Consider the following 266,958-nt stretch of genomic DNA (forward strand, 5'->3'; position numbering starts at 1 on the left):
GGCTCTTCTGGCTTTCTTTTGTTGACCATTAGCATGATAGATGGTTCTCCATCCCCTTACTTTCAATCTGAAGGTGTCTTTAGATCTAAAGTGGGTCTCTTGTAAGCAGCATATAGATGGATCTTGTTTTCTTATCCATTCTGTTACTCTATGTCTTTTGATTGGAATATTTAATCCATTGACATTTAGAATGAGTACTGAAAGATATGAATTTATTGCCATTATGTTGCCTGTAGAATCGGAGTTTCTGGTGGTTGTTCTCTGGTCCTTTCTAGTCTTTGTTGCTTTTGGTCTTTTTTTTTTTTTTTTGTCTTTTTTTTTTTTTTTTTTTTGTCTTTTCTCTCTCAGAGAGTCCCCCTTAAAATTTCTTGCATGGATGGTTTAGTGGTCACAAACTCCTTTAATTTTTGTTTGTCTGGGAAACATTTTACCTCTCCTGCTATTTTGAATGACAGCCTTGCTGGATGAAGAATTCTTGGCTGCATATTGTTCTTATTCAGCACATTGAATATATACTGCCACTCCTTTCTGGCCTGCCAAGTTTTTGTGGATAGGTCTGCTGTGAACCTGATCTGTCTTCCCTTGTAGGTTAAGAACTATTTTTCCTTTGCTGCTTTCATAATACTTTGCTTGCCTGAGTATTTTGTGAATATGACTATGATATGCCTTGTTGATGGTCAGTTTTTGTTGAATCTACTGGGAGTCCTCTGTGCTTCCTGGGTTTTGATGTCTGTGTCTTTCCCCAGGTTAGGAAACTTTCCCGCTATGATTTGCTCACATAAACCTTCTACCCCTTTTTCTCTCTCTTCATCTTTTGGGACTCCTATGATTGTGATGTTGTTCCTTTTTAATGAGTCACTGATTTCTCTAATTCTTTAAAAAAAATTCTTTTTTTACATTTATTTATTTTTGAGAGACAGAGAGAGACAGAGTGTGAGCAGGGGAGGGGCAGAGACAGATGGAGACACAGAATCTGAAGCAGGTTCCAGGCTCCAAGCTGTCAGCACAGAGCCCGATGCGGGGCTTGAACTCACAAACTGCGAGATCATGACCTGAGCCGAAGTTGGATACTTAACCGACTGAGCCACCCAGGTGCCCCTGATTTCTCTAATTCTTAAATCATGCTCTTTTGCCTTAGTTCCCCTCTTTTTTCTGCTTTATTGTTTGCCTTAAATTTGTCCTCTATATCACTGATTCGCAAGGATTCATCCATCCTTGCCATCATGACATCCATTCGAGATTGCAGCTCAGTTATAGCATTTTTATTTCATCCTGACTAGCTTTTACTTCTAAAAAAGGGACTCTAATCTATTTTCTACCCCAGCTAGTATTCTTATTATCGTGATTCTAAATTCTGTTTCAGACATCTTGCTTGTGTCTGTGTTGATTAAGTCTCTGGCTGTCATTTCTTCTTGTTCTTCCTTCTGGGGTGAATTCCTTCGTTTTGTCATTTTGAAGGAAGAAAATGAATTAATAGGGTAAAAAAAATTAAAATTAAAAAATTAAAAAAGAACACAAAAAATCCAATAAAAGATGCTGGATCCTAGGTGTGTTTTGGTCTGATTGTTGAAAGGAGCTTGATAGATTAGAGAAAAAAGGGAAATATAAGAAATGAAAAAAAAGGCAAAAAGAAAAAAAAAAGGAAAGAAGCAGAAAAGGAGAATGTTTGAAAACTTGAAAAATGAATATAATAAGACAGAATAAAATGAAATGATAGAAGGAAAATAGAATTTAAATAATTTACAAAAAAGCAAAAAATATAGTAGAAAAAATTAAAGAAAATATTTTTAATAAAAATGAAAAATAAAAATAATTTTTTTCTCTTTCTGTATTCAAGAGTTAAGAAAAAAAAGTGAATAGATGGACCAGCAAACAGACTGAAATACGATTGAAATTACATCAGTTTCTCCTGGAAGTCAAACTATGAAGCACTTTATAGTAAACTAAGTAGGCGGAGAGACTTGTGGTGTTACTGAACAGCACGGTTGGCCCAGTTGGGTGGGCTTAGTGTAATGGCTCTGTTCTCTGCTAGATGGTGCTACTTAGCTACTGGGGTGGATTTTAGTGGTGCATGTAGGGGTGTATGCACATGCTCAGGAGGGGTGAAAATGGTATCACCCAGCTTCCCAGTCTCTAGTATCAGAACTCTGTGCTCTTCCTGAGCGAGCACCCCTCCTTTGTCTCTGGCTTCTGTCCATTCCCCCTTTTACACTGTCTGTGACCAAGCTGTCAGCCTGCCAGGTGGCACCTCCCTCCTGAGTTCTGTCTCAGATGCAGCTGTGTTTCCCAACCTCTGACTTCTTAGGGACTGCAGCTTTGACCTGTTCTGACCCTTGGGAGGGTCTCACCAAGTAGTGGCTGAGTGCCTGCCCATCCCCAGGAATGTTTGTGGGACCCTGTTGCTGCTGATGCCCAGAGACTGCAGCTGGGTGCCAGCCCACCCCAGAAAAAGTTCACGCGATTGTGTAGCAGCAGTGTTTCAGGGATTATGGAAAAATCACAACACATCTGGCACCAGCCTTCCCCATTAACATCTTTGTTCTAGCACCAATGAATGTGGTTGTTCTCCAGGGTCTGCTGGGACTTTTTCCTGTAGGGTGGCTGCACAGCCTCTACCAAATGTCCTCTCAGCAAGGGAACTGCCTCTCCCCATGTGGCCCTCGGACCCCTTGGACCTCGTTTCTGCTCCTGAGGATTTGCCCTTCCCACCAGAGCAACACCAGGTTATCTAGGTACAGAGTTTCAGACTCTGTGCTCCCCCTGTTTATAGAGTCTTAAGGGAATTTAAACCCTCTCCTTTCTCCTTTTCCCTTTTTTGTTCAGTCCCTTTTGTACTCTTTCTTTTCTCTCCAGCTGCTTTCGAGGTGGGGGGATGCTTTCCACACTCTCCCCCTGTCTCCATCCTCTCTCTACAAGCAAAAACAGTACTCTAGCCTCTGTGGCTTCTCTCTCCCCCAGTTCACCTCTGCATGCCACATACCTGCCACGTTCTGTAGTTCGGGTTGTGTAGATTGTTGTGTTAATACTCAAATCAGTTTTCTAGGTGTGCAAGATGGTGCATTTCAGGGATGAGAGATGCCAAAAAACTTGAATGCTGTCCCATCATCTTGGCCCCTCCTCTAACGTGAATTTTATTTAGATGGGCTCCAGTACATCTAAAGCAAATGTTCTGCCAAGGATAGGGAAGTCATCCAGTGTGATTGAAAGGAAAAGTCTGAATCTAGTTTGATATTTTATTCTATTTTCTTGTGCCATCAGTTTTTCCCTGTCTTCATGTTCATAGGGATTTTTCTTTATTCTTGTAATTTTGAAAGTCATTGGGATATATGTATGTGTTTTTCCTTTTTAGAAAAGTTTTTATTTATTATTCACTTATTTATTTTGAGAGAGAGAGAGAGAGAGAGAGAGCAAGCTCATGGAGCAGGGGCAGAGAGAGAGAGAGAGGGAGAGAGAGAATCCCAAGCAGGCTGTAAGCACAGAGGCTGATGTGGGGCTTGATCTCATGAACTGTGGGATCATGACCTGAACTGAAATCAAGAGTCAGACACTTAACTGACTTAGCTACCCAGGTGCCTCTAGTTTTTATTTTAATTCCAGTTAGTTAATATACAGTGCTATATTAGTGTCAGGTGTATGATATAGTGATTCAACATTTCCATACATCACTCTGTGCTCATCACGACAAGTGCCCTCCTTAATCCCCATCACCTATTTACGTGTTGTTCCTTTTTATTAATTATATTTGCTTCTTTGAGAACAGCTTTAATCTGTTCTCTCTCTTAAGAGAAGTTTTCTTTTAGTATATCTGTGATGATTATTTTCAATGTCTTATGTTCCCTTTCATGTGCATCGTTCATGTTTCTGTGGCTCTTCATTTCAAGAGCACCTGTAGACTTCAGCTTTTTATTTCTTTGCTCTTCTGTGCACTAAGGGAAAGATTTTCAAGCCTTTCCTCCTCTTCACTGGCTTCTCTTCAGCAACCTCTAAAACAACATTAAATTCAACTACTGCTTATTAATCCTTTTTGTATTATTTCCTTAACCAGGTCCCTGCTCTCTTTATCTTTTGGTTGATAGACTCCATGTTTTACCTAAATGAAAAACCAAAGCATGTGGTTTAAAAAATATTTTCCTAAAACATAAAAATAAATCCCTTCCTGAATTTTAGGTAATATATTCTCTTTTCAATGTGACCCTATTTATTGCTTGCCTTTTTCTTTGGAAGCCTGAAGGTCTGATGCTCCCTCTGTCTCTTCCTCTGGCAGACAGGACTTGGTTCCAAATAGTTTTTAGATGCAGGGGCAGTAGCAGTGGTGTCCAAGGGGGACAATATTGGTGTTCAGCAGGAGTGGCAATGATGTCCTTCCCAGAACATTCGAGTTAGGGTGTTGATGGAGTGGTCATTTGTCATTTCCTTCACTGTCCAGTGTACATAGTCTTGTCGGGGATGCTGAGTCAGTCTACCATAATGGAAGCTAAAGAGCCAAATATGAAGTGTCAAGTCCTGCCAGAAGCCAGGAGCTAGACACAGGACGTGGCCAATGAGATGGACTTACCTGAGATTCTTTTTTTTTTTTTTTTTTAATTTTTAATGTTTATTTATTGAGACAGAGCATGAATGGGGAAGGGTCAGAGAGAGAGGGAGACACAGAATCTGAAACAGGCTCCAGGCTCTGAGCTGTCAGCACAGAGCCCGATGCGGGGCTCGAACTCACAGACCGCGAGATCATGACCTGAGCCGAAGTTGGACGCCTAACCAACTGAGCCACCCAGGCGCCCCATGAGATTCTGAAGCTAGTGATGCTAAGACCTGGGCCAGTAGAGAATTCACTGGTTGTCTGTAGTGGTGACAGCCATGGCCATTTTCCAGGGGCAGAAGTGATGGTGCCAGGGCAGCTTTGGGTTGTTGTCACTTGGGGCTGGTGCAACACTTAGGCACGCAGCATTTAGCTTCTGAGGCAGATGCAGTATCTTCAGACTCATCCTGTGGGAAGAGTTCACATGTCTGGTGTTACCTCTTCTCCTGGACTCTGACCATTTTCTGAGCCAGATTCTCCAGGCTTTCAGTAAATTTTGGGACTCCTCAAGATGTTGCCAACAAAGTTGTTTTCACTTCAAAAAGCCAGGCAATTTGTGTAGCATTTAAATAAGAGTCTAACTGATGCATTCTGCTCTTTAGGTCTCTGCATTTTGTGGTTTCTGCCTTTTCTCAACTCTTATCCCCTAGCCATCTGTTATGTCTAAGTTTTCTGTTTTGCTTAAGGTAATTACAATTGCTTTCCATTTAACGCAACCAAGATCCTTGACCAATACCATACATCTTCCTATAAACTCTGATGTTTCCCCAGCTTACTTAGAAGGTAAAAGTCTATCCAGCTCTGCTTTTCCTCATTAGCTTGTGGATCAATTTGCATTGACTGTTTCACATTTATTTTGTTGCCATTAGAATCATCATCCCAGACCTTAAGCAATGTGATGGCTGACAGGCACATCCCCCAACCACATTTGCTGGGGTTTAGCAATTATTCATGATGTGCAAATCTATTGACCTAAGGAGAACTGTCTTGGTTCCATTTCTTTGGTATTTACTCTCAAGAGGAAAAAATCAAAATGTAGCTTTGTTTCTAGAAAGTAAGACTGAAGATCTCATGTTTACCACTTCCCATCTCTACCTCCTAAGTATATATCATCCGCATCCTACCCACCATGCTCTCCAAAGCTCAGCCCTTGCCTATTGCTATCCTCTTTACCATGGGTAGAGACTTAACACCAAACCCATTTACACCTCTGGTTTATGTGGTTGAGAAATTGTGTCATTGAACTAAACTGTCTGGAACTCTCTGGGGGGAAAAAGCTACAGATGTGGAGAGGAAGCCTATAGATTCACATATTGTAGCCTCAGAGAGTGGCTCTTGTCCTGTCTGGTTGTACCTTCCCATCTGGTCAAGGAAAGCTTCTTTTTTTTTCAGGAAGAGATATGCATGGGGGTGAGTGGACAGGTACTTTTCTTTGCCTTCTATTGGCTAGTGGATAATGCTTTGGACATCTGGCAGGTGTTTACCTAAATTACAATCTCAATACCTATTGAAATTTTACAAATCCTTTCATATTGTGTATTTTAGGAATAGTTAATAAAAAGGTGGAATAGAGCATTAGATGTCTCTAGCTTTCTGTTGGCATAATCTGTGTTTTTGCTGAGGGAAATTGTAAGCATTTTGAAAGTCTAGTATTACTAACTCTGAAAAAGAGCTTATAACAGTGCCTTGTGGTAGAGTATGAAAGCTTTTATTATCAAGGCACTGACTTAGGTAATAATCTGGAAAAGATAAAGTTGGATTTCTACCTCACTCTTTATATCAAAATAAAATTCTGGATGTACTGAATACTAAAAAAAGGGAAAAATAAAAGAACTAGAAGGAAACATGAAATAAAACTTTATAAACTTAAAATTAAATAGGCCTTTGAAAGGACTTTATAAAATCCACAAGTCTTAAGAGACAAGATGGATATGTAGAACTATGAAAATGAAATGATTGTCCATGGTAAAAAAGTACTATAAACATGGTCAGAAGACAAATAAAAAACTGAAAAAAATATTGCAACACGTATGATAAAGTGACCCACCCTGTAACATATAAAGAGTATTTATAAATCAAGAATATAAACATTACCTCTCTAGTAGGCAAAGAACATGATAGTTCATAAAAGTGGATAAAAAATAGTCTTTGAACTTGTAGGAAAAATGCTCACCCTTACTGATAATAAAATAAGTGTAAATTTAAACCACTGATTTGTGCACCTGCATAGATTCATGAGTTATGGTAGGCTCTAATACTGAGGTCACTTGGATTCTGAAGGGCTGCGGGGGACAAGTCACATAGCTGCACACATCTTCATCTCCTCAGAAGCCCAAGCAACTTCCTAGGGATGCAAGCATCAAGGTTTGTGTGGGGTTTAGCAACCTGACACTCTCTTTTATACCTTTGTATTCATGGTGGCCTGAGGTTGTGTGCTGGTTCACAGGTCCCCCAAGCCAAGAGCGGTGCCACACTGCAGATGAGGCAGACACATATTCCACATTAACTTAAATTTGTACTTTCTGGAGAAATAGGACTCTGAGGTCCTTGTCCCAGGCATTCCTGGATCAGCCCAGTCTGAGGTTAACCCTTTATCTCCCACATCAATTCTTAAAGAGCAAAAGCACCATGACTCATTTTGATGGGCGAGAGTGTCATGTAACTGTCACTCTCATGAATTGTTGGTAGACTTGGGAGGACAGTTTGAGCATACCTACCAAAATTGTAAACACACATTCCCTTTAATTTAGCAGTTTCAATTATAGGGATTTGTCCTATATGTCTGCTCAAAGAAAGAACACTTATTACATCCCTGATTATATTAGCAAAATAATAGAAACAACCTAAAAGTTCATCCATAGAGGTCTAATAAAATAAAATATGGTAACTCAATCCAAGGAAATACCACACGGCCATTTCAAAAAGAGAGGCTGACACATATGCGCATATATGGAACAATCTTAGAGGTATCTGAAGTAGGAAAAGCAAGGCAAGGATCAGTGTGCATAGATGTCAAAAGGGAATGCATATAGCTGTACTGCTTCTTTTTTTTTAAGTTGTCTTGTCTTTTTTATTTTAGCCAAGGTGACAGTTATAAGGTGATATCTCATTGTAGTTTCGATTTGCATTTCCCTGATGATGAGTGATGCTGAGCATCTTCTTATGTGTCTTTGGTCATTTGTATGTCTTTTTTTGAAAAATGTATCTTTAGATCCACTGCCCATTTTCTAATTGGATTGCTTGTCATTTTGGAATTGAGTTGTGTAAGTTCTTTATATACTCTGGATATCTTAACCTTTTATCGGATATTTCATTTGCAAATATCTTCTTCCGTTCAGTAGGTTTCTTTTTCATTTTGTCGATGGTGTCCTTCTCTGTGAAGAAGCTCTTTATTTTGATGTAGTTCCAAAAGTTTATTTTTGCTTTTGTTTCCCTTGCCTGAGGAGATGTATCTAGAAAAATGTTTCTACGGCCAATGTCAAAGAAATTACTGCCTATGTTTCCTTCTGTGAATTTTATAGTTTCAGGTCTCACATTTAGGTCTTTAATCCATTTTGAGTTTGTGTGTGTGTGTGTGTGTGTGTGTAGTGTAAGAAAGTGGTCTAGTTTCATTCTTTTATATGCTCATGCACTGTTGGGAGTGCATATTGGTACAGACACTGTGGAAAACAGTGTAGAGGTTCCTGAAAAAATTGAAAATAAAAATACTTAGGATCCACTACTGGGCATTTACCCAAAGTAAACCGATTTTAAAAGATTTGTGCACCCCTATACTTATTGCAGAATTATTTACAATAGCCAAATTGTGGGAGCAGACCAAGTGTCTATCAATAGATGAATGGATAAAGATGTGATATATATACAATAAAATATTATTCAACACAAAAAGAATGAGATCTTGTCATTTACAACAACATGGATGGACCCAGAGAGTATAATACTAAGTAAATAAGTCAAAGAAAGACAAATACCACATGATTTTATTCATATGTGGAATGTAAGAAACAAAACAAATGACCAAACAAAGGAGAAAGAGACAAACAGAACAACAGACATTTAAATACAGAGAAGAAATTGGTGATTGCCAGAGGGGAGATGGGGAGATGGATGAAACCGATAAAGGGAATTAAGAGGTATACACGTACAAAATAATTAAGTCGTAGAGATGAAAAGTACAGCATCGGAAACATTATCAAGAAGATTGTGGTAACATTGGTGACAGATGGTGACTACACTTATCATGATGAGCACTGAGTAATAGATAGAATTGTTGAATCATTATGTTGTCCACCTGAAGCTAATATAACACTGTCCACCCATTACATTTCAATAAAAATAAAGTTATTGTTTTTTCTTCATTGTATTATCTTCCTTGTTGTATAGTTGACACACAATGTTACATTAGTTTCGGGTGCCCAATATAGTGATTCTATAACATTATATGTTATGCTGTGCTCATCACAAGTGTAGCTACCATCTGTCACCGTACAACACTATCACAGTACCGTTGACTATATTCCCTCTGCTGGACCTTTTGTTCTTGTGACTTATTCATTCTCCAACTGGAAGCCTGTACCTTCCCCCCTCCTCTTCCCCCACGTCCTTCCCCCTCCCCTCTGGCAACCACCCCTATACCTATATTGGGCATACACTACCTCTGGAAATATTGGCAAGGGACTGGTAACTGCTTTTAATGGGAGGGTGTGCGAGACAAAGAGATTCACATTTTACTTCGTACTCTTCTATACTTTATGAACTTTTAAGAAGTCGTGTGCACGTGTTAACTATTCAAAAAATAAAAACATAATAAATATGTACATCAAGAAAAGATTTATTAGCTTAAGGTTATTGTGGCTGATGGGAAAAAAGCACATTTTTCTTTGAATGAAATAAAATATTTAACTTATTTTAAAAAATAGAAGTAGGAGACATAAAACTGCTGTCAAAAAGTAGAATAATTTCACTTCCATCAAATTGAATTATCATGACAACATTGGAGACCAGAATTATAGGATGAAAATACTATTGGTTGATGCTTTTAGTGGACTTGAAGCTGAGTAAATAATCATTTTTTAAGTTCCTTTCTTCACATTTCCTACTTAACCCATTGCTATCTAGTTAGGAGTTTCTGAATTGCCAAATCAGATCACCGCTTTCCAATATTTATCTCGTTTGATCCCTTGGTCCCCCTTTTTGGGGGGATATCACTATGATTTTTTTCCTTAAAATAATCTTTTTCCTTGGCTTTCATGACATCATTTCAGAATCTCGTACTTCTTCATCTTCCACCTGAATGATTTCCGCTGCAGAAATATCTCTAGAATATTCCCTCTTCCCTTTACCCTAGTGCAGTTGCCTTAAGCTGTGTCTCAGCCATGTTCTGCCATTATTGAAAACCTCTTGGTTACCCGTGGAAAAATCCAGCTGGAGCTTGGTTAATCAAAGATGAGACTTTACTGGAAGAATTCTGTGGCATCTCCTGAATGACCAAATCTCAGAGCAGGTCATGGTAGCAGTGGCCTCAGGAATCACCAGAGCCAGGACCTGAATGTGGTTGGGGCCCCTCCCTCCACCTCTTATTAGAGCTCTTTCCTGGGGATGACTCCTTGCTTCCATTTTTATCTTATAGCTTCAGCTATAACAGTCTTTCTTTCCCAAGACCAAATATCCCAGGAAGTTCAATGGCTCAGCCTGGCCTAGGAGGGAAGAATCTGGAAAGACCATGCAGTCTCTTCCAAAACTGCCTGATAGAGCTGGGGAAGTGTAATTCTTAGTGTGATTGGCTATTAATAACCAAATGTTCCAGATATCCAGACCCCTCAGCATGAACCTCCCAAACTGCTTGTCAGCACATTCCTTCTCCCTTCTGCTTCCATGCAGTCTAAGTAACACTCCTCTCCCCAAAATGCACAAATGCAAAGGTGTTTACCATTTTCCCTGAAATTTCATTGCTCCTTGTGTGTATCATTTTTAGTATTTAACCACAGTGTCTTCTAAAATATTAGTTTATAAGTCTTCCTGTACCAGCAGACCACCAACCCTTTCTGGCATCTCTCTGTCTCCTGTGCACCACACTGTCATCGTTTAAAAGAGATCTGCTGAATGAAGGAGGATGGAGGGAAAAGAGGACCCCTCACCCCCCAGAGCATTATCCTCAGGTCTGCTCTCCCTTCTCTCTTTCCCTTGGCTGTCTGGGTGAACTCGCTTGGTGCACTGGGGGCTGGAAGCAGAGCTGGGGACTTGCTGTCCCTCTGCAGGGCTGCTATCACAAGGACCCCGGTGTCTGTTATTCCCGAGTGCTAAGAACAACATGCACTCCCAGCAGAGGGGGCCCAGTGGCAGAGCAGATGGGTGTGGAGATGCTGAACAGAAACCCAGCTCTCCTGGGAAGAGCTGAGCGAATCTGAAGCCCTCAGAACTTCTCTAGTGTTTCCTCTGCTGGGATCTGATTTCCAATAAAGTTACACCCGGTTCCCAGGAATTAGGCTTTTGAGAGAAGAATTTCCCTCTCATCCTTCACAGGGAAGATTTGATGCTAAATGTGCAGCCAGCTTAGCTATGGCTGTTGTAAAGAGGCTCTCCTTCAGTTGTTGTCATCACAGCTCATTCTGGAGGTGGTTCACTTGCTCCAGGATGTTCTCTGTTGTCTTGTTGGGGCCAGGTGACATTTAGGTATTTATTAGATCCTTGTTCAGGTGTGCCCCCTATTTTTGCTTAAAACATTTTTTTTAAGTTTATTTACTTTGACAGTGAGAGAGAGAGTGTGCGTGAGCACGTGAGTTGGGGAGAGGAAGAGAGAGAGGTACAGAGGATCCAGAGTGGTCTCTGAGCTGTCAGCCCAGAGCCTGATGTGGGGCTCAAACTCACAAACCACGAGAATCATGACCTGAGCTGAAGTCGGACGCTTAACCAATTGAGCCACCCAGGTGCCCCCTTATTTTTAAATAAGCACACTTTTAAGGCTAAAAGCGATTGTGAAAATAAGACCCTGTGGCACCCACTGAGTTCTTGTCCAAAGCAGAAGAGACCCTGGGGGAGAGCTGAGGAACAGGGTGACTTTCACCTCCCAAAGTGTCTTATGACTCCAGAGAGGGCTGGGTCCAAAAGGAAGTTTAGGATCAAGCTGTTAGACCATGGTCCATTCATGGAAGCCCCAGTAATTGGGAGATCTGGAGGTAACTGATCAATCAGAAGTCCTGTGGGCAGAAAAGTCATACCTATGTGGGGTTTCAAAGCCCCTCTGGCCCCTGATCAGGCTCCTTGCTCTCCTGGTCATCTGAATTCAATGTGCCCATCTTTTTCTGAATGAATGCCAAGGACAGGGATCTGAAAGCTCACTGGGGCTCAGGTTGTGAGCTGAAGCCCCCCAAATCTTGGTCAGAGACCATGCCCCAGGGACCGGTATTCAGGATACTTTCAGCTCATCATTTACCTAACTGATGGGGTCTTTCTGGCTGTCCCCCTACCCTCTTCCCAGTACTGCCCATCGCAGTGAGTGATACCCTGTTGCCCAAGCCAGACACCCAAGAGACAGCCTCCTCATCCCCTTTTCTAGGTAGATCGTATTCTTCATGAAGTTAATTCACTTTGACCCAAAAATGTCTCTGGAATCCATTTCTTTGAGGCCTCAGCTCAAATCCTACTCATTTCTCATCCCCAGCTAGTGCAATAAAAGCCTTTCCTACTCCCCCACCCCTACACTGCCACCCCTAGCACTCTACCCTCTTACTGTCCCTAGAGGTGATCACTGAACTATATATCTGGCACATCGCTCCCCTCCTGGGAACACTTTTGCTGCCTCTCTACCAGAATGTTGGGAGTTTGAGGTGGCTATGCTTATCTTTCTTTCTTTCTTTCTTTCTTTCTTTCTTTCTTTCTTTCTTTCCTTCTTTCTTTCAATTCTCTGAGTGTCTATATATTTCTCTGGGCTCTGTGGGCCCAAGTGTGATGTGCCCAGGACTGTCTGGGTCCTGGTATGCCTGGGTCTAGAACTGAACATCTGTGTGTTTGAGGTTGCATAGGTCCAAATGAATGAATGCTGGTTTGTTTCTGTGCATATCTGAGTGTCTCTGTGAACAAGTGCTTGAGGATTTGTATGTACTGAGTGCGTGCTCACCTGGGCATTTATGTTTGAATTTCTGGGTGTGCATAGTGTGTTTGTGTGTCCTTGTGCAATCCTGCATATTCTCTATCCTTTGTTGTTTCTCTGAGCCTGTCTCTTTGGGAGGGTGAGTGATTGCTGTCGATGGGGAATGTTCCAACAAGGCAGTGTGAAAGAAATCATTTCACACTCCCCATAGCGTAGACCATGTGCTTCATTCTTGGCGACTGAGTGGTTGCTGAGTTACTGAAAGTCAGCTCCCTTCCACTCCTGCTATGAAGCGTCGACTGGTTGCTAGCTGTTTTTAATGCCAGCTTCCCTCCCTTTCTACAATTTCTCTGAGTTTGGGAGTGCAGAGCTGGGCAGGCCCTCATCTGTTTCTGAGATTTACGAATCAGGGAAAATGCAGGGCAGACATGCAGGGAAGGCTGAATATGCCAGGCTCCTGAAGGAGAACCCAGGCACCAAACAGGATTTGGGGCTGAGAGGGACTTCTCATTGCTGTGGTTCTTCCTGCTGTAGGGCCATTTGTAACAGGGAAGACAAAAGTGAAGTCTTTACAGGAAAGTGTTTATTTGAAAAGAGCTCGTTGAGAGGAAGTGAGGAGTGAACAAGTTCAAGGGAAGTAAGTCTGGCAGGCGAGGAGTCCAATGGAGTTACAAGCATCAGGGCAAACAGGGCAGAACCTGCATCTCAGGCCCATATTTTTCCTTCAGGGCTTCCTTGTCCTGGGTTCATCGTTAGATGAGACAAATACTGCTTGTTCTGTATTCCTCTTCTCATTCCTTAACCTATCATCTTGTCAACCTCTGCCTGCTTTGAGGCCACTCTAACAACCAAACCTTGTCACTGTCATGCTTGTGATGATGCCAGGTAAGCTCTAAACAAAGAAGGTCTTTGAGATGTCGGACAATATGGCTGCCATCCCAGCTTTCCCCACTTGGTCATTGTGTGAATGAGAATAGAGCCCTAGTGAGACAGTGCCTTGGTCTTGATTGTAGATCAGCCACAGAGCAGTGACTGTCACTTGGGTGTCCTGACACCCCATTGAGTGTCCTCTCTATCACACAAAGATGGTTTTAGACTTTTGGGTGTTGGATGACTTTTATTTTATTTAAAACCAGAAAATATCTCTACTTATGAGACCTTACAAGTGAAGTGGAAACTCGTGTAACAAGAGTTAGGAAAAGAGCTTGTGACAGTGGAATAGAAGACTTTCATCTGGAAGGAATGTTCCTGCCTTTGAAGAGGCAGTTGCAGCAAGGTTTGATGTAGGCCAGAGATGGAGAGTTCTGAGAATGAACGGCATAGTGGCCAACTTAGTTCAGTTCAACTCAGATTTACTCAACACCTAGCATAGGCCAGGGCTGGGCAAGCACCAGGTATTTAGAGAAGGCTAAGACATAGCCCTGGGAGCTCACCGGCTGTTCTGGGAGCTGGAAAGTAAAGAATATTCCCAAATATAATATGTGGCAAAAGCTTGGATGTCAGTGTGTGAGGGTTGCTAAGAGAACACAGAAAAGGAGATGTATTCCATCTGCTAGGACTCAGAGGATGCACAGATTACAGGTGCAACGTACAATGTAAAGATGGAGATTAATGTACAAAGTAAGGAGTAGAAGGAGGAAAATCTCAATTTTCTGAAAACCAGATAGCATGAGTCCTTGAATCTGATAAGGTGCTTGAAAATGGGAAGCATTAAAAAATTTTGAGCAGGATGATAACTGGATCATGTTTGTGTTTTGGTATTTCCCTCTATGGTCATGCAAAGGAGTGGGGGGTAGAACAGTAATATCAGGTGGAAAATCAACCAGGAGATGATGGCAATCTTTAGGTAAGAGAGGAGGAGAGCTGGAACTAGGGTAGTAGACAGAGAGGCGAAGAGAGAGATTTGGAAAATATTTAAGAGATACTTAAGAAATATTTAAGAGATAAGATAGGTTGGTTTAGGATTGAAGGAAAGGAAAACTCTGTGTTCATGACTTAGGGGCAATGTGGATGGTGGTCCGAATGGTCATCAGTTGGGATAAGGAGTTGAGTTTGAGGACTTGGGGCATGTAGAGAGGGATGATATCCTTTAGGATATCTAGATGAAGAATTCGAACAACCAATGAGATGTAAACTTTTGGGGAGAAGTAAAAACTAGAGTTAGAAATTTGGAAACATATGGCCATATAGAAGGATATGGTCACCCAGAGAGAGTACACAGCGTAAGAAGAACAGTGGGTCAAAATGAAAAATCTAGAATCCCCAACCTTTAAGCAACAATTAGAAGAAGAGGTTTCCATGAACATGACAGAGCAGGAGAAGTTTGAGAGGGACCAATAAGACCTGGAGGGTGGTTGTTGTGGATGCTCAAGCAAGAAATGAGGTGTGAGAATGGAGATGCTGGAATAAAAAGGAATGGTCATTATTTCCGGGAGCTTGGGGCAGTTGGAATAAGATTAGGACTGACATACCTGGAGCAGTGGGATGGAAGTCTGGTTGTAGGAAGTTGAGGGATGAATGGTGTGCAGACTGAATTAGACCACGCTTGTAAGAAATTTCCATGAGAAAAATTCTTACTAGAGAGCACATAAAGTCAAAAGTAGAATTTTTTTCTTAGGAGTAGGAGGATGAGAAGGACATGCCCTATTTATAGAATGAGTAAAAGAGCCCAGTAGAGAGGGAGAGAGGGTGGGTGAAGGTATAGGAAGGGGTAATTAATGGATGGAGGTCCTGGAGGGTGCAGATGGTGGACAGAGAGGACCTTTGGTCTTGGGCAGGATGGAGCTGGAGGAAAGGAGGCTCTGTATGGCTCTAAGTTAACTTATAGGTTATAGGAACTAGAAGTTGAAGGCAATTGTGCTTGGGTCTCCATTTTCTTTCTTTTTTTTTTTTAATTTTTTTTAACATTTATTTATTTTTGAGACAGAGAGAGACAGAGCATGAATGGGGGAGGGGCAGAGAGAGGAGACACAGAATCGGAAGCAGGCTCCAGGCTCTGAGCCATCAGCCCAGAGCCTGACGCGGGGCTCGAACTCACGGACCGCGAGATCGTGATCTGAGCCGAAGTCGGACGCTCAACGGACTGAGCCACCCAGGCGCCCCTGGGTCTCCATTTTCTTAATGAAACAGGAGACAAAGTTTTATGCTGGGAATGTTTAGCGGTTGTGCAAACTGGCTTGAGAAAAATTAGAAAGATGTGGAGAGAAAATTAGGAGAAATGAACGTGGGAGCGAATCACAGATAGGGAATGCCAATGGAATTAAGGATCCAGTGAGAACACTCAGTCTAATTGGTGGTGATGGAATCTTCTCAGAGTTACAATGTTTCCTTTAGCAGCACTCAGTTACCCAGGTACAGGATCCTAGAAGATGTGTTATTGTAATGCTGAACCAGGATTGGGATTTTGATGGACAAAGATGGGGAGATAATAGTGATAGTAATGCCTAACATCGAGGGAGGGCATGCTATTTTCTAGGCATGAAGATCTAAGCTCCTTATGTATATTGTTTTGTTTAATTTTCTTAACAACTCTAGGAGGTCAGCATTAATATTAGGTTCACTTAACAGATAATGAAAATAAGTCCCAAGTAAGTAAAATTAGCCCAAATTCACATATGTGTAGAGAATACATAGAGATAGGATTTGAAACTAGGCGATCCTTCTAATTCCAGGAGGAGAACATGATTCAGGTAGTCTATGATGAGATTAAAATGAATTTGGAAGAAAATGAAGCTAAGAACTGACTGACATATTGGAATAAAATTAAGTTTCTAAGGGACTGGATGTCTTTATGAGTTTGAACACACCCATAACCATGGAAATAAGAGCTGGAAGAAGTGTCGGTTGTGGCAATTGTGTGGATGGTTGGAATGGGTATGGGAATGGAGTTCCTGTTCAAGTTGCTGAGCGTGATGAGGTCAAGGACATAACGACAGTGCGTTGGGTAGAGTGAGGATGTTTTAAGATCTCAAGATAATGGAGCTGAAAGGCAATAGGTTAGTAACTGGCACAGCAGGAGATGAGGTTAACCATGCTTGATACTTGAAGTATGGACTGGATTTTTGTGTCCAAGCACTGTCACTTTCTTTGCTATTCCTGGTTCCCAGAAACCATCCATTCCTAATGGCACAACTGTTCCAAGGATACCTTTCCCAAGTGCACCTTCTTCCTCCCAGGAGATGGGATTGGAATTTCACTTGAGGACTTGGATTACTTTCTCCATATAAGGAAGTGGCAGTGTTCCAGTGAGCATCGGGGCCTCATCTCCCAGCTGGGGGACTCAGAGAAGCCACAGACCCCTGTGGGACAAAGGTGTCACCTGGCCCATCGCTATTTTCCCTTTACTGTTGGCTCGGCAGACTTCTGTCCAGGAAAATACATGTGTACATGTGTGTGCGAGACCTGTTCATGACAACTGCCCGAGGGGATGAAACCAGTATCCATGCCTGTAGGGATACCAGTCTATTCCTTAAACAGGAAAAAGCCTCTGGGTTGGTCTGTGGAACAGCATGGGAGGCTGGGACACTGTCTAACCAATTGGAAGGAGGAGAGGAAAGGAGCTGAGTCTGGAAGGGCTGCAGTGGGAGGACCACCAAGCCCAGAGCTGGCCTGGCCAAAGTAATAGACTGGAAATAGAAGTAGAAAAGGCTTAGGGGATTCTCTGACAGTTCCTATATCTCTGAGGAGCTTTTGAGATGGTTTTTATGACTGTTATAGAGCCGCCACTCCTGTGGTTTATTCCCAAAGCAGTGTTGTGGTTAAAAGAACACAGCGTATACAGCCAAAAGTAATTTCAAAACAATTTATGTTTTTTTCTTGTACATCTGTGGGCCCATAAAGGGAGAACGTGGTCTCTGGCATTACTTTTAAAATTCTCCTTTTCTTCTTTCTCACATTGTTCCTTCAGTGCAACCTTGGTCCTCCAATCCCCTGAACACAGCCATGGGTCCTCACGCCCAGGGACCTCATCCTCCGTGTCTATCTCGTTTCCTTTCCATTCTTCCACACAAAAGCCCTAGTAGTGGTGTGGCAAGGTTGGGGATCCCAGAGAGTGGGTACAGGGAGAAAGTGCATCGGGTCAGGCCTGAATGCTAGTCAGTGAGCATGGGTTGGAGGCTGGGGCAAAGCTGTATTATATTAATAAAATTAGTATTTTTATTCCATCACCATCTAAACAATATAATAGACTTTGCAAAAGGCGTTCGATCGCTCAATAAGCTCCTTGTCAGCTCTCACTGCTTACATTCACAAGCCTCCCTTCCCAACTTTGCCTTCTTTTACTCTGAATATGTGTTAGCAGTTTGGGATCCTCCAGGTGCCTGGCTGAGTTTACTTATACTCTTGTCACCAACCTCAGGACCAAGGGACAAACAACCCCATAGTGCTAAGATGAAGCATTTCATCTCCTTCCCCTCTGCCATCAATGTCTTTGATGTGAGGAGTTTAAAGGGACCCTGAGAACTTGAAACCACTCTATCCTTCTGGTTGTCACAATCAAAGCAATTGTTGGACTGTCCTCACCTCCTGAATCAATTCTGGGACATTCCAGGGGGCCAGTGCCCATGCCTGCAGGATTTTAGCTGGGCCCATCTTCTGCCTTGGAAGCACAGTACAAGCCAACTCTTCAACCAGTGTTGGCCAAGGACCATGCTTGGTTAAGCTCTGTTTCTGAGGTGTGAAACCCTAGTGGCCTCTCTTTTGGCTTCTCCAGTCTGTTCTGGCTGAGTTCCTTCAGCCTGAGCTGCTACTTCCTGCCGCAAGTCCATTCCTTCTCCTACTTCCTCTGTCCTGATTCGATTTGCCAATAGGGAGACTGGGTGGTTCCTGGGAATCAAGACTAATGCCGCTTATTAATTTCCAACTACTTACAACCATGCCCTCTCCTCCCCCTGCCACCCCCCTCTCTGCCTCCCCTTAATGTGTTTAGATGTTTCTGAGCCTCTAAGACCTAATTTTCTGGTCTCTATTGATTCGCATCTTTCAGAAGAAGGAGGCAGACATTATTCGAGAGTGGCTGCTACAGGGACCTTGTGCAAGGTATTAAATAATGGTTTCTCAGCTTCCAGCCCCTCCTCTTTTTGTGCTCTGTGATGCTGGAGCTGGGACTCAGCCAGGTGCATTCCCGCTCTGCCAGCTGCTTTGCTATACAAGACTTTTCCAGTAGGGGGGGCTAGATAGCCGTTTCAGGGCTGGAGGAGGCGGAGTGAGAGCCTGCTCTTTTCCCCAGCAAGGCCTCTCCACCCTAGCAGAGGCAGTTCCTTTCTGTAGCAGCTGCTGCATCCTGTCTGTAACCCGCAGCATCCCTCATGGCCACAGAGACCCCTCTCTGGCTGGTGCCGGCTACTCCAAAGTCTTGAGTTTCGGCTGAAGAGCTTCCTTCTCTACTTTCCCAAGTTTTAACAATTCCAGCCTCTTCCCTTTGTTCTTCTGGTCCTAGTGACAGTAGCTGCTTCCTGCAGTTATTACCTGTTGTTACTCTTTCAAGTACCTAGTTAACTACTTTACACGTAGTCAACAGTTCTTTGTATCATGTTATCGTTATCTCTGTTCATGTAACTTGTGGATTGTGTTTTCCTGGCACACATCATCATTTGGCTGAGAGGCCTCAAGCTGTGTCCACACACAGAACTTTCAGCAGTTATGAGCATCCTGTGGTGCCAGGTCACATCAGCTGCCCTGGGAGTGTGGCAGATCTCTGTCTCAGGGCCTCTTCATCCTTACAGTGGATCTGCGGTGCCTTCTCAACACCTCTCTAAATCCTCTTCTACAAACCTGGTAGATTGCTTTCTACTGATTTCTTAAATTTCATTTCAACCCTTCCATAGTAAGTTGCATCGTGACAGCCGAGTCTCCAGGGAATGGAGACCGGATTGGTATTCCCAGGCCATGGCTTCGGCGGCAGGGGATAGGGTTATTTGGTGTTGACTAACTCCCAGCAGTCCCACACAATGAGTTCTTAAGAACATGGGTGTCCATGGAGCTGGCAATTTAAATAATGAGTGTTTTGGAATCCCTCTACTTGAGTGAACCTGCACGGTGCCATGTCTATTTGTTAGGGTATGGCTATAGAAATCTGAAAAGGAATAGCTTAAAGGAGGAGGAGGGTTGATTTCTTTTTCATGGAGCTGGCCATCTGGTGTAGGATGTCCCAGTGTGGGGGTGTGGGATGGCCAGTGCATGGTGGAGCACCTTCTCTCTCTCTTCTGCTGTTCTCTGCTGACATCTTTCATTCTCAGCCTTGCCATTTGGTGATAAAAGAGTGGCTTTTCCCTCTCTGGCCTCTTGTTTATGTCCCAGGCAGGGAGGTGACTGGGGAAAGGGGCAGGGCTATCTCTGGGAACATAAGACTTACCCAGATATCTACTGCAGACTTTCTTTCGTGTCTCATTGGCACATGGGCACTTGTTCTCAGCTGTGAGGGAGATTGCAAAATGAAATTTTCTAACTGGTATACTGCCACTCCAAGGGATTCTGGCAGTAAGAGAGAAGGGGGTAATGGACCTTGGACAGGCACATTACATTGTCTATCACACATGTGACTCAGGTTCTCCAAGTGCCATGTGCCGGTCTGAACATCTCAATCCCCAAATTTACTTCCAATCCTAGCAAGGTCTCCATGGTGTCCTCGTGGCTCTGGGAGTATTCCAGAAGCCCTCGTGACTGATGCTTGCCTCAGGTCTTTATACCTTGAATGCAGCCTTCCTTCATGCACTCCCGGAGGAAAGGAAATTTCAAGCCACACATAGTTTGATATTATTAATCTGAAATCTAGATGTGTGCACCTTAAGTCCAAGCCTCGGGGGGCCTGGCCATCCTCCCTGCCCCACCAATAATGTGCCACAATGTGGCACATTGTGGCATGGAGACCCCAGCTCCATTTCCAGCACATGGCCCTCAGTCAGCATCCTTGGCTTTCATTACAGTCTTTCCCAGCCTCCTCCACTGCTCACCCACACACTTCTCATTGATCTCCTCCACTCCCTGTCATGTTCTATCACAGAAACCCAAGGACCAGTGTGGCAGAGCATGACATTTGATGGAGAATAGAGAGTGGGGAAACAAAGAGACAGACTCCTTAGCAAACTGAGAGGGAGATAAACTAGAAATGCTGACAGGCTAATAGTCACTGTCTTATCTCTTACGTTCTGCTGAGAGAACCTCATCCCATGAAGTGGTAAGGAAAGGGACAGAAGCCTGCCAGGGAAGGGCCGGCAGGGACAGGGGGGCCCTGGAGAGGCTGAGGAGGTCTCTTCTGTGGTGATGGGTTATGGTAGGGAAGACACAGTATTGGGACATCTTGGAGACTTCACCTCTCCCAGCCCCACTATAGCAGGACCCAGGATGCCCAGCTCACCGTGGCTGGGACCTCTCCTTGAGGTCATTGTGGTGAAATGGGCTGGAGCAAGGCTTTCTGTGACTGTTTTCAGTCTCACCTGCTGTTTGTTCAACCTTCCCTTCTTCCTGCTTTTCTGGGAAGCTCCTCAACTCCCACCAGCCTCCCCTGTGTAGCTTCCTGCTTTATGCTTTGGGTGTTTGCCAGTTGAGGCCTGGTGGGCACTGCTAGGTGCTTCAAGCCCTTAATAAGATCTGTAAACACACACCTCCAGCAGCATCACTCTTGCCTGGCTCAGAAGCTTCTTGCTTAAGTGAAATATAAACAGCCTTTAATTATATATCACCTCTCATGCACCATTTAAGAACCAAACCAGTATTTACAAATGGATTTGAAATTTTCTCAGTAAAAGGAATTAATTCTATCTGTTACCTCTTAGTGCCTAGAAGAGCAAACAGAAGACAAGGAAAGCTGATTATTTGTCCAATGATATGGGCATTGGGGCCTCTGGCTCAAATCAGGAAGCCTTAGGATTTTATCCAGTTAAAAACATGAACTTATAATGTATTTGATCAGAGGGAACAAGAATTGCTTCAGAGAGGGTTACTGGTCCTCCAGAGTAGAATTTACCTGACTCAAAGCAGCAAGAAGGCAGACAACAGACGTATCAGCACCTTCCTTCCACTGCAGGGTGCTGAGCCAGGCCAGTGTCCATTACAGCTGGAGTCATGAGGTCGAAGCTGAGATGGCCTACATCACGGGACTTCTAGGCCCAGGGAGTCACAGTGGTCCCTCAGCCCATCCCATTTCAGTGGCCAGTGCCTCAGTTCCGCTGTTAGACCATCTGTGCTTTATTAAGATTAAAGCTGTACACTGAATTTTTTTTAATTTTTTAAATGTTTATTTATTTATTTATTTATTTATTTATTTATTTATTTGGAGAGCAGGGGAGGGGCAGAGAGAGAAGGAGAGAGAATCCCAAACAGGCTTTGTGTTGTCGGTACAGAGCCTGATGCTGAGCTTTATCCCATGAGCCATGAGATCAAGACCTGAGCCAAAACCAAGAGTTGGGTGCTTAACCAACTGAGCCACCCAGGTGCCTGTATACCCTGAATTTTTAGCTTTTTTTTATCTGGACCCCTGATGCCACCACTAATCCTTGCTAACTGATACTTCTACCCAGCCCTCTAGAGCACCACTGGACAATGGAAGTTGAATGTGAACCACATACATGATTGGACATTTTGTAGCAGTCACATTAAAAAAGTAACAGGAAACAGGTGAAATTAATTTTAATAATGTATTTTATTTAACCCAATATATCCAAATATTGTCATTCAACATGTAATCAATATAGAATTATTCATGAGATATTTCACTCTCTTTTCTTTGGTGCTAAGTCTTTGAAATCTGGTATTTTGCTATAATGGGACTTCTCAATTCAGGCTAACCGTATTTCAAGTATGTGGCTACCCTATTGAACAGCATAGCTCCAGAGCTCCAGAGACTGGTGTATGCAACACTTCCAAATCCCGGCTGGAGTCCTTTTAGTTTCTGTGATGATTAATTTTATGTGTCAACTTGCCTGGGACATGAGGTACCCAGATATTTGGTTAAACATTATTTTGGGTGTATGCCTGTGAGGGTGTTTCTGTGAGGGAGATTAACATTTGAAAGGGTAGATTGAGTAAACCATATTGCCCTCCTTAGTGTGGATGGACCAGCCTCATCCAATCTACTGAAGACCTAAATAGAATAAACAGCCGAGTAAGAAATAATTCTTTCTCTCTGCTGTCTTGGAGCTGAGACTTTGCTTTTCTACTTCCTGGGGACTTAGGCTTAGGCTGGCATTTAGACCATCAGCTTCCTGGTTCTCAGGCCTTTGTACTTGGACTAGAATTCACATCATTGGCCGTCTGAGTCTCCAACTTGCTGGCTGTGGATTTCAGGACATGTAACCTGCCATAATTGCATGAGCCAATTTCTCAGAGTACGTTTCTTTGTGTGTGTGTGTATGTATATATATGCATATATGTAGATATACATGTAGATATATGTTGTAAATGTGTATATAGTGATATATATATATATATATAAATATATATATATATATATATATATATATATATATATAAAACACATACACACACATATATATCTCCTATTAGTTCTGTGTTTCTGCAGAACCCAGACTAATACAGTTCTTTGTAGACTGAATTTATGGAGCTATAATGTTGATGCCCCAATATGCTATGAAGAAACCATCACTGATGGATCAAATCTCCACATATCAAGGTAATCAAGGTACAACAGAGACAGCCTTCTGAGCTAATGTGGGTCAGGATACAGGGAGAAATTAGTAGACAATTATGGGGTGTGATCTGAATAACAAGGTGGATTGAAAAGCCATGAGCAGAAGGTATTATCAGAGAATGGAACCAGTAGTTCGAACACTGGAAATCTGAGGAATCCTGCTAGAGCTGAACCAGAAAAGTGAGAGGAAGGTATTTGCCTTGTGGAGGTCAAGAAAATTAACATTTGTGGGTGGGGCTGAGCTTTGCAGTTCTGGTGAACGTGGGTGTGTCTTTCCTGAGAAATGATAGAAGTTCATTACTGTCTATGATGCTTCTGTTACTGAGGCCATCCCTCAACACTTGGTTCCTGGGTTACTCCTATCTGCCTCCCTGGCTCTAGCCTTTCCTCACTCCCCAGGCACCTTTATGCAAGGTAAATATGATTATGCCAATCAACCTCTGGCTTGTGACCAATTTGCCTATGGTGTGATGTCCAAATTTCCAGCAATGTTTTTAGGAAACTTTAAATCTTATCTTCTGCTTATCTTCTTAGCCACTCCTATTCATTGTTCCTAATTCCTGTTTTACACATATTTTATGCTCTTTGCCCTGTAATGCATTGTCTTTTTTGCTTGTGCCTTTGTGAATGATTTTCTCCTTGCCTGGAAATTGTTACCCTTCCCATTCCTGAACTAGATTCTTAGATTTCTCCTCTAAGAAAAAGTATGGAAACCACTTCCTCCAGGAATCTTTTCTGACATTCTCTATTCTCTTTATTCCAGGTTAGATAAAGTGCTGGTATCTTGCATTGGCAAAAACACTCTCCGCTACCGTCTACAACAGCCCTTATCCTACTACATTTTAATCACTAAGGTGATTGTAATCATTTTAATCACTACATGTTGCTTTAACACTAGACCACGATTCTTGAATGCAGTTTTATATTCTCAGAACATGTCACTGGACTCAGCCTGGGGTGGCCTCAGGAAAGTTTGTGCCGTGACCAGTACATGTATCTACCCAGCATCTGTGAAGACCATTGGTTGGAGCTGGGGCCCAAGCCAAACCTTCCTGCTCTGAGTTTCCTATCCGGTCAAATTGTGATTCCCTAGCTGCCTCCCAGCTGGCACCCACACCTTTGAGAAAGCAATTTGTCAGTATGCATGTGGAAAAAGGCTATGTGTCCAAAGATGTTCATTGCAGCATTGCCTGTGATAGAAACACAGAAGAAACAATCAAATTACAATGAATAAGTAAATTATAGCATGTCAGCGTGCTGGAATTTATGCAGCCTTAAAAACCATGATTATGAAGACAGCAGAACGGCCTGAAAGAGGAAAGACTCAGCACTTTGTGTGCACCCTACAAAGAGCAAAACCCAACTCCATTAAAAGATTCTTTGTTAATTTATTTATTAATTCAACAAACACTTATTGAGTACTTACAATGTGCAAGGCCCTGTTTGTTAGCAGGAAGTCTAGATTTTAATAAAGATCATAAGGGAAAATAACAACATTTGATGTAGAGCTGTCCTCATTTACCATTTTCCCTCCCTCTCCCCCTCCCTGCTAAGTCCCTCTTTTAAATGCTCTTGAAACTTCTTCCTACTTTGCCAGTCTAACATCACCTTTCTTCCCTTCCATCATTCCCCATCTTTAGTTCCCTTCATATGTTGAGTAATTTACCTGTCATTCTCCTAGTTTTTCCAGTCTTGCATCCTCATACCCATTATTGCCCCTGAGCAAACACTGGGGTCTTTTAGTATTTATTTTCCTTAGAAGCAGTGGAGCGATTGTAAATAACAATTTCATATGTAAGTAACATAACATAAGTTATGTTTCCCTGCCATAGTACTCGTTTAATCAGTCAGAGGTGCACTGGGGGTAGGACACCTAATTGGAGAGGCTGGCCACCCTGGATGCTGGTCCACTCCAAGTTCAAGGTGGTTCATTGGACATGACAACCCCCCTGCCCCTCTGGGGACAGGTAAGCCACTCCTTGTGAGTTTTCAGGAGGGTTTGAATGATGTTTATAAGGGGTCTTATGGACCATCTCATGGCTAAAGAGCAATCTTGCTATGGCTATTCTCTCCCTTTCAGAGCTGGGAGGAAGTTGCTGGAAGGAAGAGAGAGAGCGCCAGTTGGCCTAGTTCTAGGTACAGCCCAATGGTATGTAAATAATTCATATATTTAAAATAACAAAATAAATATTTTATGGCTCTTTAAATTTCAGGAATAAGCTGCATCCTTGAAATCCGCAGATTAAAAACTAGCCTTCGGTCAGGAAAACCACTGCACAGTAAAATGTTGCTATTAGTGGACACATCTAATTCTGAGCAGACAGAATTTTGCACTTAGAAAGTTTGATTGCCTGGAATACAGAGGAGGGGATTGCCTTTTTCCTCCTCTATGAGGCTTGTGTGTCCCCTGAACAACAGTCTCTTGATCCAAACAAGGTGGGATCTTTGTCTCTGCACCCCGTTATCGCCGAGGGGAAATTTACAATTCATTCCTGACTGTCGTGGGTAAATTCGAGAAACCTTGTTAGTAAAATTTGGTGGGATGGTGTGTAGTTATAAAAGCAGAACAATCAGGTTGTGGGAGTTGCATAATTTTTCTATTTGTCTGTATTCCCCATGAGGATTGCAGAGATGATGTAAAGTGCTTGCAGCAATACGACTAGGATATTTTTTTGAGAGGGTTGCGTATTCTCATTCTGTCCATTTTAGATATAATGCTTATTGATTTTTTTACAATTACCTAAGTAATGTATGACCATTATATAAAATTTGGAAAATATAAAGAAGTGTAAAGAGGGAAAGAAAAGGCGTCCATAATTGGTCACATAGAAATAAACACTCATTATTTTGCAGAAGAGAGAGAAGGCCTAATTTCTGTGGTTGAGAGTCTTTTCTCTTCTCTTTGTTCTCTTATTAGCCCTCTTCTCGTTCCTTTGTTACCTGGGTTAAAAGCAGCTTTGAAGAAGGATATCCCCATCTGCAATTTGCATTTCTCTCTCATCTATATCACAGGTCCTGACTGTGGCCCATTTTTGGAATTAATTACAAAGATTTCTCTTCCCTTATCACATGGAAGATAAAATTTGTGTAACTTGAGCTTTTGATATAATGATCCTGGAAGATTGATGAAAAAGATTTAAGGCAGCATTTCTCAACCTTGGCACCAGGAACATTTCAGGTCAGATGATTTTTCGGTTGCATGGGCTTCCCTGTGCATTATAGGGTGTTTAGCAGTATCTCTGGCTTTTACCCACTGGATGCCAGTAACAAAACCCCTATCTCCCAGTTGTGACAACCCAAAATGTCTCTAAACATTGCCAAATGTTCCAGAGTAGGAAGAGGCAAAATCACTCCTGGATAAGAACAATTATTTTAACATGTCCTGTGGAACACCTAGCTTTTAGGAATGCCACAGTTCCTGAACTCTTAATCGGCCATATTTTAGATCACGAAGTATCAACAAGATAAACATTTTAATGGAATTTCTGGAAGCATGAATAGCAACAGCTGTGTTGCTATTTTTCTTTCCAGCCAGTGCTTTTTTGGACAGGATGTGGATTGTTGTGAAGACATGAGAAGTCTGCATTTGGAAGTCCTATCAGTTAGGGGTTACTCAGGGACAGAGTGGCCACTCTGGGTATTTTAATCAGAAAGAGAATGTATATGGAGAACTGGGAGGTCACAGAATCCTTCGAAGAGTGGGGCATGAGAGTCCAGGTCCGGGAGGGTGCTGCTGGCTTTCAAGAAATCCGGAAAACAGGAGTCATAGAGAAGCTTGCTTGGAGGACAGAGGTTGCAGTCTGCATAGCTTTGTAGCTGCAGTGTGAATCATTTTTGGGAGGCGACCTGCAAGCTGCTGGTGCGTCCACATATCTGCCGTTGGCTGATGCCCCTGAGCCTGTCTGTAGCTGCTGTGGGACAGAATAATGGCTCCTCCTTCGCTTCTCCACGCCTCGTACAAATGCCTCTCCAGCAGTCATATCGAACTACAGTGCTGCTGGCCAGGGAGTCTCTGAAATGTAGTTTCCAGGCTTTCTGCTCTGGAGTACCAGGAAGGTGCTGTGAAGGAGGGCATCATGCAGGTTGAGACAAATGGAGAGGATATTGTAACAAAGCCGTGCATCCTTAATCAAGTGTCCCTTTTTTAGCATCAGATTCTAAGAGGGACAGAGCTTACTCCTGTGACGCTATATTGATAAAAGTACCTTAAGGTTTTTTGATCTAAATGGTTTGCCATGTTTTGTTCATTGTCAAGAACTGTAGAGGCAATAATTATGGGATGTGTGTATGGGGGATGAAGTTTCCTGGTGCCAATAAGACAAACAGACATGCACTTACATAAACATCTATGAAAAAGTAGAAATGGTACTTCACAGTTTCATATACTATTTATTTCTTTATTTAATGTTATCTCATGAGGTTCCCCTGTAATACCCATTGTTTCAAATGTTCAGGTATTACTTTTATCATGAAAAATAAGGTCACATAACACAAATAAGTATTATTGTGATTAAAATACCCCAAAGCATGATATCTATTTTGTTATGTATATTTCAAAAACATTATTTCAAGTAATATTTATTTAGTGTTTTAGATTTTACATTTGCACATAAATCTTTGCCCCCAATTTTGGTTAACTCCATAGGCATAGGTTTCAGAAAGTGGGTTGCTCATGTAAAAGTGTGAATTCATTGCTTTACCAAATGTTGTAGTGATTAACTACAGCCAGCATCATATGAGATTTCCCATTTTCTGCTGCTTTGTGAGCACTGAGGTCAAACTGTTTATCTTTTTTATTTATTTTTAAATTTATTACTATTATTATTTTTTCATGTTTACTTATTTTTGAGAGAGACAGAGTGTGAGCAGGAGAAGGGCAGAGAGAGAGGGAGACACAAAGTCTGAAGCAGACTCCAGGCTGAACTGTCAGCACAGAGCCTGATGCGGGGCTCAAACACATAAACCGTGAGATCATGACCTGAGCTGAAGTCGGATGCTTAACCAACTGAACCACCCAGGCGTCCCTCCTAGGATGCTTCAGATTTTAATGGGAATGAATGCCTATAGTGGTTCATAGTGTGCACAGTGTAGCTTCGTATTCTGGACAGAGATGTGTGATCATGTTCAGGGGCTTTCTTTTCCTCACTTGCTAAGAATTATTAATAAGGAATGGATATTTAATTGTATCAAATGCTTTTGCAGGTGTCACATATTAATACCATCACATATTATTATATTACTTGATTGACTAAGTTTAATGATTAGATATGTTCTGGTTGTCTACTGCTGTGTAACAAACTTCTCCAAAGCAGTGGCTTAAAGCAGTAACCACCATCTATTTTCCTTCTGAATCAGTCTGTGAGTTGACCAGGCTCAGTGAGGCAGTTCTAGCTTAGGATAACTCATGTGTTTGCAGTCAGACAGACAGGCTGGGCCGGGGCCATCCGGAAGGCTCCCTCACTCCCATGTCTGGTGCCTGCACTGGGAAGACTCAGACTACTGGGATTGGAGCATCTGGGGCTCTGTGGGCATCTGTCACTTTCAGTGTGGTTTTTCTACATGGGGGTCCAGAGTAACCAGACTTCTGGAGGCTTCCAGAATGAGTGTCCCAAGAGAAACCAGCAGAATACATAGCACCTTTTCAAACTTAGCACCAGAAGTCCCGGAGTATCACTCGGACACATTCTGCTTGTTAAGGCTGTCACAAAGGCCCACATGCCAAGGTTCAAAGGAAGGGACGACAGACCCCGCCTTGGATAGAAGGAGTGCTAAGAAATTTGCAATGTGTTTTAAAACATTCCACTGTATATATCAAATCATATGTGTAGCAAATTTTACCTGTTATTGTCATATTTCTCTGGGCATAGCGAGATTTAGTTAGGACTTCATTTAGAATTTAGTATGACCACATATTCTTTGTTGTCTTCTGATGAGTTGTGTTTATCTGATGTTGGTATCTGAGTTGTGTTAGCTTTCTAACATGTCCAATTACAGAATAGTTTAAATCACAAGGGAATTAACTTATTTGGGAAAAAAATAAAAATATGGCTTTAGAGTCTGCTTAGGATTCATTCTTTACTCATTTTCTTACATAGTTAATGACCCATTCAGGATATTCACTTTTCTTGAATTATTTTGGTAATTTATTTATTTTCTGGCAACTCACTAGATGTTAATATTTTTAAAATTTTCAAGATTAGACTTGAATATTTATATATAATTGGTAACTATCCTTTTTATGTTATTGCATCATATTTCTCATTTATAATTTTGGTTACTCATCTATATTTTGTTGTGATATGATTTTCCTGAAATGTATCTCTTTTAATACTTTTCCCAAATACAATCTCTTGGCTTTATTTATATTTTCTCCTTTCCCTGACTAGTAAGTAATTTTTTTCTTTTTTTTTTTGGATTTATTATTTGTCAATATTTCCTGTGTTTTCTTAAAAATCTCTTTAAGTTATAAACATTGGGGTGCATATGCCACTTCAAATTGCATTTTTGTTATCCTTTGGATAATACCTAGTAGTGCAATTGCTAGGTTGTAGGTAGTTCTATTTTTAATTTTTTCGAGGAACCTCCATACTGTTTTCCAGAGTGGCTGCACTAGTTTGGATTCCCACCAACTGTGCAAAAGGGTTCCCCTTTCTCTGCATCCTCTCCAACATCTGCTGTTTCCTGAGTTGTTAATGTTAGCCATTCTGACGGGTGTGAGGTGGTATCTCATTGTGGTTTTTATTTCTCTGATGATGAGTGATGTTGACCATATTTTCATGTGTCTGTTAGCCATCTGGATATCTTCTTTGGAAAATTGTCTATTCATTTCTTCTGTCCATTTCTTCACTGGATTATTATTTTTTTTTTGGAGGGTGTTGAATTTGATAAGTTCTTTATAGATTTTGGATACTAACCCTTTATCTGATATGTCATTTGCAAATGTCTTCTCCCATTCTGTTGGCTGCCCTTTAGTTTTGTTGATTGTTTCTTTCACTGTGCAGAATCTTTTTATCTTTATGAGGTCCCAGTAGTTCATTTTTATTTTTATTTCCCTTGCCTCCAGAGACATGTCTAGTAAGAAGTTGCTGTGGCAGAGGTTAAAGAGACGTTGCTGCCTGTTTTCTTCTCTAGGATTTTGGTAGTTTCCCATCTCACATTTAGATCTTTCATCCATTTTGAGTTTATTTGGGTGTATGATGTAAGAAAGTGGTCCAGGTTCATTTTTCTGCATGTTGCTGTCCAGTTTTCCCAACACTATTTGCTGAAGAGACTGTCTTTTTTTCCATTGGATATTCTTTCCTGCTTTGTCAAAGATTAGTTGGCCATACATTTGTGGGTTCATTTCTGAGTTTTCTATTCTGTTCCATTGATCTGAGTGTCTGTTTTTGTGCCAGTACCATGCTGTGTTGACGATTATAGCTTTCTAATACAGCTTGAATTCTGGGATTGTGATGCCTCCAGCTTTGGTTTTCTATTTCAACATTACTTTGGCTATTCAGACTTTTGTGGTTCCATACAAATTTTAGGATTGTTTGTTCTAGCTCTGTGAAGAATGCTGGTGTTATTTTGATAGGGATTGCACTGAATGTGTAGATTGCTTTGAGTAATATCAATATTTTAACAGTATTTGTTCTTCCAATCCATGAGCATGGAATGTTCTTCCATTTTTTTGTCACAATAGCCAAATTATGGAAAGAGCCCAAATATCTATCGACTGATGAATGGATAAAGAAGATGTGTTTGTGTGTGTATACACACACACACACACACACACACACACACACACACACAATGGAATACTACTCAACGATCAAAAAGAATGAAATTTTGCCATTTGCAACAAGAAGGATGGAACTAGAGTGTATTATGTGAAGCAAATTAAGTCAGAAAGAGACAAATATCATATGATTTCACTCATATGTGGACTTTAAGAAACAAAACAGATGAACATAGGGTAAGGGAAGGAAAACTAAGAGAAAAAGAGAGAGAGTGGCAAACCATAAGAGAATCTTAACTATAGAGAGCTATTTGAAGGTTGCTGGAGGGGAGGTAGGTGGGGGGAAGGGCTAAATGGGTGATGGGCATTAAGGAGGGCACTTGTTCCGATGAGCACTGGGTGTCATATATGAGTGATGAATCACTGGGTTCTACTCCTGAAACCAGTACTATACTATGTGTTAACTAACTTGAATTTAAATCAATAAATTAAAAAAAAATCTCTTTAAGTTAATAATTAACTTAATTATACTCTTCATTTTTGTAAATGTTCATTTAATTTGAGAGAGATACAGAGCACGAGTGGGTGGGGCAGAGTGAGAGGGAGACATGGAATCTGAAGCAGGCTCCAGGCTCTGAGCTGTCAGCACAGAGCACCACAAAGGGCTCCAACTTATGAAACCTGAGATCAAGACCTGAGCCAAAGTTGGATGCTTATCTGACTGAGCCACCCAGGCGCCCCTCTTCATTTTTAATAGCAGACACATATATATTTAAAGAATTTGCTACTAAATCTTGCTCCTTCGCTTTTTGACTCAGAAAACAGGCATTTCGACTCAGGAAACAGGACAGCCAGGCAGCACCAAGGACCCCAGAGAGGCAGGACCTAGAAATGTGTGGTTCTGTCAGCATTGTGTTGCCTGTAGGATCTCCTCAGCTGTACTCAGGCCCTGTTAGACTGGATTCTGGACTGGGGTCTTGCCACTCAGATATAATATGACAAAGGAATGGAAGCTATTAGTAAGGAAGTAGTTGAAATGGCTAACATGGAACCTGCCTTTGACTGGCTCTATCAGGACTCCTGTCCAGGGACCCTAAGGGCGGGAAGGGTGGAGACTGGGAGGTATTGAGTGGGGAGTGGGAGTGAGGGTGGGGCATGGGAAGTGGGGAGTGGGAGTGAGGGTAGGGGTGGGGCATGGGAAGTGGAGAGTGGCAGTAAGGGTGGGATGGGGTATGGGAAATGGGGAGTGGGAGTAAGGGTGGGGTGGGTCATGGGAGGTGGGGTAGGAGGCAGGGTGCTGTTTCTGATCTAGCTGTAAGGCAGTTTGGGTCAGACCAATGCAGTCAAGATGGTGGGGCTCCTTGTTACCCTGATGCTGGTAACATTGAATGGCCTTGGGAAAGAAACAGCCTGGCTCCCCTGAGAAGCATGTGAGAGCCCAAGGGAAACAGCATCCACCATCCAAAGAGAGCAAAACAAGCTTCAAGGCCGGAAACACAGAGGAGTTGTACAGTGAAAGAGGAGCTGACCGGGACGTGAAGGAGGAACTGATTTAGACCACACAAACGACTTAAAAAGGATCACACTTGAAAATTCACTCTGAAGTTCGCATTGCACGTACTTCAGAAAGACAGACAGTTGGGAAGCAGGATATAGTTTAAGAATATTTCAGTTATAAGGAATAAATACATACATGAATAAATGAATAAGCAAAACTCCTGGATATAGGGCACTTGCTGGAAGAGTCCTGGGAGAGCTGCCTTTCCATCTCCCTTCTTCCCTTCAAGGACAAATTCCTCAGTTTGCAAATGTTCCAGCTCAATTGACATGATCCCCTAACTCCATTCCTTAGCTGTGACCTTGAGCAAGTTGCTTAATTTATTTGTACCTCAGTCTCCTCATTTGTAAAATGGAGACAAAAATAGTACTTATGTCTAGGAATCTGAGTAAGGTTTGAATGAGTATCTATTTCTCTATCTATCATCTATTATCTTCCAACGCTAAGCACTTTCAATTAATATCAGTTATTATTATAATGTCAGTTTTTTCCCCCTGGTTATATGTAGTTACCAAATCACTCCAGATCTCTCCTCTGAAAATTCTTACTCCTACCTGCTGTGTCTCATCAATCCTCACTACCACCATACGGTGCCCTCACAACCTTCACTTGCCTTGACTCATGCCTTAATTACCTCAGTTTACCCTGTACAACTTTCCACACCAACTAATTGAAAGCTCAGCTCTGTTTTTTAGTGGTTTCTTTCTTATTTTATGATTCTTCACGTCTGAACTCCTTTGCTTGACATTCAAGGCTTTACTCCATCCTTTGCTATGGAGACACACACACACACACACACACATACATATACATCTGTATACTTATACACACACAGATACAGTTTTGTTTGTGTTTTACATAAATGGTAACTTATCATGTATTGTATATAACACTTCTTCCTTAACTTTCCACATTTTTGTATATTGAGCTAGCTTTTTTTTTTAGACCAGTGTCTTCCTGATTCCCAGGTTCCTGCTTTTGTGAGAGTGTTCACCTTCTTCCTGAAGTCTGTGTTTTGGGGAAGATGGACTCAATCCTCTGCCCCGGGAAGGTGGGTTTCAGTTTGTCTGTATTAGTCATTTTGGTTTCATTCCCTTAATGAAGGCCTGTGCGACTGTTAAAAAAGAATGAGCTAGCTCAGTATATGAAGATGTGAAAAAATAAGGGGAAAAATATTATATGCACATATGGTAAGTTACTACTATCAGTGATGGCTTCTTCGAGAAGCATAGTTGACCAGTCAGATGCAGGGAACTCCCAGGAAAATTTCCTTTTCTTTTCTTTTCTTTTCTTTTCTTTTCTTTTCTTTTCTTTTCTTCTCTCTTCCCTTCCCTCCCCTCCTCTCCCCTCCCCTCCCCTCCCCTCCCCTCCCCTCTGCTCCTCTCTCTCTCTCTCTCTTTCTCTCTCTCTCTCTTTTTAAAGAAGCACAAGGAAGAGACAGCCCCTTTCCTATTATATGGACTCTGCCATGTCTGGACATGGCACTTGGAGTTACTGAAGCTGTCTTGTGGCCATCAGGGGGCATCATGAGGTCTAAGCCAAGACAGGGAGGAGGCAAAGCCAGGACCACAGCAGAACCAGGATGGAGCCTCATGCGTGGACCACTGTCTTGTGAGAACACATTTCCTTAGCCTTGAAGGCCTTCAGTGGGGTTTCCTGTCATTTGCAGCTGAGCACTTTCTGAGTGTGTGTCTCCTCTATCACACTTCTCTTTATCCACAGGAACTTCTTTCCAGGCTGAGGGAGGGCAGGGCATACCTGGCCCTCAGGTGATGCTCACCTCTGCAAAATGTGCGTGCTGGGCATTCTTCTCAGACCGGCTGACTCCTGGAACCCCTTGTTACATATTTCTGCCATTTTTCTGCACTGTCATGGGTTGTAATGGCAGATTGAGAGAAGCTGTGTCATGAACGGCCCGCTGGTGTTCTAGCCCAGAATCCCTGTCATGTCTTGCTCTACATGTCTGCATAAACAAATGCACTTCCCGATCAGTCTTCCCTGCCTCTGAGAAGTCTTTCTTTTCTGTTTCTGATAGAATTAAACCTTCCTTGGGGCGCTTGGGTGGCTCAGTCGGTTGAGCACCTGACTCTTGATTTCAGCCCAGGTCATGATCCCAGGGTTGTGGAATCGAGCCCTGCATTGGACTCCGTACTGAGCATGAAGCCTGCTTAAGATTCTTTCTCTCTTTCTCACTCTTTCGTTCCCTCTGCCCCCTCCCCCGCTCATGCATGTGCACTCTTGCTCTCTCTCTCTCTCTCTCAAAAAATCTTAAAAAAAGAAAAAGAAAAGGAGTTAAACCTCCCTTGTCTACATGGCTTTCTCCCTTAGTGTACTTCAATTTTTGGTTGTGTAACATTGTTTATAGGCCCAAATGCTATAACAGACTTTTTATACACACATCTCATTTAATCCCTATGACAACCGGTTTAGCTGGTGTTATTATTGACATTTTACAGTTGAGAAAATTGAAGTATAGAAAGGTTAACTGACTTTTCCAAAATTACTCAGCTAGTAAATGGCAGAGATGGTATTTGAGATCAAGTCTGTCTCACTCTAAAGCTTTATTCTTAGCCATCATGCTGTGTTCTGCACCAGACAATCAAGCCCATACAGATGTGTGGCCCATGAGCGTCTGGAAAGGTGTGGGTTGTATTTTGCCACTCTCTGTCACCTGCTCTGTTCACAGTCTTTGGCACACAGGGGACAGGGGGACGTGTAGAGTGGGAATGGTGAACTCAGAAGGCTTATTAGGGAGTGCTTTGGGATCAGTACCTGGGGAAGAGAAGGGAAGGGAAGGGAGACAAGGGGAGACAGGGGAGGAAGGGGATGGGGGGCTCAGGGAGGGCAGGGAGGGAAGAGATGTGGAGGGAAAGGGAGAGAAGGGAAGTGGAGGGAAGGGGAGGGAAGAGAGGGAAGGAAGGGAGGAGAGAAGGGAGAGAAGGTGAGGGAAGGAACGGAAGAGATGGGGAGGGAAGAGAAGGAAGGAAGGGAAGAAGGGGAGCAGGATTGGGGGGAAAGGTGGGTTGATCTGGATAGAGTCTCAGTGGAAACCTCAGCTCACTCTACAAGGAGATGGGAAGATGGGATGAGTCGTCAGAGCTGTCCCCACTTGGGGAGATAGCACTGAGCCTTTATACCACTGTGTGCCTCATTGCTCCATATGGGCTGCTCTGGGAAGGGGACATGGCCTGCCCAAGAAGGCCTCCTTCCTGTGAGTCCCTCCCGGAAGAGGACAGCTGAAGGAATTTGGTGGTAGCACTCCCAGCAGTTGGGAGAATAAGTCCTTCATTCCTGAAGGGACCTGGTGGTGTTTCACAGCCTCTACCTCACCCCTATGTACCATGTTGTTTCTAGAACACCCTCCCCTGCATGTGCCTCTACTTTAGGCATTTCTGAGCTGCTGCCCACTTCGTTCAGATGCAGATTTGGACCAGATACAGCCAGGGTGTGTGTTCTTTCCCCAGCATCCAGGAGGAGGGAGCCTCAAACAATGGACGCCCCTAAAAACCTCTTGCTGGCCTGGGGTTTGTGCGCCTGATTTCAGTGCTCCTTGGTTTGCTGTGGTCTCTCTCCCATCAGGCTGTCTCCTCCTGTTTTGGGGGTTGTTGTGAGGCTCCCCAGAGACTGATGGATTGGAGCAATACCTCACTCTCTGGCCCCAGCAAGTCTGCTCACTACTGCCCCTGCCCCCTCTCCCATTCCCCTGTCACCCCAAGCAGGGAGGGCCTTGGCCTCACTCTCCAGGGCATCTGTTGGTGACCATGGGGCATGGTGACTTGAACATAGCAAAAGCCTGACCTTTCACAGTTAGAGGAATGCTAAAGCTGCCTTGTGCTCCCCTTGATCTGTGGGCCTTGGAAGGTACTCACACTAGTTCGGCAGGCTGTGGCCGTCTGACAAAGGTACCTGTAGGAAGAGGCAGGAGTGGGGGCCAGAGGTATTGAATGAGTCCATTCCCTGAAATGTCATCTCTGTCTTTTGCACACAAATTTGTGTCACTCCACAGAAAACTTGCCCAGCCTTAAATTACTCCCATCCAGAATAGGACCAGTGATCAAACCAAGACACGGGGAGGAGGCTAACAGTCATATTTTAAGGGCTGAAGCCAAATCCCTTTCTTATCAAACTGTGGGGTCAGCTGGACCTGGCTGGGAACCAAAGACAGCCTTAGAAAAGCAAGGAAAGCACTTAGAGTAATGCAAGCCACAGCTCCCGAGGGCATCTAGGAATCACAGGTAGCCAATCTGGTTTCCAAGGGAAATGCAGGAACTCAAGAGGACCAGATCGGTGTGGAAACAGGTTAGACTCAAGGAAGCTGGGATGGAAGCTGCATGTTCAACTCTAGCACCTGGCCTCTGCTCTCCCAGGGAGCCCATCAGTAATGCTGGTGGCCATGGTGTCACTGGTCTGCAGCCAGATAGTATGGGGGATAGGCAACATTGCTCCGTGCCTTTGGAAGTGACCTGCATAGTTACTGCCTCATCCCTCAAGAAACATTAGCTGAGTTTCAATTCTGTTACTGCCACAGATTCAAAGCTGACTAAAACTCAAATGTCCTCTATCTATCCAAAGGCAGGGGAATGAACATATAAGCTCATTTTTTTGAGGAACTATACAGAATATTTTTATTCTAGAGAATTTCAAACATACACAGAGTAGAATAAATAATTAAATGACACTCCACATATACATCTCCTATTTTTAATAGTTACCACCATAATACCAAAAGATGTTACCTACCTTCCCCTATATACTGTCCTCTCAGGCAACCTTGACTTCATATCACTCATCTCTAAATAGTCAAGTATATCTCTAGGTGACAGTGACTTTTAAAAACATAACCACAGTACCAATAATGAACAATGATTCCTTAGTATCATCAAATATGAAATTAGTATTCAAGTTTTCTTGATTGTCCTAGAAGTATGTGTGTTTCTGAACTGTTACTTTGTTTGAATTAGTATCCAAACAAGCTGAAACCTATATAAATACTTCATGGTAAGCCCTATAGCAGAGGTGTGGACATTTGTGGCTGAGATCATCAGGAAGTGCTCCCTGGATTTGCCTCCAGTGGGATTTGCAGATGGTTACGAGCACGGGCTTCAGGATTCCAGCTGTGGGATCCTGAGCAAGCATACCTCTCGGAGTCTCAGCTCCTTATCTGCATAACCCATAGCCTTGTTGTAAATGTTAAATGAAATATTCCACATATGATGCTTGGACTCCTCTGGCAGCAGAGTGGAGGGGCAGGCCCGGGAGGAGGGAGGCCAGGCCTGAAGTCATAACAAGAGCCCTGCAAGGAGACAGTGATGCCCTGAACCAACCATTAAATGGAGGAATGGAGAAGAAATGTAGCTGAAGCAGTCTGGACAACAGTATGTGCTCAATAAATTCTGAATATAATTATAATAACAATAATTAAAGCAAAGAAGGGGATGTTTAGATCTGTAAATTGTAGCCTGGTGCAAAGTAAAGAAGAGGTAATGTATATTTTCAGGCAGAGATAATAAACAGCTTTATCTAAAGGCAATAATTGGAAATCTGGCATATTTGATAAATGGTGAGAAGGCCCATGAGTTGGGGGTGTCAGGAGATGAGACTGGTCACATAGGTTTTGGCCAGGCCATCTATCAAGGGTTTTGTGGAAAGAGCTAAAGAGTTGGGGCTTAATCTTGCAGGCATGAGGTGGAGTGGGGGGAAGGCAGAGGTCCATGGGGTAGAAATGGTCTTGGATTCCTCTGGCAGCAGAGTGGAGGGACAGGGAAGGAGGAGGCCAGGCCTGAAGTCATAGCAAGAGCCCTGCAAGGAGACAGTGATGCCCTGAACCAACCTGTAAATACAGGGATGGAGAAGGAACATTGCTGAGGCAGTCTGGGCAAGATTTCGTGAAAGATTAAATGTTGGCAGGTAAGGAGAGAGGGAGAATTTAAGAACTAACCCAGAATTTCTGGCTTAGCTACCAGCTAGAAAGTGATGCCTCTGACTGTAATTACAAACACTGAAGTCTGAGCAAGTTTCAGTGATGGGAATAATGAATTCTGCTTGGGATGCATGCCGTAAGAGCTGCCTGCAGGACATGCAGGTAAGACTTTGCTCTTCTACATCTTCAAATACCTGAGGAATCACTTAGAAGGAAGATTGAGGAGGGAAGCTTACTCCTGGTATGTCTCCCCTGCCTGATCCAGATCTTGCTAGGAAATCTGACAGCTCCTTGCACTGAATGGATTCCAGGAGGGACTGATGGCCTTTTCAAAGGCCACATCTTAAATGCAGTGCTGATGGCAAGTGAATGAAACCCAGACTGATTTATTTAAAATGTATCTGGTTGCTGGACAATGTGGTTTTGACAGAGACAAAGGACCATAGAGTCCACCAAGCCACAAGTCTTGAATGTCCAAACCCTTTGATGATCTGATGACCCTAATCAAGCAACTCATAATTTTATCTCCCCTTCCTACATTTCCACATTTCCCATCCTCAGCTCAGACCAAAATGGCCTAACACGAGGCAAAATATTTTGCTTGGGATATGGACTGAATTTTCTAAAGCAAGTGTCCGAATGTAAAATGATTATTTTAGGAAGAGAAGGAACTCCCTGTCATTGAAGGCTGGTTGGCCATTCAAGAAGGGGTATTTGAAAAGGGGGTTGATGCTTTGAGTTGGTGGTGCCGTAGAGGACAGATCCGATGACTCCGGAGGGTGCTCTTTGTTGTGAAACCAAATGTATCAGAGTTGGTTTAGGGGTTGGTATAAAAAGTAAGTTCAAATTCCTTGACATGCCTCCCATCAAGTGGTAAGGTTTATGTTCTCTCCTCTTGTGCCTGGGGAGTTGTGACCATTTCAACAAGCAGAATTTTGAGGTAGTGACATGATGTGGCATCTGAGCTCAGGTCATAAAAGACCATGTAGGATACATTCTACTCTCTGATAACATTTTTATCTGAATTCTGCCTCTTAGAATTCCTCTATTACTCAGTGAGGAATCTTGAGTCACATAGCGAAGATACATGTGGGTGTGCCGGTCAACACTCCCAGTCCAGCCCAAACTTTGAGTCTTCCCAACCCAGGTGTCAGGCAGGGGAGCGCAGAAGCTTCCAAGTGAGCCCCTAGCTCTTCAGATCATCCCCAGCCAATATGCTCTTCCAAGCTGGGGCGCCATATGTCAGAGAGCAGTGCCCTGTCACAGTTCCTGATCCACAGAATCTGAGAGCAAAAGAAAATGATTGTTGTTCTATGTCACTGTGTTTTGGGGTGGTTGATTAAGTAGCAACAGGAAGTAGAATAGCATGTGAACGGTTCTGAGCAATGGGACACAAGTGGTAATTCCCTGGGGAGTTTGTGGGAAAGGTTTTCCTGTCATAAGAAGGGAGAGTGGTTTGAAAAAAAAAATACTTCTTTCTTCCCACCTTTCATGATGTTGGGAAGCTTGATGTTTGAAGAACTACAGCCGTCCTGAAACCATGTGGGCAAAGTCAGGAGAGTGGTAGGCCCTAACAGTGTTTAGCTGGGGATCACTTTTTTTGCGTTTTTCATTATGTAAAATAGTATATATACTTTGTGTTTAAGCCACTTGTATTTAGGTTCTCTATTACTCACTGGCTGAATTGATGACCTTTAAAAACCTTTCCAACTCAGACCTCTTGTTCCATTGCATTTCGGCTCTGTTGTTATTCCAAAATGCTGTTCTGTCCCAATTCTTCAGAACTCAGTATACTCTTCAAGGATTATCGCCTTTGTGAAGACTTCTGCATTCATTTCCCTGGACAAGTGATCTATGTTTATTATGGCATCCCATGATCCAATTCATATATTTGCCTGTACATTTTTATACATTTTTCTCTCTTACTAATTGATATCAACAACACTGAATCATCCAATACAGCATATTTCTTCATTTATTCAAGTGTTTATTTTATGTCCCTCATTACGTTTGGTAAGTTTTTTGCAGATAGGTTATTTATATCTTTTTCTGGGTTTTATACAGGTAAATATTTTTAATTGCTTTTGTTGTTGTTTGTTGTCCTCTCTCACGGGTGTCATTCTTCAAGTCTTCAAGATTTAATCTTTTTCACACTAGTTATCATATTTAATGAATGGCTACTATATGTTGGAGTTAAATCCCTTGTATTTCCTGTTACTACAGGAAACAATAATAATTGGTAATGTTTTTGAGCATTTACCATATTAATATTAGGCATATCCTATTTGCCTTAGATGAGTTAGTGCCTCAAACCCACACAACACTCTGAGAAAGGTATCGTTACATCTTAATTCATTTTACACATAAGAAAACTGAGAAAGGGAAAATTTGAGTAAGTTGTTGGTGGCCGCATCACCAGTAATCAGCAGAACTGGTGATCAAACTCAGAGGTCTAGCTCTCGAGCCTATGTTCCTAACCAATGGACTATAGTTCCTAACCAATGGACTATGGGATTACATTTTAGGGTAAGAGAAAGAGATTACAGAAATGCAAAAGTGAACTATTTGAAGATGGTTGTGGTAAATGTAGTAAAGGGAAAGTACAAGGTCTTATGAGTATCTGGTAACCTCACTTACCTGGCCTGGGAAGGATGAGAAAGATCTCCCAAATGAAGTGGCATTTCAGTTGTGACATGAAGGATGACCAGGAAACAATCAGGCAAAGGTGTCAGGAGGGGAGCATTTCAGGTGGAGTCACCAGTATGTGGGAGGATCTTGAGGATTCTGAGAGCCCTGGGATGGCTACACATCCCAAGTACTTGGAGAGAGCAGAGGGAACAAAAGGAAAACACACCTGATGAGGCTAGAGAGGTTGAGCCTCATGAGTCTCCTGAGGATTTAGACTTTCTCTTAGGAGCAGTGGGAGACAATTGATGAATTAGAAGAGGTAATGATATATTTGGCTAATGAGTAGGAGGTGGTGTGGAGGGTGGCAAGAGAGGAAGTGCATGAGTTGGCTATTTTGTGACTCCAGGAAAGAGTCTGCTAATGAATGTAGAGATGGTCAGCTGTAGTTAGACTTTAGGTATAATTTTTTTCAAGTAAAATATAAAAACCTTGATGATGGCTCATGGGTAAGGGACGATGGAGAAAGTTGTATCAGGGATGACATTCATGGCTTTTGTTCCCCTAACTATTTGTGATTGGTGCTGGTTGCTGAGTTGTGAAATAAGCTGAGGAAGAAGATGCATTTGTTCAACATTCTTAGCAAGTATTTGTTAGTTAATTAATTAATTAATTGCTTTAATATGAAATTTATTGTCAAATTGGTTTCCATACAACACCCGGTGCTCATTCCAACAGGTGCCCTCCTCAATGCCCATCACCCACTTTCCCCTCCCTCCCACCCCCATCAACCCTCAGTTTATTCTCAGTTTTTAAGAGTCTCTTTGGTTTGCCTCCCTCCCTCTGTAACTTTTTTTTCCCTCTTCCCCTCCCCCATGGTCTTCTGTTAAGTTTCTCAGGATCCACATAAGAGTGAAACCATATGGTATTTGTCTTTCTCTGCCTGACTTATTTCACTTAGCATAACACTCTCCAGGTGCCTCGTTAGCACAGTAGGTAGCGCTTCAGTCTCATAACACTCTCCAGTTCCATCCACGTTGCTACAAAAGGCCATATTTCATTCTTTCTCATTGCCAAGTAGTACTCCATTGTATACATAAACCACAACTTCTTTATCCATTCATCAGTTGGACATTTAGGCTCTTAGTTGCTGTTTTTTTTTAAATTTACATCCAAGTTAGTTAGCATATAGTGCACTAATGATTTCGGGAGTAGAATCTAGTGATTCATCCCCTGCATATATAATAACCAGGGTTCATCCCAACAAGTGTCCTCCTTAATGGTCCTTGCCTATTTAGCCCATGCCCCCACCCATAGCCCCTCCAGCAAACCTCAGTTTGTTCTCTATACTTAAGTCTCTTATGTTTTGTCCCCCTCCCTGTTTTTATACTATTTTTGCTTCCCTTCCCTTATGTTCATCTGTTTTCTATGTTAAATTTCTCATATGCATGAAATCATATGATATTTGTCTTTCTCTGACTGATTTTGTTTAGCATAATACCCTCTAGTTCCATCCACGTATTTGCAAATGGCAAGATTTCATTGTTTCCTATTGCTGAGTAATACTCCCTTGTATATCTATACCACATCTTCTTTATTCATTAATCTGTTGATGGACATTTGGGCTCTTTCCATACTTTGGCTATTGTCAATAGCACTTCTATAAATATTGGGGTGCGTGTGCCCTTTTGAAACAGCACACCTGTATCCCTTGGATAAATACCTAGTAGTGCAATTGCTGGGTCGTAGGATAGTTCTGTTTTTAATTTTTTGAGGAACCTCCATACCGTTTTCCAGAGTGACTGCACCAGTTTGCATTCCCACCAGCGGTGCAAAGGAGATCCTCTTTCTCCGCATCCTTGCCAACATCTGTCATTGCCTGAGTAATTAATGTTAGCCATTCTGACAGGTGGAAGGTGGTGTCTCGTTGTGGTGGTGTCTCATTGATTTCTCTGATCGTGGGTGATGTTGAGCATATTTTCATGTGTCTGTTAGTCATCTGGATATCTTCTTTGGAAACGTGTCTATTTATGTCTTTTGCCCATTTCTTTACTGGATTATTTGTTTTTGGGTGTTGAGTTTGATAAGTTCTTTTTTTTTTTAACCTTTATTTATTTTTGAGACAGAGAGAGACACAAACAGCATGAACGGGGGAGGGTCAGAGAGAAGGAGACACAGAATCTGAAACAGGCTTCAGGCTCAGAGCCTGACGTGGGGCTCGAACTCACGGACCGCGAGATCACGACCTGAGTGAAGTCGGACGCTTAACCGACTGAGCCACCCAGGCGCCCCTGATAAGTTCTTTATAGATTTTGGATACTAACCCTTTATCTGATATGTCATTTGCAAATATCTTCTCCCATTCCATCAGTTGCCTTTTAGTTTTGCTGATTGATTCCTTTTCTGGGCAGAAGCTTTTTATCTTGATGAGGTCCCAATAGTTCATTTTTGCTTTTGTTTCCCTTGTCGCCAGAAACAGGTTCAGTAAGAAGTTGCTGCAGCTGTAGTCAAAGAGATTTTTGCCCACTTTCTCCTCTAGGATTTTGATGACTTCTTGTCTTATGTTTAGGTCTTTATTCCATTTTGAATTTATTTTTGTGTATAGTGAAAGAAAGTGGTCCAGATTCATTTTTTTGCATGTCACTGTCCAGTTTTTCCAAAACCATTTGGAAAGACTGTTTTTTTCCCATTGGATATTCTTTCCTGCTTTGCCAAAGATTAGTTGGCCATACATTTATGGGTCCATTTCTGGGTTCTTTATTCTGTTCCATTGATCTGAGTGTTGGTGTTTGTGATAGCATCATACTGTCTTGATGATTACAGCTTTGTAATACAGCTTGAAGTCTGGAATTGTGATGCCTCCAGCTTTGTTTTTCTTTTTCAAGATTGCTTTGGCTATTCAGGGTCTTTTGTGGTTCCATACAAATTGTAAGATTGTTTGTTCTAGGTCTGTGAAGAATGCTGGTGTTATTTTGATAGGGATTGCATTGAATGTGTAGATTGCTTTGGGTAGTATCAACATTTTAACAATATTTGTTCTTCCAATCCATGAGCATGGGATATTTTTCCCTTTTTTTGTGTCTTCTTTAGTTTCTTTAATAAGCTTTCTATAGTTTTCAGTGTATAGATTTTTCACCTCTTTGGTTAGGTTTATTCCTAGGTATTTTATGATTTTTGGTGCAATTGTAAATAGGATTGATTCCTTGATTCTCTTTCTGCCTCTTCATAATTGGTGTATAGAAATGCAACTGATTTCTGTGCATTGATTTTTTATCCTGCAACTTTGCTGAATTCATGAATCAGTTCAAGTAGCTTTCTGGTGGAATCTTTTTGGATTTCCTTATAGAGTATCATGTCATCTGAGAAGAATGAAAGTTTGACTTCCTCCTTGCTGATTTGGGTGCCTTTTAATTCTTTGTGTTTTCTGATTGCTGGGGCCAGGACTTCCAATACTATGTTGAGTAACAGTGGCAAGAGTGGACATCCCTGTCATGTTCCTGACCTTAGGGGGAATACTCTCAGTTTTTCCCCATTGAGGATGATATTAGCGGTGAGTCTTCTGTATATGGCTTTTATGATATTAGCAAGCATTTATTAAGCACCTACTCTATTTGAGAAATTTTAATAGACATTAGGAAAACAGCTAAAAACAAAGTCAATATTCTCTCTGCTCTCATGGAGTTTACATTCACCCAGGTGAAGGGAGAATTAAAACTAATCATGGCTAATTAATTTAAATAGTAAAAAATAAATCAAGATGTTAAGGAAGCTAGGGAAGCTTATACTTGGAGGCCTAACTTGGTCACGGAGGGTAAAATTCATTTTGCTGTGTGGAGAGTGGACTTGGTGGGGGGTGAGGACACTGGATGTTGGGAGAACAGTTGAGAACATCTTGCACAGTGAGAGTTCAGAGTGTCATTGTTAGAAATGGGAAGACATGGATGAATCTGAGAGCTATTTGGTTTGTAAAGTTGACATGAATTGCGAGCAAAAGGGAAGTGTCCAGAATATCTACAAAGTTTTCTAGTGGAGCAGTTGAATGCATGTTAGTGCCAAAGGGATACTGCAGGAGGAGAAAACTTTAGGGAAAATACTGTTTCAAGTCCTTGTTAAATAACCAAGTAGAGAGGGCTGTTTATTGGTGTCTGGACTTATGAGAGTTTCAGGCTGCAGATATAAGTGGGGGGTACACAAATGGAAGGCACTTAAAATGAAAGGAGCAGATAAAGTCCTCTATGAAAATAGAGAGGAAGAAGAAAAGAAAATTCCAGAGGAAATATAACATTTAAAGACTGGAATTAAATGGTAAATTTTAAGTTATGTGAATTTTCCCTCAATAATTAAAAAAAAACCCTCAATCACAAAGACTAGTACTACTAGTACTATGAGAAATATCCAGTCAAGAAGCCTGAAAATAGTGGCCAGAGAGATTGGAGTAAGGTGCCCTGCAAGTCAAGGAAAGAAGGTATTTCCACACAGAGTCAGTGGCCAATTGTACCTCATATGGATGGAAGGCCAATAAAGATGAAAGCTATAAAGAAAACGTCCAAAGAATGTGTATGTCTTATTTATCTTATTGTTTGTATTTTATATCTTGTTCCTAGAACAGTGTTTGGCACTGATAGTGGGTGTTCAATATTTGCTTGTTGAAAGAATAAAATGAAAATATCAGAGCCATTTAGCTTCTTAGTAGACACGGAGCACAGCTAAGAATGGTGTAAATATCAAGTAGAAGGTAAGGAGATGGAACCAGGGCTTGTAGACAAATCTTTAAAGAAGTTTGGCTTGGAAATAGAGGAACAAGACATCTGCTGGAAGGAGGCTGTGAGGTCCAAGTTGGGGATATTAAAAAAACAAACAAACAAAAAGTTAGGGAAAAAATGTGTTCTAATGCAATTGGAAAAAATTCAGTAGAGTGGAAAGAGGAAGATGCATGTGAAAAGAGGGAGAATCACTGTGGTAGGTTCTTGAAGGAGCAGGATGGTTGCATGGAGATTGACATTTTCTAGGAAGGGTTGTCTTTTTACTGTAACAAGAAGAAAGAAGGAGAATATGGGAACCAATGTGAGTATGTTGGTACATTTGGAGGTGGAAAGTGGAAGAAGTTATGGTCTGATATTATCTATGAAGAATAAGCCAAGATCATCATCAGAGAGGGCAGTGGGGAGAGGAAGTCAGAGTTTTCAGGACCTTGAGAATGTGTATTCCCTGAGAGGTGAAAAATGTCCAGCTGAACAGGATTGAGGGCTCCCTTGAAGTTAATGGACAGGTTTGTATCATGATACCAGTCTGTGGAGATTGTGTGTTCACTAGCCTGTGCTAATGACCTTTGATCAACTTAACAAATATTTATGGAGTACCTACTGTGGGTCTCTGTGGTAGAATCTAGGAAGGACAAAACATAACCACAGTGTAGACATTGTCCTTGTGACACTTAATGATCAGTGGGGGAGACACACATTCATAAAGAAACCACACAGAAAGGTGTCAAATTCAACTGTGATAAGTGCCTTAAAGAAGTGGAGCCAGAACTTCTAGAATGGTGGAGTGAGGACCTCTATAAATCTGTTCCTCTATAAAAGCAGCAAAGACAACAGAAAAATTGTCAAAATCAACTTTTGCAGAACTTTGGAAATTAACCAAAGGCTAGAAAGGATCTAAAGAAAATTTATTTGAGAAAAATGACTGAATCTCAGTAAGAACAGTGAACTCTGTGGCATGGTACCTTGCCCTATTCCCAACTCTCTTCCCCCAGATTCACAGTGGCCTTAAAAACTAGAGGCTTTGGAACCATAGTAGCTATGAAAACCAGAGGCACTAGTAGCCACTGGAAGGGCCACACTGAGTTGGACTCCTCAAAAGCCCCATCCCCAGAGAACTGCCAGTATGTGAACTGTTTGCCATTTCCCTGGAAAAGACTCTTGTAACTTGAGCCTCTTCTGTGTTTTTTTTTTTAATTGAAATCTAACTCATGTACCATACAATTCACCTATTTTAAAGCGTAGAATTCAATAGGTTTTAGTATTTTCAGAGTTGTGTAATCCAATGTTAGAACAAAAGACCCCAAAAACAAAATCACCCCTCAAAGAAATACTATACCCATTCACAGTCACATCCCATTATTACCCCTCTCCCCCCCAGGCCCATGCAAACAATAATCTACTTTCCATCTTTAGAGGTTTGACTATTCTGGGAATTCATATAGATGGAATCCTACAAGCTGTGAGGTGATCAGTTGTGACTGGCATCTTTCACATGAAATAATTAAGGTGAATTCATTGACTAACTCCTGGTCACAGAGATGTTGTGTTTTCCTCTAAGACTTTTGTAGCTTTAGCTTTTATATTTAGGTCTGTGATCCATTTTGAGTTGTTTTGTATATGGTTGTGACATAGGGGTTCGAATTCACTCTTTTTAATGTGGATATCCAGTTACTGAGAAGACTGTTATAACCCCCATTGAATCATCTTGGCACTTTGTCATGCATCAGTTGACCTTAAGTCTCAAGTCTCAATTCTATTCCATTGATCTACTATTTAGCCTTAAGTCAGTACCACATTGTCTTGATTACTGTGGCTTTTTAGAAAGTACTAAAGATCAGGAAATTTGAATATTCCAATTGTATTCTTTTTTTTTTTTCAAGATTGTTTTGGCTATTCTAAGTTCCAGAGCTGAAATAGAACACAAAGACAGGGTCTGGGGATAAGGAGGAACAATAGTTTTATCTCTGCCAGGCAAAAGAGGCTGCAGCAGGGCTAATGTCTTCAAGACTGCAGTCCTGCCTGGGGTAAAAGACAGAGGGGTTTTATAGGAAAATACAGGATCTGGGTGGTTTTGGTAGGCATCTGGCATGTGCTGCCAGCCATGGTCGTCGTGTCTTCAACGTGATGTCCTGACTAGTGCTGGCACTGGCCATCCGAGTCTCGTTACTAAGTATATACATTGAGGTCAGTGAGATGTCAATATCAATACTGAGTTCCTGGAACAAAGGATTCTGTAAAAAAAGCAAGTCAAGGGGAGAGGGAAGCTTCAAGAATGAGGAAGGGAAAAATGTGCTCATTTAAAGTCAAGCCTTGCTGAAGCACTAGTGTGTCCATCTTAATTTCTATATTTAAGTTTCTATAGCGGTTTCCCTTGCATTTCCATATGAATTTTAGGATCGGATTGTCAATTTATGCAGCCAAAAAAAAGGGGCGGCTATAATTTCAATAGGTATCTTATCAAATCTATGGTTCGATTTGGGAGGGTCATCACTTAGCACTATTAAGCCTTCTGATGCATGAATGTGAAAGGTCATTCCTTATTTTGACCTTCTTTAATTTCTTTTAAACAATATTTTGAAGTTTTCAGGGTACAAGTCTTGCACTTCTTTTGTTAAATGCATTCCTATGTATTTTTGGTCTATAATATGTACTAAGTAATATCCTTTTTTCTGTCATTGTAAGTAGAATTATTTTCTTAATTTCATTTTCAGATTATTCATAGCTATTGTACAGAGATGCTATTGAGCTTTTTATGTTGATCTTGATTCCAAAACCTTGCCGATTTGTCTTTGGCTTTGAAAGAGTGGACCTACGCTGGCCGGTTCCATCTTGTTCTGTGTCCTCCACCTTGAGTGACTACGTCCCCGACATGCCCCCTTTCCGGGAAAATAGCAGAAACCTCAGACCACGCCTCCTCCCCTTGAGTAACCTCCCGCTCACCCACTCAAACTTCCCGATCCAAACAAGCCGGGCGACCTGCGTAACAGGACTCCGACCCTTCCCCAGCCAATCGGCGGAGGCCACGACCCTTCCCCAGCCAATCGGCTGAGGCCACAGTCATTACCTCAACAACTGCCCCTAGACCCCTATAAAACCTTTGTCCTTTTGAAACTCGCTCTCTCTCCCTGGCATCTCACCACTGCGTCGGTGCAGGTAGGGGACTGAGCTCGAACTAGCTCGAATAAAGGCTCTTTGCTTTTGCATCGGACTTGGCTCCCTGGTGGTCTTTGGGGATCACGAATTCTGGGCATAATAGCTTTTGACAATTTATTATATGTCTGGATTTGGATCTCTTTGTGTTTAACTTGTAGCTTGTTGAACTGCTTGCATGTGTAAACCAATGCTTTTCATTGTGGGGTGTGGATCCTACTTTGAGTAAGAATGCATAGCTCAGGGTGCTGGGTGGCTCAGTCAGTTAAGCCTCCGACTCTTGGTTTCTGCTCAGATCTTGATCTCACAGTTTTCACAAGTTTAATTAAGCCCTGCATTGGGCTCTGCACTGGCAGTGAGGAGCCTGCTTTGGATTCTCTCTCCCCCTCTCTCTCTGTGCCTGCCACACTCACGCTGTCTGACTTTCTCAAAACAAATAAACTTAAAAAGAAAAAAAGAATGCATAGCTGTGTGTTGCTCAAATCTTCTAACCAGTGATATTTTCTTAGAAACCTTGCTTTTTGTTTATTCCTTCCTTTCTTCCCTTCCTCCACTTTTCTCACTTTCAATGGCCTTTTTCTCTTAAAATTTTATTTTGAAATGTTTGGGGCATTCACAAGTAATACAAAAAGGTTTAAAACAGCTATGTGGGTCTATCCCTGCTTAAACGGTGTAATTTGGTGGAAGATACTTGTGAGTTTTTCTTTGTCTTAAAGTTTCTATCCTGCAGAATATTTAGATTTAGTTTTATCTAGACTCTATTTTTCCCCCACCCTCCTTAAATTTCTTTTTTTAAAAATTTTTTTTTAACGTTTATTTATTTTTGAGACAGAGAGAGACAGAGCATGAACGGGGGAGGGGCAGAGAGAGAGGGAGACACAGAATTAGAAGCAGGCTCCAGGCTCTGAGCCATCAGCCCAGAGCCCGACGCGGGGCTCGAACTCACAGACCGCAAGATCATGACCTGAGCTGAAGTCGGACGCTTAACCGACTGAGCCACCCAGGCGCCCCTACCCTCCTTAAATTTCAAATGAATGTGCTTCATTGGCTTGTTGGATCTGGGAAGGGCGTTGTCTTCCCAAAGCCCATTGTCTGAACATGTCAATTCAGGTCTGAAGGAGGAGGTCAAAGGGGATGTGGCCTCCAGTTGACCCATGAGCTGGCTCCTCCCCCCCCACCTCCCCTCCATTCTTGGTTTGTACTATTCATCATTCCCCTCGTGGGAGATGTTTCAGAGACATAGTTGGAGAGAGTAAGGTGTTAAGACTGATTGGAAAGTACACGTGTCTGAATACAATGAAAGCTTCCACATAAATTTTAAGATTTTGGGGGCCAGTGCAGAGATCTATTTGTCTAGTGACCACCAAGCAAGCCTCGTAAGTAAGTTCCTTTGCTTATTCAACCTGCCACGTACCAACCTGGAGTGACCTGTCTGTTTCTTCACTCTTTCCTTGCCCTCGGTGTATGAGGCTCAGTTTGGGAACCCACAAGATCTCTACAAAACTGAATCTGGTCTACTGTGCCATCTAGACACCCAGTCATTCATTTCCCACTGCCTGATTTCTTTTTCAGGGAAGACTGTGCATGAAAGGCAGAGATACAACTTACAGCACTGCCTTGTGGCCTCTGTGACTGAATCAGATGTTGAATCACTGCGGAAATACCCCAGGTTTGTTTTCCCTATTCATGGAAATCAGAGTACTGGAAAGTAAGGGGTGATACCGGGTCTCTGCAAGTTTGACTCCTCCTCTTGCAGAGATTATCCAGAGTGTCCTGTGTTTTTGAGTGAGTAAACGCCAGTCCAGCCAACACGAGCTTTAGTAGGACTTGCCCACATGATGGCTCATATGATGTGGGTAGGTAAGAGTTGTGGTTAGGCATGATACCAGCAGTCTTGTATTAATATGGATATAATCTTTGAAAATGGCACTTAAGGAAGGGAGATTGGTATAAAAATGTGTGCTTAGCCTTTTCAAATAAATGGCATGCAACCTGACTGCACTAATTAGAAAATCCTTTCATGTGTCCCAGGGTTAAAAGGCCAGCTGCCCCACATGCTCATGCACAGAGAACACAGACATCATGGGCAGTAATGTGGTCACCTGCTACGAGCCCCTGGGAGGATGGCTCTGAGGATTTCCCCTTTGTTGTCAGGTTCTTCAGCTCCTCGGGCGTTGTGCTTTGTGGATTATTGTTCCCCACCTCACTTTTGTGTCTTGCTTCTGTTCTGGTGGTTGTGCCTTGTAGTTCTCAGGGCTGACACTTCTGTTTCCATGGCCCTGTTTCTGTTGTCAAATTCAGCTCCTTTCTTTGGAGCTTTTGTAGGGTTCCTCTGCCACCCTATTCCTGGGCTCAATCCAGACTCCAAAGCTTTGTCAAGGGAAAGAAATAGCCTGAGGATACTGCACTTTGAATCTTGAGGCTCAGGAACAATGCCACTGGATGAAAGGCACTCAGGTCCGGCTCCCTCCACCACCAGCCTCTGGGCTAAGCTTTGGGAGTGTGAAGCCCACAGGTCAGAATCAGGGTCCCCATGGGTGAAACTCACCTAACTCTAGGCATCTTGGGAGCTGCTCAAGTCACTCTGTCTGTGCATTCGTCCTTTCCTCTATGGCTGTAAAATGGGACGCCTGGGTCAGCACTGTGCATCCTTTTTTTTTTTTTTTTTTAATTTTTAAATGTTTATATCAGAGAGAGAGAGAGAGAGAGACAATGTGAGCAGAGGAGGTGCAGAGAGAGAGGGAGTCACAGATCCGAAGCAGGCCCCAGGCTCTGAGCTGTCAGCGCAGAGCCTGATGTGGAGCTCGAACTCATGAACCGCGAGATCATGACCTGAGCCGAAGTCAGACGCTTAACTGACTGAGCCACCCAGGTGCCCCCCGTGCATTCTTCTGAAGTCTCAGAGTGGCTTTGCTTAAAGTCAGCATTTTTTCAACGCTTGCCGGATTGCATAGCACTGAGGTCCTAAAAGCTTTTTGAGTGCCAGTTCTGTGCATTTAGCTTTACTTTGTAAACAGCAATGGCAGCTGAGTGTGCTTTAAGGACAAAGCAGCAGGAAATCTTTTGAGACCTGAGGCTCTTTTGAGTGCTGAGGTGGGTGTGGGCAGAGCCACCTCTGTGAGTGGAAGAGCCATCTTGTGCCCTGAGGCTTCTAGAGGCTGGGGCCCCTCAGACTTCTGGCCCACCTGCTGCATGCTCATGGCCCCAGATATTACCCTTTCCTCCCTGACTGGCATTCCCCTGGGGCTTAGCAGACATTCTGTACTTGCCATCCTCTTTTCTCGGGGTCCATCTGGGGCAGCAGCATGCATCAGGTACTTTCCTGGAATGTAAGGTCCCTGAGGGCAGTGCTCTTTGCCTGTCTTGTTCATTGTTGTATCCTCCAGCTCCTAGAAAGGTGCTGGGCACACAGTTGTTGGTCAGTAGTAAATGGTCTGTTAGCTGTAGCAAACCGTTTACAATCTGATTCTCAGTTCCCATACAATGGCCATATTGTAGTGTTAGCATTGACTCAGTATTATTACTATTGTTACTGTAGTTAGTATTATTATGTGTTGAAATCTTCAAGAAGTGTCCAGCTTTGGATTCAGGCTGAATGTTCAGAAGATTTGGAATTTCTTGAAATTACCATAAATGATAATTGTATCTGTGTCCAAGAGCAGAGATCTCTATGTGGTGCTCAGTCCATTTGAATTGAAAATCTAAGGTCTGCTTTGGTGCCCAAGCTCAAAACTTCTGTTCTCTCTCTTCTCACAGAAAACCAAGCGGGAGGCGGGCCCGGATAGGGCCTGGTAGAACCAAACTTAGGCCTAGGGAACAGTCTCAAAGTGGTGAATCCTGGGGGCAAGGAATGGCAGTGACCTGAGTATTCCTCTGGCTGCGGCTTTGGCCATGGCAGGTGTAGGCCTTGGAGACCAGGAGCTGGTGGAGCTGGCTTTTAAGAATAGGCTGTTCTTGCAGAAAATGGGATTGATAAAAGAAGTACTGGGGGCAGGGAGAGGGAGAGAGAGCACTTGCATTTGTAAGCAAGTTTTCTAATAATTGAATTTGGAGGGCAGGGCTTGGGCCTGCCATTAGAGGAGAGGCCTGGGAGAACATGGCCTTGGGCTGATAGAGGCTCACTACCCTAGGAGATAAGTGAGGGAATGTCTGAAGTTGGGGAAAGTAAGGAGATAAGGAAGACGCAAGACACCTCAAATCAAGGTCCTGGCATGGATTAGCACTGTTGCTTCTTGGAGCAGAGGCCATTGTCTATATGGTGAACATGACTGGGAAGATGACCAGTGAAGGAATGAGAACAAAGATCCTTGTGTGCTGACTTGGAGAGCCTCAGGGAGACACAAGGGCACAATAGCAGAGCAGGAGAAAGGCAGAGGTAGCAGGGAGGTGGTTCTGTCTTCTCTAAAGCTGCCTGGCATTCTTAGCAGGCTCCGGGCCCAAGACTGGGGTCATGGAGATGCAGAAAGGGGTTGTGAACAGCCGGAGTCAGAGGGAGCTCAGTCTTGTATCAGCTGAAAAGTCACTAGTGTGGACCTTGTGATAGTTAAGGGAGTCCACTGGGCTTTACTCTTCTATTTATATGGTGGGTTCAATTCTTGGTAGCTTGCAAGGTTGTGGTCATTAAAGGGGATGATGCTCACTGTGACAGGTACCTAGCACATGCTCTGTGAATACACCCAGCATACGCTCTGTATCTTCTTCCTGAGCTGACATTCCAGCCCTGACTAGGCCAGCTGGTGTCTGATCCAGATATGCTGAGCTAACGTTGGGAAGGTAGGAGACAGGAGTCTTGAGGGGGCACAGTTGTCCAGCCATCAGAAAGTCATATGTTGATCCAAGACTGCCAGCTTAATCTCAGAAATCTCCCTGTCAGAGGCCTATAGCTGTTGATGCCCCTTCTACTCTGATCAGGGATCATGTGGGGCAGACCCTGAGACCTCCAATGGGGGAGACACTGGGAGCCCTGACTCCAGGAGGCTTAACCCAGGGCTCACCCTATCCAGCTCATGCTGTCAGGCCCACTTTCTATCTGTAACACTGCCTGGCTTGTTGGTGGGTAGATTGCTCATAACATGGCTGCGGTGCAAGGATGAGGCAGCCGTGGGGGGTGGGGGGGGGTGGGTTATGGCCACATCCTGCAAATGGAAGTGCTCTGCTGAGTGTGGGGAGATCTCAGGAACACCAGGTGGTGCTGGCAATGCCCCCCGCCCTCCACCCCTGGACTGCGCTCATGCCTGAGCAAGTTTCCTAGGCCCAGGCCTCTGCTCACGAGTGGTTCTGTCTCAGTCCTGCTCTTCCTCCGGGATCTGTGCACCATGTCTTTGGCCATGGGCTGCTGGGCCAGACAGATAAGAGTATCCTGGAAGTCCTATGTCCCACCAACCAGGGGGCCCAGAGCATGTCTGAACCTTGCTCACCTAGAACCCTGAATGCCCACAGGCTTCCCTCAGTGACTCTGCTTCCCTAGGTCTTTCTGGGAGCCCAAGAAATGCTTCTTGTGGGTTTAGCAATAAATCCCCCAGGTTTTTCTTGGGCCTCCAATGGATGCGTCTGCTGTTTGAGGGAGGGGCTCACTGCTGCACCTGCACCTCTCAGGGGGAAACTAACCCTTTCATGAGCAGTCTGGCTGAGCCAGAACCTCTCTGTAGTCCTGACAGGCTGTGAGCAGCATCTTGTCCCTGCACGGATGAGGAAATAGGAGATGGCCTTCTCCACAGGCTGTGCTCAACCTTTCAGTGGTCCTGGGGCAACATTGCTTGTACTTGGAGTCTCCCCACATCTCTTATTGTTGGAGTCTAATTTTGTCGCCTTTTGTTCCTAAGCCTTTTCACCCCCAGGACATGAGCCAAGGTGTGCTCAGCCTTGACTGTCTTTCTTTTTACAGAGGGGATGCTGTTCTTTTTACAGAGGGGTTGCTGCACACTCTCTGCCTTTAGCCCCAGTTCAGAATCCCCCCTTAAAGCAATCCATCCATCCATCCATCTCTTCATTCATTCATTCATTCATTCATTCAATAGATGTATTTATTGAATTCCTGATATGTATTGTTCTTTGTACTAGAGACACAGAGTGGTGAAAAACACTGAAGTCCTTTGGGGCACCTGGGTGGCTCAGTCAGTTAAGCTTCTGACTCTTGATTTTGGCTCAGGTCATGATCCCAGGGTCATGAGATCAAGCCCTGTGTCATGTTCAGCACTGAATGTAGAGCCTGCCTAAGATTCCTTCTCTCCCTCTCCCCTGCCCCTTTCCCCAGCTGGAGTGCACACACACTCTCTCTCTCTCTCTCTCAACAAAACAAAACAAAACAAAACAAAACAAAACAAAATAAAACACTGAAGTCCCTCCCCTTAAGGAGCTTATGTTCTGGTGGGAAATTCAGGACATCAACTTACTAGAAATGTCTGAGTCCCTTCTCTGTTCCGTGAGCTCGAAAGCGAACTCATCACAGCTATGCTTCCCTGTGCCCTCTACGTCCTATGACATACTCTCCAGATCTGCAACAGAAGACAGTTCACTGTATCACCACTCAGGTAGCCAGGGGACACCAGAGACATCCTGGGACCCAACAGTGTAAGTCTACAACAAAGAAGAGGCTGGGGACATCTGGGTGGCTCAGTTGGTTAAGCATCTGACTCTTGACTTCGGCTCAGGTCATGGTCTCGAGGTTTGTGAGTTCAAGCCCTGCATGGTGCTCTGCCTTGACAGTGTGGAACCTGCTTGGGATTCTGTCTCTCTGCCCCTCTCCCGCCTACTCTCTATCTCTCACTCTCAAAATTTAAAGAAAATACAAAAAAAAAAAAAATAAAGAAGAGACTAGATGAATGAAATAGAGTTCAGTCCATAAGCAATCAAAGACAGGAACATTGTTGGGGAGAATGAGGCCATCTCAGAGCTATGGAGACTTGTGGTGGGGTTCCTTTTCTGCAGAGTGAGGCAGCTCCCCTGGGCTGGGGAATGGTCATGGAATGGCAGAACCACACTAGTCAGAGAGGTTTTCCCACTGCATTTCATCTCGTCTACTTCTTCATTTCCATTAGCCTTGGATTCCAGTCTCTGTGGGACACTAGGAGAGTGTCTGTCTTTGCTGCATCCTTGGAAGAAATTGGAGTTGAATCTACTATCTAGAGAAGAAAGGCTTTTCTCAAAGTCTACATTCTCTGGAAAGCCCTGGAAAACAACTCTGAACAACTGCGGAAAAACGGGAGAAACCCCGAATGCAAAGAAGGGTCCATTGGTTTCCAGATGTTCACTCATTTCATCTGATAAGTGTTAACTGAGCGCATACTCTGGGCCTGGTCTTATGGGTGAGTGGGAGCTCAGGGGTAGGATACACTAACATGTGGAAGTGAAGTGTAGACAGCAGGAGCATGGTGTAGATGAGTGGAAAAGCCTTCAGGACGGGGGGTGGAGGTTTGGCGAAGACCTGGAGGAGGAGTGAGGATGATGAACACGACCCAAATAGGGAATGAGTAGGAGATGCCTTTCAGAAGTGGAAATGACACCAGGGAAGGCTCAGCCATAGGACTTGACATTTCTGGGAGTTGGGAAGACCTGTCTTCACATATGGATGCAGAAGAGAGAGGCGGTGGGCCAGGAAATTTGGGGCTAGATTGGAGTGGACCTTTCATGACATGGGAAGGAGTTTGCATTTCGTGTTTAGCTACCATGTCCATTTCTTCCCACCTTCTCTGAGCCTCAACTCTTCTTCCAGTCAAAGTGATTTCCAGCCCCAGAAGTTCTGATGAGGAGCTTTCGTGTCCCCTTGTGTCTCAGACTTGAGTTCTATTCCATTATCACTGTCTTCTCTATTAGACAATGGCCCACAGACCTGGGGTTCTTCCTTGATGGCAGTGAGGCATTGCAGGTGAATGTGCATTTTGTGAATCTGGCTGACCTGGGCTGTGATCCTTCCTCTGCCCCTCATTAGCTGCATGACTATCAGCAGGTGACTTCACTGCTACAGCCTCAGTGCTCTCATCTTTAAAATGGGGGAAATTAGCATCTGCCCACCACATGTAATCACTGGCAATGTGTATCTGAGTATGCCTGGCAAATGGAAACACTTTAACTCTCTGGGCTCCCTTAGTCTCGTGTGAAATCTACAACTGACTGACCTTGAACTCTGCGTTAATGTCTCCCTCCTCCCCGCACCCCCCCCCCCCCCCCCGGCTGCTATGTTGGCCAGGGGCCCAATAATAAGAAGGTGTAGCTCAAACAGGGAAATCATCTAGAAACTGAATCCACAGAGGAAAAATAATACAAATATCTAAGTGCCGTGTATGCAATATAAATTTATAAGGTATATTGCACATTTTAGGAATATATCGCCACACTATATATTCTAAATGTCACATAATGGGCTCCGTTTTCTGATACCTCAAATACATCTTCCAGACTGTCAACTATATTTTAAAAATGAGTATCTTTTTAATGGCCCATGGTGGGTAACCTCTGCAGAATAGGAGAAAATTCATTATTTCTCCTGGTGTTAAGTGACTTGTACATCCAAAGGTGGTCAGGGAGAGTGAAAAAAGATAGTTCTTTTCACGTTGGTGCTTAGGAGGGGTTCGGGAGGTGAGAGGCACTCACGGGCACTGTATAAATGGCCTGGATGGGAGATAGAGACTATGCTAAATAATAGGAAGGAGGAGGAGGGAGGATGGGCAGCTCTGTTGAGCCAGATGAATAGCTTGGGCAGTGAAATACTGGCCAGCACGAGCCCAAGATGCTGCTTAAAATTCCAGCTCCACGGTACCTCTGAGGAGGGAAAGGGATTTGTTGTCACCGCTATGATGGGAAGGAAGGACGGAGGACAGGAGTGAAACTATATTGAGCACCAGCTGCAGGACAGACACTTTATCTAGGTTATCTTATTTAATCCTTCCCACATTCTTGCTGCCGGTGTTGGTGGTGGCATTTTTATCTCAATTTTGCTGACAAACAGGCTTGGAGCTAAGGAATGTGCTCAAGGTCAGACTGCCTGGGCCTGGAACTCAGGTTGGTAGGACTGCAAATTCCATTCCACTGGTAGAGGAGCAAGGTTGGTCCTTCTTGCATTTGCTGAGGGCTGGCCTTCTGGCTATGCTGCCCTGAATTTTCTCCCGGGGCCTGTGGCCAAATGATCTTCAAGAGCTCCTGCCCCTGCCAGTCATTAATCATCTGCCTCGGCAGAAGCAGCTCATCCAAGGCAGGGTTTCCTAAACACATCCAGAGAGAAATGTAAAGATCCACCCCCGTGTCTTTTTCTCTTTGGCAAAGTCTGTTCTGTACCCAAATAACATAGCACTGTCAAAGACCAAGAGGGGAAGGTGCAGAAGGCAGGCGGCCCTGACTGACGCACTGTTGAAATGATTCTGCTTGATTAGGAGGCCTTCACTCGGTCTCATCCTAAATGAAACGTGGGATACCCCTCCTGACAAGAAGCTGTGGGCCTGGGAAGGTGGAGCCCACAGAGGCATTGGAGTGTCTCTAACCCCATGATGATCTCATGGGGAAGACTGACTGGGCTGGGTGGCAGAGCAGTGTCCAGACTCTGGCCTTTCAAGGAGAAGACCAGAGTCTGAGGTTGGTTATCGGTGAAGTAGGACCACGCGATTAATGGGAGTTGAGATGTGGAAGGAGGGGAAGGAAGACTTGAAGCAGACAAAGGGAAGGGGACAGGATGGATTTTGAAGCTGCAATGTTGGAGCTCCTGCCATATATATATATATATCCAAGTTAGTTAGCATGTAGTGCAACAGTGGTTTCAGGAGTAGATACCCTAATGCCCATTACCCATTTAGCTCATCTCCCTTCCCACAACCCCTCTAGCAACCCTCTGTTTCTTCTCCATATTGAAGAGTCTATTATGGTTTTCCCCTCTTCCTGTTTTTATATTATTTTTGCTTCCCTTCCCTTATGTTCATCTGTTTTCTATGTTAAATTTCTTATATGCATGAAATCACATGATATTTGTCTTTCTCTAACTGATTTTATTTAGCATAACACCCTCTAGTTCCATCCATGTAGTTGCAAATGGCAAGATTTCATTGTTTCCTATTGCTGAGTAATACTCCCTTGTATATCTATACCACATCTTCTTTATCCATTAATCTGTTGATGGACATTTGGGCTCTTTCCGTACTTTGGCTATTGTCAATAGCACTTCTATAAATATTGGGGTGCGTGTGCCCCTTTGAAACAGCACACCTGTATCCCTTGGATAAATACCTACTAGTGCAATTGCTGGGTCATAGGATAGTTCTGTTTTTGATTTTTTTTGAGGAACCTCCATACCGTTTTCCAGAGTGACTGCACCAGTTTGCATTCCCACCAGCGGTGCAAAGGAGATCCTCTTTCTCCGCATCCTTGCCAATATCTGTTGTTGCCTGAGTAATGTTAGCCATTCTGACAGGTGTGAGGTGGTATCTCATTGTGGTTTTGATTTGTATTTCCCTGATGATGAGTGATGAGCATTTTTTCATGTGTCTGTTGGCCATCTGGATGTCCCTGCAAAAGTGTCTATTCATGTCTCTTGCCCATTTCTTCACTGGATTATTGTTGAGTTTGATAAGTTCTTTATAGATTTTGGATACTAACCCTTTATCTGACATGTCATTTGTAAATATCTTCTCCCATTCTGTTGGTTGCCTTTTAGTTTTGCTGATTGTTTCTGTGCAGAAGCTTTTTACCTTGATGAGGTCCCAGTAGTTCATTTTTGCTTTTGTTTCCCTTGCCTCCTGAAACATATTGAGTAAGAAGTTGCTGCAGCCATAGTCAAAGAGGGTTGCTTGCTTTCTCCTCTAGCATTTTGATGGCTTCCTGTCTTACATTTAGGTCTTTCATCTATTTTGAGTTTATTTTTGTGTATGGTGTAAGAAAGTGGTCCAGGTTCATTTTTCTGCATGTCGCTGTCCAGTTTTCCCAGCACGATTTGCTAAAGACACTGTCTTTGTTCCATTGGATATTCTTTCCTGCTTTGTCAAAGATTAGTTGGTCATACATTTGTAGGTCCATTTTTGGGTCTCTATTCTGTTCCACTGATCTGAGTGTCTGTTCTTGTGCCAGCACCATACTGTCTTGGTGATTACAGCTTTGTAATACAGTTTGAATTCTGGGATTGTGATGCCTCCAGCTTTGGTTTTCTTTTTTAGGATTGCTTAGGCTATTCAGGGTCTTTTCTGTTTCCATACACATTTTAGGATTGTTTGTTCTATCTCTGTGAAGAATGCTCGTGTTATTTTGATAGGGATCGCCCTCCTGCTCTTGTTAGTACAGTGTGCTTTTGCTGGCAGAGATCAGGGTTCCCATCTGTGGCAGGGTCCACAGTCTCAGTAGGCTTTTCAATGGGGAAGATCTGACAGGCCTATTTCCTCAATGGCTTTCAAAGTCTGAAACCCACTCCCCTGTATCCATCCACCATCACATCTTGCCTCTGTAGGCAGATAGGCTCCTGAGACAATCCAGACCTGAGCCAAGCAGGATAGAGATTTTAGGTCCCTTGGGCCTCATCCCGGGGTCTCATTTAGTGTGGTTCCAGCTGTGCTTATTAGTCCCAGACCCTTTCAGGACTCTGGTCAGGTTACGGTTGGATCCTGTCTTCCTCTCAGGCCTCCATCCTTTCCTTGGCAAGGCTCTCTGTGCACGACATCCACACCTCAGGGCTGGGGCTCTGCCCCCAGCTCTCCCTTCTCCACCGGGCTGGCTGTCAGCTCCAGAGGCCTTTGGGGATGTTTTTCTCCTACCTCTCTGGCCAGCTCTGCCCTCCATCTGCTCTCCCCATCCCTAGGCCAGGTCCATAGCTTGAGGACTCAGGTTGAATATGTCAGTAGGGGCTGACATGCTGGTTGTTAATGCTGGGGTCTGTTCAGAATGGTCACTGCTCATCCTGCACGAGATAGGAACTATTATAAATATTACAATCTTGCCATGTCCAGATAAGACACTACTCACCTGCTGTTGAGGGACAGGATAACACCCAGCCTATAATAATCATAATCATGAATATTTATTGAGTGCTCCTGAGTGCCCAGCACTTTTCTCTGAGAACTTTCTATCATTTAACTTATTTAAGCCTCAAAACAGTCCTCTTGGGTAGGACTATGATGTTCCCAGTTTACAGATTAGAAAACTGCCCCAAATGAGCGGCAGTCATTCAAACCCTTGCAATCTTACTTCAAAGCAAACATTTTCAAGGCATCTGGGTGACTCAGTCAAGTGTCTGACTTCAGCTCAGGTCATGATCTCATGGCTGGTGGGTTTGAATCCCACGTCAGGCTCTGTACTAACAGCTCAGAGCCTGGAGCCTCCTTCAGATTCCGTGTCTCCTTCTCTCTCTGCCCCTCCCCTACTTGCGCGCTCTCTCTCTCTCAATCTCTCTCTCAAAAATAAACATTAAAAAAAACCCCAACATTTTCAATTGCTCCATTACCCTGCACATCAGCCCCAAATGTCAGCAGGACCATGGGATAGAACATTTAGGATTCTTAAAATTTGGATGGAAATCTAGACCCAGAGCAGCCTTTTAAAAAAATATTTTATTTTATTTTAATGTTTATTTATTTTTGAGAGAGGGAGAGACAGAGTGCAAGCTGGTGAGGGGCAGAGAGAGAGAGGGAGACACAGAATCCGAAGCAGGCTCCAGGCTCTGAGCTGTCCACACAGCGCCTGACACATGGCTCAAACTCACAAACCGTGAGATCTTGACCTGAGTGGAAGTTGGACGCTCAACCGACTGAGCCACCCAGGCGCCCCACAGAGCAGCCTTTCAAAGGCAAAGAGGTGTGTAGTCTAACACATTGGAATCACCGGCTTTGTGACTTGTTCAAATTGCTGTACTTTGAGCCTCAGGTTACTAATCTGTAAAATGGACATAATAATTGCTTCTTTGCAGGGTTGTGTGTGTATGGTCAAGTGCAATAATAAACACTGAGCATGGCACCTCGAATGTCCTCATGAAGGCTTGACGAGCTATATTTTCGGATGCACGGGAATCCTCCTTGGTGAGACAGGCTTTGCGGCAAGTTGTTATCCCAGGCTGCTTTTGCTTCTGCTTCAGGCAACTGTGGGCAAATGCCACAGAAATGTCTCTCCTTGTTAATCACAGTAATTACCTAGCGGCTGTGTCAGAGGACTCAGGAAAGCATCATTACCGAGAGCTTCTTCTGTACAGCCCCTTGGACAAAACTCTGGCTTCCTGCGGCAACCTCTGCCTTTTCCCAGCCAGCTGGACAACAATCCAAGTGCTGGAGGGTAAGGAAGAAGCAGGATCAGGCCTGTTCCCAAGGGTGTCCCAGGCAGGGTGAGACAGCACCGTGCAGTTCGTGGTGGGTTGTTACGTGAAAAGTCCTCCTGTGAATTATACCTTCCTGAATCTATGCCCTTGTATAGACCCTCCCACATTGACTCAGGGCCAGGTCATCACTTGGCTTTGCCCAATGGGACACCGACAGATGTGATGTGAGCATAGCCTTGATCAGTCCCGGTATACACCGGGACTTGTGTATAGGCTTGTGAAGCCAGCTCGCCGCGTGGAGAGAGAAATGAGTGCCCAACACACAGCCTGTGCTCATCAGACATGTGAGTGAGCCTTCAGATGCAAACCAGGTCCCAGCTGACCTGCCATGACCACAAATGCATGGAGCTCTCCTCCCTAGAAGTAAAGAAGTACTGAGGGTTCTGTCCTGTGACCCCCAAGGACCTGGCTGTTGAACATACTTTCTTCCCCTTCTGTGACCCAAAAGATAGGATTCCTTTTAACCTAATTTTTGTGGGGTGTCCCTGCCATGACTACTCTGCACGTAGCAGAGCATGGTTTGCAAACCAGCCACATCTGTGCCATAGCCTGCTACAATGACTGTGGTATTGTTAAAAGTATGGCATCAGGATGGTCCCATACACCCTTCATTTCCCTGTACCGCAGGCTCCATTGAGCACAAAATTCATACCTGCCCAGTTATTCTCACTTCTATGCACAGAATAAGTTCTGTGCATTTACATACACTTTTAAAAGCACATACCCCGGGCCCTGCCCAGCTTTGCAGCAGCTCATTTTCTATGTATGTCAAAGATAGTACTTGCACTTGAAATTAGGTCCCCCCATTCATTCCCAGACTGTAGAGGCAGACCCATTAAGAATGCACAGCTAGCCTGATGCTGCTGGCTGCAAAGGGTGTTAAATACTCACATACCACAGCTCCGCCAAGGAGCAGGGATAAATATGGCAGGCATGAAATGGGTCTAAATTGCTCCTGATGGCTCTATTCAATAATGTTGGTCTTTTCCTTACAGTGCTATATAACAATAGTCATTTTCAAAATGGGGTGCTGCAGTTGTTTTTAAGGAAGAATTGACAATTTTGACCTACAGGGTAGTAATTTGCAAAATGTTCTTTCTTTAAACCATTCACTGGGAAATGCAGGAAGGCCCACAAAGTGCCGGACTTGAGGCGAAAACGGCTGTAACTAATGACAACCCTAAGTGCGGAGAGAGAGCGTGGCAGTGCTGGTGACGCTCCAGAGTCAGAGCCGAGGCCAGGCAGAGGCAGAAACGAGAGTTTCATTACAGACAATTGGGCTCAGAAGTCCCTGAATAAACCTTTTTTTTTTTTTTTTTACTGCACTTTGCCGGCACATTTTACATTGTTGGTGCTGCACTTTACAGCCCTGAAAGGGGATTCGATCCGGGGAAGTAACTGCATTAGACAAAGGGACCACTTACAGACGTACCTGTTAAATGCTCCAAATCCACCAGAACATCTGGTGAGCATTTAGATTCTTTACAAAGATTCAGAAGAAATAGTCCAAGGAATCCTGTGTGGATTTGATTGCACTTGAAAGTTATAGGTGCAAATGATCTGTTCTTTACTCTCTGGGCTTTGTTTTATGTGGGTCCCTAAGTTGTATATGCATGTATATATTTTATGTTTACTCATGTGAGGCAGTCCTATCCTGTTTTTCTCTGTATTTGGAGGGACATTAATTTCAGAGTTTCCCTCTGTATTTCTCCACTTTGCACACCAGTTCATGAAGGAGACAGACTGGTATGTCCCTGACTTAGTTGGTGGAAGGAGGGAATAAGGGAGACATTGTGTCATAGGGCCCAAAGCAGAAATGGCTTTTAAGACACGGCACTTTGGGGCTTTGATTTTCATATATATATATATGAAATATATATCCTGTCTCTATATAGAGAGGAGATATCTATCATCTATCTACCTCCATATGCATACATACATATATATATACACATACATATATATATATGTATTTACATATATATATATTTACATATATATATATTTACTGTTTATTTAGTTTTGAGAGAGAGAGAGAGAGAGCGAGCAGAGGAGGAGCAGAGAGAGTCAGACAGAATCCAAAGGAGGCTCCGGGCTCTGAGCTATCAGCACAGAGCCCCATGCAGGGCTTGAACCCACAAGCCCTGATATCGTGACCTGAGCTGAGGTCGGTTGCTTAACCAGCTGAACCACCCAGGTGCCCTGAAGAAATATTGTTTAAGGCCTTTCAGGGCAACAGAAGGAGAGAAGGGGTGGTTTTTATTGCATCTCCCCCCTCCATACACCTGCCAAGAAAAGAGGTCAGAGGTCAGGATGGAAGTGGAAGGACTGGTGAGTGTAGGTCCCCCCACTGCCTAATGGCAGCTTTGGAGAGGTGGTAGGACCTTAGGGGAAATAGCTGCAGTGTGTGTCCAGGAAGAATGACACACAATTCCCATTTGTTCAGGAATTCTCAGCCTTAGTAGAAGCTCCTGCAACCTGTCCTGTGCAAGGGAGGGAGTAGTACTGTCTCTTAAGGGCCCACTTAGGCCTTGAGCTGTGAAGACGTCAGTGGCAATCATGATGGGAGATGGAGGTCTTCCTGCTGTTTTACTAGCACTATTTATGGGTCCATTTGCTGTAAACTTGAGCGGGAAGGACACCCCTATAAGGGATGAGGTTAAATTTTCTTTTCTCCTTAAATATTTTATTATTATATCAAAGCTAGATTTAAATAAATGTGAAGGCTGATTAATAGGATAAGGAAAGGCATTATTACTCCTAGCAGATGAAAGCATCCAGGCGGAGGTCAGGTGAACGAGGCCTTTGGTTCATTGTTCGGCTTCCAGATCGCTGAGGTTTTATGAAAGCACGTCTGGGGAAATCAGAGGGAGAGGCTATTTGGGGTCTCAGGAACACATGGGGGTGTGGGGCTGGGGAGTAGTATGAGTAGTACACTGGGCATTAGCAGGAATATGCTCAGGAGGATCAAAGAAAGCTCATATGGCCAATGTCTAGCACTTAGGGTTAGGATAGAGAAGAACACTTTAGTGGGGGTGAAATTAGTGTTCTGATGAAAGAATGTCATCATTTCATGGTCCTGTAGAGTAAAATATAAGAATCTGGGTTAGGCTTACCCGAACATTATCAATTCAAGAATATTTAAAAATTGATAACATCAGAAAGCGTATCAGTGCTGCTACCCTTTAACGTATCTTCCTCTCGAAGTACGTTGCTTTGGTCCAGACTGATAGTTCTGTGCCTGGTGACAGCTGTCATCCTGTGCATCAATCGGGATGGGCTAAGTTGCTGTGGTAACAACCCTGAAAGTCAGTGGCTCTAAACAATAACATTTATCTCTCTTTCACATTAACACCCTCATTGCAGGTTGCCTGGAGGCTCTACTCTGTGTCATCCATACACAGAGGGAGGGAGGCTCTTTATTCATGATTCTTGGGAAGTGGGGTCCCTGTCCAAGGTCCTGTGCTTCAGAGGAGTGCTTTCCTTGAAATTGTCTCTGTGTCCCTCTCTGTCAGGCTTGGCAGGGCACACCTAGTCTTGTGTGGGCTCCAGGTGCTGGAATTGCATATCTGGAAATTTTCTTTTTTTTCTCCTAAAGTTTATTTATTTATTTTGAGAGCTAGAGAGAGCAGGGGAGGGGCAGAGGAAGAGATGGAGAGAGAGAGAGAATCCCAAGCAGGCTCGGCACTGCCAGTGTGGAGCCTCATGTGGGGTTCAAACCCACGAACTGTGGGATCAGGAACTGAGCTGAATTCAAGAGGTGGATGCTTAACTGACTGAGCCACCCAGGTGCCCCCAGTACCTGGAAATTTTCTAAGTCTCCCTCCAGTGCCTAGGACTGGCTGGGACAGAACTGGTGGAACTATCTGCTGGTGTGCTCTCAAACTGGACCAGGACTCATGGTGGTTCTAGTCCCTGCTTCTACTTTTGGGGGTACTTGCCAGCCTTCTCTTAATGTAGAGTATGTGGAGTCAACCAGATTCCCCAAGGAGCCTCTCACCTCAGCCTTGCATGTATGGGGTAATCCTGGGCTCACTGGTCAAGCTCAGGTTCCAAAGGAGTGGTCTGGAAAGCAGATTACTCTTGCTGGTTGCCATGTTATTCATTTTATGAGATTGTGTGAGATTGGCCCACCAAGTGGTATCAGTAGGCTGATTTTTGGTGACCTTCACTTAGGTTAGATACAGAATGAATTCAGGGTCCTGGACTACGGATAATCTACTTTTGACTGATGTGTTTGACCTGTGTGAAGGTCTGTGTGTCATGATGTATGTTCCAACTTCAGTGCAGCCTCTGATATATGGCAACCAAGGGCAGTGGGGGGTGGTGACAAGGATCTTCTATACTGTGCGCCTCCCCATCCCTGGCTATCAGGTAGTCACATCATCCCCTCTGCAGGCTTCATGACAAGTATCTGGTAGTCCCTGGGGTTGGCTGTACCTATATCCCCACTGAGGACTTTCAACACTATTGCTTTGCAATGCTAGTTTTTCTTATCAATGCTTTACTGCCATGGTGATGTGCTCTCCCAGAGGGTGTTAAGTCATGCAGCATGAGGGGCAGAAATTCCTGGTGCAAACTGATGACTCTTTTCTCTCTACCCATTAGCCTCTTTGATACTTCTCTGTTGGATACCTCTTTTGGATATTTATTTATATGGAGGAAAGATGTGTGGCCAACACTGATGGAGATCCGACTTTAGGAATACGGTGACTATTGCATCCTAAGGAATTCAAGAGAAGATATGGTTGGAAAAAGTGGTATTGTACTTTTACACTACAAAATACCAAGTAGTAAACTAAACATGACTAGAACATGAATGATCTCTCACATATACCTGTGCACTCTGGTTAAGACTTGTATTTGTGGTCACTGGGGCACCTGGGTGGCTCAATCTATTAAGTGTCTCACTCTTGGTTTCAGCTCGTCATGATCTCATGGTTTGTGAGATTGAGCCCCAAGTTGAGCTCTGTGCTGACAGCACAGAGCCTGCTTGGGATTCTCTCTCTCTCTCTCTCTCTCTCTCTCTCTGCCCCTTCCCTACTTGTGCTTTCTCTCTCTCTCGAAATAAATTTAAAAAAATTGAAAAAAAGACTTGCATTTGTGGTCGTTAACAATGAAGCATAATAATGATTTATAAGAAAATCATTGGAAGCCAGTATTCATGGATGATATAATAATAGATGATGTAAACGCATAAGTAAGGATGTAATGAGGATTAAATAAATAGAATTAGGGAAATTTAGGAGCAAAAATACCTATCTTATTTCAATACAATCAGATTCCAAAGAGCCATGGCCACAGCCTTCTCAGTGACAAGAGTGTTGCTATCTTCGTGTGTGTGTGTGTGTGTGTGTGTGTGTGTGTGTGTATGCATGTGTGTCAGGAGATAATGAACTTAGCTAAAAATGGTGCATTTGACAATAAAGACCATGAAGAGATGCTTTCTGGGCCTTCACAAGTAGAGATGGTATGCTGATTGGACAACAAACACATAAGTGCCCAAGTGTCTAAATATTCCCGTGAAATTATTACTACACTCATGACAATGAACATATCCATTACTCCCAGAAGTTTTCTTGGGCTATTTTGTAATCCTTCCTTCTGCTCTTTTCCAACACCCACCCTCCCCAGACAACTACTAATATATATTTTTTTTATCATTACAGGCTAGAGTGAATTGTCTATAATTTTATGTAATAGAATCATATATTATATATAAGTCTTTATATAGACACAGGCCACTTTCAATTCTTTTAGGTAAATATCTAGGAATACAATGGCTGCCTTACTTGGTAGCTTTAGCTGCATTTCCCAACTCTTGATTTCTTGTGTTTTCAGTTTCATTCAGTTCAAATACATTCTAATTTACCTTTTGATCTATTCTTTGACCCATGGTTTCTTTAGAAATGTGTTACTTGGTTTCCAAATATTTAGTGATTTTATAGATATTGCTAATTTAATGCCACTATAATCAGAGAACATACTTTGTATGACTTAAATCCTTCAAAATTTACTGAAACTTGTTTTATTGCCTAGAATATGGTTATCTTAGTAAATGCTCTGACTTAAAAAGTAATCTGCATTGTTGGATGGACTATTCTATAAATGTTAACTAGGTCAAATTGGTTGCTATTGTTTGGTTTACTGTATCTTGACTGATTTTCTGTACACTTCTCTCAATTTATTGAAAGACATGTGTTGAAATCTCTGAATAAAATTGTGATTTCGTTGTATTTTCCTTGCACTTCTATCTCTATCAACTTTTGCTGCATTTATTATGAAATTTTGTTATTAGATGAATAAACTTTTAGGAGAATTACATTCTCTCAGTGCTCTTCTATCATTACGAAATCTAACATTGGTAATATTCTTTGCTCTGAAATCCTTTTGAATAGTGTTACCCTGGCATATTTTTTTTGATCCTTTCACTTTTAGCTTCTTTGTGAGTTTCTCAAAAGCAGCATATATTTGGTCTGGTTTTTAAAAATCCAGTTTGAGGGGTGCCTGGGTGGCTCAGTCAGTTAAACATCCAACTTCAGCTCAGGTCATGATCTCAGTTTATGTGTTAGAGCCCCACATATGTACCTGGAACCTACTTCAGAATCTGTGTCTCCCTCTCTCTCTGCCCCTCCTCCACTTGCTGGCTTTCTCTCTCTCTCTCTCTCTCTCTCTCTCTCTCTCTCTCAAAAATAAATAAACATTAGAAAAATTAATGGAATACTACTTGGCAATGAGAATGAAATCTGGCCATTGGTAGCAATGTGGATGGAACTGGAGGGTATTATGTTAAGTGAAATAAGTTCGACAAAGAAAAACAGATACCATATGTTTTCACTCATATGTGGATCCTGAGAAACTTAACAGAAGACCATGGGGGAGGGGAAGGGGAAATAAAAGTTATAGAGAGGGAGGGAGGTAAACCATAAGAGACTCTTAAATACTGAGTACAAACTGAGGGTTGATGGGGATGGGGGAGAGGGGAAAGTGGGTGATGGGCATTGAGGAGGGCATCTGTTGGGATGAGCACTGGGTGTTGTATGGAAACCCAATTTGGCAATAAATTATATTTAATAAAAAAATCCAATTTGAACATTTCTGCATCTTATTGGATGGAGTATTAGATCATTTACATTTAGTGTGATTAGTGATATGATTGGGTATAAATTTGCTAATTTTCTATTTGCTTTCAATTTTCTCATCTGGTCTTTGGTTTTCTTACCTTATTTGTCTTCCTTTGAAAGAATTGAGCATATTTTAAAAATTCCTTCACTTCCTTTGTTATCTTATTAGCTCTATCTCTGTTGTGTTATTTAAGTGGTTACTTTTGTATTTATAGTATATATTTATAACTATAACATTCTACCTTCAAGTAGAATATTATACCATTTTATATATTGTATAAGAATCTTACAGCGTGTACTTCCATTTTTCTCCTTTCAGCATTTGCACTTTGTTGTCAAACATTTAAACATGTTTTAAAAAAACATGAAAAAATTTTTAAAGTTTCTTTTTATTTATTTTGAGAAAGAGAGCCAGTGGGGAGGAGTAGAGAGAGAGAGAGAGAGAGAGAGAGAGAGAATTCCAAGCAGGCTCTGCACTGTCAGCACAGAACCTGATGTGGGGCTCGAACTCAGAAACTGTGAGGTCATGACCTGAGCTGAAATCAAGAGTCTGATGCTTAGCCAACTGTACCACCCTGACCTATAAATGTTCTTAAGCTTTGTTCTGGGAAGCAGTGAAATTACTCAGGAAAGTTTGGTACTTTGATGCTTGCTTAATCAACAAAGACCATTCAGATCGAAGTTTGTGTAGGGCTAGTTGCCTCCACTACTTAGGTAATATTTGAGTACTTTTTGATGTTCTATAAATTATAAGGTTAGTTGGCTTTTTTGTTTTGGTGTTGGAGCACATTCTTCAGTAGCATATATAAACTATTTGAGAACTTACGGATCTTAAAAAGCCTTTTTCTTAAGAAGTCTTATATTTGATTGATAGTTTTTCTGCATATGAATTCTAGTATGAATTGGGAAGAAGTTCCTTTGGGGTCTAAAAGCATCATTCTACTGCTTGTAGCTTCTACCATTGCTGCTCAGTATTCCAAATTCATCTGACTTCTCTTTCTTTCTGAAAACTTAGGTGTTCTTTGTTCTTGCATTTCTAAGATTTTATTATGCGGAATCTGGGTGTATATCTGTATCCATTCTCTTGGGTATTTGGTGAGCCCTTTAAATCTGAAACACATGTCCGTTAGTTCTTGGAAGTATGCTTGAATTATTTTGCTGATCATTTTCTTGTATTTGTTTTCTTCGAAATCAAATTATTTGGTTGTTGGAAGTTCTGATATAACAATTGTATCTTTTAAGAATATTTTCCATCCGTTGGGGTGCCTGGGTGGTTCAGGCAGTTAAGCATCCAACTCTTGATTTTGAGTCAGGTCATGATCTCATGGTTTGTGAGTTCAAGCCCCTCATCGGGCTCTGTACTGATGATATGGACCCTGCTTGGGATTCTTTCTCTCTCCCTCTTTCTCTGCCCCTCTCCCACTCGCACGCATTTCCCCCACCCCAAAAATAAATAGACTTTAAAAATAAAGTGAAAAAATAAAAAATTTTCTATCTCCTTTCTTTTTGCTCACTATGATATTTTAAACTTACCTTCCACACTTTCTATTGACTTTCTTTCGTTCTGCTATCATGTTTTCAATTTTACAAGTTCCTTTTCCTTTTCTGATTTCCTCCTCCTCCTCCTCCTCCTCCTTCTTCTGCTCTTCTTCTTTTTTTAAATTGTTTTTTCTCTGATGGATGCAATGTCTTTTTTTGCCAGTTGCTCTTTTCTGCTGGTTCGTGTTGAGTTTTCTGTGTTCTATGTTAGAGGCTGTCCTCCCATGTTTAGAAGTCAAGTGGTTTAAGAAATGATCACAAGCTATGAATACTTGGGTGTGATTTCTGGACTATGAGATTCTCTGTAGGATGATTATCCTGAAATATTTGCTGGCAAACCTCTGGTGTTGGTGTGGTTAGTTCTCTCCTCTTGGGCTCAAAAAATGCTATTCCACAATTCCACTGGGAAGGTGTAGGCTGCTTGTGAGAGTTCAGGGAGCCAAGCAGAAAGTGGGTGGTCAGTATTTAGTATGCAAGGTTCCCTAATTGTCCTGTGTTCTTTGCGCTACTCTGCCCCTAACTGTGCATGGTGTTTTGTTTTTTTTTTTAAGTTCATTAAAAAAAAGTAATCTCTATATCCAATATGGGTTGAACTCATGACCTCAAGATCAAGAGTCATCCTTTTCCAAATGGGCCAGCCAGATACCCCACATGGTGTTTTTATATTCACATGCAGCCTCTTTTGTTGTCTCTAGAAAAAAATTCTCCATACCAGCAATTGTCCAGTGATAGATAATGGGAGTGGGGATCTATGTATGTATGTATATATGTATTTATGTATGTATGTACTTGGAGTTTACTATGTGTCAGGCCTGGTATATATATATACTTTATAGATCTTATCTAATAAAGAGGGAAGAAGTGTTAATTCCCCATTTTTCAGATGCAAGAATTAATGCGTAGACTGGTAAAGGAACTTGCCCAAGACCTTCTCAGGCGGTAAGTGGCCATCTGGGACTTGAAGCCAGGCAGTTGGGGTCCTTAATGTGTCCTCTCGACAACATTGCACTGTCAGCTTGGGATCTGACAGTTATACAGCTTTCAAATGCTCATCTTTTTCTTAGCCATCCCCACCATTCTACCTTACTTCAAGAGGTGATATGGGTTCCTGCCAGTTCCTAAGCTTTTGATGATTCTGCATTCTTATTTGGATTGTTTCATCATTAAAAAAAATAATCTGTTGACTTAGAACTGCCAGGTTGGTTTCCATTCACCCATCTGCTCTCCAGCCTCCAAAATTAGGCACATGTTGTCTTCTCTCCTCTTCTCCTGGTCTTTTTGATTTTATTCTTTTTAGGCAAAGAGATCTTTGCTGGGGTTTTTGATGGGCTTGTGGGGGAGGGTGCTTTAGATGTTCACTCTGAATCTTTTATCTCTACCTGGAAGTCTTGAGATGGAAGTTTCCACCACCCTGGTGGTACACTGACTTATTTCAATTTATAAATTATAGAGAAATGAAGGTTTCTTGCAACTCTCAATTTGTGGATACAACTGATCCATGTTCACATGCTGTGATGTGTACATATCCTTATGCCTTTGAGGAATTCCCATGTGTGTCTCTGGTGTGAATATTTTGGGGTTATGTGTATGTTTCTTAAAGCAGAAATGGCCTTATACCGCCCGTCCTCCCTACCACTGAACTCCCTGATCCCATGAAGGCCATTCACCTTTATATTTTCAGCTTCCTCATTGGCAAAAAAAAAAAATCCTCTTTGCTTTCAGAGGGAAGCTGGGCCAGGAAGCTGGCACCCTTCTGTCATAGGCTTGCTTGTTTTCATCAGTCTGTGAGGTTAGTTGGGATATGGTTTTCCCGCTTAAAAAAACACTCCCTTTTTGTGGAAGTTTCCCATGTGTACCCCTTGTGTCTCCTGGCCACGATCACAGCTCCTTGCCAGCAACTTTTCATGCCACTGGTCCAAGTGGCCAGAGCCTTAGTAGGTTTGTGGCTAATTCAGCCTCAGTTACAACCACTTATTGACCTCCTGCTCTCTGCCAGGTGCTCTGTTATGCGCGGGGCACACAGAGATGAACTAGTCAAGTCTCTCCTGTTCGGGAGCCAGTGAGCCAGCAAGGCACGCAGCCCTTGCTATCATACCAAGAAATAGATGCTTTGATAGCAGTAAAAATAAAATGCTCTGGGAGGGAGCACAGGGAAGGAGTAATGAATTTTGCCTGGAGGAATGAGGGGAAGCTTCACACGCTGACACACGCATCAGTTCTCATGGGAGAGCATGGCTGTTCTAGGCTACGGAAATAATGTTAGTAAAGTAGGCGGTGATGGAGAAGGAGAGAAGAGGGAGAGCAGGCAGTAAAATAGTGTGAACATGTGTTGTTATTTTCCTACATGTCAGGAGCAGAGATAAGCTGTGAGTGAGCATGGGGTTATCTGGACGGAGGAGAGAAGATTGGTTGGGTGAAGTCCAGTGACCTGGTTGAAGCCATGTGTCCAAACTTGGTTTCATCACTCCCTGATTCTGTGATCCCAGGCAGGTTGCTTAGCCTTTCCTCAATTTCTTTACCTGTAAAATGGGAGTAACTATGCAAAGTTAACCAACTGATCCATGTAAATGATTCTGTGTAGTATATAGCACATAGACTAAGGGCTCACATGTTAGCTCTAATTTTATCTGCCCATCTGTCTTTCCACCCTTCTGTACAACTATCCACTTCTCTTTATGCCCTGCCTTGTTCTACAAAAGATTCTGCAGAAAGAAAAAGATATTGAAGAGCTCTCGGGGAGAGTGTGATGAGTTCAATTTTAGACATGATGAGTTTGCTATGCCAGTGGGACACCCAAGTGGAGATGTCAAACTGAGATTTCAAAATTTGGTTCTAAAAGCTCAGAAGAGAGGTCGGAATTGGAGATATGGATTCGTGAGTCACTGGTAAAGTCAAGGGAGGGAATGAGATTAGACCCTGGGAGGGGGAGAGGGAGAATGGAGGACTCCTTCATTTCAGAGCAGGAAGAGGAGGAGGGGAATGCGTATTAGTGTACTCAAGCTGCCATAACAAAGTACCACATATTGAGTGGCTTAAACAACAGAAATCTGTTTTCTCACAGTTCTGGGGGCTGGAAGTCCAAGATAAATCTCTGGCAGGGTTGGTTTCTGGTGTGAACCCTCTTCTTGGCTTAAAGATGGATCAGTGTCCCACCATATGACTTAATGAATTTAATTACCTCCATAAAGGCCCTAGCTCTAATATAGTTCCATCAGGGGTTAGGGCTTCAACATGAATTTAGGAGGGAGACACAATTCAATCCATAGCAGAAGGTGACTTGGAAGTTGAGAGAACTTGGAGTTGAGAGAGAACAATAGCACAATAGGGAAATAGGGAAGAGATGAAGTCATGGCGTGCAAACCCAAGAATATCAAATAATGCAGTAGTAGTAATAATATTAAAAAGAATAGTGTCAATATAGTGTGCAACTGTGGTGGGCAGGGGTCTTTCCAGGAGTTATTTCATAATTCATCTTGTCACCCTGTGCTGCCAGCCCATTCTAGAGTCCAGGAAACTGAAGCTCGTAGAAGTTGAGCTATCTGTTCGAGCTCCCCCAGCTGGTGAGTGGGGAGCTGCTTTTGAAACTTGGACCTCTGATCCCAGGGTATATATGTCTACCATTTTCACAGCACTCAGCTGTAGATAGGTTGATGTTGAGATGAGGTCACTGGCTTTGAAGGGATTTGGGAGGGGTCAGTAGTGGTGCAGGAATGAGGAGGGAGGCTTAAGGTTGCAGGCTATAGAGGGAGATGGGGAAGTTCAGAGAGCAGGTGCAGCTTGGTTAGTCTAAGGCTGTTGTGACGAATGTAGGGGCTCTTTGACATGCCAGTTGGAGGCTTGTAAAAATGGTGTCTCCATTGTTAAACAGCTTTGAGAGACCCAGAATTCTGAACTTGTGTGCATCCCCAGATCTTTCCTCCTTTGCCCCTCTCGTTCTAGCTGCATCTCTGGCCAACAGCTCTGCATGGATTCTGACTGCAGTCAGGTACAACCCAAAGGCGCCTCATCTGAAGAAGCATGCATCTGCATTTTCCACTGCCTGCCATCACCATGGGTCCCTACTGTGAACCCACACAGGTTGATGGATAAATTTATCCCTTTTCTCCCTTCACTCCAGGCAATCTGAGACATAGCAGGACTAGTCCTGTCTGGTGGAAGCCAGCTTGGCTGTGCAACCTAATTTTCCCTCTTTGCTTTCCCTTCTCTTTCCCTCTTGTCCCTCTGTCAGGCTCCCTGGCTTTGCACCTTCCTAAGAAAGTAATAGCATGTAAGGCCTCAGCCTCAGGCTCATTTTATTTTCAAAATGGGGCTAAAACTCCCAGACTGAAATACCCATTCCTCTGGAGATTCATAGTATGTATAAACAGAATATATTTTCTGAGAATTCTTCCAGAAACTTCTCTGCATAATCCAGAGGGCTCTAAAGTCATTAAATTTTGGGACTTAAAAAAGTGTTAACGCTAATTCAACTTTTAGGATTACAGTGTTCCATAGAACACACATCAAATTTAGCTTTACACTCCTGTAAAAAGCCAGATATTAAATATTAAGGATTTTTAGGCCATAAGATCTCTGTTGCAACTACTCCACTCTGTCATTGTGGCACAAAAGTAGGCGTGCAGAATGCAGTAACAAATGGGCATAGCTGTGTTCCAATAAAACTTTATTTACAAACTCAGATGACAGGCTATACCACACTTGCTATATCCACTTAGCAAGGCTGCCCTTGACCTGCCACCAGAATCCCCAAGGCACTGTGTTCAGTCTCGTCCACGGGTACAACACTCTAGGACACTGACTGAAGCCAAATTTGTTGCCCCCTGCGAAGGGAAACATAACAGCAACTGGAAGGAGAGAGGTTGGTGGCTGTTCTGGGAGAGTCAGCAGAGTTGGAATGAGGGTAAAATACAAGGAGGTTGAGGGTGTTCTCTCACCACCGAATGTCATTTTTCTTCTGTCCCCTGAATTCCTCAATCTCGTCAATATGGCAAGCCTGGAACGTATCTTCTCACTTTGCCCATAATCTGTTTTATATGATCAAGGTAGGACAGGTGTTCAGAGTCAGCTGGTGGCTTTCTCTGCCCTTGATGGTGATGGATGCACAGTGTTTCAGGAGTCCTGCATCCGGCAACATCAGGGGTTAATGAAACCCTATTATTCTTGCCTATCGTTGGCATTGATCTTTTGGCTCTGCCCCCCTGAGCATGCTGTTTGTCAGTGTAATGTATCTTGAGGACATCTATGGTGCCAGGCCAGATGGGAAGAGGCCTAAGCAGTTTTGCCTACCTCAGGCTGGAACTATGGATGCCTGTAAACAAACCTGTCTGGTGCAGAGTATGTCCTAATTCTTAACATTTTTCTTTCCATAGTCAAGATAACAGGAATACATCATTAGGCTAGTTCCAACTCAGATATATGGGGACAGAGAAGAGGAGGAAATGGAGGAGGGGTGGGAAAATTCACAGGCAGTTAGTATCTGCTGATGTCAGGCCCCTTGGTAGGCACTTTATACATGATGTCATGTGTAATCCTCAAAGTAGGATTTGAGTAGGTATTATTGTTTTTATCTTTCCTAAGAACCAGAGAGGATATGGATCTGGCCCAAAGTTATGCAGTTAGCACAAGGGCCATCCAGAAATAAAATCCCAGACAGACGACACTCAAACCTGGGCTATTCTTGCTATACCACACTTGCTATACCCACTTAGCAAGGCTGCCCTTGACCTCTAACTGTAACCCCCAAGGCACTGTGGTCAGTCTCGTTCATGCGTGAAAGAATATAGGACACTGCCATCAAGTGTAGACACACTCTGAAATTTAAGCAAGAAACCAGCTCTCCTAGTCATTATACTAGAATATGAGAGAAGCTATGTCTCCACCCAGTGCCAACATTAAGAGGCAGGTGCTTGGGGGCTGAAATACTCCTGTGCCCGGATGTCCATGGAAAGACTTGAAGGTTAACAAAATTCAGGGGCTCTTGGCTCAGGTAAGTGATAGGGAGTCCTGCCAATTATATAGCAACCTTGAGCATCCATTAGTTACACAAATGAATTAGGGTGTCTTTGTGCTGAGCTTGGGGTATATGATGGGTCTTTCAAGCCCTATATTCCTCTGTTTCTGGTAGCTGAGCCAACTTACTTGCTCCTTGCAGCCCATCTTGCAGTCATAACCTCACAGAAGGATCTGTGCAGGGACAGCAGGGAAGTGTCCATGAAACCACAGGCTTGCTGGACCAATCAAGAGCCAATTTTTTATGGAAGTGGTCCCAACCAGCTCTTTCTTCATATGCTGTACGGGGACGTTTGCATGATTTATTACTGAAATCAGTTGTGTTATACTGGATCATCTGGTTGAGCCAGGAACTGACCAGACATAAAGTGGACACAAAAGAAACCATGCGTGGGATGGGCAGAAGGCAGGCCTGCTACCTCTGAGATGATGGTTAGACCATAATTCTGATTGTTTTGGCAGTGGCAAGATCTGATGATCTGATCAGATCTGCTCTTTTGGGAGGATATATGCTAGGTGAGCTACAAGACTTGAGCTCAGATTTGAGCTCAGATTCTTACTTGAGCTCAGATTCTTGCCTGTAAGTGTGTGAAAACTCTTACCAGCTCCTAAGAAAGCCAGTTTGACAGATTGCAGTGATGGGAGAGCTGGACCAGAGGGGCTGTGGCTAATCAGGTGACTTCCCATGCTATCTGCAGTAAACTTCTGTCACTAGGCATGATTGCAATGTGTCTGATCACTACATTGCAGGGACATACAATAGGAGGGTACAGAATCTGGGTCCACTCAGCCCTTGATTAAAGCCTGCTGGTTGAGTTTGTCCTGTGATCCTGAGGGTCCACTTTCCTGGCTGAGAGCCTGGAGTGGACCCTGACCCTGACACTCTGGGTCTGGACCCCAAATACCTGCAGCCAGTTCTCCCCTGTTTTGACCTCCACGTCACTAGGATTTTGGTTCCTGACTGCCCCGACTCTGTCATATTAATGACTGATCTTGGGCTCTGCTTTATTTGGGCTCATAGTCCTAGTGGGAGATGTCCATGGAACATCTCTGTCCAATGCTAGATAGGAAACCATGATCCATGACTCTGTATCACCATAAGAGTTGGTGACTGTCCAACTGGTAGACACTCCCCAGTAACACATATTAAACATGCTGACTGGGAAGCAGATATGAGATACTCGAAAATGGGATAGGACAGGATGGGCCAGGCCAGGCCTGCTCCTGATCACAGCTCTTTACGAGAGAGAAGTCTGACAGGGTCACTAGGGGCTCCAGCCGATGGGTTCGTCTCACTTAAGTGTATACAGAGATCTAATAGTAACTTTACTTGTAATTACCCCAAACTGGAAACAATCCAAATATCCATCAATTGATGGATATATAAACAAATTGTGGCACATCCGTATAGTGGAATACTTCTCTGCAATAACATGAATAAACTACTGAACCAGGCAATGACATGGATAAATCTCACACTGATTATGCTGGGTGAAGGACACCAGACCAAAAAAAAAAAAAAAAAAAAAAAAAAAAAAAAAGCACATGCTTTATAATGCAAACTACTCTATAGTGATAGAAGCAGATTGGTGATTGGCTGGGGGTGGAGAAGGGCTGGAGGAAGGAATCATGAAGGGGCAGGAGGACACTTCGGGTATGTTGAATATATTCATGATCTTGACTGAGCTTCATGGGAGTAGACCTCTGTCCAAACTTGACCAAATTGTACACTGGGGATGTGCACAGCTTATGGTATGTCAGTTATGCCTCAGTACAGGTGTTTTAGAGATTGCAACTTCGGAGCAGTCTCCCCTGACCCTCATTTGTCCCCACTGCTACATTACAGCTCTGCTATTCCCCTGCCTTCTCTAGTGGACTTCATGAGGCTGGCACCTGGTGCCTCTCTTTCTCACTACATCCTGACAGTGTCTGGCCCTTACGGAGGGATAAATAAAGACTTGTTTGTTGATGAATGAACAGGCGTGAGCTTTAGTGTTGGGTGTGTCCATGCTCGGATTGCAGCGCTGGTTGCTGCAGTGTGTATTTAGGAGAATTACTCTGAGCCTTTGTTTACTTATAAATTAAGGATGATCTGCCTCACAGAGTCATTTGAGGATTAAGTGTGACAATGTCTGTGACGTGCTCAGCACAGGATCTAATACACACGAGACTCTTTCCTGTTCTAGTCTGTCTCATCAGGGTGGTTAGTGAGAGGCCTCCTTGTCCACAGAGGAGACAGGAGGAGGCATAGAAGAATATTCTAGACAAAATGTGCCCATAACAAGGGAGCATGGTGGATAGTTTCTTCTCTTTCCTGCATGAGGCTATTAAGCTGGGAGTGTCTTAATGGGAAGGGGTGGGGGTGCTGGTGGTTCCTCTACACTGTGCTGCAGGTACAGTGGGAAGCAGCCAATGCTAGCTTTCTTAGAAAAAAGAAAGTGTTGAGGAGTTGTATTGACCCTTGGGAGCCAGTGGACCCAGGATGAACCTTGGAGGATCACTGTTCTGACCTTCCGGGACCAGTGTTCCCTGAAGAAGGTCCAGTTTGTATTCCCGAGTCTCCTCCAACTCTGGGTGACCCCAGGTCTGCCTGGGTGGGTTGTGCTGTGGTTTAGAATCTTGAAGGTGGGCAAGGTCTTGGGAAAAACACACATTTCCTAGGAAGCTGGAGTGATAAGTGTGGGGCAAGGAGAAGCTCTGAGCTTGTCCTTCCTCCCCCACCCAGTTGAGACTGGAGAGGGTGGCACTGGAGAATTTGGAAGGAACATTAGTGAACACCTTTGGAAGGCCAGATTCTCAATAGGCACCTCTGAGTTCCAGCTTGCTTTCTCACCAGGACAACCAGGGGCAACAGTTTGCTCCTGGCATCCTCACTTCTGGGTCAGTTACATTTTGTCAGGGACCTCTCCTCTTCTCCTGGTGAGCCCTCTGTAACTTATGACATTCAATTCAGTATCTTAGCGTTTTTGTTCCTCCCCTATATCCAAGATCGATAGAGAGATAAACACTCCAAATTATATGGGTACTTTATACCTACTAGGGAAGACAACAAAGTGTTTCTGAGTATTATGAGACCCAGGCAAGGACTCTGTTTAATAGATAAGGAAAGCCAGGGTGAGGAATATCTATTACGTGTCTTACTTCTGGAGAAGTTCTGATTTTGGATCCTTATGGCTTAAACAATAAGTCCTGAATAACCTTATGATTTTTACTTTTTTCAAAGTTTATGTATTTTTGAGAGAGAGAGAGAGAGAGAGAGAGAGAGAGAATAAACAGGGGAAAGGCAGAGAGAGAGAGAAGGAGAGACACAGAATCCAAAGCAGGTTCTAGGCTCCAAGCTGTCAGCACAGAGCTGAATGTGAGGCTCTGTCTCATGAACCCTGAGATCATGACCTGAGCCAAAGTCGGATGCTCAACCAACTGAGCCCATAGGTGCCCCTGAATTTCATTCTCTTTTTAAAAATGTTTTTAATGCTTACCTATTTTTGAGAGACGGAGAGAGACACAGAGCATGATAAGGGGAGGGGCAGAGAGAGAGACATACAGAATCCAAAGCAGGCTCTAGGCTCTGAGCTGTCAGCACAGAGTCAGCACAGAGCTGGTCATGGGGCTAGGACTCAGGAACCGTGAGATCATGACCTGAGCTGAAGTTGGACGCTTAACCAACTGAGCCACCCAGGCGCCCCTCCTGAATTTGATTCTTAAGTAGAAGGACAGAGAGAGTTTCCTTGGGTGCTTCCATTTGAGAAAGGACTGAAAAAAAAAAAGTACCATAGAGAGTTGTGACTTAGATAACAAATAACAAGGGGCATTATAATAGATGGAGTCTAACACATTTATTCTGTTATTCATTGAATAAAAGGTGTCCAACTATCCTTAGAGATAGGTGCAAATGTGGGGTGCCTGGGTGGCTCAGTCGGTTGAGCGTCTGACTCTTGATTTCAGCTCGGGTCATGATCCCAGGGTCGTGAGATCGAGCCTCACGTTGGGCTTCTGCACTGGGTGTGGAGCCTGCTTGAGATTTGCTCTCTCTCCCTCTGCCCCTCCCTTGTTCTTGTGTGCACATGCACACTTTCTTTCTCTCTCTCTCTCTCTCCCTTTCCCTCTCTCTCTCTCTTTAAAAAAAGGAAAGAAATAGATGGCAATATATCCATCAGCAAAGAAGAGCCACTTTAAAACTGAATGAAAGCAAGAAAGGCTGTACCTAGTCTCTTGAAGACCATCAGGCCGATGCCTGTTTGAAGATAGTGAGCTGCATTGTCTGTGATGTTCCATTCTGCCTTTGGTAAATAGCACCTCTGCTTTCCTTAGGAGAACTGTCCACCCTCCACTCTTGCTCACAGCATTTGGGTGAGACTGTGTTTGTCTGTGAGCACATGACAGAAGCTAGCCACCTAGGGTATTCTTGCTTCTGGCTTCAGTGATTGATTCTGGAACAGGGAGGGGATCCTGGTTGGTTCAGGGAGTCTTGATGCTGGGATGTTTATTAGACTTACTGAGAATGGGAAAGTCTGTTTCTGTGGGATGGCTGATCTGATCTGTCTGGAGCTACTGGAGCCATGCTGTCACCAGCTACTGGTGGCTGCTTGAGACTGAGCCTTACACAGGAGGAGACAAAGCTAAGGAAGCTGGCACAGGGAAGGAGTGTGTGTGTGTGTGTGTGTGTGTGTGTGCGCGCATGCATGTCCCTGCGTTTATGCATGTGTGCATGTGTGCGTGTGTATATGTGTGTATGGGAGAAAGAGGGAAAGAGAGAAAGGAAGGAGGGAGAGGAAGAGGACAAGAAGAAGGAAGGAAAGGGGAGGGTATGGGAAAGGAGTAGAAAGGTAGGGATGAGATCTTTTCCTAATGCCAGTGTTTAAATTTTTGGAGTTAGCTGCCCTTGAAGCCAGAAATACCCTTCCTAAATTGTATTGAAGTTTAACTTATAGGTAGAAAAATGTATATAGACTAAGTGTATAAATTGAAGAATTTTCACAAACTCAACATGTATGTACCCAGAACTAAGATAAAAGAAAAAGCAGAAACTTACTAAAACCTAAGCAACTCTCTTGTTTTCTGTTGTGGTCGCTGTTCCAATATTCTAGTGTATAACATATAGATGATGCTGCCCATTCTTGTACTTTATATGAATAGAAATACTCTATGTGTGTCTGGCTTTTGTGGTTCAACATTACCACGTGAGAGGCACACATATTCTTGCATTTAGTTGTAGATGGTTTACTCTCACTGCTGTCTAATATTCCATTCATACATTTTACTGCTGGTGGCTATTTGAGTATTTCTACTATCAACATTCTAGTACTTATCTTTGGTGAGTATAGGTGGGCTAGAATGTTGATAGCAGCACCATGTAAGCACATGCCCCCGCCCCCATGTTTCCATTGGAATTATATTTAGAACTGCAATAGCTTTGGATATGCACATGTTCAGCTTTGATGCTGTTTTCTAAAGTGTTTCTACCAATTTACTTCCCACCAGCTGTGTAAAGACTTGTGATTGCTTTACATCCATAGTAGCACTTGGTAATGTCTTTTTCATTTATCCCCCCTCCACCCCCATTCTCATGAGTTGTCATGGTATTGTGTATGTGCTTATGGTCTTTTCCTTGTTAAAAATTGTGATATAATTTAGATTCAATAACATGCACAGATCTGAAGTATACAGTTTGATGGGCTTTGGCAAATGTGTGAAGCCATGTAACACAAACCTATTAAGATATAGAACATTTTCCAGGAAATTCTCTCTTGTCCCTTCTCAGTCAATTCCTGCCCTCTACCCCAGGGGCAGTAACTTCTCTGATTTTTTTTTCACCACTTTGAGGAGTGAGGTTAATGGACAACATCCAGCTATTATATCCTTTAGCGTCCACTTCAGCTTTTGAATTGAGGTCACAGTCTTCTCAGGGCACCCCAGCCAATGACTGAAGAAGGCAGGGATAGCTGAGGTCATGCTATTTGTGGGCTAGTTTTCAGTCAATGACTGAGCAAGCAGTTGTACAAGGGCCTAGACATCTCTGCCTAATTTGGTATCCCTCCAATGTACAATCTTTGCTCGAGAGCTCCCTGTTGAGTTGGTGGAGACTTTCTCATATCGGTATTGGCATCTGACTGCTTCCTTATCCCAACTCTGCTTCTTCTCTGCTTTTTCTATAAGGGCTATTCCCAAGACATATTTTGAATTTCTATCTACACCTCAGTGTCTGCTTCCTGAAGAATTCTAACTGTTCCTGTGGTTCCAAGAGAACAACCCCAATGAGGTGCCTGTGTGGCTCAGTCAGTTGAGTGTCCAATTCCTGATTTCGGCCCACGTCGTGATCCCAGGGTAGTGGGATTGAGCCCCATGTTGGGCTCTGTGCTGAGTGTGGAGCCTACTTAAGATTTTTTTTTCCCTCTCTCTCTCCCTTTGCCCATCTTCCCCACTTGCACACACACACACACACACACACTCTCTCTCTCTCTCTCTCTCAAAATAAAATAAATTTAGAAAAGAGAGAGAACAACCAGTAAGGTAGAGTTTTAGATTGGGTCGCTGCCCAGCTGGCAATGACACCTTATCCCAGGTAATCAGTGGATCATAAACAGGCATAAAGTAGTGGCCCAATTGTCAAAACTTCGGTGTGGTAATGTCAGAGGATGCCACGGTGTAGGAGAATGCACTGATCAGTATGATGATCCAGGTGTCTGGAATATGTTGGTGGAATGATAAGTATCAGGATAATGGAATTGAATGGTTGTTACTAAGTTTCATTGACACCCTATAGATAGATAGTGAAAGGCGGAGAGCAATTAATTAGCAATTAAGTATTGAATGTTAGAGCCAGACAGTCTCTTTGGTAGGAAAGAGGAAAGCTCTTATCTCATGCTGTGAACAAAGAAAAAGATGGATATCAACCTAAGATCTACTAGAGTGGCAATATTTCCAAGATGTTGAATACTCAACCAAGGCAGGTCTTTTATGCTGAAGTCAAGTCCCTGATTGGCAAAACCTAGGACTCTGACACATGGGATGGGGACATTCTGGATAGATTCCCTTAAAGGATTTGCCTCCTCAGGCTTCTGTAAATCTTCTGAGCTTGTAGATGTCCCCTAACACTTTCTGTTAAGAGCTGCTACTCACCACCCCACTGTGGGCTGGGAATACAGAGCTCTTTCTCCCATATGGCAACATTTACCCCTTCAGGAGATGATCCATTTCCTCTTATGGCTGCCAGGCTTATAACCAGCATTGGATTGCATCGTAATCCAGTAGGAAATGTGCTGAGCCTCAGAATGAAGGAAAGCATTTATACCTAAGGGAATTGAATGTCCTAGCCTGAGCTGGGGGAACATCTGTGAGACTGCGTTCTGAATGTGCTCAATCAAAGGGGCAAGAGCATGAGATTGGATAAGGGATCAAGAGTTCCATATCCTGGAAGGAACCTAGGCATTGGTGCAAAGTTGTTGTTAAAGTGATTCTTGGAAGTTGGTAAAAGCAATGGCCCACATTGAGTGATGTTGTAATGCCTGAATTTCTGTGGCAGATGGTACAGGAAGGGATTAAAAAGATCAAGAAATGGGCATGCTGTAATGGATATATTATCTGAGGCTAAAAGACCACCAGAGGATTATATTCTCTCAGAAGGCCTCGGGCAAACATTCACTAAGGTCACCAGGAATGCATTTACTAAGAAGTTCAGATATAGCCCTCCCCTGCAGGCTGGGGCTAACAGTTGGAGAGGCTGTCATAGATTTTTGGCTCACTGATAGCTATGGGGATGATAGCCCTTCCTTCCCCCACAAAGCTAGAGAGGCCATGTGGCGGTGCGTAGCTATCAGAAGTGGGTGTGTGGGTGTGGGGTTGGGGGGAGCTGCAATGAACATAATGGTTGACAGGGTTGGATGGGGTAACTACAAGGACTAAGCTTGCAAAAGGACATGATGATGGTTAATAGAAAGTGCCATCCTTCTAGGGCCAAGGAAGGTGTTGCCTAAACTCTATAATCAGAGGGAAAAAATGGAGAAGCAAGACGCTGATAGTGGTCATTGAAATAAAAAGTTCCAATCTTTTCTCAGTTTCTGTACCTGCAACAATTTTTAGACCCTGGAATGTCTTTATTGAATAGGTCAGACCACCAGGGAAAGGACAATGCAATACTATATGTAAGTATTGTAATCAACTCTCTACCCTTCCCAAAGGGTCTATGACCATTTCTTCAAGTGACTATACTCTGGAGAAAGGGAAATACCCAGGAATTTGGGGGATTTTGAGTTGACATTGATACCTCAAGACCCAAAACCTCATAATAGCTCCCCTTTAGAATAGGGCATCCACCATGGAAGAGGCACTAAGCCACCAATTAGACAGAATTATTCATCCAGATGATGCTAATTTTGTTTGTGGCCACCACAGTGTTGGCACACAAATGAAGTGGCCTTAGTGGCAGAGAAACGGAGGGTATATAAGGCCCTAACATCATGCAGACTCAATATGGCCATTCTAGCTACTGCTGCCTCTGAATGTCCAATCTGCCAGCAATAGAGACATATGTTTTGTAGTTGGGATAGTGCTATTCTCTGAAAAGATCAATCACCCACTTGGTGGCAAGTAGGCTATATTAGTCCCTTCTACTCTAAAAGAGCCAAAATTTTATCATCTGAGAATGGATACCTATTCTGGCTATGGATTCATATTTCCAACCCATGAACCTCAGCTAGAACCATTATCCATGAAATCCCATACAGCATAACACCTGACCAGGCAAACAGCTTTATTGTGAAGGTTTTAAGTAGATACATGGTTTTGAGATTCACTGGTGTATTTACATATCTCACCAGCCAGCAGCTGCCAGCTTGATAGAATTTTGGAATGCCCTGCTGAAGGTACCAGTTCAAGAGAAATACTCTACATAGATGGGGCACCATCATCCAGAAAGTGGCACATGCATTGAAGCAGAGACTTTTGTGATGCTGTTTCCTCATTGGGAACAATATGAGTGTGGGAAATAAGGGGTGGAAACAAGAGTGGCCCTGCTTGATTTCATTGCCAATGACTCACTGGAGAAATTTGAACTTCCTGTGTGAAGCTCTGAGGTCTGGAGGGATGGAGGTCGAAAGGGGTACATGTTCACCAACAAGGGTCTTTTGAACTAAAAACTATGGATGGCTGCCTGGACCCTCTGGGTTGCTTGTATCCAGAAACCAGCAGGGCAAAAGGGGAGTTATTATCTTATAATTGACCCCAATCAGCAAGAAAAGTTAAATCTGGGGCGCCTGGGTGGCGCAGTCGGTTAAGCGTCCGACTTCAGCCAGGTCACGATCTCGCGGTCTGTGAGTTCGAGCCCCGCGTCGGGCTCTGGGCTGATGGCTCGGAGCCTGGAGCCTGTTTCCGATTCTGTGTCTCCCTCTCTCTCTGCCCCTCCCCCGTTCATGCTCTGTCTCTCTCTGTCCCAAAAAAAATAAATAAAAAAACATTGAAAAAAAAAAAAAAAAAAAAGAAAAGTTAAATCTTCCGTCATCCAATGGGGGTAAGAGCTGAGGGTAAAAAGAACTTAGAGTAGATAGTAGAGATGGAAGCTGATGAGTGCCAGGTGCAGTGTTAAAACCAACTCTGGTGATGGAGTCGGTAGCTTCTCCTCCCTCTATTCTTGTTCTCGTAAGTTTCTTTTTAGGAAGAGAGGCTCACCAGAACCCTGGAGGAAGTGCTCCTCGAACATGTACAGAAAAGTCATTCTGTTGGCATGAGGGGTGGACAATGGTGGATATGGAGGCGTGACAGTCAGAGTCCCCTTAAAGAACTTGCAGTACAGCTGAGAAGGTCACCTTCAGAATTTGCCAGTGCGTAAGTCAGACTATGGAGGTATAACGTCTTGTGGATGATGTATACAATGTATAAACAATATATATACAAATACAATATAATGTATATACTATATACATAACATACACATAATGTATAATGAAATATATATTAAATTCAAACTCTACTGTAAACTTCTCTGAGTTTTGATAATGGCATATATCCAATACATATATTCACCAATAAAATCAAGACAGAGAATTTTCTATCCCTTGAAAAAGTTATCTCAGCTCCTGTGGTCAACTTCTCCCCATACCTCCATATCCTAAGGACCACTAATCTGTTTTCTGTCCCTGTATTTTTTATTAAGAGAAGTCACATAAGGAGGAATTAAGATGGCAGGGAAGTAGGGGAGCCTGGGCTTTCCTCATCCCTCAGACACAGCTGTATGGAGGTCAGATCATTTGGAACACCCAGGAAATCGATCTGCGGACTGGCAGAAGGATCTCCACAGTTGGAAGGAGACATCATGGCAGGTGAGAGATGCATGGAAGTGAATTGGGGGAGAGAAAAAAGTGGTGCTGGAGGGGAGGTAGTACTTTCCATGGAGAGACAAAAGGGAAAGAGAGGGGTTGAGAAAGTGTGGCATCGACTTTGCACAACAGGAAAATCTCTCCGGACCATGGACTGGGAAGCAAGAAGTAGAGTGTCACAAGTTCCCTTCCTTCCTTCCTTTCCTTCCTTCCTTTCCTTCCTTCCTTCCTTCCTTCCTTCCTTCCTTCCTTCCTTCCTTCCTTCTCTCTCTCTCTCTTTTTCTTTTTTCTTTCTTTCTTTCTTTCTTTCTTTCTTTCTTTCTTTCTTTCTTTCTTTCTTTCTTTCACAAACAGTGTTTGGAGCTCAAACTCTGAGGTTTTGGAAGTGTGTGACTACCACCTCCCACCCCCCAGTGGAGCTGTGGTACGCACTCCTGGGGATAAGGAAGGAGCTGGCCCCGGAGTACATAGCATGGTGTAGAGATCTCCAAGGACACACTAGGAGAGAACAGTCCCCTTCCTGGAGTACTTTTGGATGAGGGTATATTGCCTCCCCAAGGACAAAAGACCCTGCAGGTGCCAGCAAAAGGTCTTTCATCATCAGGGGACAAAGGTGTGCCCAGAGGGAATATAACCTTTGCTACTTTTAATGGTGTTGCGCCATAGGTTCTGCACACTGTGTAGGTGTCGGACTGTTTTTCAGGGACATAGGACATCAGACACAGTGTGGAGAGGCTCTGCTCCAGAGGAGAGAAGCAGATCTGCACTGTGCCGGGTCCTTTAAGACTTCGAGTTTTGAATCCCAGCCACGCACGAGTCAAAGAAAAAGTGCAGGAGAGCTGTGGCACAGGGTGAGTTGACTGCCCTCACTATGGTGTGAGGGCTGCATGAACAGCAGGGCTGTGAGATCCCCTGTCTGGGGATGAGAGATTGGGGTGGCGCCATGTTCCCCCCAACACCAACATGGCAGGATTTCAGAGAGCAACACAGTGGCCCCCAGTGGAAGTGGGATCTTCTTAGCCAGGCACCACCCCCCTGTGCCTGGCTGCTGCTTATTTCCTGGGACAAGACTGAGCCAGCTCACAGGGCCTCACGTCCAGACCAGCACAGCTGTCATGCCCCATGCACCAAGTACATTGCAAACGTAGTGCTTCCAAACTACGCTTGTAGTTTTTTTTTTTTTTCTCTTTTGTTTTTCTTTTGGAGTTGAGCTCACAGTTTCTTGTTGGTTTTTTTCATTTTCTTTTCTCTGGGTTTTTTTTTTTCATCAGGTTTTTTTTCTTCTTTTCTTTTTCTTTCTTTTTTCTTTTCTACTCCCCCCCCCCCCCCCTTCTTTTTCTTTGGAATCAGCTTACAGTTTTTGATTCTTTGTTTTTTTTTTGTTTTTTGTTTTGGTCCCTTTTCTTTCCCCTGATTTGGGGATCAGGCTATTTTTTTATTCCCCTTTTTTTCTAGCGTTACTTCAACAAACAAATCAAAGCATATCTAGTTAAAGGTCCCAACGCTCCAGACACACCCTCACTGCAACCAAGGAGCTCTGCAGAGGACTGACCAGTGGAAAGAGCAGCCAGAACGTAACAGCGGAGTGCACAGAGCTCACTCCACAAGCACTTCCTGATGTGCCAGGCCCTGGCCTTTTTTAATACAGCAGTACTCCCGGGTGCAGGAAACATAGCAAGCTTTTAAAACATGCAAAAGACAGAAATTTAGGCAAAATGAGAAGATGGAGGAATTCTCCCCCAAAGAAAAGTCAAGAAGACATCACAGCCAGGGACTTGCTCAAAACAGGTGTAATCAATATATCTGAACAAGAATTTAGAAAAACAGCTTTTTAACTAATAGAATTTAATTTTCAGAGCAGTTTTATGTTTATAGAAAATTGAGCAGATAGTGCAGAAAGTTCCCATATACCCTCTCCCCATTTCGCAATTTCTATTTTTAAGGTCTTGCATTAGAGTGACACATTTGTTAAAACTGGAGGACCAGCATTGATAGATTACTATTATAAAGTCCATAGGTTACATTAGGGTTCACACTGTATTGTACATCCTATTGGTTTTGACAAATGCATATCATGTGTCTACCATTGCAGTAGGGGGCAGAATAGTATTACTGCCCTGAAAGTCCCCTGTGCTCCACCTCTCCATCCCTCCCTCCCTTCTCAAACCCCTGGCAACCACTGACCTTTTTAGTGTGTGTTAGTTGTGCCATTTCCAGAATGCCATCAAGTTGGGAACGTAGAAGACATATTCTTTTCAGACTGGCTTCTTTCACTAAGCAATATTTAATTAAGGCTCCACCGTGTCTTTTTGTAGCTTCATAGCTCATTTCTTTTTATCATTGAATAAAATATTACATCGTATGGAGGTGCCACTGTTTGTTTATCCATTCGCCTTTTGAAGGACCTCTTGGTTGTTTCCAGTTTTTGGCAAGTAATAAAGCTGCTAAACATTCATGTGCAGGTTTATGTGTCCATTTTTTAATTAGGCAGTTTTCTTTTTTTCAATGTTTATTTATTTATTTTGAGAGAGACAGAGAGAGAGAGAGCAGGGGAGGGGCAGAAAGAGGGAGAGAGCAAATGCCAGACATGCTCTGCGTTGTCAGCACAGAGCCTGATGTGGGGCTCGAACTCATGAACTGGTAAGATCATGACCTGAGCAAAAAATCAAGAGTCAGGCGCTTAACCCACTGAGCCACCCAGGGACCCCAGTAGTTTTATTTTTTTTTTAAATTAAACTATAGCCTATAAACAATGTTACATTAGCTTCAGATGTACAGCATAGTGATTGGACAACTCTATACATGATGCTATGCTTACAAGTGTAGCTACCGTGTGTCAGCATACAATGCCATCATGCTATCACAATACTATTGACTCTGTTCTCCTCTGCTGGACCTTTTGTCCTTGTGACTTATTCATTCCATAACTGGAAGCCTGTACCTCCCACTCCCCTTCACTTATTTTGCCCATCTCTGCTCCCCCCATCTGGCAACCATGAGTTGTTCTCTGTATTTATGACTCTGTTTCTGCCTTTTTGTTTCTTTTGTTTTTTATATTCTGCATAGAAGTGAAATCGTGTGGTATTTGTCTTTCAGTGTCAGATTTATTTCACTTAGCATAATACCTTCTAGGTCCATCCATGTTGTTGCAAATGGCAAGATCTCATCCTGTTTTAATGGCTGAGTAATATTCCAGGGTGCATTTTGTGTGTGTGTGTGTGTGTGTGTGTGTGTGTATGTATGTATGTGCGTGCGCGTGTGTATATCACATCTTTATCCATTTATCTATTGATGAACAATTGGGTTGCTTCCATATCTTGGCAATGTAAATAATGCTGCAAAAACTAGGTAGTTTTCATACTGTTGAGTTTTTAAGAATGTTTTAAATATATTTTGGATGTAATTCCTTTATCAGATATGTATTTTAAAAATATTTTCTCCCAACTCTTCTGTGGCATATATTTTTATTGTTTTAACTTTCTCTTTTGCAGAACAGAAGTTATTGATTTTAATGAAGGTGAACAATTTCTTCTTTAATGAATGAATTGTGCTTTTTAGTGTTTTAAATGAAAAATCAACGTAAAACCTAAGGTCACCTAAATTCCTACTTTCTAGAATTTTATGATTTTGTGTTTTACATTTTTTGTCCATGATCCATTTAGAGTTACTTCATGTGAAAGGTATTTCTAGATTGACTGACTGATTGCATTGTATGTCGAGTAGATACAGTACCATTTGTTGAAAAGGCTATTTTTTCTCCATTGATTTACCTTTGCTCCCATGTCAAAGATCAGTTGACTCTCTTTGTGTGTATGTTTTTCTGGCTCTCTCTTTTGTTCCATGGATTTAGTTCAGTCGTTTGCTGATACCACACTGTCTTGATTACTGTAACTTTATAGTAAACCTTGAAGTTGGGTAGTGTTGGCTATTCTGGGTCTTTTGTCTTTCCATATAAACTTTAAATTACTATTGATACTCACAACATAACCACTGGGATTGTGATTGGAATCTCCGTGAATCTATAGATTAGGTTGGGAAGAATGGACATTTTAGCAATATTGAACCTTCCTATCTATGAACATGGAATGTGTTTTTGTTTATTTAAATCTTCTTTGATTTCTTTCATCAGGGTTTTGTAAGTTTACTTATTGATTTTGTACATATCTTGGTAGATTTATTTTTAAGTTCTTCATTTTTCTGTGCTAATGTATATGGCATTTTATTTTTAATTTTAAATTCCAATTGTCTTGCTTTTATATAGAAAGCAATAGATTGTTGTGTATTAACCTTGTATCCTGCAACCTTGCCATGATCACTTATTGGTTTCAGGAGTTTTTTGTTGAGTTTTTGAGATTTGCTACATAGGCAATCATGTCATCTGCAAACAAAGACAATTTTATTTCTCCCTTCTCAATATGTATACTTTTAGTTTCCTTTTCTTGGGTTACTGCATTAGGTAGGACTTTCAGTATGATGTTGAATAGAAGTGGTGGGAGGGGACAGTTTTTCCTATTCCTTATCTTAATGGGAAATGATCTAGTTCCTCACCATTAAGTATGATGTTACCTGTAGATTATTTTGTAGGGGGTCTTTATTAAGTTAAAGAAATCCCTCTTTCTTCCTAGATAACCATCTACCAGCAGAATGCCTGTGAAGCGGGGTGAGGGGGGGGGTTGGGGGGGGTAGGTGGGTAGGGCTTTTCAGGGCAAAGATGAACTATGTGGGGCCTGAAGAGGGAGCTAGCTCAGTGCGATCTCCTGGAGTGTAGGTGGACCACACAAGGCTGGCAGGAGGCATTTGGGTATTTATATAGACAGGAAGCCTTCAGGTGCTCTGTAGGGGGGAGGCCTTCAAGTACTGTTATAGGTGGGTAGCCCCAGCTGCTGGCAGGCCTTCAAGTGTGAGTGCAGGAAGGAAATCTACAGGGCATTAATTTCTGTGTCAAGAGGACCCCAGGAATGTTACTGGCAGACTGAGGGCAATAGGTCACCAAGTGATCACACATTCTGGGCCTGTGACTGGGACAGAGCTCCCCTGGAGGCACACACGTACACCCTTGACCTCCACCCCTTCTCTCCACTGCATAGCAGCTGAAAACCTCAAGAGAGCCCCTTCCTCCTACAATGTCCTGCCAGTGCCCTCTGCTGAGAAAGTTGAACATTGTGTTTACTTTAAAGGAAAAATGCTTAAATGAATTCTGTTACTGCAAAACATGCATTGAAGCGTAAATTTGGAGATGAGATGCAATGAAGTGATAAGTACCACTTTTTTTCTAATATATTTAATGCTAAAATTTATGTACAAATACAGTATCCTATAAACTTTGGTATGATGTGTTTTCATTTTCATTTGAGTCATAGTACTTTGTAATTTCTTTCATGATTATGATTTCCATTGTCTTTGGAATCATTGTTCCATGTAAGTAATGCAATGCTCCTGTGTGGTTACGTTTAAGGTTTTTCTATTGCTTTAGTTCTCGGTAGTTTGATTATATGTTTCAGCATGGTTTCTCTGGGTTTGTCCTATTTGGGATTTGTTGAACTTTCCTTTTTTTTTAAAATTTATTATTTATTTTTGAGAGAGTGAGAGCAGGGGAGGGGGAGAGAGGACGACACATAATCTGAAGCAGGCTTCAGGCTCTGAGCTGTCAGCACAGAGCCCAATGTGGGGCTCAAACTCATTGACTACAAGATCATGACCTGAGCCAAAGTCAGATGCGTAACTGACTGAGCCATCCAGGCGCTCCTGAACTTCTCATATCTGTAGGTTTATTTCTTTTGCCAAATGGGAAGTATTCAGCCATTATTTCCTAATATTTTTTCAGGTATATACTCTTTATTCTCCTCTCTCTGGAACTCTAATGACACAATGTTAGATTTTTTTTTAATCCCACATATCTCTGAGGCTCTGTGAATTTTTTTCAAATCTATTATCTCCCTGTTGTTCACACCAGATAATTTCTATTGGTCTTTCAGTTTACTGATTCTTTCTTTCTTCTCTCATCTCAATTCTGATAATGAGATTTTCAGTGAGCTTCCTTTAATTGCCTTGATTGTATGTTTCAATTCTAAGATTTCCATTTCATTCTTTATGTCTTCTATATCTTATTGTGACTTTCTCTTTTTTTCATTTGTTTCATGAACGTTTGCATTGGTTGCTGGAGCATTTTTATAATAGATAATTCAATTTTTTGTCACATAATTTAAAAGTATGTTTTATCTTGACATTACCATGTACTGGTTTTTGCCTCCTATGGATTGGTATTTTTCTGGTTCTTCGTATGTTGAGTACTTTTGGATTTTATCCTGGACATTTGAATATTTTGTGAGGGTCTGGGTCTTTTAAGAATCCTATGGAGAATGTTATCTTTGTTTTAGCAGGTAATTAATCTGTTTAGGTTCAGGCTGCACATCCCTGCCCATTTTCGGTGGACTGTGTTTCCAAAGTTAATGGAGTTTTCAAAGCTTTTTAAGTGTTATTTGGAGGTATCACACATGTCTGCCACCTAGTGGTCAGTTTGAGAGCTGGACAATGCTAGTCCCTTTCTTAAATTCTTTGGTACATTGATTAAAATCTGATTCACACATGTACAGTTTTGGAGTGAACCCGGGAATTCATTTAAAAAACTGTATGGGTGGGGCACCTGGGTGGCTCAGTCGGTTAATCATTGACTTCGGCTCAGGTCATGATCTCACAGTTCGTGAGTTCAAGCCCTGCATTGGGCTTTGTGCTGACATTGTGGACCCTGCTTGGGATTTTCTCTCTCTCTCTTTCTCTCTCTCTCTCTCTTTTTCTGCCCGTCCCTCACTTGCTCCTTCTCTCTCTCTGTCTCAAAATAAATAAATAAACTTAAACAAATTATGTGGGTCTTTTTCCTGAACTCTTCCCTTTCTGTAATTTCTTGCCTGTTACTTTCCAGCTCCATGGGACTCCCCTTTTAATCCTTAGGCCAGAATACTGGGGCTTCAGTTACCCTTCCCTGCCATATGCTTCTTTAACTGCTGCATCCAGAGGCAAGGAGCAGGAGGGCAGAGAGAAAAAAATTAATGGGAATTTGACCCATTCTCTTGGGACCAGAGCTCCATGGCTTGCAAAACATAGCCACCCTCTCTCAGAGTTTTGGTTTCTTTGGGCTCCTGTTGCCACCACAAAGAAATTGCTTAAGGCTGGGACACGAGTAAATGGAAAAGAGAAAAAGAAAATTAGGATTTCCACACTTCCTCTGAGCATTGAGAATTTCTTTTTCTGCTTAGTGAGTTGAACTAAAGGGCTCCCCCTGCAGCTCTTTCTATACTTTGGTGGCCAATTTTGGTTCTCAGGTTTTTTTTTTTCCCCTCTCCAGGCTGATGAAGGTCAGAGGGGATAAAAAGATAAATTTACCACTAGTTTGATGGCACTTTAAATTCTGGTCTTCTTCCCAAGCCTGCCTGCTGTTTACTTTTCATATTTCTTGAGTAACTGCTCCATGCATTTGCCATTTTATAGCTGCATTCAGTAGGAGAGACAGGGTAGATTGTACTTAGCTTGTCTTATCCAGAACTGTAACTCCTCTATTGAATTTTTTGTTACAACAATTCCATATTGTGTTTACTTTCAAGATGTTCTTTTGTTCCCAAACTTTTTGTTTTCTTCACTTCTTTCTTCTTTTAATTGTACGTAATATTAGTAAAATGCCTTCGACCAGGTAAAGGCTTACTTATGCGACAGGGTGTGAAAAGAGAAGCCCTTTATAATTTCAGAAATAATGTTTATTTTTCTCTTGAATAGATTTGCTACTGTCTTTTTATTTGTATTGTAGTATTTCTGTGGTTTTCTATTTTTTTAATAGTTCATTTACTACCCCTATCTCCTAATGGGACCGTAGTATTAGAAATGGTACAAATATTGAAGGTACCTATCTTTCTGCTGTGTACAGTTATGTTTATGTCTCATAGGTTGTGATATACGGTTTTATAGATTTTACCTCTTCTGTCAAAATAGACTGTTGAAGCATTCTGTATTTTCTTGTTATTTAGGAGACTGATGCTTAGTTTCCAGATTTTTGGTTGTATTAGTGTGTGTCATGAGAATAAAACCTACAAAATTTCTTCTTTTGTAAGTGCATTAGAATATTCTCGGTATCTTATTTTTCTTTCTTTTTGTATGGCATCTGTGGATATTCTGAGAAAAAACTAGGTTTTTTTTTTTTTTGCACTTCTGGGTTAGTAAGTTGGTATCAGTTAATTATATCTAGATTATTATCTATTTAATTTCTTTACTTCCCTAACTGGGCTATGATCATCATGAGGGCAGGTGCAAATGGCTTCTTAATTTTTAAATTCCCATCATCCAGAAGAGCCAGGCAGAATGTAGACATAAGAAACATTTATTCACATTTTCCCATTGTGTTAATTTCTTTGACATTCTGTATGCATCTCAAACATGTTTTCCATTTTACTAGTTGATTTATCTGCAAAATAAATTCTATTTTTAACCATGTCCAATACTGATTCAAGTTGTACCATAGTGAGATTCAAGTTTATTCTTTTCCTCTTTTGAAGATGCCGTGGAAATAGCTTATTATGGTCTTAAGTTTTTTTTTCCTGTTTGCTCAAATGTTCTCCTCTCTAGGAGGAGGTTTTGATGTTCTACTTTTGTTGCTCATCTACTGGAAGAGCTTGAATCACCCAACTTGGGATTTAGGGTTGGATAATTCTTTTTTTTAAAGTTTATTTATTTATTTTGAGAAAGACAGAAACAGCATGAGTGGGGGAAGGACAGAGGCAGGGAGAGAGAATCCCAAGCAGGCTCCGCACTGTCGGCCCAGAGCTCAATGCAGGGCTCAAACTCATGAGCCGTGAGATTATGACCTGAGCTGAAACCAAGAGTTGGACGCTTAACCAACTGAGTGACCCAGGTGCCCCTGGGGTTGGACAATTCTTGAAGGAACATTCTTTTTTTTTAATTTTTATTTAAAATTTTTTTTTTAACATTTATTTATTTTTGAGAGACCGAGCGTGAGCAGGGGAGGGGGAGAGAGAGAGAGGGAGACACAGAATCTGAAGTAGGCTCTGAGCTGTTTGTTAGCACAGAGCCTGATGCGGGGCTTGAACTCACAAACTGAGAGATCACGACCTGAGCTGAAGTCGGACGTTCAACCGACTGAGCCACCCAGGCGCCCCTCGAAGGAACATTCTTAATCTTCATGTCCAACCAGAGTTGCATGACGCTGGCTTCTTGGTATTGCTGAAGTTTGCAGTCTCACTGAGAGTGAGAATGTTTATTATTTCTATCTGCTTTGAATATCAAAAGTTTCCAAATATGGAATATAGTTCTTTTCAATTTGGAGTGAGGATCAGAAAAAACATCCCTCTTTTTGTAATCATATTGGCAGAGTACTACTCTAGTAATAGGATTGGTTTGGTGACTGAGGCCAATTGGTCCATTTTCCCCATCAGCTTTGCAGATGCCTAGATCACTAGATCATGGCCTCAAATGTGAGCTCACTGTTGTGAAATTTCTCAATCCAATCCTGGTTGTCATGCATATTTTATTTAAAAAAAAAATTTTTTTTTTAACGTTTATTTATTTTTGAGACAGAGAGAGACAATGCATGAATGGGGGAGGGGCAGAGAGAGAGGGAGACACAGAATCGGAAGCAGGCTCCAGGTTCTGAGCCATCAGCCCAGAGCCCGACCCGGGGCTCGAACTCGCGGACCGTGAGATCGTGACCTGAGCTGAAGTCGGACGCTTAACCGACTGAGCCACCCAGGCGCCCCATGTCATGCATATTTTAAGAGGAAATAGGGAAAAGGGGACTTCTATGAATTCCCTCACAGTGCCATTTCCCTGGAATGATGATATATTTTATCTTAACTTCCTTACCTATTAGTTGAATATGAGGATCCTGTCTGTGTCAAGTCTGGTGACTTTGTAGTTTCCACTTGGCATAATTTTTGGATGAGGTTTCACCTTCTTTGACAATACTGTGGATCATCATTTTTGATCCTGTTTTTAAGTCTCCTGTCTCACGTTCTTCCATCTCCTTACAAAACCCCCTCTGTCCTTTACCATAATTCAACCGTTCTCTCATACAAAGCCCCTAGTCAGGAGACTGACTCTTGTGTTAGCTTCTCCTTTTGTGATGCTGCATACATCTTTCTTCTACAAAGTTACGATCTTTAGAAAGAAGGAGAAAATTGTAATCATATGCTCTATGTTCTTCATTTTTTCTGCAGGTCTCTAAAATCTCTACATGTGCAGTCCATTTGATTTTATTTGTTCCCAGATGAGGTGGGTGAAATTCATTTTCCGTGTACTGGGCACATATCATAAGACTTTCTTGCGTTCTGACTCATGTTAAAGGGGGAGAGCATGTCTGTTATAACAAGACATGGTCATTGAAGCCAGGCATTTTGGTTATTACTTCCCCCAACTCAGTCAGGCTTGTGTAAGCCCTGAAGGTGAAATTTTAAAAGGATCTGAAGAAATATCACCAGGAGCATCCAGAAACAAGGAATACAGGAAACGAGAGTTAAGACCTGAGAGAACGTCTGGAACCAGGGTTATTCTTTCTGGTTTTTCAGTGCTGCCTCGTCTCACTTGTGGGCCTGTCATCCGTGCGTACCCTTCTCCTTTGTGCTTGTGAATAAGGCCAACTATGGCCACCTCCAGCTTAGTGTCTCATCACTTTCCTAGTTCAGGTATATAGCAGAGATTGACTAATAGCTCCAAATTTCCAAACTCCTGCTGGGAAAATCCGGTGGCCCAGATTTGGTTCAATCAATTATATCAAATAGGAGTGCAAAGGTACATGTCTGTGAGTGGGGTGGTAGTTCCCAGAAGAGGGGGTAGTCTGTAGGCTGGGAGAAAATCACAAAAGGGCTCTGCCACAACATCTCCTTCATAGGACTTCACTGGTTACCATGCTGTCCTGGACGTGGAAAGTCTAATTTTCTATCCAGTCTGTTCTTAGATGCTGGGATGTTCCTATTTCTCCACAATGCCCGGTGCTCATCCTCAAAGGGCAGAATCCTAAACATGTGGTTTGAGTTTTAAAATGGGCCAGAGATTCCTCCTTCATGAATCTTTCTCTCTGCATACCAGTTTCCTCATCTATAAAAAGTAGATATAATAATACCTATGGCTCTTCAGAAATTAAATAAGCTTATGTATATAAAAGTGCCTAGAATTGTACTTGGCATATGGAATATGAGCCATAGTTTCTCATATACTTGCACCGGATACTGATTTATCCCTTTTCCTTCAGAATATTTTTCTTTTCTTTTTTTTTTTGTGGTTTCTTTTCTTTAGTGACATTTATGATAGCACACTGTCTTTACCAAGCTCCTGTCTGTGGTTTGCAGAGTTCTGCTACTTGAAAATAATAGCACTGGCCCATCTCCAGTGTATCAGAAACTTTCCATCTTACATTAGTTTCCCAAAGATCACTGACAGAAGCTTGTTGATTCCGTTTGAAAATTTTCTTTGTTCCTTGAGCTCCAACATGTAGGCCAAGAGATTTGAAAACACTAAGAGAACATGGTGCCTTTACAATCTCCTAATCAATTTAAGACTTTTATTCTCTAATGGTGGTTTATGTCTATTTTTCCCAGCCCAAATACTATGCTTTTAGAGCAGAGATAAGCAAATGGAATGTAAGGAAATTCCCTTTTCCTCATCCATCCATAGTCACAGTTAAACCTATGTTTATCCCTTCCTTGGACTTTCTAGGCTCTCAGAGAAACTGAGAAAGCCTTGCTGAGAGTCTCAGCATTTTGCAAACTGGAGCTCACCCTGGTCCCTGTTTTCATGTTTCCATTCATCAGCTTTGATCATGTTTCTCCTATTCTTCTGAGTGTGTGTGTGTGTGTGTGTGTGTGTGTGTGTGTTTAAATTCCAAATTAGTTACTGTTTAGTGGGCAGATCCAATGTTTTCTTTAGATAACAGTTTGATTCATTGACTGACAAAATGATTAACTTACTTCACATCTAATTCCTGGAAGAGTTAGAGGCAGCTATAGCTACGATGTACTAATCATTACCCATTGCATTTTCATTATTTAAAATAGCAGACAGTTGCTTGAGGGCAGGGAACAAGCCTCATCCTTTTATGCCTTCTTTGCCTAGAATGGAGGCTGGCAAGAAAAGATAATAGCTACATCTATTGTGCTTTACTAGGTGCCAGGCACTTTAAATATATTATCTTATTCAATCATCACAGTAATCCCATGGAAGAAATGCTATTACATATCCCCTTTTATGGATGAGACTATTGTAATATAGACCAGTTAGTTAATAGGCCCAAGATCTCTGTTGTAAAGGGGGTAGGGCTGGGGCTCAAATCCCTTTGGCCAAACACCAGTGCCAGGCTCTTAGCCACTATAGCGTTCTGGGACCCCGAGCATGATGGCTGAATGGAGCATTCTAGCTTTTCTTTCTCACCAGGGTGATTTACAAATGCAAAATGAAGTCACATTTTTTTTTTTGAGAATTCTTTTCCTTCCTAAAAAAACATCATGATTTATAATCCTCGCCATGCTTTCTCTTAAATTTTTCAAACTTGCCTCCCCAAATCTGGTACCTACATTCATCTTTACCCAACTGTTTCTTTCATTGCTACCATGAGATGATGTGATCATCTTCCTTCAAGTCTCTGTAATTCACACTTCATTAACTATTTCTTCTTGGTGGTCAGAACACAGTCTAAGGTGATGGTTCTGATCACTTCCTTCACCATCTGCCACTTCTCCCTCCAATTCAATATCTTTTGAGTAGGAAAAACTCTTCCATCTGTTCGTTCCCAACTTGAACAGTTCCTTTCTGTTAAGACTTGATGATGCCATAGAAGCATATTTCCCATATTATTTTATCTTCATACAGTGTGTGTTTTGTTTGTTGAATGTCAAAAACAATAAGTATAGTTTATTATTGAATCAATCACTTATTTGAGTAAATCATGACTACTGTTATCATTTGAAAGTCCTAGCTGCTCTCTGTTACAGGCACTTTTTTTCTTGGATTTATTTAGACATTTCTCTCTTGGTCTTAGACCAATAATCATTTAAAACATTTCTCTCTCCACCCTTGGATTTTCAGACTGAATTTTCCCCTGTGGGATTACTGAAAACAACAATTCCAACTACCTATGACTAAACAATTCAAAGATTAACAAAGGGGTACCTGGCATTGACTCAGAATTAAGGCTACATGGATGATCCTCTCCTTCCTTTTCCAAGTTGGAAATGGGTACCTGCAAGTTGTCTGGTCACTCAGTGCCATTCCAAATGGTTATCGCAAAGTTTATCCTTCAAGCCAGTTTTTCTAGACATTGACAAGAAATGCAAAAAAGACCTGTAAGCATTGGGGTCTTATGATGTTTTACATTTAGAAATGAAGGCTTGTGGACATTGGAAAAATACTCCAAAAGATGGCTGAAGCTCTGAGATCTATCTGTGCTCTGAGTTCAGCAACAAAAATGATGAGGGTACCACAGTTATGTTGTAAGAGAACAGATTTGCCTTGTGTTATGGTGTGTGTGTGTGTGTGTGTGTGTGTGTGTGTGTGTGTGTGACAAGATTTTCTGTTCACTGTAGCCATTTCTCTTGTTCTCCAGCTGAAAGCCCTCTGGCTGAGACCACTTGGTCTTTGGACACAGGCTTGGGAATTAAGTATCACCATGCCTAAGAGCTCACGATTTTGTTACCTTGAGTTTTGCTCCAGAAATCCAAACCCAATTAGTTTACACAGTTCTGTGTCCTTCTCTCTTTCCTAAATCAAAAATCATTGGGAAAGTAAGTGAAATTGTAACCCTGGCTTCTAGACCAGCCACATTCCTGTTGTAGACCCTCCCGACCCATGAGTTCTTGTTTCTCCTGAAGCTCTGGGTCTGTTGCTGTTCTGCTTCTCTAGTGGTTTGGAGTTACAATTCCTTCTCTAGAATTCAGAGTCCAGTTTATGTCTTCTCCATTCTACTGTCGTCAGTGTTGAGTTGTAAAGGTCACATGGCTAGTTAGTAGAGGAGCTGGGATTTCAATCCAGGTGGACCTTACATCAAAGGGCAGCTGTTTTCATGACCCTGTGCAGCTTCCCTATTGACAGGCCTCACCATTGCTGTATGGAGCTCAGCTGTTGGTGTTTCTCCAGGAGACGTTCTCCCTAGTGGAGGGTTTCTCTGAATGTACAGCTCCATTTGGGCTGACCTTTGAATTTCAATCCTATGTGGGGCAGGTGTTAAAAGAGATTCTTTGTTTTTTTAAAATGTTTATTTTTCTAAAATTTTTTTTTAACGTTTATTTATTTTTGAGACAGAGAGAGACAGAGCATGAATGGGGGAGGGTCAGAGAGAGGGAGACACAGAATCTGAAACAGGCTCCAGGTTCTGAGCTGTCAGCACAGAGCCCGATGCGGGGCTCGAACTCACGGACTGCAAGATCGTGACTTGAGCTGAAGTCGGCCGCTCAACCGACTGAGCCACCCAGGCGCCCCAAATGTTTATTTATTTTTGAGAGAGAGAGAGAGAGAGAGAGAGAGAGAGAGAGAGAGAGAGAGATACAGAAACCAAAAACCAAAGCAGGGTCCAGACTCTGAGCAATGAGCACAGAGGCTGATGGGCTCAAACTCAGGAACTGTGAGATCACGCCCTGAGCTGAAGTTGGACACTTAACTGACTGAACCACCCAGGCACCCCTCAAAGAGATTCTTTATTAAGATACAGGCTTGGGTCCTGCATACTGCCAGGGACAAAGCACATTTCTATCTTGCTTTCTATAATGTTTTCTTTAGAAAACATATAAAACATGTGTATTTTGTCTGAAAGGGAGAGCTTCTGTGTGATGGTCCCACCCCAGTGTACAGAATACAGCAACAGACTTGGAAGACACAGAAGGTCAAGATTGACCCAGAGAGTCCCCTGGTTTGCTCACTGTATGTGACCCTAAAGATGAAACATTTGTGGAAAGGAGCTGGTTCAGGGAGGATGTCTAAGTAAAGATATGAGAAAAATTGGCTGTTTGCAGCTCTGTTATGCTTTAAAGCTTGGAAAATCAGGAGCCACATAGAAGATTATCCCGATCTGTTTTTTGCTGTGCTTCTACTGGGACAGACCCTCTGAAGGCCTTGCTGCCTGACTTTCATTAAAAATGTCACCGTCACTGAGTTCAATCAGGCCCTGACTCTGGGGTGGGATTGCTTTGCAAGGATATATTCCAAGAAGCTCTGTGGCAAACTGGTTGCTTTAGACACAGCCAAGAAGGAGAATGTGGTTTTGTTTGGCAATAAAATGCAATTGTAGCTATCAGGGAAAAAGAGGAAAGGGGAGAATTTCTGATGAGAGTTTTTAGGATGCTGTCGGACTCCTAAAGCTACATCCTATAAGTGACTAATTGGATCAACCCCAGGAGTCAGGACATGGCTGGGTTAAGCTCTGAATAATGCATGAGGACAAATGGCTTAGTTTGGCAGTCGTGGGCAGGCTTGCCACATTTTACACATGGGAACAAGGAGAGAATTCAGAATTTATGAATCACCTACTAAAGGTGCTTGATGCTTTAATTATGTTATTGTGTTTAACTTAAAAAAAAAAACCTTTGAGAATGAATGCTGTTATTATCATCTCCACTTTATAAACGAAGACACAGATGCTTAGAATGATTCAGTAATGTTTTTAAAGTCACACAGCTGGTCATTGGTGGAACCCAGATCTGACATGGTGGCCCATAATTTGAAGATAGTAGATCAGTGTTTATTATCTTATATTATCCAGTGGTGACCCTTAATATAGGATTTGCTTTGTCACATGCATACACACACACACACACACACACACACACACACACACACACACACAGCAAATAATGGCCTGACAGCATCTTTAGAGAAAGTGTGATTAGCAGGACACAGTTGAGTTTACTGAGAACAAATTTCACATTAACCACATTCCTTTTGTTGATAAAGTTACTGGATGTAACAGGTTGTGAAGATTGACCTTAATTGCTGCCAGGAATGGCAACTGTGATTACGAGTGACTACTCACAGACTCATTCCCCATAGAATATCGCACTGAATCCTCACCTTTGCAAACATGTCCTAATTCATTTGCCCCTTGACCCCTGCTTGTAACCCTGCTTAGGTTCTCACATTCTGACTCTATATGATGTCCCCAGCCCCTCATGCATTGCTGGATGACTGGCTCTGGGTTGCACTTGCTCTCCTTTCCCTCATTTATCACTCTCTGAGTCCGTCAAATTTTGGAGATCCCCTCTCTTTTAATCTTCCCTGCGGGTGGCTTGAGTTTCAGGTTCTTATGTAAACCTGATGACTACCTTGGACAGGTGAGTAGACAAGGGAGGGTTGCTGAGAGGGGAGTGGAGGCAACGCGGGACAGGTGTGGAAATGAGTAAGGGGGCAGAGCTAAGTGTTGGATCTTGAGAGGGCCAATAACATTTTGATTCAGAGTAAAGCGAATGAGTAAAACATGCCCATACCTGGCCAACAGAGGGAGACAAAGAAGGCACCACCTCCACTACGGGAGGATGTGCCCGATGTGGAAGAGGCAGCAGCTGTTTTGGTTAACGATCATTGTGTAACAAATCAGCCCTAACTGTGGTGGCTCAAAACAATAATCGATTTAGCTCAAGAGCTTGCAATTTGAGTAGGGCTTAATGTGGGAAGCCGAAGCTGCTGAATCACCATCAGCTGGAGTGGCTCTGCGGGGGCTAGGGTCTCCATTTCTGAGATGGCTCACTCACGGGGCTGGCAAGTGGATGCTGACTGCAGGCTTGGAGCTCAGCAGGGCTGAGGTCTGGGGGCCTTGGTTCCTTTCTACATAGGCCTCTTTATGTAGACTCCTCCCCTACCTCCTGACTGCTTGTTCCTTCACAGCATGGTGGCTGCTTCCAGAGTGAGTATCCCAGAAAACCAAACCCAGCTGCATCACCTTTGATGACCCTAGCCTCATGCAGCATCACTTTCTCTGTGTTCTGTTTGTGGAGTTGGTCATAGCGACCTGTCCACATTCAAGGAGAGGAAATATAGGCCTCAGTTCATGATGGAAGAGGTGTCAACACCACATTGTAAGAAGAGCAGATGGGGTGGGAGACATGATTGTGACCATTTTTGGAAAAAAAATCTGCCTCTGAGGCTGTCACAGACAGTGCAAAGGAGAAAAGAGATTATACAATGCATTCCCAGGTCTTTATTGCAGGCTATCCTATCTAACTATCTCGGATGGATCAGTTATTACTAGCAGGTAATTAGCTGATTCTGGGAATGCTCATGAAAAAGGTAGTGTGTTTTGTCCCAGGAGTATTGAAACTCCTTTTTTTTTTAATGTTTATGTGTTTATTTTGAGAGAGAGAGAGAGAGAGCACGCACAAGCAAGGGAGGAGCAGAGAGAGAGGGAGACAGAATCCAAAGCAGGTTCCATGCTGTCAGCTCTGAGCCTGATCCAGGGCTCGAACTCGTGAACCATGAGATCATGACCTGAGCCAAAATCAAGAGTTAGATGCTTAATCGACTGAGTCAGCAGGCGCCCCAGGTATTAAAACTTCTGGTGACACAGTTAGCATCATTTGTTTTCACTCTGGTCTGATCTGAAGGAAGTGAAAGTCTCATAACTGGAGACATGGCAGAGGAAGACCCTCCCAAATCTGTATAGAACATTGTGTGAATGCATCTCTGCCTTCCAGAAAGTAAGTGGTACCACACAACACCTAAAGCATCTGGAGGCGAAGAGGTATTGTAAACTCTAAGCCATTAGGGTGTATTCAACCCTGTGGTGGATTTCGGCATTGCCCAGTCACTGGGAACAGAGAGGCTCAGGCCCTGAAGCCCACATGGCAAAACTGTGTTTTAGACAGAACTTTCTAAGGGTTTACCCATGCTTCTGGGCCTGATGGAGTTTGTTCTGGGCAGAAAGAGGCCTTAGGTAACAGCTATTTATTTTCCTTTTGTTTCATCGATCCTCCTCTATATGGATTTAGCAAGCATAGCTCCACTGACAAGAGGATGCAGTGAGGTTTAAGCCTTGTACAGTCGTTAACTGTGTATTTCTGTAAAACATAACTTTGTGTGTGTGTTTATTTTAAACGTAGGAGAGAAGTCCTATGGAGAAGAGTATTGGGTTGGAGGAGCACACTGCCATGAGAATGATAAATGTTGAGCGAATCAGTGATTATATGGTCTATTTGTTAAAGGAACTGGTACCTCTCTTAAACGGTTGCTATGTCTCAAGGGGAAAAATAGGCTTTCAGGGGTGTTAAATGTGTCTACCTGTAAGGGCTTGCACCTGCTTGGGATAAGTATGTGTGTGTGCAGGGCCAATTTCACTTTAAATATGTGATTTTCTTCCTGCGTCTTAACTACTTGAGAGAGTATGATTCAGTGGTTTTTCAAGGCTGCACTATTTCTATCAATGAGCCAACAAAATTAGAAAATGTGAGCATTATCTGAATATAAAATAACCTTATACATTGTAACTTCTTTGAGATTAGGTGTTAACCAACTTTACATTTTATTACATTTGTCAGACAATAAGTATTGATAGAGAGCTTACTCTTTTTTTTTTTTTTGGTGCTGGTTTAGATGTTGGGCAGATTGTATAAGAATAACCGTATCTCTGTCCTCTGGGGGCCATTGACCAGCTCGGTGAGAAAATAAACATGCAAATAAGTGCAAATATATATATGCATATAAGTCAGATGCTTTGAGGAATTGGTAAATGCTATGAAGAAAAATAATAGAAATTGACTAGAGAAAGGGCAGTTTTAACTTTAACTTGGGTCATCAAGGAAGGTCTCTTTCTCTGAAGGGTGACATTTGAGAAGAAAACAGCTCTTTGGAGACCTAGCTGAGGAGCATTCCAAGAATATCTTGATGAGAGGAAGTGGGAAGCTTAGAAGGATAGAAAGAAGGCTACTGGTTGGTGAATAGAACAGAGGAGCAAGGGAAGGGGAACGATTTTGGAAATAATAATGGATAATAATAATAATAAGGATTTTGGGTTGTAATAACATGGGGACTTTGGCTATGTTAAGGAGTTTGATTTTACTCTAATGTCAATGAGAAGCTATTGGATAGTTTTCAGCAAGGAAATGGTGCAATCTGGTTCTTTATTTAGGATGATCACTCTGGCTGTGTGTGAAGAATGAATAAACAAGTGCGGAAACAGGAGGCTGTTGCATTAGTCTAGATAGGAGGTGCTGGGGGCTTAGTCTTGGCTACTCTGGTGGTAGCCACAGAGATGGTTATTACTGACATGATTCCTACGACATTGTAGACATCGAACCAGTTAGACTTATATGCGGTTTGGATGTTTGGGAGAAAGGAAAAAGATAATTGGTTTTTGGCCTGAGGATCTGAGTGGATAGTCCTATCGTTTTCTGAAAGGGAAATACTGGGAAGGAACAGCTAGAAGGGGTGTGTGTGGAAATTGTTTGAACAGGCTAAATTCAAGGTGGTTGGTAGACATCTGAGTAAAAGTCTTGACTTGATGGTTGGATATCTGGTTCAAGGTGGAAATGAAGGATGGAGTGATAGGTTTGGGAGTTAAGAACCTAGAAAAGGCACTCACACCAATGGGACTTAATGAGTTCACTTAGGCAGAGAGGGGAGATACAGAGAACAAGAAGGCCTAGGGCAAAACTCAGGGGCTCACTAACACTTGGAGATCTATCAGTGGGTGAGGATATTGTAAGACACTGGGACAGAGCTATTATTGAGATAGGAGGAAATACAGGCAGGTGCGGAGCTCCAGGAACCAGGAGAAGATTGTCCTTCAAGAAGGACTTCAAAATTGGCCTTATCCAGCACTGCTGAGATGCCTTGTACCAAGAGAACTAAGCATAAACTGTTCAGTTTGGCAGTATGAGTGTCTTAGGTGCCTTGATAAGAAGCCCATTTAGCCAAGACAACAAGAGGCAGGAAGTGGATACAGTGAGTGTGGAATTTTTCTATGAAGGCAAGCAGAGAAACAAGCAGGAGCTACAAGGGGATGCATGGTCAAGTGAAATTGTATTATTATTTTTAAGATGGGCAATATTAATGTATGGTTGGAGAAGATGGTGGGGAGAGGGAGAGGGAGAGGTGATATAGGAGGTAAAGATGAATTTAGTGATGCAAGACAAAATTGTTTTTATTTGATTGTGTGCATCTTCTTTCTCTGTTTTGAGGTGAGGCCATCAGGTGAGAGTTGGAACAGGTAAGATGTACTAGGGAATGTAAGAGTCATGACTGTTAAAAGTAGGTGTTGACTTGTGCTCTGAAGACATAAACCAGAAGCAAGGCAAGCGAGCATTATTGTGGATTGTTTGAAAGAATGGTTTGGTGCAGCATGTGGCAAATTTCTTCTGCAAAGGGACAGATAATAAACTATGGTTCTGTGAACCATACCATTTCTGTCACACTATTCAACTCTGCCATTGTAGCAGGAGAGCAGAAACAGACAATATATAAATGAAAGAATGTGGCTATATTCCAATAAAACTATAGAAACAGGGAGAGGTCCACATTCAGTCCAAGGATTGTAGTTTGCCAACTCATAGTTTAGCTGCTTGAGCATGCATGTGAAGGCAGAAGATTTATGGATATTAATAGAAAGATCTTTTTTAAAAAGTGAATACAATAGAACAAGAGAGGTGCCAGGAGATTAAGATATCTACAAAAGATTTGGATAAATGTGTTGTATTATGGGCTGTAGGTCAGGCAAGGGGAACAGTGAGGGCATAGGGCAATGATGACAATGCAAAGGCGGAAAGATCAAGAATTCCAGGTCCCAGTAAGATCAGAGAATGGCAGGAGTGGCAATACCAAAATGAGCAAGCCAGAAAGTTAGGAGGTAGAAGCTAAATAGAGAGGGGATGCGTGACCTTGAGGTTGTTTGGGAGTGGGATAGTTGCAGGTGGTTAACAGTAGTATGGAAGGAAAGATGATTGGAGTGAAGGATGTCCAGAACCTGAGGAGAGATTGTTGCTTGGATCAGCTACGTGTATTCCAAGAATAATGACATAAGTGGTGTTGAAAGGGAAGACGAAGCCAGGGCCTGAAATCTTCAATAAATGAGGAGAAGTGACTGTGAGTCAGCAGATGGCCACAGTGATGAAGGGGACTGAGGGTAAGGTCTGATGATTTGGACTTGAGAAGAGCTGGAGTTTTTGAGGGAGGAAAGGAGGCATTTCAATGAAGAGAATGGAGGATACTGACCCCACTTCCAGACATCGTGGGGGGAAAAGTAGCCACCCCCGAGAGAGCTGCAGGATAGCCAGTAGGCACAATGAACAAGCAAGGGGCTCCATTAAATTAAGAAAGGGAAGGAAACCAAGAAAGTCAAAGGCCAAAGCCCTAGGAGAATTTATTGATGATGGGAGTATGAGTTTCAGTGGTTCATAGAGGCTGGTCTCTATAAGCTGATGCTGTGGCTCTAGGGAGTACATGGTGGTTAACCCCTTTCTGGAAATGTAGAGTGTGGGTGGGTAGTGTGGCAGCCAGGAGAATAAGGCAGTGAAGGCTCTGGGCAACTGTCTCTTCCATGGTATGTAAAGGTACATGTTTACACTCCTTTTTGTTAAAGCAAGTAGGTGACCATATCACATCTGTTCAGAGCCTTAAATTGGGATAACTAGAATCCTGTTTAAATAATTACTTTTTAAAAAAACAAACATTTTAAAACATTTGTTTATTTTTGAGAGAGAGAGAGAGAGAGAGAACAAATAGCGGAGGGCCTGGGAGAGGGAGACACGGAACTGGAAGCAGGCTCCAGGCTCCTCATCATCAGCACAGAGCCTGATGTGGGGCTCGAACCCATGAATTGTGAGATCATGACCTGAGCTGAAGTTGGAGGCTTAACCAAATGAGCCACCCAGGCACCCCAAAAAACAAACTTTTTAAGAGTTTATGTTTAATTGAAAATTCTTATGTCTTACTTAAATTCAAGTAACTGTTTCCTCATAACATTTCTGGGAGGGGGTTGAAAGTATTCCACCTGTATTAGAAGTTCCAGCCTTGGTGTGGGGTAAGTCTGACTAGATGATAATAGTTGGGACTCCTGACCACATAGAGAAAGGTTGGCTAGGTTGCTCATAGCTATAGCTCTTATGATTTCCCTGGGGGAAATTCTGTGTCTACATAATAGAATACATTTTAGAAGTGTCTTTGTGGTCAGGAGAGGAGCATTTGTCAGGTCCTTGAACCTGGTTTTTCTTCTACTTGCAGAACAAGTCCCTAGTAAGACCAGCAGAATAGGGCACCCCAGGGAGGGGCGCTCAATGACAGGTTGCTGCTGAGTGCATCCTGGGAAATGAGGCCTGGATTTTGTGTCCTTCTGAATGGATGTTTTAACTTGGCATTTCTTTTGCTCACAGGAAGGGAAAGAAAAAACCATACTATATGATAAAATGATATGGGACAATTTGGGAATGGAAATTAGGCCATATGAATAAAATTTTAATTATATGATTACATTCTTCAGTTGGGTGATTGTTCTTAATTTGGGTGGGAAAATATTTTATGAGCAATTATTGTGACATTTTATTTACTATTTGGTGGGCTGTGGGTGAAGGCAGACTGGAATTTAAAACTATGGATGCAAAGCCATAGGCTTTACTGGAAACACTGGCTACTAGATTCTGATAGAATTTGCTAAGAAGTACTAAGCCATTTTAATTCTGTAATTTTCTCTCTGTGCATATATGTGTGCATTTGCTATATTTGGAAAAGACTCCAGAGTTGCATCAAAGATGACTGGGAACCAATTTAAATAATTCGGGGGAATGGCTGAAGGCGAGGAAATGTGGAGATGCTTCTAGAACTGCAGAAGTAAGTAGGCTGTTCCACCACCCCCCCTGAATGCCACATCAACAGCACCATCTTATTGGAGGGAAACAATTTTCATTTACAATTATAACTTATATCTGTGATTAGTTTTCTTCAAAGACTAGAGGTTGCTAATGGATTCTAAGAAATTGTGAGCTTCGAGTAGTTTGAATTTTAAAAGATGCCAGAAACTCCAAGAAAATGTTAAGAGAATTTTATAGAAGAAGTTTGTAGAATAGAGTTAGGTGTGTAGCATTAAGTAGCAAAAGGATTGAAACATTCATTCAAGGAATACTTACCATTTATTATAAATTTCTTCTTATTCTTATCCATTTGCCAAACATCATTCTAGGAGTTGGGGTAAAGCAGTAATCAAAACAGGTGGATATCCCTACCCTCATGGAGCTTACATGGCAGTGTAGAGAGAAAGACTAAACAAAATAAAGGGAGAGAAACATGGTGTGTAGATAAATGTTATGGACAAAAATAAAGCTGGAAGGGTGAGGAAGGATTGCTAGGGGTGAGGAGTCCTTTTTTTTTTTTTTTCCAATATATGAAATTTATTGTCAAATTGGTTTCCATACAATACCCAGTGCTCATCCCAAAAGATGCCCTCTCCAATACCCATCACCTACCCAACTCTCCCTCCCACCCCCCATCAACCCTCAGTTTGTTCTCAGTTTTTAAGAGTCTCTTATGCTTTGGCTCTCTCCCACTCTAACCTGTTTTTTTTTTTTCCTTCCCCTCCCTATTGGGTTTCTGTTAAGTTTCTCAGGATCCACATAAGGGTGAAAACATATGGTATCTGTCTTTCTCTGTATGGCTTATTTCACTTAGCATCACACTCTCCAGTTCCATCCACGTTGCTACAAAGGGCCATATTTCATTCTTTCTCATTGCCACGTAGTACTCCATTGTGTATATAAACCACAATTTCTTTATCCATTCATCAGTTGATGGACATTTAGACTCTTTCCATAATTTGGCTATTGTTGAGAGTGCTGCTATAAACACTGGGGTACAAGTGCCCCTAGAGGAGTCCATTTTATTTTATTTCATTTTTAATTTTTTTTTCAATTTTTTTTTAACGTTTATTTATTTTTGAGACAGAGAGAGACAGCATGAACAGGGGAGAGGCAGAGAGAGAGAGAGACACAGAATCTGAAACAGGCTCCAGGCTCTGAGCTGTCAGCACAGAGCCCGATGCGAGGCTCGAACTCACGGACCGTGAGATCATGAGCTGAGCCGAAGTCGGATGCTTAACCAACCAAGCCGCCCAGGCGCCCCTAGAGAAGTCCATTTTAAATAGGGTGGTCAGGGAAGGCTTTTTTGAGATTGAGTATTTCAGCAAAAATTTCAGTATGTGAGGGAAGAAGAACGGTTGAGGGGAAGAAGAAATACCAGTTGCGAAATCTGACCATAAAGCGTATTTTAATAAGCTCATTCTGGCTAAAGCACTGAGAATAGATTATAGGCCAACAAGATTGCAAGCAGAGAGATCTTTTAAAAGACTATTGAAATATTCCAAATGATCATCACTTGCTAACAAATAAATGTGGGAGGATGTGTCAAATTCTGGGTATATTTTCAAGGAGAGCTAACCAGATTTGCTGAGAGGTTGGGTGTGGAAAGTGAGAGAAACAGAGGAGTTAAGGATGAGACTACGATGTTGGCCTGAACTACTTACAGGACGAAATTGCCATTGGTTGTACTGGTAAAGGGTCTGGAAAGATCAGGACTTCAGTTTGGTACTTGCTAACTTTGTCCTGCTTCTTAGCCATCCATGCAGTGAGGCCTAGTGGCAATTATAAATGTGAGTCTGGAAATCAGAGAGATCTAGGCTGGGGCTGGAAACAGGGGCATCGTTAGTGTAATGATAGTATCTAAACCCATGGTCCTGAGAACACTAATGGAGGTGTGTAGACAAAAAAGAGAGGGTCAAGTAAAATGAAGACTGAGAATTGACCATTGTCCTTAGCAACCTGGAGGTAATGGTGACTTGGACAAAAGTGATGGGGGTGGAGAGCCAGATTGCAGCGGATCCAAAAGAGAATTGGAGGAAAGAAATTGGAAACAGCAAGTCAATACCATTATTGTTATTAGTTTGTTGTAAAGGGCGAGTAGAGAAATAGGACAGTAGCTGGAAGGAGAAGCTGAGTAAAGGAAGTTATTTAATTTTTTAAATATGGGAGATATAACATCACATTTGTGAATAATTTATTAGCAAGAGATGATGATACAGAAGAGGAGGAGAATTGTTTAGCTGCATTTGTGAGTAGGTGAGCAGGGCGGGACCAAGTGTGCAAGCAAAAGAGCTGCCTCTAGCTAGGAGTGGGAGCAGTTTCAGTGCCAGCAGGGCTCTGATTCTGGGCGGCACACGCCGGTCTTGGAGTTATTAAGGTGGCTTCTGATTGCTTCTGTTAGCTGCAGGAAGTACTGGAGGAGAGTATAGAAAGCATGAAGTTGGCTAAATCTGCAGGCACTTACTCTCCGTCAGTGAGCTGTGGTCGGACTAGATCTGATCTCCGATGCTATAAAAGCAGTGGATGGGGTTGGTGAGTGTTGCTGTCCTTTGGTATCCAACACCACCTTGCCCATCGCCACCCAGGATCCTGTCACTGATGTGGGCCGTTGCATCCTAGGTACCCATCTCTGCATTATTCCTGATTTATGTATCCAGTCTGTAAATCCTGGGATGAGGGAGAGGGCTGTTATCTGGAAGGAGCTTCTGTGAATAACAGGCTTGTAAAGTTTTGAGGGTTTTGTTGTTGTTGTTGCTGTTGTTAATTAGTGGTTGCCCTAGAGTTTGTAATACGCATTTACAAGTAATCTAAATCCACTTGCAAATTACCCTACTCCACAGGCAGTACGGTTATCGTGTAAGGTTTCCAAATTCCTCTCTCCTGTTCATGTCACTTATCCATAAGTTACTACCACCCAATGTACTGTTGCTCTTATTATTCTGAGCAAACTGTTATCTTTTAGATCAACTAAGAAGAAAAATAAGTTTTCTTTTACCTTCATTTATTCCTTTTCTAATGCTCTTCCTTTCTCTGTGTAGATCTGAGTTTTTGACCTCTGTCATTTTCCTTCCTTCTGAAGAATTTGTTTTAAAACTTAACAGGTTTACTGGTGATGATTCCCTCAATTTTTGTCTGAGAAAAGTATTCCTCCTTCGCTTTTGGATTTCACTTCAGGATACAGAGTTCCAGCTTGGTGTTTTTCTTTCAACACTAAATATTTCCCTCCACTCTTGTTTGTGTGGTTTATGAGGAAGATCCCATGTAATGCTTATCCTTGTTGCTGTGTAGGCTAGGTGTCCCCCGAACCCTGACTTCTTCCCAGATTTTCCCTTTGGCTTTGATTTTCTACATTTTGAATATGATATATGTAGGTGTTGATTTTTTTTTTTTTTTTGTATTTATTATGTTTCATGTGCTCTGAACATGTGGATCTGTGGTTTGGTTTCTGTCACTAGTTTTGGAAAATTCTTGGCCATTATGTCTTCAAATATTTCTTCTGTCTTTTCCTTCTTTCCTTCCTTCCTTCTTCCCTCCCTCCCTCCCTCCCTCCCTCCCTCTCCTCCTTTCCTCCCTTCCTCCCTTTCTTCCTACCTTCCTTCCTTCCTCTTCTTTCTTTCTTTCTTTCTTTCTTTCTTTCTTTCTTTCTTTCTTTCTTTCTTTCTTTCTTTTTTTCTTCTTGTATTCCTACTATATACATATTACATCTTTTGTAATTGCCTATGGTATTGGATAGTCTGTTCTCTTCTCTCTTTCTCTCTCTTTTTTTCAGTCTGGGAAGTTTCTGTTGACATATCTTCAGGCTCACTTCACTGGTGCTTTTCTTGGCTGTGTCCATGCTACTGATGAGCCCATCAGAGGCATTTTTCATTTCTGTTACAGTGGTTTTGATTTCTAGCACTTCCTTTCAGTTCTTCCTTACAGTTTCATCTCTCAGCTTACATCACCCCATGTTCTTAACATGTTACCCAATTTTTTTCCATTAGATGTCCTAGCATATTAACCAATAATCCTTTTAAATTCCTAATCTGTTAATTCCAAAATATCTAACACACATGAGTCTCATTCTGATGCTTGGTTTGCATCTTCAGATTATTTTTTTTAACTATGTATTTTTTTGGTTTTGTAGAATGCCTTGTCATTTTTCTTTTTGGAAGCTTAACATGTTGTATTGGGAAGAGGAAATGAGGTAAATACGCTATTAGTATGAAGTTTTATGTTTCTCTGGCTAGGAGATAGAGTGTTTACTATATGCTGTAGTTTTAAATGTCTGAGGCTTAAGTCTCTTCTCTAGTGTTCTTGTCTGTGTCCCCTGGTTTTTTTTGAGTTTCCCTAGGCAGTCCTTCTGGAACAGAGCCTGAGTCTTGTAGTTCTCAGCTGGAATCTCCTGCGATAGAGGGGCGCTGGTGATGTGTGGTACATTGTGGGGGAAGAGGAAGCCTTGTATTTTCTAGGATAAAGTGTCAGTATTTTGATGGTCCTGTGTTACTATGCTATGACTTTTACAAGTGCATTTCTGCTCCCTTCTTTCTTCCCTTGGGTGACACAGGAAGGCCAGAGGTGGCAGGAAGTTGGGTACTTCCCTTCCTACTTGCTGATTAGGTTTGGGTAAACCCCATGTTGGTTAGGGTTTGCTAAAATGGTCTCTCTTGAGGGCAGACCTTTGTTAATGAGAACAGGAAGCTCTGGGTACCTTTTGAAATGCTTACTTTTCCCTTCTTCTGTTGGAAGCATGAGGAGCTATTTCTCTGATTTTTCACCCTGATAACCTGGTGGAGTTCCTGGAATTAAAATTCATGAAGGACCCACCCCAACTCCCAAAAGAAGGGCCTCTAGGAGATTTTTCTCTCTCAAGCTAGTCTACATGAGGCCTCCAGAATTACCTTTTAAGTGTAAATTACCTTTTAAGTGTTCCCACCAGGCACTGACTGTGGCTTTTGCTTCTGGTAAGCATTCTTTCTTTGTATTTACCCATCTCTCCAGATTTGGGGCAGTCTACCCCATGCCCTGCATTTTCTGATGAGTCTAAGAAGAGTTGCTGATTTCCGGTTTGTTCAAACTTTTTCTTGTGAGGAGAGGAGCAACATCTTCCAAGCTCTTCACTGTATATTGGACTGGAGACTGGAGTCCAAAGACTTTTCAATGGGAGATGATTCATGCCAAGACACCTTAAGCACAAAAGAAAGAAAAGAAGTCAACACCAATTCACTAATTAAAAAAGAGAAGGGGGCACCTGGGAGGCTCCTCCATCAGTTAAGTCTCCAGCTCTTGGTTTTGGCTCAGGTCATGATCTCACATTTTGTGAGATGGAGCCCCGTGTTGGGCTCTTTGTTGACAGTGTGCAGCCTGCTTGGGATTCTCCCTCTCTCTCTCTCTCTCTCTCTCTCTCTCTACCTCTCTCTTTCAGAATCTCTCCTCCTCTCTGCCCCTCCCCTGCTCCTGCTCCCCTCCAATATAAATAAATAAACTTAAAAAAAGAGAGAGAAAAAGACGGTCAGTGGGATGATGAGAAGAGGGAAATAAGGCGAAGACATTATCAGATTCTGATGATGGTTTATGATTATATTTTGACCTAAGTAAAGAATATTTCTTCTCCTCTTCTCCTTTCCCCCTTGTCCCTTCCTTCCCTTTCCTCTCACCTTTCTTTTCCTTCCTTCTCCTTTTCATCCTTTGTGTTAAGAGTGTGAGAGATTTCTGGTATAGCTTCAGGCATGTCAGCCCTTGGTATTTCTCTTAGTGGGAAGGCAGCTTCTCCCCATTCAGGCTGGTGCTGCTGGCACGTCAGACAGAATGTTGGGATCACCTCGATGTTCACATTGGAGCCTGTCCTGCGTAGTGATTCAGGAGGACTGTTTCATGATCTTTACTGTACATTTTATTTTTGTGAAGAGCAGGGCAGCATAGGATTTCTTGGGTCTCTTGAATTGTCTCTAGAGGTCCCTACTTGAGCCCTCCAGTGGGGATCATTTACTCACTTACCAACTGTCGAAGACAACTGTTCTAGGGGGCTGGTTGGAAGCTACCAAATTTCCTCTCCATCCACCATGTCAGAGTTTATGGAGGTGCTTTCCACTGGTTTTATATGCTTTGATTATTCTCTTGTGAACCATTTTAGTTCCCTAATTTTCATGAGGCTTTAGTTGTGGATAGAGTGAACCTCTAAGCACTTCTTCTTGGCTTTCATGTGGGGAGTTATCAGGAGCAACTGCTCCAGCTGAGAGAGTCAGCAAAAGTCCAGGCTTTTGAAATAGCAATCTCAGGACCATCCATATGTGGAGCCTGGCCCAGTGCTGGATAACAGATGAAGCCGTAACAGTTTGTCCAATGACAATAGATGTGTGTCTTACCAAATGGGTGATGCTGTTAATATGGAAGCATTAGAATCTCAGTTACTGGGAGTAACTTTTGTGGGGGCTATAAACCTAAAAAAGTTAGGGAATTGTTATATGACACTTGGACCTCCAGAAATCCCAAGAATCTTATTAAAAGGCCAGGAATGACTGTACTTTCAGTCAGCCCCAGTCTAGTCTGTTTGCTGAGAGTTTCCAGACATTTTTAAATGCAGTACAAAGCATGAAAGAGCCTTTAGAAAACAGTGAAAAGTGAGGGCATGGCATTGACCTTGGGTGAAGAGAGCAGTGGTTGATATGTCTTGCAAAGGAGTATAATAAGAAGGGCCAGGTAGGGGTGCCTGGGTGGCTTAGTCGGTTGGGTGTCCAGCTTCGGCTCAGGTCATGGTCTTGCAGTTCATGAGTTTGAGCCCTGCATCGGGCTCTGTGCTCACTGCTCAGAACCTGGAGCCTGCTTCAGATTTTGTCTCCCTCTCTCACTTCCCCTTCCCCACTCGCACTCTGTCTTTCTCTCAAAAATAGACAAACATTAAAAATACACACACACACACACACACACACACACACACACACACACATATATGTATATACATATAGACATATACATATATATACACGTGTATATATATATATATATATATACATATATACACATATATGAAGGGCCAGGTGCTGCATTCTTGGCATAGCATGTATAAAGGTAGGCAAATCAGGTTTGTGAAGGGGGGCAAAAAAATGCCAGTAATGATGAAGTTGAACATCAGTTGGGCTCGACTTATCTTCAAGGGAAGGTAGCTCAAAGGGAAAAAGGAATGACTGTATAATCAGGCATCTATATCTATTTCTATATTCACATATATATCTCAGGCTTAATTGGCTTTAAAGAACATTGGCTTAGGAGCCAGATGGCTAGGGATGGAAACCCAGTTCTGCAGCTTACTAGCTGTTTAAACTTGGTCAAGTTACTTAGCCATTTTGTGCTTACAGCTGTTATGAGAATGAAATAATTTCATAACCATAAAGCTCTTAGAATACTGGCTGGTGTGTTGTCATGTTGTGAGCACTAATATGCTACATATTAAGTATATGAGTCCTATATTACATAAGTGTGGATCACTCCCTCTGGATGATGATGTAAGTACGGGATACACATTGCATGTGTGTTGATGTAAAGTGTGATTCTGTCACTGAGGAGATTTTCAAAAGTGCAGGACCCAGCCAAAATACTTTGTGTTTTAAACAATACCTTTGATAGAGCCTCTTATGATTTTCCAATGGACAAAATTGAAAAATACCGGTTGGAGGCAGGATGGTAAGAGGACTGTGTTGACTGTCCACTCCACATGGTTTATATTAACTGATTGAGGTCAACTTGGAGAAAGGTTTCCAAGGATTTTGTGCATCCTAGACCACAGCTATCCTGGGGTACACACTTTTTAGTGACTTTGGTGAAGATATAAAGGGCATTCTCATCGGAGCTATGCAGGATGTACAATCATATAGATTGGATTAAAGCGTTCTGATCCCCAAAGGTCTTATTCAGGTCAAGCCCTCTCTTGTTGTCTCTCTATAACTCGTACATCCTTTTTCTTTCATTCCTCTGCTATGCTGCTTGAGTATTCTTTTTTTTTTTTTTTTTTTTTTTAATTTTTTTTTTCACCTTTTTAAATTTATTTTTGGGACAGAGAGAGACAGAGCATGAACGGGGGAGAGGCAGAGAGAGAGGGAGACACAGAATCGGAAACAGGCTCCAGGCTCCGAGCCATCAGCCCAGAGCCCGACGCGGGGCTCGAACTCACAGACCGCGAGATCGTGACCTGGCTGAAGTCAGACGCTTAACTGACTGCGCCACCCAGGCGCCCCTGCTTGAGTATTCTTGTACACGCCGTAGATTCCCACCTGTATACCCTTTCCTCATACCATCCTTTCTTCTCACACATTTGGAGCATGCTTTTTTTAGATGATCAGCCCTTCCTCTCGAGGGCACTTTCAAGGCTATCACACTTTAATCAAAGCCCAGGTAACTGCCCGCAGCTCACGGAGGCTCAAGATAGACTCGGGGCTTTGTTGGCAAATCCTGGCTTTGTCTCAGATGCAGGATGGGAAAGGCACCTGCCCCTATGGACTCAGTTGACACACGTAGCTTTATTTCAAACCGTGCAAGATGCTGTCAGCCTCATTAAGGAAAGGGATCTTGCCATGCTAGTGGAGACTTGCTTGTGTTCCAGTTTGGTCACGACACTTACCTCTGCATCATCTCCTGCATCAGCAGTGAGAAAGGGCACCTGGTTTATTAAATGGACTGCAGTAGGTAGGGAGCATATGAGATTGCTTTATATTCTCCCATGCTGCCTTTAAATCTGTTCTGCCAACTCTTCGTTCCCCACCACAGGATCATATCTAGGGAAGCCCTGCAGCCTTTCTCATCTGTTTCAGACATTAGAATAGTCTTGTCTTCAGATATTAACAGGTTGAGACCAATTTAAATCAAAATCTCTTGCCCGTATACAAGAAAGTCTCTCCCCTGCCCCTGCTCAGGCTTGACCCTGTTCATTGATCAATGCTGGGGAAGGGGCCGTGCCTGGTGTTTCACTCCTCACTAACATTGCTCTCCCTCTCCCACTTTCGCACTGCTTCTGAGTCCTCCCAGATTTGGGCATGGAAGAGGGAGTTATTCATTTATCCAACAAATATTCATTGTGTTCTTATTTTGTGCCAAGAACCGTTCTGGGATTTGGGTATAAACCAGTACAATGAGGCCCCTGCCTTCATTGAACTTACATTCAGCAGACAAGGCAAAATATAGTAATAAAAATATAATGCATCTGAGTATAATAGGGGCTGTGGGGAGAAGTAGAGCAGGAAAGGGGAATAAAGATTTCTGGGAATGGGGAATAAGGATTTCTGGGAATGGGTTTGCTACTTAATTTTTTTTTAATGTTTATTTATTTTTGAGAGGCAGAGCATGAGCAGGGCAGGGACAGAGAGAGAGAGGAGGGGACACAGAATCTGAAGCAGGCTCCAGGCTCTGAGCTGTAAGCACAGAACCTGATGCGGGGCTCAAATTCATGAACTGTGAGATCATGACCTGGGCTGAAGTCGGATGCTTAATCCACTGAGCCACCCAGGTGCCCTGGGTTTGCTATTTATAGGGAGCAGACATTGAAGGACTTTCTGGTAAGGTAACATTTGAGGAGAGATCTCAGGGAAGTAGGGGAGTAAGCTATGGGGAAATATGGAGAAGAACATCCAAGCAGAGGAGACCAATTATCCATGGAGCCCAAGGAGCCCATTGTGGCCGGGGAAACCAGTGAGATGGAGAGTAGTAGGTGTTGGGGCAGAAGCAATTGGAGGTGGGGGCAGTCATGTTGGGCTTGTTAGGTCATGACAGGGATTTTAGCTTTTACTCCAGGTAGACTGGGAAGCCACTGGAGAGGTGTGTGTGGATGAAGGATGTGATCTGACTTAAATTTTAACGAGAACTCTGTGGCTGCTGGGCGAATAGACTGTAGAAAGCCAAAGTCAGAAGTAGGGAGACCAATTAGGGGTCGATTGCAGTAATCTAGGTGACATATGGTGGTGGTTTAGACTTGGGAGGCAAATGAGGAATAGTCCTATTCTGGATCTTCTGAAGGTAAATGCAACAGGATTTGTTTCTGGATAATATTTAGGATGACAAAGAAGGAAGGGGCTCTGGAGGACTCCACTGGTAACTGGGAGGATGGCTGTATCCTTGACGGAAATGGGAAAGGCTGCAGGAGAAACAGGGCATGTTTGGGGGTTGATGGAAAACAGATGTTTGAGGTTTGGACTCAGTAAGTCTGAGAAGTGGAGTTCAGGAATCTAGGCTGAAGGCTTGGATTTGGGTATTGTCACCATAGTCACTCAATACAAAGGAGCAGGAGGGAATCTGGACAGGGCCTGGCACTGTTGGGCATGAGTAATGTGCTGGCTGTGAAGAAGAGGAGGGACAGGGAAAGGTGATTGCCAGACTGTAGCAGCTCTAATGGCACCCTGAGGTTAGTGGTCATACATTTAAACAAAACTAGTCAGTGTGGTTTTACTTCTGCTGCATTCTGCAGCCTGAGTGAAGAAGATTTTTCAAAACATAACTTTATGTTTTTTCAAAACATAACTTTCTGGGTTCTTTGGAAACCCCGGCACAAAGACCTCTGATATACATCATCCCCTTTGTGACTCCTGGGATTCTTATATCTTGGTTGGCCCTCCTCTTGTTCAGAATCCTTTCAAAGTGACTTGGGATTTTTCTTTTCTTTTTTCTTTTTTGCAGTTGCCACAACCTCCCCTTGCCCCATGGGGGAGCTCACATTCTCTCTCCTGTGGATTGTCAAGATGTAGAGCCACTATTGTCCTCTTTCCTCACCCAACATTTGTTCAGACTTGTGCAGGTGAGAGTTGGCAAACTCTTTTCCACCTACACTAAAAGGGAGTACTCGTCACGTTCTTCCAAGAACTTTCTAGCCTCCACATTTCTGCAGCCCAGAAAGTCTCCAACTAGAGAATAAGATGATAACTTGCTCTTCTCAAAAGTACAGCCTCTGATCTCTCTGTGTTTCCTTTTTAAAAACTTTTTATTTGGAAATCACTTAAAACTTAAAGAAAGACTGTTAGAATAAGAATGGTATAAAGGATACAGGTGCACTTTTTACCTCGTTCTATCTATTGTTCGCTTTGTACCCCATGTGCTGTAGCATTTGCGTGTTCTCTCTCTGTAGATGGTTAAAGAAACCTCTGTTTCTCCTTGAATATTCCAAAGAGTGAGGATATTCTCTTGTATAATTACAACACAGTACTCAGCTTCAGAAATTTGCACTGATGTAATTATTTCATCTAATCTATTACCCCGTATTCCAATGAAATAGTTGATCTAATCCCCTTGAAGGCATTTTCCCTTGAGTATAGGATCCAGTCCAGTATCAGGTGTTGCTTAGTTGTTATGCCTATTCATTCTTTAGAACATTTTAGGACATTGACATTTTTGAAGAATACATCCCTTCCTTTAAAAAAATAAAACCTTTCTGGGGCACCTGGGTGGCTCAGTTCCTTAAGCCTCCAACTTCAACTCCGGTCATGATCTCATGGTTTGTGAGTTTGAGCCCCACGTCAGGCTCTGTGCTGACAGCTTGACGGCTGGAGCCTGCTTCAGATTCTGTATCCCCCTCTCTCTCTGCCCCTCCCCCACCCATGCTCTGTCTCTCAAAAATTAATAGATGTTAAAAAATGATAAAAAACATTTTTTTGAATATTTCTATCACCCCAAAGAGAGGCTTTGTATCTATTAGGAGTTACTCCCCATTTCCTAATCCCCCCAACTTCCGGTAACTCTTAATTTAATTTCTGTCTCTATGGATTTACCTGTTATGAACATTGCACATACATGTAACCATACAGTATATGGCTTTCTTGGTCTGGCTTCTTTGATTTAGCGTCCCGTTTTCAGGATTCATCCTTGTAGTATATGTATCAGTTTTTTAAATGGCTGGACGATGTTTCCTTGTAAGCATATACAACCCTTATTTATTCATACATCAGTTGATGGACATCTGAGTTGTTCTCAGTTTCTGGTTATCATGAATAATGCTGTTATGAACTTTCATGTGCAGGGTTTTTTTTTTGTATGTGTGTGTGTGTGGATATATGTTTTCATTTATCTTGGGTGATATCTAAAAGAATTGCGGGGTTTTATGGTAATTTTATGTTTAATTTTTCGAGGAGCTATCAAAATATTTTCTAAAGTGACTGCCATTTTACACTACTGCTAGCAATGAATGAAAGTTCCAATTTACTCACAGACTTGCCAACACTTGTATTGTATGGTCTTTTGATTATATTCATCCTGAGGGGTATAAAGTGGTATCTTCTGGTTTTGATTCGCGTTTCCTTAATGATTACTGTCCTTGAGTATTTTTTCATGTGCTAATTGGCCACTTGCATGTTCTCTTTGGAATGATGTCTGTTCCAATTTTTTACCCATTTTTAATTCGATTATTAGTATTTTTATTGTTGAGTTACAAGTGTTTTTCTTTAGTTTTTTAATGTTTTTATTCATTTCGAGAGAGAGACAGAGTGTGAGTGGGGGAGGGACAGAAAGAGAGGGAGACACAGAATCCAAAGCAGGCTCCACGCTCTGAGCTGTCAGCACAGAGCCCGACGTGGGGCTCGAACTCACGAACCGTGAGATCATGACCTGAGCTGAAGTTGGACACTTAACCGACTGAGCCACCCAGGTGCCCCAAGTTTTGAGCATTTTTTATATATTTTGGATACTAGACTTTTCTCAGATATATTTTGCACATGATCTTTTCCATTCTATGAGTTGTGTTTTCATTTCCTTTATGATATCTTTTGATGCACAAAAGTAATTTTGATGAAGCTGGATTTATCATATTTTTGTTTTGTTGCTTGTGCTTTTAGTGTCATATCTAAGAAACTGTTGCCTATTTCATGTTCATAAGTATATACCCCTATGTTTTAAGAGTTTTGTAGTTTTAGCTCTTTTAGGTATTTTAAGGTAAATTTTGTTCACGGTATGAGGTAGGGGTTCAACTTCATTGTTTTACATGTGGATTTCCAATAGTCTCAGTGCCATTTTTTTTTTTTTTTTTTGCAAAGACTATTCTTTCCCCATTGAATTTCCTTGATACATTCATCAAAAATCAATTGACTATAAATGTATTGGTTTATTTATGGACTCTCAATTCTATTCCAGCAATGTATATATTCTTATGCTAGAATCACACAATCTTTTATTACTTTAGCTTTGTAGTAAGTTTTGAAATTGGGAAAAGCAAGTTCTAGTTTTTGTCTTTCATTTTCCAGACCGTTTTACTCTTCTGGTTCCCTTGAATTTCACTATGAATCTTAGGATCAGCATGTCAATCAGTTTGTTTACAAAAAATGAGGCCGTAACATTTTGGTAGGAATTATATTGAATCTGTAGATGAATTTGGGGAGTACCACCATGTTAACAATGTTAGGTCTTCCATTTCATGAACACATATGTCTTTCCATTTATGTAGGTCTTTAATTTTTTGCAAATATGTTTTACCGATTTTAAGTTTCACCTTTTCTCTTTTTTGGTAAATTTATTCTTCGGTATTTTATTCAATTTGATAGTGCTGTGAATTGAATTGTTTTCTTAATTTCATTTTGGTATTATTCATTGTTAGTGTATAGAAATTCAATGGATTTTTATATTGATCTTTTATCTTGCAACCTTTCTGAACTCATTTATTAGTTCTAATAGCTTTTTGTCAATTCCTTAGGATTTTCTGTATGCAAGATAATACCATCTGAAAATAGAGATAATTTTACTTCTTCTTTTCCAAACTGCATACGTTTTTTTTTTTCCTTGACCAATTGCCCTGCCTAAAATCTCCATTGCAATGATGGATAGAAATGATGAAAGCAAATATACTTGTTTTGATCCTGACCTTTAGAAGCAAAGCTTTCAGGTTTTCACCTTTATGTATGTTAGCTCTGTGTGTGTGTGTGTGTGTGTGTGTGTTTATATAAGCCCTTTGTCAGTTTAAAGAATTCTTTTCATAGTTTATTGTTTTTGTTTTTTTGTTTTTTGTAAGTCATGAAACAGTACTAGGTTTTGTCAAATGCCTTTTTGGTGTCTGTAGAGATAGTCTATGTTTATTTTTTTTGTCCTTATTGTATTAATATATTTTGATTTTCATATGTTATCTAATCTTGCATACCTTGGATAAATCCAGGTTGTTCATGGTATATAATAATTTTAATGTGCTGCTGGTTCAGTTTGGAGTGTTTTGTTGAGGATTTTTGAATTTACATAAGGGATATTTGTCTGTAGTTTTTGTTTGTTTGTTTGTTTGTTTTTTACTTATGTGTTTATCTGGTTTGGCATCAGGGTAATACTGGTCTCCTAGAATAAGATGGAAATTTTTTCTTCCTCATCTGTTTTTTCAAACAGTTTGTGAAAGATTTATTTTTTAATTTAATTTTAATTTTAATTTTTTTTATTTTTTGAGAGAGAGAGAGTGTGATCAGGGGAGAGAGGCAGAAAGAGAGAGAGAGAGAGAGAGAGAGAGAGAGAGAGAGAGGAAGAATCTCAACCATGCTGCATGCTCAGCTTGGAGCCCGATGCAGAGTTTGATCCCATGACACAGGGATCAAGACCCAAGCTGAATTTGAGTCAGTTGCTCAATGAACTGAGCCACCCAGGCACCCCAGAAAGATTAATTTTAATTATTAAAAGTCTGGGAGAATTCATCAATGAAGCCATCTGGTCCTGGGCTTTTTCTCGATGGGATTTTTTTTTATTACTAATGTTTTTATACTAGGTATATGTATATTGAAAATTTCTGTTTCTTCTTGAGTCAATTTCAGTAGTTTGTAGCTTTCTAAGAATTTGTCTATTTCATCTATGTTATATGTTTACTGGCACACAACTTTTCATAGTATTCCCTTTTAATCCTTTTAATTTCTGTAGGGTTAATAATTACTACCAACTATCCCCTCTTTAATTTATTATTTTAGCAATGTGAGTCTTTTTTCTTGTTTATTTTAGCTAAAAGTTTATCAATTTGTTGATGTTTTCAAGGAGGTATCTTTTGGTTTCATTGAGTTTCTATAATTTTTTTTCTATTTTTTTTCATTTGTTTCCCTTATCTTTATTTTCCTTCATTCTGGTTTATTTTTAGGTTTTTGCCTTTCTTCTAGTTTCTTAGTGTGGAAGTTTAGTTTAGAGTTTTGATATCAGTCTTATTTTTAAATGTATATATTTACAACTATAAAATTTCCTCTGAGCTCTGCTTTTGCTGCAATCCATTTGTTTTAATATGTCGTGTTTCATTTTCATTCATCTCAAACTATTTTCCAATTTCTGTTTTGATTTCTCCTTTGATCATTGGTTATTTAGGAGTGTTTTTATGAAATTTGTACATATTTGTGAATTTCCCAAGTTTTTGTCTGTGTTGATTCTAATTTCATTTCATCACATTTGGAGGACATAGTTTGTATGATTATAGTACTTTTACATTTATTAAGACTTGTTTTGTCACTTAACATATAGTCTATCCTTGATATTGTTAATATGTGTAGTTGAGAAGAATGCATATTATGATGTTGTTGAATGGAAAACTCTATAGATGTCTGGTTAGTCTTTAGGTCTGCTTGATATTTAGCCACATAAATTTAGCCACCTTTATTGTCGATAATTAGTGTCGGTCAGTCCTATTTTCTTTGCTGATGTTCTACCCATTGTGGAGAGTGGGTGTAAGTCACAGCAGGTGGTGGGGGCTGAGTCCTGGACATGACTGAGTTGATCCAAATTTCCATGTCTAAACACAGAAGTGATTGGGTATTAATGTCTGCAGAGTGGAGTTTCAATTTTAGGTCAATATCGGAGTTAGAAAGTGAACCGGTTAAGGTCCGAGTGCTCAGGTAGCACAAGTAAAGTTGAAAGTCAAAAACAGAATGAATGGGTATTACTGTGTCAGAGGTACAGAGGGCACGTGCCAAGGTGGAGATCAGGGGAGCCAACGAAGTCAAGCAAAGGATTCTCTCTGGGAGTGTACTCTGAGTCTGGCAGAATCTTTCTTTATACTTATTTCTGGCTTTTATTTGTGCCCCTTCCTCAAGAAAATGTTCCCACCTTTTTACAGGCACCCAGGATTTCTGATGGTTGGTGAGTTCCTGTGTACCTTCAGGAAAAGGGCACCTGTGTTTGGGCACATGGATTGTTCCGGAGCCAAAACAGGCTAATCTTGAGAGGGTCTGCACTGCCACCAGCCCATTACTCAACAGAGGTGGCTCCTTGTTTGTTCTTCCCAGGTTGTGGTGTATTTTAGTATGCCAGCTGAGTTTCATTTCGATTGATTGATTGATTGATTGATTGATTGCCGTTGGGTAGTCCTTGAAATTCTACTTGGGAAACAGCATGGTATAATAAAAGAAAGCTTTGGAGTCATAAACTCTGAGCATACCTGACATTTACTATAATTTAGGAAAGTTATTAAACCTCTATTGTAGAGACACACACACACACACACACACACACACACACACACACACACAGTCCTGGAGAGATGTGTACCTATATATAGATCCATATTGTGGAGCATGTATTCAAGAGCATAGATCATGCTTGTATTAAATAAGTTAAAAAAATTTTTTTAATGTTTATTTATTTTTGAGAAAGAGAGAGAGAGAGAGAGAGAGAGAGAGAGAGGAAGAAAGTGGGAGAGGGGTAGAGAGAGGAGACACAGAATCCGAAGCAGGCTTCAGGCTCTGAGCTGTCAGTACAGAGCCCAACATGGGGCTTAAACCCATGAACTGTGAGATCATGATCTGAGCTGAAGTTGGGCACTTAACCAACTGAGCCACCCAGGCACCCCTAAATAAGTTATTTTAAAGCACACATCCAGTGATCAAAAAACAGGAGTTAGCATCTTCTCCCTCTTCCCCTTCCCTCTGCTTGTGTATTCATGAATGTGTGTGCGTGTGTGTGTGTGTGTGTGTGTGAGAGAGAGAGAGAGAGAGAGAGAGAGGGAGGGAGAGAGAGGGAAAGAGAGGTAAAGACAGAGAGTTAGACAGAGCAAGAGTGAGACAGAGCAAGAGAGCACAGTATCTTCCTCAATTGGAAAAGCACACTCAAACACAGGGCTCTGTTGCCCAGAGAGACCTTCTGGCTTATGGAAGTCAACCAATGGCCTTGACTGTTTTGTTCCTGAAATTGACGATTTCTTTTAGCTAAATTAGCTAGATGAAATAGAGGTTTTGACATTCGGTGGAAGAATAGGTAGAAGAATTTTACTGCTGGCAAGGGAACATTTTACTTGTAAAATAGGTGAGAGTGTTCTTAGTCTCCTGAGCAGGACTAAGTGAGGACAGAAGTGGATTCTGGACAGACCCCAGGTTGCATGTGAACATTTCAGAACCCCTCTTCTCTTTTGCCCTCTCTCTGCTCTCCATCCTCATAGAAACGGTAGTTGTGAGACTGCACCTGGATTTTGTTACCGTGGTTACAGATGCAGTCCTGGGTGAGGAAGGGGAGTGGGAGCTGTGTTTTTATAAGGGCAAATTGTACTGACATTTAAATTGGAGGCATCATAGTGGAGTACAGCTGCCAAGTCATGGGAAAGTATGCTTTCCTGTCGCAACTGGGATATTTGCAAGACTCTTATCTCCTCCTCTTGGCATTCGTGTGTGTGCTGGGGTGTGTGTGTACTCCTCCCTTAGCCTGTAGAACATTCAGAGGGATTCTGGTTTGGAACAGGAAGAGAGCCTTTTTTAAAAAGTGAGATTTTTGAAGGGTCATGGCTAAACTAAGGCTTTCTCAACAGATGCTCCAAATGATATCAAACAAAGAGAGAGGAAGAGTGAGAATGTGAGCTGAAGCCAAATCCATGACACCTAAAGGATATTAGAAGGGTAGCCCGATGGAAAGAGCTGGATATGATACAATGAGGGGAGTCAGCCATCTGAGGATGAGGAAGACAGGCACAGCGTGAAGTGAGCAGACCAGTAGCTTGCCTTGGGTAGCTACCTGTGTTTGCCCTCAGCTTCTGGGGAATGGTGCCTGTGTGGATTGGTGGAATTTACCAGGTGGGTCTAGCTCAAGGATGCCAATGCCATCTGGAAAGCGGGAGAGCCAACCAGGCTGCAGAGCCAGGGCCGCTTCCCTATCCTTAGGGAAGATGATATGTTTGAGGACAAATTAGTTGCAAATGTTTTCTTCTGAGGAGTAGCAGGTTCAAGATCTAGAAACCATCTTTACTCATAGAAGTGAATATGCAGCTAGAGCTGCTGATCTCCCTTGTTGGTTAGTCAGTTGGTCAGCCCATCAACAAACCCCTACTGACTTTCTACTCTGTGTCAGGGCTAAAGGTGCCTAAAGACTAAGTGCTGCTCTTGTGTTCAACCCCCGCGCCCTAACTTAATTCAGCCTTCTCACTCAGAAAGTCAAGCATACTCCTACTGAGGACAGTCATTGGGTTACAGGACAGTGGAGAATGAAAAACCCAGAACCTTGAGCAAGTCTTTGGCCACAGATGTAGCTTATGGCTTCAAAGCAGTCAGATGTTCAAGGGCTCCTTGGGTTCCTGTGCCAACTGTTGGATCAGTTAGCCAAGAGTCCAGGGCAGTACAGATAAAAGCCCTGCTTTGCCCACTTTCACCTTGATTTTCTGCTACTGGATAAATTAAGTGGAACCACTCACTGATATTAATACTTCAAGAGATAAAGAGCTTCAGCCTTCTATGTTCCCATTTTTCAGTCCAGAGAGAATGTATACACAGATGGGTATGTATATGCAAAGCTATATAGACTTCTGTTTGTATTTTTGCCCTCTGTGTATATCTCTAAGTGGGTATCCGCATGTGTCCATGTGTGCAGATATGTCTGTGTATATGCATACATATGGTAAAAGGCCTGTTTGTGTAGTCATATGGCAATAAGAGAGCTCTGGGTTTGAGGGTTGAATATTACTTTTATTAGCTCTGTCATTTTGAATAAGCAACGTTATGTATTTCAGCTACAGTTTTCTCATCAGCAAATGGAAATAATCCTATTTCACAGGCATCTTTCTGAGGATTATATGCAGTAATTAATATAAAGCACCTGGCATAGTGTCTGGCATAGAAAAGGCGATTAACAAATACACACACACACACACACACACACATATGCAATTAACAAATATTTCAGGCCTATTTGCTCCTGTTACTTTATACAGGCATACCTCAGAGGTATTGCACGTTCAGTAAAGTGAGTATTGCAATAAAGGGAGTCAAATTAATTATTGGTTCCCCCATGCATATAAAAGTTGTGTTTACACCATACTGTAGCCTATTCAGCATCCTATAGCATTCCGTCTAAAAAAGCAATGTACATACCTTTAAAAATGTTTTTTCAATGCTTATTTATTTTTGCAAGACAGAGACAGAGTGAGTGGGGGAGGTGCAGAGAGAGAGGGAGACACAGAATCTTAAGAGGGCTCCAGACTCTGCGCCATCAGCACAGAGCCCAATATGGGGCTCAAACTCACAAGCCATGAGATCATGACCTGAGCTGAAGTCAGACGCTTAATCGACTGAGCCACCCAGGTGTCCTAGCAATACACATACCTTATTTAAAGAACACTTTATTGCTAAAGAATGCTAGCCATCTTCTGAGCTTTCAGGGAGTCATACTCTTTTTGCTGGTGGAGGGTCTCGCCTCCTTGTTGATGGCTGCTGACTGACCAGGGTGGTGGTTGTTGAAGGCTGGCGTGGCTGTGGCAATTTCTCAAAATAAGACAACAATGAAGTTTGCTGCATTGATTGACTCCTTTCACGAATGATTTCTCTGTAGCATGTGATGCTGCTTGACAGCATTTTACCCAGAGTAGGATTTTTTCAAAATTGGAGCCAATCCTCCCAAACCCTGCTGCTGATTTATCAGCTAGGTTGACGGAATATTCTAAATCCTTTGTTGTCACTTCAACAATCTTCACAGCATTTTCACCAGGAGTACATTGCATCGCAAGAAACCACTTTCTTTTCTCGTCCATGAGAAGCAACTCCTCATTCGTTCAAGTTTGAGTTTACAGCATTTCAGTCCCATCTTGAGGCTCCACTTCTAATTCTAGTCCTCTGGCTGTGTCCACAACTTCTGCAGTAATTTCCTCCGCTGACGTCTTGAACCCCCTCAAAGTCGTCAAACTCAAATATTTGAGGTATTGCGAGAATTACCAAAATGTGACACAGAGACACAAAGTGAACAAATTCTGTTGGAGAAATGGCACCAGTAGACTTGCTCAGTACAGGGTTGCCCCAATTCCTCAATTGGTAAAAAAAAAAAATGTACTGCACAATGCAATACAATGAGTATATCTGTATGCCTGTATACCTTCTCCCCTCTCTTCCACCAGAAGGTATACCTCAAATTTTATGTCATTACTCTCAGCTGATGGAAGAGGAAATGGCCCTCAGAGCAGGCATATCAATAGCTTGAATGGTAGGCTGTTTTTAGAATTTAGAAAAGTATATTCACACAGTTGGATCTTATAATATCCATTTAGTAAAGTTAAGTAGTCAGAATCATCTTGGTTGGTGACATGCTGAAAAAAGAATGAGGAAGCACAGTTAAAGGAACGGTTATGACAGATCCAAATCTGGTCTGTGACTCTCAGCACTCACCATGGATTAATGAGAATAATGCTGCCCCAGGCACAGTGACGGTCAAGTGACCTCTTTGCCCCCTTTGTGTTCAGGCATGACTGGTGCATTGGCCATAAGTCTTGGAATGGCACCCTGAAATGCAATTGCACACATTAGATTCCCATTCCCTTTAGAATGAAGCAATTAACAGCCTGTTGTTTTGTATCAGGCAGAGCAGGGGTCCTGCAGCAGGTGTGAGAGGCCCTCAGGGCACCTCCTACCTTCGTGTAGAAGCAAACTCAAGGCCCCTCCTGACGGCCCCTACACTGGTGAGCAATGGCTTAACCTGGGCAGGAACCTCCAGTTGGTTCACTCTGGGATGTGGTTCACACTGTTCTTGCAAAGGCCTGAACTCCATGTTTGGGACTCAAAACCCAGATGTGACAGGGATTCATGTGTATGCATGGTGCTCACGTCTGCAACACTGAGCAGGAACCACACTGGAGTCTTTAGCCATTTCACTCAGGCACAGTTGATGTTTTGTTGAACGCAAGTGGACAGGGTTAAGAAGAAAATCTGTTGCTGAAACTGCAAAGAGCAAGGCTGAGACATAGGGAATAATTTATCTCTCAGGCTGAGTTAACACAGAACAGACATTCTGGAGTGTTCACCTCTCTTCATGGCATTTCCTTTAGTGGCGTGTCTTGGCCAGTGTTAAGGGGAGATGCTGAGGTATAGTTGACATATTATGTTAATTTCAAGTGTACAACATAACGATTTGAAAGTTTTACACATTGCAAAATGACCATCACCATGAGTCTAGTTAACATCTGTCACTATACATAGTTAGAATTTTTTTCTTTTTTTTTTTTTATTGTAATGAAGACTTCTAAGATCTATTTCCTTAGCAACTTTCATATATGCAGTACAGTGTTAACTATGGTCACTATGCAGTACATTTATATCCCCACACTTACTTATTTTAGAGCTGACAGTTTGTACTTTTTGACCGCCTTCACTCATCCCTCTCTGCCTCCCCTGCAACCACCCATCTGTTCTCTGTATCTATGAACTTGTTTTGTTATTGTTGTTATTGTTATTTGTCAATCTTTTAGATTCCACATATAAGTTAAATCGTATGATATTTATCTTTCTCTGTCTGACTTATTTCACTTAGCATAGTGTCCTTAAGGCCCATCCATGTTGTTGCAAATGGCAAGATTTCATTCTCTTATACAGCTTAGTAATATTCCATTGTATGTGTGCACCACATTTTCTTTATTCATTCATTCATTGATGGACACTTAGGTTGCTTCCATAATTTGGCTATTGTGAATAGCATTACAATGAACATGAGGGTACATATGTTTTCAAATTAGTGTTTTTGTTATCTTTGCATAAATACTTAGAAGTAGAATTACTGGATCATACAGTATTTCTATTTTTAATTTTCAAGTCATCTCCATACGGCTTTCCATAGTGGCCGCATCAGTTTGCAATACACAGTTTTGCTTTGCACTTTTCTGATGATTAGTGATTTTGGAAATTTATTAAAGTGCCTCTTGGCCATATGTATGTCTTCTTTGAAAAAATGGCTATTCTGGTCCTCTGCCCATTTTTAAATCAGGTTGTTTTTTGATATTGAGTTGTATGAGTTCTTTATATAGTTGTGTAAGTTCTCTACTATATATATCCTTATTGGATATATTATTTACAAATATTTTCTCTCATTCACTAGGTTGCCTTTTTTTGTTGTTGTTGGTTTCCTTTGCTGCTTAAAAGCCTTTAATTTTGGTGTAATCCCAATAGTTTATTTTTGCTTTTGTTTCTCTTGCCTGAGGGTACATGTCCATAAATATGTAGGAAAAGATGATGACCAAGAGATTACTGCTTATGTTTTCTTTCAGGAGTTTTATGGTTTCAATTCTCACATTTAGGTCTTTAATCCATTTTGAGTTTATTTTTTGTGTATGATGTAATAAAGTGGTCCAGTTTAATTCTTTTGCATGTAGCTGACTAGTTTTCTCAACACAATTTATTGAGAAGACTCTCTTTCCTCCACTGTATATTCTTGCCTCATTTGTTGCAGATCAGTTGATCATATAATTGTGGTTTTGTTTCTGGGCTCTATCTATCTCCAGGACCATATTGTTTTGATTACTACAGCTTTGTGGTATATCATGAAATCTGGAATTGTGATTCCTCCAGCTTTGTTCTTTTTTCTTAAGATTGCCTTGGTTATTTGGGGTATTTTGTGATTCCACACTACGATTAGGATTATTTGTTTTAGTTCTGTGAAAAATGCCATTGATGTTTTGATAGAGATTGCATTGAATCCATACATTGCTTTGGGTAGTTCGAACATTTTAATGATATCAATTATTCCATCCATGAGTGTGGTAGAGCTTTCAATTTATTTATGTTGTCTTCAATTTCCTTTATCAATGTCTTAGAGTTTTCAGAGTACAGGTTGTTCACCTGCTTGGTTAATTATTTCTAAGTGTTTTATTATTTTTGGTGCAGTTATAAATGGGATTGCTTTCTGATTCTTCCTGCTACTTCATTAGTAGTGAATAGAAATGCAATAGACTTCTCTATATTAATTTTGTATCCTGAAACTTGACTGAATTCACTTATCAATTTGAATAGTTTTTTGGTAGAGTCTTTAGGGTTTGCTATATATAGAGTATCATGTCATCTGCATTCTCTCTCCTACTTTAGAGCTTCCTGTGTCCCTGGCTCCTGCTCCTCTGGGGGGGTTCTTGGAGCAGGTGGTGTAAAATAATTTCCTTGGCCCAGGTACTGAAACATCTTCCATAAATACTGAAATACCACATCAGGTGTTTTAATGTCTTCATCTCTGCAACAGAATTTCAAAATGTTTTAATTCTGCCTCTAATTTCTAACTCTTCTCTGCTTCTAAATAGTTATTGGTGGAGATTTCAATATAAAATGAATACATGCTCATTAAAATATTTGTCAAATATAGTAAATTAGGGAGGAAAAAATAAGCACCAGTAAACCTACCATCCCCAAACAACTACTGTTAATATGTTGCCTTATTACCATCCTGTATTTTTATTATGAATAGCTTTTAAAATTTTTTGTTTGCTTTACATAGTAGTAATCATGCTGTATACACAATTTTGTATCCATTCGTATAAAATTATAATGATAAGATAGCAGAAGCTTTTTCCCATGTTATTATAAGCAGTTCATAAATTTCAATTGTGTACACAGCAGTTGATTTAATCATTTCTCTGCTATTGGACATTTAGGTTGTTTGCAATTTTTGAAGAATGCCGTGATGAACATCTTTGTAAATAAAACATTTTCCATATTGGGCAATATTTTACTTGGTGTAGATTCCACAGAAATGGAGCTACTGTGTCCACATATGTAACCCTTGCCAGTAGCTGATGAGGCAAACTTGTGCAAGTTAAAAAGAGGTAGTCCTTCCTTCAGACACTTGAGTGCTATCTACAGAAAAATCGTCTCAGCCACTGTATTGCAATTCTTGCAAGGTGAATAGTACCCTTGGGGTTATGCAGAGTACTTCTTGCACAACCATTAAGTGGCAGACCTGGTGTAAATATTTCTATGATTCCAGTGTCTTCCACAATTTCTATAGTAATTTATTCTCCCAATACTCATGTAAAAGTATGCCATTTTATCTCACCTGAGTCTATGGAGAATTAGTTTCACTATTATAATTTGATGAGGTGAAATGGCACTTTATTTACATACTTGTATTTATCTAGATTACCTTTGCATTTTAAAATATCACTTTGTTTTAGTTTCCTCTAAAGAACAAAAAAACTTTTCTTCTTCCCAAAGATAGCTTTTTTTCTCCTTTCAATAAAGATATCTTAAACAGAAGTTGATAACTGAGCCCAGATTTGGCTCCCCAACTAGACAGAAGGTGCTTTGTGGCACATGCCCAAGACTTGTGCTTTCAGTTTCTGTGGCTGGGAAAACACGTAATTGGCTCTTGCTGCTTCCAACCTTTCCTTCCAAGAAAGGTTTCCTCCTTCTCTTCTGTTCACTTCTGGACTTATCCAGTGAAGCACTGGGGATATCCTCTAAGGGGACCAGAGTGAGAGGGTGTCAGCATGATCTGACCTGATGGAAGCTTTTCCTTTTGCTCAGCTACTTACCAGAGATTTTGAGAGATTGTAGAGGTGTACCAAGGTGAATTGTGTGCAGAGCAGCTCTTATCCCTGAGCCCTGAGCCACCTGTTGAGACCTCCTGTCTAGGGACCTGTATTAGGGCTCTCCAGAGAGAATATAATATATTATATATATTTGTACAAGCTGTATATATGCATCTATATATGTGTGTATACACACACACACACAATAGGATTGGCTCATGTAATTATGGAGGCCAAGAAGTCTCTGGATCTTCCATCTGCAAGCTAGAGAACCAGGGAAGCTTCTAATGTAATTCAGTACAAGTCTGAAGGCTTGGCAACCAGGAATGCCAGTGTCTGAGGGCAAGAGAAGATGTCTGTCCCAGCTCAAGCAAAGAGGTCAGATTTTCCCTCTTCTACCTGCTGTTCTATTCAGGCCTTCAGATTGGATAATGCCTTGCCCACGTTGGTGAGGGTGGTCTTCTTTACTCCATCTACCAATTTAAGTGCTTATCTCTTCCATAAGCACCCTCAGAGACACACCCAGAAATAATGTTTTATCAGCTATCTGGGAATCCCCTACCCCAGTCAAGCTGACATAGGAAATGAACCATCACAGGCTGAGGAGGCCATGTGGTCCACCCGTGAAGCTATACCAAAGCCTGGTCCCACAACAAAAGAGAGTATTGGTGCCCTGTCCACAGTGTGAGATCTCAGCTAGAGCCCATGCTTATACTTTGTCCAACAGATGTTTATGAATTCTCTCAGTGTCTCAAGAACTGCTGTATACACTGCATGCAGTGGTCACCGAGACCACTGCTCCTTGCTCTTATAAAGCTTGTAGGAATCAGGAAAGCAGAAAATGAACCATGAATCAAATAGATGAATGAATAAATAACATCTAGAAGGTGATGTGCTCATGAGTGAAAGAGGATGGGGTGCTTTAGAGTGGGTGGTCAGGGAAGGCTCTTTGAGGAAATGATGCTTGAACTGACACCTGAGTGACCTTGTTGACTAGATACATGATGAAGGAAGGAACTGTCTTCGTGCTTCTTAATAGAATTTGAAATAACTTAACATCTATTAAGAAATTACCAGGTCTTTGGGGGATACACTTTTATAAAACCCACATGCTCAGGTCTAAGGTGGTACCTAAGACAGAGACTGAGTAACTTGCCCAAAGTCTTGCAGATTGTGAAGGTCAGAGCCAAATTTGTGGTGTAGGTTCGAAGCCTGCGCTCTTTCCACAAAACCACATCACAGATGAAGGGGAATTTATAGCACGGGGAGGAGCAGCTGTAATCTCTGGTGGTTTGGGAACCGGACAGGGAGGGGAACCCAAGGACAAGAATTGGTCCCTCCCTTTTGCTTCTCTGAAGCCCTATGATTATGATCAGAATGACTCTTGGTGGGTAAAGCTGGCACAGTGGATAAACATAATTTATTAGTTCAGGAAATCTCATGTGGGATACCCTCAATCTCTGGAGACAGCCATCCTCTACTGAGATGTGTGATGCATTTCTCTTTATTTCCTTGGCCATCAAAAAATGGAAGCTTCTCCATTGGATGAAGACCCATGTTGGAGGCAGGCTGAACTCTCACAAAGGCCATTTTAACCTTTCTGGCAATGTTGAGCCTTCTGGGAGCTCTTTTCATTGTAGGCTGATTTCAGAACTCTCTTAGGTTAGAAATATATGGTTCTGGGAGGATAGGGGATGAATTAAGTATACTAGAGAATATCAATGGAACTCTCAAGTCGTGATTTCTTTGCTAAGTGCTCAGTGCCTTTACTGAATTTTTGGACATTAAACATGGGAAGGAAAGCAGTAGGACCCTTTGGACAGGTTCTGTGGCCAACAGAAGAGATGGGCATCCCTGAGATTTACTGTGCCCAGACCCAGCAGGATCCTGTGGAAACCCTGACAGCTTAATTGTGTTCTTACTCAGTCACCCACAACTAATGCATCTTCCTGGCAAAGCAGGTGTCTTCCATAAGGAGAACAACGGGGCAGACTGGTATCACAAAAGCCTGCCAAAATCTGCTCCAAATTGTCCCTGAACCAGTGATAATAAACCAAATTGCTACAAATAGACACCAATTTGCAGGAATGTGAGCTGTCCAAGGAATGCTTTTGACTTGGGAGTAGAGGTGAATGTGTAATAAGTATAAGATTTGCAGGGAGGGAACTTGAGGTTATATTGTGACACAGCAGTAGAATTTACCCTGAATATATTGATTTGCTCCCTCCTTTGAATTATCAAAAGTTTGTCTTCAGTCTATTCAAATCATAGTTTATACTTTTGGCAATATGCTTCAGTGGACTGGACAGGTTGGCAGTCTTAGGGTCCTATTTGAGAGACTAAACATTTGGGTTCCTGGGTGAGTCAGTCTGGAAGACAGCAAGAAATTTTGATCCTGTCTTGCATCAGGGATGGGCAGTGGATACTGAAACTAAACGTCCCCTTGGAAAGAACTATTGGAATCAGGCCAGAGTGGGTTGGTCTCACTCTGTTTAGTTCAATGTTTATGAAATACTCAGACCCTGTTCTCCACACTGGAGCTGGAAAACAGTACAATCCTACCCCAGCTGGCCAGTTATTAAGAGTTTAGTAAGCCATATGTGGAGAGAAACTGAGCCTTGGGACGGTGCGTAAGCCCTTTCTTGGGATAAGTCCCCTGGGTCAGGACCTCTCAAGGGTCAGAAGGAGGAGAGAGGAGACAGTAAATGTCCTCTGCTTTTTCTTCCTTTTTTCCTTTACTTCTTAGGCTTTTATTTTTTTTCCCTTTTTTAAAATAAAGGCTATTGTTTGATTTAAAAAAAATTGTATTTTATAACATTTAAAAAACAAAAAATGGAAGAAGAGAAAAATGTCACCCATAATCTTACTATCCCAAGACAAGCAATAATAACATTTGACCCAAATTTCTTTCAGATTTTTACTCTGCCTATTTATTTTTTCATAATTATGATTTTTTAGCCTACACTTATTTCACATTATGGGTTATAAGTAACTTGTTATAAACAACTTCAATGACTACATAGAATTGCAATAGATGGGAATAATATAAATTACTTGGTAATTCCCCATTGTTGAACATTTAGGTTTTTTCAATATTTATTTTTATTAATAAGAGTGTAATAAACATCCTTGCAAATAAATATTTTTCTGTATTTAAACATATTTCCTGAGGATGCAGTGCTAGACTTGTAATTACTAGGTCAAAGTATATGAATATACCTAATACTTTTGATATAACAGGAAGACTGTGTGTGTAAAATCAAACTGTTTTCTGAAAGGGTCACATTTATCTACACACCCAAATTAATTTTCCTAAATTTTGTAGACAACATTAAACACCCACCACAATTACAAGCTTTGCTAATTGTATAACATTTGATTTTTAAAAAGTTTTATTTGTTTTGAGAGAGAGAGTGTGTAATTGGGAGAGGGGCAGACAGAGAGAGGGAGAGAGAGAATCCCAAGCAGATCCAGTGTTGTCAGCATGGAGCCTGACATGGGGCTTGATCCCACGAACTGTGAGATCATGACCTGGGCTAAAATCAAAGAGTCTGACACTCAAGCAACTGAGCCACTCAGGCACCCCATATTTTATTTTTATGTTGGCAAATAAGTGAAATGTTTTTCAAGTATATTCTTTTTGTAAATGTTTTATTTATTTTTGAGAGGTGGGGGAGGGGAAGAAATAGAGGGGGACACAGGATCTGAAGCAGGCTCTGGGCTGTAAGCTGTCAGCACAGAGCTTAATGTGGGATTTGAACCCATGAATTGTGAGATCATGACCTGAGCTGAAGTCGGATGCTTAACCGACTGAGTCACCCAGGTGCCCCTCAAGTATATTCTAAGGCTAAAATACAGCTGAGAGCTGAATGTGTGTGTGTGTGTGTGTGTGTGTGTGTGTGTGTGTGTGTGTTGCCCGCTTGCCTTGTCTGGTGGAGAATTGGTTTGGAAGAAGGAAACCCTTCCTGACTTCTTCGGGACCCTGGCTTATCACCCACAGTGGTGTCAGAATGGAACTGATTGTCAGAAATGGAGCACAGTGTCCTTAAAATCAGACACAGGATGGACAGATGCCATCTACATTAATTCCTGGCTTGACTGAACCTTACATGTGATACAGTTTAAAGAACACACGAATTACTCCTGGTTCCATACTCAGATGATCACATCGATATAAAACTTGTGAATAAGAAGCCAAAGTAGCAACTTGGGGGACCTTGAGTCCCTTGAGCCTAAAGAGATCCTGCCAAAAAGATATTTGTAGTTATGTCTATATTAATCCAATATTAACAAATATTTAATTGCGTTATATGTACAGGTAGATATATACTGTTTTGCTTTTTCTTATTCCCCTCAGCACACTACTTAAGGCTTTCCTTTATTGTATTATGTTTGTTTTTCAAGGCTGTTGCAATGAATCTATAGCTGGGAATGTATTAAAGAGTGTCTGGGAAACTTGTCTGAGTATAACCACCATGATAACAGTAATAATTAAAAGCTAACATTCATTGCGTATATGCTAGGTGTTTTACATACACTCTCCCATTCAATCATCACAGCTATTTATTAGGATTGATATGATATCATTTTATAGACAAAGAGACAGATAAGACAGGTTAGGTGACTCACCCAAGCTCACACAGTGGGCCGTGGGGGCTTCAGGGAGGCGAAGGAATTCTCAGTGTGAGGAAAAGATGGGATGATTTTGTGGTTCCGTCCCTGACTGGGTTCTTTTGCTTTGGAAATTAAGAGGATATTGCTAAGACAAACTTTACTGCATTATTGGGGCCTGATTACTGAGTGGGGTACTAGACTACATTGTACATTCAGTGCTGGCCTTTACTCTTGTAGGTTCGGCCAGTTGCCCACCTAGGATTGGTGCAGTCCGGGGTTGAGGCCCAGGGAAGAAGGGAATAACTTGCCTCATGATGAACCCAGGAATGGAATATCCTCATGGAAGGGGTGGATCAGTGGAACCTCTCCTAAAATATTGAAAAATATAAGTAACTAGAGAGATAGAATTTCTTATATTTTAATTTTTTCCTTTAAGGAGTATCCATGCCCAGCTTGGGGCTTGAGATCAAGCATGATGCTGAGATCAAGAGTCACATGCTCTACTGACTGAGCCAGCCAGGCACCCCAGAATTTCTTGTATTTTAAAGGTGAATTTACAGTGGCAATATGATAAGGTGAAGATTCTTTTAGGTGTAGTGAGAGTTACTCTCTGTTGTCTCTCTCGTTCTCACGGCCAGAGGCAAACTGTGTTCGCTGCAAACACTAACAGATGCACCACAGTGAACTGAACAATATCTGAGCACCAGTGTGGGGTTCACTCCCAGTGCAGGAGAACTCAGAACGAGGTGTGGAAGCTGGTGTCTGGCTGTTAAAGGAGGACCTCTGGGTTGGGACCTGCACAAATGATCTGCTAGTCTCATTGCATGAGGGTTTCATGGTGTAAACCCAGGAGCTGTGCTTCTGAATGTTGTATGCCTCATTTTCTAAAACTTAACTTCAGGCCTTTAGATTTTTTAAGGCTTGTATTTAGTTTTTTTTTTCCTTTATTATTTTTTATTGATATAATGACCAAAGGAAAGACACGAATGATTTTCCACTAATCTCTTTCCTAACTCTTTTAGTTCTCTAGTAAGAGGGCTTCTGAGTATCAAAAAAGGCTTCTATTTTCTACCAGGAATCCAGCTCAACCAATACTTTCAAATGTATCATAAGCAAGAAATGTGGAATCTTAATAAAAAAAATTAACTGTCAGTTATAGGATTGGGCAGGAAATAAAATATGCAGTTGCAAAGTGACTAGAACATATCATGGTGTGATCTATGGCAGATGGCTATGTCTGTACTTTGAAGACATGTTATGGCCCCGAATGCTATTATTTTTAAAAAAAGGAAAGCTAAGGGGTACCTGGATAACTCAGTCAGTTAAGTATCCAACTCTTGATTTTAGCTCAGGTCACACGTGATCTCATGGTTTGTGGGATTGAGCCCTGCATCGGGTTCTGTGCTGACAGTGCGGAGACTGCTTGGGAATCTCTTCCTCTCTCTCTCTCTCTCTCTCTCTCTCTCTCTCTCTCGATAAATAAATAAACTTAAAAATGTTTATATAAAAAAAGGAAACCTAAAACAACTTCTTACGCATCTTAAATTTAAGAACAACGAAATAAATCAAAGGAAGCATTAAGAAGTGAGTGAAGATGAAGAAATAGAAAATAGGAATTGCTTGAAGCACAATTCGCAGGGAAGGAACAAAATCTGTTTCAGTTTGGTTTTTTGTTTTTGTTTTTGTTTTTTTTTCTGTCTGCGATGCTGGAGTATCTTGCCCAGGCCCTGCCAAAACTTTCAGGTGCAGGGGCACAAAGAAGACCCACTCCAATCAGATGCACGTTCCACTCCTGAAGGGGGCTTCTATCCATTTCTAAACCTGCTTCCCACTGATCTTGATAATAATAGTGACACTGATGGCAATTGGTACCTTTACTGGCCACTTACTGGGTGCCAGGGGTCTTACTGCATCAACTCACTAATCCTCCCAGCATTTCTAGTAGAAGACATGTTTTCTACTGATTTTAGTACTAGGGAGTGAAGCTTAGCTTAGGTAAGTTTCATTTATTCAACAAAGATTTACTGAGTATTTATTTTGTGCTAGGTAGTTTTCTTGGGGCTGAAGATACAGTAATGAAGAAGACAGATTAGATTCTCTGCCTTCATGGATTTTCATCTAGTAGCAGTTGCCCAAAGTTACCCACACTGGAAATTCGAGACTGGTGCATGCTTTTAGTCACTGTGTTATATAAGGTACCTTCAGTCTGCCTTCTTTAAAACTGGAAGTCACTGAGGGAGGAGCCAAGTGGCAGCACAACTGAGCAATTGATCACATGGCCTTATGACTCCTGCTGTGCACTCTGGGGAGACTATCAGCACCTATTGCATGGGGAGTGGAGGTACTCCATTAAAGGATGTGGCACAGTGCCTGACACATAGAAAAGCTTAGTAAATCCCAGCTAGTGCTATTAACATCCACTTCATTAGTCTCTGGCTCTGATTGCTTTCAACTCTCCAGACACTGTTCCTGAGCTGAAGGAGTCGTACCTCTGTGTAGTAAAGAATTTAATCTTGGGGCGCCTGGGTGGCGCAGTCGGTTAAGCGTCCGACTTCAGCCAGGTCACGATCTCGCGGTCCGTGAGATCGAGCCCCGCGTCAGGCTCTGGGCTGATGGCTCGGAGCCTGGAGCCTGTTTCCGATTCTGTGTCTCCCTCTCTCTCTGCCCCTCCCCCGTTCATGCTCTGTCTCTCTCTGTCCCAAAAATAAATAAAAAACGTTGGAAAAAAAAAATTAAAAAAAAAAAAAAAAAAGAATTTAATCTTGCCTAAAAAGAGATCTGGGCTTTGTCCTCTTAGAATATCACGACTCATAGGAGTGTCTTTGTTTACGTTGATCTCAGGTCATGCCAGGTAATCTAACAATATGATTTAGATTGGGAGCTGACCACACTAGACAGCCTTAGGGTGGAGACTACCAGTCTAGGAAGACCAAAGGTCAGATACTGTTTGGTCGGGAGTTTGGGACAAGCAGTGTCAGTTGACTTCTGGAGGGACTGGAGATTGAGATCAGCCATGTAGGCAATCAGATGATGGAGCCCCAGTAAAAACTCTGAACACTAGGTTTGGGTAAGCTTCCCTGGTTGGCAATACTCCATTCATATTGTCAGACAAATTATAGTGTCCAGGCTCCCTGAGGAGAGGACAGGTGGAAGCTCTGTGTTTGGTTCTTCTGGACTCTGTCCTATGTGCTTCATTCTTTAGCTGATTTTCATCGCTATCCTTTCCATGTAATAAACCCCAACTGCAACAGCTATCAGTAAGTTCTGTAAGTCATTGTAGCCATGATCAAACCTAAGTGAGATCTTGGGAACCTCTAAAATTTGCAACTGGTATCAGAAGTGAGGTTGGTCTTGCAGATGGTTCCCTCAAACTTCACAGTTGTCTTCTTTCAAAAGGCCAAAACTAAATCTTCCGAGGCTCATCTGGGAAGATGTTAGATTAAGAGGAACTGTCCAGAGTCTCTATAAGATGCATTCAAAACTCACACATAGGAAGAAAAATAGTGAGGCAACTTTCAAATAATAACAAAATGTTCCTCCTTCATCCCAAAGTGAAAGGCTGATGAGCTATAGCATCCCATCAGTGGCCAAGGCAGGCTGCGCCTCTTGAATAGAAATAATGGGGTTGCAGGGAGGTTCTAAAACCATCACCCAGAAGGCTTGGGGCTCTGCCTCTGGCAAGGGTACCAGCACCACATGGGGTCTGCAGCTAGAACTGCTTCTTCCATGGACTCGGAATGGCATTTTTCCCTTACTTACTTGATTATTTATTTATGTTTCCCATCATTCGAAATGGATTTGATGCAACCTGGGTCAGTTTCCTACTTTCCTAAGACAAAGTGAATGAGGAAACCAGAAGCAGCAGGAAAGGGAGTGAACTGGGAGGAGAAAACAAAAGGAGCTAGGTTAAGGTTACTATTCAAAATGTATGCCATAGAAGTCCTCTATGTATATTCATTGTGTTGTTTAAAATCACCATGTCCTTATTTACTTGTTTGTTTATTGACTTCCTTTATTTGTTTTTGGCCTACTTAATCTGTCTTTGACATTCGGTAGCACTAAAAGCCTTCTCCAGTAATAGTTTCTGTCAGTTTTCTCCTGGCTTCCTAATGGTTTTTGCCCTACAATTTGATGCTGTGTAATTCATTCATTTCCAAACGTTCATGATTGCTAGAGTCTTCATTATAGGCTATACTTTCTATCTGTGGAAAGTAACCTTCTCTTTGCTTAATGTGTTTTGCCTTGAATTCTACTTTGATACTAAAATGGCCACCTCTCTTGGGTATTTTCATTTGTAGGCAGCTACTATAACCTTGAGTAAACTTTTAATTTTAATTTTCTAGTGTTATCTGGATTTGGTTGTGTCATATAAAAGCATATAGTTGTATTTTGTTTTTAACTTAATCTGAGAGATTTTGACTTTGAGAGGAGAATTTGAAAAAGTTATATATTTTTTCAGACTGAATGTTCAATGTTTTCCAATACCCACATTAACATGTGTAGAAGAGAATTCTGTATTTACTCTGCCCATTTCCCTGTCCGTATCACCTCCTGAAAACTAATATTCTCCTCATTTTCCTTAACCTCTGTAAATTGCATTACCATACACCCAAATTGTTGCATATTTATGAATAAAGATGGGTCTGTTCTTCAAGTTTCTTCTTTGCCTGGGTGGGTCAGTTGTGGCTTCACTGTAAGTGGGAGAGGCATTTGCATAGTCTGACTACTTTGTTGGGTTTGTAGGAGTAGAGCAGTCTGGAAGGCTGGGGACCTCCCATGACTGCCAAAATAATAAGAGGGTCCTTGATTGAGAGGTGAACCTTCTTCAGCGTAGCTGTTCTGCTGATTTTCCTTTTTTTACCCCCCTTTCTCAGTGTCTTTCTTGGAAACCTCTGGTGTTGGTTCCTCTCTGCTCAGCTTTTCCTTTCAAACTCACCACACTTTAAGAAGCATCCTGCCAGCACATTAACTACTTTCTTTGTAGAGCACTTTGTTTTTGGCCTGAGGTCAAAGACCTTTGATTCCAGAAGCTGTTTTTGTGGGAGGATAATGGGAAAGAAATATCTTTCCGGCTGTGCAAGATCCAGGTTTTAAATCAATTACTTTGATATTGTCCTGGGTTGATACTGCATTTGGTTGCTGGAGGATCTCTTGGTTTCAGCAAACTCAGTGCCAAGCATTTTCCAGAAAGATCTCCAGGGGTCATTTTCAGATAAACTTACCCATTATTACTCTACATATTGTAATCCATTAAGGACTCTCAAAATTTGGTCAATAACAGAAATATCTAAATTCTTATGCAACTTTGAGAATCTATGAATCTGTATTTTAATGGAATCTATGTCTCCTAGATTGGTTATTGCTGTGTTTTTTAAACACTTTATTTTGAAATAATTTTTGACTTACAGAAAAGTTGCAAAGATAATACAGAAAGTTCTTAAATACCTGTGGAGAAAGAATAATGCCCCTCCCCCAGTATGCCCAAGTCTGATATCTTTATATCTGTGAATATGCTACCTTACATGGTAAAAGGGACTTTGTGCTATGAATACATTAAGGATCTTGAGATGCAGAAATTATTCTGCAGTATCCTGGTGGGCCCGATGTAAGCACAGGGGTCCTTATAAGGGAGAGGGGCAGGTTGGAGAGCCAAAGAGAGATTTGATGTCACTCTGCTGGCTGTGAAGAAAGAAGTGGGCTATGAAACAAGGCTAGGTAGCCTTTAGAAGCCAGAAAAGACAAGTAAACATATTTTTTAATGGGTACAAAGTTTCAGTTAGGGAAGATGAAAATGTTCTGGAGATGGATGATAGTGATGGGTTGCACAACAGTGTGAATATACATTAAGTATATTCAACTATACACCTAAAAATGGCAAAAGTGGTGAATTTTATCCCAGGTATAATTTGCCATAATAAAAAAAACCAAAGAAACAGGTTCTCCCCTAGAACTTCCAGAAAGAATGCAACCCTGCCAAAATCTTAATTTTAGGTCAGACTTCAGACTTCGAGAACTATCAGATAGTAACTGTGTATTGTTGAAGTCATAAGTTTGTGGTAATTTGCTATAACAGCTATAAGCAACTAACAGAATACCCTTTCTTTCTTTCTTTTTTTTTTTTTACATTTATTTATTTTTGAGAGATAGAGAGACAGACCGTGAACAAGGGAGGGGCAGAGAGAGAGAGACAGAATCAGAAGCAGGCTCCAGGCTCTGAGCTGTCAGCACAGAGCCCGGCGTGGGGCTCGAACTCATGAACTGTGAGATCATGACCTGAGCCGAAGTCGGACGCTTAACTGACTGAGCCACCTAGGCGCCCCCACAATACCCTTTCTAAACTCAACATTCCCTAATGTTAAAATCTTACATAAGCAGAGTATGATTGCTAAAACTAAGAAATGAATATTGGTAAAATATTGTTCACTAAGCTTCAGGCTTTCTTCACATTTGCTCCATTTTCCACTAATGTTCTTTTTCTGTCGCATGATCCAATCCAGGATTCCACATTGCATTTTGTCATTGTATCTCCTTGGTCTGTCCAGTCTGGGATGGTTTCTTAATCTTTTGTTTGTATGACCTTGACACTTTTGAAGAGTACCAGTCAGGTATTTTGTAGAATATCTATCAGTTTAGCTTTGTCTGATGGTTTCTCATGATTAGAGTGAAGTGTGCGCTTGAGGGAAGAATATCGTGCAGATGATATGCCCTTCTCATCACATCATATCAGAAGATATCACATAATATCATGGGGGTGTTGTTATCATGGGTGATGGATATTAGCTTTGGGTAAGATAGCGTCTGCAAGTTTTTCCACTGCAAAGTTACTAATTTTCCCTTTCCTGACTCTGTTCTTTAGAATTGCTCCAGTTTTGTCTGATAGTCTTTATTAGTGAAGGTATGCAAGAACATTAAGAGCCAACAAAACTGATTTTGAATGCCAGATGTACCATTTCCTTGCTGTAAAAGGTTGAAAAAAACGATTTCATCTCCGTGTGTATCCAGCCATCATCTATAGAATTGGGAGACCAGTATCTCCTATGGCTGTCCTGAGGATTAAATGAGATAGTACATCTATTTACCCAGCAAATATTCATCGAGCATCCATAATTTGATAAGAATTATATTAAGTGAAAACTATACCATGGTAGTTATCAGTGATGAATACAAGATATAGACTTTATCCATGAGCAGTTCACAATATGACAGGAAAGATAAATTACTGAACAAGAAGTCAGAGGAAAGCATTACACATGTTACACTCGGGGAAATACAGGGTGCTGAGAGAATGCATAATGAGGACTTATGGAAGACATCAGGAAAGCCACTTAACACAATGTCTGCTATATGTAGAAGGCCCTGAGGGATGGATGGATGCATGATCCCTTCCTTTCCCATGTTTGGAACTCTCCCTCCTCTCTCAGTTTCTCAAACAGAATAAGGTAAGAGAACAACAGGATGTATTTCCTTTTGTCCCTGTAGGATTCAACGGAGCCTTTAAAGTGCTAATGGCCATGATGACTCTCTGAGCAGGAACCCATGTGCATCTGTTTCCTAAGTGTACATGACAGTGGAACCATTTCTTGCTTGGAGCTTGTCATAAGCCTGGCATCGTGCAGAAGTGCTCTGGGGAAATGTTGTTTTAGCACGTTGGTCTCTTCACCACGCCTGAGATGAAGTTCACCTCAAAAATATCTGAGCTTTCAGCACGTTCAGATTTTCATGAGCATTTCACAGGGTCATTTGGCTATGTGCATTCCAAATTGTTTCTCTTCTAAAGGAGAGATCAATCTCTTCAAGGATTGTTGAGGTACACATACATGTATTCATGCAGTAGTTGAAGGAAGATTTAAAATAATTTAAGGGGCTCCTGGGTGACTCGGTTAAGTGTCTGACTTTGGCTCAGGTCACAATCTTGCAGTTCATGGGTTCAAGTTCCGCATGGGCTCTGTGCTGACAGCTCAGAGCCTGGAGCCTGCTTCGGATTCTGTGTCTCCCTTTCTCTCTCCCCTGCCTGTGCTCTGTCTCTCTCTCTGTCTCTCAAAAATAAGTAAATGTTTAAAAGATTTTTTAGAATAATTAAAAATAAATTTAAAAAGCTACATTTTAAATTAAGAACATTAAAAAAAAAGAACACTTGCATTTCATCACCAAGATGCAACAATTATCAAGATATTGCCACATTTGCTTTATGTATCACTGTCTCTCTCTTTTTCTGCTGAAATATTTTAAAATAAATTCCAAACACCATGTCATTTTACTCCTATTTTACTTGGTAGATATCCCTACAATACACAAACCTTTTCTTACATAACAACAAATCATTATCCCACCTGGTAACAACAACAACAATTTGTAGGTGTCACTTAAATGGAATGAAGTGTTGCGGAAGGCCCAGCAACCCCTGTTCTAGAATTAGGTAAGATGTTGACCTCCAGTTGGGATACGGGCTATGTCTTTCTCACAAATCTTCTGCCTGTGAAAAATCACTCTTCGAAGCCCAGTAGACCCTCAGTATCCCCTCCATCTATCACAGATTTGGAATGAAGGAGTTGCTTAGCAACTGTGGGCCAAATTGAGGAAGTTTAGGGAAGTATATTCTGAGACCACAAGAAGGAGAGGTCCCAGAAGGCAAGAGACATTTCTATAATGGAACAAAAACAGGGGACAAATAGTGCTTTTTTTTATTTTTAAAATTTGAGTATAGTTGACACACAATGTTACATTAGTTCCAGGGGTACAGCATAGAAATTCAACTTCCCTAGACGTTTGCAATGCTCACCACAAGTGTAGCTGGCACCTGTCAGCATACAACACTATTACGATACCATTGACGATAATCCCTATGCTGTGTTTAAACAGGCCATTCTGTGGCTCCTCTGGGTGACAAGGTGGTGGACAGCCATAGACTGACCAGGCCTTCATGTCTCAATCCATGCAATTTGTCTCTACATTTTGCTCTTCCATTTGTGATTCCATGATGCTCCATGATTCTATGGCTCAGCAGAGGTTAGAAAGCCACTGGTCTGGTAGGTTACTATGGAACTGTCAGCTCAGGAAACTCTTGTTTCCCATCACAGAATAAGAGGGACTGGTACTTATGTCCCTTTCCCCCTCTATGGTTCTGGGCTGTCCAAACACATGGTAGAGCCTGTGACAATCAGACCAGTCTCCTACTACATGGCCTCATCTCAAGAGAAACATGTGGCTGGATTCCCAACTTGAAATTTATGCACCGAGGAATCCCAGCTCCTCACCTTTTCACTAGGAAGGAAGAGTGTGATTGAATGTTGCTCGGCTGTGAGCCTCTCATTGGAGCAGGCCCCATGATCAGTCATCCTATTGAACTGACAGTTGAATAAGCCCTGTTAAGCAATGCCCAAAATGCTTCCTGTCTGGGGCAAACAGGAAAATTATGGCTTTCCTATGTATACACTGATAGTTTCTTCTGTTATTTACCTTAACAATGCAACCTAACATAATTAGTTGCAACTACTGAGGGTTCCTGGTTATATTTAGCTAACGGATTCCGTTTAAGGAGCAAGTAGCTAATGATCTGAAGCACAGACTGCTATCACAGCAGCCCTAATAAGCTGGAAATCACAAGGAGAATAAGCACTGAACATTTGCCTGGTGGCAGGGGGGTGATTGAACTTTGAAGTGCACCGACAGTTTCTGCTTGGTATCCTCAACTGTTTGACACATGGATGCTCTGAAATCAAGAGACCAAAAGTGAACTTTGCCCCTTATGTGGTTAATCCATCCATTTTCTTATTGTCAGCTATCAGCTGTGGGCTCTCCTGGGTTCAGGCCAAAAGTGGTCAGCAGAACCCTGATAGAACTCAGAAAAGGATCACAGTGCTCAAGGGTGAGGAAGGCACTGACACACTGTGTCACGCTCGGGCACCAAGTTTGGAAAACAGAAAAATATCATTTCCAGCAAGGACAGTGGAGTTTTGAAAAAGTGGGAGCCAAAGGAATCACCTGGCATAGAGGCCCTGTCACACTACAGGTGGAATGTGGATAAAGGAAAATGTGGGTATAGCCAAGCCACAGAAAGCCATAGGGTTGGTGAGGAGCCTAGGACCAGAAGACTTACGTAGAAGAGGCAGAGCAAAGCTTTGGGGTCAGGCTATGGTTCGATTCAAACTTGAACATTCTCAACCTCTGCTTTTTATCTGTGTAAGAGGGACCCGATAATGTCCATCCCATAAGAGTCAATGTCAATTGACCAAGTGTACCAAGTCAATTAATAATGCTGGAAAGAAAAAAGCACGTCACAATGCTTGGCACATAGCACGTGCTCTGCGTCTGGTGACTGCTTTGGTCTCTCATTGTTGTCAGGGTGGCTGTCCATGTGGCTTAATTAGACATTAACTAACAGTGGAGCATCTGTCTCAGCATACCGTGTCCTTGCCCTTTAAAGAGAAGTGATGTGGCTTCTAATTCTACTTTGGGTGTTTTCTTGGGTCACTGGTTGGATGTTTTGACTTTATAGCGAGACTCTTTGTGAATATTTTGGGTAATGTTTTGTGCTACACCAGAATGGAATACAGAATGACATTTTCAAATTCAGTGTCTTTGTGATGCGAACACACGCAGGAAGAGCCAGTATCAGTGTTACGTGTCCATTTAGGCCAAGTGTCTTTGTGAACTGACACTCATGGAGAATTACACGTCAGTTTTTGCTACATGCAGACGTATTTAATTCTTGGATCACTTAAGAGAAATTGTTACATACTTCTTTCTACAGGAGAGAAACTGAGGTGACCTGCCCACAGCCATAACAATTGACATCAGTTGTTCACAGATGCTCCACATATTTTGTATCCCCCTAATGGTTTGACAATTACCAATTCTGTAAATCCTGCCTTTCCAACAAAAAAATGTTAAAACCACCACCACCACCATACCCTTACATTTTCAACTTCCCTTGCTCTAGGGTGTAGACATGCAACTTAGATTCTACCAACCAGCTGTGAGCCATCTGGGAAACCAGGAAGGGTATGGGCCACCCACTGTGTGGTGGGAGGAGAGTCAGAGGTCATCTTGTTGTGGGTTCAGGCAGCAGCAACTTTCTAATTGGAACCGCAATTGTTTTGGGTCATATTTCTCAAAGCTCAGCTTAGGACCTGTTGACCTTGCCTTTCCAAAGAGACTATGATTTTTTCTTTTTTTTTTTCCAATATATGAAATTTATTGTCAAATTGGTTTCCATACAACACCCAGTGCTCATCCCAAAAGGTGCCCTCCTCAATACCCATCCCCCACCCTCCCCTCCCTCCCACCCCCCATCAACCCTCAGTCTGTTCTCAGTTTTTAACAGTCTCTTATGCTTTGGCTCTGTCCCCCTCTAACCTCTTTTTTTTTTTCCTTCCCCTCCCCCATGGGTTTCTGTTAAGTTTCTCAGGATCCACATAAGAGTGAAACCATATGGTATCTGTCTTTCTCTGTATGGCTTATTTCACTTAGCATCACACTCTCCAGTTCTAACCACGTTGCTACAAAAGGCCATATTTCATTCTTTCTCATTGCCACATAGTATTCCATTGTGTATATAAACCACAATTTCTTTATCCATTCATCAGTTGATGGACATTTAGGCTCTTTTCATAATTTGGCTATTGTGGAGAGTGCTGCTATAAACATTGGGGTACAAGTGCCCCTATGCATCAGTACTCCTGTATCCCTTGGATAAATTCCTAGCAGTGCTATTGCTGGGTCATAGGGTAGGTCTATTTTTAATTTTCTGAGGAACTTCCACACTGCTTTCCAGAGCGGCTGCACCAATTTGCATTCCCACCAACAGTGCAAGAGGGTTCCCGTTTCTCCACATCCTCTCCAGCATCTATAGTCTCCTGATTTGTTCATTTTGGCCACTCTGACTGGCGTGAGGTGATATCTGAGTGTGGTTTTGATTTGTATTTCCCTGATGAGGAGCGACGTTGAACATCTTTTCATGTGCCTGTTGGCCATCCGGATGTCTTCTTTAGAGAAGTGTCTATTCATGTTTTCTGCCCATTTCTTCACTGGGTTATTTGTTTTTCGGGTGTGGAGTTTGGTGAGCTCTTTATAGATTTTGGATACTAGCCCTTTGTCCGATATGTCATTTGCAAATATCTTTTCCCATTCCGTTGGTTGCCTTTTAGTTTAGTTGGTTGTTTCCTTTGCTGTCAGAAGCTTTTTATCTTCATAAGGTCCCAGTAATTCACTTTTGCTTTTAATTCCCTTGCCTTTGAGGATGTGTCGAGTAAGAGAGAGACCATGATTTTTTCCAAAATTCTAGACAAAACTCTCCACTGTCTACAACTCAGTACCTTGACTGAGAATCTGGTTTGGGCCCTTGCCTTTATTTCTTTAAAATTTGTTCCAGCTGTGAAGAATTATTGACCGCTGCCCAAGTCCTCCTTCTCCTGCTGCTCTGGTGGACTTCTTCCATATAGACTGGGATGGAGCAGAGTCCCGCAGTCTCTCCACCATCCACTTCCCCCAGTCTGGTGACGGGATGCAGCATGGAGAAGTCCAGGCTAAGCCAGCTCACCGCTCCTGCTGTCCATTTCCTTGTACTTAGGTTCTTACATTTAATAAACCCCCAAGGAAACTTTAGGGTTCCAGGGCTGAGCAGTATAGCAGATAATACCCCATTGTGATCCTTCGTCTTGCTTTTCAGGTACAATGAGCCACATTAACTACCATGACCTCTTTCTGTGAGTTTGGAGGAAGACAGATCCTTCCATGGCTCATTGGCTGCTGTGGTCCCAGCCTCATCATCTGGTTTAGGTCCAACCACGGCTTTGATCCACGGGAGAAACCCTTGTAGGAATTTCCCAAGCGAGCCTTTAATTACTATAAGCTGGTTGACCCCTTTGGGTGCCCGAGCTTTCTAGGGCCATTTGTTGGTGTCTCTTTTGCTCTTATTCTGTATCTAGCATGTTAACAATAGTATATTTATTGACTGTAGAAAAATCTGTGATCTCCTTTCCCACCACGACCTCTCAGTTGTAGAGCCAGCCAAGAATGTTCTTTACCAAAAATGTCTGCCACGTCTGCCTGCCACTCGGAAGAATGCCAGGTATAGAAACAAGTCGTTGTGCAAAATAGAGGAAAACAGGCCTTTCTCTGAGTTATCCCTTGAAATTTTTCCAATTTATCTATCAATCTTGCAGCCTCTTCAGATTTCTACTTATTGTGTCAATTTTTGTATTTTATGGTCTTACGGGAAATTATCCTTTTCAGTGAGTTTTTCAATGGCATAATTTTACAAGTGCGCAGGGTATTCACTTATAATTTAAAGCAGTCTCTTGTCCATGGCTAGCTACATCTCTCTCCTTCTTTCAAATGTTGATGATTTATGCTTTTCTCTCTTTGTCTCAATTAGTTTCAGCACAAGTTTGTCTCTTCTATTAGTATTTCCAGGGAAGCAGGTTTTACATTTTACTATTTTTCTATTTGTTTATGCGTACTTTGTTATGTTATTAGTCTGTGTCATTTTCCTCTTTGGTTCCCCGTAAGATTTTTAAGTGGAATGCTTAGCGTCATTATTTCTGCTTTTGTACTGTAACAGAATCATCTAATGTTCTAATTTTACAAACATGGTCTGCTGGGTCTGGATCCTGTAAGTTTAGCTACTTTAAAAATTGTTTTTTTTTTTGGTGGGGGTGCCTGGGTGGCTCAATCGGTTAAGCGTCCGACTTCGGCTCAGGTCATGATCTCATGGTTTGTGAGTTCAAGCCTCGTGTTGGGCTCTGTGCTGACAGCTCACAGCCTGGAGCCTGCTTCAGATTCTGTCTCCCTCTCTGCCCCTCCCCTGCTCGTGTTCTGTATCTCTGTCTCTCTCAAAAATTAAACATTAAAAAATTGTTTTCATAAAATGTTTATTTTATCTATTTAGGGAGAGGGAGAGCGGGGGAAGAGGAAGAGAAAGAGGGAGAGAGAGAATCCCAAGTAGGCTCTGCACTGTCAGCACAGAGCCTGACATGGGGTTCAATCGAACAAACCATGAGGTCATGACTTGAGCTGAAATCAAGAGTTGGACGGTTAACCGACTGAGCCACCCAGTTTGCAGTTATTGTGCTCTGCTTTCTTTTCCTCATCTATATTATAGAGTAAAGCATGAACGTTAAAAGTTAACTGGGAGCTTTATCATAAGATTGGCTGGGTGGGAAACCCAATTGCTATCCTAATCCGCATGTGACCTGCTTCAGAGATATGCGGTAAAGACTGTATAGATAATAACCATCAAAGGCCCTGGTGAAGCCATTCTATGTACGTGCATAGCAAAGCTGCTTTGGGCATACTCCAGAGTCTCTGAGCATTTGGGGTGGTGGGCGCATCACCTACAGGCTTGGGCGTCTCAGCAGGGGGATTGCGGCTAACGGGCCCTTTAGCAGTTCCTTCAGTGCCACCTTCCTGCACTCGCAGCCACTGGCCTGGGCTTTTCTGCGGGTTTCCTATTTGTTGGGCTGCCTTCGTCTATGGAGCACATCCTTCCCTACCTATGCAGCTTCCTTCCTTTCCATGGTCTCAGTTGTTACCCCCCCCCCCCCCCCGCCCCTGCCCCGACACACGTTCATATTATTTTTCTTTTATCTGATCTTTTTGTTGCAAGGGCCCTGTTTTCTTTATTCTCAGTAAAAGTTGGAGCATAAATATCCTTGCTTTTAACAATTAAAGTGATTGAAGGCAATGAGGAGCACTCTTATGTAACCATCCAGGTGTAGTGAAACGCAATATTTTAAATTCTTGATGGAATATGAAAAGTTCCTGCATTTTGGCTTCTTTCTGTAGCTTCTCCTTTTCCATTCTTTATTAATTTAGCCTGTGACTTAAGTTGTTCCACTTTAATATAATTTTGTTTAAAAATTAGTATGGTATATTTACTGAAGTATAGTATATTAGCATGCCCTCTGTTCACGTTCATCTTGGTTTTCTTCTCTATTGGATCCTTTCTTTACCTATTTATCAAATAGTTGCTGAAACAGCAGTGCTCTAATTCAGCTTTTAGTCTCCTGAATGAAGCCTTGTTCTTTCAATCGGTTGGAAAATTGCTGGACATATTTCTGAGACTTTATGTGGAAGCTTGCCTCTCTGTAAGCTTTACTTATCCATGGTGGCTTGACTGAGGCAGTGTAGACCTTAGGTCAATCTTTACAAGTTTTCTGAAAATGAAATTAGATCTGTCATAAATGTTCATGTCCCCTTCCACCCCTTGTTGATTAAAAAAAAAAAAGTTGCATTCCTATTTGAAAAATCCCTTTAGGCAGCCTGAGACCCATGGCACCACCAGGTGGGGGTGTTACTTTTTTACTGGAACAGAGGGGATTAGTCGGCTCTCACTGTTTTTCTTTCCTGGACCTCTGGAGTCTGTCACTCTAATTATAACATGGAAGGAGAGTCTATAGGGCCTGTTCCAAGCCTCTCTGCTTAGGAGTCAGGTTGCTTGAGTTTTGCTTTCCGGTCAAAAACTAAGGAGAAATTTCACTTTGTGTCCCCCTGGTAGCTTCATGATAGGAGGACATCTGTAGCCCATTCTATTTTGTGTTTCCCTATGAAGGTGTTCAAGGTTTAAAACGTACTCATCCCGACCTCTACTCTGAGTAGGACTTGTGGATCCTGGGTTGTGCCAACAGAGACTCAGCTACAGAGGCTCTGTGACTGTGCTCTCACCTGCTGCAGTCACCAAGGAGACTCATCAGTTCGGAGGCTCTTTCAAATAGTAATGAATCCACCTTTTGGTAGAGGACAGAGATGCTGCCTATAATACGTGGATATCAATGGACATTGGTTGTGAATGGGAACCAAAGGGCAGTGACGTCTGTTGGTTGTTTTCTCCCTGGGAGGGGAGTCCGTCCAAATGCTGGCTCAACATACAGCAGTCTCCCAAATCAGCGGTTCTCTCATTTTTGTGGGTATCGGCATCACCTGGGAAACTAGGACCTACACAAAGGCCCAGGGCCACGCCTGTGGAAGTTCCCGCGGGTCACTGTTCTCTGTTCGCTCTTTGGTGGGTTATGATACACCCAACTCCGAGAACCACTGCCCTGAATCACTAGGATGCCTCGTTCTCTTTCTCACAGCTCTTTGATGAATTTCACCTTTCCTGAATGCCACCATGACCTACCTTCTAAGCTCTCCCGAGAACCCTCAAAGAGACTCTTATCCTCTTTATTTTCTTGCCCCAAACACACTAAAAACTTTATTTGAACCTCTGATTCATCTGCATGAAAGATCTTCCAATGCTTTTCCAGAGGTGAATGGCTGAGCCTTGTTCTCATGTCCTCTGTCTAGATGTATTCTCTGCTTCCCCTTCCATTTTGTTATGCTGCTGGCAGGGCTCCCCGACAGCACCTGGTGACCTTGTGGGACTTTGCTGCCCTTATTGAAAACTCCTTTTCTTTCTCTTTTGCAAATTTTGTTTCCTTTAAGTGCTATACCAATGATGTCATTATTCTTAACATCCCCTCCTCACAGTCAGTTCTCAGACCAATGTCTAGAATGATCCTTTTAGCATCTAAGTCTCCTCAAATTCTCCAGTGACTGCCATGGTAAGCCGAATTTCTACCCACAGCTTTGAAATAATGTGGTTACTGGTGTGTTTTCTGTGCTTACCCCTCAACACTCTCCTCCCTGATGTAGAGAATGCTCTGAGGGGTCACCTCTTCAGGACTGAAAGAAATATTTCCTATAGTCTCTAGGCCCCTGTGGAAATTTTCTAGCAATGGAGAAAGCTGCTTCTCCCAAAGCCATCCCTCTTCCTGGGGTAGCCTGCATGTGATGAGTGGTAAATAAATGGGCATAGAGCCTGGTAACTCTGAAGGGCCATCCCAGCTTGAGAACTCCCTGAGCGGCTGCCTGAGTTCTCTGTCAAGATCACAACGTGGTCCAACTTCTCCTTTTGTTTAATCCTGCTTCCTCCCCTTTCCTTTTATATGTGTTGATTCGAGCTCATGCCCTACATACATTTCCTACACGATCACCTTATTCTGAGAGTCTGCTCCTATGGAACCCAGCCTGCAACCCACAGTCACTTCCCTCAAGCTCCTTGGCCCTCTTTCTTGGCTCAAACAGTACCAACTCTGATAGCACCTCAGGGCCTTTGCATGGGTTCTTCTGCTGTATTCTCCTACTTTGCATATCCAGATGGCTTGCTTCTTCACTTCTGGTCTGTGTTCAAATGCCTTCTCATTGAGCAGGACTTTGTGGCATCCCTGGATAAAATAAAAACCCTTTCCTCATTATCTTATTTTATTTTCCACCACTCACTCCTTATGGCCATCTGACAGAAATATTTCTGTTTACTATGTCTTCTTCTACTGTGTATGTTCCATGGGAATATTTTGTTTATTGTTCTTTCCCCAGTGTCTGGCACAGAGTAATAAATGAATAAATATTTGTTGAAAGAATGAATAAATGAGTGGATTCTATCTGCTTTCCTGCTCTAAACCTATAAGTACTCCCCCTTCCCCCTGCCCCATGCCTCCTCCTATTTGGTTGCAGATGGATGGCTGGAATTTCAAACTAGAGAGAGCACATTTTGAAATATGTTCTTGACCAGATGATTTAGTTAGAAGGAGGAAAAAAGATAGGATTCTTGGAAGAAAGCCTGGAAAAAGCCCCTTTGCCCCCAAGGGGAAACAAAGAATAAATAGTCTTCTGGCTTCTTTTCTTCTTTCTTTTTAAAAAATATTTCTCCTGCTTTATTTGAACTGTCACATTTCAAAGCATTGGACACTAACCTCTGTGTCTACAGCCCTTTTGCCTTTAAACTCATCACTATCTGTTATTTGTCAATTACAAGGGGAGGTGCTAAGCTAACACTCATGGTGACACCCCTTTCCTTGGCCATACACTAGACATCCTCATTTCTGAGGACCAGTTAGTTATTGATGAGTGTCCCCAATTCATCCAACCACTGATTTCATACTTATGTACTTCTCTTATGTATTAAAATCTTTTTTATTTAAAAAAAAATGATGAATGCAAAGCCCTCAGTGACTCAATATTTCAATGAAGAGAAATGACACTGAATAAGTCCTAAACATACCGTAGTTCTATGCTTAACAAATACTTCCCCCCACCCCAAACACACATAGGAATATGAGACGTGAACATTCTTTTCCCATTGTAGGTATGTTATAGTTTGAACGAAGCCACTCTCGTATCCATCTAATTTCCGGAAGATCTTGATTGTGAAGGACTATTTGTAGATCCCATCAGAGGAGCCCAGGTAAATGAACAGTGACTGATTCAATTAACTGATAAGAATCTATTAGCACGGATCCAAACCATCTTGTTTGAACACAGAGCATTATGTACAAAGAACAACCAGGGTGGCTGTCATTTCGTCTTGGTGAAATATATGGAGACTGGGCGTGTCACAGCCCAGAAGGTGGCGACATACAGATTTAAGCGACAATTAGTTTTTAAACGCCAAAGGTCCCCCCCCCCCCCCCCAGCACAGGTAGTAGTGAGAAATTCCTCTAATTGGATGGTTTTAAGAGCAGAACCCACCTTTTCTGTGGCCAGCAGGCATTCCCCTTTGAAGGGGTCAGGGCACGAAGGGTCTGTGTAGTTTCTTTTGCGGGTGAGTACGGTGGGCAGAGCACAGGCATGGCAGCTGGAGGACTTACTTTGAAATCCTCACTTTGCCATTTATGGTTGGTGTGGCCCTTAGCAGGGTACTTAACCTTGGTTTTGCTCAATATAATTTAGGACTAATAAGAATTCTGTCATCAAGCTCTGAGGATGAAATGAAAGAAGGTGTTTTAAGTGTGCTACATACTGCGAGGTCTGCGCATGTCCTCTTTGTTTGCTTTTGAAAAATGATACCGTTCTGGGGTGCTGTAGCCCCTCAGCCTGTGGGTGTGGGGCAGGCAGGGAATGGGCTGGAGCGCAACCCCCATGGACCCCGCCTCGGCTGAGGGCCTCTGATGCCTCGCTTCTGCCCTCCTTCCACCTCGCCTGGGGCCCTGTGAACCTGGTGTTGGTTGAAATGCCTCATCTTAGGTGACTAAATGTGGCAAGCGGTACCTCCCAGAAGAGAAGGGTGTAATGTGACTTCATCAGAGGGAGATGAAAGAGAGTTCACCAGGACGATTTAAAACTTACAGCCTTAACATGTACAATAAGTATGCTGCAGAGCCAGAAAGGAAGGAAAAAAGAAGGGCATATAAATTTAACAAAGAATTCTTGGAGTTCTGAATTGGAAGCTTAGCTCCCAAAGCAGGACATTTGACCTGCTTGGAAAATCGGATATGGTAACCTTTGGGATGTTGGAATTCCTGGACGACTTATCAGGGTGTCTAGAATGTGGGTTCCTGTGAGTGATGACTTGGAGAAGTGCAGCTCCAGCCATGGGGACACGTTACCATGGAAACCCCGAAGCTGGAAGTTCCTCCATGCCTCTGAAAGGCTGTCAATTAGATCTATGCACTTGGAGAGTCTAATGAAAACAGACACTTGTCATTTTTCCAGCAGCCAGCTAACATTATATACATTTAAAATATGTCCATGGAAAGAAAAGCCTGCGGTTAAGTTTCGCTGTTTATTTTAAGAGAATTCCCTTGTGTGGCTTTGACAGGGCAGATCTTTTTTTCTCTCCCTGTACATTAAAGGAAAAAAGTGAGGCCCTCCAGTGTTGAGCAGAAATACGATTAGGAGAGTCACTTATGGTGGTTCATTTGAGGCTGTTGAGGGGGGCCTCAGTCCTACAACCTTATCTACATCACAGTGGGGTGGCTGGTCCCTTGGGGCCTCCCCTTCAGATTTCCCCTGCTCCTACTGGGTCCCCTGGCTTTTTGGTATTGTGAACCCATACTGACTGGCTGGTAGATACTTTCCTTTTAATGGGATAGCTCAGAAAAGAAACTTTCATTAGATATCACTCTCTTCAAATGTCAGATGCTGAGGAATGAGGGATCATAGTTTTTGGTGAGACTGACTTGCCATCTGAGGCCAACTGCTGGCATCGGACTTTCTGGGAACACAAATCAATAGTCAGGGCAAAAACCACAGTCAGAAACCACAGTCAGAAGAAGAGCTGGTTCCAAGATTGGGTATTGTATTACCATTTATTTCCAATTGAAAGTGTGGGTGTATGCATTTGTTTATTGGTACCCAAACATGCTATTTTTGAGTTGCAATTTGCAGAAGAAACACTTAGCCCTCTTATCATGGGTATTGTTAATAACAAGATAGGAATGAGTATTTTCAGATTGGGCTGGGAACTGAGGCCCTGGTGTTCGGGAACCACGTCAGGTGCACACAAAGAGCTGAAAGCGCATATTTAATTGAGTCTGTTTGCCTCACCCATTAGACAGCCAAATAACAACTGAAAATCTCATTCCCCACATGGAGAGTTAAAGACTGGTGCCTCCTTGACTTCTGAGTTCAGGGCATCCGACTCTTCTTACTTTCTTTCAAATGTCAAATCATAAGTAGGTCAACAGAAACCAATGTTGTTAGTTCTCCAGTTAAGTTTGGTTTCATAAGAATGTAGCAAACTTCACTACATTTGGTCTTCAGCAATATTTGAATATTGCATTTTATGCTGGCGTCTGATTGCATGTGGTAATTATCACATCTCTGCTTGTGGCGAAGAAGCTCACAATACTGATGTGGAAAGACACATATATTGCCTGGCCTCACTGATTGAATTGGGGGGGCAGTAATTATACATGTCCCCAAAGTAATATAATATGTGGCTCTGTGTAAAGATTATGCTAAGAAACCCTTTCTTGGTATATTTGCAGCGATGGTGGTAATTAGTACAATAAAAACAGGAAATAGTAAGCCCACATCAGATATCTGTCCCCGCAGCTCTCTCTTCTAATATCCTTTAATATCAGACACTTCAGATGGGTGGCTGGCAGAATGATCACTCACATCAAATGTATTCAAGTAGAAAGTGCAGCGTGATGTTTGGTATATAAGACTTGACAGGGGCTCTTCCGTTCATTGTCTTGGGAGAGTCACTCACCTGTTTGGCTCTCAATTTTACCACCTGTATTATAAGAGAGTTCATCTAATCGAGCACAAGTTTACTAATTTGATTCTACAAGTGTAAAGCCTGCCATGTGACCTTTAGATGCTGAGCGAGTATTTCCTTCCTGGATGGGCAGGGAAGATCTCTCTCTCATCGCAGCAGGAGCTGTGCTACAGCCTCCCGGCGTAACCACAAGGACATATGAGGACAAGAACACATGTCCTGCTTCTGCACAGCATCAGCAAAAGTCTAAACAGCTCTTTCTCAAGAGTTGCCCGGGTGTAGTGCACTCACCAACAGAACCTAAATTGTCTTGCATGAAAAGAAGGTATGTGTTTTCCTATTGTGGGTATTTTAGTTAGTATTTATAAGATTGTTAAGTTGTGGCAACAGGATACTAGCTGAGATTCTCTTAAATTTTGTGGTTTACTACTTGATATGGTAGCACAAAATTAGAACTTTGTAGAGAACAATGGTGTGGCCATCTTCCCTATAAACTCTATTAATGACCATCATTTTAAAGAGGAAATTGCTCCTCGCTGGGCAGTGCCTCCTCTGACTCAATGCTCTCTGCCAGTAGAAGGTGAAATTATAATTACAAGCTTGATCTTGGCTGTGACCCCTGAATTGGCCCTTTGAAGGAACTTGGATTATGTCTGAGTCTGTTATCTCTGCGAGGAGACAAGCTGTCTTCAGAATTGCTTTTGGGCCCCCATCATGTCATTGTGAAATTGCAGTTAGTAATCTTGCCAATGTTTTTCAGATTTGGTGCAGATAAGCTTGAACACATCTGGTTCCCTGGTTTCTAATGTTATTTGGGGAATTGGATGATTTAAAGTACTTATTTTCTTTAACTCGGTTCTCATCATAATCCATCAACATCACGTCCTTTTATTCTCCATTTCATTTTTATATGATCCTATTAGTTGGGAGTAACCCAAGTGATATTTTTCTTTACTATGGCCTTGTCTCCTCTTTGCCTTTGCTGGAACTCAGGGACCATATACCTTTTACTAAATCAGAATTCATCCATCCTCTGACAAACAATTTTCATAACCCTGATTTTTTTCTTTGAGTTTTGCTGGGGATGCAATGAAGGCAGTTCTTTCTGCTCCATGCAAATGACATTTACAACAATGCCCTCAAATCAGAGGCCTGAAATGCCTCTCTTAGATTATTGAAGCAATCAGCTGCACTCCATGGTGTCTTTGTGCTGCTCCATGAAAGTAGATGTGAGCTTCGGGGTTGAGAATGAGCCAAGCTTCCAGGCCCTGTTGTGACTCCTGGGAGGTGACTCACCAGAAATGTAATCCAGGATGCGTGAAAGGTGTCATTCCTGGAGATCTGGGCATCTCTCATTAGGTTTCCGGGTGAAATTGGCATTCTTTGTTTCCAAGGAGGCAGACGTGCTGAGTGAGTTTACACGGAAGAGGGGATGCCAGCCTGCTTCGGATATTTCTGCCTTTCCTGAATTGTTTGTCTCTACATTAGAAACCTCACTACTTACAGACCAAGATAGGAGTGTGAATTTACTCTTTGCTCTCAAGGTCATATAAGGAATGCAGATTCCTCTTGTATAGCTATTTCCCCCTCTGCCATAACAGTAGGGAGAACTATGATAATCAAAGTACCAGTTCAGTTCAACTTGGCAAGATGCTCATGGACGGTCTGCAGCACTGGGATTAGTGAGATGAAGTGATAAGACAGTCCCTTCTCATGAGATGTCATAACTTGAGTGGTTTGGATGTACTACGTGCTGGACTTAGTGACATAGTGGGGAACAGGAGGGAGTCAGGGCTGATTCTGGAAATGAACCAGCTCTGGAATTTTCCTCTCGAAACAGGCGGCCAGCATTGTAATATATGACCTAAAATGAGTTCCAACACCTTGTATTTAGTATCTGAAGGGATATGAGCCTGGTCCAGGTGGATTCTTGAAGTTCTATGGATGCACGATTTGCCAGTGCAGACGTGGCCCTTGTTACTGGTTAGGGGTAGCAAGTCAGGATGCTGATTCCTGAAGCAAGGGCCAGTGTGAATGAAGCATGCTGTCACAGTCCTATCCACAGAAACAGGGCTGAGGCATTGCTACATTTCCCACATTTTATGGATCACCGCTATTCTCATTTGCACACTTACTTCATTCAGCTTTTGGGACACCAGACGATTTGGTTTTTCTTTTACCTCAATGGCTACTCTTCCCAATCTCCTCTCCTGGTTCCTCCTCCTTTCCCGACCTCTTAATGCCGGAATGGCCCTGGGCTCAGTACTTGATCCCCTGTTTGACGACACTCCTTTACCAGTCTCTTGGCACTAAATAGCACCTATATCCTAACAACTTTTTAAAAAAATTTATTTATTTTGAGAAACAGAGAGAGCACATACATGAGTGGGAAAGGGGCAGAGAGAGAGGGAAAATCCCAAGCAGGCTCCATGCTCAGCATGGAGAGACCAACGTGGGGCTGCATCTCATGACCATGAGATCATGACCTGAGCAGAAATCAAGAGTCAGTTGCTTAACCAACTGAGCCACCTAGGCGCCCCTATCCTAACAACTTTTACATTTCTAGCTGAGATCTCTGTTCTAAACTTCACATTTGCGTATCCAGCAGTCTGCTCAACATCTCCACTTGGGCCTCTCACACTCAACAGGCCCAACATGAACTCCTTTCCGCCTGCTCCTGAATCTCTTCCATCTTAGTTGATGGCAAATCTGGTCTTCTGGCTGCTCAGGCAAAGAAGCCTTGAGCCCCATCAGATTCCCTCTTGTACTCTCATATATGAAATCCATTCCCTTAGGAAATGCCATTGGCTCTCAACCTTCAGAGTGTATCCAGGGTACCACACTTCTTCCACCTCCTCTGCTACCACTGTGGGGCTCCAGCCTTCAACAGCCCATTAACATTCTGAAGTCTGCCAGTCATTTTCTAACTGCTTCTTTCCCTGCCTCTCCCGCACAACTTTCAACATAGTGGCCAGAATGATTCTTGTGATATTTAAGCCAGATTATGTCATTTTTAAAAAAACCTGCAGAGTCTCCATTCATAGTGAAAGCCAGGGTTTTTATGAAGATCGACACAGGCCAGCCTCAGCGACTTTTCTGACTTCATCTCCTGAGGCCCTATGCACGGCGGCTCTACTCCACACCTCTATCCTTTCCAGCATCCAGATAACCTCCTCCTAGTCTCCACACTGGCTGTCTCCTCTGCTTTCTTCCCATTGTCAGCATACTTCCCTTTCTTACCTCCTTCTAGTCTTTACTTGGTTGTCATCTTCTCAATATGGCTTGCTTAGATACCCCCATTTTATTAAAAAAATTTTTTTTACATTTATTTATTTTTGATAGAGACAGCACAAGTGGGCGAGGGGCAGAGATAGAAGGAGACACAGAATCTGAAGCAGGCTCCAGGCTCCGAGCTGTCAGCACAGAGCCCGACGTGGGGCTCGAACTCACAAACTGAGAGATCATGACCTGAGCTGAAGTTGGACGCTTAACCAACTGAGCCACCCAGGCACCCTAGATTCCCCCATTTTAAAGTATACTTATTTATTTTGAAAGAGAACGCGAGCAAGTAGGGGAGGGGCAGAGAGGGAGAGAGAGAGAATCCCAAGCAGACTCTGTGCTGGCAGTGCAGAGCCTGACATGGGACTCGATCCCATGAACTGTGAGATCATGACCTGAGCCAAAACCAAGAATTTGGGCTACCCAGGTACCTCTAGATCACCCAGTTTTAATGTTTTTTAATGTTTATTCATTTTTGATAGAGAGATAGAGAGACAGAGAGAAAGGAAGACACAGAAGCCGAAGCAGGCTCCAGGCTCTGAACTGTCAGCATGGAGTCCGATGCAGGGCCTGAACTCACAGACCGTGAGATCATGACCTGATCTGAAGTCGGATGCTTAACCGACTGAGCCACCCAGGCCCTGCCTAGATCACTCTATTTTAGATTGAAACCTGCACCATTCTCCCCACCACCCCCTTAGCAGGCATTCCTGACTCCTAGTTAACTTCTGCTCAGCATTTTTTTTAACCATAGAAGTGATCACCTTCTAATTTATTATGTTTTCACTTATTTACTATGTTTTTTGTTTCTCTTCCCTAAATCTCCTCCATACACACGCTACAATGTGAGGTCCTTGTGGGTGGAGGTTTTTATTTGTTTTGTTCACTGCTGTATCACAAGTACATTGGAAAGTGTCTGGTAAATGGTAGACACTCATTAAGTTTGTTCAATGAATGAATCCTGCAGTTGTATCCTTCTCTGTATACTTCTCTGTATATCACTTGCAAGTACTGGAAGGTTCAGAGTTTTAATGTGAAAGGGAGTGGGCAATGCATTCTTAACGCACTTGTTGGTTTTGCTCAGCTCTGTCACGTTCTACTGCAGAACGGAGATATAATTTTAAAATGGCATCATCATTCCCCACCCCCTCCAGCTTTGAGAAAAAGAGATACTTAGATATTCAAGGAGAGTCTGACTCTTGGTGATCAAGTGGCTTGCATCACACTTTGGTCTCCTTAGGAGTTCCTGGGTATATCATTCTCCACATTAAACATCAACTATTTCAGCACTGACATGCTAGGTTCAGGGTATTTGAGATAACTGACTCTATCACTGAGATATGCCAGTTGACTAAGTCACCTGAAGTCATGGCAGTCGTCTTTGTCGGCATTATCAGTGCCGTGAAAACACTGCTTTTATCACATCTTTCATTTTGAAAGCTTGTGTGTGCGTCTTTCTCCTTAGAAAACAGAATCATGTACCTTGTTCATTTCTTCATGTAGAATACTAAACAGGCATGTACTTATGGGCTTAAATAATCAAATCCGTATTTTCTTCGAGAAAGAATTCAGATCAGGAAATGATTTTTACCTCAGCCCTTCTCTAAGAATGTAGCAATGTGAGGACAGGTGTTTAAGCACAAATTCTTGCATGATGCGTAACGCCTAGGGGGCGCTACGGTGGGCACTTCAAGTGCGTATTTCGATTTTGATGCTGTCAGGATGCCTTTAGTAATTTTTTAACTCTTTGGCAAAAGCCAGGTGACTGATTCTGATAGCTAACCTCTACGCCAGACTCTGCTCTAACTCTTTCTAGCCTTCTGGAGTGAAGAAAGACAGACAAATGCATTGGTGATGGCTCTGCAATGCGAATGAAAGGGGAGATAAAAAAGGAGGCGGCCCTCCTGAACTCACATTCTGCTTTTTCTGTGAAAACGTTCCTGTGATTTCCTAGCAATTCTCTTGACACTGAAGGATAAAAATTGCATTGTAGATGTAATGGTCTTAATTAGTAAAATTGACAAGAAAATACTTATCTCTTTATATTGAATGACAGAAAAACACAACTTAGGGAATTTGTCACTTATGATTGAACAGAATCACATTTTAGTCTTACATATTTGTCTCAGCCTGATTAGTTCACAGGCAGGTTTTTGTTTCGTTTCCTGGATCATGAATATTCTGAATTCCTAGCTTTTCTTATCAGCAAAGCAAAGCAATTTATAACATGGGGCCTGAACAAACAAAGTACTTTAGACTCTTTACAATTTCCCTATTATGGAAGCTGATTCTCTGCTTAAGAGGCAAACTCACTATTTTTTATTTCATATTTTTCTTGATCAGAGAGAGGGTGTCTTCTTATTTTATTTCCTATATTTTTTATTATATCCTGATTTTTTTTTTTTTAAGGAAAGGAAGGCTGGCATCTTTAAATTTCGTAATACTAAGTCCAAGACACTTTTTCTACCTCTACGCATCTCCTAAAATAATAGTTTATGCAAACAACTATGTCTTCTAAAAGAACACAAGTATTTGTCAAGCATTCCTCCATTATAAATACTACATGTATGCCAAGAACCAGTTCATCCTTTGCAACTCAGCAGTTTCATCTAATAGTAAAGATGCATATGTACTATCATAAGTGGTGGTATTTGTGATAGAAAAGTTACCAAAAACCTGTTCTGATTCTCTGTGAGTGTAATATAGTTGTCATCAGTTCCGTGTTAATCACAAGAGTCTTATCCATAAATAGTGCAGTGTGTACCCTTTGGCCCTTATATGGAATACAGCTTTGAAAAATGCCTTTTTTGGCAAGGGAATTAAAAGCAAAAATGAACTATTGGGACCTCATGAAGATAAAAAGCTTCTCCACAGCAAAGGAAACAATCAACAAAACTAAAAGGCAACCAATGGAATGGGAAAAGATATTTGCAAATGACATATCGGACATAGGGCTAGTATCCAAAATCTACAAAGAGCTCACCAAACTCCACACCCAAAAAACAAATAATCCAGTGAAGAAATGGGCAGAAAGCATGAATAGACATTACTCTAAAGAAGACATCCGGATGGCCAACAGGTACATGAAAAGATGCTCAACGTCGCTCCTCATCAGGGAAATACAAATCAAAACCACACTCAGATATCACCTCACGCCAGTCAGAGTGGCCAAAATGAACAAATCAGGAGACTAGATGCTGGAGAGGATGTGGAGAAACGGGAACCCTCTTGCACTGTTGGTGGGAATGCAAACTGGTGCAGCCACTCTGGAAGACAATGTGGAGGTTCCTCAAAAAATTAAAAATAGACCTACCCTATGACCCAGCAATGGCACTGCTAGGAATTTACCCAAGGGATACAGGAGTACTGATGCATAGGGGCACTTGTACCCCAATGTTTATAGCAGCACTCTCAACAATAGCCAAATTGTGGAAAAAGCCTAAATGTCCATCAACTGATGAATGGATAAAGAAATTGTGGTTTATATACACAATGGAGTATACGTGGCAATGAGAAAGAATGAAATATGGCCCTTTGTAGCAACATGGATGGAACTGGAGAGTGTGATGCTAAGTGAAATAAGCCATACAGAGAAAGACAGATACCATAGGGTTTCACTCTTATGTGGATCCTGAGAAACTTAACAGAAACCCATGGGGGAGGGGAAGAGAAAAAAAAGAGTTTAGAGTGGGAGAGAGAGCCAAAGCATAAGAGACACTTAAAAACTGAGAACAAACCGAGGGCTGATGGGGGATTGGGAGGGAGGGAAGGGTAGGTGATGGGCATTGAAGAGGGCATCTTTTGGGATGAGCACTGGGTGTTGTATGGAAACTAATATGACAATAAAGTTCATATAATAAAAAAAAGAAAAAGAAAAATGCCTTTTTTTCTTTTGGTTTCTTACATGACTTAAGTGATAACATTGATTTTGGGACACTAAGCATTATTATTGTTATTGTTCCATAGAAGATATTGCACTTTTGAAAACAAACCCAAGGCATTAATGGCTTCACATCCCCATGGTTTTCTCATGGCTGCAGTGAGATTTTTCTGGGTCCCTGGGCAGCTGGAGGAAGGCCAGGAGAGAGAGGACTGCTGGCGATGCTTCCTCTTTCTAACCTTGATGAGGATGTGGCCTTGCCATCACAAGCCTTGCTTCATTTGGTTCAGCAATGACAAGAGTGTAAATATATTTGTAAAAATATAATATTTCCTTCAAAAAAGGGAAAAGTGTCTCATGTATGGATTTGTTCCGGATGGCAATGGAAGTCCAAAAAAAAAAAAAGAAAAAAAGAAAAAAAGAAAAAAAGAAAAAGTGGCAAAAACAAAAACTGGCATCTTTGCACTTCTGGCTGGGGCCCTCCCTGACATACAAGTGTTACTGGAGACATAGGCCCCAGGAACAAGAGAAGAATCCATCATGATGGGCTATGCCTGTGTCTGTCTCAGGTCACTGCTGTGCTTCTTTTAAGGTCCATATCCTTTGCCAAAAATGTTAGAAATTTGTGTAGGCGTACGGGTGTATGTATGGGTGTGCCCTCCACCCACACCTCCCAAACCTATTTTGTGTGGATAACACACTAAGAATTAGGTGTTAATAAAGTTATTGGTTCAATCAATTCGGATTTCAGATATTCATCATCGTATTTCTTTCATCGTAGTTTATTTGTTAGGTCCTTGGCTAAATCACTGCAGGAGCAAGTTCATTTGTACCAGTAATGTTTCCACTTAAGTCCCTTTTATATTTATATTTACAAAATTAGTGTGAGTGGTATTACATTATCAAATGTTTAAATGGTTTTATTGGGGTAGCTTGATTTACAGTAAACTGCACATATGTACAGTGTACAATTTTATAACTTGCATAGATGTATATGCCTGTGAAACCGTCAAGAAAACATTTTACAATTAAGATAGTGAACGTGTCCATCATCCCCAAATGCTACCTTGTTCTTATTGCTAATTCCAATTAGCTTCTGGGTTTTTCAAGTCCACATCCACAGGCAACCATTGATCTACCTTCTGTTATTGTAAATTAGTTTGCATTTTCTGGAATTTAAATATAAAAGGAATCCTATAGGATGCACTCTTTTTTGTCTGGCTTCTTTCACTCACTATAATTATTTTGAGACTCATCTATGTTATGTGTAGTATCTTTTTCCCATTTTTATTGTTGAGTAGTATTCTATCACAGGGGCATACACCAATTTCTTTATCCTGTTGGTGAACATTTGTATTGTTTCTAGTTGTTGGCTACAACAAAGAAAGTAATTGTTAGCATTAACGTCCAAGACTTCATATGGGTTAATGCTTTAATTTCTCTTGGATAAATACTTAGGAGTGGAATGGCTTGATCATATGGTAGATGTATCTTTAACTCATGAAACTATCAAGCTGTTTTACAAAGTGTTTGCACCATTTTACACTCCTACCAGCAATGAATGAGAGTTCCAGTTTCTCCAAATTCCTGAGAACAGATTTTATGGTCAGTCTTTTAATTTTACAGTTTCTAATAGGTGTGCATAGTGGGATCTTCTTGTGGTTCTTTAAAAAAATTTTTTTTAATGTTTATTCATTTTTGAGAGAGATGGAGAGTGAGCGGGGGGGGGGGGGGGGTTGGAGAGAGAGGGGGAGACACAGAATCTGAAGCAGGCTCCAGGCTCTGCTCGAACTCATGAACCGGGAGATCATGACCTGAGCTGAAGTTGGAGGCTTAATCAACTGAGCCACCCAGGTGCTCCATCTTCTTGTGGTTCTAATTTTTATTTCCTTAATGACTAATGACGTTGAGCTAATGACTATTGGCTAATGTGTTTGCACTTATTTGCCATCATATATATTCTCTGGTGTGATATCCATTCACATGTTTGGCCTGTTTTCAATTAAAAAAAATATTTCCTTTATATTGGTTATTTCTATATTCTGGATGTAGTTTCATTGATTTGTCTCTGTTGTTATCTCTTTCACTGATTTCAATTGAATTTTTATTATTTCTTTTGTTTACTTTGCATTTAATTTGTTCTCCTTCTAGTTGTTAAGAGAGAAGCTGTGGTCATTGAATTGAGACTTATTTTTAAAATATCACTGTTTAGTGATAGAAACATCCCCTTTAGTACTGCCTTTGTTGCATTCCACATGCACAGATAATGTGTTTTTATCTTCATTTTTTTCAAAATACTAATTTTCCATTTCGACTTATTTGACCCATGAGTTACTTAGAAGCACAGTTCAGAGAGAGAATTCAATGTAAATGGAGAAATAAATACCCACAGTAAATCATGCCCTGGAGGGCATGCCAGTGTGGACAGGGAGAGACTGAACAGAAAGGATGGAGTGTAGAGGATCCCAGCAGTGGTGAGGTTTTGGTAAAATTACTCCCAGAAAGAGGGTTTTACCATAAGTGAGAAATGTCAGGAACAGGTGTGAGTCTTCATAAGTTGAGCTACCAAAGAAGTGAAATATATAGACTTGAGCATGTACAAAACCAGAGCAGTGGTCCTGGGAAGGCTCTATTTTTGCAGGTCCCCTGAAAGGGACGGATATTTCTGGGTGGCTTGGTGGTAAAGATGAAGAAGGAAGCAAATAGAGGAAATAAACCATGCTATACAAATAAAAGCAAATCAATGAGCTAGAAAATACTCTAACCTCTTAGGACTCAACCCCCAAAGAAATTGTACTCTTTGTGCCAAGAGAGGGAAGTATTCTCTTGAACTAGGAAGCCCTGTGGACTCTTTGAAAGAGAGTTTCAACTCCCTATATAGATGGAGGTCAATTGCTGATCTAGAAGAACAGAAGAAATTCTAAAACGAAAGAAAATTAAAAGCATTTGCAAAACAACTCCAAAAAAATTTAGAAAGTCCAAATGCATATTATGAAGCCAATAAAAATAATTCCCTATGATGAAAATGAAAGAGGAGAATGGTAACACGATGCTACAACAGGAATTAAATAGTATTAAAGAAACACTTTCAGAGATTAAAGAACACTTTGATTCAAAATTTAAAATTTTGACTCAAAATTAAAAACTCAGACATGAACCAAAACAATTTAAAACGACAAAAGTGAAATGACACTTGATCAAATTTAGGAAAAAAATTTGAAGGAAAAGGATGAATAATGTAAGAAATGAAAACTGAATTATATGTCCACAGAGGATAATGTACTAAAATAATAGAGGAAAGAAATAAATGTAATTAAGAAAGAGGTCAGAACAATAAAGGAAAACACAAGAAGATCCAAAGTACCGAACATTGGAATGTCTCAAGAAAAAATTTCATGATTGGGATGAAACTAATACTTAAAACTGTAATCTAAAAAAAAATCTGTAAAAAAAAAAAGCTCTCTATATCAAACATTACACTGTATGTTTGGAAAGTTGATCCGTAATGATCAGCTCAGGGACATATCCTGGTGAAACTTAGACTTTAAAGATAAGGAGAAAAAAAATAACTCTGGGCCTCCAGGCAAACAAGATCATATAACTGATGAAGGAAAGGGAATCAGTGGTATCAAATTTCTTTCCAGCAACCCATGAAGCATGAACAAAAAGGAACGTCATTTTCGAGAAAGGCAAGGAAAGATAAGAGATAGCCAGGGAATTTATGTCCAAACTGTTCTCGAAGTATCAGAGCTACACACAACAATTTTAAATATTCAGTAACTTAGGGAATACTCCATTCACAGTCCTTCCTGAAAAATCTATGAGAGATGAACTTCACCTCGACCAGGAGTGACTGGGGAGCTTTGGCAAAAGGCTAGTTCCTGCTAGCCTTTGCCTGCACTCTGACCTTAGGGAAGGTCTGAGTTCCTCTCAGTCTGCCTTCCATACTGAGATCAAACAGGCAGAGCTGTTTTCTAGTGAGGGCTGCCTATGTGTATGTTGCTAAATCCTAAAAAATACAAACTGAAAATATGTTGCTTATTTAAATCGGACATTACGGTCTCCATGGATTCCTTCCCCAGTTGTGGTTGTTTAAGATAATAGACAATGGAATGACAAATGGAAGGTAGGAAAGGGCAGGAGGCTATGGTCTGTCCATGAAAATTTGTGGAGGAGAATTAATGAATTTGAGTCCTACAGATATGAACAGACTGTTGTGCATGGAGAAAACAACAAAGAAGGTGAGCAGTTCTAATTTTTTCCAGTGTTCTTCCCTTGAGTAATTGTATGCCTTTGATGGTTGACAGAGACAGTGTTCTGTGCACTTGCAAATTATGCTAAATTTTTGGGATGCAGTGTGTGTGTGTGTGTGTGTGTGTGTGTGTGAGAGAGAGAGAGAGAGAGAGAGAGAGAGAGAGTTTTATAAACATCCTCAGCATACATAGCATCCTTGATGCCATTAGTGGGGACTGGGCATCCCTGAATGGTTTTAAGGGTTTCTTTCCTGTTTACATTCTCTGATATGAACCCTGCTATTTAAAATGTGCCTGGTACCAGCATAATTGACATTATTGAGGAGCTTTCTAAAGATGCAGAATCTGTCCATTTCTAAAATGTATCTCCAACTTGAATACATGTAAAAATTATCTGGAGATGTGAAACTCTGATTTTGGTTCAGAAGTCTAGGGTGGGGCATGAGATTATGCATTTTTAACAAGCTCTCAAGTCATTTCAATGTTTCTTTGGTCCTTGCACCATAATAGACCATCTACACTCAGTCCCCTTCTGGAGCGGTTTGTTGAAGGAACCCTTTCTGCTATCCCCTGGCAAACTAGTGTCCTGTGTTTGCTATGAGCAGTAAGGCATCGTGAAGGGAGAGAGTCTCCTACTAATTTCCTGAGGACCTAGGACTCGGTTTTGTCTACGGTATTTATTCTTAGACTACATTTCCTTTTTCTCGTCTTCTCAGGAAGTTGCACAGTCATGAGTCACAGTTATTTATACCTGTCTTAAGATGTTAGTGATCTCTTGCCCACTGCATAGATTCATGAAAGGACTGGCTCTTAATAGGTAAGTGAATTTATTTTGTAAGTCATCAGTAGGAATATAATGAAGTGAAATCCCACAAACAAAAAACAGAGCTACTTGATCCTGATTATGATCCCATAGAGACTTTCATTATCATTGCATGGGGCCTTTAAAAAAATTCAGTTTCTGGGGTGCCTGGATGGATCAGTCTGTTAAGCGTCCAGCTCTTGCTTTTGGCTCAGGTCATGATCTCACGGTTCGAGCCCTGCGTCAGAATGTCTGCTGACAGTATGGAGCCTGCTTGGGATCTTCTCTCTCCCTCTCTGTCTGTCCTTCTGTGTGTTCTCTCTCTCTCTCTCTCAAAAATAAGTTAACAAACTTAAAATAAAAAATACAATAAAAATACAGTTTTCAAAATACAACATCCATTCTTGATAAAAACCCTCAGCAAAGTATGGATAGATGGAACATATCTCAACATCATAAAGGTCATATATGAAAGACACAGCTAATATCATCCTCAGTGGGGAAAAACTGACAGCCTTTCCCCTATGGTCAGGAACAAGACAAGGATGTCCACTTTCATCATTACTATTTAGCAGAATACTAGAAATCTCAGCCTCAGCAGTCAGACAACAAAAAGAAACAAAAGGCATCCAAATTAGTAAGGAAGAAGTTAAACTTTCACTATTTGCAGATGACATGATACTCTATATGGAAAACTTAAAAGACTCCACCCAAAAAATTGCTAGAACTGATACACGAATTCAGCAAAGTTGCAGGATACAAAATGAATGTGCAGAAGTCTGTTGCATTTCTATACACCAATAATAAAGCAGCAGAAAAAGAAATCAAGAAATAGATCCCATTTACAATTGCACCAAAGGCAATAAGATGCCTAGCAATAAACCCAGCTAAAGAGATAAAAGATCTATACTCTGAAAACTATAGAGCATTTATGAAAGAAGTTGAAGAGGACAAAAGAAATGGAAAAGCATTCTATACTCATGGATTGGAAGAACAAACATCGTTAAAATGTCTATATTACCCAAAGCAATCTGTACATTTAACTTAATCCCTACCAAAATACCAGCAACATTTTTCACAGAGCTAGAACAAACCTAAAATTTGTATAGATCCACAAAAGACCCTGAATAGCCAAAGAAATCTTGAAAAAGAAAAACAGACCTGGAGGCATCATGATTCTGGATTTCAAGCTATATTACAAAGCTGTAGTCATCAAGACAGTATGGTACTGGCACAAAAACAGACATAGATAAATGGAACAGATAGAATACATACAACTATATGGTCAATTAGTCTTTGACAGAGCAGGAAGGAATATCCAAAGGGAAAACAAAATCTCTTTAGCAAATGTTGTGTAGAAAACTGTACAGCAACATGAAGAAGATTGAAACTGGACCACTTTCTTACACCATACACAAAAATAAACTCAAACTGGATGAAAGACCTAAATGTGAGACAGGAAACCATCAGAATCCTAGAGGATAACATAGGCAGCAACCTCTTTGACCTCGTCTGGAGTAACTTCTTAACTAGACATGTCACTGAAGGCAAGGGAAACAAAAGTAAACATGAACTATTGGGACTTCAACAAGATAAAAATCTGTGCAGTGAAGGAAACAATCAACAAAACTAAAAGGTAGCCTCCAGAATGGGAAAAGATATTTGCAAATGATATCTGATAAAGAGTTAGTATCCAAAATCTAAAGAACTTATCAAACTCAACACCCAAAAAACAAAACACCCAATTAAGACATGGGCAAAAGACATGAATAGACACTTTTCCAAAGAAGATACCCAACTGGCTAACAGACACAGGAAAAGATGCTCAACATCACTAATCATCAGGGAAATGCAATTCAAAACCACGATGAGATACCACCTCATACCTGTCAAATGACTAAAATAACGACACAAGAAACAACGGGTGTTGCCGAGGATGTGGAAAAAGGGGAACCCTCTTGAACTGTTGGTGGGAATGTAAACTGGTGCAGCCACTCTGGAGAACAGTATAGATGTTCCTCAAGAAACTAAAAATAGAAGTACCCTATGATCCAGCAATTGCACTATTAGGTATTTACCCAAAGGATATAAAAACACAGATTTGAAGGGGTACATGTGCCACAATGTTTATAGCAACTTAATCAACAATAGCCAAACTATGGAGAGAGCCCAAATATCCACTGACTGATGAATGGATAAAGAAGATGTGGTGTATATATAGACAATGGAATATTAGCCACCAAAAAGAATTAAATCTTACCGTTTGCAATGACGTGCACGGAGCTAGAATGTATTATTCTAAGTGAAATAAGTCAATTAGAGAAAGACAAATACCATGTGATTTCACTCATGTCGAATTTAAGAAACAAAATGGATGAACATATTGGAAGGTGAGGGAAGAGAAGAGAGTGGAACAAACCACAAGAGACTCTTGATGAGAACAAACTATATGGGTTGATGGAGTGAGATGGGTGGGAGATGGGCTAGATGGGTAATGGGTACTAAGGAGGGCATTTGTGATGAGCACTGGGTGTTGCAGGTAAGTGATGAATCGCTGAATTCTACTCCTGAAACCAATATTGCACTGTATGTTAACTAACTAAAATTTATATTTAAAAAAGGGAAAAAAATAAATGGCAAATGTTGACCCTCAAAAAAAAAAAACCACTAAAAATGTGGTTTCCTAGGTCTTACTGGAGAAACATTCAATTAAATGAGGGCAGGCAACATGTGTCTGATTTTGAAAAATTTCACTAATGATTATAGTGCAGCCAGTTTGAGAACACCGCTCTGTGTAAACAATTACCCTAAAATTGTATAACCGGGTAGTTAAAGGCCAAACACACAAAAAATGTTCAAGCATAATTAGAATACTGAGGATTCAAATAACCCAATTAGCAAGCTTGATCTAATGGAGAAGTATAGAACTATGTACTCAGTAACTGAAAAATATGCATTTTTTCAAACACACAGGTAATAATTATCAAAATCATTGCTACTACTCAAGGTTTAACAAATGTGAGAGAATGATTAGTACACAGATCATATTTTCTATCAATAATGCAATTATAATAGGTTTCAAAAGTGTTTTTTTTTACTAAAAAAGTCCAACATGTTAAGAAATTAAAAACATACTCTTCTAAATAACTCATAGGTCAAAGATAAAATCCTAATGAATACTGGAAAATGCTTAGAATGGAAAAATCATAAAAGCACTGAATATCAAAGTCTGTGGGATGCAGAGAAGTAGATTCAAGCTTATGTTAGGAAAAGGAGAAACTTGAAAACTTGTAAGAATCCAACTTAAGAAATTTGAACGTGAATAACAGACTAAAAACAAAAAAGAACAGAAAAAAGGAAATATAGTGCAAAGCTAGTTCTTTGAGAAGATCACTTGAAAACTATTCAGAAAGATCAAATAAAGAATTAAATGGAAAAGCAATATTAAAAATAAAAAGAGGGCATGCCTAAATGTACAACAGAGATTAAAAGTTATAAGTTAGGCACAAATGGGACTTGTCTATAGATTTGAAAATCAAAACAAAGTTACTAGAAAATGTAATTTATCAAAATCGAACCAAGAAACAACCAACTCAATTTAACCAGAGGTTAAAAAAGTCTTCCCTCTTAAAAAACAAATGCAACAATAACAAAAGCAGCAACCACAGAATACCAAGATGGTTTTTTACATTTGAATTGTAACAAACATACAAGTAATAAGACTATTCTAATAGTATATAAATTCTACTAGATAACCTAATCTTATTTGATAAGAAAAATAAAAACCTATGACAGTACAAGAAAGAAAATTATAGGCGAATCTCACTCATCAATATAGATACAAAATCTTAAAAAATTTTTAAATGAATATATAGTATACAAAAAGATAATGTATCATGTCTGATATGAACTGTCCAAGGAAAACATTGATGACCTAACATTAGATCGTTATTACTGTATTCCACCACATTAAAGAATTAAAGAACAGGAAGTTAATAGATAGAATCTATCCATAATGTTCACACGCATTTAGTAAAAAAAAAAAAACAAAAAAAAAATAAAACCAAGAAAAACCCCAAAAACCAACCTAGAAAAATCAAGAGTAATGGTAATAGAAAGAAACTTTTTGAATCAAGTAAAGGGTATCTGTCAACCACTTACTGCATATAATTTATTCAGTGTGAAAGTCTAAAAAATTTCTTTTTAAATTCAGAAGTAATCTGTGCTTTTAGTCTTGTTCCAGAGGTCCTAGCTAGTGCAATAAGACAAGAAAAGAAGAAAAACTTCTAAAAGCAGAAGAAAACTGTCAGTATTTGCATATGATATGAATGTAAATACAGCTAACCCTAAAGATTTTAAAGGCAAGTATATAAATAATAAGAATGAGTTGAAATTTGTTAAGATTAAATTTTACATCCAAAAATAAATTGTATTAATGTATGCCAGCAACAAAGAGTCGAAAATGTCATTATTTTAAAAGCTGAATTTTATAAGAACAACCAAAAATGTAACGAATCAAAGAATAAATTTAACAAAGGGCATATAAGGCCTCTAATGAGGAAATTACAAGTTTTTATTATATTAAAGAAAATTAAAACAGGTGGAGAAATATATCAAGTTCATTGAAAGGGAGACTCAGTAATTTTTTTCAAGTTTATTTATTTATTTTGAGAGAGAGAGAGAGAGAGAGAGAGCAAGCAGGGAAGGGATAGCGAGAGAGGGAAAGAGAATCCCAAGCAGGCACTGCAATGTCAGCACAGAGCCCTCCCTATCTGTGGCTCAAACCCACTGACCATGAGATCATGATGTAAGCCAAAATTAAGAGTCAGATGCTCAACTGACTGAACCATTTAGGCACCCCAGGAGACTCAATAAGTTTTAAATGCCAATTTCCCATCTCCCCTAATAGGACCCCTTTGAGTTGAATAATAATCCTTACAGGATTTTTCTTGGAACTAAACAAGATGATTATTAAACTTATTAAGAGAATTATGTCAAACAGAGTCAAAACACATTTCAACAGGATGAAAAAGTTGATAGAAAATTCCCTAGTGAATATCATGACTTGATACAAAGCTATTCAGTATTGTTGGTTAAAGAATAGATAAATAAAACAAGAAACAGGACTCCAAGTCCAGAAATGAAACAAAACAAAACAAAACAAAACAAGCTTGAACTGTAATGGAGCCAATATTGCAGACTTTTAAAAACATAATTGTGTTCAGATAGTTGGTTAAATACATAGAAAATGGAATTAGATTCATATCTTATATATTTCACAAAATTCAGTTCTAGGTGGATTAAATAGTTTCATCAGAACCGAAGTACTTAAAAAATTGTAGTAAGAAATGTAAGAAAATATTTCTATGACTTTGAGATAGAGCAGTATTTTTTAATCAAGACACAAAAAGCCCAAACTGTATACTTGATTAATGTGACTACGATAAAATAAAGAGACCTGCTTATCAGACCAGAAATAGTGTAAAAAGACAAATTATATAAACTATGAGAAGTTACTTTTCATAGATATAACTAGCAAACTACTGGTATCCAGAGTATACAAATAAATCCCCAAATTCAATAAGAATCAGGCAAGTCCACAGAGTAAAATAATGAACAAAAGACACAAATAGTCTTGTTACAGAAGAGGAAATGTGAGGGCAATAAACATATGAAGATATACCCACACTTATCAGTGTTAAGGAAAGACATATTAAATGCAATATCAGATAACAATGTATATTTTCCTGAATGGCAAAAGTGAATAAAGTTGATGTCAAATGATACAAAGAATTGGTTATAATGTGGAGCAATGCTTATTTTTATAAACTGATGGAGGAAGGTTGATTTGGTAAAATTACTTTGGCAAACAATTTGGCATTAAGTAGCAAAGCTGAAAATGAACCTTTCCCTGTGCCCTGGATATTCTCTACAACACAGGGACACTCTTGGGCATGTGGGAGAAGAGTCATGAATGGAGCCATCGATTTGTATTATCTATAGTGTCAGAAAACTGAATAAATGTCAGTTGAGACAAAAATGGGAAAAAATGGTGTTATGATTGTACAAAGAAATACTACAATACTATAGTAATACAAAAGTGAGAATTAAATGTAGTACATAGGTGAATCTCCAAAAAAAAAGGAAAAGAGGAAAAAAAAGTTTAAGAACTTAATTTGAATAACACTTGTAAGTTAAAAAAGAACAAAATAAAATACATAACAGCAAAAAATATTAGGATAACTGAATATGTGCAAAAGCTATTTGGAAAAGCAAAGGAATGATCAATTTAAAAATTCAGGAATGCAGTTAGATTTAGGTGGGAGAGAGAAGGATATAACTGCAGATTTTCACACCAAAAACTTCAATACCACTGGGAAAGTTCTATAACTTAAATCTGGTGAGTTCATGGATATTTATGTTTATATCTTACTTAAATTATTTAAATGTATCAAGTATTTGATAATAAAATCTTTGAAATGAATGACTCAATCAAATATGTTTTTAGGTATTAAAAGTAATTTAAAAAGCCACAAAAACAGCTACTCCAAAGCTAAGGTGAAACTTTGTATTATCCCAAATCTTGAGGCACCTAGAATGAGTCAGTGTAATGTTCTTGTCCTCACCTAGAAAATGAGTCCATTAAACACTGTAGTGAAGGCCTTCAACAACCCACAGAGTTAAATGCAATTGATTGTTATTTTTTTCTCTCATTCCAACTCTGGGCCATATATCTGCTTCCTAATTACTTTAATTTCCTGAGACTACACCTTACTTTGGCTTCTAAAACATCCTCACCTGATTTTTCTGTTTCCTTACCACTTCAGGACACTTGGCAGTCTCTATCAATCATGGAAAAAAGAAACCGTACTAGGTACTTCAGCAAAGAGAATTTAATATGGAGAACTGGCTCTGTGGGTGTTTGAGCACGGCAAAAGGAACAGGGAAGACAGGAGCGGTCTTAACATCCTAAGGGCTGGAAACACAAGGGATAGGCTGGGGCTGCCAGAACTAGAATCTTAGAGGACAGTCCTGCAGAGTCTAGGCTGAAACTTTTCAGTGGATCCCATCCTGGTGTGATAACACTTCAGAAGCTCTGAGAAGAGCTTAGGCAGAGCTGGGCTCAGACAGGGGGAGCATGAATTTGCTGCATGATACTGCAAGAGGACCAACACCACTGGAGACTGGAACCATGTGTGACTGTCTAGGCGGAAGGGCTGCCATGGTGGCATCACTGACAGAATCAGCAAGTGAACAGGAGACAAGAGGGAACAAGTCTGTCCCCATTCTTCAGCTTTCAGGTTTCCGTCTAGTTTCTCCTATTGGCAGAAACTAAAAGGGAAACCAGCCTGCCAGGAATAAGTGTTTTAAGGGTTCTGGCTCCAGCATCACAAAGCAAAGACAGCGACACAAAGTATCAGACAGTGGATTTGAAGCTTTGGGAACATAGCTTAATGACTATCACTCCTTCCAGGTCTTTAGGCTTCAAAGAGAACGTCAGAGCTTGGATGTTGGTTCATTTCTTTAATCCCCCTATACTCCTTTATGTAGTGTCATCTGGTCTCAGGCTTTCTAGATCAGATAAAATCACATGACTCCCAAAGAATTTCTCCAGCTTCCCCTTGAACTCCAGATTTGTATATGCACATATGTGTTTGCCAACTCTAATCGAATACTCGAAAATCAACTGCAAACTCCATGCTTGCAAAATGGAATTCTTTTAGTTCAGGACCTGGTTCTCCTCTGTTAATGTTACCGCCACCTACACAGTTGTTTAAGCAAGAAACCCAGGGATCATTCTTGCCTTCTTCCTCGATGTCATCTCTCTTCACACCCAGCCCATCAAAATTCTTGAGGTTTAACCTCCAACATACACTCAGATCCCTCAGCCTCACCCAACGTGCATGGCCATAGCAGTGCTGCAAATTGCTTTGCACATGGACCACAGCAGTAGCTTTCCAGTAGCTCTTCCTGCTTCAGTTTTTCATCCCTTTCAACTCACTTCTCACACAGGAATCTAAGTGAACTTTAAAAATGATAAATTATATCACGTCACTCCCTCATGTAAAATCTGTTGGATTTCTATCAACACGACCAAAAAGATCTCTAGGAGCCCACATTATCTGGACCCTGCTTTTTTGTCCTCATTTCATGCTGTTCTCCTTTTGGCTTGCTGCTGTCTGTGCACAATGGCCTACAATGCCCTGCCAGTGATACAATGCATGGCTGGCCTCCAATCATTTGTCAGATGTTAGCATAAGCATCACTTCTATACAGAGGTCTTTCCTTATCATCTATGTAAAGTAGCCATCTTGCCTTCTAGTTAATGTCTATTGTGTCATACTGTTTATTAGCCTTTATATTAATCCTTGCATTTGACATGTTTTTGACTAATAGCTGAACTCTGACATCATCAATTTGAGGGGGACTCAATCTGTCTTTAAACCACTGTATCTTTAGGGTTGGTAACAGTGTCTAGCACATAATAGGTGTTAAATAAATATTTGTTGAATTCATGAAGGCTATGGAGCAGTCCAGCTTTCAACCATGCCCATGCTCATTGTTCAGGGTGAATTTAGTAAAACAAAAAAAACAAAACAAAAACGAGATGTGATGAGAATCTTATGATAACATGACAACATGTTCAGTTTTTTAAAGTTGAAAGTGGCATAAAATCTCTCATGTCTAGAAAACAGCTTAGAAAGGTTTGTTCTGTAATTAATGCATGCAAGGACACCACCTCCTACCCAACCATTTATACCTTCAAACTCCTCCTGGCCACCCCCCCCCCCCCCCCCCCCCCCAGCTGGAGCTGCTGATGGAAACCAGCTCACTAAAGCCTCTGGACAGAGTTCATGTTCTCCATTTGATTAAAAGAGGCCACACTGACCCTATTGCTGATGGTCCTTTTGACCTTGATGATTTATATTTTTCCAGTGGTGGTCCACCACATGGTTCAGCAGATAAACCCTTGGTCTGACAGATTCGGGTTTAAATCCAGTTATCCCTACTCGCTTACTTGGCATCTCTGAGTTCCAATTTCCTCATTTGTAATGTGCCAATAGTAATATTTATGTCATGTTTGTGAAGAGTAAAAGAAATAAAATGTGCAAAGTATCTAAAAAAAGTATCTGGCATAAAATAGGAGTGGAATCGCTAGGAATTATGTAAAACTATTCTTGCAGTGTTTAGAATGTAGGACTACTGTGTGAATATTGGCCCACCTCTTTTGCTTCTCTTTGTATTCACTGGAAAGGAACAGTTCTCCTTCTGTTGGCTAATGATCTTATCTTTGCTCCCCATGATCCTTTCTTTGGCCATGTCTACCTTGCTCTTGACCAGCTAGGCCTACACAGGCCGCACCAGGGGCCCCTGGACCCTGGCAGGGGCTGACATAGACCACTGGCAAGAGTGTGGAAGGACATGTATTCCTCAGCTCCCTCCCTGCAGGGTTGCCAGGGGGGCCCTGGCTCTATGCACAGATATCAGCCCTGACAGTGGGCCTTCAGCAGGGCGTCCTTTTTGTCTCTGGGTTGCTACGTCTGTTCCTTCCTCTTGTTCCTTCAGATATAGAGTACTTCTTACTAACTCCAGATACCATTTCCCTCAATCACTTCCCTACATCCTGCACACATCCTTGTCAGCAGTCCCTTTATGAAGCACTCCATGGATTTTTCTGATTTGGGCATACTATCTGTTTCTGCCAGAATCTGGCTGATAATATCTCTCTAAATAGCTGAGAGTGTGGTCTCAGACCTAATTCCACACTCTGTCTGGTCTGAACATGCACAGGCACACACACATACACACAGACACACACACGCATGCACATGCATACACAGATGTGCTGGTGTTTGCCATTTCCCCCTTGAGTGTGTCACTGAGTCCTCAACTGCTCTACTGGAGCTGTGCTCATTTGGTCCATTGTAGTCACCAGCAGCCCACCTGGTTGAGAAGGCCCACTGCCAAGGATACTCCCATGGAGGGCTGTGATTTGCTCCCTGGTTACATCTCCAATTTGTCTTTTGACACAAGTCCTAATCTGAGGAGGTACTGTCAGTTTTCCCAGTCCGGGGAGAGCGCTGATGCTATGGGCCTCTGACGTTTGAGGAATGAGATGTCAGACACTTCTCCAACTGAAACACTTCCCTGGGCTCTATCTACATTCTTTTTCTGCTCTCCTCTGCCAGGATGGGGAACAAAGGTTTTGTTTGCAGAGCCACTGACGCTGTTCATTGGCAGCACAGAATGAATGGCAAAGAGGCTGGCATTGTGGGTCCCAACCTGGCTTTCTTCAGTAGATTCGTGTACCTAATAATGCCAGATATTTGGTGGTAAGGTACATGGGATGCTATTGTTTAATAAGTCCTGCACCCACGCAGAGATGGCTCTAATGTGTAAGCTAAAAGCATTATTCATAGTTACTTATAGATCCCAAATTGCTGATATTTTTAACATTTGAAAAAAATATTAAAGAGGGATTTAAAATATATATAATTTATTACTCATAAGACAAATTTCTTACCTCTAAAGCACCATAAAAGGAGACTATCTACACATCTGGCCTGACCCTATGTCTGGCTTTCCACTAACTCTGTTTACTTCCCCTTAAACTCCATCAGCTACAGCCACACACAACTTGTGTACCCATTCCCAGATTTACCATAGCATGGGTATGGAAGGAGTTTAGTGAGGTTAATCCTTTTTTTTAAGCCCTGTCTATGATAGGGATGCTACACTGGCATATCAGAGAAATATAGTAGACAAATGGGACCATTTGACGTAGTCTTTAAGGACAATTTGGAGAAACAAGAATGGGCTTAGGCTGTGGTTATTTGCATTTTGACTGGTGACCCAGTGCTAAACGAAGGCTATATTCATTAAATAATACACACTGCTGTGGAGGGAAGCCTATGAGAAACTTGTCCACTGGTTTTCTCTCTTTCCTGTCTTGCTCAAGACTATCACAAAATTACATAAAGGTTTAACAGGACTGTTTATAAATATTACCTATGACATAAAGCTACAAGGGATAGAACATATTGGGGGGACAAAAAATAAGATCTCGTTATCCTTAATTGAAGGTAATAATGGGACTGAAACTTGCAAGAAAATAACCATTGCAGACATACAAACTCATAGACACATATACACAGAGAGAACAACTTCTAAGACTCAGGCAGAATCTGATGGGAATTTCCACTAACCACAAAGTGAAGAAAATGGTTTTGAAAAACTCCTGCTCTGGTTGGCCTCAGGATGTAATTGTTTGATAAAGATAAGACTCTTTATACTGCCTCCGCTATCTGCCTCTTCACTCTTCTCCTGGGTTTGACAAAAGTTGAAACCATCTTAATGGTCACCATCAATTTTCTGCAAGGAGGCTGACCTTAGACCATATGGTCTAAGAGTAAAAATTATTGCCTTCTCCTTATATCCTTCTATATGAAGGGCCATAAACCCAATGGCTCCAGGGTCCAGGCAGGCAATATGCTGAGTACAGTAAGGGGGTAGGGGAAGTGGGTGCTGGAGTGAGCTGAAGAATTCATGATTCCTGTTTCAGTCTGGCAGCTACCACTCCTCTCTAATTGTAACCATCTTTGAATATGGGCACCTGATTATCAGATAGTCTCTTCTTTTACTTCATGTTAAATCTCTTGATTATCAAATGTTAGCAATATATTCAATTCCTTTTCTAGTTTTTTCTTTTTATTGTAAAACATTTATAAGGTAAAATTTACCATTTTAGCAATTTCCCTGTGTATAGTTCAGTGACATTAAGTATATTCTCGTTGTTCAACCCTCACCACCATGCATCTCTAGAACTTCATTTTCAACTGAAACTCTACCCACTTGACAATAACTCCCCAATTTCCCCTCCCCTCTCACCTGTGGCAACCATGATTCTACTTTTTGTGTCTGAATTTCACTGCTCTGGGAACCCCATGTAGGTGGAATCATACAGTATTTGTCTTTTTGTCTGACTTACTTCACTAAGTACAGTGTCTAATCATCCATGCTGTAGCCTATGTCATAATTTTATTCCTTTTAAAAATTATTTAAGAAGTTTCTATTGTAAAAAAACACATAACAAAATTTACTATCTTAACCACCGGTAAGTGTATGGGTTCATTGGTGTTAAGTATATTCATACTGTTGCATAAATCGATCTCTGGAAATTTTTCATCTTGTAAAACTAAAACTCTGTACCCATTAAATAGTAATTTCTACCTTACCTCTAGCTCCTTGCAGCCACCATTCTACTTTTAGTTTCTATGATTTGATTACTCTAGATTTCTCATATAAGTGGAATCATACAGTACTTACCTTTTTTGTGACTGGCTTCTTTTGCTTAGTATAATGTCCTCAGAGTTCATCCATATTGTAGCATGTGTTAGAATTTCCACACTTTTTAAGGCTAAGTAATACTGCACTGAGTACATATACAGCATATTTTTTGTATTTGCTCATCCCTTAATAGACACTTGGGTTGCTGACACCTTTTGGCTATTGTGAATAGTGCTGCTGTGAACAATGGTGTGCAACTGTTTGTTCACATTCCCACTTGAGTTCTTCTGAGTATATACCCAGAGGTAGAATGTAGGACTTTTAGAATGTAGGATCCAGTGGGATCATATGGTAGTTGTAGGTTGAGTTTTTTGAGGAATTGTCATATTATTTTTCACAGTGGCTGTACCATTTTACATTTCCACCAATGGCATATAAGGTTCACGATTTACCCATTACCTTACTAACATTTGTTATTTTCAGTTTTTTTTATAATAGCTATCCAAAGGTATGCAAAGCATTATATAATTGTGGTTTGATTGGCATTTCCCTAATGATTAGTGATATTTACCTTCTTTTCATGTGCTTATTCACCATCCTCATATCTTTGGTGAAATGGCTATGCCTTCCTTTGCCCATTTTTTAAATTGAGTTGTTAGTTTTTAGTTGTTGAGTTGTAGGACTTCTTGACATATTCTGGATATCAATTTCTTGTCCCATGGAGGATTGCAACTATTTTCTCCCATTCCATGGGCTGCCTTTTCAAACTGTAGATAGTGTCCTTTGATGCATAGTGTTTTTTAATTTTGATGAAGTCTAATTAATCTACTTTTTCTTTTATCACTTGTGCTTTTGGTGTCAAGTCTGAGAAATTATTTCCAAATCAAATGCCATGAAGCCTTCCTTCTATATTTTCTTTGAAGAGTTTTGTAGTTTTGACTCTTATGCCTAGGTTTTTGATACTGAGTTGATATATGGTATAACATAAGGGTCTAACTTCATTCCTTTGCATATGAATATACAGTTTTCCCATCATCAATTGTTGAAATGACTGTCATTTTCCCATTAAATAGTCTTGGTGCTCTTGTTAAAAATCCTTTGAATATATACACAAGGACTTATTTCTAGGTTCTGTCTTCTAATTGATCAATTTATGTGTCTTTATGTCAATACCACACTGTTTTGATTACTGTAAATTTGTAGTGAGTTTTGAAATCAGAAAGTGCAAGAATTCCAACTTTAGTCTTTTTCAAGGTTGTTTGGCTATTTGGGGTGTCTTGAGATACCACATGAATTTTAAAATGAATTTGTCTATTTCTGCAAAAATCATTGTCAGAGTTTTGATAAGGATTGCATTGACTCTCTAGACCCCTTGGGTAGTATCCCTATTTCAACAATATTATCATTTTTTAAAACACACTGGGAAAGCCAAACAAAACCCATTTGTGACAGATAATGACCTCCCTTCCTTAGCTACTCAGTGAAAGCAAATTCTAGAAGACAATTAAGTAGAAAGTGGTGATGGAGACGTCCACAGTAAAACTTTCCATCCTTGAAGGTGAACAGCCCTGCAGTTTGTTATTTAGATTATCTGAAAAATAGAAGAAATCTGAGTGATAAAACAAGCCTGTAATACATGAGAAGCTCTTGGCAAATGAGAACTAAAGAACTGAACTGGCGCCTGTTGCCATCAATCTGGCACCTAAGTTATAGTTCGGGGAGAGAGACTTACCATCTCTAAGTGTTCAGAAAACAGGTCAAAGGCTGTTGGCATAGCCTGTCTGTTGGTATACAATAACCCTACATAGGGAGGTCAGACAATGAAGAGTAATCAGTTAGATAATTCTCTAAAGAAGCAAAAGTAATAGACATGATAATCAAAGCATAATAGAAAGTTTCCTGAAACGAAGAAAACAAAAAAAAAAAAAAAAATTACACGTAAGAGAATCATCAGGCTCTTGAAAGAAGTCAGTGAGAAAACACCCATAAACTGATAGTCTATGGAAGAAAAAATGTGTATGGCACATTTTTAAAGGAAAAAAAAATCCCATTAGTATCGAGCCAAAATATTACAGTGGGCTCCCACAAAGAAACTAGGCTTAGGCTCCCACGATTCTTTTGTATGTCAATGAAAGCCAAATTGTGGAACAATTTCTGCAAAGATTGAAGGAAGAGACATTTTTACTGAAGACCAAACCAAGTTCTCCATCAAGAGGGAAAATAGCAGAAAGACATTTTCAGATATGAAAGATTAAAAAGATGCCTACATACATGTAATTTCGGAAAGTATTTTTGAGGACCCACTCCATGCAACTAAAAAATGAAGCAGAACTAATAACTCAAGATGGAGAAGTCCTAGTATAAAGGTACTGGAGGGGTATCTGACTTGGACCAAAACAGCTGGCTCCCGACAAGAACCATCACAAGCCTCGGGGTAACTATGAATTGAGGGAGATCGGCTCGGGGTCCTCTGTGGAACTCTTGGAATTCTCAGTGAAGAGTGGCATGCTGCTTTGTGGAGTGCTTCTTTGAGAAGCTTGGGTTCATGCTTCTATGACTAGAATATTCTGGAGAGTGATACGGCTGAAGGACGACTAGAAGTGATCTTGGTTTTCCTGCTTGTGTCACAAGGCTATTACTTATCTCAACGTGTTTAAAAAAATGTAGAGAAAAACTGTGCCTACTTGAGCCCTTTTCACATAATATGCTAAATGAGGTTGAATGTTAATCAAATCGAAAACATTAAATAAACATTTTTATAGTGTTAAATGTTGACAACAGGCGGCTGTTCAAGTACAGAATGTGAGAGAATTTGCTTGTCAGCCCTTCGTGGGAAAGAATGTGAGGCTGATCGCAGCTCATTACAGGTTAGCAATTTGAAGGGGCTGCTCAAGCACTGATTTGATCTCAAGCAGCAAAATTGAAGAGAGGATATAGAAATGGTGAGGAGATGGTCTAATTTTATCCTGAGCTGGTAAAATCACATTTGAACAGAGGATTTTGGAGCCAGCAGTACCAGGGTTCCCATGGGGAATGGTGATGCCAAATGGTGATGTTTGCCCTCCCATTTTCCCGACACAGTGGGTTCTGGGGTCAGGTGGGTCTGGGGAACTAGTGGGTGGGTAAGTCTCCCAACAGAATGAACAGTAATTTCTAATTTGAAGAAGAGAGAGATTCAAGGACTGGGCAATAGGGGGCGTCAGTATAGGAAGTACTGGTTTGGTTTCAAATGGAAAACTTGATCCTGGGGGAAGGAATATTAAAGAGAAAAGGTTTATTTATATATTTCCATATCATTATACATTTCTGATGGATGATCTATTCATTCTGCAGAGCAAGGGTGCCTTCTCTCCAATGGATTGAATATGCTCTGCACCCCTGGATGTATGTATCAAACCCTTCATGCTGATTGCATTCAGGCCAGGGCCAAGGCCCAGCAAAATGCTAGCAGGAATCTGATCTGAAGAATCCATTCATATCTCTAGTGCTGTCAACATTCCTACGATAATTTTGGCCTTGTGAATGAAAGAACAAAATTTGATTTTGACACATGGACCTTGAACTTTAACACACCGAGGTGAAGAAATTTCTAATTCAATAGTGCGTTGGTTAAACACTCTTTAGGTTATCTGTGGCTACTCCGGTGGAAGCTTGGTATGTCTCTACTAGACAGTCAGCACGTTCAGATTATTCCAATAGACTATAATTCTTGCCTAAGAGATGAGTCTAGAAATTCTGGGCAAGGAAACCTTTTTCCCATCCAGTTTTTTAAGCCCGATGCAGATGATTTTTTGTGATCTGCTTTTCAGATTACCCATTCTCGTAATCCATCCATGCATGGTCAAAATTGCAAATATTCATAAGGAAGGTACGAATTTGGTTTGAGTTGGGTCTAACACTTGAATGAGTTGGCATGTCAGGTGTGTGCTAAGGAAGGTTCAACAGGTTTGGGAAGAGGTACTCAATCAGAGAACAATGAGGTCATATTAGTTCTGCTCTTATGAGGTGCCAAGTCATTTGAAAACTAGGTCATTTATCGATATATTCTCAAAACAATATATGCGCAGGGAATGGGTGGGTGAGAACTAGTGAGGTTAAAAGCTTGTGTGCAGATGTATGGCTTGAGTTTGGATTTGAACCCAGCTCTGGGTCACTGCTTTGCTCCATAGGCAGCATACTTCGGAGTATCTAATTGTTTTATTAGCTGAACACTGTAGGTCAGGCCAAACCTTGGTCTAGAAGCTGCTGCCTTGATTAACCTTTCCCTTACACTTCATGCCTCCTACCCCAATCTCTCTACCCGATTCAGGGAACTACCTGTAGGAAGGGCTTGAATAGGGCCATACCAGGAGGATGTAATCATTTTGATTTTATTGCTTGTCTTTAAGCCTGTGGCTTGGAGCTGTTTTCCATTCATCAAGGTAATGATAGCTCTTCTGAATTAAACATGATTTTCCTTCTCAGGAAAAAAAGCTCAAAGGAAACATCAGAGTTAATTAGAGAAAGTGATATTGTAGCTACTGACAGAAAGAAGCCCATCAAAGGCAATGTTAAGGGGGATCCCAAATCATCAAAGCAGAGCCATTCAGTTGCAAATTGCTTTCTATTTCAGCTTTGTAGGGCAGAGGGTGTTCTGGGATCTTGCTGGTCTGTAAACACGGGGGTCTCTACAAAAAACAAGACCAGATACCCCTTGAGAAAAGGAGCTTGAAGTTAAGATGGCCCATCTGTGTGATTTTGATGTCCTCAGGTTTAACTGTGGACTTCATGGTATGAGGTCTTGGTCCAAATGGTGACAATCAGAACGTTTATTCTCTGAGGGGGGCAGAGGTACTTAGTGTCTTGGGCTTCCAGCTCAAATTCACCAATGTGTTCTGTACAAGCTTCTGTGCTAAGTCCTGGCTGCCTTTGTTCACTCCAGATACTTTGACAAGGCCAGGTTTTGATACCCAAAGTGATTACAAAGACTGTACTCCTAAGGCTATTTGTTTTTTTATTTTTTTGTTTTTGGTTTTAATTGGTAGACTTTGGCACCACATGAAACAGACAACATTCTGCTTCTGCTTCAGGGCCTGCTGGTACTCACTGGCAGCTTGCTTTGGGTCTCTCTTAGGATTTTGAGGGTGGCTCCTTTCTCCCAACTTCCAGATCGTCCTACTCCTTTCTCTGCTGCTGAAACTCTGACAAGAGCAATCTGGAGTTTTTCCCTTCAGGAGAGTACTTGAGAAAGTTGTACCCATGTGCTTTGGGGTTCTACTTTTCCTCCTCAGCTTTATGGAGGTATAATTGACATATAACATTGCATATGTTACGATGTAAAACATGACTTCATATATGCATACCCTGCAAAATGATTCTCCACATTAACTTTGGGTAACATCTGTCACCTCACACAGTTACACTTTTTCTTCTTGAAATGAGAACTTGTAAGATCTACTCTCTTAGTAACTTTTAAATACACAAATATAGTATTGTTACTATAGTCAACCATGCTGTGACTATTAATTCCTAGAATTTGTTTTATAACTGGAAGTTTGTGCCTTTTGAACACCTTCACCCTTTTCCTCTACCTACCACTCCTGCCTCTGGCAACTACCAATCTGTTCTCTGTATTTATGAGTTCAGATTTTGTAAATTCCACATACAGTATTTGCGTTTTTCTTTAGCTTGGAGCCCTTAGGTTTCATCCATGTTGTTGCACATGGCAGGATTTCCTTTTTTTATGACTAAGGAGAATGTATGTGTTGTGTGTGTGTGTGTGTGTAGACACAAATTTTCTTTATCCGTTCCTCCTTTGGTGGACACTTATGTTGTTCCCTATCTGGGTTATTGCAAATAATGCTGAAATGACATGAGGGGGCAGGTATTGCTTTGAGATGGTGATTTCATTTGCTTTGGGTATATATTGGGTTCTACCTCTGTGGTTCCTCTGACATTGCTCCCATTAAGGTGACTCAGTGTATCTCCTCACTAAATTTACTGGGATTTTTTTGGCTGTGTCCCTTCTTGGCTTCCCAGTAGTAGTTGTGCTATGACCACATAGTTTCAGATCTCTTTTAATTTTTTTTTAAATGTTTCTTTTTTGAGAGCGAGAGAAAGAGCACAAGTAGGGGAGGGACAGAGAGAGACACACACAGAATTGTAAGCATAGAGCTGTCAGCTTTCAGCATAGAACCTGATGTGGGGCTCAAACTCGCAAACTGCGAGATCACTACCTGAGCTGAAGTCAGACACTTTACTGACTCAGCCACCCAGGCGCCCCAGTTTCAGATCTCTTAATGCGAGTGCCTAGTACTCCTTTATTTCTCCTACTAGTCAGATTCTCTCAGATGTCCTTTAACTATCTTTTTCTGATCCCTTTTATTTTTTAAACTCTTTGTTTAAATCATGACCAGAATATGGTCCACATATTATAATTATTTGACATGTCATTTACAAGTGAAAAGATTTTTTTTAATGTTTGTTTATTTTTGAGACAGAGAGAGAAAGAGAGAGAGACAGAGCATGGGTGGGAGAGGGCAGAGAGAGGGTGACACAGAATCAGAAGCAGGCTCCAGTCTCTGAGCTGTCAACAGAGTCCTATGGGGGCTCAAACTCACAAACCATGAGATCATGACCTGAGCCAAAGTAGGACACTTAACTGACTGAGCCACCCAGATGCCCCTAAAAGTTTTTAAATAGAAGATTCGCAAACTGTTTTTGTGAAAAGCCAGATAGTAAATATTTGCCTTTGGTGGCCTTGTGATCTATCACAACTACTCAACTCCAGCTTTATGTTATAGCACAAAGACAGACATACACAATTCATACATGAATGGACATGGCTATGTTCTCATAAAACTTTATTTACAAAAACAGTGTGGTAGCCAGACCATAGCTTGCTGACCCCTGTTTTAATCTATAGGTGCTCTCTTCCTCCTGTTTCCTCTATGTAGTTTGTTAAGGGAACTATATCATTTATTCTATAAAACAAAACTGGATTTTGCTGAGTACATGGTCCTCTGTCCCCTGTATTTTCTGTAAATTTGTAGTTAGATATAGAGGCTTGATCTGACTCAGTTTCGATTTTTTTGGCAAGACTGATACAAAGTGGTAATGCATATTTCTGTCAACTGGCACGTCTTATGAGGTTGGCTCTCTTTATATGATGTTAACAGCTATTGATGGTTATTGCCTAGGTCTATCATTTCATCAGGGTTTTGCGAAATAGTGCTTTTATAATTCCATCATTGTTTTTTCGTTTACTGGCTAGAACATTTCTTTTTTTTAATTTTTTTTAACGTTTATTTATTTTTGAGAGACAGAGAGACACAGAGTGTGAATGGGGGAGGGGCAGAGAGAGAGGGAGACACAGAATCTGAAGCAGGCCCCAGGCTCTGAGCTGTCAGCACAGAGCCCAACACAGAGCTCAAACCCAGGAACCATGAGGTCATGACCTGGACAATTGCTTAACCCACTGAGCCACCCAGGCGCCCCAGAACATTTCTTTAAAAAGAAACTTTACCTCGCCAACTATTTTCTTACCCAAAGATGTATTTTGTTTAGGAAAGGCTAAATAAGTGTTTGATAATTTTCCTTTATTTACTAGTTTTCAGAATGATGAGTTAGTCACCTAGCATTCTCCAAAAGTGACCAATGAAGAATTTTTTTTCTTTTAGCATAACTTTGAACTAACAGACTTAACAATATTTGAAGTGTTTCAATCCATTGTATTAATATCCTCTTGATGCTCAACTTTGCTATTTTGGCCAGTGGGAAGTTCTTCAAGGTGACTCCTCAATCCTTTTGGCAGACTTTGAATGGATCTTAAGATATTCCTTGGTTTCAGGTATAAAGACATGTTCAGTACATCTTATACATTTCTTGCTCTAGACCTGAAATCAAGGAGTCCTGCTTCCTTTTAGTGGGAAATGGTAATTTGAGACCACAATCTGGGCACAAAGGGTGTTCATTACTACTGGATTGATCTTTATTTCCAGGCTTAAAAAATTAAAAAAAATTTTTAATGTTTATTTTTATATTTGAGAGAGAGAGAGAGAGAGAGAGAGAGAGAGCCAGCAGGAGAGGAGCAGAGAGAGGGAGACACAGAATCTGAAGTGCACTCTAGGCTCCGAGCTGTCAGCACAGAGCAGATGTGGGTCTCGAACTCAAGAACCTTATGATCATGACCTGAGCTGAAGTCAGATGCTTAATTGATTGAGCCACCTAGGCACCCCTAGGCTTTCTCTTTTTTTAATAAAACTATGAAATATTTTAAGGTTAAAATCAGCTTGGGCTCATAATGGCACTTCCATTCAAATTTAGGACCACAGAATTTTATGCAACTGTGTTCATTTTGCATCTATTCAAATTACTTTGTTTTAAAATCACCAAAAATATTTTCTTGGTGTTATCCCATGATAATGGTATGCCCCCATAGAGCTGTGTCCCTTTGTTTCATTCATCTTTTTATTTAAAAAATTTTTTTAAATTTAATTACATTTCATAATTATATAAAAATTTTGCACAACCCCAAAGTCAAAGCTATAGATCTGAAAAATACAATTCTCTCTTTGACTTCTGCCCTTCTGCTTCTACATTCTGTCTACAAATAACCATTATATTTTTGTTTGTTTATCCTTCCATTTAAAAAATAAAAGCAAATACTCATATATCTATATGCCACCCCCTTCTTAGATGAATAATAGAATGCTAGAAATACTTTTGTCCACATTGCCATTTTCAGACAATAATATATCCTGGAGATCATTTGATAGCTGGATATGGAAACACCCTAGTTCCTTGATTGGGCTGCTTGGTACTCTGTTATGTAGACATACCATAATTTATTCAGTCACCTTCCAATGTTAACGGACATTTGGGTAATCCCCAAGCTTTTGTTGATCAAATATTTCTGCAGCTAACTTATGCAGCTGTCTTTTTGTTGTTGTTTTGCCATTGCACCATCCAGATAGATTCCTAGAAGTTGGATTGCCAATTGAAAAGTTAAAAGTGAATGAAATTTTACTAGATACTGCCAAATTACCCTCCACATAGGTTTTTTTCATTTAGTATTCTCGCCAACAATTTATTAAAATGCTTATTTCCTCATAGACTTTTCAAGTGTATGTTACCAAACTTTTTGGAATTCTGTCAACCTGTTTGAAAAATATTATTTGTGTAGTTTTGATTTTCCTGTCTCTTATTAAGGTGAGGTCGAGCATCTTTCCCTATGTTTAAGGGCATTTCTTTTCTCTGAATTGGCTCTTTGAGTCTCTTGCCATTTTTCTATGAGATTTTTCTTGGTCTTTTTCTCTATGTTTATAATATGGATATTAGCCCTTGGTGATATAAATTAAAAGTCTTTCTTTCAATTTGCCATTCATCGTTTTAAATTTCATATAGTTATTTTTGCCTGGAGTTCATTTTTACTGGAATACCAGGCATACAAATCCTTTTACTTAGTGCATTTGGATTTTAAGTCCTAGCTAAGAAAGCTTCCTCTACTCCCAGATTTTGGAGGCATTCACTCTTACCACAACCCCTTTTCTTAGTACTTACAAGATTTTATTTTACTTTATTTTTTATTTACATTTAAATACCTGATCCATTTGGAATATATGTTTGAACATGATATAAGGAATAGATCCAATCTTACTTCTGTCGTTATTTAATTATCTCAATAGCACTTATTAAATAGTCCTTCTTTCCCTACCGATTTGAGATTCTGACTTTATTGTACATTAGATTTCCATGTAAAATTGGGTCTGTATCTGAATTTTCTATTGTCCATTGGCATATGTTTATTTATGCATCAACACCACACTTTTTTAACGATAAAGTTTTTGTAATTAACTGTAGTATCTAAAAGGGCTAACCACACATCCTTGCCAGCTTCCACTCTTCCTTTTCAGGATTTTGCTGGATATTCTTGTGTGCTTGTTCTTCCAAATATATGTTATAGTTAATGAGCACAGCTCCAGAAAACGATCTGATACTTTATTTATTTATTTATTTATTTATTTATTTATTTATTTATGTATTTATTTTCTAATCCATCGAATTTGTCAATTTCAGAAAGATTTCTGTGATATTGATTGCTTGCTTCTGTCTGAGAACATGGTATGTCTTTCCAGTTGTTCATGGCTTAGTACTTAAGGTTTTTTTCTTTTGGTCTCCAGATCTTCTTTGGCTAGCCTAGCTGTCTACTTCACTTTCTTGTATTTGAAGACCTGAGGACCTTGTTGAATCACACTTATTTCCTTTAAAATGGAGACACCAAATCTGTTAGCAATTTTGTCTTCCTTCCAGTGCCAGATCCCAAGATGCACACATTCTACCTTTCTATGTGGACTGTTTTCTAAAACTGCTATTATGTAGCTTATGTCTTCATTGGCCACATGCTCCTGAAGCTCCTATGTCGTGTTTTCAGGACACTGTCACTGGGAAACCGAGGCTGCTGGTCAAGAGATATGCTGTATCATCTTCTGTTTAATCATCTTTTACATGCAGCAGGCATAAGCCCATCAGTCACAGGAAATATTTGGAGAATGGGATTATTCCTAGAGTATATTAGTTGGTAGAACTCCATTTTTAGCTGCCAATCATGGTTAAGAAAACTAAAATCAGAAAAGCTGAGCTTGGAAAAACTGTTTCAAAATGACAGGCATCTATCATTCTTTCCCAAATTTTATGTAATCCTCCAGAAGTGACAGTGGCACAGAAAAAGACATACAGCAAACAGAGAGATTCCTTTGCTGTAAATGAGAACACCTAAAGTACCCTGACTCTCCGTTGCTCCCTGCAGTGAAATTAGAGCTTTAAATGGAACCTTAATAATGGAACAATCTCTAGGTTTATTGATTTTCTTCAATAAGTTTCTTAACCTACTCAGGCATGTTTTTGTTTTCCAACATAAAGCAGAGTCTAATTCTAAATGCTTGATGTTAAGTTATTTGAAGTGTTGAAATGAACACAGAAGTTAGTGGGAAACTAATTTAATCAGCTCTTGTTACAAAGGGAAAACAATATAAATACCCGTTAGACAATATTTATTTATTTGATGCCACAAAACATAAGAGTTGGCTTTCAAAAACTATGTAAAATACAGTTGGCGTGCTATAAGAAAATAAATCCCCAGACCAGAAAAATTTAAATCAAGACACAAGGTCAAGATTGCTGGGCAGGGGTGTTGGGTGTGTGTTAGAATCCAGAAGTAGTAACTGGAGAATCTTAAAATTTTTTTTAATGTTTATTCATTTTTTGAGAGACAGAGAGACAGAACATGAGCAGGGAGGGGCAGAGAGAGAAAGAGAAAGAGAGAGAATCTGAAGCAGGCTCCAGGCTCTGAGCTCTCAGCACAGAGTCGGACATGGGTTTCGAACTCATGAACTGTGAGATCATGACCTGAGCTGAAGTTGAATGCTCAACTGACTGAATTATCCAGATGCCCCGAGATTGAGATTGGAGAATCCTAGATATTTACTAGCAATGACTTGAATATTCATTTCTAAGATTCCTAGTACCCATGTTAAAAGCAGAACCATAGTCGTTTTTTTGTTTTTTGTTTTTTTTTTTAAAGCAGAAACATAGAATCAACTTCGTTTTCTATGTAGGAGATGCCAAATGGTGGACTGGCAATGTCTGCATCAAATTCTTTACTGAATATACTAACAAGTCTTTATCACTCCTTTCCGTGGTAGCTGGAACATCAGGCGAAGCCATGATGCCGGAGCATAAAGTATGATCCAGAAGGGGATTCTGAGACCATATACTGCCAAACTGGTGGTCTAGCTAAGCCTGTAGACTCCATAATCATCACATGAAGGCCTTTGTAGAGAGGACCTACAGGGAAGGAGATCTTAGTTTGTCTGAAAAGGAAGAGTGGGGGCTGGCAATGTGTGGTTAGCTCTTTAAGGCACTAAAATTAATTACAAAAGCTTTATCATTCAAACAGTGTGGTATTAAAATGATTCTGAATCATAAAACCAGAAATTTATATTTATAAATTTATATTTATATTTAAAAGGAGATAGTTTCAGAAATTCCAATGGAAACTTGCGCTTCATTGTTTCTGGAAACCAACATTCTTAAAGCTGATTTTCCACTTTGTTGACATATCAGGGGTCACACCAGCATCCTACAGAATGCCTTTCTTTTTTTTTTTTTTTTTTTTAATTTTTTTTTTAACGTTTTTATTTTTGAGACAGAGAGAGACAAAGCATGAACGGGGGAGGGTCAGAGAGAGGGAGACACAGAATTGAAACAGGCTCCAGGCTCTGAGCTGTCAGCACAGAGCCCGACGCGGGGCTTGAACTCACTGACCGCCAGATCATGACCTGAGCCGAAGTCGGATGCTTTACCGACTGAGCCACCCAGGCGCCCCCAGAATGCCTTTCTTTAGAAGTACAAGTGTTTGTGTGATACGGGTGGGGCCGAAAGCCCACCATGCTGAAACTCAAAGGAATTATGAATACAGCTGGTTCTGGAACACTAAGAGAACATCCTGGGATTGTTTTCCCACTTAGGTAGCTCACAGAACTGGGGGAGGGGAGTCTGCAGAGCTGCTAGCTGTTGGTGAACACGCAAGCTAGATCAGACTCTTCTTGGAAGTTGTGAATGGGAAAATATTTTTTTTTGGTAAGAGTCGCTGTGCAAATTTATTGGCCTCATTAGTAATTAGTGAAGGTTTTATGAACAAAGAGATGGCACATAAACATTCAGCTTATGCTATGTGCTGTTTCCAAATCACAGTACTTGCTGTGATTTATGAGATGAATTGAGAATGGAAAACGTGGGCTACAGCATCCATCGCCAGTGAAAGAAAACAATTGCAAGCCTTTCACTGCATCACGTTGAGGCACTCAGTAATAAACACGAAGGGGTTCGAAGGGTACCTATCATTAGTGCATTTTGCCAACCTTTACTTGTTGGGAATACAGGGTATGGGGCTGTATTCAGACACTGCAGGTGTACTTGCCCTTCTGATATTTGGGTTACACAACACCCAATAGGTCAAGGGAGACCTGGGAACTAACTCCTCCAAATCTACACTGAGCGTGCCACAAAAGCCTGGGAGCCCCTTTCTTCCACCTTCTCTGTTTGGACTATTCTATCTGCCTTTCCTCTTAGAAGTGAAAAGAAGAAGAGGATTAAACATACCTGACTTAGCGACATTGAACATTCTTTAGTTAGTTAGTTATTTTTGCTTTCCTACTAGTTCCGTAGCATTCTTTATTAACAGATTTAAACATAAACTGGTTAATTGTGTAGCTATTCTTACTCCAAACAGGGGAAAGAGTGTTGCTTTTGGAGTCGGCTGGGCCTGGGTTCAAATGTCGTATCTACCAGTTAGTTATTCGAGCAGATGATGGAACTCCTTTGAGCCTCCCTGTCTATGTGAAATGGGGGCTGTGCTACTTACCACACAAGGCTGTTGTTGGGATTAAGTAAGAATAAATCACATAAAGCACCTCGCCCAGCTCTTGGCACACAGTGTACCCTTGGTAAAATACTATGTTCTGAACTTTCATGTGGATAGATGCCAGGTCCACGCTCTTTTTTTTTTTTTTTTTTTAAATATGCAATGTATTGTCAAGTTGGTTTCCATACAACACCTAGTGCTCACCCCTATTAGGAAGCATTGATTACTCTCAGAATAGCTCAGACTTTTCATTGCTGGCTCTCTTTTCCAAGGCCCCACACAGATAGCACTCAATACCCTGCAATCCTGGCAGGTGAGAAAATAGAGAGGCTCCCAGAGCTGCAGGGCTGGCTGGGGGCCTCATTTCCTCCAGAGACAGGTGTCTTTGTCTAGAATTAGACAAATATGAGTGTTGGCAGAGATGTCAGAGCATGGAGCATTGGCGGTGTCAGCCAGGCTCTAGGAGGGTCAGGTCATAGGGCTCAGAAGGCTCTCTCTGAGCCCTGAGAATATTGTCAGGGCCCCCCCACACAATCAGTCTTCAGACTCATTCATACTAACCAAACTTTCCAAAGACTAGAGGCCACAATACTTTGTGCTGTGATAGATCTTCCTTCCACCCAGATCACACCCATCCAACTATCTGAGAACCCTAAGAGCAATTGTGGATCGTCATTATAATCTCCAGAACCACCATTTATTCAGTGTCACGTGCTGAGCACAACCATGTTTTTAATCTTAGGTTGGGTTTCCCGCTTCAGCCGTGGCCAGGCCAAGGAAGCAACCTGAGCGGACGTGAGATGGGGCAGAGGAGATGTCTAACACAGCCTTTCATCCTACAGCAATGCCACAAGAGAGTTGATACTAGTGTCACTTCACTGATGGAGTGAAGCCTGGAGGAGTGAAATAACTGACTTGTGGTCATGAAGCTCTAAATAGCAGGGCCAGAATTTAAATGTAGGCTCATGTTAGTTTTGAGGCCTGTGCTGGATTGCTCTGCTCTGACGCTAGGCTAGACACGTTGCATTTGTCCCTCTAAATTCTCTCTCCAACCTTCTCTGCCCAAGAAAGATAATCTGCAGGAATTACATCACAGTGTTGCCTTTCCTGCCAGCTTCTGGTTGGGATAGTGCAATGAGGAGCACCATCAAGCAAGCGATCAGAGGGAGAAGGGTGTGATCAGGGTAGTTACTTCTTTGGCTTTCTCCCTAAAGGTTGCTTGCGAGTGGCTAGGTTCCATGATCACAGCTTTGCCCAGGATGTTTATTCACACTTCTTTTTCCTTCTTGGTTCTCATGAGTACCTCCTTTCCTTGCCCCTTCAATCCTGGGTGGGTGGCATGATTAGTCACTTGTGATTTCCTTACTCTGCCCCTGTCTCTTGGAATTGTTCTGTCTTGAGTGTGCTGTGCTTTGCTGGCAAGACCCCAATTCATGAAGCCTCCTCCCCGATGTGGCTAGAAAAGCGCAAAGTCCTAGCATAGGTGGTGTCTGGGTAGGTCAGCCTCAGTGTGACTTACCCATGGCATAAAGCAGAGGTCTCTGTGACCACTGATGGCTCACGCACTGAGAGTACTCTGGCCACCAGGGGGTACCGAGAGGTGTTAATACATCGTTGCTCATGATTTCTCCTTATCTAAGTTTCTCGCAGACAAACTTCTTTCCATATACACAATTTTTCTCAGTTATATTAGTAATTAAGCAACAACAGCTTAACTTTCCACTATACTTTTCTTTGGTGTCCAAGACTGTATCTGCCTTCTTCAGGTGAGGTAACAGCTGTTCCTCGAGGTGTTCCTGCATGTAGCTAATCTCTTTAGTTCTGGGCGGATTGTGCTCGTTTTCCTCATGGGCGATCAGAGTATTTCCAAGTATTTGGGAGACAGAGAAGAGCTATCAGTTCAGTTCATCAGGTGGTGAGAGCCTGTTGGGTTGACGCTCCAACTTCCTCCTTGAAGCCTGAATGTCTTCGCTTCAGTCACCAGGACTTGGCTGGGAGGAGATAGGTGTGTCCCTGCCTCCTCTGCAAACTCTAGCTCGCTTTTATGCCTCTCAGTACCTCTAGGTGTTCCACAATTCGCTGCATTCATTTTGAATTAAAAAAGAAAAAAAAAGAGACCAACTCTGCGTTTGAACAAACATGTTTTTATTCAGGGTTTAAAGCATTTCTTTTATGGCTCCCCTGCCGTGCCTCTGATTGTTTCCCTTTCCTTGGAGCATGAGTGATTGTTTATTAAAAATAATAATAATAATAAAGTGGAGGTAGGGTCTCTTAGCTGGCATTAGTTCAGATTCCAATTTAATCTTTCCCTGGCCTCACTTCATTACAAGTCTATTCGATTGTGTATTTCATAACCAGCATGTGTCACGGTGAATGAAGTCAAGCTTCAGAATAACATGTCAGTAAGATGATTGTTCATAGAACACACAGTACCTCTGGTCTATAATTAAAAAAAAAAAAAAAAAACCTGGCTCGAAAAATCATGATAAGGAACTTGCTTCATTGCATAGAACCCAGGAGCTTTGAAGTAGCAAAGGCTGCCTTCCAGAGCCAACAGACTGGTCCCTGTGAATGTCAGGACAGGGAGAGATATTTCCTAATCTCTTAGGGGAGTGAGAAGGGCTCTTCTGGACCACTGAGAGGCTAGGAGGGGCAGGAGCCTTTAATACTTATTTTTCCAGGAACAGTGCTTAGGACAATGGGCTCCGCCTCCTTTTTTTTTTTCCAGTGTTTGTTTATTTTGAGTAAGCAAGCCAATGAGCAAGTAAGGGTGGGCAGAGAGACAGAGAGAGAGGGAGAGAATCCCAATCAGGCTACCTGCTGAAGGCGAAGAGCCCAAGGTAGGGCTTAACCTCAGGAACCATGAGATGACCTGAGCTGAAATCAAGAGTTGGACCCTTGACCAACTGAGCCACTCAGGCTCCCCTGGGCTCTGCCTCTTATTAGCAGTATGGCTTCAGCTTCTTCAACTATAAGGTAGGGATGACAGTAACTATATCCAGCTGCTTTTGTACAGATTGCAAAACCACTTATATACTACAAGTGATTAGCAGCGTGCCTAGTACATAATTGGTGCCTAACGTATGGTAGCTATTTTTATTATTGTCCAAGATTATGTTACAAATAACCTTAATGATTCTCAGAAATAATGATTGTCTCACAGGACTTTGGGTCACCATTGGAAGGGGAGAAAAAGATGATGCTGTTCATATGAGGGTCTAGGTGAACATCTAGATTCAGAAGTGGAAGAAATGATCTTTGGTTATAATGAGGAAATAAGACATTCTATGTGTCTGGAGCTGGAGACAACTCCCCAAGAACATGATCTAGTTACATTAAAAAACATGGTTGCCTGACAAAAGAAGATGTGCAGGTGGCAAATAAGCATATGAAAGCACATTGTAAATCATCAAGGGAAATGCAAATTAAAACAACAAAGAGGGGCACCTGGGTGGCTCAGTTGGTTAAGCATCCCACTCTTAAAAATTTTTTTTAACATTTATTCTTTTTTTGAGAGTGAGAGACAGAGTGTAAGTGGGGGAGGGGCAGAGAGAGTGGGAGATACAGAATCAGAAGCAGGCTCCAGGCTATGATCTGTCTGCACAGAGCCTGGCATGGGGCTTGAACTCACGGACCGCAAGATCCTGATTTGAGCTGAAGTTAGACGCTTGACTGACTGAGCCACCCAGGCACCCAAGCATCCCTCTCTTGATAGAACCCTGCAGGGCTCTGCACTGACAGCAGGAAGCCTGCTTGGAATTCATTATCTCTCTCTCTGTGTCTCTTAAAATAAATAAATGAACTTAAAAACAACAACAGCAACAACAACAAAGAGATACCACTACATACTTTTACAAAGGCCACAATCCAGAGCACTGACACCAACAAAAGCTGGTGAGGATGTTTAGCAACAAGAACTCTCATACATTGTGGATGGGAATACAAAATGGTACAACCATTTTGGAAGACAGTTTGGCAGTTTCTTACAAAACTAAACATACTCTTGCTGTGCAATCCAGCAATTATGCTCTTTGACACTTGCCCAAAGGAGTTGAAAACTTAGGTCCACACAAAAACCTGCACACAGATGTTTATAGCAGCTTTATTCATAATTGCTAAAACGTAGAAGCAACCAAGATGTTTTTCATTAGGTGAATGAATAAACTGTGATACATCCAGACAATGGAGTATCACTCAGTGCTTAAAAAAAAAAAAAAGAAAAAAAAAAAAAAAGAAAAAAAAAAAAGAAAAAGAAAAAAAAAGAGCTGTCATCAAGCTGTGAAAAGACATAGAAGAAATTTAAATGCGTATTACTAAGTGAAAGAAGCCAATCTGAAAAGGATATGACATTCTGGAAAAGGCAAAGCTATGAATACAGTAAAAACACCAGTGGTTGTCAGGGCTTGATGGGGGTGGAGGGAGAGATGAATAGGTGAATCAAGGGATTTTTAGGGCAGTGAAAACACTCTGTATGATACAATGATGATATAGATACATGTTGCACATGTCTATGTCCAAACCCATAGAATGTACAACACCAAGAGTGAACCCTAATTAAACTATGGATTTTGGTTTACTATGATGTGTTAATGTAAGTTCGTAAATTGTAACAAGTATACTTCCTGGTGGGGGATGTTGATAATGAGGAAGGCTGTGCGTGTGTGGGGGACAAGGGGTATATGGCAAATCTCTGTACCTCCCCCTTAGTTTAGCTGTGAACCTAAAACTGCTCTTATAAAAAAAAGTCTTAAAAAAAAGGCAGTTGCTGGACTGTGTGCAGAAGACAAGGATAAGACTGAAGAAGAAACAAGAGCCTGAAATCTGGGAATGAAGGGTTAGGGTGGCATGGGTGGGGCAGGGTATGGGCCCAAGGGTAAGGAAGCCCAAAACTTGGGAGAAAAGAAATGCCTCAGAGGCTTTTGAAGCTTTTTGTTGTAGGATCCATGATGTAAACCTTCTCTTCTCTGTCCTGCAGGATAGCCTAGAGTGCATCCATCTAGTGTACAAATTCTTTGTTTGTTTGGATTTTTAGGTGAGCTCAAAGTTTGCTGAGTTCTATTGGTTGATTGTTGTAGGTGAAAACTGGGAGTTTAATGAAACCTTGGAGACAGGGAAAGACGAGGCAGTTGTCCTATGGACATCTTAGATGTCCCCTGAGGATTCCAGCTAGGGGAATGTTGACACGGCGATCTTTTGGCCTCCTCAGGACAGGTACTCAGCCAAGCTCACATCTCCTAGTTTAAGGTTGGTCAAATTGGTTCCCAGTAAAGCAAGTGCACTCCTCCTCGCATAAACCCTCAGTAAGGGGTGGTAATATTTTGAAATGAGGTCATTTATAGAAGTTGTATTCTTGAGAATTTTCACTGAAGCTCCTATTCTAGGTAGTTTAGGACCAGGAAATTTATTTAAGGAAGAGCTAAAACCAGGAAGAGGAATATGACAGTTATCTAAATAATATGATAGCTAGTTTTAGGTCCTAACCATTCATGTTGAAGTCAGTTAACTCTACCCATGTATTTCAGGTGACTGACCTGGAGTTGGGCCCATGATTTTGGAAGGGAAACAGAAAGCCTGTGGGAGTAGGGAGTATATTCTGGATCTTAGACTTGGCCCAGTTTTCTAATTGCATGTGTGTTATTTAACAAAACACAGTATTCCTAAGTAACATTGAGATGTTTTTGTGTTCTGAAACTCCAAGCAACTTGGGGCTGAGATAGATCAGTAGTCTACTCTGGCCACAGGATCTGTGGTGATTTCTAGCTAACCATGTGGCATACAGACATATTCCTTGTTCTAGGAGGAGTGCATGCCCTGACATTTATCCAAGGCCTGGAGAATTTTGTTCTGGACTACTGCAGTTTCTCAGGCATTGGCATTTTTTCAGAGTCAAGCTCAAAGGCCTGATGTCAGAACAGCCAGGTTATAGGAACTCCTCTATTTCTCACCGAGGCTATCACATGGCCCTACTACTTAGCTGTCCTAAAGGCCCAGGCAAGAAGAGTGGGACCTAGGAATTTAACATCACTGGAGAAAGGTTTGATCCCTCTCCTTGAAACCTTTCTTTCTTCTGGTTTCTGGGATATTGTGCTCTCTTGGCTCCCTCCTGCCTCACTGGTGCTTATTCACACCCGGATGAGCTCTTCCTCATCCCACTGACTCTTTTTTTTTTAAAATTTTTTAACGTGTATTCATTTTTGAGAGACAGAGAGAGACAGAGCATGGGTGGGGAAGGGTCAGAGAGAGAGGGAGACACAGAATCTGAAGCAGGCTCCAGGCTCTGAGCTGTCAGCACAGAGCCTGATGTGGGCTTGAACCCACAAACTGAGAGACCATGACCTGAGCCGAAGTTGGATGCTTAACTGACTGAGCCATCCAGGTGCCCCCATCCTATTGACTCTTAATGTTGGATTCTCCATGGCTTACCCCTGTTCTTTTCTCTTCCCATTTATATGTGCACTCTGGGTGACATTACCCAGTCCTATGACTTTAAATATTTAAATATGCTGAAAACACTCAAATTTTTACTTCTCCTCTTGAGATTCTAGACATATATTCAACTGTAGACTTAATATTTACACTTAAATGTTTCCTCCTCTCTAACTATACATGTTTCAAACCAGAAACTTGATATTTTGCCCCTCTCCTTCCCAAATAACACTCCCCAGCATCCCCTAAATTAGGAAATGTTGCCTAAATTCACCTTCTTGCTCAGGCTTATATACTGACATAATCCCCAACTCCTTTCTTTCACACTCCACATCTAGTTGATCAGAATGTTTCCAGAATCCGACCACCAGATACTCTGCTAACATCTGCCCAAGCCACCATGGCCTGTCACCTGGTAACTGGCCAAAAGCTCCTAACCAATCTTCCTGCCTTCATGTATTCTCCCTGCAGCCAGAGGAACCATTGTAATGTGTGAATCTAAACATGACAGTCCCATTCAGTAACTTGATATTCCTCTTTGAGTAAAAATCCAAATCCACATCAAGATCTCCAAGCTTTAAATTATCTAGTGTCTGCTTTGATCTCATCTTTTCTCCAGCAATGTTGGCCTCTTCACTGTTCCTTGAATACAAAGAGGATTCTTCTGTCCCCAGGACCTTGGACTTGTTCTTTTCTCAGCCTGGATTGATCTTCCCTCAGATATATACTCATAGCGCCGCCCCTCAGTTCATTGAGGCTTCTGCTTAAATGACCCATGTTAAGAGAGCTGTCAGGGACCATAGTATCTGAAATAGAACATTCTATTACTTTCTCTTCTCTTACTTTTTTGTTCATGTACCTGTTGTTCAATTATTCCTATGTGTGTTTTTATTATGTATTGATCTGTTTATTTCTTTATACTTGATCTCCCTTCACTAGACTAGAAGATTTGTCTGGTTTGTTCATGCGTATATTCTAAACACCTAGAATAGTGTCAGACACAATGCAGGCACTCCACAAATATGGGTTGAATGGATGAAGGTACAAGTAAATTAGGGAATGAGAAAGCGTGTGGATTCCCGGTGAAAAGAACATATGTACTCAACATAATTGGATTCATGTAAACTTTTCTAAAAGGCAATTAATCCTTTGGGCAAAGAGCCCCCTTTGATAGTTGGCAATATCCCTGCATCTGAAATGGGTAGAGCATTACATGGTGGATGGTTGTGGACAAGCTTGTATAGGTGACCCTACTTACTCCCGTTTTAAAATTTTAGCTTATACTAGGGTCTTCGGAATAGAAAAGGCCCTATGGGTATGAGGTTTGACTCTAACCTATAGCAGCTATTTGTTCTCAGGAAAGTTACTTACCTTTGTGATTGTTTACCTTGGTTGTGCAAAACTAGGATATATACAGGGCTTCCCTTACACAGTTATTGTCCAGATAGGATGTGGCATACATAATACTTAATACTGTGCCCAGCACATAATAAGCACTCCATAAAGAGTAGCTGCTTTGAAGATGATGATGATGATGATGATGATGGTGTTGATGATGTTGCTTCTGTTGCCAACTGGAAGGCAGTATGGTTTAGAAAATAATTGGAGCACACAATCAGGAGACTGAGTTTAAGCCTTCTCCTATTAGCTCAGCTGATAGTAGATACAGCAAATGTATATTGGATGAATGATTCTCATCAGTCAGTGGCCTTTGCCTGCATGAAGCTCTCTGCAGCTGGGCTCAGGGCCTCTGGGCAAGCATGGTGGGGGAGTGACTTTGTATCACTCTCAGCCTCTGGCTTCAGAGCCGATGTAGATGTTAATAAGCAGCTGTGATTGGGTGATCCGTGGAAGGAAAATATGCTAGACTCACTCTCAGCTCATTCTCCTTCTGTGAAGGTCTATTGGTGGTCATCCTCCTGGTCAGTCAGAAACCCGGGTCCTTATCCTCAGCAGGGTCACGATTCTATAACTGACATTCTCTCTGTGGTCCTTACTTCTGAATCATTGTTCCCTTTGGTCTCTTTCTGTCTGTGTGGCCTTCCATGTCTCTCTGTTTTTGTTTTTGGTTTTCTGTCTTTCTTTTCTTCTGTTTCTTCCTCTCCTCCTCGATCCCTTTCTGTCTCCCTTATTTTCCCTTATTATTTGTGTCTTCCTCTTTTCCTTTCTTCCCACATAATTTCTGTCTCCACCTTATTTCCCTTCACTTAAGAGGACAGCCACAGGGGTCAAGGCTGGGCGCCCATGTGTCTGGTCACTTCCTGTGGTTGTCCTGGGGTGTAGGAAGCCCCACCTGTTCTGGGGGCCAAGGGGATAGCAGAGTGCTACTCCTTCTCTCCATCTTCTCCATCCCATAAGCATGCTTTTTACCAGGGTCCCATCATCCTGGGAAATTATAGGGAGATTTAGAGAAGGGAGGATTATTATTGATTTTTTCTTCTAGTTCCATTTCAGGGGATTGTAAAGAAACATCTAAGATTGTATGACTCAGAGTAATAGACCTTCACAGGGAGAAACTTCAGTGAAAGAACACAGTTATGGGCTCTGGAATTTCTGGCTTCTAGTCCTAAGCCTTCCAAATAATTATCTGTGCATTGTTTTGATAAGTTGCTTCCTTTGTCTGGGCTGCGGTTTCCTCATCTGGGAAAGAAAGGGTTTAAACTGTCTTTTGTTTTTTAATTTTATTTTTTGTTTTCTGACTTTTTTCTTTTTCTTTTCTTTCTTTTCTTTTCTTTTTTCTTTTCTTTTCTTTTCTTTTTTTTTTGAGAGAGAGAGAGAACACACATACAGGAGGGGCAGTGAGAGAGAGATAGAGAGATAGACAGAGTCCCAAGCAGGCTCTGCACTGCCAGCTCAGAGCCTGATGCAAGGCTCAAACCCACAAACTGTGAGATCATGTCCTGAGCTGAAACCCAGAGTTGGACGCTTAACTGACTGAGTCACCCAGGTTCCCCTAAACTATCTTCTAAGGTAACTCTGCCTCTAGGCCGCCAACAGTTTTAAATTGAGAAGTAAAATTCAGTGTTATTCCTCACACTTAATACTTTACCTCCATCCAGTAGTGATCCTAGGACAACCAATATATTGAAGAACCATGTTCGTGTGGACATTTGTCTTTTGAATTCTGGCAACACATGCACATACTTTTCCTGCAAGTAAGGCTTCAGCTTGTTCTATGGAAAGTTATGACACGAACAAAGTCAGTCTGTAATTTTTAAGTTTATGTCAAGGCCCTACCTAGTCACAGTCACTGTTGGGTGCTCTACCGCTCCATTTGCATGCACGAGGCACAAATAGAGTGGAGCAGAGCCTCTTTTCTGTCCAAACATCCCTATGCTTTTTTTGGAGTGATGGCTTCTTTCTCAATCTTAAGATGTGGCTCTAATGAAGGATGTCTGTCATAATATTCCCACCTCCATACACAAGGGCTGAGCGTGTGACACATATACCAACCAATATCCTTCCAGAAATGGCTTTTTTGTTTTGGTATAGATGTGGAACTGCCAGCAGCTGTGGCCCCTGCCCCAAGTAGGAATCAGTTCTATAAAGGAGAGAAGAGAGCCAGTGCTCTGAGAGAAACAGAGACAGGGATGGGTGAAAGGAACCCTGGTGGCATTTGAATTCTTGGTTCTGCACCTTAGGCTCAAATGATCCAAGTTTCTGCCTCCCTGAAGCTTGGTTATTGGAGTCTTCTTTAAAATCAGTTTGGTAAACCACCGGGAGCACCTAATAAACTTCCTTTTTTGCTTTAATCCAGGGTGGGTTGGTCTCTCTCATCTTTTGTAGAGTGGGAAAGCAGTGAAGGTGGCTGGATTAGAGTTTTCCATAGAAATAGATCTAATAGGAGGTTAATTTCAGTAGATGAAATTTTTGTGAGGAATTGGCTCAGTTGATTATGGTGGCCGAGAAGTCCCAGAAGTGCCATCACCTAGCCGGGGAACTATGAAGGCTGGTGTGTAGTTTGAATGCTTGAGAGCCAGACAGCTGATGGTGCAGATTCTGGTCTGGGCTGAAGGAGAGCTGAAGGCAGGAGAAGCTCCATGTCCCAGCTCATGTAGTTACCTTCTTCACCCTTTTTGTTCTGTCAGGACAGCTTGGGTGATGTCCACTCACACTGGGGAGGGGTGTCTGCTCTACTCAGTCCACCAATTCACATCCCAGTCTCTTCCAGAAATGCCCTCATAGACATGCCTGGAAATAACGTTTAACCAGGTATCAGGGCATCCTGTGAAGTTGACACATAAATTAAGTATCACAGTGGCCACGAGGCTGGGCTGGTTGGTCGCATCACATGCTCAGCTGGGGAGCAGGTCTCCACTTCCTCATTATGTCTCAGCTCTGCCACTACATGCTGTGTAACCACCTGTGATCTGTTTACCTTCTCTACCACCACTGGAGGTTCCCTTGGCCTCAGACCCTCACCTTCAACCTGTCAGTTGAAAAAATTGAACTAAATAGTCTCTTGGGGTGTTATTCCAGCACAAACATAGTCTTTGTAATTCCAGGAAGAAAGAAAGGCATTAGAAAGTATATTCTGACAAAACATTCTCCCCATTTCCTTCTCAAACCTCTGAGTTACCAAAGGCACCCCTGGTCTCTCTGTGTGCAGCTGTGTTTCCCTCTGTCCTGGCCTGAAGCCCCTGGGCATCTCATCTGCAACTCCAAGTGAATATTTGATATTCCCTCCTTATTCCCTGGCTCTGCTGGATGTCTTCCTGGCTCTGGGAGCCTTCAGATGGTGTTGCTGAACTGAGGGGAGCAGAAGGGATAGGGAGTAAAGAGGATGAGGGTCCCAGGAATTGTGGAACCAACAAACTAGCGTGTTCCTCTCTCAGGACCATGATGCACAGTCCCTGTCTCGAGGACCAATTTCATCAGGCCAGGAACCAGACTCTGAAGCATTAGATGCATGGCTGGTCCTGAGAGATATCCTGCCTTCCACTCATTCACTGAGGGTCACTACAGTGCTACTCCAAATACAAGAGTGTGATTTTATAGCTTCGACTCTGGGGCAGATGGTCATGGGCTCCAGCACCAACACCACTGCATACTCCATTACCTTGAGCAAATTATTGAACCTCAGTTTCCTCACCTATGAAATGGGGGTAATGATACCTATGTACTTCCCAGCTTTGCTGTGAGAATTAAATCAATTAAAGCACAGTATCTGGAACATTGTCAATACAACATAAATGCACACCAATATTTGTGCTAACCAGTTGCGTTTTGGAGCACGTATTAACAAGATGGATGAATCAGTCTGAATTCTGGTTTTGACTTAAGTTTCAAATTCTGACTGCATTTCATGGATATGACAAGCCTTTTGTTGCTACTAAACTGATCTTAAGAAGATGTGTATAACAAAGGCAAAACTACCGTTATGTTTAATTTCACTTATATACTGTTGGAGCACTTTTTATTGTGGATCTCCTTTATTGTTTTAATGCAGGCCATTCAGTTGTTTTGAGTTTGTTTTTTTTTTAGTATTAGACCCACCCTCCAGAAATAGGCATTTTGATACTTACTTACACACTTTTTGGAGACACATTTCCCCCAATTTTTTCATAAATATTTTTAAAATAATTGCTGTTGAAAATTGCTCACAATATCCAAAGGAATATATTCAAATCACTCACTCTCTATGGTATCTGACAGGAAAACTGTATGCCTGTTGGAACAAACAAAATAAGCTTGTCAATGATTTCTATAGAATTTTTCTATTATTTCTGTTCTACATAAAATCCTATAAAGCAACTTTTTTTTTTTTTGGTGCAGTGACTTAAAAAATGAAAAAAAAAAGAAAAGGTTTGAGTGGATACAGCAATCTTACTGAATGAGAAATAATTTTTCTACTCTCCAATTACTTCTGTTCTGCTGGTCTCCTCCAGTGTGGGGAAACAGGGAGGTAAAATACTCTTTATTTCAACCTATTGTGGTAATTTAGATAATGACAACAATTATAGGACAAAAAAGAGAGTTTATAAAGCAACCGTCTTCTAACTTCTAAAGAAGAGATCAAAGAGAGTGAAGGAGGGAAGGAGACAAATTATTACTCAAGCCCTATGGTGAGTGCTTCACAGCAGCATTCATCTAACTGAGTCCTAGAAATCTTACCAAAAAATCCCTGCAAACACACACATGCCCAAACACTATTTTCACAAATACAGGAAAATGCATGCACATAAATGTATGCCCACTTGTTCAGTTATTTTTTAAAATTTATTTTAGAGATACAGAGAGCATGCATAAGTGAGGGAGAGGGGTGCGGTGGTGGAGGGGGGAGAGAGAGAGAATCTTAAGCAGGCCCCACACTCAGCGTGGAGCCTGACCCCATGAGCCTGGGATCATGACCTGAGCTGAAATAAAGAGTTGGATGCTCACCGGACTGAGCCACCCAGGCACCTCTTGTCCAGAGTTATATTAAGGGCTTTAAAGATGTGCCATCTGTTTCTCTCTGTTAGAGGGATGCAACTCAGAGTGGAAGGGTTTTGGAACTGGTATTTAGGGGAGAGCTCTGTCTGTCTGGACTTGTGATTAGAGAAGTTTGGTGGGCTCTTATCACATCCCTTTCTCCTTTAATATATAGCTACTGATATGGAGGATCTGTTTGGGAAGTCAGGCAAGGCTAGATAGGACAATGCCAAAGGGCCTAGCTTCACCAAGGTGCTGTCCCTGGTGCTGAGAGGAAATCATTACCAGGGATGGGGCTGTCTTTACCCCCAGGGCTCCTCATGGTTAGTGCTGGCAGAGGGCATTTCCTTCAGCTTTAATTCAGCAGATAGAAGAAAAGGCCTGTGTTTAAATTACAGGTTAGAGGGAAGGCCAAGAACCATGTTCAAGGGTTCCCATGTAGGTGGTCCCACATGGATAACACATGGATTACACAGGCCACATCTAAGATCACAGCTCTCCATGGAGCCTCTGGGGAATGAGGCTGTAAACAGCTCTAGTCAGGCTTACAGGGAGGTAACCAGTCATCCTCTTCATATGGTTGGCCACAGGAAAATTGGGATGGGAAGGGGCCTATGTGATAGCTTTGTGACAACAACTGAAGGAGTGGTATTAAGAATTAAGCAGTGGGGTTGGCATGAGGGAGCAAAGTGGCTGGCAGTTGCCTGAGACTCCTCCTGTGTGCCAAGCTGTCATGGCATGACCTTTCCAGGATGGGCCTCTCTCTGGGGTGCAGTGAGAATCTCTAGGGTACTCTGCTATGAGCCTAGGGGCTCTATAGTTTCCTTTAGCACAGGGATATCTATACTCCCCTAGAGTACAAGGTTCTCATGGGTTTCTTCTTTGGGGTATGAAGAAGGTGGGTGGGTGGGCAGCCAACAGGTGGGGCTATGCTGGCTTCTTCCAGATTTCTGGGGGAAGGGTCTATAGCTTCAGTAGACAAGGGAAAAAGGGAGATAGAGGGAGTCAGAAAGATTCAAAGCCTCAGGGTGAGGGCAAGTGACAGGGATAGGACAGCATGGGAAAGGATAAGAAAGGGACAGATGGCAAGAGGGAGAGGGAGAAGAGGAAAGAGAAGCAGGTAAAAAGGGAAGGGAAGGGAACAGAGTGAAAAAGAGCTAAGAGAAAGGCAGAGAAATAGCATAAGAAATTAGAGAGAGGTCTAGGAACTCACTCTGGGAGGTCTCAATTGCCAGTGATGGTCATGTCTGTGCCCCTCCCCAGTACCTGTCTACCAGCATATGACATGTGCACTCTTTCCTTAGACTTTCTGAGGCTGGCTCCAGTTCCAGGAGGAGTTAGAGTACAGTCTATGACTTATAAACTCATGACTGAGACTGAGAACCCATTCAAACTCATAAGTGGCCCTAGTAAGAGGACTTATCTAACTTAGGCTGAGCCCTTGAGGCTGGCCGAACAGAAATATTTAGGTACAGAATAGGCATGGGTGGGGCCAAGGATGTTGCCCCAGTTGTAAGGCTAGCCAGTGGTAAGGCTTTGGAAAGAATCCAAGGCCCAAAGATCTGATAGTAACATCTTGGTAAACCTGGTTCTTGGGAGAGGTAGGCTCCCGGGATCCAGGGCATTATGGCTCAAACAGGAAGAAGAGCCAGCAGGTAGCCAGAGAGTGAGGGAAGGATAGGTTTCCCAGAGAGAGGTCCCTGCTTAGTGTGATCACCCTTGCTCAAATAGGGCCACTTTCCTCCAGTCCTCAACCCCCTATCCTACTATAGTTTTCTTCCAAGTAGCTCTCTCTCCAAACCAGTAAATGAAAGAGGTGCTGTTTGAGCCTAGTGCTGTCTTTGGCCAAAGCTCATAAACTCTTTGTTGGGCAGGGAGGTGTCCTGTGGCAGTGAAATCTAGGAATAGCAAGATGGACACTATGGAGAATGAGATTCATGGTTACCCCTATGATTGCACCTTGTGCCAGATGGATGGCACATGCAGAGACAGTGTGTAGTCAGCACTGAGATTATGGGTACCAGAGGAGGGAAGTTCAGTGGGAACCACCATCCAAGGTTTCAGGGCATGCAAGTCCATAAGCCACGGTGAGAGCCTGGCCACAAGGAGACTGGAGGAGCATGCCCTCAGCCTTCTCAAGGACAGTGGCGTATTATTGTTGAATTCATTTCAATACCCCCTTGAATTTAGGGTTTCTACTCCTGACTCCACTGCACCCCAATGCCTGGCTCAACTACCTGCCAGTAGCAACTCTTAGAACCTTGTATTTCTTCTGCTGCCTCTGTAGGCATCGGGGGCTTCATCCCGCAGATCCAGTCACAACTAAAATTACCTTTTCAGAGCACCAGGCATCTGTTTCCATGGAAACATGTACTCTGGGGGGTAGAGGGGGTGGAGACCAAGAAGAACCAGTAGGTACTGTAGGCTTGGAAAGAACCTTGTAAATACTTCTCAGTTTATTCAGCATACGCCCCTGATTCACATTATAAATTAAACACCTCATCATGCGGTAATGGTTCTAACTGGGAGTCATTATGAACAGCTCCAGCAGCCTGGGGCCCAATCAAGACCAACAGTGATAAAAGCTGTCTTCCCTAAGAAGATTCTGTGAGTGAGCCAGCATTTCCTTACCTTTGCAGTTAAGTGTCACTGCAAGCTGTCCATGGAGCCGCCAGAAACTGTCCTCAGTAAGGTTGTCTTGTCAGCAGACATATAGGAGTATTGGGGCGGGGGTGGGGGTGGGGGACACAGAACCTATGCTTTGGCTTCAAACAGACCTGAATTCTGATCTCACCCCAGCTGTTTAGCACCTGAGTGCCCCCAAAGATGTTGCCATATGATGTCAGTTTCCTTATTTTTAAAGTGGGCTACTAACTACATGGCATTTAGTATTGCTGATTATTTGCAATTCCTTTGATATCGGGCTGTGCTGAAGTTTTCTGATCTTTTGCACAGATTTATTTTTCAAAAGGCATTGGACAGGTAACTATAATATAATCAGAATACTTTGGTCTGAAGTGACAGAGACCTAACTTGAAGAGTCTCTAGGAAAATCCTTTTGGGGGGAACCGAAATCTCCCAAGAAAGTGCTATTTTGTAGTAAAACTTGTTTCTTTGGTCACAGCTTTTTCCTTAAAGTAATTGTATCCCATGGGCCTTAAAGCAATTCTGAGGCAACCTGATAACAATGCAGCAGTGACAAAGTTATGTTTAAAGAGTGGCAGAGGGTGGCTACCCGAGCTTAGGTATGAAGTAGCTTTTATTGAGGGACCTTCAGGGTGTTATTTATATAATTATGGGAATGGCAGAGGTATAACTATTCCCCAAGTCAACTGGAACCAGAGACTTGCATTTTTCTAGGGGCCTCTGTCTTTCCCTGAGCTTATTTCTTTATTCTCTTCTACTAAAAACTGGCTCCTGCCAGCTCATGAGAAATTCAGTTGCTTATGTTACCCAATCTTCTGCCATTCCCTTGGTGACCTGCATATCTCAATTCCAATTCCAAAGTTTGGGAGGAAAGCTCCTAATGATCAGTGGCTCACCCCTGGACCACTGGATTCTGACCAAGGAATCAGGGTCATATATCTGGCACAGAGGTAAACACAGCAGTCTTATCCATATATTATGAGCTATTTCCAGAGATGGGAGATTTTTTGCTTAAGTAGTAATCCCAATTGGTGTCAATTCCATACCTTCACTAGGCATTCCCATTCTTCTCTACATCCTGTCACTCGATGTAAATGTAGTTCCAATATTAAACAGAAGTTAAGGCCAGGTCCTTAGAGAAGGAATTAAGGAAAATCCATTGAGTAATGTCCTAATGTTTATGTATTACAGGACAACCTAGTTCTTTTCTTCTAACTTTCACTCACTTCCACATCACTGAGTGATTATTCCTTTTGGTTAGAAAATGGTTCAAGGGAGCCCCTGGCATTTCCTGCCCATCCACATATCCTCCTTGGAGACCCTGTCTGACTCATGATGTGGAAGGGGCAGCCCTACAGATCATGTGATTTCATTATACTGCCCGAGATGCTTGGATCAGGGGTGGATGCTGGACTGGAGCTCACGTGAACAGAATCTTGCTTTAGTTGTATTTGCTGAGGTTATTTCATTCCATAATAGAACCAAAGCAAGCTTAATTAACTGTCCCATCTTACCCCCTCACACTAAAGAACTATTGTAAAACAAGGGTTTGAGAAAGGAACATCTGGAGTTTGTGATCATTTCCTATAGAACAGAGTCTTTTTACCCTTTCTAGCCATGGCCCAGAGTAAAAATGACATTTTATGTTTTCCTGGAAGGAACACGTATGAAATTGAAACCAAAGTTTTGTGAAATAATATTTATGCCTACTATGTGCAATGCACTGTAACATTTTCTCATACCCTATATTTATTCTATTTAATTTTTTGTCAAAAGTGCTAGTCATCACTCGCTAATTTTTTTCATGATCTAATGAAAAACCATTGTGCTCTATAATTTCAAAAACACTCCTAGTCTAGAGTGCTTCATTTGACATTCAGTGTCAAGTTCCAATCCTTGATCTTAATTTACAATCCAAATTCTCAAGAAAGAAAACATGTTTCATTCTTTTTGGATCTGGGGCCTTGCATTGTCCTAATCAACAATGGCTGGATTCTAAACATGGATGCTGATGCCCAAGTTTGTCGATCATTTTAACCAAAATTTACCCCCTAAGGTAGGCACAAAGGATTCTATGACTGAGAGATAGAGTGTGGATATGTGCAGCTCTGTAATTATCTTGGCTCACTGGTACTAAGGATCATTCCTCCCACAGCTATGTCTATGGCCAGTAGTGTTGATCAAGTGTGTCCAGAAACAGTCTGGTTTCCATAGAATCAGGATCCCCTGGAGTGAACAAAACAAAATGCTGCAAATACTTTTAGTTGCTGGTGCTGAGAGCAGGGATGGAAGACAGCATTGGCATAGTTCAGGACCGAAGCCAGAGTGGAGTATCCATACAATGGAATACTATTCAGCAGTAAAAAGGAATGAACTATCAAGCCATGCCAAAACTCAGATGAGTGGATCTTAAATGCTTATTGATAAGTACAAGAGACCAATCTGAAAAGGCTGTATCCTATATGATTTAATTAATGTGACATTCTGAAAAAGGTAAAGCTGTGGAAGAGTTTTCTGGGAGCGATGACCAGTACATATGGTTCTCAATTTGGAGACTTTTATACTATGAATTCATGCTTAAAATATTAGGGACATACTCATGTTTAACAGACAAAACAATAAGGAATAGCATAGGGGTTGAGTAAGAGTTTATAATTCTCTCAATTCCGACACAAATCCTATGAGTCAGATATACTAACATATCCAGAGACACTGCAGTTTAGAGAAGCTTTGAGGCTCAAGGTGGTTCTTTGTGGTGAGAAGCCTACCAGGGAGAGTGAAGCATCTGGAGCGTCCTCCACAGAGGTATTCTAGGTCAGTTGTGGAAAGCTAAAGTATTGAGCACAAAGTCCAGTGGTTCTCCGTCCTTCTCTGTGTCACCTTAAGAGAGCAAATGCATGATATTTGATATTGCCTGGAGAATCCTGATTTGCATTAAATGATTGTGACATGATTTTGTCTTCATTCTTTTATTCTAAAGTGTGTAGCCAATTAGGAAATTACTTTTCCTCTATTTCTTTTAATTTGTTAATCATTTGTTTTTACATTCTTCTAGCTTAGTATATTCCTTTAAGCATTGAGTATCTTGCTTATGGTTGTGCTGTTGACACTGCTACGACTTGTCCCTCCTTACCACTTTGTAGTGATTCCTTTATCCTAGGTGACTGGGCAGTTATTTTTGTTGTCATTATTCAGTGAAATCCATATATTCCAGTCCTTACCAGTTCATGGATATGATAGAATCATAGTTACCAAGCTATCTGAAGAATAATGAGAACCTTTACCCTAATTCTCTCTCCCAAATTGACCCAAGTAGAACAATAAATAGGAAGTGGCTCATGTGTGTTTGCAAACTCAGCCTTCTTTGTTCTAGGTGATATTTATGGCTCCCCTCTTTCTGTTATTGGCCCATGGCTCTCTTCACTCCAGGGAGATTTATTTGGTGATGCCTTTGGGTGATCCCATGCAGGGATACCTCAGCTCAATCTTGGATTCACTGCCAGCCATATCCTGCCTTAACTGGGACAAAAGTATTCAACCCTGTGTAGAGTTAACTAGGAGTATAGGCCTCTTTTCTAAGTGTCTTAAAGAGATTTCAGTGATGCACTTTTTATGATTTTGACTCATTTCAAATTCAGCTGCTTCTTCCTAGGTCTTGGGTGAGAGTCTAGAAGAGGCTGGGTCAGTGGAGAGCTAAAGAGCAGCCACTTGGTGGAACTCTGTGTCTTATCTCCACTTTAATATCGCCCAGTGTCATGTGATCATTATATATTTCAAGCTCTCCCTACCCTTAGAGACACTTCCAAGGAGGCTCCCAGACAAAGGTTCCCTGGTGGGGTCTGCCGTGCCATTCTTCTAGGATATACTACACATGCACACGTTTACATACGTACATCACAGACACACACACACACACACACACACACACACACACACACAAAATCCTATCTTTCCATAGAATTAAGATTTTTTAAAAAAATGGATGGATTTATTCTCAAACAATTAAAAGCTCTGCTGGAAACATGTTAGAAAGAGGTCAGCTGGAAGGACAGTCCATAGTTGAGCAAAGAAGGCCACATAACTGTACCCAAAGTTGAGTCGGGAGTAGTTATCACAAATCCTCTGAATATATCTTCATTTTCCTGCTAAAGTGGAATGCTGGCAAGAGGAAGAATTTTAAATGTATTAATATATTAGCAAAACATCTGAACTGATGAATAAGTACCATTGCCTCAGATACGATATCGTCCTGTGCCTCCATGAGAATGGCTTGGTCTCTTTCTTACCTGATCAGTTCATTGGCAAAGACAGGTACACAATAGGACGGGGATGGACTTTATACTCTGGGTAGCACATGATGCTCATGAGTTAATTTTCCAAAGCAACCAGGTCATCTTGGAGCGTCTGATAATAGTCACTGGAAGGTGATACAGTGGGCTTCTGAAATACTTTCAAAATTTGCACTTCTGTTTTTAGGATTATTTGGCCTAAAGATTGTCCCAAATAAGAACCTCTTCTTAGTCCTACAGTTAAGAAGACTTTGCTCAATTTAAGTTATATACAACAGATTCTTTTCAGATGAGACTTTTATTTCTGTTTATCAAAATTATACATGTTCAATACAGAAAATAGGAGAATACAGAAAGATTCACATATAACCGTATCACTGGGAAATGGAATGATAATGATGGGGAAATATTTTTATTATTTTTAAAGTGTTCAGTCTCCGTCATTGGACATCCTGGGTCACTGTAAGCAAGTTACTTAATCTTTCTGAGGTTTAGTTTCCTCATCTTAAAAATGGGGATAATTGTAACCTAACTGAAATCATAAGGTTGTTGTGAGCATGAAGTGAGTCAGTGTATGTAAAACATAACAATGCTTGGCACGTAGCAAATGCTAGTAACCTTATTATGACGGTCATTATCCTTACAATGGCTCTTATTATTTCTTTATAGTTTCATTCTTTTTTTCTCTATATGCTTTTTTTTTACATAGTTGAGTTCATGCTGTCTACATAATTTTATCTAGTGCGTATTCAGAAGTATTAAAAAATAAACGTTGCCCCAAATTATTGCAAACCTTTTGTATACATAATTAAAAGTAGTGAAATAACATTCTACTTAGATGCCAAACCTTAATTTACTTAACCATTGTTGGATATTTATGTTGTTCATAATTTCTCAGTATTACAAATAATGAGACAAGAAACATCTGTGTTTAAGCTTTTATGTATGTGCTTAAGCTTATTTCTTTGGAGTGGAATTACTAGTTCAAAAGTAACACTTGGAATACATCAAGTAAAATTATTTTCTAAAAGGGTTGTGACAAATTATATTCCCAAGAGCAAGAACAGTGTACAATTAGGCATATTTCATTGCCCTTGACAACATTTGGAATTCTCATTAAGATTATTTCTGAATTTTATAGGGAAGGACATGCTAATGAAAACAAGACATATTTTAAAGAGCCTACTGTGTGTCAGCCACTTTACTGGACACTGAGCTCAAGTTGAGAGATGACAGACTCCATTCTTGTTCTTGTAGCACTTCCACTATGTAAATAGGAAACAAGTGATAACTTAATCATATAACTGTGTGCGTGGTGAATACTGTAAAAGAAAAGTACATGCTACTATGAGAGATTCAGGAGGCACACTGTTTAGTCTCAAGGAATCAGAAAGACTTCTCTAAGAGAGTAACACTGCATTTGATATATAAGGATGAGTGAGAGTGTCTTGGCAAAGGGCAGGTGCAGGGAAGGGCATTCCAGGCAGAGAGAATGAGATGTACAAACACTTGGAAAGAAAGGGGAGAATGGCTTGCTGTGACATGCCAGGAGACTGCCATCGGGTGGGGCACTGACAGGCAGGGAGGCAGCTGGGGACAAGAGTGGACTCACAAGGTAATGGGGAAGGGGGGTCTTATTCTAAGAATCATGGGAACCAGATGGCTTGACTTTTAGCATGGAAGTAACATTATCACATTAGTGTTTTAAAGAGACCAATTTGGCCAGAGTGGGTAAAGAATGGTTTGGAGAGAGGAGATAGAGATAAGACTCTTTAAGAAAAATTTTTTTTTAGTTTTTATTCACTTTTGAGAGACAGAGAGAGGCAGGGCATGAGTGGGGGAGGGGCAGAGAGAGAGGGAAACACAGAATCCAAAGCAGGCTCCAGGCTGAGAGCTGTCAGCACAGAGCCCTACGCAGGGCTTGAACTCATGGACTGTGAGATCATGACCTGAGCTGAAGTTGGATGCTTAACTGACTTAGCCACCCAGGTGCCCTGAGACAAGACCCTTTGAAGTGTGTCAGTACAGGGACAATGATACTGTGAGCTAAAGTGGTTGCAAATACAGAGAGAAGTTTTCTGTATATATGTATATGTGTGTGCGTGCGTGTGTGTGTGTATACACACACACATAAGTTATTAATATATATTATAAATTATTATAAATAATGTATAAATAATGTATTTATATATAAATAACATTTAGTAGGTAGAGTGGGTGATTGATTGTCTCTGGAAAGTGAAAGAAAATAGAAGCATATGTTATATATTATTTTCAAATTGCTGGTATGGGCAATGGGGTAGATGATTATGATGAATGGGAATATAGCAGGGGAAGCAAAGCTGAAGGAAGGGATTCAGCTTCAGGTTTGAAGGTGCTGCATTTGATCTGAGAACTCCAAGGGGAAACGTTACAAAGTCAGCTGAGTGTATATGTGTCTAGAACCCAGATAAGAGGTCTGGGGTGGAGAAAACGTAGCAGTAATTAGTACATAAGTGGTAAGGATATGTGGTTAGTATACAGATGGTAGTTGATGAAATTGAGTAAGAGCTTGGAATAAAGTCCTAAAGGATTCCCAAGTTTCATTATTATATAGCAAAGGAGGAGCTAGGAAAAAAATGAAGACATAATAGCCAAAGATATAGAAGGTAACTGACGAGGCAAGGTCTGGAGAAGGTAAGAGGCAAGGTAGAAGTGAAGTCCATTCTCTGATATAGTGATTGGTCTTAGAGTGGGAGGAGGGGCACTTTCTCATTGTGTTAGGAAGGTTGGAGGAGAGGACAGGTCCATTGCACACAACTTTATAAAACTGGTGTTGGAAATTTGAAGCTGGCTTCAATAATCTCGGTGAAGATTGAGGCAAAGTGAATGGGGCAGATAAACAAGTTGGATATTTATGAAGTATCAATAAAATGTGTAAAAAACATAATTGAGTCATTGGGGAGTTGTAGTTGGTGACCATTTGTTGATAGCGATGTTCACTTGCCTACAGTGTGGATTTGCTAATCAAGCTTTGTTTTGTTCAGGTATGAAAAAAGTGACAGATTCATCACTGCCTGTGGTTTTGCCCAGGAGTTTGATGGCAGAAATAAGGGGTTTGGGAGTTTAGGGGGTTTGAGAGAGAAGGATGGGATATGGAATCTAAATTCGAGGAGAGGGGAGATGGGGACAGAGGATTTCAAGGTCATGAAAGCACAGGTGCTGTGAGACTGTTGAACGAGTGGAAAAGAGATTGTAGCCTTTTCATTAGAGATCTCAGAGGAGGTGTTGTTATAGGAAAACCAGGGTGTATTTAGGGACCTTGTGGACTGAAATGGATTGGTGGGGAGTGTTCTATAGAAATAAGAAGGCTGAGGAAGCAAAAAGCCATAATGTTCAGTGAGTAGAACATCCTTGTGGAGCCTTAGGAATGATAGATGTTAGTAGTTGAGCCAGAGAAGGAGCAGAAGGAACAGAAGTGCCTGTGGGGAACCATAGAAAGTGATCCGATGTCAGGAGATGATGGTCATGAAAAAGAACAGACAGCGGTGCAGCCAGAGAGCTGAGCCTCATTATTTCCATTTGTACATTTTCAAGTGGGACATTTTAAAGGTGTAAAATTTGTATATTTTAAAGATTAACCAGACTCTGTGAGTTCATACTTGTTATCTACATTGCAATAGCTTCTTGTGACTTCTCTGTTAATGGCTTTCCCCCATTTATCTATTGAAGCTTTAGTACTTATTTATTACTGTATAAGTAATTTACACATTAGGATTATTAAACTTTGGTCTCCTATTTGTTGCCAACGTTTTTCTAAATTTACTATTTAATTGTGGATTTGTAGAGGAGTTATTAGCACCCGAATTCGGGTTCAACACAGAACTTGCAAGTTTATTTATTTGTTTTATTTCCTTTTTTTTAAATTAAAAATGTAGTTGACCAGGACTTGTAAGTTTTAAAGCAGTGCATCTGTGTGTTTTCCTTTGTTATTTCTTGCATTAATTTGAAATTTAGAACATGCTCCCAGAAATAAATATCTGATTAAAATTGATTCTGTTAAGTTTTATTATACATCTTAAAGCAATTGTGACATTTAGTGTGTACCTTTTTGTTCTTCTGAATTTTCTGTTACATACGGTGGCAGGAAGTTCTCTATAATTTTCTTTCCAAATGGCCACATAAGGAATTAACTTTCCCATTGATATCAAGCTTCCAATATGACCTTAATCAGATCACAAAATTCCTGAAAATGTGACAATATGCTCTTGCAAGCTGGTACATGTGGCTTCAGTACATCATTGCCTCTTCTGATTCATTACCCTTTTTAGAGAACTTTATTAGGCTTGATCTTTGCTTTATTTGCCTTGGTGAACTTTAGAATCATTTCATTAAGTTCTACTCAAAACAAGTCAGCTTTATAGTAAGGACAAACTGAAATCCATGCATTAACCAAATAATTAAAAATGAGGTTGTATATATTAAGCTTCCCTGTCTTGAGGATTTTTGAAAATTTGCATAATGTTTCATAGTTATTTTTTCCATATAATTTTTCACATTTCTAGTTCTAGGGTATTTATAACTTCACTCCTTTTATTTTGATTGTTTATGCAATTTCATGAAACTGGTAAATTCTGGATATGAGGAAGAAATAGATTTATTTTGTATAAAGCTACCTTGCAGGACCAATGCTTACCCTCATTATAGAACTCACTAGTGGGTCATAAAGCTAATTCTGTGTTCACAACCCATGTATTTTTAAGTTCTTCTTTAAAACTCATTTAAGACCAGCAATACATTGCAAAACTACTACAGATAGTTCTCTTGTACCCTTCAAGCCACTTACCCCAAAGATAACATCTTATAGAACTGTAGTACATCATCAAAATCAGGAAATCGATGGTGGAGCAACTCAAGTATAGACTTCATTTGGTTGGACTCACAACCAGGATTCCCCTAAAGAATTAAATAGAGGAGAATAGAATGAATGGACTAGAAGGAATAGAGTACGGGAGTAATAAGGACATGGGGGCATTGCTTTATGAAAGTAAAACATGATTGCTGCGATCAAACAATTTGGAAAAAAATATTTCTCTAGACTCTCATAATGATTTTTTGTAGTATCTGAGTAGGTTCTGTGTGTTTGATGTTTTGAAATGATTTTAAAGATAGTTCTTCCATTCTGTTTAAAAGGAACTAAACTTCAAGAAGAAGGTATGTCATTTCCTGGCTGCACACCCCTGCATCATTTTGCATGTCCTGCCATTTAGTTATTTAGATTTCAGGTTTCAGTTTGACCTTATCGTTAGTTCCAAATATTTTAGATGCGGGGCAATTAGGATAATTATTCTCGAATACATTAATTTCAGAATTGGAGGATCTATGAGACAATTTGGACCAAGAGGGTTAGATACCTGGCCAATGTCAGGTCTTTCTGATTCTGAAATTCATATTTTGGCATACAACAATGTTTTGATTGGACAAATACCTCCTCTGCTTACCATTTAAAAATAGCTAGGATTAATAATTCGTAATTTGTCTTCCTGATGGCTCCCAGTGGGGAAGGTGTTTGTGCATTTATTTTTTTAATATTTATTTATTTTTTGAGAGAGAGAGAGAAAGAGAGAGAGTGTGAGCAGGGGAGGGGCAGAGAGAGAGAGAGGGAGAGAGAGAATCCCAAGCCGACTCCACACTGTCAGCGCAGAGCCTGGCACAGGGCTCAAACTCATAAACTGTGAGATCGTGACCTGAATCGAAACCAAGAGATCATGACCTGAGTGGAAACCAAGAGTCAGTTGTTTAACTGACTGAGCCATGAAGGTTCTCCAAGATGTTTGTACACTTAAAACAATGGCACTTGTGTGTTATAATGGTTATGATGGGGGGATTTATAGGTGTTACAGGAAGTGCTCAGAGCAGGTCATCTGGACTGAAACGGTGGTGGCCTCACAAGCAGGTGAATGATCCCTGACCTAAATCTTGCAGGCCATCTGGGAATGCTCAGAGGGAAAATGTGTGGAAGGCATATACACTGAGGGGAGAGCAGTGAAAATTCAGCTCAAATGACAGACTATGGCACTGAGAAAGTAAGAGGATGCTGGGACATTCCTTCTCTTCATTGGTGTATTTTTTGGGAAAAGTTATACAGACAGTGAAGAAAATAAGCAATTTTTGCATTAGCAAAATGGAAGATGGACCCTGGAAGTCAGAAGAGAGGGTGGGCTGGGAGGAGGGGGCTGCACTGCGAGGCCTCTGAGCAGAGCTCTGTAATTACCCCTTGACCAGGACAAATGCAAATCCAGTGATGGGTCGGACCCATCAACCTCCAAAATCTTACAAGTCAATCTTCTAATTGTCATCAGATACTTCATTGGGAGCCTGCCAGGTCTGTACTCAGAGCTCTATTCCTTAAGACAGAACGATCCCAGCCCTGGCATTAGTATGCCACTGCACTTGAATTCACTCTGCTGCTTCAGTCTGTTGTTTTGAAGCCAACATAAATCAATAGTAACCACCCGGGGCACAGGAATTGTTGGAAGTTTGGCTCACAATGGAAGCAGAACAAACCCCAAACCACAGGCTTACCCAGAGCCCAGACCCACAGGCATTTCTGAGGCCCGGTGAGCTGAGGAGCCATTCCAGCTCTCTGTGAGTGCCGTAGGGTAGGAATAATAAATCAAGTTATTCACTGTTTAAGCCTTCTCCACCCGCATCTCCTGAATACCTCAGGCAATAAAGGGAGTTTGGGGACCATTGTGGGAGGAATTCCGATGAAGCCAGGAGCCTTGATCTGCACTGTGAGACCCTGTTCCCTCTTGTGGATATTACCTCTGTGCACCCACGAGAAAAAGGTGTCCGGACCTAATGGTTCAGCTGTTGATATAGTTGGTCACAGCCGAGTATTGCCTGGGTGTGACAGAGCACTAGAAGAGCACATTCTTCACCGCCTCCTAGAGCCTAACCCTGTTCAAGTGTGTGATTAAACTCTTTGAAAAAGAAATACCTAAGACTTTATAATTCTGGTGAATTTGTTTTACAAAATCACTTGAGGGGAGTTTGCAAATTCCCAAGGATATCAAAATTCTTGATAAAAATCCTCTTTTGGGAATATCTTCAGGGTATATAGAATTCTGTTTTCCATTTTTCCAGATGATGGTTGTAAGTCAAGGACTTGGGAAAAGGAGCAGAGAGCTGGAGATGACCAAGTCCCTTCACCTTTGAACTGACGACTTCTGTCACTCCCTCTGAGTCAGCAGAATTTAGTTCCTCATTCTTCTGACTCAAAGGATTGGAGATCTTAATGTTTGTGTTCCTTATGCTTCTGCCTCTGAATTTTCCCTGTGCCAAAGTCCTGATACTGAGAAGTTTTTGTCCACAGTACCCAAGGCTGTAGAAGGGTACCTTGGAAGCACTTGGAAGCACACAGACCAGTATCAAACAGGAATCTGGCTGGACAGAGTCTGGGTGAAAGAACGATTGGCCCCAGTCAGAAAAATTTAAGGCTTATGGGAGTACCCTTATTTCTATTAACTAATTTGCTCTTAGATTTTGCCATCCAGTTTTGAGTTTCTGTCATTCCCGTCTTCAAGTGTTCGCTACCTTTTTAGGGCCAGACTTGCTTCTTTCCTTTCTCCTGATTGGAGAATCTTAATCTAATTTGAGGGTGAGAATCTCTCTACTAATGTTCCAAATATTTTGTTTATGGTATAAACATTGGACTGAGTTCCTCAAAACTCAGGCTTTTGAAACCCAGATATCTCCTAACTGCTTTTATGGTATGCTGGTTTTCTCAACAAAGCAATGCTACTGCCAGCTGAAGGGGCAGAAAGTGCAAAAGATACAAATAGCAGTTGGAAGACAATATCTCAAAATACCATCCCACAACCCCTTGCATGATGGACTACAAATTTCTGAGCTCTTGGATGCTCACAGTTACCAATAGCGGCTAATATTGTTTTGAAAAGTATTGTAATAATACATGAAAAAGAAATGAGACATACCTATTGAGATAAACTAAACTAAACTGATGATTTCCTGGTGACATGAGTACCTAGAAAATCTAAATAAATCAATTTAACAGCTATTATTATTATACTTTAAAAAAAGAGGGGAGAGGGAAACCAACCACAAAGACTCTTAATGGTAGAGAACAAACTGAGGGTTGATGGAAGGAGATGAGGGGGAGATGGGCTAGATGGATGATGGGTATTAAGGAGGGTACCTATTGTGATAAGCACTGGGTATTGTATGTAAATGAGGAATCACTGAATTCTACTCCTGAAACCAACACTGTATGTTAACTAACTAAAATTTAACTGAAAAAATAAAATAAGAAAATGCAGAAGAGTGGCATAATACAAGACAGATGAAATTCAAGAGAATTTTTTTTCCCTCTAATCACAATCAATAAGAAGATGTGAAACTCACTCCCTACCAAAAAATTTCTATTCACAGTAATAGAAAATAAGACGGGTCTACTTTGGTGGACTTTCAAGGACTTCACTTCGTTTTTATCTGGTTAGCTAACATATGGCATATACAATATTATCCCTATTTTGTAATAAGAATCTTGACTATCAAAAGCCATTCTGCTGTTAAGTTGCCATGTTATATCATCTTGGAATTAATAGAATCTAATTATATATAGAATATATATACTATGCATATATATTATATATATTATATATAGGATATATATAATATATATACTATATATTACATATATATACAACAGAATCTAATGTATAGTTTCTTTTTTAAGAATCCCCTGTACAGTGGAACATAATAGAATTGAGAAAAAGGACTACCTACTTAGAAAATGTTTATATCAAATCTGAAAGGTTAAGGAAAAAAGATAAAGGGTTTATGAGCTTAGTTTTCAAATACACAAGCACTCTGAAGAGGATAAAGGAAATGCGCAAACAAAAATTCATATATAATTAGCAAGTGAGTGATTGGAAAGTGCCCATCATTCTTAGTATTCAAAGAATTGCTAATGTAAAATACCTATAGAAATTATTATGTAGCTAATAAAGAAGCAAAATGAAAATTTATGAAGATAGAATTTGAAGTTGTCCAGTGTATGGTCCTACTGACGTAATTATTCATTGCTGGTGGAGTCTGAAGTAGAAAGCACTCTTTTTTTTTTAATGCTTATTTATTTATTTTAAGAGAGAAAGGGAGAGAGACAGAGAGTGTGCGTGAGCAGTGAGGAAGGGACAGAGAGAGAATCTCAAGCAGGCTGTCAGCACACTGTCAGCACAGAGCCCTACATAAGGTTCAATCTCATGAACTGTGAGGTCATGACCTGAGCCGAAATCAAGAGTTGGATGCTCAACTGGCTGAGTCACCCAGGCATCACCTGGAAAGAACTTTTTTGAATAGCACTGTGGAAATATTTAGTAAGAGCCATAAAAGTATGCATATTTCTTGACTCAATAATTTCAGACTCTATGAATTTATTTTAAGAAAATATTTCTCAGGAAAAAGCTCTATATTTGCAGATAGATCCATCGCAGCAGATAAGCGGGTGGCAGTTTGGTGCTTACACTGGGGAATAGATGCCCTTGGACTCATGAGAGAGCTTTCCCACTCAGCTCCTGGTGACCTTGGAGTGATATGCCTTCCTTGTGTCTCCATGTCTTCATGTGGGTAATAATGTTGCAGCCTAAATTGTAAGCCATTGTGAGGATCAAATGTGCTAACAAATGTGGAACGCTTAGAAAATGTCTGGCATGTTGCAAGCATTCTGCTGTATAAGCTATAATTATAGCAAAAATTTCTAAAAGGGAATCAACTTAACTACCCTGCATTAGGAGGATTGTTTAAAAACTCTATTGCCCTGACATAAGACCATTGTATAAAACCACAAAGATGGTATTTTGAGGACTCTGAAGCTGAAAAACAAGTTTATGATGGAATAATTAGTAAAAGAAAGACTAACAATTCTGAGTTCGCTGCAACCACAACCATGCGAAATGTGGCTGAAGGAGGGATGAGGAAAATCATTTTGTCACAGTAGTTGGATTACAGGTGGTTTGCAAGAATTTTCTTTCATCTTATATTACCTTTTTTAATTAAAAAAAGTAAAGCAATACCATAACAAAACTAATTCTTTTTAAATACTGCCTTTGGCTTTGTCTGCTCTGGTGTGCAAAACGAAGTACACCTGGAATGAGGCCATTCGGGGAAACCTCAGGGGGGTGCAGATAACAAGCCAGGCGCTGGCAGCTGCAGCAGCAGCAGGATCCTCCCCCTCACCTGCATCCTGGAAGCTTCTCTCGTCACTCCCTCCATCCCCTCAGTCCCTGTGGTGTGGTGGAGAGTCAGTCACATGATCCCTATGGCCAGCTTCCCCCCCCTCCCCCCCCCCTCCCCCCCGTCAAAGTGAGATTCTTTGTTTTTCTCTTTTTAAAAAATGTTTGTTTGTTTGTTTGTTTGTTTATTTATTTAGAGGGGGAGGGGAGAGAGAGAGAGAAACAAAGAGAGAGGAAGAGAGAGAGAATCCCAAGCAGTCTCCACACTGTCAGCACAGAGCTTGGTATGGGACTCATTCTCACAAACCCTGAGATCCATGACCTGAAGTGAAATCAAGGGTCCAATGGATGCTTAGCCAACTGAGCCACCCAGGTGCTCCAAATTTCTTTCTTTCTTTCTTTCTTTCTTTCTTTCTTTCTTTCTTTCTTTCTTTCTTTCTTTCTTTCTTTCTTTCTTTCTTTTCTTTCTTCTTTCTTTCTTTTTTCTTTCAAATTTATAACGTTTTTTTCAAAAACTGGTTCATTTAAGTATAATTGGTATACAAAACTCTCCCCATTTAATGTGTACAATGACTTTAGATATGTACATACACCTGTGACACCATCACCACAGTCAAGATAATAAACATATCCATCACCTCCAAAAGTTTTCTCTTGTCCCCTTCCCATCCCCCCGCCTTTAAATTAATTGTGGTAAGAATGAGAAGTGGTAAATGGGTAGTTGTTGTCCAATGGGTATAAAGTTTTAGTTATGCAAGATGAGTAAGTTCTGGAAATCTGTGCACAGTGCCTAAGGCAAGAATACTGGATTACACACTTAAAAATTAAGAGGGGAGATGCTTTGTTTTCCACTGTGAGATCTTAAGGGCCTTGGGAACCTACTATTACTAGAGGTTTAGAGTAAAAAACCTGAATGTTCCTTCCTAAGGAAGAGGTGGGCAGGGAGATGATCAGGATGCTGGGAATTTAGCCTGGCCTTGAGAGGGGATGTTGTGCTAGCATAAAGAGTAAACTTGGAGGACTATTTCATAAGAATAACTAAGGTAAAGATAATTTAGAATAGTTGTCAAAATCCTGATCTTTTATGTTGTTAATTTTTTTTATTTTTTAAGTTTATTTATTTATTTTTGAAAGAGAGAGAAGAGTATGTGCACGCAAGTGGGAGAGGGGCAAAGAGACGGGGAGAGAATCCCAACCAGGCTCTGAGCTGTCAGCACAGAGCCCAACATGGGGCTCGAACCCACGAACCGTGGGATCATGACCTGAGCTGAGATCAAGAATTGGACACTTAACTGACTGAGCCACCCAGGTGCTCTGAAATCCTGGTCATTTAGATAGTAATGATCCAGTGTTGCTCAATTATTTAGCTGGATGCCTGGGCAACTTACTTTCCTTCTGCATAGAATTGGGATAATATAGATGCCTTAGTGTTTGAGTTTTATAGGACTAAAAAGCATAAGAGAAATGATGTCAGTACCTGGCATCTGGTAAGTACTCAATAAATACTCCCACTTCTGATGTAAGTAGTGTGCAAGAGGTTATGTATGGAGGAGCAGGACACAAAGCAGGACAATGAGGAGGGGCAAGCAGCTGCTTAGGGCCAGGCTGGTTGTTAATGAGCTGGATTGTTAATTTCAAGGGTCGCAGTGGATCAAAGTGTCACTCTCACCTGCAATAAAATTAGCCTTCCGAAAGCAGTCAAGTCTTCTCTAGCTCCTCCTCTCTGATGATATCCCTGTGGCTCTCAGCTCAGTGGTTCATTCAACATCAGTAATTGTCAGAAAATGATGTTTTTCCACTGAGGCCGATGAGATGACACACAATGAACAAAGTCACAGATAAAGGAAACTCCACTATTGGCTTCTCAGTTGTGGGTGGATTCATGTGTGTCATACTTATCAGGGTGACCCTTGCAACTCCCTATGAAACTATTGCCAGTGAGGCCAATGACCTTAGTCCTTTTGAGTGTAAGAATGTATCCTTCACAAATCAGGAAGTCTCTTCTATGAAAGCCATAGTACCCAGAGTGCTAGGATCTCTTTGGCCAGACTAAAAGCTTTTGTTAATTTTCCATAGCATTGATGATAGTGACAAATACTTTCTAAGATGCTTGGCTGACAATGAAAAGATCTACATACAACTACTACAATGTGCTTTCCAATCTTGAAGTTTCTAGGTCATGTATCAAAACTGGAAATATATTCAATGTTATTGAGCAAGAGGGATAAAGAATAGAAAATACTTGAGAAATATGCAGAGGCAGAGTTTGTTGGTGAGATTCTGCCCCTAGGCACGTAGAGCAAATTGGGGCCAGGCTTTAGGCCAGGTCACCCCTTTCTTTTACCACTGAAATGGACACACATCACATCAAATGTGCTACAGAAGAGGGCCTTGTATTTGTTACTTGATATGTTAGAAGCAAGATTTGATTGAATTGGTTCACTTACACATGTAACAAATACTTGAATGTCATCTATGGGTTAGCGCTCTGGGGATATAGTGAGGACAAAGACAAGTCTGTCTCCTGAAGAAAAGAACAATTTATTTGGAGAGATGAACAATTAATAGATCAGCAAAATCCATAAGAAAATGTAAGTTCAGGTACTTAAGACTACAGGAAAGTGAAAGCAGGAAAAGATGGAGAATGAGAGACCACGAGAAGGCTACTTCAGATGGAGTGTTTGGGGAACATTCTTGGGGTATATTTGGACAGAGGGATAAATGAAAAGAGAAAGTGAAATTTGACATCTAGGTGAATCACAACAGAAAATCAACTTGACTAAACCTTCCAAACATATCCAGAATCCAGATACTTCTTACCACCTTTACTGCTAACTCTTTGGGCCAAATCCCCATTAATGTCTCATTTGAGTTACCCAGTGGCCTCTATACTGGTTTCCCTTCTTTACCCTCCCCACACTACACAGTCTATTCTCAACGCAGCAGCCTGGGTACATCTTTAAAACTTTAAGTCATGTAATGCCATTTTGGTGTGGAATCCTGAATAACTCCCCATTTTATTCAGTGTTAAATCTCAAGTTCTTACCATGGGTTACAAGGCCTGGCATAAGCTATGTTTGTTTTATATGAGTCTGTGAACAAGGATGAAACCCCTACGTGATAAGCGATGAGCATTTCTCTCCATTGTCATCCTGAACCCTGGATGCACATAGCTTTCTGTTGCTCCATTGCCAGTTATCTGGGCCTGTTGTTGACTGGACAGATTCAAGGAGACTATAAACAGTGTAGGCTAGAACAAGAATTTAGGACTAAGACAGATGTCTATCTCCCAATTTTCTTGCTGGAAAATTATGAGGGAATTTGGTAAATGTTAAAGGATTAAAAGAGTGTATTAGGGTAGCTAAAACACACAGCCCCCAATCTTAATATTTTTAAACCATAAAAGTTTATTTTGGACTCATAAAATCTAGGGATTAAGGATGTTTTCATTACACTAGTTATGATATCCACTAAGGCCCAGAGATTCTCTTCATCTGTGGTCTGAAGAAGGAGGAGGGAAACCATGGAAGATGGCACAAAATATTTTTGGCACTTGGCCTGGAAGTGACATATATAACTTTCTATCTACATTCTGTTGGCCAGAGCTGGTCATATGACCCACCTAGATACAAAAGAGCATGGAAATATTTTCCTGTGTTGCCAGGAAGAGGAAAGTTTGGTGAGGATTTGGCCAAGCTTCCCCGCACCTGAGAGAGCTGGATCTTAGACCATGAGTTGGATCTAGATGTTGAAAGTTCTAGGCAGAGGAAATGACATAACAAGGTGTCATTCAGAACAGACCCCAGAGAAATCAAGACATATTTTGGAATTTGAAAGATGTTTTTTTTGTTGCTTTGGTTTTTGTTTTTACTTGAGAATATGGCATTTGTGGGAGAATGTCAAGAGTTAGTACTTAAGAGATAGTGGGGGTTAGACCATCTGAGGGCCTTCTGAGCCATGGTAGGGTATTTGGATTTTGTCTTAAATGGGGGAGAAGGCATGGGGAGGCTTTAAATAAAGGATTCTCATGTTTAGATTGGCAGTTTGGAATGTCATTATGGAATAGAGGACAAGGACCTAGAGGCAAGGACTCCAGTGAGGAGACTGTTTCCTCTCTTATTCCCTATCTCAAGAATTCTCAAACATGACTCATACTAAGGGCTATGTTTCACAGCTTAGGTCAGTATTCATATACATATGTACACATGTATACAAAACAATGACGTTTTATACTCAGTCTACTTTAATTTAAACAAGTAGTGGTTGCCACCACTAATTTAATGGAATTAATTCTGCCTTCTGAGAAGGTCACAGCACCCATTTGGAAACCAATGCCCTATCTTACTGAAGGACAACACTTTACAGATAGTCCCCAGACCCAATCTGGGTGTCATGTAAGACCCCTGACTTACTCTTCCCACCCTCACCGTTCATTAACCACATTATTCTGGCCTATTCTTAAATGCTCCACATACAATTTCTACCATTTCAGATGAATGGTTTGTAACATGGGGATCCCCCAGCCTCTCTAAGACCTCTTTATGGAGTCCACAGGGTCACAAACACTTCCACATTTTTATAATAACGGTCACGTGTTACTTCTCTTTTTCAGGTTTATTCTTTCACAGGTATACAGTGGAGTTTTCCAGAGGTTACATGATAAGTGATGACATCAGTTGTTCTGATCCTATCTTTTCAGTTTTAATTTCTAATATGTTAAATATTGATAGCTGGGACCCTCCTAATCAAAACATCAGTAAGTTTTCAGAGTGCAGTGGGGTCCTGAGACCAAGGAACTTAAGAATCCTTGGTTTAGCCTGTTAAGATTCTGTATTCTCATTACCACTAGTAACAGTTGGGCATGACTTTGTGGCCATGGGTATCTCTAAACAAACACTCTTGCTAGATTATCTGGTCTGATATTTTATCAGTAGGATTCCTGTGTCTGATTATCCAGAGGCAGTCCTGCACTGTGATTCGTGGTGCTCCAATACCTAATGTATCCTTGATCCTCAGCCTTTTGAACCAATTTTAGAACATCAGGTCTCCATTTTTTAGGCCTGCAAATGTGGGAGTACCCCTGTGACATAGTAGGAAATATATATATATATATATATACACACACACATATATATACCCTTCACTTCTGCCCAGGGGATACAGAGCTTCTAAAAGTTGATACAGAACTCCTAAAACCCTTGTGATTTCTTGAATTATAAAGATGATAGGAGCATATTAAACAGAGCTTTAAATCTCTTGGAGTTTCCTGGGTGACAGGAGCATCTTTATTCCAATGAGGTGGCTCTAGGTGGGCTCCTGGATAGCTTCAGGATGGGGGTTGGTTACCAGAAACACCAAGCCATGATTAGAAGATTAGAACTTCAACCTTTCCCCATCCTCTAATTGAGGAGAGGGGCTGGAGATTGAGTTAATAAACCATCATGCTTCCATAAAAATTCCTAAACTCAGATTGGAGAGCTTCTGAATTGGTGAATGCATCCATGTACTGGGAGAGTGGCATATCCCAACTCCATGAGGACAGAAGCTCCTGTGCTGGGGACACTTCTAGACCTCACCCTATATATCTCTTCATCTGGCTGTTCCTTTGTATCTTTTATAACAAACTGGCACATATAAGTAAAGTGTTCTCCTGAGTTCTGTGATATATGATAGCAAATCATTGAATCTAAGCATGGCGTTGTGAGAACCCTCAATTTATAGCCAAGTTGAGACAGAAGTCTGGGTACCCAATATGTGTGGCTAGCCTCTTGTGGGAGGCAGGCTTGTGGCACTGAGTGAGCCCTTAATCTGTGAGGTTTGCATGGACTCCAGGTATTCAGTGTCAGAAGTGAATTAAATTGTAGGACACTCAGTTGGTGTGTGCAGAGAGTTAGAGAATTGCTTTGTGTGGAAAACCCATATATTTGTTGTCAGAAGTGTGGTGAGTAGAGGTGTTCTTTTAGACCCTTTTGCTACTCCGTAGACTCAAGCAGTGGTCAACTCATCTAATCTGATGCCTTTAAACACTCTCTGCAGCCTTACAGCTCAGCCATTTGTGTCTCCAATTCTCACCTCTCTTCCAGACTCCAGATTTGAATGTTGTATCCCGCTACTTATTGCACATCTCTGTTTGGATACTTAACATGTAACTCCCGATTAATATTTGCAAACCTTACCTCCTAATTTCTTCCATGGATGCTTCTCCCTCAAACTTCCTCATCTCAACTAAAAAAAATTGCATTCTTCAAAGTCCTCAGACCAAAATCCTTGGCTTCCTCATTGATTCATCTCCTTGCTAATAAATCCAATGCAACAGCAAATTTTGTTGGCTGTATCATCAATGCAGCAATATTTCCCACAGATTTACCTTATCTCCACTAGGGCCACCTTAGACTTATCTACCATCCTCTTTTGTCTGGACTTTTGCAATGGTTTACTCTTGAATTTCCTCGCTTCTACCTTTCCCCTTGACGTTTTAATCTCCACGTAGCTGATAGGTCTCTTTATCGAATTTTCTTAAAACAAGAAATGCAATTTTTAGTGGTCTGTAGTTTTGGAAAGACTTTTCCAGGGCCATCTCCACTCTTCTTTGGGCCTGGACCTCCATGCTCTGTGTGGGAAAGATTTAAACTGAGCCCTCATGCCCCAATAGGATGGGCTCTGTTACTTTTTTAGGCAACGGACCTCAACTTAACCAAATCTTACTTATCAAGACCTTATTCTAGGGATGGTGCACATTTTAGAGGAGACTGGGTACTTGGGGCTGTCAAAGTCTACCATCAAAACTTAAAACATAACAGTTTAAAAGATATCCCTGTTTTTTAATTTAAATTTTAGTCAGTTAACATACAGTGCAATATTGGTTTCAGGAGTAGAATTCAGTGATTCATCACTTATATCCAACCCCCAGTGCTCATCAAAACTAGTGCCTTCCTTAATGCCCATCACCCATCTGGACCATCCCACATCCACCTCCCTCCGTCAGCCCTTAGTTTATTCTCTATCGTTAAGAGTCTCTTGTGGTTTGTTTCCCTCTCTCCTCTTGCCCCACCCCCATATGTTCATCTGTTTTGTTTCTTAAATTCCACATATGAGTGAAATAATATGGCACTTGTAATTCTTTAATTAGCTTATTTTGCTTAGCATAATACAGTCTATCTCCACCCATGTCAACGCAAATGGCAAGATTTCATTCTTTTTGATGGCTGAGTAATATTCCCATATATATATATATATATATATATATATATATATACCCATACACACACACCACCTCTTCTTTATCCATTCATCAATCAGTGGACATTTGGGCTCTCTCCACAGTTTGGCTATTGTTGGTAATTCTGCTATAAACATCAGGGTGCATGTACCCCTTCAAATCTGTACTTTTGTATCCTTGAGTAAATACCTAATAGTGTAATTGCTAGATTTTAGGGTAGTTCTATTTTTAGATTTTCGAGGAACCTCCATTCTGTCAAGATATCCCTATTTTTAACTGCAGGCTAACCTTGGCAGGATGCCTGGTAAGGTAGGTTCCTAGTGAAAGCATAATGCTCTCTGGAGGGAGGTTTAGGGCCAAGACTCAAAGGAAGTCACATAACTCTCACACAGGGGGCTCTGGTCTACCTAGAGCTCATCCCTTGGCCCATCACCAGAACTTCTCCATCTGATCCAGAGCCAAGAGCACTCTCCAGTTTCACTCTCAGGCTGAGATAGAACAAGTGATTCCTACTGTCTGGGGATATGCCCAATTAGATTAAAGGGCAAATGAGAAATCACACATGGGTCAGTGAATCAGAACTCATTGCTGGGGCAAAGAGGAAGGACTCATGTAAAAAGAAGGTAAAAGCAAAAGAACAAGGCATGGCAGTACTTCATAGGCCACGGGTGAGCATGTAGAAAACTGAGATGGGATCTCAGACATAGGGAAGAGAGTGTGATAAGACAGGGACTCAGCCGAACAAGGAACAAACAGGGGCATAAGTCTTTAAGCAGTAGCCTGGGTGCAAATGAGAATGGTGTCAACATCCAGCGTGACTTGGTAGTGAAAACCTTGAACCCTTTACTATTCCACCCAATTAAATTTTCAGGGTATAGGTAGATGGGGACCAGCTGTCAGCTTCCTTCTTTTTGATGTCAGTCTCAGGCAGGCAGCCAGGAGGACAGGAGCCAAGAAAGAAAATGCCTCTTACTCACCTGCTTCGTGTCATGTCTGGTGTTTGATGCCACACAAGCATTTTCTGATCGATTCCTTAGCAGCCTGTTAGGGAGGAATTATTATCCCTATTTTAAAGGTGGGGGAATTGAGATTCAGTGACATTGGTCAAATCATTCAGAGTCATACAGCCAGTGAGCTATAGATTCACTTAACACCTTGTGCTTCTGATTCCACAGCCCATGATCTTATATGGTAGAATCGAATTCTCACCCACAAGTCCTGAGGATAGAGGCACAGTCCCATCCAAGTAACAGAGAGTGAGCAGCTTGAGGGCAGGGACCAGCTGCTTCCCTCTGCATGTCATTAGTATCTGGCATAGTATCTTGCAGATGTTTATTGAAAAAGCACCCAAGAAAATTGGACTCCTCTCATAACTTTCAAATAAAGAAAGCACATGAGAGTAATTTGGGCTTCTAATATTTTGAGAGTGGAAAATAGAACTTGGTGTTTCCATTTTTATCAGTTTGTTTTTACTTCATTGAACCCAGACTCTCACTATTTTCCTGCATCTTGAACTTTATGCATGGTACCGCTATCCTCTTAGTGATACAACTCAAATTCTGTAAAATTACCAGCCTTGTTTTCACTATACCTTATATTTCCCTGAGCATCAAAGTCTATTGTCATGGCTACCACACCACGGACGCATGCACTTATTGTCAGGTTCTGTGTCCTTAAAGGCACAGGAGGACTTGGGGACAGGTTATGTTTGGGTCTGAATTTTAATGTTCCTGATCATCCATGAAGCGTCTCTTTCCTTAGAGGGAAAAAAGGAGCAGCATAATGGAATCCCAGTATCAAAGATAATGCTTTGTGCTGATAAAAAGTGATCCACACAAAACATAGTGTCTAAGCCTCAACTCAAGGGTGGATGGAACCAACGTAAGCTATGCATTTCACTGGGCTGGGGGCACTCTGTGCTCTGTGAGAAGCTGTTAAACCATGATTTCTGCTTTGGGCACTGAAGATAGCCAAGGATTTTGCACCAAGGTTTAGGTTCCAGGACCTCTAGGATCCTCTTTGGGATGAGAAGAGTGAGGGGGGGCCTTCATGCCAGCTCCTCTATCCCATTTCTTTTCACCCATGGCAGAGGGTGTGAAAGAAGGAGGTCTTTTTCTCACCCAGAGGACTTTGAGGCTACTTTGCTTTCTTTCCGGGAGGGCTCTACATTTTTTTTTTAAATCCTCCTAACCTACAGACTCTCCTTTATCCAAAGAGCAAGGCCTCTTTCTCCAAAAGCTAAGCTACTTTACTGGTGGCACTCAAAATGTGGTCCCAGGGCCAACACCATCCTGTGGAAACTTGTCAGAAATGCAAATTATCAGCCCCCACCACAGATAAATTCAATCAGAAACACTGGAGATGGGCACGATAATCTGTGTTTTAACAGACCCTCCAGGTAATTCTGATGCACATTAAGCTTTGAGAAGCACTGTTTTAAGCCCTTGGAAAAGCTCATTTTGATATATAGAGGGCTTTATAATAAAGAGGGAGGCTGACATTCAAGTTTTGCATCAAAATGGATTTTCGCTAGCCCTTGCTACCCAGCATAGTCAAATCCAGTGTTCAACCTTCTTCAGTTCCCCAGAGTGTGTGGACTGAGCCTTTGCCCTGGATGCTCCATCATCTTTGTGTTTCTTTGCAAAAAGTGTTCTTATCATTGCAGGTGAACTCCGATGGCTCTTCACTGTACTGACAGGTGGTTAGTAGAGTGTAAATAAGGAACTAGTCTTTAATGCAGTGTGCAGGGAATTAGTCTAGGCACGAAGGCAGGAGTTAAAGTAGCCTAGGAGTGGTGAGGAGGGGAAATGGTCCAACTCATGTTGGAACAAATTCCCTTGCTTCAGGGTAGTGGATGAATGCACATTCAGGATTAGTGTGAGCCTGGTTCTGAACAGATAACTGGACCCACTTAGAATGGGGAGAAATGATGTTGCTAGTACTGGGGTATCTGAGCTCCTGGAGAAGAATGACCCAGGGCAGAGGAGCATCGTGAGGACCATTCCTGACAATGGATCCTCAGGGAAGGCAACAAGGAGTTTGCGCAGAGGTGGCTGTCACAGGAAGATGGAGGCTGTAGCTGCAGAGGTGACAGTGAGGGAGAGGTGCACAGAGAGCAGCAGCACCTACGAGCAGACGGGCAAGGTTTGCTCTGACTGTGCTAAAGGCTACATAAGGAGAATTCACCAAGCCTCTTGCTTCCTGTTAGGTGTTCTGTTGGAGGTGGCGGTGGCATGCATGGTGTCAGGGCGTGGGACATCTCTCTGTGAAGGAAGGAAGGTGGCAGGATTCTAGCAGGGGAGGATGAGTGCTTCCACAGATACGATGCATGTGTTAGCACTGAGATGAGGAAGAGAAATTATTCATTCCATATCCAGGAACTCCATACTCAACACATGCCAGGCAATGTGCCTTTTTTAGGGCCTAGGAACACAGAGTTATATTTCTAATTTCTCTTCGTAGTTCGAACATGCCTTTCTCTTTTCCCCACTCTCTCCTAATTCAGGAGTCAGGTCTTGTTAGTGTCTGTAGATTGCTGTAGTATGAGCTACCTCATGTCAAGCTGAGGTTTCCGTAGAAACAAATAGAGACCTTGCTTTCTGAGTCTTGCAGAGTGTATTTCTGGCAATTTATCAGGAATGGCAGTATGTTCTTTTGGGCAAGATATTTGCACTCCTTGGAGGAAAAACATGATAAACAAAACATTATCCCAGAACAGAGCTGATCTGCTTTAGTTTTTATTTTTTTCCTTCTCCACCATGTCTGACTCTGCCAGCCCACCTCTAAGTGCTTCCTGAGTGTCTCTGGCAGAGATCTGTTGGACTCCAGCTGTTCTCCCTGCAGTTCTGGTGCTACCTAGCTTCCTCCAGACATAGTCCAGAGAGCATCTGAGAAGGAAGAGTAAGGGAAGGTGGGAAGAAAAGAGCATCATTGAGGGTGCTCATTACAACAGATCAAGAGAGTAGGGTGCAGTGGGCTCAGATAAACTGTTGCTTATGTTCTTGAAAGTTTCAGTATTTTGGAGTCAATGTGTAATTCTATATATGCTACAAAACCTTGGGGAAGTTTGGATTTTGATAACAGTATTTAGTCAGTGGTCATGATTGCATTGTGAAAATAACTGGATTTTAGAAGTAAAGGGAAGATCAAAAGGTAATTGATCAAAATTCCCTAATGATCCAGTCAGAAGGGCTTGAAAAGAGGATATTAAATTAGACTTGGGATCAGTAATAGCATTATGAGTATACATTAATAAGAATAAGTCTGAAGTCAGCAGATATTGCCAACTGCTTTGGCCTTTATGCTCACCCCTTTGTCCCTGTGGCCAGTCTTTTGAAGAGCCCATATTTTGTTATCTATAGGTGGTGCCACATAGTCATAATCCACAGCCTCTTTTCTTTTAGAGCACACTTATAGGCTCCATTTGTGATACAAATGGAGAGCTAGATAGTTAGTGCTGGGATTCTTTCCCATCCCTTTATGTAATGTGCGAGGTTCATATAAGTTTACTGTTTGTTTAAATCTCTAATGTGCGGCTTCTGGACACTGTGAAGGACATGTCTGAATCTGAGTGATACCCTTGGCAGGAATCCCCAGATGAATCAGAAATCCATCTGTGGATTTTTTTCTAGAACTGATGGGTGACTTCTGCAGGTTACAAGGGGTCAGCGGTAGGTTATTATCATTTCACAAGTCTCTCTAGGACCAATGTTTCTTAATCAATGGTGAGGGTTGCTTTTCCTGGCTCACTCCACCCACCTCACATACCGAAGACTCTGCTCTGTATTGTGAGAGGTGCGTCAATTGGGGATGTGAGGAGGTAAGCTTGGAAGAGATTTTGAAGGATGGTGCAGCATGGGAGCACAGCTTAACTATCATTATTTTTTAAAAATGGTGTTTCGCATCTAGGCCTGAGATGTCACATTGTCTACAGCTTTATTTCTAGAGGGTCCTGTGTGATCAATGAAATTACCCAAGAATTGGGAGCCAAATGATTCTTTATCCTCCTTAGGTTATCCTAGTGATCCTTGGAGTCACGGCTAGTGCAAAGACTGCATGGTGCTGGTAATACAATAAAAAATTACATTTAAGAAAGAAAGGATAACTTTATTTGCATATCATTTTCCAAGAGAATGGTGGATGGTTTTAAAACTGGGTCGTGTGTTCTTTGTCAGTCTTCCTGTAGAGATGGGTATACGTCCCATGCCTTGAATCTGGATGGGCTTATAAATGCTTCCGAAAAGGTGTGGCAGAAGGCATTCTGTGTGACTTTTTAGGCTAGGTCATGACTGCCATGAAGCTTCTGCCTCATTTTCGAGATCATTCACTCTTGTAGGCCTAAGCCACCATGTAAGGATTTCAACTCTCTTAGGCTGCTGTGATGGAGAGGTCACAGGTAGGTACTCTGTTTGAGCCAACCTTCCAGACCTGTGAGTAAAGATGTCTTCAGATGATACCAGCCCAGACATTTGAATCAATATCACCCATTCAAGTCTTCCTAGCAGGGACCAGATATTAAGGAGCAGAGACTGTTCTTCCTGATCCATATATCACACTTGTAGACTCTGAGAGCATAGTAAAATGGTCATTGTCTTACGCCACTAAATTTTAGAATAGGTTGTTTTGCAGCAGTAGATGATGAGAATAGTAAGTAAAGCTGAAATTTGTGCAACATCGCTAGCTTACACTGTACAAGTCTTGTTCTACATTTGGGAGAGTAAGGCAAAGCAAAGTATTTCCAGTCACTTGGAGTAGGGGTGGTGTAAATAAATGCTTTAATTATACATAAGCATGCTTTCACTTAGAGGCAACAATATATCACTTAGGGGGAGTAAATCCAGGGACTTACCAAGCAGGGGACTAGTCACCGGGATAGGAACTGGCCAGCTGGCCTATCGCTAGGAGAACCATGTACCTATTAACATTCATGGCCTCATTGGAGATCATCAAGCTGTCCCCAGCCTTCTTTGTATATTACTTTGGCAGAGCTGGTTGGTATATTAGTCAGTGTCTTTAAGGGAAAATCAGAAGACCACATTTTATGAAGGAGGTTTAAATTGGTTATGAGGTTGTAACAATGATCTATTACTGCAGTAATGCTATATACCATGTTCCCCTACTAATATCTGATGGTGTAATACAAAAGCATACATTCATCTCGCAAGTATAGGCCTAGGGACACAAAAGAAAAGTAGTGAGGGCACCAGAACTGTCCTACTAGCTTGGAGAGAGGTCCCTGCAGCACTGGTACTTGAGCAATGCAGGGGGCCGCCATGCTGCTTATGTGCAGACTTATGGTGGGCACCTTGCTCCAGTGCTCAGACCAACAAAAAGAAGCAGTGTAGCTCCTGATGGCACCACTGATGGTGGATAGAGCTGGGAATACCAAAAGGTGCTGGAGAATGAGGCTATAGCTGTCTGCTCATGTTGACAAAAGCAGAAGTGGAAAAAATCCCTTCTTCCACCCACCTCCCTTCTAATCTCCTACCACTGCCACCTGTTAGCCAAAGCTTAGAGGAAGATAGTTGGCAAGGAATTCTGGGAAGTGTAGTTTGTTGGCTCCCAGCTCTAGACTCACAGAATGGATAAGGGAAAGTCTTAAAGATGAGAAACAGTAGGTACATAACTGATGCTGTTAGAAATTTTCATCCCTGAAATCTTCAAGAAAATCCTTCAAAATACTGTCCACATATCACATTCAATTAGGATGTTTTTTTAGTAGTTGAAAATTCAAAGAATCTGAACCCAAACTAACTTAAGCAAAAGGTAAATTTCAATTTAAGTAAAGAGCCACCAAATAGCTAAGTTTAGGCAAAGGATCAAACAATGTCATCAAGATCTAATCTTTCTCCCTATCCTATTCTGATTTTCTTTGCTTTTTCATTCTTTGGCAGGATCTCATAATATGACAACAAGATTTCTCCCAGAAGTTTTAGTGTGGTACCATTATAGCTATAAGAATAACAGAAATAGGGATTTTCCCCTCCTTCTCACTTACTTCACTCAACATCCCAAAATCAACTTCTCTCTTTTTTTATGGGGACCACAGGTTCACTGGGGGCTCTACACACATAACATAATACCACAATGGTCTGGCTACTCAGTACACACAAGGTGATCTCAGCTGGGGCCCAGAGGCGGTTTGGTACAGGCTCCTTCCTTGTATCCTGGACCCAGCTGGTTCCTTGCCCCGTGGGCAACTGAAGGAGGGGGCTATTGGTGTTAGGACCCCAGCCTGCAAAGGGGAAGGAAGCAGTCAGGTCTGGGTAGAACTGAAGCCCAGGAGGGGCTAACCTGTCCCCACTGCACAGAGGGTAGCCTAAGGAACTGTGTCACCACCATCATCTAGCTGGTCTCTCAGATCTCAGTGGCTGGGAACATCTCATCCACAATTTGTGGAGGTACCCATTTAAGACTTCCACAAAGTTGTGGATGACCAGCAGGTAGGCCAGGGAGTCGTTATTGATGTCCATCTAGATGTAGACACAGGTCAGCTCTCATTGGTTCTAACATGTCATGGTCAGACTGTGCTAGGTTCAACCACAAAATCTGGGTTGGGTTCAAGGAATGGCAGTAATGTCAACTTGGACTCAGTTCAAAGATGCTTTACTTTATCTACAAAGCATCAAGTAAGAGGGTCAAAAATCACATTATATAGATAAAAGGAAGATGTGAGTATGTGGATGAGGTTCCTGTTTTGCTCACAAAGAGTCCCAAAATGTTAGCAACCCCTACAGAGGAGATAGATGTTTACTAGATCAGAGGACCATATGCCTTTTACTCACCTAACGACTTTAATACCCAAAAACAAGTTTTACTATGATCCAAGGCAATCATTATGTTACTCAGCAAGCAATGATTCAAGAATAATATCAAGACCTTCAAATTCTTGCTATAGCAGCACTTGAGCAGCCTCCTCTTCCCTTCTGCTAAATGGCAAAGTTTAGGGAGTTTCTATTCATATACTTAGGGTCTTTCCATGGTCATGCCTGACCATGGTTTATCACACTTCCTCCACCTCTGCCTTTGATATAATTGTATGGATGCCACACCCAGCCTTGGATCTGAAGTGATATCAGTACAACCCAGTATATATTCAAAGGCAAGGGGAAGAGTGATTTTACAAAAGAAAATACTGGATGCTCTTTTCAGAAGCAGAGAGAATGGATGCTATGGAGGCAAAAGCAGTGTGTATCTACTAGAATGACTTCATCCTATTCTGGGTACAGGAGATCCTGAGCCTAAGTCTCTGCCTGTCCTCAACAACTTGGATTCTGGTAAAGGACAGACCTCCCATACTCTCTCTAAGTCTGGCTGTTATTTTCCAAAACCCAGAATAATCCATCCTTTTACAACTGCCACATACTAATTGAGGATCATTATCAACATACCTGTGAATGTCCTGCTACATCTCTACATTGTCCCTCTACACTTGGCAGCTGTCCACTCTTCTTCGGTGTATACTGACTTAGCAATGCTATTATGAGTGTAAGGAGGCTTTTCCAGGTTGGTTTCCTTTCTAGCAATGTTCTGAGTTCCTTCCAACTTCTGTGTTTTCCAAGATGCAATGCATTCTGTTTCTCTGCAGTTGGGGAGTTCCCTCTAGCCAAGAATTACATTTTGTTAAATCATCCCTTCCAAATGTTTTCTCTACAACCACTGTAATGAACTGACAGATGGGTGTCTGATCTTCAGAAAGTATAATGAAGATTTATTTTCTAAACTGTTAGGACAAGCCAAGGTTATCATACAAAAAAAAAAAAAAAAAAACTAACACACTGCAAATTGTGCTCAATTTAACCAAAAGTGTCAATTTCATTGGCTACGACTTTTCCCACTGAATCATGTTGATAATATAGATATATTTGTACATCCAGAGCTTATATCATCATGTTGATTGCCTTGCTGATAAACATTAATTTTCAAGAGGACTGGAACTTTCACAAATTCCATAAATATTATCATATTCAGGGGAACATTTTAAGCATGTTAACTCAGCATAAATAATGGTTCTGGTGTTTGGTTACCCTGTGTTCTTCAGAAAGGAATGACCTGGGTATCTCATTTGGGCAACTTGAAGAAAAATACCCAGACATACAAGGTCATCAGTGTATATTGACAAAACTCAGGTTCAGTTTGTGCCTGTCCATAGACCATGAACTTCTGGGAATAGAAATATTACTAAGAGATATCATACTAAGATGAACAGATGAAACTACCATCAGAATTTCCCAATTTTCTAGAATCTAGCATAACCTATTACCCTCACTGGTAACTGACCACTGAGCCACTTGATTTTCTAGAGGATTCCATTCTCTTAGTCATATTGCAGCTTCCTCCCCTGTTCTTCTGCTAAAGGGTTGTTGCTTAGGCATTTTCTCACAGGTGGAATAACAGCTGTATTCCTGTAGCTTGCTACTGTCTCTTTTTACATAGTAAAGGCAAATATAATGCAAATTAATGCCACAAAATAATTGGCCTCTCTCCACCTGAAATCTACACAGAAGCTGCAGTGCCACTGCTCAGTGGCCAACAATTCACACTGAATGCTCTGGTGGATGAATTGGCTCTATACCCAGAGTGAACAGTGCAAGCAAACCATAAAAAAATAAAATGTACTAAACCACCAACTGACATTATGGAAATAAGACACTGGCTGGCCAAAAACCACAGTGTATCAATTAGCAGGATCTTAGTATTTGGCAGAAAGAAGTCTTGGTTCTGGAAACAGAATGCTGCATGTTTTATGCAGTCATATAACATTTCCCTTGTATTCAAAGAAGGCAAACACCTGCAGTACATCCTGGGAAAGCTCAGATTACAGTGTTAAAGTTTGCATCAACTCAGTCCGAAGCTTCCATCAATTAAGCTTGGTTGACAATGATGACTGCTATAATCACCTAATGGATTGGTCCTTTTGTTTTTCTCTCCATAGCCCTCGTTAGAAATTTCAAGGACATAAGTCTGTTTCCATCTGGTGGAAGGGAAGACGTAGGAAATCTTGATTGCCTGGTAATTTCAAATGAGACTTTACTTGATGGCTGAACCGTGGTGGGGGTCCTTAAGGCAGAGGGCAGATGTAGGCAAAAGCTGTTGAATCTGTCAGTACTTCGACAGTTGAGAGGTTCAGAGAAGGAAGTTTCCGCTCATCAAATTCACAGGGGCCTGGTCTTTTGGAAGAATGGAGATTACATGTACTTGGCTCAGACTGACAAGGATCAAAACTCTGCTCTGCCATTTATTGGTTTGTTGACTTTGGGAACATCCTTTTCCTTTCCAAATTTCAGATTCCTCTTTTGGAAAATGGAGATGTTACCTACCTAATAAAATTACTGTGGGGATGAAGAATAATAGATATAAGTTACATGCCCCCTTCCTTGGCCGACTATTACTACAGTGAGTGCCGCTGAAGAGTATTACTCACTCAGACTCAGAAGGAGTGATAAATTTGAAGGGATGCCAGTGGCTGGCTGGCTGCTCAGGCAGGTAAAATTATACCACAGACAGGTATTTGTGTCCATAAATTCAGAAGAGAGGTTTCTGGACAGAAACCTTCTGGACAGGGAGGTTGGTTTATTGGCTATTTTAGTCTAAAACACAGTTAGTTCCACTCTTGACCACTTTGGAAAGAGGCAAAACTTATTCTTTGTGTGGATTTTGGAAAGTTACCGGATCTTCCTGAGCCTCGGTTTCTCTGTGGTGGAATAGATACGACACTCCTGGTTTTCTCAAATTACTGTGAAATCAAGTAAGATGACATGCATAGGACACAGCATAGTACCTGGATCTTTGTGAATAAATGCAGTAATTGATAAATAAGTGAATATTGGCCATTTTGTCTTCCTCAGTTTCAAGGGTGAGGCTTAATGATATTTGCTTCAAACTCTGAGGAGCACCCTATGCAGGTCCCACAGGATTTGCCCTTATATGTATGTTTCAAGGAAGAGAAATAAGACTGAAGGTAGAGATTGGGATGTTTTATCACCCAATCAGCGTTATTAGTTGATGATAACTTCTTTGACCTGGCTCTGATAAGAGTCTAAGAAATTTATTTTTTTAACCAACAAACATTCTCTTTTCAAAAAAAAATTTTAATGTTTATTTACCTTTGAGACAGAGAGAGACAGAGTGTGAGCGGGGGAGGGGTAGTGAGAGGCGGAGACACAGAATCCGAAGCAGGCTCCAGGCTCCGAGCTGTCAGCACAGAGCCTGATGCGGGGCTCGAACTCATGAGCCATGAGATCATGACCTGAGCTGAAGTGGGCCACCCAAAGCACTGAGCCACCCAGGCGCCCCCAACATTCCCCATCCTTAAAAGTAAGGAATGGGAAAGATGGGAGAAGAAAATAGAAGGTAAATTGTAAATGTAAAAAGTTGATTTGTCGACTTGAACATTAACTTTGCTGACATTCCAGTGCTTCTACCAAACTTCAAACCACCCTAGCTTTCCCTTTTGTGTTAGTTTTCTATTGTGGCCATAACACACTGCCTCACATTCAGCTGCTTATTCAACACAAAGAGATAGCATCTTACAGTCCTGTAGTTTGGAAGACTAACACATATCTCATTGGGCTAAGGTAAAGGTGTTGAGGAGGATGAGTTAGTTTCTGGAGGAAGGATATATTTTCTTTCTTATTCAGGTTATTGGCAGGATTCACTATGTGCTTTGCTGTTGTAGGATCCAGGCCCTGTTTTCTTGCTTGCTGTAAATGGTGGACGATTCTCAGCTTGTAGATTCTACTGCATTATTCGGCTTGTGGCCCAATTCCTCCTTCTCAAAACTCATCACATCCTTCTCACATAGCAACTCCCTGACTCCCCCTCCTTTCTCCTGCCTCTTCTACTTTTAAGGACTCATGATATTAGATTTGGTGCAACCAGATAATCCAGGATAATCTTCCCATCTCAAGGTCCTTACCTTAATCACAACTACAAAGTCCCTTTTGCCATTTAAGGTGACATATTCACATGTTCCAGAGATTAGGATGTGGATGGCCTTTGGGGTCATGATTCTGCCAACCACATCTCTGAACAGACCTGGACATGTAGAGAGAGCAAACAGGAAACAAATTTGAGATTTACTGGTTTCTCTATAAGTGACTTGAATTTTCCTCAGGAGACAAAAATCACAGCAAGGGAAACTGTAGCATTAAACAGATTAAGATATTTAAGAGACAGGAAAAACAACAGACTTTCTAGTATATAGTTATAAGTCCTGCTAACTACAGTTTAAATTGTTCTTTAAGGAATTTTTGACGGATTGGTAAATTACAACCTACACAACCCTAATTAATTTTGTCATATCTCCAATTTTCTCAGATTGCCCGAGTTTTTTTACTTCCACATTTTACCAGTAGCTCTGTGTTTGGTTGCTCTCCCGAGAAAATTGCAACAAAATAGAGTGAATGGCTATGTAGTGTGTGTATGTGTGTGTGTGTGTGTGTGTTTGTGTGTGTGTGCGTGTGTGTTTCATTCAAGCTCTGGTTTTTTTTTTGCTAAATTCATAATGGCGTAGAATGGTAGAATGGATCGTGTTAACCTAGAAAAATAACATGCAACAATAATGTGGGACAATATCATGAAGTCATAATGAGAGAGTAATATGGGATTGCAGGTTACCTAGTGGTTAGAACCCCAAATGTAAAAGGTTACCCTTATGAACATTTTGTTAGATAAGAGTGAGCTTAAGAAAGGTTTGTGTGGCACAGGCCAAAAGACCAGAAAAGGCAGACTAGGAGAGGTGAACACTAGCGTGTTTCCTAAAGGTAGCTGCACACTGGGAACTTTATGAAAACACTGATACCTGGGTCCCTACCACAGAGATTCTGATTTGGTTGGTTTGGGGATTTTTTTTTCCTTACAGCTTTCCAGGTGATTCTAACATTTAATCAGGGTTGAAAACATTTGCATCAGATTAACCTCCATGACACTGGTGACAGTTATAAAAATCATTGTGACCAGGTATTAAAACAGAAGTCTCTAAAAAATAAAAAATAAATAAAAGAGAAGTCTCTCAGGCACAGGGATACAGCAGAAGAGAAGAGGTGATTGAAGCTGGGGTTCCAAGTGTAGCTGTCTTGAGGTGGGGCCCTCTTGTCTTCCTGCGTCCTACTTTCCTACCTGTCCAATGAGATGGAGATTGGGTTTCATGATTCTGGGCCAAAGGATCAACATGGATTTCTACTTCTAAGGAGCTTGGATGGTGGCATTCCTGTCATTCATTTTAGAAGAAAGAACTCTTCTCACTGCAATTCAGACTCCTGTGGGCCTACCATTTTGGAAGTAAGTGTAAAGGCATAGGCCAACTCTAAATACCGTGGTAAAGATAATTCCCCAAGCTCCCTGCTTTTTTTCCTCTCAAGGATCCAGTCTGGCTTCCCAGTGGAAAGTCATTCTACTCAAGAGCCATGCGGTCTCTGCAGGATCTGAGGCCCTTCATCCCTACTGCTTGCCATGTGATTCCTCCCTTGATGCCATTTGTTCTTGTCCTGGTTTAAGGGTTAAGCCCTGCCCCCAGACTTGGGGAGAGATTGGTTTCTGTATCACGACTTACTAATGTGATCCTTGTAAGATGTCCCTTAGGGCTGCTGCTGGGACAAGGTTACAGAACTTAATGAGGATCTCAATAGTGAGGCCGTTTAAAAAATAACAGCCCTTATAAGTGTCTTGTTTAGTTTCTTATTTTAACCTTTCTTCTTCATTGCCTATAGAATTTGGAATGTTCTATTGGAGTTAAGAGTAGAACAGACATCTGACTATGCAGCTAGCATGCGGGTTCAGCCACTAGGCGTGGGCCAAGCGGGACATTTTAATTATCATACCTCATCTCCTCACTAGGCTGCACAGTGTCATTCCCCTTGGTTTGTCTGACAACTGTGGAGCAGGTCAGAGACAAATTCCACTATGCAAGGAATATGCAGAGGGTCTGTCAGGGGTGCATTCATGCTGGGAGGTGTGGGTATCATAAGCAATAGGTGTTATGTTCCCGGGAGCAGAGTCTGACAGAAGGTCGGTAAGAGTAAATCCTGGAATTACAGCATTTCCATAAATTCATTATCTGCTGAGTATCTTTCACATGACATTTCATGGTAGCAATCTTTGTAGAACAGAGGGGTCAGACTGGCTGGCCAAGTAGATTGCTCTTGGTTGTTGAGTAGGGCCCTAAATCCCCATCTTACATGTATGGCTCGAATGAGGTAGAGGCACTTGTGTCAATATTTTTACCTTCTATTTCTTTTTTCTACCAAAGGGATTCCTTTCTCAAGCCCACAGTGTATTGTGAAAATGGAGACTACGATTTTAGCAGGCTTTGATTATAGTGTCTTTTGAATCCCAGTTTTTATTTACAGTACTTCACTTGTACTATGTTTCCCAGAATGCATTGGCAACATGAGTTTCCTTTAGCTACAGTTTTGCTTCAACATTTTCTTGGAATTTGCATTTTTTACCTCTGTGTTAAAAATACCTGGGGGGAAGGGAAATTGGATCAGTGCTCAGCTGACTTTACAGAGCACCATTTTCTGTGGAAAGACTTGGTTTGTTTCCCAGTTTTCTGGTTTATACTCAGGTCTCTGAATCAAACAACAAATGGTACAGAAGGCTACTCATTGTCTTCCCAAAGTTTTGAAGATGGCCTCTCTTTTATAACACGACAGCGGGGTTTTCCTTTGATGAACACCTTGGTAGGATTTTCCCAGGTCCGCTTTATCTACCACAACATTGGAGTCCGATCTCTTCAGTCAAGCGCTGGTCTGCACAGCTTCATTGGCCATGTTGTGTTTTCATGTTTTCCCCGTGTTCTCCTCTGTTTCTTCGTGAGGGGTTGGAAGAGGCTGTACCGGGAACTGCTGCCAGCCACCATTTTAAGCCAGAAATCTTCAAGGCTGTTTATCATTTCTCCTTGTTTGAAGCCACCTGGCTCAAATTTTTCTCACTTGTACTCTCGCTTCTGACTTTTGCCTGGTGGAAACAGAGTTTTTGTGCTTTATGTGAACTGTGATTATTGATGTTTGGAATGTTTCTTTGCTTAGGAAGATAGCAAAGGCACATCATATGTTTCTCTTCAGAATAAGACAAAGCAAAGGATACTCAGGGTTGTTCTCCACCAGGAAGGATCGTTTAGTTCATTTTTCATCATACAGGGCTGTTCTGAGGACTGTCATGATACTGAAAGGTGACATATGCATCCTTCTCTGGTTCCCAGATGTCCCAGGAATCAGCTGGAAAGATGGGCCTAGGAAGGCACGAATGATTCAGGCTGTCCCCCCACCTCCAGAGGTGGAGAGGCTACTTGTTTCCTTACATGGTCCCCTGATGAAAGGGCAGGAGTCAGTCTCCACGTTCTAGACATTTAGGCAGAGAAAACTCTGGGTGGAGCAGGAGTGTAGAATATCTGTATTTAGGCAGAGAAATCACTCCAGGTGCAGCGATAAGATGGAGTCTGGGCGGGGGTGAGTTTTCCACAGAAAGTAAAGGTCAGGCTGAGGAAAGCAAGCATGAGGATGGGGAGGGGAGGATGCGAGTAGGTTGTGAGGTTGGGAGGACTACTTGGAATAGAGTGGGTGGGAGGGGACCGAAGATGAGAAAAGGCAGTGTGGATGGAGCATGTGAATGGGGGGAGATGAGGATGTGAGGACAGGGCAGAAGAGGTGAGGATGGGGAAGTAGAGGCAGGAGTCCTGGCTGTGAATGGGGTGGGGCTGTGTTGATGGGGGGTTGGGTGTGAGGCCCGGAAAGGGCCTCGGACAGAGAAGGGGACGTGTGACAATGGACGGTGAGCCTGGGGAGAATGGAACGGACCATACAAGAAACTTCATAAATTAAGGGCCTAATCAACATGCAGGCAACATGGGAAGAAACAAAAGATATTGATGGCCTGAAAAATCGAAGGACATTTTAATTACACTGCTATTGATAAACTGTGGTGAAAACTAGTCCATTCTCCCCCTGCTACTGGCACCACTCCCTGTATGGAGGTTCTGTGGGTAAAGCAGGCTGCTAGGGGTGGTGGTCCACTTGTTGCCACCAGGGGTAGTCTGGGCAGAGGTAAACAGCTGTCTGGCCAGGATGTTCTAGGAGTACTGAGGGGTTACCCCTCTGTGTGTCCTTTGTGAGTGGTTATAAAGTCACAGGACCTCAGTGGTCAGTTCCATACAGTGGGACATTTTCTCCAGGGGCATTTGTTCTGCCCTCTGAAGCCCATCTGGACCAAAGTGTAGCCCCATTAGATACCCACGCTCTAGAACAAACTACCTTCTTGCCCCTACATGATACCCAGACAAGATCAGATTGACCTTGTCCCACAGCTGCAGGCTCATGGGGCTTAGCAAGATGGATCTCATCTCCACCATTGGTGAGAGTGCAGGCCTGGGCAGCCACTGGGCATGGCCAGGGTCATCCTCTGGGGCCACGCAGACTACACCGCCAGCACAGAGGCTTCCCAGTACCTCAAGGATTACCTGACGTGGCTGCTGGTCCCCTACGTCATCAACATGTCCTGGGCCACCCAGTATTGCAGCTGGGCCCAGTGCCATGGCCGTGGGCGCCATGTACATCATGACCCAACACCAATACCTTCCTGCACCTCAGTGCCAGAAGCTTCCACCTGGTGCCTAGGACCATACCTGGTGAGCCTCAGAGGCGACCAGAGGGAGAAAGCTCAGCTGGAGTGATCTCAACCACCTGCAGATGCACTTTCACTGCCAGTGCTACTTAGGCTGGGGCAGTGAACAATGCCAGTGGGACCATACGTGGGCAACTGGAGGTGGCACAGGCCTGGGCTGGGTCCCACTCACTGGTCTGCCAGCTGTGGTAGGCTTAGTTCTCACCTGCGCTTTATAGGAGTCTCTCACCTGGCTGCCAGGCAAACTGGCCTCTGCCACAAGGGCTCTGCCAGGCATGTAGGAACCTGTAAGGGGTGGACAAACTGGAGTCCAGAGAGGGCAGAGCCCCTGGGATGCCCGGCAGGGTGCTCTCACCCCCCCTGTCCTGAGGGGAAGGGGCAATTTCCTGAAAGGTCTCTTCTCTCCCTGCCATAGAGGAAGAGGGGCAGAGCTAGGCATGAGAGGGCCTAACCCTACTCTCCTCTCCCTGGGTAGTTTATTATTAGTAGTAGTATTATTATTATTAATTTGGAGTCTCTTTTGTAAATTAAATATAAAACAAAAAAATAACACCTCTTTCTCTAACCTGAAGATAGCCCAGCTGAAGACTTCTGCCCAGGGCCTGAGGTGAGTTCCCTGCTCCTTCCCAGGGCCTATGTGGCTGCCCAAATGGATGACTTCATCCTTCAGAATTGAGGAGCCACTCATCCTTGTGCGGGAGAGATGGATGACCCAAATACCAGATGCTGTCTCCAGTGAGGCCATCCTTTTCTTATGCTACCATCCACGCCTTTCCCCCACCTAACCCACCCTACCAATCTGTCATGTTTAAAACACAGCAGGCCACAGAAGAATTCACACAGAATCCAATTCTGCCTCTGCTTTCCAAAACAAAAATAGGTTTGGAGAAAGGCTCAGAGTCATATTTCACCCAAGTCTCTTACTAAATTAATTATAGGCTGCTATAATTCATCATACTTTCAATTAACAATTAATTATGTACAAGAGAGACAAATGTTTTATTGAAACCAAGAAACAACATGTATCATTTGTAGTGTGGTGTTGTCTCCTCACACCGTAGGGAGGGGACTTATGGGCTACAGATTGCTTGAGCCAGTTTTGCTCTGACAAATACAAGTCCACCTGGACCCACTAGGAGAATGGTTTCCAGGGTCGGAAAGAACTGAAGTCTGGCACTTGGAGAATTTAGGACTCAGACATGCTCCTTTCAAACCCCAGATGGAAGGTCGTACACAGGGCATGTATGGTCTCAGCAAAAACTTCAGAAGGCCAGGTGCCCCGGCCACCCCCCAGCCCCATAGTCTACACAGGCATGGGAAGGTTCGGATATGGAGAGAAGAAGTCAGTGAGAAGAAAGCAGAAGTGACAGGCTCTCCTGCTGCTCCATCAATGTCCCATCTCAGCTAAGAGCACAGTCTACACACAATGAGATGCCCAGAAAAGTCCCTTATTGCAAATGAGATAGATTAAGCTCAGCCTTTTCAAAAACGGCCTTTGGAAGAAGATGGCCAGTCATTCCAAAGGTGGGCTCAGCAATATGGCAATGAGGCCCAAGGACTAAGAGTCTCTCTTGCTAGGCAACGTCTGTTGCCTCCCCGGAATCCATTATCCCCTTTTCCCTTCTTGGCAGAGCTCCTCTTTCCCAGGCTTGTAGGACTCACCCAACCCTGGCTTCTGGTGTGGCTCTGAGTTCCTTGAGTCAAGCAGTATATTCCACCTGTGGGACCTTTAATGCATTTGGGAAACCCCAGGGACCCAACGAACCTTACAGAATGCTGGAACATAGATTCTCTTTTGTCTGCTGTGCTTGGATAGTAATAGAGAACATTGTTCCTGCTGTATCACTATTACTACGACTACTAACAAGACTTACACTTGAAAGGGCCCTTACTAAATGATGGACATAGTTTTAAGTACTTTATATATATTTGCTCATTTAATTCTTGCAGTGATCCTATGGGATAGCTGCCATTATTGTCCCCATTTTACAGAAGGGAAATTAAAGCCAAAGGTTTTTTTTGTTTGTTTGTTTTTTAATCTTACTGAAGGTCACACAGTAAAGGGAGGGGGCCAGAATTTAAATCTTGGTAGAACATTTGTTATAATGTGACACTTGGGAGACATAGGGTGAGTCTGAGAGCCCAGTCCAGAGACTGAAGAAGAAATGGATCCAGAGGAAGCAGAAGGGAGATATCTTGTGAGTCCAGTCTCAAATTCTTCTTGGAGCCAGAAATACCCAATCCCGACCCTTTTAAGTTATGTGACGATCAATAAGTTTTCTCTATTGCTTATACCATTTTGTAATAAGCCTTCTCTTCCTCTCAATTGGAAGGACCAAATGTAGAATTTGGTACTAAGAAACAGGACTCGTAAGTGTTCACACTGATATGGAGTTGACTGAATGGATATATTAAGAAGGGTGGTGTAGCGAGGGGAAACCCTCTATTTCAGGAAGTGGGATTCGCATACCTTGTTAGGCAGTAATGAATTAGCTGGTTGAATTGTCATGTATTTGTTGTTGTGATTGAGACCCCCTTGTCTTTCAAGGTTGTAGCACTTGGGGCTTTTTTTTTTTTCTATTTCCCCCTTTCATCTTTTAAAAAAATATATATAATTTATTGTAAAGTTAGCTAACATACAGTGTACTCTTGGCTTTGGGAGTAGATTCCCATGATTCATTGCTTACATACAACACCCAGTGCTCATCCCAACAAGTGCCCTCCTCAATGTCCATCACCCATTTTCCCCTCCCCCTTTCTCCCTAATAAGCCTCAGTTTGTTCTCTGTGTTTAAGAGTCTCTTAGGGATTTTGAATTGAATTTGGCCACTTCTCGCAGCCTTTAATAAGGTCTGTTCTGGTTGTCTAATGTATGTCACAAACCACTTCGAAGCTCAGTGGCTTAAAACACATATTTATTATGATCTGTCATGGTTCTGTGGGCCGCCTGGACTCAGCCTAGTGGTTCTTGCTTAGGTTCTGTCATGTTACAGTCTGAGGATCTGCTGTCATCTAAAGGCTCGGTGGGTTGGACACTCAGACAGCTCACTCACAGGGCTGAAAATTGATGCTGGTTGCTTTCTGAGAGCTCAGCTAGGCTGTTGACTAGAGTGCCTTCATGTGATTTCATGTGGCTTGAGCTTCTCAAAGCATGACAGCTGGCTTTCAAGGGGTAATGTTCTGAACATTTGAAGAAGTCCAGGTGTAAGCTGAAAGACTGCTTATAATGAAGCCTTGGAGGTCACAAAGGGTCACGTGCACTGTATAGTATAGGTTTAAGAAAGAATCAAATGGACAGCCCAGGTTCTAGGGGAGAGGACGACATTAAGGGTGAGAATACATGGAGAAATGGGTTATTGATAGACCAATTTGGAGACCAGCTACCACACGACCCTAGAAGAAAATGAGTGCCTGCTTTGATTCTGGTCTGATGAGAAAGAGAGAGACCCAGGTAGGAAGAACTAAGAGAGACTCCATCTGAAGCCTGCAATCCAAAATCAAGTGGTTAGTAAAATAACCTGTGGCTTTGCAGGGTTGAAAAAGTTTGTTCCCAAGCTAAGATAGAGGAAGCTAGGACGTGAGAAAGAGGACAATATTGGGATACAGGATGACCCTGGATGCCTCCTCCATATTTCACAAAAGTACAGCTCCAGCCATGCCTTTTCTAACTGGCTGCACTTCCACATTCTCTGGCTGGAGCAGTAAAGGTGCCCTGCAGCACACTGCCTGGCAAGAGTAACATTTGAGGTGCCTCCCCTTCCTAGCCTGTGTTTCAGACTTGCTGACACAGAGTGCAGGGTGGAACCTGAATACTCTGGTGTCAGGATATGAGCAGAGCACCTACATCTGGCACCAGGAGGCCAACCTCCCCCGGCCCATCTCAGCTAAAAGTTAAGACTTGACCAGATAGATCTTTAACTAAGGATGGGAACAAATAGACCAGAAGCCCAGAGCCTTTCAAAGAGGTGTCCCGGGGCGCCTGGGTGGCTCAGTCGGTTGAGTGTCCAACTTCGGCTCAGGTCATGATCTCACGGTCCGTGAGTTCGAGCCCTGCGTCGGGCTCTGTGCTGACAGCTCAGAGCCTGGAGCCTGTTTCGGATTCTGTGTCTCCCTCTCTCTCTGACCCTCCCTCATTCATGCTCTGTCTCTCTCTGTCTCAAAAATAAATAAACATTAAAAAAATTAAAAAAAAAAAAAAAAAAAAAAGAGGTGTCCCAAGGGGCGCCTGGGTGGCTCAGTCGGTTAAGTGTTGATTTCAGCTCAGGTCATGAACTCATGGTTCATGAGTTTGAGCCCTGCGTTGGGCTCTGTGCCGACCATGTGGAGGCTGCTTGAGATTCTGTCTCCCTCTCTCTGCCCGTCCCCTGCTCGCTCTCTAACTCTCTCTCTCCTAAAATACATAAGAAACATTAAAAAAAAAATAAATAAAAGAGCTCTCCTGATAAAGAAACTCAAGTTCCTCCACACTTGTCCTGTGACTGCTCAAGCCTAGATGAAAATGGTGAGAGACTGTTATTTTAAATTGTCTTTCCTTTATTTGTAGAGCAGTCACGTATCCTAATGTGGTATGTGGTTATTGATTGTTTGCATTTTCTCTTCACGCATTTCTTCTTCATGTCTTTCATGTATGTTTCTTTTTTTTAAACTTTATTTATTTATTTTGAGAGCGACAGAGACAGAGAAAGTGGGGGAGGGGCAGAGAGAGAATCCCAAGCAGGCTCTGCACTGCCAGCCGAGAGCCGGACGTGGGGCTCCAACTCACGAACATGACCTGAGCTGAAACTAAGAGTCAGATGCTTAACCGACTAAGCCACCCAGGTGCCCCTTCATTTATGTTTCTATTGGATACTTGTCTTTCTGTTGTAAATTTGAGATAGGTTTTATCATATTATAGGTATTAACCCTTTATCACATACGTGTGTTTTAGTAGTTTCCCAATCTGTCCTTTATCTATGGACTATAATAATCATATAATTTTCTATTAAACATATAGTAATTAAAAGTATTGATGTTTTAAAATAACTTTTGGGTTCTTGCATTTTTTAAAAAATTTATCCCTAATATGTTCTGGCCACCCTAATGTTGCACAGGCTGGGAATTCCCAGAGTTTTTGCGACAGTTTGGAATCCTCCTGGACCACAGTGCCACATCAGGTCCAAAGTTGATGCTCAGTAAATGCTAGTAGAATTTTTTTTTTAAAGGAAAACAAAAATTTGCTCATTTGAGACATCCAGTGTTATAACGAGGATGTAATTATTTTTTGCTTATGCCTAGGCTCTTAATGGCCTCTAGAATCAAAGAGAGAATCCCAAAGGGTAGGCATGAGTCAGAAGGAGATAGCAGGCATCATTTTGTGTTGTCTTATAACCACAATTTAGCTTGGCAAAATACAGAGAGTGAGTATGTTGGGCTAGTGGGAAAGGTCTGAGCTGAGAGGAGCCCAGTGTTTGACTCTACTTCCTGGTCCAATCATTGCCCTCACTCTCTGTCATTCCATCTCATTCTTCTCTCTCCCGCCTCCTCCTTATCTTATCTCCTGTTGTTCTTGTTACATCTATGTCTATTTCCTTCCTTGAGTGGAAGCCTCATGAGCTTTGGATTCAAGGATGATCTGAGATCAGGCCAGCCTTGGGACTGCCCTACAATGGAGCCCAGCTCCTGTTTTGTCTGTCAAAGACCCTGGCCCCTTCTTCTTCAGGCAGCATGCCCTCTTTACACTGCAAAATTTGGGGACAACAAGGATATTGGATGACCCTCACATCCTTTTCCTCTGAGGAAGGCATTTCTTCAATGAAGAGTTGGAGCCTCCCTCAGAGAACAAAATTTCGATTCCATCCATCTCCCTAACCCCTGCCCCACCCCCTGCCTCCCACTTCATTACAGTCTAACTTTAATCTCAGGCACCTAGAAGACAGGGTTGTGTTCAGTGGCTTAGAGAGGAAATGAATTACATTTATTATAATTGCTAAGCATATTTTCCCAAGATGGATAAAATAGTCATTATCTAACCATACCGTCAATGTAGTTTACTCTATCATTTATTAAGCTACTGTTTATATTAAGACCTGTGCTAGGTGCTGAAGAACTTAATCTGTCTTTAGGTAAAGGAAAACCTTGAAGCCTAGTGTGAGAGGAAGACAATTTCAAAACGCAAAATAGCCCAAGGCAGAATATAATTAGCAAATAGAAGCACTAAGTACTATGGGAAGTAAGGAGAGTTTAACCATAACTAAGGAAATAACGCTTCTATGAGTAATAGTAGCAGTAATATTATTAGGAGTCAGTATTTGTTAAGTACTTACCATGTGCCCTGCATTGTTTTAATTGATTTTTGCAACCAATGTGTAGATGTAGGTGCTTTTATGTTTCCTTTTTCATGAAGGTAAAATAAAAACAAAACAAAAACAAATAAAACCAAACAAAATGGTGAAGTGAGTTTCTTAATTCACTCAGGAAGCAGAGATTAAACCCAAGTGTATCTCATACTAGACCCTGGGCTATGAGACTGTTTGTTTTTTTTTTTCATGAAGGCAGCAATTGATTTGCACATTAAAGATGGAGAAGATTTGGGCATATAGGTTTTAACAGCATAGGGAAATGAAAAAGCAGAAGCAAATGCCTGAAAGATTGTAAGGGTACAATGTGTTCAGCTATTGTCCAAATTATAATGACTTCTAAAGCTACAAGGTATAAACGGTACTGGCCTATGAACAGAAAGATAAACTGACAAAATGGAAGAGACTCTTAGATATTTGGGGTATTGGTTTTGGAAAATCATGGCATTTTAATCAGTGAATGATGATAGACTATTCTAAAATAAATGGGAGTAGGCCAATTTTGAAGGCCAAATAAATTTTTATCTCAAGCCCAGAGATTATTTAATTATATGTATCAAGAATTAAAGCACTTGGGATGCCTGAGTGGCACAGTCAGTTGAGCATCCAGGTATTGATTTGGGCTTAGGTTGTGCTCTTGCGGTTTGTGGGATCGAGCCCCATGTCGGGCTCTGTGTTGGCAGCGTGGAGCCTGCTTGTAATTCTCTCTCTACCCCTCCCCCATTCTCATGCGTGTGTGCACACATGTGCTCTCCCTCTCAAAATAAAGAAACTTAAAAAAAAGAATAAAATGACTAAATAAAAATCTACAAAGAATAAAAAAATCAAGAAAATATTTTAATAATTTGGTGATGGGCAAAGTTTTCTTGATCTAAACCCAGAACTTCAAAGCTGCAAGGATAAACATCTACATATTTGATGGACTATATCTAATTTAAACTACTTGGACAACAAAAATTACTGACAACAAAATTAATTGTCTTAAAGAAAATATTTGCCACACAAATATTAGGCACAGGATTAACATTCCCGATATATAATTGGTTCTTATAAATTAGTAAAAAGTAGACCTTGACAGAATGAAAGGTAAAAGATGAACATGTTATGTAAGCAGAAGAACAGCAAATGGCTAAAACACATTTGAAAAAAATGTCGACTTTACTAGTAAAAATGCAAATTAAAAGAACAGTGTGGCATCATGGATTTCCTATTGCATGGACAGCATTAAAAACAAACCTCAAAAGACTTGACTGTACCCAGTGAGGAGGAGAGTATGAGGAAAAGGGCAAGAGGGAAGAAATGTGTTTTATTGTGTATCCTGCACTCCCTTTGTTCTGGAAATTGCCCTCCTCTGCATTCAAGCCCCTGGGTCATCATGTTTTCATAGGGCCTTGTCAGTCCTAGAAAGCAGGTAAGTTCATAGGGGAAGACCATAAGACCATATAGCCTTTTAAGATCTTTTATATGTAATTTTAATTTTTTTAATTTTTAAATTTTTTTCTTTTAAGTTTTTTTTTTTAAGAAAAATTTTTATTTTGAGGTAATAATAGGTTCACATTCAGTTGTAAGAAATGATATAGAGACTCCCCATGCCCTTTCTTCACTTTCCTCCAATGGTAACATCTCGCAAAATTATGACATAATATCACAACCAGGAAATTGACACAGATACAATCAAGACACTATCATCACAAGGATTACTCCTGTGGTTCTTTTGTAGCCACACTCACCTCCCTTTCCAACTCCTTCTTTACCCATGGCCACCACTAATCTGTTCCCCATTTGTATAACCGTGTTATTTTGAGATTGTTACATAGGTGAAATTATATAATATAAAACCTTTGGGGTTTGGTTTTTTAATTCAACATAACTCCCTGGAGACTCATCCAGGTTCTTGTGTAACAATAGTTCGTTCATTTTCATTGCTGTGTAGTGTCTGTGATGTGGATATACCACAGTTTAACAATTCACCCTTTGAAGGAAGAGAGTAGTTTCCAGTTTGGGACTCTAGTGAATAAAGATGCCATAAACATTCATGTATATAGCCCTTTATTCTCTTTGGTTTTTCACTTTCTTTTTTTTTTTTAATTTTTAAATATTTATTTTTGAGAGAGAGACAGAGTGCAAGTGGGGGATGGACAGAGAGAGAGAGGGAGCCACACAATCCGAAGCAGGCTCCAGGCTCTGAGCCGTCAGCACAAAGTCTGAAGCGGGGCTCGAACCCACGAGCTGTGAGATCATTACCTGAGCCAAAGTCAGACACTCAACTGACTGAGCCACCCAGGCGCTCCATGGTTTTTCACTTTCTTTGGGATAAATGCTCGGGAGTGTGATTGTTAAGTTGTGTAGTAGCCACATCTTTATTTTTTTCTTTAAATTGCTAAACTGTATTCCAAATCATCTGTACCATTTTACATTCCCTCCCTGAGTTGTCCAGGTTTTCCATATCCTCATCAGCATTTGGTGTTGTCAACTATTTTTTATTTCAGCAATTTGATATTGTCTAATGACATACTATGGTTTTATTTTGCATGTCTCTAATTGCTAATAATGTTGGACATCCTTCCATGTGTTTGACTTCTTGTGAATTTCAGTAACATTTTAGCATTCCATTTTTATCTATAGCATTTTTTTTTAGCATATGTCTTTGTGTACCTTTTTCAGTGATCACTCTGGGTATTACTTCACATATACATATCATAGTCTACTTATTTCATCATTTTACCAGTTGGAAAATCTTTACCTCTTTTTATGGCTTTTTATTCTTCCTTTCCTTATAATATAATTGTCTTAAATATTTCTTCTACTGACACTTAGAGCCACATCAAGAAGTGTCCTAATTTTTGCTTCAATGGTCAAACATCATGTATTTATTTACCTATATTTTTTGCTTACCATGTTCTTTTTTTTCTCTTGATTTTCCAATATTCCTTATTTTATTATTTCCCTTTCTGTTCAGAGAACTTCCATTAGCCATTCTTTTGTGTAGTTCTGCCAGTGACAAATTCTCTTAGTTTTCCTTCATTGGTGAATGTCATGATTTTCTCTCCATTCCAAAAAGATATTTTCGGTGCCTGTAGGGTTTTGTTGACTTTTCCTTTCTTTCTGCACTTGAAAAAGTGCCACCTCCTTTAGCCTCCATACTTTCTGATGATTAATCCACTGTCATTTGAGGTGATTTTCCCCTACAGCTAAGATGTCGTATCTCCTGCTGCTTTCAAGGTTTTTTTTCTTCATTTTCAGTTTTCAGAAGGTTGACTATGATGCGTCTTGCCATGGACTTTTGAGTTTATTCTATCTCGGGTTTTCGCAGCCTCCTGAATCTGTAGTTGTAGGTCTTTTACCACATTTAGGAATTTTTCAGCCATTATTCTATCTAGCATTTTTACAGGCCTGCCCTTCTCTTTCCGTTGGAGCTTATGATAACAGGAACGTTAGATCTTTTGTTCTGGCGTCACTGAAGTTCTGCTTCTTTTTTATTTTAGTCAGTTTTCTCTGTGTTGTTCAGACTGGGTAGTTTTGACTGCTCTCTCTTCCATTGCCGTTTACCAATTGTTTCCCCCATTCCCTTCATCCTTCTGTTGAGCCCATCCATAGAGTTTTTAATTTCAATTATTGTATTATTCTGTTCCAAATTTCTCTATGGTGATACTTTACCTCTTCTGTTTCTTCTCTAAGACTTTCTGTTTCCTTCATTTTCTCTGAAGCTTGTTCATAATTTCGCACTGAAGCATCTTTTGATGGCTCTTTTACAATCGTTATCATTTTAGTATCTCTTCCATCTTGGTGTTGATTGCCTGTTTTCATTCATTTTGGGATTTTCCTGGTTCTTCATATGAAAGGTGATTTTCTTTTTTCTTTTTATTAAAAAATTTTTTAATGTTTATTTATTTTTGAGAGATAGTGAGAGAGACAGGGTGAGAGCGGGGAATCTGAATCTGAAGCAGGCTCCAGCTCAGAGCCTGACGCGGGGCCAAACTCACAAACCGTGAGATCATGTCCTGAGCTGAAGTCAGATGCTTAACCGAATGAGCCACCCAGGCACCCCAATAAGTGGTTTTCAATTGAAACCAGGACATTTAGAGTATTATGTTATGAGACACTGTGTTAGTTAAACTTCCTGTTTTAGGTTGGGTTTGTCTGATGTTTCTCCAGCAGCAGAAGGTAGTGCAATCTGTAATTGCTGCCAGGTTGGAGTAGAAGTCCAAGTTCTCCACTCAGCCTCTGTTAACACCCAACATGGGGGTGGTGGGACTCTGCATGACTCCTATGTGAGACTGGGGCTCCAGCTCCTCACGAGGTCTTGGATCATTTCATCCTGGCTGAGAGGGGTAGAAATGCCTCCTGAATGTCCTCCATGGACATCACAGGCAGTCGCCTCATGATCACTCAGCAGTGATAAAAGTCCTGACCCCCCAGTTGACCTCCCAGTGGGAAGTAGGAGAGATGTTTCTTTATGCCATTTGAGGGGTGCAAGTCCAGTCTTCCCACAAGGTCTCCACTGCCACCACAGTGGGGATTGGGGAGGGTCACTGCTAGCCTCCTTATCCTTTTCTAATAACGGTGGAGATGGTTGTTGTGGGGGTTAGGGGAATGTCCTCTATAGCCTGGCAAATGTGGAAATCTAGTCTGTCTACTTTCCTTGGCAACGGTTGTGTTTTCTCTGTAGTGTTTGGTGGGAGTAGAGCTGTTATTGTCTGATACCTTTTGCTTTGCCAGGCTTCCCCTTTCCCTCTCCTTTGACTAGAAAGAGCAGGTCGGGGAGGGGGTAGAGGCAGTTGTCTGTGCTTTTTGGAATTTCGGAATTGCTGGCTCTTTCAACCCTACATCTGGGGTATGTGAAGCAAAAAGAAAATACAGAAAACTCTAATGTATTATTCTTTGGATCCTGCGGTACCTAATCTGCCTGGCTTCTTTTCTTCTTTCAGAGCCTTCTTATGTTTGTTTTGTCTATAATGGCCACCATTTTTAGTGGTACTTGGCAAAGGATTGGGGAACATATGTAAGTGTCTTGCTTTGTGTACATCAGCTTTATGATGCCTTCTGACATCTTCTAAGCAAGGTCCCTCTCTTTAGTCCTCTATACATTTCTTGAATACTTCTAGCCTTTCCCCCCATGTTTTCCCAAATATCGTTTTATCTTATTTCAGAAGAACAACAACAACAAAAAAATTGGAATCTTAACTGGAAGTGAATTAAATATACTTATATATTTTATATTAATTATGGGGAAACCATGCTTTTATGATACAAGTCTTACATCAAAATATACAGTGTTTCATTTATTCCTATAATATTTTATGTCCTTTAAGATCTAATAGTTTTTGTATTATAGATATAATACTTTTTATTATCAATTTTTTCCTAAGGAATCTATTTCACCTACTTCCTTCTTTGAACTGATTACTTTTCCTCCATATATGTCTAGCACAGAAAGACACTTGACTGTATACCTGACTTGCATCCAGTCACCTGATCAGCTACTCTTATTCATTTCATTAATTTTTTGCTAAATCTCCTAGATTTTCCAGGCACACAAGCATATTATCAGCAGAAACAATTTTTATTCTTTTCCTCTAAAATTAAAATGCTTTTCTAAATGATGAAAAAATAATTTTATAATTTTCTCCTAAATTTCAAACTGATGTTTATTACTTCATTAATATAGCAGCCAAACAACAAGTATAAAAAAAATGCCTATCGGTATGGGAATGGTTGAGTAAACGTTGGTTTGTTCACAAAATTGAATGCTCACTGACTGTGGAAATAACTTAACTTGGATAGATTTCAACTATGAAGGGTGAAGTGAGAAAAGCAGAATACAGTAATGTGATCTCATTTTCTAAAACAACAGAAAAAGCCTCCGTATGCAGTTGTATGTACAATTTACATGTACATGATTATCTAGATAGAGGGAAACTATGAAAAGATATCAATTGGGTTATATTGGCAGTGGTAGATGAGAGGAAAAGGAGAGATAGGCAAAAACAAACGAGAAAGACTGCATTTGGATGTTATTCACCATAGAAACAGCACATACAACACAATCCCATTCATGGTAAATTTCACAGAGCTGTGTAAAGAGATGGACGAAGCGATGGCCAAAGCAATGTCACTGGTACCCTTGATGTTGGGCAAGATTTCAAAAGACTTCATTTTCACTTTTACATCCTACAAATTATGCAAAATTCAGAATATGTCATATGATCATAAAAAGACAGGATAATTTCCTTTTCATGACAGAAATTAAAAAAAAAAAGAAAAGAAAAAGGAAAATACAATAGAGTAATTCCAGCTCAAGTATCAGCCCAGGCCTTTTGCAAATCTGTGCTATGTCGGTTAAATTTCTTTGATGAGAAACAACAGAAACTGGAAGGCTAACAAGAAAAACCAGAGAATTAATTAGGATATTCTGAGTTGCAGGGGGAAATCTTTACATTAGTTGTTGGGAAGAATAAGGGCATCACAGCTCTGAAAATCTAGGAAATGGAAATTAATGAACAATTTCCCAGCACCTCAGGATGAATCATCTCTGAGAGTTTTCTTTCTTGGGTCACCGTGGGCAAGTTCAAAGTCTTAAGTGGGATTGTCCATCTGTCCAACTTTGGGTCACAGGCTCAACACTTGGCCAGAGGAGGCTGGACTTTGTTCAGTCCTGCCAAAATTCAATGTGATAGGGAAGGGGGATTGCTCCCTAAAAGAGATTGCCGTGCATTGACTAAAAGAAAGGGGTAGACAGTCTGGAAAGTTAAAAAAAAAACAAAAAACAAAAAAACACCAAACGTCCATGCACAGGCTTATGAAGGCTAAGAGTCTGCTAAGACCTGGATCCTCTGATGGGACACCAACTACTCGGTCTATATACATTTGACTTTTTCTTCCTTCCCTCGGGCACTAGGGGCTCAGCCTGCTTTCCTCTCCACCCTGTCTGTTCACGGGACTCCTTTTCCTTCAGGGCTCATGGTCTCTGCCACTACGTTTCCTGCACACCAGTCTTGCCTGTTAGAATTCAAATGCGCTTCTCTAAATGGACACATGAGACAGTAATAAATCAAAGCAGAGTAAAAAGATGAAGATGCATTATAAACTGTCTCAGCAGAAGGGATAAATGACCTGAGGAAAGTCAAGCTAAAATAAGTACCTACTATGAAGAATTAAACTTTCTTAGACTACCATGGTGTTCCAGGGAAAATAGGAATATGACTGGTGGAAGAAAATAGCCCCAACTAGTCCACTCCAGCAAGGAGCATGTGGTCTGTTGAGATTAATTCCACCCATTGAAAAGAAGTCAGGGAGACTTTAAGAGAAGAAAACTTTCTTCTTGTCTGGAAGTTACCTGCCAGTACGGACACTGGTTAGCATCTATAACCAGCACTCTGCCTTGAGGTACCTTTCTGTGTGTGGTCCCTCAATGCCAATGCTCAGTGGCTTAGAGCAACAATTATTAACTGCTTCTCTCAGGTTCTGCTGTGGGAACTCTTCATCTCTGTTCTCTTTGGGGAGGACAAGCCTACCCATGCAGGCACCTCTTGAGTCTTTGTTTGCATCACACCTGCTAACACCTCATTAGTCAAAGCAAGTCATGTGCTGAGCTGCACATCAGGTTCTCACTCCTGTAGGTTTTGTGTTGGAGCCAGGAAGTGGATGTTTTTGAACAGGTGAAATCACCACAGTTCCTACAAGATCTTGCCTGGGTGTACAGGGTGATAGCCAGATTGGTCAGATTTAGGCAGGTGTATTAGGGAATGGCTTCTTTTTTAGTGGGCTAACAACTGATTAAAACCAGCAACATAACAAACTGTTGAAAGGGAAGAGAAAAAAGGGAAAAGAGAAAAGGGAGAAATCTAGAACTGTCTGGAACTATCTGGAGTCTTTTTCTTCAGGGAAGCAAGCACAACACAGCATTGATGGAGGGGATGGGAGAGCTTTTTTTTTTTTATCGCTTTTAAAGGGAAGGAGAATGCTGCAAAACACCCATTTCTTCTGTGCTAGTTAAATTTTGCACCCAGGGCAGAGGCTAAAGATCACATTTTTATCAGACATTGATTCTTTTTGGAGGGCAAGAGATAGAAAACCTTTTAGGGAATTAATGTCCATTCTCAATTCTGTTAAGAGGGTGATTTATTGGGTCAAGAATGCTGACTTTGTTCTCCTAAACTTCCCTCTCAGTGTCCTCATCTGCGAAATGAAGAGACCGAAGCAATGGTTCCTTCAAGATCTCACTTATAGTAATTCTGATCTTATTCTTACAGCTCAGCTCTTTACCACTTGAAAATGCATGCTCTGAAGTGAAAGGTCTAACTTAACTCTGCCTTATACTGACATTTTTATAGTAGCTAGCACAGAAGTAATGTGGGCCGTTCTTTTATAATTGTCTTCCACTTACACAAATATTACTGTGTATTGTAGACATTTAAAAATGTAGAGGAAAGCACATAAAAATCACCCCAAATCCCATTAGTATTAGCCTTTCTCAGTATGTTACCACTATTTTTACAGTGCATATATATATATATATATATATATATATAGTAATTTAT

General features: G+C 41.5%; 1 long non-coding RNA gene across 1 annotated transcript; it reads left to right on the plus strand.

The window, feature by feature from the left end:
- The first annotated feature begins 50,614 nt into the window (after positions 1 to 50,614).
- Positions 50,615 to 166,521, plus strand: LOC109264512 (uncharacterized). The gene is made up of 3 exons (XR_002078762.2): positions 50,615 to 50,712; positions 157,476 to 157,574; positions 166,023 to 166,521. It is a non-coding gene; the product is annotated as an uncharacterized LOC109264512 (long non-coding RNA).
- Positions 166,522 to 266,958: the final 100,437 nt, after the last annotated feature.

Source organism: Panthera pardus, unplaced genomic scaffold, assembly GCF_024362965.1.
Source record: "Panthera pardus isolate Hobbes unplaced genomic scaffold, ASM2436296v1 HiC_scaffold_22, whole genome shotgun sequence".
NCBI lineage: Eukaryota > Metazoa > Chordata > Mammalia > Carnivora > Felidae > Panthera > Panthera pardus.